At 41.3% G+C, this 288358-nt stretch overlaps 1 protein-coding gene, 1 non-coding gene and 1 pseudogene across 10 annotated transcripts; 2 read left to right on the top strand and 1 right to left on the bottom strand.

Annotated features, from left to right (window-relative positions):
• The first annotated feature begins 20452 nt into the window (after window positions 1-20452).
• LMO7 (LIM domain 7) lies at window positions 20453-235127 on the top strand. Of its 9 annotated transcripts, XM_028149034.2 has the most exons (31): window positions 20453-20775; window positions 98048-98118; window positions 112341-112410; window positions 134623-134729; window positions 170505-170535; window positions 171397-171510; window positions 177229-177427; window positions 181968-182220; window positions 183144-183422; window positions 184989-185708; window positions 186695-186724; window positions 194413-194530; window positions 196588-196730; window positions 197994-198426; window positions 200279-200587; window positions 210515-210629; window positions 211657-211818; window positions 212829-212935; window positions 213911-213971; window positions 215660-215716; window positions 217599-217624; window positions 217836-217940; window positions 219349-219441; window positions 219830-220275; window positions 221161-221226; window positions 223086-223138; window positions 225474-225687; window positions 229637-229912; window positions 231734-231842; window positions 232965-233067; window positions 234386-234472. In XM_028149034.2, exons 1-31 carry the CDS (start codon window positions 20716-20718, stop codon window positions 234406-234408), a joined length of 4953 nt encoding a protein of 1650 aa, XP_028004835.2. In that variant the 5' UTR covers window positions 20453-20715; the 3' UTR covers window positions 234409-234472. The 9 variants fall into 9 exon arrangements, with proteins under 9 accessions (XP_028004835.2, XP_054575830.1, XP_028004843.2 ...); XM_054719855.1 differs by lacking the exons at window positions 183144-183422; window positions 184989-185708 and having other exon boundaries at window positions 212748-212935; XM_028149042.2 differs by lacking the exons at window positions 183144-183422; window positions 184989-185708.
• LOC129150074 (elongation of very long chain fatty acids protein 6-like) lies at window positions 125093-131519 on the bottom strand (annotated as a pseudogene).
• MIR9256B-4 (microRNA mir-9256b-4) lies at window positions 226437-226535 on the top strand. The gene has a single exon (NR_130560.1). It is a non-coding gene; the product is annotated as a microRNA mir-9256b-4 (primary transcript).
• Window positions 235128-288358: the final 53231 nt, after the last annotated feature.

Raw genomic sequence — 288358 nt, forward strand, 5'->3', positions numbered from 1 at the left:
GCGGTGTGTATGGTAGGCAAACGATTGATGTTTCTACCTCACATCAATGTTTCCCTCTCTCTCTCAAATCAATAAAAAACATATTAAAACCCTAACCAGTTTGGCTCAGTAGATAGAGTGTCGGCCCGCAGACTGAATGAAGGGTCGATTCCAGTCAAGGGCATGTACTTTGCTTATAGGCTTGATCCCGGGCTTGATCCCCTACTAGGCTACAGGAGGCAGCTGATCAATGAGATGTTTTCTCATTGATATTTCTAACTCTCTATCCCTCTCCCTTCCTCTCAGTAAAATCAATAAAAATATATTTTAAAAAAACATTAAAAATTGCTTTACTAGAAAACATCTGGCCTTGGTAATTTAGAATTTCAGTGTTCTTACAATCTAGATTGATAGCATGTTACTGAGATTATAGTGGTTCTACAAAAACAAAAGACATTATTCGGATCTCCAAGAATTATCTAAATATCATTGCTTCATGAACAGAGCTCAGACTTTGGTTTTAGACAGGGCTTGATTTTGGCTCTGACTCTGAGTGATCTTGGGCAAACGATTAACACCTTAAGTAAAAGTACTCTCTTCCAGGTTTTTTTGGTGAGAATTATAAATGTTGTACAAAAAATCCAGCATGCAAAAATGCTAAATGCAATGATCACAATCACCCCAAGAGTGCAATAAGCTGTACTGAACATAATTTCAAAGTTTGTTTCATGAATCATCAGATTCACCTAATTTTCTAAGGAATTTAAATAACAAGATGGAATGAATAGATTCCATTTTATTTCCATGCACAAGGGAACTGTGCATATTTTTTCTGTAACTCAGAAATGGTTTAACTTTTAAAAAATCTCAGAATAGCTGAAGTTAGCAGACATGCAATTTAGCAAGGATGATTGGAATTTTCATTTTTCCTTTAATAATACCATACCAAAGCATACTACTTATTAGAAAAACATTTTTATCTGAATCATCTACTCTTGGGGGACAAGATTGCTGTTGTTTCTTTTATTGCTATGTTTATACAATCTAAATAACTGAGAGATTATTTCAGCATGTCAAGTTATTATTTCTATTCATGCTTCATTTACAACTACTTGAATTTTGATGAATTTCAATACGGTGCTAGAGTGGCAAAACAAGGTCAGGTAACTTCAATATATGGCTACGGTATAAACCTATTTAATTTTTATTACAACTTCTATGAAGAAAATTAGGACATACAATATTTCTACTTTAAAAAATATATATTTTTATTTATTTCAGAGAGGAAGGGAGAGGGAGAGAAAGAAACATCAATGATGAGAGAGAATCATTGACCCGCTGACTCCTGCACGCCCCACACTGAGGATTGAGCCTGCAACCTCGGCATGTGCCCTGACCAGGAATCGAAGCATGACCTCCAAGTTCATAGGTCGATGCTCAACCACTGAGCCATGCTGGCCAGGCAATGTTTCTACTTTTTTAAAAAATATGTTTTTATTGATTTTAGAGAGAGAGAAAGGGAGGGAGAGGGAGAGAGAGAAACATTGATTGGCGCCTGCTGCACACCCCCTACTGGGGATTGAGCCCACAACCTGGGCATGTACCCTGACTGGGAATCAAATCAGTGCCCTCTCCATTCATGGAATGACGCTCAACCAACTGAGAAACACCGGCCAGGGCACAATATACCTACTTTTTTCAGTTGGATTTCCTATGCTGAGAATAGACCGCTGAGCTCTGGAAAGTGGAGGCAACTGATCAGTGCTCATGTCTGGGCAGGTGTGGGCTGGAAGGGAGCCAGCGGCACAAAAGGTAATAGTTCTTTGACTACTATATTGTTGCTTTGAAAGTAATAATGCATAATCTCTCCATTTGGCTTTCTTCAAGAACATATGCATATAAAAAAAGAAGGTAGGTAGCAGGTTAAGAAGTAAATTAAGATATAATTGAAATCCACTTTGCAGAGTATCCCCAGGCATATTTAACTTGAACTTATATTGTCAGTAGCCACAACATGAAAAATATTTAGCCTTCTCTTAAGCATTTTGTAATCATTAGGATTAGTGATCTCTTGCACTGATAGAATATGGCTGGGTGATGGAAGATATTAAGAGAGCATAAGGTTACAAGTCAACATCAAGAAGACAAACATCCCAATTAAAAAAATGGGCAAAGGACATGAATAAACACTTCTTCAAAGAGGACATATTTCAAGCCAATAGACATGAAAACATGTTCAATGTCTCTAATAATCAAAGAGATGCTAATTAAAACCACAATGAGCCAGGCCGGAGTGGCTCAGTTGGTTGAGCATCATCCTGTACACCAAAAGGTTGTCGCTTTGATTCTGGGGGTTGTGGGTTCCATCCCTGGTTGGGGCATTTACAGAAGGCAACTGATCAATAATTCTCTCTAACATCAATGTTTCTCTCTTTCCCTCTCCTTTCCTCTATCTCTAAAATCAATAAAAATATATTAAAACAAACACACACAAAAACCAATGAGATATCACCTCACACCTGTCAGAATTTCCACTACTACCATAAGCCAATGCTTTGAGTATAACTATTTCTGGAATCTGAGCAAAAAAGTTAAACCCTTTGCAGGTATATACAGCTTGCTTGCCTTTCTACCCTCCATCTGCCCTCCTCTCATTTGTTGGAGAGAGCACCTTTTATACATTGTTCACAGGGCCAATCTGTACCCTACTTTAAGAACATTGCACTCACTGCCTACAGGAGTTGGTTTCACTTTAGGACTTACCAGACACCCTTAGGCACAGGAATGCACACAGTAGTACATTTTCCCAGTCTGAGTTATGGGAGAAGTGGTGGGGATGGGGTCACATATGTATGGCAGAACAATACAGGAAGTAATTATGACTTTTCTTATTTTTCTTGATGTCTGTTGATCTCCTCTGGGTGCCTTTAGATAAAACACACATTCACAGAGAGAAACCAAGATGGCGGCATAGGTAAACACCTAACCTGCAGCCTCACACAACAATTTCAAAAATACAACTAAAAGTCAAAACGGACATCATCCAGAACACAGGAAAGCTGGCTGACTGAAACGCCCACAACTAGAAGGAAAGAGAAAACCACAAGGAAAATCAGAGGAGCCGTAAAAGCCTGAGGTACGGAGACACGGATGCGCGCGCGTGCGGGGAGGACGGAGCTGGAGAGGACGGGTCGGCTGAGTGCCTGGCCGGCATTCTCTAGTGGGAAGGAAATAAAAGCTCCAGATTGCGCTGAACCCCAGCTCCAACTGCACTGAACCCCAGTTCCGGGTGAGACCCTGGGGACCCAGGCTCATACTGGGGGAATCTGGGCTGTAAGGCGGAAACTCAGGGGAGTGGCGAAAGGCAGAGCTCCGGAGGCGCGCACAGGAATGCGCGCAGAGGACGGACTGTTGACTGTGCCGCTGAATTGCCCTAGCGGGAAGGAGACAAAAGCTCCGGACTGCGCTGAACCCCAGCTCCAACTGCACTGAAATCCAGTTCCGGGCGAGAATCTGGGAATCCAGATTCATTGGGGGAGAGACTAGACAGTTTGGCAGCGGGCGAAACTCCAGGGCGCCTTTCTCTCAGAGGTGCTTGCAGGGAGTACAGAGGGGCACTGAGGGACACTGAGACCCAGGAACCTCATAGGGCAGGGCTGACGGGAAGCCAAGGCTGTAGGCTCCACCCTGAAACTCCGCCCCATCCAAGCTGAGCACAGAGGCTTTTACAATTTTGCAAGTCTAGTTGAATAAGGCTATCTCCTGGCGTAGACACAGCTGATCCTCACAGCCAATTGGACTGGAGGTCAAATCCTCCCAATGTACCAACAGCAATCAAGGCTTAACAACACCAAGACTTTGCACTCAGCCCACAAAGGGGGGTACCAAGAGCAACCACCTAGGGAGATTGGGGAAGCTGAGCTACCGGCCCCTATCGGTCACTGACCACACAAAGCCACTCCATCAATACAGGGAGGCAGCCAAAATGTGGAGACACCGAAGCAGGTCACGAATAGAAGAGATGAAGGAAAGTAAACTAATGGACGACACAGTGTTCAGAACCACATTTATAAGGTTACTCAAGAATCTTCTAAAAACTGCTGATAAACTTAAAGAAACCTTCAAGGACCTTAATGAGAATACCAAAAAAAATGGAAAAGGACCAGTCAGAAATTATGCATACACTGTCTGAAATAAAGAATATACAGAAACTCAACTGTAGATCACCATACCCCAAGAGTCAAACCAAAGATCTGGAACATGAGGAAGCAAAATACACCCAACCAGAGAGGTGGAAAGAAAGAAGAATCCAAAAGTGTGAGGATAGTGTAAGGAGCCTCTGGGACGGCTTTAAGCATACCAACATCTGAATTTTTGGGGTGCCAGAAGAAGAAAGAGAGCAAGATACTGAAAACCTATTTGAAGAAATAATGACAAAAAACTTCCCCCACCTGATGAAAGAAATAGACTTACAAGTCCAGGAAGCGCACAGAACCCCAAACAAGAGGAATCTAAAGAGGACCACACCAAGACACATCATAATTAAAATGCCAAGGGCAAAAGACAAAGAGAGAATCTTACAAGCAGCAAGAGAAAAACAGTTAGTTACCTACAAGGGAGTACCCATACGACTGTCAGCTGATTTCTCAACAGAAACTATGCAGGCCAGACAGGAGTGGCAAGAAATATTCAAAGTGATGAACAGCAAGAACCTACAACCAAGACTACTCTATCCAGCAAAGTTATCATTCAGAATTGAAGGTCAGACGAAGAGCTTCACAGATAAGAAAAAGCTAAAGGAGTTCATCACCACCAAACCAGGATTACATGAAATGCTGAAGGGTATTCTTTAAGAAGAGGAAGAAGAAAAAAAGGTAAAGGTAAAAATTATGAACAACAAAAAGACATCAAATACATACCTACCAACAAGTGAATCTAAAAATCAAGTGAATAAAAAAAATCTGAAGAACAGAATGGACTGGTGAATATAATAGAATCAGGGACATAGAAAGGGAGGCGACAGACAATTCTCAGGGGGAAGGGGGTCTGAGGGGTGCAGGAAGAGATTGGACAAAAATCTTACACCTATGGATGAAGACAGTGGCGGGGGGGTAAGGGTATGGGGTGGGGTGGGGAATCAGGTGGAGGGGAGCTATGGGGGGGGGGGGCGGGAGAGGAACACCTGTAATAATCATCTGAACAATAAAGATTTATAAAAATTTGAAAAAAAACACACACATTCACAGAAAATCTCTCAAGGTCAAACAATTATTCTCAGGGATTGGACAGACGTAAGTCCACATTAAGGGAAAGCAACAGATCTTTAAAGCCAGAATATCTTGCAAATAATGTTCCTGTTCACAATGAATGGCCTTTTATATTTTACACAGGAAAGTTTCAGGTCTTCCCCTTTCTCCCCGCAACATTCTTCTCATTATCTAAACTTGGCCCTGAGGCCTTTCCCTGCAAAAATAAAATGGAGCTGATTATAATACTTCTTCAAATAACATAGCCAGGTAGCCCTAATCACTACCTTTAACTATTCAAAGAGCCAACAAGAGATTTGTGTGCGTGTAATGTGTGTGTGTGTGTAGCCTTGGTCCTTGTTGAAGCAAAATGAAACAGTCGTAGATAGATGTCTTCTCTCTGTGTCCCGAGATTGTCCCAATGACATGGATTAAGAAAAGAAAATCAAGTTAAATAGGATTGAAATGGTTTGGCCGGACTGGTCTATTTCTGTCCACAAGGATTAAAGAAGTTTAGAGTAGAGTCATGGATGGGGCATTCTTAGTACAAGAACTCCTGGGAGACTTTGATGGTTTACCTCAAAGACCATCTGGTTTTGTTCATGATACTTGTGAGCATTCTAAACTGATGCCCGCGTTCAAGGAAATGCCATTCCCTTGTTTCATCCAGAACTTTTGACTGGACTGGGTCCAAGGCTGGCCTCTCTCGGGATTATTTCCAAGGCTGGGGGGAGTACCAGGCCCGTCTGTGACGATAGAGATGGTGTGGCCATGCTGGGCTCTGAAGAACAGCCCAGGCTTCATTTCATGGCTGCCGGTAAGGTTTCCTCGTTCTGCATGAAGGTGAAAGTGAGGCTTGTTAGAGGGAAACCCAGCAGTAAACCTAGGAGCACAGCTGGGGTCCTCTGTTTCCAGTCCACTTTATGGTTTTTGAATCCTTTTCTTTATTTTTTTTAAATATTTGTTTCTTGATTTCAGAGAGGAAGGGAGAAGGAGAGAGAGAGAGAAACATCAATGATGAGAGAGAATCATTGATCGGCTGCCTCCTGGATACCCCACACTGGGGCTCGAGCCCCCAACCTGGGCATGTGCCCCGACAGAGATCTAACTATGACTCCTCCTGGTTCATAGGTTGATGCTCAGCCACTGAGCCATGCCAACCGGGAGAATCCTTTCCTTGTTGAAGCTAATATACAGGGCTGGGCAAAAGTAGTCTAATAATGATAATAAATAATACAGTTAAGTAAATAATAATACAAGAATAAATGCTGTGTTTTGCATACTCAGAACTGTAAACCTACTTTTGCCTGTCCCTATATTATCAGTACCATCCAATATGCACAAAATAGGAATATTGAAGGGTTACTTAGGAAAACATGTACTTTTAACTTTTAGAAGTTTCCTATAATGGATGGGCTTTTTCTTCTCTGGGCCCAATTTCAAAATGTAAACAAAAATGGCTCTTCCAGTTGTTAAAGTATTAAGAAGACAGTAAACAACACTGTGTCTAATTTTTTTTCCTGCTATTTTTAGCAGAGCAATTTGAACAGATAGTAAGGTTGTTGCCTCTTTGAAGTAAACTTAATGAGAGGTCAGGTAGAACTTTTGTCCTAAAACAGAAAAGCCCAAAGAAAAGAATTAAAAGTTTTAAAGAAATCCAAACTTGACTATTATTATCTTTGATTATCATTACTAAAGATATCCTTTGAGGGAAAATACAGTTTATTTTACTCATTTCACTGGGCTTCAGGAAGAGAAGGTTAGTAAACACACATTCTCTCCTTCTTTCCCGGAAGCCCCAATAGTTTACTTGAAAGCTAATTCTAGGGTGAGTCCCTTTGATCTCATTGCTATCACTTAAAGAATTATAGTGTAGTTTTGCAATTCTGGCTAGAATGCAGGAGTTTACCAAAAAAAAAAAAAAAAAGTCTTAGGTTTTATGTTATATAATTTGAGTTCAATGATAGGAAACTCTTCTACATGTTAAAAAGACAAAACAACAACAACAAAACACACAACCAAAACCTTTAAGATTTTTGCAGTAGGAAGAAAATAACCAACTGCCGTTCAAATTATGGGGTTGGTTCCATGTTTTGAAAGTTACCATCTCAGATGATTCATAATGAGATGTCTGAGCACACAGGGGGACGGTCGATAAGAACCAAGGGCTTCTTGTCTGTCCCTTCTTGGTTAACCATCCAGCGGATTCATCCACTGAGCAATGCACTCATCATCCCGAGGCTGTACTGAAACCGTCCTCAACACTTGTCTGCCTCTTGGGGGAGTGGTAAAACATGGATTCACCTTGTTTTTGTTCCCCTTCTGCTTCCTGGAACATCTGCATTCCCCACTCCTAGCTTCATTTTTTAATTACCTGTAACATTTTTGGCTTCTTTTTTCTCTCTGGCTTCCACTTCCAAATATAGAATTGAATCTACCTGGTTGAATATCATTATGTAAGTACTGAGAATGGCATAATCCTCTAATTACTAACACTGAAGGATCTATCTTTGCAAATAGAAATGGGATAACTGGGACTTTATTATTATACTAGAGGCCTGGTGCACGAAATTCATGCACAGGTGGGGTCCCTCTGCCTGGCTGGTGATCAGGGCTGATCAGGGACATCTTGCCCAGTCTCGATTGGCCAGACCCCACCAGCAAGCTAACCTACCAGTCAGAGCATCTGCCCCCTGGTGGTTAGTGCACTTCATAGTGACTGGTCAGTCAACCTCTCAGTCGGACACTTAGCATATTAGGCTTTTATATATATATATAGATTGTAGCTTACAGCGCAGAATGCTTGGCACGTACTTTCCCTACTTTCCCTCCAGCCCATGGTCTTGGAGACCTCATGTCCTTCCAAGGCTCTGCTCACCCTCCTCAGCTGGCACACGAAGTAAATTGCATCATGTGTGTGGAAACCCTTTGCAGGCTCCATGGGTGTGTCTTTACTTCGCTGCAGTTCCAATTACCCCAACATGAGGAGAGACACCCTCATTGTCAGGTAACACCATCGTGGTAAGACCCCTGCTCAGCCTACTGCAGCGGTTTTAAATAGGCCATGGGTTTCCCTAGATGGTTTGGCTCAGTGGGTAGGCCTGAGGACTGAAGGGTCCTGGGTTTGATTCCGGTCAAGGGCACATTCCTGGGTTGCAGGTTCAATCCCCAGTAGGGGGTGTGCAGGAGGCAGCAGATCAATTCTCTCTCATCATTGATGTTTCTAGCTCTCTCCCTCTGCCTTCCTCTCTGAAGTCAATCAAAATATATTAACAAAAATAAAAATAAATAGGCCATGAAGCAAACGTCGCTGCTCTCCATCCATCTAGTCTCCTCACACCCTCTTTTGTCTCCCCTCTCCCTCTCCCCCCCCCACCCACACTCTGCTGGGGTCTGTAAAATGGGGTCAGGATTTCTACTTCAACCAAGGGCGACGCTTCCGCAGGGCCCTCCTCTCCCTCCCTCCCCTCCATCTAACTTGGTGGGCCCCACTGTGCCCCGTCCTCCTGCTGTACTGGGCAGGACTGCGTGGGGCGGGACTGTGTGGGGCAAAGTGGTGCCAGTGAGGCAGTGTGGGCGGGGCTATGCAGGCCGTGCAGTGGTGAGGAGCTGTGCCGGGTGAGTCCAGGCAGGGCCTCGGAGGAGAGCTGGGGTGCCGGGTCTTGGGGAGGAGGAAGGAGGGACATGGAGCCTGTCCCATGGGAGAGGCACCGGGCTCCTTGGCTGCCCCCACCCAGCAGCTTTTTTAGGTCCCTGTGCAGCTGTCAGCCTCCGCCCCTCGCTGCCTCCCACTTCCTTTCAAGCTTTGGACTCGGTTTCTCTGACTCAGCCCCACCCCCCTCTCTGCTGCATCCCCAGGAGCCCGAGGACGCCCCTTGGCCTCAGCAGGTGCACCTGGCCCATCCCCCTTCCTTCTCCAAGTAATGGTGCTACCCACTCTCCTGGAGTAGTTAGTGAGACTTAACAAATAAAAAGCAGCAGCTCTGAAGATTATAAATTGTGCACTGAGCGTGCCACATGGCTCTTGGATCATGCGTAGCAGCCTTCTGCACCAGCCGGTCCCTCCTTGCTCCCTCCCACCCCCTGCCTCTGCCCGGGGCTTGGGCCAAACCCTGGGAGCTTCCTGAGGGCTCTCACCTCATACCTCAGTTTCCAGTTCAGCTCACCAGCACCTGCAGCAAGCTAACCTATCGGTTGGAGTGTCTGCCCCCAGGTGGTCAGTGTGTGTCATAGCGACTGGTCGAGCGGTCGAACTCCCAGTGGAACTCTGGTTGAGGGGACAATTTGCATATTAGACTTTTTTATATAGGATATGTGTATTCTTTTTTGTTTATATGAACTTTTATTTATTTTTCTAGCGTTAGTGAGATATAATTGACATATAACATTGTGTAAGTTTAAGGTGTATACTGATCTATACTAATAATAGCCTAGCTGGTTGTCATGCCCTCATGCATTACGCCCTAATGTTGTTACAAGATGGTTGTCACAAGATGGCCGTCACAAGATGGCTATCACAAGATGGCCTTATGCACAGCGGAGGTGGGGTCTGGCGGAGGAGGCAGGTCGCGGTAGGGGAGGCCAGTTGTGGGCAACCAGGCCAGCAGGGAAGGGCAGTTGTGGGTGATCAGGCCAGCAGGGGAGGGAAGTTGTGGGTGATCAGGCCGGCAGGGGAGTGATTAGGCATGAACAGGCTGGCAGGCAGAAGCAGTTAGGGGTGATCAGCAAGCAGGCAGGCGAGCAGTTAGGAGCCAGTGGTGCTGGATTGGGAGAGGGATGTCTGACTGCCGGGATCAGGCCTAAACCGGCAGTTGGACATCCCCCAAGGGGTCCCGGATTGGAGAGGGTGCCGGCTGGGCTGAAGGACGCCCCCCCCCCCATGCACAAATTTCGTGCACTAGGCCTCTAGTTCTACAATAAGGTTAGTTAACACCTCACCTAATTACCAGTTTCCATCACCTCACCTAATTACCAGTGTTTCTTTTTTTGGGGTAGTGATAACACTGAACATCTACTGTTTTAGTAACTTTCAAGTATATCATACAGTACCATTAACTACATTCACCATTCTCTACATTAGATCTCCATAATTTATCTTATACCTGAAAGTTTGTACCCTTTGACCAATGTCTCTTCATTTCCTCCACCCCTAGACCCTGGCAACCACCATTCCATTTCTATTTCTACAAGTTTGGCTTTTTTATATTCCACATATAAATTGGAATATACACTATTTGCCTTTCTTTGCATGACTTATTTCACTTCATAATGCTCTCAAGATCCATCAATATTGTCCAAATTTCCTTTTTTTTTTTTTGTAATGGCTAAATAATACTCCAGTGTGTGTGTGTGTGTGTGTACTTTTTAAAAAAAATAATTCCTCTGTTGTTGTATGTTTAGATTGTTTCCATGTCTCAGCTACTGTAAACAATGCTACAATAAACATGAGATTGCAGATATCTTTTCAAGACTGTAACTTCATTTCCTTTGGGTACGTACCCAGAGGTGAAATTGCTGGATCATATGGTAGTTTCACTTTAAAAATTTTGAGGACCCTTCATACTGTTTTCAATAGTGGCTGTACCAACTTACATTCCCACCAACAATGCACAAAGATTCACTTTTCTCCACATCCTCACCAGCAGCTGTAATCTCCTGTCTTTTTTATAATAGCCATTCTGACAGGTGTAAGGTGATATCCCATTGTGGTTTTGATTTGCATTTCCTTGGTGATGGGTGATGTTAAACACTTTTTCATATGCTGTTGGCCATTCGAATGTCTTCTTTGGAAAAATGTCTATTCATGTCCTTGGCCCATTTTAAAATCAGGTAGTTGTTTTGCTACTGGTATATATCTATGTGTATATAATTTTGTATTTTAACCCCTTATCAGGTAGATGGTTTGCAAATATTTTCTCCCATCCTGTAGGTTTTCTTTTTATTTTGTGGATTTGTTGGCTGTGTAGAAGCTTTTTAGTTTGATGTAATCCTACTTGTTTATTTTTGCTTGTGTTGCCTGTGCTTCAGGAGTCATATCTAAAAAATTATTGCCAAGACTGATGTCAAGGAGGTTTTCCCTGTGTTATCTTTTAGGAGATTTTCTGTTTCCGGTATTACAATTAATCCATTTCAGGTTAAATTTTGTGAGTGGTGTAAAATAGGGGTTCAATGTCATTCTTTTGCATGTGAATATCCAGGTTCCCCGACACTATTTATTGAATAAGCTATCCTTTCCCAATGACTATTCTTGGCTCCCTTTTCAAATATTAGTTGACCATATATATTTGGGCTTTTTTCTGGCCTTTGGATTCTGTCCCATTGGCCTATGTATCTGTGTGTATTCCTGTACCCTTTTGATTACTATAGCTTTGTACTACAGTTTGTAATCAGGAAGTGTGTGCCTCCACCTTTGTTCTTTCTTAAGATTGTTTTTGCTTTTGTAGCTCCATGTGAACTCTAGGATTGTTTGCTTTGTTACTGTAAAAAAAATGCCATTTAGCAGGGATTGTGCTGAATCTGTAGATCTCTTTGGGTAGTATGGACATTTTAACAATATTAATTTTTCCAATCCAAGAACATGGAATATTTTTATTTATTTATTAGTGTCTTCTTCAATTTCTTTCATCCATGTGTTAGAGTTTTCATTGTACAGGTCTTTCACCTCCTTGGTTAAATTTATTCATACTTATTTTATTTTGTTAATGCTATTATAAAAGGGAATTTTAAAATATTTTGAGATAATTGTTAATGTATAGAAATGTAACTGATTTTTGTATGTTGACTTTGTATCCTGCAACTTTGCTAAATTCTTGTTTAGTTCTAAGTTTTTTTGTGAGGTCTTTAGAATTTCCTCTACATAAGATCATATCATCAGCAAACCAAGACAATTTTCATTATATTTATTATTTTTTCTCTCTACCTCTGGAGTTATTCTTCCTATTAATATATTTATTATATAAGCATGAGAAGTATACATGCAATCCAGATATTGGCTATCTTTGAACTCATAAAGGCTGACACTTTTATGAACCATTACCAACTGTAGTGAAAATTTCAGTTCTTTTATTAGAAGAACTAGAGGCCCCGTGCATGAGATTTGTGCACTGGAGCGGGAGAGGGGGTCCCTCAGCCCGGCCTGTGCCCTCTTGCTGTCTGGGAGCCCTCGGGGGAGGTTGGACTGAAGGCTTAGACAGTCCATCCTTAGCGCTGCCTTGGAGGGAGAGGATCCTGCCACCGCTACTGTGCTCACCAGCCGCGAGCCCTGCTTCTGGTTGAGCTGCGCTCTCCCTGTGGGAGCACACTGACCACCAGGGGACAGCTCCTGCATTGAGCGTCTGCCCCCTGGTGGTCAGTGCGCATCATAATGACGGGTCATTCTGCTGTTTGGTCGATTTGCATATTACCCATTTATTATATAGGATTCCCAGTATACCTGTGTCTTCTTCCAATTCTTTTCAGCTACCAGGTTCCTTCTTTCTTATAATCTGCTCCAGTCAACATCCAGCTCACTTCTCTTCTGCCCCTTCCTCCTTTATAATACAGAATAGCCCTCCCCACCCCTTAGTTCATGGTTACTCCTCTCTATTGTACTTTACACACTTGCTTCAAGAAACTCCAGCCTGAATTACACTTCTACTATACCAAAGCATGAACTAACAAAACCAGTCTCTCCCTGTAGAGCAGTGGTTCTTAAACTGGGAGTGATTTTTGCCCTCCACCCCCCACATGTCTGAGCACGTATTTGTCACATTTATAGAAGTGCTACCAGCATCTAGTGAGTGGAGGCCTGGGATTATGCTAAACATCCCTCAATGCACAAGACAATCTTCCATAACAAAGAATTATCTGGCCCAAATTGACAATAGTTTATCAACTTCTGTTAAGAAACCCTGCTAAAAAGAAATTCTTGTATTAGCTGCAGTATACAATGATATTTTTTACTTTGTTACTATCAATGTTTTCTTACTTCTCTGCATTGAATTATAAGTTTTGTATACACACACACTTCAGTCAATAAACAATTGTTGAACATCAGACATGTGTCAGGCACTGAACTCCTAAGTCGCTCATGGTTCAAGGAGGAAAACAGTCAGTCTCGTACCTTGTGAAAGGGGCTATAACTGTATAAAGAAGAGATACCTAATCTAGCCCACGATGGTCTGTGAGATGTTTTTGAAGCATTCTGAGAAGAGGCCTGAGTTGAGCGTGGAAGAATACATAGGAGAAAGCCAGATAAAGAAAGGAAGAGAAGCACATTTCCTACAAAGGGAAAAAGCTGTGTCAAGGTACATGGTTAGAGGAGTGGACTCCTGGCAACCATCAGCTAGTCCTTACAGGCACGGTGAGCCCGTGAATGAGGAGTAAATTTTGGGGGGATGTGTTGGTAGCATGATAAGATTTACATTTTAGAAAGGTCATTCTGAAATCAAGCTGAGCGCTAATGAGGGCCTTAACTAAGGCAGTGGAAATAGGGATGGGGAAGAAGGGCCAATTGGAGAGATATTTAGGAGATAAAAATGGACAGAACTAGAAATAGGGTGGATATGGGAATGAGAGATGAGGAAGTCTAGCATGACTCCCCAGTTTCAGGTGTGGTACCATTTACTAAATCAGAGAAGAGGCTGCAGTTGGTAGGACAAGATAGAAATCAAATTTGGACATATCTTTGTGTCATGCACAATGGTTTCATTTATAAAAGCAATATACTTGTCTTTTGCAAACAAAACAAAACAAAACAACCCCCCCCAAACAAAAAAACACACAACAAAACAAAAACAAAACACTTGTTAAAGAGAGAAGTACAAAATCTCCATTTGGAAAGAGCCAGTACCAAGTTTGGGTGAAGTTTTCCCCCCAATTTATTCTATGTAGAAAATGATGCATTTTAAAAATACAATCATAAATTAGGGTGCTTTATACACTTTTTTCCCCCCAATATATTTGAAACATCTCCCTGGTGTCATTGAATATTGTTTTATTATTTATTTATTAATTTTTTTTTTTAATCCTCACCAGAGGACACTTTTTCCGCACTGATTTTTAGAGAGAGTAGAAGGAAGGGAGGGGGGAGGGAGAGGGTGAAGGGGGGGAGGGAGAGAGAGAGAGAGAGAAATATCGATTGGTTGCCTCCCATACTTGCCCCAAACCAGCTGGGATTGAACCTGCAACCCAGGTACCTACCCTTGAATGGGAATGGAACCAGTGATCCTTCAGTGCTCTTACCACTGAGCAACTCTGGCCAGGGCTATTGTTTTATATTTATATATATATATATATTTAAATATATTTTATTGATGTCTTACAGAGAGGAAGGGAGAGGGATAGAGAGCCAGAAACATCGATGAGAGAGAAACATCGACCAGCTGCCTCCTGCACACCCCCCACGGGGGATGTGCCCGCAACCAATGTACATGCCCCTGACCGGAATCGAACCTGGGACCTTTCAGTCCGCAGACCGACGCTGTATCCACTAAGCCAAACCGGTTTCGGCTATTGTTTTATATTTCTAATGACTGCACAGTTTTTTTACTTTATGGAAAAGCCATAACTTACTCCACCATCCCTATTGTGGGAGGTTTAGATTGCTTTGGGATTCTTATTTGTAATAAATCCTGCTTGATGCCATCACTGACGAGTCCTCCAGAGGCAGACACATGGTGTGTTTGAAGTGTTAGGTATTTATTAAGGATCAACCCCAGTGGACCGGAGAGCGAGGAAGCAGGAATGGGCCAGGAAGAAGTTGAACTGTGACACAGGCCTATAGCCTTAACCGAAGCCATCTCTATGGACAGGGCCCATCACAGTTGTCCTGCTTTGGGTGGAAATGCCTTTTATGTCACTCATGTCACTCAATCACCAGACGAGGGATGCTCTGGGGCTGTGCGGCTGCGCTCTGCAGCTGAGGCAGACCTCAAAGGTGCTGACAGATGGAGGCTGTCTGCTGACCACACTCCTCCTGTAAAGGGAGGTTTAGTTATTGCATCTCAATGCCCAAACCACAGATGTTCATTTTGTACGCATATCTTTGCTCATAGCCTTAGGATAAATTCCCAGAGTGAAATTGCTGCAATAGAGCATGGGCTTTTAAAACCTTTTTTTTTCTTAAATATATTTTTGTTGATTTCAGAGAAGAAGGGAGAGGTAGAGAGAGATAGAAACATCAATGATGAGCAAGAATCATTGATTGGCTGCCTCCTGCATGACCCCCATGGGCGATTTAAAAACTTTTAATATGTGTTGCCAAATTACCTTAGAGAAAGATTGTAATGCCCAGCTGGCGTGGCTCAGTGGTTGAGTGTTGACCCATGAACCCAGGAGGTCACGATTCCATTCCCAGTCAGGGCACATGCCCGGGTTGCTGGCTCAACTCCTAGTAGGGGCTGTGCTGGAGGCAGCTGACCAATGATTCTGTCTCATCATTGATGTTTCTATCTCTCTCTCCCTCTCCTTTCCTCTCTCTGAAATATATATACACTGAGTGGCCAGATTATGATGATCTCTGAACGCATAATAATCTGGCCGCTAGCAGGCCCAGGTTGAGGACAAGTCTCTGTACCTATCAAAAATCTGAGACAATCCAGATTCTGGCCTGACCCCACCAACTGATGTAGGCCCTCTAAGGTGTGTTCTAGAAAGAGCATGGGGAGCTGGCATAGGCAGATGGCAAGAGGGGGCGTGACTGTGGACCCCCGGGAAGGCTGTCCTGATGACTGAGGATCCTGGAGCACGGCTGCCCTGAACATCCCTGATGGTGTCACCGACCTGGCATCACACATCAAGGGCATTCACCGAGTGGCTTTGGGGTGTGAAGCTCTCCGCCAGGTTCCTCCAGGACACAGAACATGCCTTTACCCAAGACATTACCCTGAAATATCAGCTCAGACTAATTTTCTCATTCAGCTGACCGGGATGTGCGGCACTCCCATAGCGGGCCGATCCCCGCAGGCCATGCCCCCCACCAGTGCACTGGGCCTCTAGTATATGTATATTTAAAGATTGTACCACTTTCTCCCATCAAAAGCTCATTTCATCACTGATGGATAAGAACATGACAACTGCATGCCGCGCCAGCACAGCCAAGGGTTCGGCAAGCCTGAGGGGGGCCGGTGAAGGATGAAGAAAAGACAGAAAAGAGAATAAGCTGGGTCTAGACTCGGTGGATCTTCTGTGTTTGGCTGAGACCACAGATAAGATCCAGACTGCAAGCTGAGCCTTTATTTTATAGTCAGAGCTAAACAAGGTAATTTACAATGTTCTTGTAAGCTTCACTTGTTTTGGCAGCACTTGCTGCACCTCCCACAGCCCATTAGCTACCCAGGAAAGATCTAGGGAGGTCACAAAATCAAGCTTAATTATGCTAAGAGGGCTGTGCCCTCCAAGCTGGGACTTGTTTTTGGCCAACAGGTCAGTCCGAGGCTTAACCCTATAACTGCTCCCTATACAACTGTACTGTTTTTAAATGTTGAAAAATACCTCAAATTTCTTCAGAAAATAAATGATATTCTTCATGTTTTATTATTGTGAATTTTATTTTAAACTTCCAAGGCAGGTTACCTTTCTCTATAGGTCTCTATATACATGTTTCCAGAAGAATAAAACACTCTAATGACTGATGTTAGGAGGCAAAGAATTGGATTTGGATCTTTGGAGTTGCAAGCTTTCAAACCAAAGAGAGAAATGGCTCGTGTCTGAGCTGACTTCAAACAGAATCTGCAGTACCTTGCAGCTCTTTCCATGTGAGTATCTGAGCAAACAAAGAAATTCCCATTTATTAGGAAAAATCCATATTTGACACATTACTATAAGAGAGAGAGAGAGAGACTAATGGGAAATAACCATCATTTCTTGAGTGCCTATTCCATGCCAGCAATTCCTGGAGTTTTTACAGATACTGTGATATTTAATTCTCATAAGAACCCTTTAAGTAGTTATTATTTCCCACATTTTTCAGATGAGGAAACTAAAGCTCAGAGAGTTTGGTAACCTTAGTCACTCAGACTCCCGGCAGCCGCAGGGGGGCGGACGGAAGCGGAGACAGGGACAGAATCCAGAACCAATCTGCCCTGCCCGCTGCTCAGCAGCTTTCAACAGTATAATATACCTGTATAGTTGCTGTCGTAACAACGCTCATGAAGATTGAGGAATGTCTGTCTTTCTACTAGACTGGAAGTACATGAGGTTCAGTGCCCAAATTTAAAAAGAAAATTTTTATATCACTTATGACATCTAGCCCTTTACATATATAAAGTGGTCACTAAATATTTAACAGAATAGATCTTGAATAGCCAGAAAGAGAAAAACATTTTCTTTTATCCGTTCATCCTCATTTTTTGTTTCGTCTGATCATAGTATAGCCAGGACGCAAAGAGATTGCCCAGTCGATGGCCTCCCACGTCAGCAGGAACAATTCTCAGCTCTTCTAAAAAATAATCCATTGATTACCGAGTGCCAAGGAAAAAAAATGCTTGAACAAAGATAAACCTACAAATAAAAATCATCCTCAGGAGGTCATCCCCCAAAATAAACCTACAAATAAAAATCATTCTCAAGAAGTCACCCCAAACAGGAACAATGTGGGTGAAGTCTTTATTCAGAAGAGTAAATGAGTTGTAACCCAGCCTTTAGAGCTAACTTCCAGGTAACAGGAAATAGAGGGGAAATAGAATTATGTTGAAGACACCACAAAGACACCATAAAATAAATCCAGAAGGCTGCCCCTGTTTCTTTTATAAGACAACGTCATTCTAAAAATAGACGGTAGGGAGAAGGGGGAGGCTAGTCTGGGTTAAAAACAGATGTAACCAAAAGCAATGTGTGGTCATTGTTTGGAGCCTGGTCTGATTTAGTCAGCTGTGAAAGACATATTGGGATCAGAGGGGGAATCTGAGTCTGGATTGGCTATAAATTGTAAAACTGAGGGTCCTTATGAGTTTGATTAACTTTAAGTCCTAACTCTAGAAATCATCTCTCTCTGTCTCCCTTTCTCTTTCCATTCCTTCCCCTTCCTCGGAGACCTAGCCATCCCCCAGATAATCAGCGACCCTCCAGGCAGCTGAAAACATCAGCTGGGACCCGACTACAGGTCCAAAGGTCTGGACCTCTGACAGGCTAAAGATGACGTCTTTAGGTTTCACTTCCTAAGCTGGAACGACCACCCTGGCTCCTCTCCCACGAGACCTGACAGGGGCACTGGAAACAGACCTCAGAGCTGTCCTCCATTCCTGAAGAAATAATTCATTACCCTTGCCTCACCGCACACCAGTCAGCTCCCAACTGGATGGAACGCCCCCTAACCCATGGTGTGTTGTGGTTTTGCCCTATATATATAATCTGTAACCTACATTCCATCGGGCTTTTGAGCATTAGCTTCCCTTTCTCTTGAAGGCGCCATTCATAATAAAATGGCCAACAGTGCCTGACCGATGTGGCTAAGTGGTTGAGCACAGACCCATGAACCAAGAGGTTGCCGGTTTGATTTCAGTCAGGGTACATGCCCAGGTTTTGGGCTCCATCCCCAGGAGGGGGCTGGCAGGAAGCAGCTGATCCATGTTTCTATCTCTCTCTTCCTCCCTCTCTCTCAAAAAATCAATAAAAACATGTTTTTTAAAAAGCCAACCTTGCCCTAGCCGGTTTGGCTCAGTGGATAGAGCGTCAGCCTGCGGACTGAAAGGTTCCAGGTTCGATTCCGGTCAAGGGCATGTACCTTGGTTGCGGGCACATCCCCAGTGGGAGGTGTGCAGGAGGCAGCTGATCGATGTTTCTCTCTCATCGATGTTTCTAACTCTCTATCCCTCTCTCTTCCTCTCTGTAGAAAGTCAATAAAATATATTTAAAAAATAAATAAATAAAATATAAAAAAAAATAAAAAGCCAACCTTTCTCCACTTCAATGCTTAGTGTCTAGTGTTTGGCTCAGCTAGTGCAGGTGGACCCTTTCTGTTCCATAACAACTGATACGAGGTAATTATTTTTAGCGTTAGTTAACTGTGAACATGGTAACATGGTTATGTAGAAAGTGTTCTTTTAAAATTGAGATGTATGTTGTAATATTGAGGGGTGAAATATCACATCTTCACTTTAAAACTTCAGCAGAAAAGGCGATGAATAAGGCAAAGTGTAAACAACCGTTAAATATTTGATGTCGTTTTTCATCACAAAGGGTAAACAAATCAACCAGGAGAAAGAAGAAGGATTTAAAGGAGGAAGAATCCTTTCGTACATTCCTCCAACGTTGCTGCCGTTCACCTGTGGCTGCTGCCATTCCTGGCTTTCAGTAGCATCTGAGTGCGGTCCCCCGGGAGTCAGGACAGGTGAGCAGGTTCCTTTAGGATCTGATCTGTGTGTGAAAAGATCCCAAGTGAGCCAACCCCCGGCACTGCGCACCTCCCCAGGGACGCTGGGGATGCGGCACCTCACGGCCCCTGAGGGTGCCCAAACCACAGCGGGTAGAGGGCCGGACGCTCAGGGTGAGGCGGCCCTAGGATCCGAGCTGGGCGGAGTGGGCCGGGGGCGGGAGAAAAGCCGGATCCCCTCCGCTCCCACCCGCTGCGCGCGGGCCGGTACCGCCCCCTCACCCACCTGGAAGCGGGGCGGAGCGGGCTTGGCGGGGGGAAATGCGCGGCGTGCGCCCAGGCCCCTGCCCTCACCTGCCGCCAGGGGGGCCCGGGAAGCGTGGGGCGGGGGCCACCGCGCACCTGGCCGCGGGGCCGCAGCCGTGACCGCGGGCTCGGCTGGAGCGGGAGCCGCGCGCCGCGGGCCGGGCCGGGCCGCAGGTGCGGGCGGCGGGCTGGGCGGGGTCGCGCTGCCCGCGGGGCAAGTTTCTTGGCCGGGAAAGGTGCAATTGTGTGCAGCTATTCCTGGTATTCAGGCGGCCGCGAGCCGCGGGGGCGCCGTTTCCAGCGGCCCCGGGAGAGGGAAGGCGGCCTGGCGGGCGGAGGCGGGAGGGATGCGGGCGCGGGGGCGCATCCCCTCGGGGCGGAGCTGCGGTGTAGGCGGGCGGCGCGAGCGGGAGCTGGGCCCGGGCCCCCTGGCAGCCCGTGGCATCCCCTGGCCCAGACAGGCTGACCACAAAGGCAGTGGCGGCCGGGGAGCCGGGGCGGCCGCAGGGGGGCGGACGGAAGCGGAGACGGGGCGGCCCGGGGTGGGCTGGGGCGGGGCCATCCGGGGAGGGCGGTGGCGCCCAGCGGCTTCCAGCGACTTTTGAAGTCCGAGCAGTTGCCGGAGCCGCGCGCCGCCACTGGTCGCCCTCCCCGCTGCTCGTGTCCCGGCGGAACTGGGCGAGTTTTCTAGAGTTTGGAGAAAGCCACGTCTCCAGGTTCTTGTAGGTTTGCGATCTGACCGATCTGCGGGGCGCCACAAAGGGAGGGAGAGCCCGAGCGCCTCGCCGACGGAGCCGAGGCTGGGGCGGCGGCCGAGACCGCGAGCGACCCCCCCACCCCGCCCCGCGCCCACGCGCCTCTCTCTCTCCCCCTCTCGCCCCGGTCCCGGCAGCGATGCAGGAGGTCGAGGCCGGCTGCGCCGTGGCGTTCGCCGAAGCCCAGAGATGGGTAGAGGTGAGTGCCTTCACCCCGGTCCCGTTTGCACGGGTTTGCGGGCGTCGCGAGGTGAGGGCACTGCGGCCCCTTCCCGGGACCTTCTCGGGGCGCTGGGCAGCCGGCTGGTGTGCGCGTGCCGTTGGGGGGCTTTGGAAGTTCTGCTTCCCCGATTTTTTTTTTTAACGTCCAGCTAAGCTTCACTCTGCCCTCCCCCGCGACGGTCTCGCCGAGGTGCCCAGAGCTGCTGTGCCAGGGCAGGTTCCAGCGCCGACCCGCCCGGGTTCCGGGACTGCGCATCCCTGTGGACCAGCCCACGAAGGCACCGGCCCCCCGGGGTGTCTCCCTGAGGGACAGAGCCCGCCCGGGGTCCCTCGGTGCTTCTCCTTGGAAGGTGTGGAGACGCCCGACACACGCCTGCACGGGCGCGCGTGTGGTGTGGGAGGGCTGGGGGGGAGTGGACACCTGTGGCACTTCTGGAGCGACGGGGTCCCCGAGGAATCCGGAGCCCCGGGGATGGGGGATGGGGATGGGGGGGAAGTCAGGGCTTGTATTTATTCAAAGTCTGCCTTGATGAGATGAGATGTCCTGGGGTCACTCACTGGAGGGTTGTTACTTCCCCAGCTGTGCCTCAGAGACAAGATCCTCCACCCCCTTCTTTCCCATTAAAAAAGGAAGACGGTCTTCTAGAGGCTTCTTCATCCACATCTTAGGGTTCACAGGTGTTGAAGGTTAACCCCAGGCTTCTAGCCATTATTCTACTGGATGAAAAGGATGACTTTTTAAACGATGCTAAAGAAGTCTTCCCAGCAGATGTGAATCACTTGCTTGTTAGAAAATCGTTGCCTGCACCTGCCTGGAAGTCATTGAGGAGTTATTGATGCCAGGTGTTAGCTTATTCTTATTTAGTTCAAATTTAATAATTCATATTCAGTTCATTTATATTTAAATATGCCTTAAAGTAGTTAAAAATGAAAATTAGGTTTAAAGATTGATTACCCTATGGGAAACACCATATTCAAGAATTCCAAAGCAAAGTGCTTAAAAATAATTCATTTGTCCTTAAAGAAATATATTTATGTTGAAAAAATAAAGAGAATAAACGTTCAACGTTAGATTTTTTTACTCTAAATAAAGGAATGTGAAATGTGAGTAGCATTATCCATTAGACAGTAGGGGAAGTCTAAGAAATTCACGTTTGATGTCTTTTTTGGACTGAAACTTTGAGCTAGTCTGAAGGTGACTTAGAAAGATGTGAAGGGGGGTTTGGGGAGGTTGGGAGAAGAATAAACACGGTATTTTGAATTGAAATGAGAGTGGAAAAATTCCAGCAATGTAGTTAAGAGAAGTAACTTCCCTCATTCATCAACTTGGAAAAGTCAGGGCTACCAAAGGTAATTTCCCATTAGTGGTGTTTGTTCTGTATAATTTTAGAAGAGAAATTAAATGCCCCTTTTTGTATTTGAGTGTTGGGGATGGAGGGAGGGAGAAGGGAAGACATATGGGGACATTTTTTGGTCACACATGGCTCCCGTGTGGAGTTTGTATCTGCATGTTGTGTATTTGCTTCAGGAAATCTGTGGCTATGCATGATTTCACACATATTCTTTTTAGTATGCATACTTTTAAAATCTGGAAATTCCTGGTTTATTGTAGCTTGCTCAGAATTGTGTAGGATTTCTGTGAGAAATTTATGTTTAAAAAAGTTGGGGAAGTGTTTTGTGATAAAAGATATAGTGCATGGTAAATGTGCTAATCTTCCCACTCCCATCCCACCCCATCTAAAAGTGTTTTTTAGCAATGATGTGGCAGCTCTAGAGTTTTGTTCATCATTAGCAGAGAGCCAAATCTTTTTAAAGGTTTCGATATATGATTTTAATATACTTAATCAAACTAAAATAAGTGATTTTTTTCTAGTGTCACAGGGAGCAAGGTAGTGTGTTTATTGCAGATATGTGAATAAATGGGTTTATATATTTACATACTCTTTGCTATACTGTGAGCACTTGAAGTGACAGCAGTGTGTTCACTTTTAGGTTTATTTATTTTCAGCGTCCCGATTTACTTGTCTCCTTAGCTTTGCTTTTACAACCAAAACACATAATTTAAAGTATTGTTTTTGCCAAAAGAAGCCGAATGAACTACTCTCTCATTGCCACAACCTCTTTAACTCTGAGAACCCCTAATTTGAAGATAAAATATTGGTTCCAAAGCCTATTTTATAAAGTATTTTGGAAAGTGAGGAAGATTATAGTGTAAATTTTTCTCTTGCTTGCTAATATTCTTGCTCTATTTTTCCTTTCTGCTATACTTTCCTTTACATATATTGACGCATAAGTGAGTCACTCGTGTGTGTGTGTGTGTGTGTGTGTGTGTGTGTAGACATGTATGCATTATAATAGTACATTATATAATACATACATTATCTGTAATATAATATTGTATCATTATTCTTAGCTGCAGCTTTGAATAACCCAAGGTCAGGAAACTCCAATAACCTTGTAAAACTTTGAATGGTGACCAGAGTCCATGTCAGTATGCCCTTGGCATTTCCACTCTCCATCTGTGATTTTACATAGCTAATGTATTATTGCCACATCAGAGTTAAAGTTTTATTTAATTTATCTTGGGAGGGAAGGAGAAGGAGTGAGGTGAGGGCTAGTGGTTGTTATTCTGCCAGTTACTATCCTTTTATGGCTCTTGTTTTTTATTTATTTCAAATTGTACATAGATTTATACTTAACCTCTGGTTAGTTTAGTTTTCAATTCTAAACAAATGTAGGAATGCTACTCTTTGAGGTAATTCAACATAATGCTGTTGGACATTATCTGGTTGGAAATGCTGTTTGGAATATTAATAATGTAGCAGAGCTGGTTTATGATTAAACACTAGTTTAAAACCAAATATGTAATGGTTTGAAGGCAAAGGCCGAGGGGAAGCTTGATTTCAGGAAGGGCATGGAGTGGGTGATGCAGTGGAAGAAAATGCAGCACGGACCCTCTAATTTTAGCCCTTCTCTGCAGCACCTTTTAATTTTCTGTACCTAATAGTTTCCTCTGTCTCTCTGTTTTGGGGCATTCAAATGCCTTGTAGTAATCAGTCAGAATACCAGTGAGATTGGACACTAGGTATATGGCTCATTGCACTGGTTGGTCGCCCGTTTCCAGTGTGTGAGTTAACGTACCTGTCTAGGTTGAGGTTTAAATACAGTAATCATATTTAGGGCTAGAGCAGAAGAGGCTAACTTCACCACCTCCCTGCTCACCTGCTCTTCCTGTTATCGCTGGGTTTGATTCTTTAGTATCAGTGTCACCCTGCAGAAGGACTGAAGGGATGCCAGCAGAGCTCATTGCCATGCCTGGCAACAGAATACGAATCCTTCCCTAGTTGCTTCCGACTGGTCTGTTTCTCCACCAGCCCCCATTTTTATCCTTCAGGGGTGTTCTAGTCACCACCTATGTTTATCTTTGGTGCTGCATTTTGAAAGAATTGCACTCTGCAGGTACCCCATTGACCTAGGCCAAATCCTTCTGAGGGATTTTCCTCTTTCTCTGTAAACTGCATCCCTTCTCCTAGTGTTCTGGTCTGAAAGGGTTTGCCTGGTGCACATGAATCCTTGTGCATGCCAGTGTTGTCTGGAGACGCAGCTCTCGGGGTTTTGTACTGTTGCTTTCCAGATGTATGTAGAGTGACATAAACATTCATTGGAAAATGTTACTGAATTCATAGAACTTTTTTTTGGTAATTACAATAGAATTTCAACTAACGGAAATTAAAATGGAAAATCCTATGATGGTAAATATTTGTTAAACATTTTAAATTTTAGAAAGCAATTCTTGCCCTAGCCAGTTTGGCTCAGTGGATAGAGCATCGGCCCATGGACTGAAGGGTCCTGGGTTTGATCATGGCCAAGGGCACGTACCTCAGTTGCAGGCTCAATCCCCATGCGGGAAGCAACCAATCCATGTGTCTTTCTCACATTGGTGTTTCTCTCTCTCTCTCTCTCTGTCTCTCCCCCTCCATTCTCTCAATAAAATCAATGGAAAAATATCCTTGGGAGAGGATGAACACCCCCCCCCCCCCCCCCAAAAAAAGCAATTCTTATACTAGCTGTTGCTGTCAAAATTATGTTTTCAGAATAAAAACCTGATTTTGTTATCCTTGTTTTCAGGGGAGTCATGAGAATATTTTAAAGACAGCAGTTTATATATATAAAAGCCTAAGTGACCAAGTGACCAGTTGATCGGTAGCTATGATGCACACTGACCACAAGGGGGCAGATGCTCAACGCAGGAGTTGCCCCCTGGTGGTCAGTGCCCTCCCACAGCCAACCTCCTGTGGTCCCTCCCCCGGGCCGGCTGGCACCCCCTCCCAGCCATCGGCCCCAATCGCTGGCCATGCAGAGGGACCCCACCCGAGCACGAATTCTTGCACCTCTAGTCCTTACATAATACCATAAAGTGTAGCATTCATAACCCTTTATAATCTGGTCTCTGTCCATATATCTAGCTTTATTTTGGAGCCAGTTTCTCCATAACTATTTGTGTAGTTGCAAGATAGCATAGAGATTAAGATAACAGTTTTGTATATTACATCCCAGTACTAATTTTTTTTTTTTACAGTTTTTATTTTATTTTTATTGTTTAAAGTATTACATATGTCTCCTTTTTCCCCCATCGACCCTTCCCCACTCCCACTCCCCAGGACAAGCCCCCACTGTCCCAGTGTTCGTGTCCATTGGTTATGCTAATATGCATGCATACAAGTCCTTTGGTTGATCTTTTACCCCTCACTTCCCACCCTCCACTGCCTCCCCTCTGAGGTTTGATGGTCTGTTCAATGCTTCTATGTCTCTGGATCTATTTTTGTTCATCAGTTTATGTTGTGCATTATATTCCACAAATGAGTGAGATCATGTGCTATTTATCTTTCTCTGACTGGCTTATTTCGCTTAGCATAATGCTCTCCAGGTCCATCCATGCTGTTGCAAATGGTAAAAGTTCCTTCTTTTTTATAGCAGTGTAGTATTCTATTGTATAGATGTACCACGGTTTTCTAATCCACTCATCTGCTGATAGGCACTTAGGCTGGTTCCAAATCTTAGCTATTGTACCAGTAAATTGTGCTGCTATGAACATAGGGATGAATATGTTCTTTCTGATTGGTGTTTCTGATTTCTTGGGATATATTCCTAAAAGTGGGATTACTGGGTCGAATGGGAGTTCCATTTTTAACTTTTTGAGGAAACTCCATACTGTTCTCCACAGTGGCTGCACTAGTCTGCATTCCTACCAGCTGTGCACGAGGGTTCCTTTTTTCTCAGAATCCTTGCCAGCACTTGTCGTTTGTTGACTTGTTGATGATAGCCATTCTGTCAGGTGTGAGATGGTACCGCATTGTTGTTTTGATTTGCATCTCTCAGATGATTAGTGACTTTGAGCATGTTTTCATGTGTCTCTCAGCCTTCTATATGTCCTCTTTCGAAAAGTGTCTATTTAGGTCCTTTGTCCATTTTTTGATTGGATTGTTTATCTTCCTTTTGTTAAGTTGTATGAGTTCTGTAAATTTTGGAGATTAAACCCTTATCTGAGATAACATTGGCAAATATGTTCTCCCATGCAGTGGGCTTTCTTGTTGTTTGTTGATGGTTTTCCTTTTCTTTCTTTTTTTTTAATAATCCAATAAGTCAATATGTTTTTATTGGCTTGAAGTGAGAGAGGATGAGAGAGAGAGAGAGAGAGAGAACATCGATCAGTTCCTTCCCATATGAGCCCCGATCAGAGACTGAACCCGCAACCCAGGTATGTGCCTTGACTGGGAATCAAACCCACAACCTTTTGGTGTACAGGACAATACTCCAATCAACTGAGCTACCCAGCCCAGGCCCCTGTACTAATTTAACTGTAAGTTTGTATCTTTTGACTACTTTCAGCCAATTTAGGGTGACCACAGTTAGCACTGCTGTTTATATTTGAAAGATGCTAAGAGAGTAGATCCTAAAAGTTTGCATCACAAGGAAAAAAAATGTTTTTGTGTGTAACTACATGAGGAGATGGGTGTTAACTGAACTTACTATGGTATTCAGTTCTCTATATACTGGTATGTAAGTCAAGACATTATGCTGAACACCTTAGACTTAGAGCTGTATGTCAATTATCTCAGTAACTGAAAAAAAAGAAAAAAAAAACCAGGGAGGAAGCACAGTTGTGGAATAAAATCAAAATTGTGCAAGTCCTGGCTCTGCGGTTTCTCCTGTGGGCCTCCCCCGTGGTCGTGCTGTGAAATGAGATGCTGAGTGTAAGGCAGTTCTTGCTCCCCAGTCCTTTGTGGGTTCCTCACACCCAGAATGCCCTTACCCCCCTCCAGCCTGCTGTGACCCCACTCCTCCGGATTCCTTCTTTACCTAATATCCATTACTCGCTCTCATTCCTCCAAACTTGGGTTGAAATCAACCTTTATGTGAGGCCTTTTCTGAACCACCAAACCTTCACCCCACCCATTGTTTCTCTTCTTCGTTGCTTGTGTAAATCTGCCTTTTTGCATACTGTGGTATAATTCTATCTATCTTTCCATTTTAGATTATAAACTAACTGAGGGCAGGAACAGTATCTTCTCTTTCTCTGGAGGCTTTGTCATGGTGTCTGATAAAAAGACTGCAGCTTTAACAAAATTTAAAAATGGGGCTTTAAGGACAATTGGTATAATGGAAGTTTGCACAGTGTGTAGTGATGGCATTTAGGAGTCAGCCTGAGTCAGCCTGGTGAGTCAGGCAGGCTCACAGAAGAGGCAGCATTTGAAATGAGGCTGCAGTGGGGCTAACACATTTGCCCACTGGGCTTAGGGCATCCTGGCTTTATAACTAGTTGCGAGATCTTGAAGTTGCATTCAGCACAACTTTTAGGAATTGCTCAGGGTACTTTATTTTTACTTAGATAATGTTTCCATGCAGTGCTTTCGCAGGAGTTTTGTCAAATATATATACTCATGTACCCAGCACCCCAATCAGAACATAAAACATTTTGGTCCTGGCCAGGTAGCTCAGTTGATTAGAGCATCGTCCTGATACACTAAGGTTGCAGGCTCCATCCTTGATCAGGGCACATAAGAGACCAATCAGTGAATGCATTAACAAGTGGAAAAATAGATCCATGTTTTTTTTCCTCTCTCCCTTTCTCTCTCTCAAATCTATAAAAAAATGTCTTATCCCTCAAGAAATTCCTTCCAGCTGGAGTCAGTCTTCACCTCTCATACAGACAACCACTCTCCTGATTTCTAGTGTCATAGCTTTCTTAGGGTAGTTTTTAAAAACATTATGTGTTTATTTTTTTGGTTAATCCTCCCCTGAGGATATTTTTCCTTTTAGAGAGAGTGAAAGGAAGAGGGCGAGACAGAGAGAAACATTGATATGACAGTGACACATCAATTGGTTGCCTCCTGCACACCCCCCGATCAGGGCCGGGGAACCTGCAACCCAGGTACCTGCCCTTGACCAGAATCGAACCCGGGACCCTTCAGTCCACAGGCTGACACTCTATCCACTGAGCCAAACTGGCTAGGGTATCTCAGGTTAGTTTTGAACAGCCATAAAATATCTTGATATCAATTTATTCCCTTTTTACTTTACCAGCATTTTACTATTACTTAAATACATCTTTGGCAAAGGAAGGATCCTAGGACAGGAGGGGTGGCCGGAGAGGGCGGTCACAAAATCGTCTTGAGAAGGAACTGATTCACACAAATAGGAACCAGGGTAGAGATGCCTTTAAAATAGTCTGACTCCAGGAAGTATAAACAGATAAGTCAAGGTATTTCCTGAGGAACTGGGAGGATTCCAGTACAGTGTCAGTCACTCTGGATCCTCCCAGTGTGCTGGTGCACTGAGAGCTGAAAGCGGACCTCTTACAAAGGAAAGGTGTCTTTAATGAAACAGTGTCCCTGAACCCATTAGAGAGGTGGGCTAACTGGGCCAAAGGGAATTAATGGTTTTCTGGTTCTTGATGCATATCACCAAGTTATCTCCTGAAAGCTCTGTGCTAATTTGCAATCATGAACAGGAATTGAGGGTCCCAACTTCTCCATATTCCGGGCAGAATTGAAAAACTGTCATTCGCATTTTCCCTTTAAATAAATAAATGAAAGATACATCATGTTCTGCTTTTTTTCAGATCACTAATGATGTTAAGCATTTATCTGACAGATGACTTGCTGGGTTTCTCCCAGTGAGGAGGGATGAAGCTGATGCAAGCTGTGTTCTGTCCCCTCTACAGGAGATCACACAAGGCTCAGAGAGGCTCTGTCCTGGTGTCCAAGTCTCCAAGGTCATGGATATGGTAGGGCCAGTAAGGAAGTGTCCCTGGGTTGTCTTGCTTTTCGTTTGGGTTGTTTAGAGATGGACCTTCGGAAAACGATGAGATGGAGAATGGAACAGTTGACTGTTTTGAGGAAGCAGAGTACCTCGATGTTTCTTCATCCGTTTGTAAGGCCTAGAAATTTGTAAAGCTTTTCCCAGGCTGAGAGGAATAATGCCCTGATGTGTGGCAGGGAGTGTGCTGACTTATTCAGCCCATTTGGTTCCTGTCCTTCCATGCAGTGCTTGAGCGCTGTCTCTCTCTGGCTGCCAGGGTGCTTTGGCTCAAAAGGAACTGCTTTGGGACTAACTGGTTCCTTTGACCTCCCCCTTCCTTTCTAAGCTCCTTCTCAGCATAACAGCATTTGAGTTCTAGAGAAGCACTTGTTTTGAGAATGTTAAGAAACGCACAACTTGAACACATTTGCCCGACTTCTAATTTGGAGAAACTAGACTTCGGAGGGTGAACTGCTTCATCTATTACCGTCTGCAGGTGGAGCTGTTTGTGTTGTTCCTCTGTCCTACAGAAAGTTCTCAGGTGCTTGTAGAAGGAATGAATGTTTTCTGTCCAGTCAAAAAGCTTGGCTTATTTAACTGATGTTTGCAGATCGCCTTAAGCCTGTTAAGTGTCTGTCACAAATGTATTTGAGTCCAAGGAACAATAAATTATGCGTACCTGTGCTTACTCTTTAGTTTCTGAAGGTAATTATTGGGTGTGTTTCTTCAAAAGCGCCTTTCATGTACCCAAAGCTCTTAATCAGGGTAAGAGCTGTCACATGTGCACAGTGTTGAGAACAGAGATTTAATGCTCTCAGTCTGCCCCTCTGCTCTAAGGAGATGGACATTAGCGAATTCTATAAATGAATCTGAACACAGCCCCATAAACAGCCTTTCCAGATTGTAACAGCTTCCCTGATGGAGTGCATGAAGACTGGTTCGAATTTCTGGGTCCAGTATGCTCAGTTTGGTGCTTGAGTGAATTTAGATGACGTTGCACAGCACCAGACATTATGCCTGTAAATACAGTGGGATTTTCTTAAGGAGAGAAGTTAGAAAAATTTTGTGTGGGTTCAGAGGGCAGAACTGGTCATAACTGATTGGTTACAGCGAGACTTTTTATTTGGCTCAAGTATTTTCAAGACCCTTCTGCTAATAAAGAGCTGCCCTACACCAGCATGGGCTGACTTGAAGAGTGAGATACCTACTAGTGAAGGTTTTACAAGAGAAGGTGAGTAACTGACAATTGGAGCAACTAGTGTTGCTTTTATTTCCCCTCATCATGTGCGGGATAGGTGGTGGCCAGTGCATTATACATGCATACCCTTATAACCAAGGGCCATTATTACCTCGGGGCATTTTTTTCAGATGAGGCTAAAGCAGGGTGAGAGGTAAAATAAGTTGTTCAAGGAAACACTAGAACTAGTAAGTGGTCGTTGGGGATTTGAACCCAGACAGTTTGACTCCATAGCCTCACTTCTTAATCCCTACACTCTTACTGCCTGGGCGAGTGACACTGATCAGTAAATCCTGGTAAAGGATTTCTAAGTCAGGAAGAGAAAGGGTTCCTGGTCTTCATTCCACCGAAAGTGGTAAGACCAGCTATTTTCCATTTTTGACTAGTCCTGCACACAACAGGTTCTGTCTTGTGATGTTAGTGCCTGGAGTGCGCATGATGCGCAATCACAGTATTATATAAGCTGCAGAACTGCTGATAGACACTCTGAGCAATTGCAGGCTTTAGATGTATGTGTTCTGTGTCTAAGTGAATGGATTAGTGCTCAATAAACCATTTAAAGTGTTATAAAAGTTTTTATATGGTGACACTGAGTTATATTTTGAGCTGGAGTAGGAGATAAATTTTATGTAACTAGTTTCTTCTCTATGTTATTACCCATTTATAAAAGTATATTTCTTCTTTTATATTATCTAGTAGTCCATGGCTTAGCAAAAGTTCTACAGACTTTTACTGCACAGTGTTTTCAAAATATATGTCATGTTTTGATGAGGATACTTTTACTTATGGCGTATAAGACGACTGGATGTATAAGATTTTCCTGGGTTAAAAAGTCGTTTTATTCGCCGGAAAATACAGTAGTCCAATATATCTAATCCATTATATCTAATCCCATCAATATAGTCCAATATACAGTGTTTTTCGGCATATAAAATGACTTTTTAACCCAGGAAAATCTTATACGCCCAGTCGTCTTATACGCCGGAAAGTACGGTAGTGTTTTAGTCATGTAAGTACAGAAGTAAAGACCATAACCAAAGATTTTGCCTTCTTGACTGGATTGATATTTGACCTAGATGTCTGAGCTGGGAAGAAAATAACTGAATTATTTTTTTACACCACCAATTTATAATATCCAAAGGAAGGGCAGTCATTGCCAATCTCATTATAAACTTTGATTCTGGAATTCTTTCTCATTAGACTTTAGAGCCTTTCATTCTATCAGAGGAAGGAAAAAAAAAAAAAAAAAAAGCAAACATTTAACCTTTACTTCTTGAGTGGTATGCAGTCAGTTTGGAACTTTTGTCCAAACGCAATATTGTCCATCTATCAACAGCATCAGACACAGTTGACACCTCCCTTCGGGAACCATGTCCTTCAGTTGTCCTCTGGATTTTTCTTCCTTTTTACCCCTGTGATATGACTGTCTTGCTGGCTGTGCTTCATTCAACAAGAGAAGTTGGTTTTGATTTATTAGGGTTTCTATTCAAGTTCAGTTCTAGATCATTAACCCTTTGCACTCGCTTGCTTTTTTTCTCGATTCCTTTATTCTAATGCTAACCATGTCGAGTGACACTTGACATCTGAGTGCAAAAGGTTAAAGCATGTTGCGTTAACAAAGGGAGTTTAAACCATGAGAAATGGGCTTTGTTCATTTAATTGTAAAGATTCCCAAGGTAAAATAGTATCATAAGACTAGAGGTCTGGTGCACGAAATTCATGAACTGGGGAGGTGGGGGGAGTCCCTCAGCCCGGCCTGTGCCCTCTCGCAGTCCGGGAGCCCTCAGGGGAGCGGGCCTAAGCTGTCAGTTGGACAACCTTAGCACTGCCACAGAGGTAGGAGAGGCTCCCGCCACCGCCACTGCACTCACTAGCCATGAGCCCGGCTTCTGGCTGAGCGGCGCTCCCCCTTGTGGGAGCGCACTGGCCACCAGAGGGCAGCTCCTGCATTGAGAGTCTGCCCCCTGCTGGTCAGTGCGCATCATAGAGACCAGTCATTCCGCTGTCAGGCCGAAACCAGCTCTGAAACCAGTTCTCCGACACCCCCTGAGGGGTCCAGATTGCGAGAGGGTGCAGGTCAGGCCGAGGGACCCCACGGGTGCATGATTGGGGCCAGGGAGGGACGTGGGAGGTTGGCCAGCCGGCGAGGGACCATGGGAGGGCTCCAGGGTGTGTCCGGCCCATCTCGCTCAGTACCGATTGGCCGGACCCCAGCAGCAAGCGTCTGTGCACAGTCAAACCTTGGTGGCCAGTGCACATCATAGCGACTGGTTGACCAGTTGACTGTCTGCCTCCTGGTGGTCAGTGCACGTCAGAGTGAGTGGTTGAGCGGCCTTAGCATATCATTAGCATATTATGCATTGATTGGTTGAACAGCCAACTGGCCGACCGGACACTTAGCATATTAGGCTTTTATTATATAGGATAATAAACATCTCAGAAAATTTAAAGACGAGTCTCCTTAGCTGAATATTCTGCACTAGGGACAGCATGAAACTTTGGGGATTAGTCATAAAAGTATCTTACAACTCACTGATTAATGAGCTCTAGCTTGAGCATGGATTATACCTAGGTGTTAATTGGAGATAGAGAAGCAAGAAATCGCTTCACTCTGTTTAGAAATAGAAGAAAATAAGTTAAAATTTGAGAACAGGAACATTTCTTCCATCTGCCCCAACTCGAACATCAGAGGCCTACCTCATGCTTCCAAAGTGCTGCTGTTCATTCCAGTTTGTCAGGAATCGCACTGAAATGGCACATGCAGCTGAGGGGTGGAGGCTGCCAAAGAACTTTGTTCAGAACTGAGGGAAAAGGGAAGATAAAACGCCTCATCTGTGTTGATTAAAACCAATTTTCACTTAACTTTTTTTAAAAAGTTACTCCTTCTAGCTGTCATATGAATTAAGTGATATTGTTCTTTTCATAAATAGGTGTATTTTATATAGATGAGAAAAGAGTGGCTTAGAGAAGTTTTCGTTCCCAACCCCACACAGCTGATACTGATAGACCAGTATTTGAAGTTGGATTTTTCTAACACAAAAACTCAAGCTCTCAGCCACTTGGTTTAGTTTCCTCTGTTTCCCTCCCTGTTTATGGTTGTACCTGCTGTTCTGGCACACACTCTCCGTTGTACCGTTAGCTATGCTGCATGTTGCCTCTGTCTCTCTTCACATCTCCCCGCTCCCCCCACTTTTCTTATTTCACAATTAGGGCTTAGGTAAGAAGCATAGGAAAGTGCTTAGACTTTATATAAGGCGCCGTATATATTCACACCAAGATGTGAATTCGGTGGAACCTGGGTTCTCAAACTTAATCGTTCCAGAAGGCTGTGCGAGAAGCGATTTGTTTGAAAACTGAGTGATTTTTTCCCCATTAGAAATAATGTAAATTGAATTAATCCATTCGAGACCCACAAATGATTTCCTGTTTTAATCTTTCTATATACCATACATGTCTAATGTACTGTTTAATCTATAAATAAACACTTATTTTCTTAAATTTATCAAACCACCTCCTACTAGCCTTAAACTAATCACTTTCACTCATTCCTGGGGTGTCTTTCAGGTCAGCATGTGGCAACTTTGCTTGTTCATATATCACTGCCTCCGAAATGCTGTCACTGGCTAACTGCTTTTCCTTTATACAAATCAACAGCAGTTTTCCTACCTCTTCAATTGCTTGTGATCCTTGTTTCTTTCATACCCTTAGCAACATTAGCACTCTTCTTTGAAAAATATGTTTTTATTGATTTCAGAGAGGAAGAGAGGGAGAGAGAGATAGAAACATCAGTGATGAGAGAATCATTGATTGGCTGCCTCCTGCATGCCCCCTACTGGGGATTGAACCTGCAACCCAGGCATGTACTCTGACAGGGAATCGAACTGTGACACTCAACCACTGAGTCACACTGGTAGGGCACATTAGCACTCTTGATGGCCTTGTTATGTTTTAAAATTGTGTTAATCTTCGATTTTGCCAGCCACAAAAGCATCCTCTCCTTTGTTGACTGAGAGAAGGTTTTTGTCATGCCGAGGTATCAGCATGAAATGGTTGTCAGGTCGAAAACCTAAGTTTGATTTGACACCCAAGACATTTTTTTCCATGAACAAATTGGTCAAGAACCAAATTGTTCTAGATGGGAGATGTTCGAGAACCGAGGTTTGACTGTAACTTCCTGTTGTTGGGAAGTGATGACTCATCAGCAGTGTGTGTGTGGCAAGGAAGTGGACCCTGAGGACACTTGCTACGGGGGTTCTTTCTGAGGCTTGTCGTGACAGGAGGGAGACTGTCACAGGGCTGCGTGGAATGAAAATGGGCATGTTGGACAGCGGATCTACAGGAATTCTGAGGATGGGAAAAGCATTTGGAAGCTACTAGAGAAGATCCTTTTTGAGCTGGACCAGAAAGAAATGGGTCGAAAGTAATGTGGAGGGCAATTCAGTTGGGTAGTGGTAGTACTAGCATGAGCAAGGGTCCAATACGCTTTCCTGATGCAGGACAATGAAGCTAGAAGTCTACTTAGTGTGGAAGGTGTTTATTTGAAGGTAATGAGAATTACAAGACCAAATTGTAGATAAAGACTTTTGATTTTTTTTTTCTGTAATTGCCATATCTGGTGATGTTGGAACCCATGGGACAGATTGGATTGGTGGAGGGAAAAGGGCATATCACATAGAGAGAGGAACAAGGACTTAGCCTTGGGCCATCTTCCATTAAGGGAGCAGGAAGAGGAAAGGGAGGTTGTGGTCTAAAAGCTAGGCAGATACCCAGGAATGTGTTAGGGATCCTAAAGGAACCCTTGGTTCATGAAAGATAGCGAGGAACAAAAAACTAAAAATGGAACTCCCATTTGACCCACTGGTCCCACTTCTAGGAATATATCCCAAGAAACTAGAAACACCAATCAGAAAGGATATATGCACCCCTATGTTCATAGCAGCACAATTCACCATAGCTAAGATTTGGAAACAGACTAAGTGCCCATCAGCAGATGAGTGGATTAAAAAACTGTGGTACATCTACACGATGGAATACTACGCTGTGGTAAAAAAAAAGGAATTCTTACCATTTGCAACAGCATGGATGGAACTGGAGACCATTATGTTAAGTGAAATAAGCCAGTCAGAGAAAGATAAATATCACATGATCTAACTCATTTGTAGAATATAATGAACAACATGAACTGATGAACAAAAATAGATCCAGAGACATAGAAGCATCTATCAGACTGTCAAACCTCAGAGGGAAGGTAGGGGAGGGTGGGGATAAGGGGGAGAGATCAACCAAAGGACTTGTATGCATACATATAAGCCTAACCAATGGACACAGACACCAGGGGTGTGAGGGCATGAGTGGGGGGGTTAGGGGGGCCATGGAGGGATAAGGACACATGTAATACCTTAATTAATAAAGAAAAAAATTAAAAAAAAAGAGAGGAAGAGGATTGTCAACAGTGTTCAGGACTAGAAGAAGTGATAAAGGAGGAAGAAACTAGGAACAAGGCCATTGAACTTGGAAAGATAGCAGTCTCTCACTTGTTCACAGTACAGTTTTGGAGTGTTAGTTTGAAAGCCAAACCAAGGTTCAGGAAATTCGTCTGGAAAGCCTTAGTAGAGGGGCAGGTGCCCCATGAGAGAACAGGTAAGAAGAGTTACCAAGAAATCAATAGTCTCTTCATTTGGGTTAACAAAACCATTCCCTATCCCCAGCCTACATGATTAGGTATATTAGAAGTACAAAGCCATCATATTCAAGGGAAGTATACTTTAGGACAAGAGGTCTGCAAGAATCATTGTGGTCTGCTATATAAAGCACTAAAGTTGAAGAACTCTACTATATTTTAGAAATCTGTGATCTTGTCATCTGGAAGTCACTTTAATCTTTTGGATTTATTTCCTCTTTTCTAAACAGGGAAAAGTTTCTTGTGTCCCCAGGGTTTTTACCTGATAATAATTTGGTGAAGAGATTGTTTATTTTAATGTTTAGAATATGTGTATCTTTTTTAAAAAAAAGATATATTTTATTGATTTTTTACAGAGAGGAAGAGAGAGGGATAGAGAGTTAGAAACATCGATGAGAGAAACATCCGTCAGCTGCCTCTTGCACACTCCCTACTGGGGATGTGCCCGCAACCAAGGTATATGCCCTTGACCGGAATCGACCCTGGGACCTTTCAGTCCGCAGGCCGACGCTCTATCCACTGAGCCAAACCGGTTTCAGCAGAATATGTGTATCTTAGCTTGATTTAATGACTTCATGAAGCTTACAGTCCGATTAATCTGGAAACAGATGCTAATAAGAAAGGAAATAAAACATTTCTAAATTTTAAATACTAGTGGCCCAGAGCATGAAATTAGTGCACATTAAAAGGGGGTTAGTTAGAGGAAATAATTTAATATTGCTATTTGCCCTTTCTCTATAATAGAAGTGTCAGAGATGAAAGAAAATTAGTAAAATGTATATGAAAACCTTCTTCCTGTCAGAGTCTGGGGTGCACCACGGGACCCAGAGTCAAGTTCCCGCCCACCCACATGTGCCTCAAAATTGCGTGAGACCCAGACCCGGCCAGTCCCACCCTTGTCAAGCCCTGCCGGGCAGGGGGCGTAGCCTCAGGTCCCCTGGCCCGGCGCCAGGATGGGGGGTGTGGCCTGAGGTCCCCCAGCCCAGACTGGGGCGGGGGGGGGGGGCATGCCTTGAGGTCCCCCGTCAAGCCCCGCCAGGTGGGGGACATGGCCTGAGATCCCCTGTCAAGCCCCGCGGGGTGGGGGGCATGGCCTTAGGTCCCCCGTCAAGCCCTGCCAGGTTGGTGTGGGGCACGCAGCCTCAGATCCCCTGTCAAGCCCCGCTGGGTGGGGGGCGTGGCCTGCGTTCCCCCAATCCAGCACTGGGGGTGCACCTGGAGGTCCCCTGTCAAGCCCCACTGGGTGGGGAGCATGGCATGAGGTCCCCTGTCAAGCCCGCCAGGCAGGGGGGCGCAGCCTCAGGTCCCCTGGCCCGATGCTGGGGTGGGTGGTGCAGCCTGAGGTTCCCCAGTCTTGTGCCGGGATGGGGGGGCACAGCCTGAAGTCCCCTGTCAAGCCCCACCTGGTGGGGGGTGCGGCCTGAGGTCCCCCGGCCTGGCGCTGGGGTCGGGGGAGCAGCCTGAGGTCCCCTAGCCCAGCACCAGGACGGGAAGCACACCTTGAGGTCCTCCATCAAGCCTCGTAGGGCGGGGGACACGGCCTGAGGTCCCCTGTCAAGCCCCATGGGGGTCGGGGAGGGCTTAGCCTCAGGTCCCTGCTGATTGCTCGTTAAGGCTCCTTATAGGAACTTGGCCTCAGCTGTGGATGCAGCCATCTTTGTGATAGAGTGATGGTCAATTTGCATATTCCCTCTTTATTATATAGGATAGGTACACATAGTTGCCATGAAAGTGTACATTTTTGGCATGTTGTGTCTTTGTTTCTCTTCTGTGTTCTAGCATGGTGTAGTGGCAAGAGTGGCAGGGTTGGGGTCATAGTACACAGCCACAGTTTGTACATGGCAGATCCCAGAGTAAAATGTGTGACCGTGGACAAGGCATGTAGCATCCCAGGCCTAAATTTTTACAACTATGCAGTGAGGATTGCAAAGTGGTGATAAGTTGTAGAAAAAATTCTGGAATGGATGTAGGTACTCAACAAATAGTAAGTGCCATCATTATTCAGATTCTTATTAGTCTACTCAAATCTGTATATAATAAAATAAATGCACTATTTAGTGGTGAGTTTTTTTGTCTTTCCTAGAATGGCTGATCTTTAAGGTCAGGTATATATGTGTGTGTGTAAATCCCTCAGTGCACTTAGATAACTTACCGTTTATCCTAACCTCTAATTTGTGATTGTGGGTTTTTGTTAAGTTCTTTCTATATTGTTCTTAAACTGTAATAAAAATCTTTTAATCTGTGAGAAATTGAGATTGGAATGAACAAATACTTTAAGAGTAATGGGTTCTATTTCTTTTTTAAAAAAATATATTTTATTGATTTTTCATAGAGAGGAAGGGAGAGGGATAGAGAGTCAGAAACATCGATCAGCTGCCTCCTGCACACCCCCCACCGGGAACGTGCCTGCAACCAGGGCACATGCCCTTGACCAGAATCGAACCTGGGACCTTTCAGTCCGCAGGCCGACGCTCTATCCACTGAGCCAAACCGGCCAGGGCGGGTTCTATTTCTTGATGGCACTTCTGTCTTCTTCTCTCTAGGGATCCTCATGGTGATTTTAGCACTTTTTTTTGTTAATCGATTATTTTCTATCAATGGACTTATAAATCTAAAGTTAGCTGACTTACCTGAGACCTTTTAAATTGAAGGAAAAGAATTCCATGTTTATCACACTGTTGAAAATGCTGTCATATGTTTCTGTACTCACACCTCTCTTCTGTTTAGCTAGTATCTGTTAGAAGTTTCACATTAGATAGTAGGGGATGTGTAGATCAATGTGTTATGTTTCTTCTTTTTATTACATAAATAAATAGATAAATTATTACAAATTTTTTTGTTCATTATGCATCTTTTCTATCCTTTAAGTTACTTTTCATGTTTTGTGTGTCTTTGAGTCATCCTTTTAATTTAGCTCTTCTGCTGTATTCATTTTGGAAGAGGCACTTGTAAGATCTTTCCAAGAACATTTTTATGATGTCATACTAAAAATTAGCCTAATGAGCTATTTTAGAAAAGAGAAGCTTTTATGGTTTCCATGAAAAAAGAAATGCATGTAAAAAAATATTTTGTTCAAAGGATAGTTTATACAACTGGCTGTTTTTAAGCCAATTTGCCAACATTTTTAGACTTGGAAAATGCGTGTAAGTCCTTAAAGGTGTAACTTGCCAAATTGCTGATATTTTTGAAATGTGGCTTTAGTTCTGGTAAAAGAATGTGGTTGACAGCTACACTGCAATTTACAGTAATCCCTTTTTGTGTAAGGAAATGAATCTACTTTGCTTAATAAATTCCAGATGAGTTTCCGGCTCCTTGATTATTACCAAGTCATTTAAAATTCAGGTTTCATCATTCATTTTAGTTACAGCAACCCGCTCTGTGCTTGTAATGACCAATGTGACGTTAAAATCCTTTGCAAAACCGAAACACTTTGAGGGAGAATTGCATTTTGGGTGGGTCATTTTGGGGTACAAACTTACGATGTGGCCACTGCTTCTCAGCATTTGGTGTAATGTGGGACTCAGAAGTATCAGTCATTTCTGGACTAGCTCTGGCTGGGCTGGAAGGAGATCATTTCGAATTCTGCTAGTGCTGTAAACAGGACCTTTCTTGTGAGCCCACCTATATATTTCTACTTACTTTTCATTGGTCACCCTTATCTGCAAGGGGATCTGGAAAATGTTTTTAGCTGGACACATCACTGCTTCCAACAATATTGGGGTTCTGTGACTAGGGAGGAAGATGTTGACAATGTTGACAATGAAGTTTCTGCAATTATTTTCCAATTATTCCTTTCTCATAGCATTTTGCATTGTTATGATTGCAATCTAGTGTCTTAGCTCTCTGATGGTAGTATATTATTAATTTTTTTATTCCCTGAATTGTCTCTGTTTTCTTCCAAGCTTCTTTTTTTGTTCTTTCTCTTTTGGCTTTGGTCTCTTTTAAGTTGAAGGTTTCCTTTGAGCGTCTGATGATCCTTGTCCTATTGGTCTCTAGATTTTCTACCAACCTCTGTATATCCAGCCATCTTCCTTATGACCCCTCTCCTGCCTGAAGGACCTAGTGGCTCTAGACTCTGAGTCTTTTCTACTGGAACATCTGCTTTGCCTCTAAAGTATCCCTTTGCATGTTCTGAGGTTGAAATTTCCTTTCTTTTTCCAAAAGTTTGGTTAAGTTTTCTTCTATTGTCTCTTTTTTGATTCCCTTGTTCTTGTGGGTAAAGGCCTTAAACTTTTATGCTGTCATTTTGGTGGAGTTTTGGGAGGCAATGAAGAGAGATGTATAGCCAGTTCATTGTGTTTAACCAGAAATCCTATATAATAAAACCCTAATATGCAAATCGACCGAAATGTGGAACAACCAGTCGCTATGATGCACACTGACCACCAGGGGGCAGACGCTCAATGCAGGAGCTGACCCCTGGTGGTCAGTGCGCTCCCACAGTGGGAGTGCCGCTCAGCCAGAAGCTGGGCTCACGGCTGGCAAGCACAGCGGCAGTGGCAGGCGGGCGATAAGGAGCGAAGGGGTCCTGCACTGTGAGAGCCCAGAATGTGAGAGGGATATCTGACTGCTGACTTAGGCCCGATCCCCTGGGGATGGGGCCTAAACCAACATGTGGATAATCCCCCAAGGGGTCCCAGTCTGCTAGTGGGCGCAGGCTGGACTGAGGGGACCCCCCCTCAGTGCACGAATCCGTGCACCGGGCCTCTAGTCTAGTATATTTGTGTATATTTTAGATGTGCATCATAAAATAGAAGAGTAGAAAAAATGTAGATTGAATGAGGGTTACAATTATTGTCCAGTGTAATTTCACAGCCCACCCCAATGTATTTCTTAGCTTTTCCTAGATCTGATCATATTCCCTTCCCATGCCACCTGTCACCGGAGGCACCCTTGAGGTCTACATCATCTTGGCTATTTAGCCAATTAGCCTGCCATTGGATTTGACCATTAGGAGGATGTCAGATGGAGATAAGAAAGAAAAACGGAAGGATCAGAGGTTTCTTCCCCATTCCCTCCCACTGCCTCTCAAGAACCTTCACAATTAAAACTCCCATCTGCCTGTCCTTAACGGCCAGATTTCTTTTCTGATTTTCAGCAATAGTATTTCTTTCTCTGACCTTCTCAGCCACTCAGGAAGATGCCTTCCCACTCTTGCTAACTTCTGTGTCTTGACATCCCTTGTTTGTTCCTTTCCTTCTTGCTATGCATTTGTAAGACCTTTCCTTCTTTAGTCTCTTCATTTAAATCTTGTGAAGTGTGATTGATTTCCTGCTAGAATCCTGATTTATAGTCCAAATTTCTTTTCTCGTGGAAGGGCAGAGGATAGGGTATTGATGAAAATGAGGAAGTTGCATTTTTTACATGAAAAAGAAACTAGATTCAGTGTTGTCTTATGAGTTCAGTATTTGCCATGGAGAGGTCCACTATGGCTACACAGAAAGAAAGGTACACAATGAATTTTAATAATTTGTGGTCACAATACATTAAGTGATTAGTGCAACCTGACCTAAGTTTATGTTTGAGTAGTATATAAATATGGCTAATATTCCTAATGCCAAGTTGTGAATTATCTATTGATTAACAGATTTTCAGGTCTAAATTCACTAGAATAACACAAAACTATTTATTGGGCTCCATCAGAGACCTGGAGAATACCCCCTTAACCACAAAATACCAGAGTCCATGGCAGACTGCTTCCAGTTGGGCTGATGACTTTTCTTCTCTTACTCAGCATTTCTTTCCTCCAGAAGCTACATGACTAAGCCACTTAGTCTCAGTTCTCTTTCCATAAGAATTAATAGTACCAGTATTACATGCAAAGCATGGAATTTGTTCAACTCCCCCCGCCCCCCAAGAAATTTCAACTGAGCCATCGTCAAAGCTGCTTATGCATGACAAAAACTTTAATAATAATTTTAAACTGGTAGAGGCACTATGGAAAACAGTATGGTGGTTTGTAAAAAAATTAAGAATAGAGTTACCATATGACCCAGCAATTCCTCTTCTGGGTATCTACCGGAAAAACTTGAAAACATTTATTTGCAAAGACATATGCACCCCTATGTTCATTGTAGCATTATTCCCAGTGACCAGGACATGGAGACAACCAAAGTGTCCTTCAGTAGAGGATTGGATAAAGAAGACGTGGTACATGTATATGATGGAATACTACTCAGCCATAAGAAAAGATGGAATACTGCCATTTGTGACAACATGGATAGACCTTGAGAATATAATGCTGAGCGAAGTTTGTCAGAAAAAGCTAAGAACCATATGATTTCACTCATCTGTGTGATATAAAATGGAAACTCATAGACACAAATAACAGTATGGGTACCGAGTAGTAAAGGGAAAAGGGGGCTAAATATATGGTGATGGAAGACGATTTAACTGTGGGTGGTGGGCACACAATGCAATATACCAATCATGTATCATAGGAATGTACACTTGAAACCTATATGACCTTATTAACCAATGTCACCCCAATAAATTTTTTTTTTTTTAATATATATTTTATTGATTTTTTACAGAGAGGAAAGAAGAGGGATAGAGAGTTAGAAACATCGATGAGAGAGAAACATCGATTCAGCTGCCTCTTGCACACTCCCTACTGGGGATGTGCCCGCAACCAAGGTACATGCCCTTGACCGGAATCGAACCTGGGACCCTTCAGTCCGCAGGCCGATGCTCTATCCACTGAGCCAAACCGGTTAGGGCAATAAATTTAAATTTAATAAAAATAGTATCATTTCCAAATTAAAATCTGATCATTTAGTAATCCTGCTTAATATTCTTTAATCACCTCTCATTGCTATTGAGATGAAAATCAAAATCTTTAACAAGGCTTAAAGAAAGGGCTATGGAGGACCCTTGTCTGCACACCTATTGGGCCTTATTTACACCACTTTCCTGTAGTGTGCTCACATGTGGCCACAACATTCTTTTTTCAATTCCTCAATTATACTAGGCTCCTTTCTGGCTCAAAGCTTTTGCCGAATTTTGTTTCTTTTCCCCTGAAAGTCCCCTTCTTCCAGCCCAACTTCAACTTCACCTTGTATTCATTTTTCAGAATTCAGTACAAATGCTGATCTTTCATGGAAACCTTCACTGACCACCCAAATTATAATCCTACTAGAGGCCCGGTGCACAAAATTCATGCATGAGGGGGTGGGTGTCCCTCAGCCTGGCCTGCACCCTCTCCAATTTGGGACATCCCTCTCACAATCCAGGAACGCTGGCTCCTAACCGCTCACCTGCCTGCCTGCCTGCCTGATTTATTCTAACTGCCAACCTGATTGCCCCCTAACTGCTCCCTTGCCGGCCCGATCGCCCCCAATTGCCCTCCCCTGCCGGCCCGATCGCCCACAACTACCCTCCCCTGCCGGCCTGATCGCCCACAACTACCTTCTCCGCCTTCTCCACTGGGACCCGCCTCCATGCCACGCAGAGCTGTGGGACCCCCAGGCCTCACTGCGCTGAGCGGCTGCCAGGCCCCGCCTCTGCTGTGCGCGTGGCCATCTTGTGGTGGCCATCTTGTGGCGGCGTCACGAGGGAGGGCCACCTAGGCTTTTATTAGTATAGATTAAGTCTTCTAATAATGGATCCTGTGATTTATTGTTATTATTTAGCAGGCAATTAGAAATATGAGTCTATAGTTCTGGGAAAAAATCCAGGTTTTGAATATAAATCTGAAGTTATTAGTATTTATTTAAAGCTAGAAGGCTAAATAAAATAATAATAACTTCAATCCCCAAACAACCATGAACTTCTGTGAGTTGGATATCATTTTTACATTTAAAAAATTATACCTGCCTTCCAATACTATTTGAAATCATTAGGGTACAAGTGGCAATAGGTTTGTTTTTCTCTAATGAAGGGGACAGAGGAGTTATTTGAAACATTACATCTCTCTCACCTATTTCTTTGGTGTATAGGTATATCATCAGCTCATGAGTTTCCCTTTCTTTATAGTCCACAGTAACTTGCTCAAGAGAGCCGCTGGGTGATCAATGGTGAGCTGGGTTTATACAGAGGATATTGCTAAGAAATGAAGCAGCATTCCAAATGTGGTCCAGTGTCACTCTTCACATTGACTCTTGGGGACTATTTCTACATAACGATACTACTTAAAACTATTTTATCATTCAGATTCACTGTATTGCATCATTTCATAAGTCAGTCTCTTGGAGGAGGCTATACCCTCCTCAGTATGTTCCCCCAACAGCACCCGGAACATCATGCTGCTCCCACTAAACAGTATGTGCTATTATATCTATATTTTCCAAACACACGGTTCTCTGCAGGAAAAGAAACAAGCAAAATAATAGCTAAATATAACTTTTCAAGTGCTAAGTGTAATTATATACTTTGAAATAACAAATAATGCCAAAAATATTTTGGGGAAAAGTCTAGACTCAAGAACAAGATTTCACAACTTCCACCCTCTTGGCATTGGGGGCCAGATAAACCTTTGGTATGAGATATTACCTGTGCATTTCAGGATGGTTCACGGTATTCCTGACCTTTACCCAGTAGAAGTCAATAGCACTCCCATCCCAGCTGTAACAATAAAAAATGTCTCCAGACATTCCCAAATATCACCTAGGGGGTAAAATTACATCTAGCAGAGAACCAATGCTCCAGATTCGAATAAGACTATCATTTTGGTCCACAATTCACACAGAGTAGTGTAATATTTAGGATATGTTGAAGTTTTAACACCACCAGTTTCCATAGATTTCAGGATGAGAGCAGGTAGGGATGTGTCTCCTTCACACAAGGGTAGAAGAGTATAAATATACCTAGGAGCAGAGAAGTTTCCTACTGGTGTCTCAAGATGGAACAAGGATGTGCCCGGCAGATTTCTTGCCCACCACCTGGACAGAAACCACTGAGCATCCACTACATAGGGCAGCCCAGAAGCTGGACCTGAGTTACAATGAGACAAGGAAAAAGAACCACATATCCATGAAGGTCCAGCAGCAAAAGAAAAAAATCCATAAAATCTTCCCCACTCCGGCCCTGGCCTGGAGGTTCAGTTGGTTGGAACATTGTCCCATGCACCAAAAAGGTTGCAGGTTCAATTCCAAGTTGTGGGTTCCATCCCCAGTTGGGGTGCGTACGGGAAGGCAATCAATCGATGTTTCTCACATCAATTTTTTTTCTCTTCCTCTTTCTCTCTCTCTAAAAAGCAATTTAAAATGTCTTCAATGAAATAGAGCTAATAGAGCACTCACGTGACAACTTGAGCAAAAACAAGCACTTCAGGAAATTCAAATCAATAAAAAATTTGTTTTTGTAACCAAAGAATATATAATTCATGTAGTAAAAATAATTAGCAGTTGAGTTGAAGCTACAGCACTACCAAAATCAGTGGCCTCAAATATCAACCACAGGGCAAAACTACAGAGAGAGAAATCATGAGGAGACTTTGGGGAAGAGCTATAGGAGACCTAAATACAAACAAAAAGTTACAAAAAGATGTGAGTGATAATTAAACAAAATAAAATTTCAATGAGTCAGATAAAATCTGATATATTCTGATGAAGAAATAGTTCCAGATAAGACTTCTCATCTACAAGATTGGAAGTGAGAAGACTGAGGAACAACTCCACAGACTTCAGAGGGACAAAGTCTGCAATCCAAAACTTCTATAGCCAAACAAGCAATCATTCACCAATCAGGTAATAGGAAGATATTTTCAGATTTCAAAGATTCCAATAGTATTTTATCCAAAGTGGGATCTAAGGAGAATATGAGAAATTCATATAATTAAGCATATAACAGAGGTTATGAGAAGATGAAGAAGAAACAATAATTCACCAAGAGTAATGAGATTGAGATATGTAATATTAAATAAGGACTCTTTCTTTTTTTTTAAAGTTTTTATTGATTTTAGACAGAGAGGAAAGGCTGGGAGGGGGAGAGAGAGAAACATCAAAGAGAGAGAGAAACATCCATCAGCTGCCTCCTGCACACGCCCCCCTATTGGGGAGCAAGCCAGCAATCCGCGCTTGTGCCCTGAATGTAACCGGCGACCTTTTGGTACATGGGATGACAATCAACTGAGCCACACCATTCGGGGCTAAATAAGGACTCTTAAGGTCAAAATCCTGCAAGGAAAATTCTCAATCTAGACCTAGAGTTGGGCTGCAGGAGAAGAGAGAGAAAGAGAGAGAGAGAGAGAGAGAGAGAGAGAGAGAGAGAGAGAGAGAGAGAGAGAGAGAGAGATTAAGTGTATTTTATGTTGGTTATTTCATTTGCTTTTACCGCAATGGTATATATTCAGGAATGGGATTGCTGGGTCATAGGCTATGCACACATTTATTTTAACCATTAAATACTTGCCAGATTGCCCTCCAGGAGGTACCCACAGCTACACACTATCTAGCACTGGGTAAGTTTCTCTCTTCTTACCTCTTGTCCTTATTGCTAAGGGTTGAATTGTGTCTCCTAGAAAAGATATGCTGAAGTTTATTTGTTTTTAAAAATATATATTTTTATTGATTTCTGAGAGGAAGGGGGAGGGAGAGAGAAACATCAGTGATGAGAGAGAATCATTGAATGGCTGCCTCTTGCAGGTCTCACACTGGGGTGTATTGCCTTCAGTAACTCTGCGGAGTGACTCACCGTGTCCTGCCCCTTCTCTCCTCTCAGGGTCTTTACTACTTTTGCTTTCTTCAGGTCCCTCTGCTCCCCAGGGGTCGAGGGGCACCTTGGTCTTAGGAGGCTGTAGAGTGGGCATATGCTGCGCCATGAGTAGAAGGCATTTTCGTTCTTAAATAATTCTTGGTCTCTACCCTTGGAAACCCATCCTCTGGAGTTTTTTGAGATTTTATTTCTGGGTAGTAGAGAAGATGCCTTATCCCTTGTCAGAAGTTTCAGGTGTGAGGAAGGGTTGGGTGAAAGGTACTTTGTTAATGGCATTTAAGAATGTTAGTAGGGAGTATGGAGTGCCCCGGAGTGATGTTAATGCAAGGCCACAGATATTTTTGCAAACTTACATTTTCACATTTAGTTTTCTCACTGTTCATGTAAAATCACTTATTCTAAGAAGTTTTGGTTATTCTCTCCAGCAATAATTTTTCCTTCTATATATTATTTTATATTTTAATTTTACCTGTAGTGTATATAATAACCATCTCCTTTAAAACAATGACTTTTGCTTAGCTTTGCTTCCATTTTCCCTATTTTTTTATCTTTGTGTTTCCAATAGTACTGTGTATATATAGTAGATGCCAAAATGGTTGAAGTGTATTGAACTATTGTTAAATACCTTACTTTCCGGCGTATAAGACGACTGGGCGTATAAGATTTTCCTGGGTTAAAAAGTCGTTTAATATGCCGGAAAATACGGTATATTGGACTATATTGATGGGATTAGATATAATGGATTAGATATATTGGACTACCGTATTTTCCAGCGTATAAGATGACTTTTTAAAAGTATAAGATGACTTTTTAAAAAGTATAAGATGACTTTTTAAAGTCATCCCTACCTGCTCCCAGGAAAATCTTATACGCCCAGTCGTCTTACACGCCAGAAAATACGGTACTAATGTTAGAAAGGAATGGTAGCTTCTTGACATTGGACAGCCAAGAATAAAATTCACATGTCTGAAAGTGCTTTGTAAATGTGACCACAAGCAAGTTACTGAACTTCTCTGTGCTTTAGTTTTCCTATTGCAAAACTAGAGGCCCAATGCATGAAAATTTGTGCAGGAATAGGCCTTCCTTCACTGGGCTGCTGGCACCGGCTTCCCTCCGGCACCCAGGACCCAGGCTTCCCTCCTACAGCCGCCCGCAGGCACTCGGGACCCGGACTGTTTCCCTCTGGCTGCCCGCAGGCACCCGGGACCCGGACTGGCTTCCCTCCAGCCCCGGCTTGGTCAGGAAGGACGTCCAGAATGACGTCCGGAAGATGTCCGGTCTAATTAGCATATTACCCTTTTATTATTATAGATGGGAGTAGAACCTGCTTCATGGGGCTTGGGGTATGAGACAAGGCAAGTAAAGAGTTGTGGCCACCAGAAGTGAGGAACAGCGCCAAGTTCCAGGAAGGTAACGAAGACCCTGGAGAGTGCACAAAGGAAGAACAGTGACTGGTAACCAGACACCCTTCCAACCGCTGCCACCTGTTTCTAGTTTCTCTTCCTCCTCTTGCTGGAGGAATACAGCTGGCATGAGAAATGGCCTCGTGCTGGTACTGTCACACCCAGAGTGCATCTCCACTGGAAGCAGGTGTGTCCTTTCTCCTTCTATACTTTATTTTTATTTTAATAACTTTATTGAAGTATCATTTACCTCCCATAAAAGTATTTAAAAATATTTTTATTGATTTCAGAGAGGAAAGGGAGAGGGAGAAAGAGAGATAAAAACATCAATGATGCGAGAGAATCATTGATTGGCTGCCTCCTGCACAGCCCCTAGTGAGGATCAAGCCCGAAACCTGGGCATGGGCCCCTACAGGGAATTGAACCATGACCTCCTGGTTTATAGGTCAACGCTCAGCCACTGAGCCACACTGGCTGTGCTCCCAAAGAAGTCTTGTGCTTCAATAAAGATTCTCAAGCATCCCACCTCCTCCTCCACCCTCCTTGTCATAATGATGTAGGGTTACTTTTATAGTTGAGTAATCTTTATTTAAATGTGTGTGCCTTCATATAACCAATGGACACAAGACACTGTGGGGGGTGATGTGAGGGCATGTGTCGGGGGGTAGGGGAGGCTGGGGGAGGTCAATGGGGTAAAAAAGGAGACATATGTACTACTATTTGTAATACTTTAAAAATATATATATAAAAAATGGGTGTGCCTTTCTGCTGCTAGAGATTGTAAATGTTTTTTTTCTTATTTACCTGCTATTTTTAATTTTCTTCTTTTGTATCAGAATTCTTTTTCACTTGCTATTTTAATAGTAAGTGAAAAGTGACACAGTTAAACTGAATGGATACTCATGCCTGACTGTGACTCACCCTTAATCATGTGTTAAACTAAATTTCTTAATGTTCCAAAGGTTCTTCTGTGTGGCACTCATGGAATTTTTAGAAACTGATCATTTAACAAGGGCTATAATTTTCAGCTGTCTTTTTGTTTTCTTATTTACCTTTACATTCTTGAAGTGTTAGGCCATTTTCATAATTACCCTGTGAGGACCAATAAAGAGATAATAATTAACCTCTTAAAGAGGACTGTGTGAGCAAAGATGGTGGTTTAAGTGTCCCAGGTTCACACCTCTCATATTGATGTTTGTGCTTTCGGGCTTTTAAGTACCTCCTTGTTCTCATCTAATCCTTCTGGAAGGTTCTCCTTTAGGAGTAGCAAATGAAGTTCCCATTTTACAGATGAGGAAAGTGAAGTCTACTTAAGGAATTTATATACACCTCCAAATGGTGGAGCTAAGGGCCTCTGATCTGAACCCTAATATCATTTATAGGTTGAGTGTATTTTCCTATGGGTTATTCTACTTGTTAATTAAAAGTAGATGTAAAGTTTCTTAATATTCAATTTTAACCCAGTGAGTATTTCTCTATTTTCTGGTATTTGCCTAGGAGAAAGAAGAACTTGTCCTTGTGAGGAAAGCATCCGGCCTTGTGGAATAAACCAAGCCCTGACCCTGTTCACAGAGGCGAACCTCTTACTAATTCTCTCTAATTACCTCACCACCCAGTTTTTCCCTTTTGGAAGTTTTCTGACTTTAATGCTGAGAGTTTAAAGGAGCACATGTAGCATCCGCTATCTAAATAATGTCTTTAAAAGGACCAGTGCATCTAATTTTTCATGTGCTTTTGATGCTGACAGTAACTGAGATGAATTGTTATATGGGGGACATTACTAATTGAAGATTACTAATGGGCTTTTGAAATGTCCTTCATGACTGTGTATATAGTGTATTTGATCATAGCAGATATAATACATTTGTTTTAATTGCTAAGTATAATACTTAGATATCAAAGAATTTTCTGAGATATCTATATTAAATTCAAGTTAAAAAATCTAATTGTACATTTTTTTCAAAGTTCAGGCATAAATTCCTGTTTATATTACATTCTTCTTTAATTTGACATAATTTGAGGTACAGTTCTGAATTAAAATTTCAGAGTTTTAATGTTTTAAAATATTAGCTTAAGAAATCTGAATGTAAAATAGTGTACATAATAATACTGAAGTTACTAAAATAAAGTGCTGTTTTTATTTACTTCCCTGTGGTAATGGTTTGGTGGAGCTAGTCCTACCAGTCTTAGCATGATTGGGGTAAATGTTAATTGTAAGATAAAATGGGTTTAGACTTACCTTTAATTGTCTTGAAGCTAATCATTTACCAACTGTTATGCTGAGGGACACAGGATAAGGACATTGCATACTGCTGAAAGGTAAAAACAACAACAAAACCAAGTGCAACAACAAAATTCTGAGATGTGATAAAAAATGTGACATAAAATTCACTGTACTGTAAATTTAATTATTTTGCTTGTTTTGTTTTTAAGAATCAAAATAGGACCTCCAAATGTTTAAATCAAAATCTTTACAATGTCAAAATCTTGTGCAGCATCAGCACTAATGGTGAATACTAGTATATTTTAGTTTTGGGGTTATTTCTGGTCTTTATGTCAAATGTTTAAGACAAAACACTTCGGTATCACTTCTGAGTGATACAGAAAAATTTGTAATATTTACATGAATATGATTTGTTTATATAATAGAAATCAAGTAACATAATGACTAGGGAACAATTAATATCTTTGTCCCCATGTGTTCGTGTCTGTAACATTTGTCAAATAAAACATTGATTTTCCTTTTACTAACTCTTCATGATACATTGGAATCCAATAACAAGGTTGATTTTAATTTAGATAACTTCTGGTCCTTGAAAGGATCTTTATAAATATCCCTGTAAGGCAACTATATATGTGTGTTCTTGCTCATAATTTCTTTGGAAAAATGTTTTTCATGGTTGAGGTCGATAGCTGAAAGGTATAGTTTTCAATTAGAAAAATGATTTATGTGTTGTAGAGAGTACTTGGGAAAGGCCCCTGAGCTGATTGTCATCTGAATCCAGTGGTGCCTGGCAGAGCCATGCCCTGGAAACATACCTTGCCAGAGGCAGGTGTGTTGTCAGCCTGACCTTCAGCTCAGGTGCCAGGGGGTGGGTTTCATTATCTAAATCCAGCCAAGCACCAGGAACAAACACGATTATCCAGGCCCACCCAAAAGTGACTATTACAAAGAAGCCACAAGAATGCGTATAATCTCCTTTGTCTTGGGCTTTAGTAAAACTTCCTGGTATTTTGCTGTATAAAATAAATGTGCTGTATAAAATAAACATGCTGTATCGGCTCTGGGTTACTGTCTCTCCATCAGAGGACAGCTGTCCCACCTGGCCCCAGCTTTTTCCTTCTATCTCTGTGTCTGTTTCCTTCTTGCATTTTCTCAATCCCCAGCTGCCCCTACTCAGGAACTGGACAGCTCTCTTAGCTGTGCTGGATGTGGAAAAGAGAGAAATATTTATAATGTGTCTCATTTTTGTTTGATTACTATTGTCAACCTAAAGAAGAGGTAAACTGAGGCAAACACAAACGACCAGAAATTGAGTTTATTTAGCAATAGCAGAGGCATTGTAATTTGGGAAATGCATGTGGTAGCAAGCTACAGGAGAGTCTGTTGAGGGTTTGGGATGGGCTGTATTTATGGTCAAGTGCAAAGGGGGAAGTCCAGCTGGAGTCCAAACAGTAAGTGCTTTGGCTTGAGGATGGGGTGGGATTGCTGGCCGATGTTCCTTAGCCAAGAGATAGATCAAGGTCTGTAAATCAGGCACTTCCGGGAAATCAGTCTGTGGGTTCTTAAGTTCTGTTCTGACAGTGCATGCGTGAGATTCTCCATTTCATATCCTCTGGTTCCATTTATTTATTTATTTATTTATTTATTTATTTATTTATTTATTTATTTATTTAAAATATATTTTATTGATTTTTCACAGAGAGGAAGGGAGAGGGATAGAGAGCTAGAAACATCGATGAGAGAGAAACATCAACCAGCTGCCTCCTGCACGCCCCCCACCGGGGATGTGCCCGCAACCAATGTACATGCCCTCGACCGGAATCGAACCCGGAATCTTCCAGTTCGCAGACTGAGGCTCTATCCACTGAGCCAAACCGGTTTCGGCTCTGGTTCCATTTTAGATAGAAATCCTTTCACACTATGAAAATGTAAAAGTAATTTCTGACCTTTAATTCTTGTTGAATTAAACACACTGATAAAGTAAGGTATGTTTATCCTGTCTAATAAAAGGGTAACGTGCCAATTAACCATCACTGTGCGACAAAGGTGGTGGCGCCCATAGCGCCCAGGCTGCGGAGGGAGGGCGGGCTGCGGACACATGCGGGGCTGCTGGGCTGGGGGTGTGCTCCGAGCCGCCGCTGCACGGCTCAGGGCATGCCCCAGCCCAGCAGACAGAAGCCCAGCGGACAGAACTCCCCCAGCCCAGTGGACACAACGCAGGGGGTCCTCTGCGCATGAGCTGCAGAGGAAACACCCTTTCTGACCGCTCATTGGCTAAGCTGCCGGTACACCACTCACAGCGTTCTTGGTTACTTGGGTAGTAAGAATCCAAGAAGGTGATCTAGGGTTTTTCCACCTCACTCCTGCAGGAAAAAACTAAGGTCCGCTGCTGGAGGGGCTAAGAAAGGTCATATCCTGCCCTAGCCAGTTTGGCTCAGTGGATAGAGCCTCGACCTGCCGACCGCAGGATCCGGGTTTGATTCTGATCAAGGGCATGTACCTAGGTTGCAGGCTCCTCCCTGGCCGGGGCCTAGGTCAGGGCTCATGTAGGAGGCAACCAATCAAAGTGTCCCTCTCACATTGATGTTTCTCTCTGTCTTTCCCTCTCTCTTCCAAGCTCTCTAAAAATCAATGGAAATAATGTCCTCAGGTGAGGATTAAAAAAAAAAAAAAAGAAAGAAATGTCATATCCTATGAAAGACACATCTTGAAAATGCCTAAAGAAAGTTGTCATTTTTTCGTGGTGAAGGGACTGGAGTTCGTGTTGATGAAAACACCTTGGTGGCAGCAGCAGCGGGGTGATGGGGCTGGTGCCTTCCCCTGATCAGCCCGGTCACCTCCCGCAGAGGGAGGCCAGACTTCGGCTTAGGCCGGCTCCCCATGGGGAGGGTCCTAAGCCGTTGGTAGGATATCCCCTGAAGGCTCCCAGTCTGTGAGGGGGCAGGCTGGGCTGAGGGACCCCTCCCCCCACCAGTGCACAAATTTCATGCACCGGGCCTCTAGTTTTGAAAATGTTTATCTATTGTTTAGGGTAGACTCCTTTCTGGACTTTTTTTTTTAGGTATTTTTTTTCTAGAAATTCCCTTAATGCTCTACCCTGTGCCAAAATTTTTTTCCAGTGGTATGTTCTGTGATATTTTCTCTTTGCTCTTCAATTTTTAAAAACATTTTAATATTCTTTAAATGGGGTTTTGGTATAAAGAAAGGTGAATATAAAGAAGTCTGTTGATGAATTCTTAAATATTGTTTTTTAATCTAAAACACTGCCTTGAGCCCTGGCTAGTGTGGCTCAGTTAGTTGGGTCTTGTCATGTACACCTAAAGGTTGCTGGTTCGATGCCCAGTCAAGGCACATGCCTGAGTTGTGGGCTTGATCTCCGGTGGGGAAGCATGCAGGAGGCAGCTGATCGATGTTTCCCTCTCTTTCTCCCTCTTCCTTACCCTCTCTCTAAAAATCAATAAAAAGTCTTTAAAAAAAATGAAAAGTTTCCTTGAGCCCTGGCTGATTCTGCTCAGTTGTTAGAGCATCGGCCCTCGGGGCATCAGAATCAGACTGTTGGGGAATGATAAGGAGTGCTTTTTGAAGAGGCAGTACTCAATCCAAGTCTTGGGAACGAGTAGGTGTGAGCTGGGAAATGTGGGACCAAAAGGCTTTTCATCTGAGAGGGAGCAGGTTGTGCAGAACGTGAGGAGGGAGTGTGTTGTTCTCAGGGAACTCCCTGAACTTTAGCTGGAGCTTTGAGGAGTGGCTGGGCACAGAGAATCATCTCAACCCTCTGGTGGTGGTGGTGGTGGGGGTGGTGGGGAGGGTGGGGGGGCGGTGGGGAGGGGGGAGAGAGTGTCTAGAAGTTCAAAACAATATTAAGAGTTTACTTGCCTTTTTCACCCTAATTTTCTCAAGAGCAAGCTGAGAATATTCCAGAGGCTATATGTGATGACATCATTGTTCTCATGGTTAATGGGATAAGGACTTGTGGATTCTTGTGTTTGAAAACATTCTCACTTTACATTTCTAAAACAGTAACTATCTATACAGCTAAGCCTCCATAAGCAAAAGCTCTTTGGGGCCGTCAATAATTTTTAAGAGCCTAAAGGGGTCCTGAAACCGAGAGACTGAGAATGCAGTTCTAAGCGTTTGGATTTTGAGTGAGTTTTGCAAGAGGATGAGGTGATCAGTGTTTATATGGAGCCTGCGTGGTGAAGGCAGACAGGCCGTGCTTGGGGGCCAGCCTGGGGCAGAGAGACTAGTTAAGCAGCTACTGCTGTCACTCTGGAGACACCTGAGGGCTCAAGCTGCTTTTGTTGGGTTAGATGTGGTGATACAAATAGGTCTTAAGTATCTAGAATCAGTAGTCCTGGAAGTTTTGTCTGAGGAAGAAGGCGGCTGGCTCCCAGGTTTTGACGTGGAATACTGGCAGCCAGTGCTATCGTACCTGAGTGAACAGCTTTCTTCACTGGCGCTTTGGAGGTGTGCTGCAGGTCCTGGCTTCCCCGTCCCCGATGAGAAGAGCTTGTCGTTCCAATCAGTGCGCTGCTGGGTGCAATGTGCCATTTTTCTCTGGTTGCTTTCAAGATTTTCTGGTTCGACGTAGTTCTCCGAAGTCTGATAGCATTTCTTTGCATTTATTTGTTTATCTTACTGATTTTTGTTTTGTATCTGTTTATCTTCTTGAATTGCTAAATGCGTTCCCTAGTTTTTGAGGATATTTTTGCCATTGGCCAGGGCAATGTTTTAATGTTGTTCCCCAGGTCCCTGAGATTCATTTTGTCAATCTCTCATCTTTCTGTTTTTTTTTCAGATTGAATAGTTTATATTGATCTGTCTTCTAAGAGTTCACTGACTCCCGTCAGCTTCCTGCTGTGGTTAATCCCACCCCGTGAAGGTTTTATTCCAGATCCTTTGTTTTTCAGTGCTCGAGTTTTCATCTGGTACGTTTGCTGTCGTTGTTATTCAGTGTTACAGTGTACACTTCTGTGTGAGGTTTCCTTTCATTATAATGATGAGCATTCTTCCTTTCTGTACCTGAGTGTTGGAGCACAGCCGCTTTGAAATCCTTGCCTGCTCATTAGAACACCTTGGTGTCTTGATTATCGTTTTCCTTAGGAATGAGCCTCAGTTTTCTGCTTTTATCTGAAGTAATTTGGATTGTATCCTGACATTATAAGGGACATGTTGTGGGAACTCTCAATTTTGTTACATTTTGCCAAAAAAATTGTATTTTTGCTTGTTTATTTGGTTAAAGCAGGCACTTAATTTGGGCTCAAACTGCAAATCCTGTGTTTCCTATAGTGGTGGCTGCCTAGGTCTCAGTGCAGCTCTTCTGCCTCAGCTGAATGCTTGGAGACTGGCTGTCCATCTGCGCCTCAGGGGTTATAGTCCCCTCTCCACCTCTCTCTTGCCTGGAATTTTCCTCTCATTTTCCAGTGACTGTAGTTGTCCTGGACTCTGTCCTCTAGTTCTGAGCCCGGTGAGACTGGTGTGTGCGTGTGTGTGTGTGTGTGTGTGTGTGTTTTTTAACCAAAGTTTGAGCCACTTGCATGGCACAGCTGGGGCTTGTCCTCAGGCTATAAACCTTAAAAAACTGGAAACTCCTCTAGTGCAGTTCCTTCTTCCGCATGTTAACTCAGTAATGGCCTGCTTTCATGTGCTCTCAGTGCTTTCCGAAATTAAAAAAAAAATTTATAGGGCCCTGGCCGGGTAGTTCAGTTGGTTGGAGCATTGTCCCAATATACCAAGGTTTTGGGTTCAATCACTGGTTAGGGCACAAACAAGAATGAACCAATGAATGCATAAATAAATGGAACAGCAAGTCAATGTTTCTCTCTCTCTCCCTTCCTCTGTCTCTAAAATCAATTAAAAATAAACAAACAAAAAAATATCTCCAAGTCCTGAGTTTATAGTTTTTATCTGTGGGAGAGTTGGTCTGTTAGGAAGTACCTGGTCATCTTAGAAATGGAATCATGATATTTTGTTGACATTAGTAACTGAGAAAAAAGATTATAAAGACAACTTAATTAAGTGGGAGTGGGGGGAAGTGAGGAGGAGGATGAATTTAATTTTGGTCATGTTATCCAACTGGTAGTAGTTATGGTGTGTGAACCTTAGAGGTGTGGTTTGGGCTGGAGATACAGATTTAGGAATTCTAAGCATGCTGCTAATGACTGAGATAGTGAGGAGGGATGGAGGGTGTTTTGAATGAAAGCATTGACCTGAATTCATAGCCCAGGCCGGTGGTCGGCAAACTTCGGCTAGCGAGCCTTATGGTGCTCTTTGGCCCCTTGAGTGTGGCTCTTCCACAAAATACCACGGCCTGGGCGAGTCTATTTTGAAGAAGTGGTGTTAGAAGAAGTTTAAGTTTAAAAAATTTGGCTCGCAAAAGCAATTTCAATCGTTGTACTGTTGATATTTGGCTCTGTTGACTGATGAGTTTGCCGACCACTGTCCCAGGGGAACAGCCATGTTTAAGAGGTAGGCCTAGGAAGCGGAAACCAATGAGGAAATTCAAAATCTAAGTGGAGTAATTTATAAGAGAAAGTTGTTATAGAAACCAAGCTAGTGGTCAGCAGCGGTTTGTTTTGTTTTGTTTTGTTCTTTTTTCAATTACAGTTGACATTCAATATTATTTATATTAGTTTCAGGTGTGCAGCATGGCGGTTAGACATTTATATAATAGTGGTCAGCAGTTCTTAACCTGGGATCTACTGATCTATTGGGGTAGGAGAACTTATATGTATATTTACATAGCCCATGGACACAGACGGTGGTGAGGTGAAGGCCTGAGGTGGGGCAGGAGCGGGTGGAGGGGGGGAAAGGGGAAGATGGGGGACATCTGTAACACCCTCAACAATAAAAATAAATTAGAAAAATTTCAGGGGGTTTCTGAACCCACTACCGTGTGTGTGTGTGTGTGTGTGTGTGTGTGTGTGTGTGTGTATGATTTTTCTGGGGTGAGGGTTCATACCATTCATTAAATTTCCAAAAAAGTTGTGTGACCTACAAATAGTTAAACCTTGAAATGAGCAGTATCAGATTGAAGTTCAAAAAAGTGACTGAAAAATCTCTAATCTGCAAATTTGGAGCTCCCTAGTGGCTTAGAGCATTTCAGAGTGAAGGTGGAAGACAAGCTGGAGTCACTGAGAAGTAAATTGGAGATGCAGAGGCGGATAGGGAGTATAGAATTCTCTTCAGGAAGTCTGGATGATAAGGGGGAGATTGCCTGATAGAGAGGAATAAGATTAAGGAAAGCATTGCACTGCCCCGCCTGGCCTCGTCTGTCCAGGCCACTTGCCATGCTATCTCCTTTGTGCTTCTACTCGGAGTTTTTCAGTTTGTGAAAGCTGCTCTGTGGTAAAACTCTAGGGTCTGCTGGTGTGGGCTGGCATGTATGTGTTCATAGCTTTTGATCCCAAAGTGGTTATGAGCTCCATGACAACAGGACTTATTTTTCTCTTTATTAGGGTGTTCTTTTCCTATAGCACCTTTTATTGTATCTGCATGAAGTGAGAACTTCATGGGGCTTCCTGGCAAAGGTTTCAGGATATGGGATAGGTCCACGATCTGGTGGAAACAGGGGTCCCAGTGCCAAGGGTGTAGGGAACATCTCTGGTGCAAGGTTTCCCTTACAGCTATGCCTGGATAGTCCCCGGTCCCTGGAGGGATTGCTGTGGCATACACCATAGGCTGGACTTCCTTTATAGGCCTGAACTTTGTCCAGGAGAAGTAGGAAAATATAGAATGTATAATCCCTGTTAGGCCCGCGCTAACAGGAGCCAGGCCAAGAGACATTGGGAGAGTTTAAGAAATGTTTATTACATTCTCTCACAGCGGGCTGAGACCAGTGTGTTGTGTCGCTCCTGAGGGAGTGTTTATGTTCTCTTATATAGGGACTGAGGTAGCTGCCTTATAGTGACTGGGGGAGCTGCCTGAACAGCAGGATGTCCTTGGAAGATAGGTTGTCTGGTGGGCGCACACCTCAGGCAGAGGGGAGTGAATGCCTGAGTCGGCAGGGGAGTGCCTGAGCTGGCTGGGAGTGTATCTTGTTTTCTGCATGTACAGGCCATTTGCTTCAAGGTATGGAAAAAACTTATAACAGTGTATTTCAGAAAACAGGTCCAAACAGGAGAGGCCAGGGGTACTATATCCTAACAATCCCCACCCCCTTTTTGTTTCTCCTTTCTTCATAGGAGAGAAGTGTGACTAGATGGGAAGATACTTGGCTGAAATAGTGTGGGAATTAGAAAGGTAACCTGAAGTAGGGGAGATTGAGATTCGGTATCTTCCTGCACTCAGCCTGATGTCCTTACGTTAAAGTTGCAAATTAGCTATTGTGGCTCATTCCTGCTTCTTTTATTTTCTACCACCAAGAAGTAGCCATTTCCCTGCTTCCCAGTAGGCCCTCCTCACCCAAGCCAGCTAGTTTAGCACAATTCTTCTTGTCCTCCTAGCCTAACGAAGCTGTCAAGTGTCACTGTGCTTCTAATCCTATATAATAATACCCTAATATGCAAATTGACCGAACGGCAGAATGACCAGTGGAATGACTGGTCGCTATGATGCACACTGACCACCAGGGGGCAGACACTCAACGCAGGAGCTGCCCCCTGGTGGTCAAGTGCGCTCAGCCAGAAGCTGGGCTCACAGCTGGCGAGCACAGCGGTGATGGTGGGAGCCTCTCCCGCCTCCGCTGCAGGTGGGCAAAGAGCTAGGGGTCCCAGACTGTGAGAGCCGCAGACTGTGAGAGGGATGTCTGTCTGCTGGCTTAGGCCCAAACCCTGGCCTAAGCTGGCAGGCGGACATCCCCCAAGGGTCCTGGACTGTGAGAGGGCGCAGGCCAGGCTAAGGGACACCCCCCCCCCCTCAGTGCATGAATTTCGTGCACCGGGCCTCTATACCAGATAATGGTGAAGATATTTCATTAAATATTAAATGGGAGCCAATTCTCCATCACCATCCAATTCTTATAATAGAAATTTGCTTAAAAAGGCATCTATGGTTGGTTAAATTTGTGGTAAAGGCATTTTATACCCTACTCTGCTCAGCCTCTTTTCAAGGAGTAAAATGTGTCAAATAGGCTGTGGACTTGCAGCTCCGTGGCCAGCCTGCTGCCTTGCTCTCCTCTGTGAGGGCTCTGCATCACTGCATTGGCCCTGCTCGGTGGGAAAGTGCAGGCTAACTGTGCCTCGTCAGTGACACAAATCTTCAAATGGCTTCTGAGAAATCTGAGTGCCTTGGGTAGTCTTCTTATTTCATTCATTGCTTAACTTTTAATAGTGAAAATGTAAACTTCGTATATATACTATTTTGTTCCTTGGTTTTGGTACTTAACAGTATAGCTGGACTGCCTGGATATGTTGGTACATAAAGGGCTTTAAAATTTTTCTTTTTACAGTTGCAAAATCTAATATTTGTAATTATTGTATTTCATTCAGTAGTTGAACTAGAATTTATCTAACCTGTACTCTTTTGATAGATATTTAAGTTTGTTCTGATCTTTGTAATTATAAACAACTAGAGGCCCGGTGCACAAAATTCATGCATGGGAGAGGGTGTCCCTCAGCCCGGCCTGCACCCTCTCCAATCTGGGACCCCCTCAGAGGATGTTTGACTGCTGGTTTAGGCCCGATCACACAGGGTTTGGGCCTAAACCGGCAGTCGGACATCCCTCTCGCAATCCGGGACCGCTGGCTCCTAACTGCCCTCCCCTGCTGGCCTGGTTGCCCCTAACTGCCCTCCCCTGCCAGCCTGATAACCCCTAACCACCTGTGCCTCGGCCCTTGCCACTATGGCTTTGTGTGGAAGGACATCTAGATGGATGTCCAGAAGACGTCCGGTCTAATTAGCATATTACCCTTTTATTAGTATAGATGTTTCAGCGAATAACATTGGGCATATGTTATTTTGCATGTGTGCAGTTATAATTGTGGGATGGTTTCCAGCTACCAACTTGTTGGTTTTCCTCTCTAGAGGGTTATGTTCCCACCAGCCAGTTAGGAGAGGGTCTGTTACCTCTGTTTTTATTCTTGGTCAATCAGAAAGATAACAATAGTATCTAGTAGTTTTGATTTTGTAACTGTCCAGTAAGTGAGATTGATAATCTCTTAATATTTTTAAGAACAATTTGTGTCCTTTCTGTTAATTCTTCATCCCCTCTCCTACCCCCAGCCCTGCTTTGTAGGAACTCTTTATTAATTAAGGAATTTGCCTCTTTGTCTAGCATATATGAGGTGCAAATTTTGTGTGTATGTTGGTTTGTGTTTTGTTTTTCTGGGAAGAAATTCTTTTTTTAAAAAAATATATTTTATTGATTTCTTACAGAGAGGAAGGGAGAGGGATAGAGAGCTAGAAACATCGATGAGAGAGAAACATCAACCAGCTGCCTCCTGCACACCCCCCATCGGGGATGTACCCGCAACCAAGGTACATGCCCCTGACCGGAATCAAACCTGGGGACCTTTCAGTCCGCAGGCCAACGCTCTATTCACTGAGCCAAACCGGTTTCGACAAGAAATTATTTTTATTGGTATGTAGTTGAGTTTATTATTCTTTTCTTTTATGGTGTCTGGGTTTTGTATATAGAGACCTTTCTCATTCCCAGAGAATAAATGTTCTCCCCATTTCTTTAGGTTATTCTGTAGAGTCACCTTGTGTGCTTTAAAGTCATTGATCAACCTGGAATTAATAATTTCATCTAAGGCATGAACATTGGATATAATTTTATTTTTCCTCAGATAGCTACCCAGGTGGTTCCCTTTTTGTAGTTGTTGTTTAACATGATCTACCTTTGGCAGACATTACAAGTTGCTCACTTGATATCCATTCTTCTCTCTTCACCACCCTGACATTTATGAGAATGTTCGTAAATCCAGATAAAAAGTTTTGTCTTCTCAGACACCTCTGAGGTAGCCATGAGTCACCTAGGACTAGGATATGGAGCTTCCAGGAGAGCTAGTGCCTTGCAGGCAAAAAGGGACTGACTGATGGCTAACCCTTTGGTCTTACCCTGACTCTCTTTTCCTGTTTGAATGGGGATATAAGGTGCAGATGTCCAGAATTTATGGGTCATCGTGGAAATGACTGTCGGTTGCACTTTAAGAAACATTTCTATGGATGCTGTGAAAATCACACAGGTAATTGTGAAAAATATAACAAAAGTACAGATACCTGTGGAAAAAGTTCCAGGGTCTGGCAGCAGAGGTCAGAGTGCTTCTGTGCATGTGTACGTTGGCCAACTCCAAGCAGAGGGAAATACAATGAAGGATGCAACTGAATGGAAGGACTCAGTTCTTAGTTTTTATTCTCCAAATTGGACTTGAGAGTTGGGATATACACAAAACTACACTGAGATATGATGGCATCTCAAACCAATATATGTTTTTTTCCCCCTCTCGCTGGGTTTTAGATGTGTTTTTGAAAGGCAGAGAAAACCTGACCAAAGGAAATGATCCATTTGGTTTCAGTGTATGGATAATATTCTGATTAGAGTAATGGAATAAGTAGTAGACAATCTTTTTTTTTTTATTTTTTAAATAGAGATTTAATTGTAAAGAAAATACAGCTAATAATTTACTGAAATTACTGAATTAAGTCTGCCAGGCACAGAAAATAGTTGTAGTGAGTATATGATTTCAGCATCAATTTCAACTCCCTATTCCTGTTACTTATAACTAGAGGCCCAGTGCATGAAAATTCATGCACTGAAAGGGGGGTCCCTCAGCCTGGCCTGCCCCCTCTCACAGACCAGGAGCCCTCAGGGGCGGGAGGTGACCTGGCGATCAGGGGAAGGTGACTCCCATTGCATCTCTGCTGCTGCCACTGCCGGCAGCGCAAGCCTCGGCCTGGCCCTGGTTACCTGAGCCTCGGGCGGCCCTGGGCGGCTGGGCAGCCACCATCCGAGGCTTGCCTGCGCTTTGGGCCCGCCCTGGATGGCTGGGGGGCTGAGGGGACTGGGGGACTCCGGAGGCAGGCATGTGGCAAAGAGGCAGGCAGGGCTGAGGGGACTGGGCGCCGCCATCTTGTGCCTGTGGGTGCTGCCATCTTTGAGGGCGTGGCAGTCAATTAGCATATTCCCTCTTTATTAGATAGGATTTTATCTTCAGGTTAAATTATAACAGAAGAAAGTTCAAATGTATTTGTACCCTGTATTTATTCCCCTGTTAGTTATAAAGTCTTGTAAACCAAATTTAAGTTAGGTTCCTTGATTATAAAACACATATTTTCATAAAACAATATTTAAATAAACTTGTTTAGGAAATTAGGCTTTATCTTTTTTCAGATAGATACACCTTTTTCTCCATCCTAATCTTAGTAGTTTTTAGCTCCATAAACAAACAAGCTCTTTTGGCAGATATTCTCTCCTCTATTGTGTTGGTAGAAGTCTGACCCAACAAGGCAAATCCCAAAACAACTTTGTTGCTAGAGGCAAACTGAGGTTGTGGGTGAGCTCTCTGAGAGCTAGCTCTGTGTCTAAATGTTACCCAGCCATTCATTGCTGGAATGCTATTGTCTAAACAGACAAAGAATGGGTTATTAACTTAGTTGAAGAAGGTGGTCATTGAGACATGATACTTGTAACATAAAATTGAAGAATATTTTATAAATTGGTCTCCCTGTTCATAAATTTCTCCTCTTGGTAAAAACACACACACACACACACACACACACACACACACACACACACAGGAAAATTTGTAAAGTTTTCCCTAAAATTGCACACATTTGTGAAAGACTGCAAATACAAAATCAAGTGACTAATAAATATATATGCACGGTTAGGTGCAGTCACGTTCCTGTTAAAGGTATTCTTAGCATTCTGCTGCCTGGAGCATAGTAGACAGTTAGTAAATATTGGCAGAATGGATCAATAAAATTATGCTGTCAAGTACAGCGTATTAATTTTTAAATATGTGAGCTTCTCCAGCCTGAATATTTGACTGACTTGTTGCTTCTCATTAATCTCTATGATTGTTAATGCAATTACAGCTAATAACAAAAAGAGATTTTTCAGAGCTTGCCTTGTGTCTCAATTATGTACAAAGAAATCAAGCATTACCAGCTGGCTTCTTTACATTACTGTGAATGCCTGCTTCCCCAGTGTCTCCGACTGCAGGGGCACATTTCATACCTGAAAGCAATGGAGCAGGTAAGGTAACACCAGGGCGGGGGAGCTCGAATTTGTTAGGTGTTGATTCTCTTGAATTCTGTGAATGTCCCTCTCTTTGTATCAATCCACACCTGAAGATTAGGTTTGCTCTGCTGTGGATAAAACATTCCTTATTTAATGCATTCCACAGCAGCTACCGATTGAATGTGAAACTCAAGCCTTGTTTCACCAGCTAACAAAGACGAGACGGCATTGCATTATTAAAGCTTTTGGCTGCTAAGAGGGGTGCTGGTAGGTAAATAAGTTGAGGACAACCCTCCCCATTGTTTCTAAAACAAAAACAACTCTTGGGGGTGCTCCTCGGTGACAAGGTGACAGTCCTTTGATGATGGCACATAAGGTTTTCTTAAAAGGCTTTTTACCTATTGACTGTTTGAAACTATGACTTGGACTTACAACGTAAAGTCGAAGTTTTTTGATATGAAAGCTGTGAGGTGTTTCTTTTGAATCAAATCCTTGGTAGTACAACTTTTATTTTTGTGCCTGAGATAAACACAGCTTACCTTTTAAAAGAAAATACCTTTAAAACCTTACCAAGGGTATAGAAGGAGTCCAAGAATACTTTTGTCCTGGATTTGTTTTTCTGACTTCAACTGAGAAGCGACATAGCCAATAATATAATTAAACACCAGTAAGGATTGGCGCATTGGAGTGATGGCGTGGCTGCTGGTGGATAGACCATGGAAAGTCCTCTACAGAAACCTACTCTAATACTTTTGACTAATTAGAGGGTTATGTAATTAAGGTTTTTTAAAATTGCCTTTTTCCTCTGGGAGAATTAACCATTGTCATTCAGTTCTTACCAGTATCTGTAATCATATTTTGAATACACTGGGGTATGTTTTGTATTGATGCTTATAAGCTACTTTATATGTATGTATGTATGTGTATTTATTTATTAACTATATATCTATTTAAATATATCTTTATTGATTTCAGAGAGGAAGAGAGAGAGAGAAACATCAACGATGAGAGGGAATCTCTGATTGGCTGCCTCCTGCACGCCTCCTACTGGGGATCAAGCCTGCAACCTGGACATGTGCCGTTGGCAATAATCAAACCCTGGGCCCTTCAGTCCACAGGCTGACGCTCTATTCACTGAACCAAACCAGCTAGGGGAAATATAATTTTATTGATTTCAGAGAGGGAGGGAGAGGGAGAGAGTGATAGGAACATCAGTGATGAGAGAGAATCATTGATTGGCTGCCTTCTGTAGCCCACTACTGGGGATTGAGCCTGCAACCCAGGCATGTATTCTTATCGGGAATTGAACTGTGACCTTCTAGTTCAAGCATGTAAAACTCAAAGGCTAACATGGGCCAAATAAACAAAGTTTAAGTTTATGTGGGCCGCAAAAAAACAGAAGTTTCAATTTTCATAGAAATGTAGCTTTATTTCAATAGAGACATGGGCGAATACAAAGGGCTGAAATAAATGAATAATCATTAACATAAAATAATAGAACATTTTAATAAAAATTAATATTTTCTGGAACATTAACTTATCAGACACTGAATAAGTGCACAAATTTATAAGCGCAATGCAAATAAACCTATTTTTCTTGTTCTCCTAAAGCGAAATATTTCCTGTTGTGCACACCAAACAAGTCAGTCCAAGACGAATGACCTGGCAATTGGCTGCTAAAATATTCGCTGCTAGTATTAGTGGAGAGAAATAGTGCGCCAGCACGTAAAAGAAATGAATGCAACACGATTATAGTAATCAGTCATTAAGCGAACATTATAGTTCGTTATTAATAATCTTATATAATAAAAGCGTAATATGCAAATCAACAGAATGGCGGAACAACCAGTTGGTGGGGGGGGGGGGGCGGGGCCACACTGGCTGGCCGGCACCATCCCCTGATCGGCCGCCTGGTCGCCTCCCACAGAGGGAGGCCAGCAGTGGCAGCAGCAGTGTGATGGGGGCGGCACTGTCCCCTGATTGGCCCACCTGGTTGCCTCCCCTGTGGGAAGTGGGCCTAAGCCGTCAGTAGGACATCCCCTGAGGACTCTCAGACTGTGAGAGGGCGCAGGCCGGGCTGAGGGCCTGCGCCTCCCCTCCCCCCCAAGTGCACGTATTTTCATGCACCGGGCCTCTAGTTATATATAACAGGATATTGTAAAAATTAAGTTACGAAATTTTTATTAAAACATTTCTTACATACCATTATATTGGCCGGGCCACAAAAATACTCATTGTGGTCTGCATGTGGCCTGTGGGCCACGAGTTTGACATGCTTATCATAGTTCATAGGTCGATGCTCCACTATTGAGCTAGGCTGGTCGGGCAGCTAGTTTATGTTTAGATATTCATTTGTTCAATATGTATTTGAGTACTGACTATGAGTCAGTGACTTTTTTTTAGGTGTTTGGGATACAGAATAGCTACTGTGTTCATGTTATTACATAATTCAGCCAAATGTACTGAATTTGCTGAAAATCATATAGTGGAAACGAGCTAGACTTCTTGTGAGTTCTAACAGAAGGCAATGCATTTATCCCTGCACCCTCATTTTAGTGTGTGTGTGGGATGTGGGGCCCCACAGGGCAGAGCTCTCCATGCTGACCTGCAGGAAGTGGGGTGGGGATGGCATTTACAGGCTATATGGCTTTTCAGTGATCTTCAGAAACTAATGCCACCCTTCTCCCCACCCAAACCCTTTTTATTAGACCAGCTCTGCTCCCTTCAGTTTACACATGGGAATTCATCATGGTATTTCTTTAAAAATAAATGTACTACTCTGGGTTATAAAGGAGTGGATGAATATTAGGAAATGGATAATTATTTTTCCCTTTGAAATTTGCCTTAACCATGGTGGCTTAGATGTTCTGTGATTAACCTCTGTGGTCATATTAATCTGTGCTCATCTATGAGTTTAATTTCTTTCTTGTCTTGCCAGCTTGATAAAAGGGTTCAGGACACTAAACAGATGATTATCAGAAATCCATAGCTCTCCTAGAATTGAAGGCTGGAAAAAGTCCTTATTCAGTAGCCGGTATTTGATCATGTTTATGATGCCCACTCCCTCATTAGGCTCTGCTCCCTCTGCTCACAGCTGTTTCTGTCTTTGTAACAGAGCAGCAAAAGGTCCTGAGCCTGGGGAAGGAGTAAGACTTACCCAGATGAGGGGCACTTGTGCCATGATAATGCTGCGAAACACCCTCAAGGTGTAGTTTTTGGATCACCTGCATTAAAATAATCTAGGATGGTTGTTACAGCTGGAGATTCCCAACTCCCATGGACTGCACCACGGACTCATGAATGGATGAGGAGGGGGAAATCTGAAGTATTAGCAATTGGTCCTTGTGATTCCTAGTTTAAGAATCATCCTCTGCTGGACACTCAGTCCAGTTTAAGAATCACTATTTTAGACACTTTTTGAAAGAGGACATACAGAAGTCAGAGAGACATATGAAAACATGCTCAAAGTCACTAATCATCCAAGAGTTGCAAATCAAAATGACAATGAGGTACCATCTCACACCTGTCAGAATGGCTATCATCAACAAATCAACAAATGACAAGTGCTGCAGAGGATGCGGAGAAAAAGGAACCCTCTTGCACTGCTGGTGGGAATGCAGACTGGTGGAAAACAGTGTGGAGTTTCCTCAAAATACTGAAAATGGAACTCCCATTTGACCCAGTAATCCCACTTCTAGGAATATATCCCAAGAAACCAGAAACACCAATCAGAAAGAACATATACATCCCTATGTTCATAGCAGCACAATTTACAATAGCTAAGATTTGGAAACAGCCTAAGTGCCCATCAGCAGATGAGTGGATTAAAAAACTGTGGTACATCTACACAATGGAATACTACGCTGCTATAAAAAAGAAGGAACTTTTACCATTTGCAACAGCATGGATGGACCTGGAGAGCATTTTGCTAAGCGAAATAAGCCAGTCGGAGAAAGATAAATAGCACATGATCTCACTCATCTGTGGGACTTAATGAATAACATAAACTGATGGAAATAGATCCAGAGACTAAGAAACATGGAACAGACCTCCCAACCTCAGAGGGAAGGTGGAGGTGGGGAGGTTTGTAAGAGGTCGACCAAAGGTCTTGTATGCATGCATATTAGCATAACCAGTGGACACGGACACTGGGGCAGTGGGCGCTTGTCCTGGGAGGAGGGAGTGGTGGGTGATGGGGGGGAGGGTCAATCGGGGAAAAAGGAGACATATGTAATACTTTAAACAATAAAAAAAAGAAAAAAAAATCACTATTTTAAACCTCCTTTAATATCTGTTCATATAATGGCGACCTGTATGTTCTGTTTCACGTTCTCTCTTATCTTTTTATTAGAATTGTACTATGTGTAGACTTTAGACCAGGCGTCCTCAAACTATGGCCCGCGGGCAACATGTGGCCCTCCGAGGACTTTTATCCGGCCCGCCGGGTGTTTTTGCCGTTTTGTTTTTTTACTTCAAAGTAAGATATGTGCAGTGTGCATAGGAATTTGTTCATAGCTTTTTTTAAACTATAGTCTGGCCCTCCAACGGTCTGAGGGACAGTGAACTGGCTCCCTGTTTAAAAAGTTTGAAGACCCCTGTTTTAGACTCGGTGGCTTCTTTTACTGAGCATAACGCATTTGAAACTCGTCAGCATTGTTAGTATCAGTACTTAGTTCCTTTTGACAGCTGGGTAGTATTCCTGGAATGGACACACCATGGTTTATTGATACTCATTTTAAGGGCATTTGTGTTGTTTCTAGTTTCTGGCAATTATGAAGTCCCTATGAACATTCATGATAGGTTTTTTATTTCACCCGAGTAAATGCTGAGGAGTGCGATGGATGGGTCTTAGGGTCAGTATATGTTTAAATTTATCAGAAATTGACAAACCGTATTCCACATTGGCCACACCATTATGCATTCCTATCAGCAATGCAGGAGCGTCCAGGCTCTTTGGCACACTTGGCAACACTTGTTATAGTGAGTTCTTAAAATTTCAGCCATTCTGAAATGTAGCTGTGGTATGTTTGTAGGTGCAGTAGTGTGATCAGTGGGGTGCCTGCCCTCTGTGTCCCCGCCTGTTACTGGTGGGCGTGGAGTTCTTGGGGTGGCACAGGGAAAAGAATTCCCTGAGGGGCGCCCACAGGAGGATGAGGTGTTGTGGAGAGCTTTACTGATGATGTAAAATTATGGGGGTTCCCTTCCAAGGTCCCATCTCCCTCCATCTCGCCATGGGAAAAGCCCAGTCTTGTCTTCAGCAGTGCAGGAATTCAGGCCACTGCCCAGAGTTTCTGCTCCATATTAAAGTTCGGTCCAGTCCAGCACCTGGCTAGCTTAGCTTGTGTTCCCAGGTGCATTCCATTGTGTGTGGGGTCCACATGGCCATGGGTCATGCGGCTGCTAAGGTCACATGGCAGGCGAGGGCATGGGTGAGTGTAGGTCGGGGGGCAAGAGAGTGCAAGGGAGCAGGAGCAAAGGAACAGGCAAGAGTGAGAGAACCCTTTGGTGTTACAACCAGGAGCTTAACCAATTAGCCCTTCAGGACTTCACACGCTTGTAGTGACTGCGTCTTCCTAGCTAATTATCTTTGTTCCCAAGTTACACTGACAGGCAAGGGCCTTCATGGCACAGGCACTAGTTCCCCCCTTTGTTTGATCCCTTTCCCCCATGATTTGCAGGGAATGGACCCGAGTGTAAAGTTGCAGCTTCCTGGTGAAGCTGCCCAGATGACCATGCTAATAATGTCTGGCCTCCCCTTTGCTCTCTTTCTATTATTAACTAGAGGCCCAATGCACGAAATTCGTGCATGGGGCTCGGCCCCCGCCGCGGGGGCGGCTGCCTCTGCCTCTGTCCCTGTCCGCCGCCACAGCTTAGTCCAGAAGGTTGTCCAGAGGTCTTCTGATCTAATTAGCATATTACGCTTTTATTATAGACTAGTAGCCCATTTGCAGGAAGAATCCTGCAAGCGGCCATTGGGGCCGCGTGTGCTGCCGCCGCCTTTGCGGCCGCCGCGCCTGCACCCACTCGCCACTGCCACCCGCCCCGCTCCACCCCACTCCACCCCGTTCTGCCCCACTCCACCCCGCCCAGGCTTTCCCTTTGGCAGCCACCTTGCTTTCCGCTTTTCCTCCCTCTTCCTTCTAAGTTGTCTTCAGTCTTCACTCCTCCCTCCCTCAGTGCATGCAAATTAGCCGCCATATTTGTTGGGTAATTTGCATACTCGCCCTGATTGGCTGGTGGGCGTTGCTTTGGCTGGTGGGCGTGGTTTTGGCGTAGCGAAGGTGCGGTCAATTTGCATATTACTATTTTATTAGGTAGGACTAGAGGCCTGTTGCACAAAGAGATTCGTGCAATAGGCCTTCCTTTTCTTGGCTTCCAGCACCAGTTTTCCTCTGGCACTTGGGACCCAGGCCTTCGCTCCAGCTGGAGTCTGCCATCTTCACTGCAGACTCATGCCGGAGTCTGCTGTCTTGGTCTTCGCTGCAGACTCAGGCCAGAGTCTGCCTTCTTCGTCTTCACTGCAGACTCCAGAGTCTACAGTCTTCGTCTTTGCTGTGGCTGGAGTGCCGCTCCTGTAGATCCCTTTGCCCCCCCGCCCCCCCGCTGCCCTCCCTCTCATAGCAGGCGTCCTGCCCTGCCTGGCCACTCCACACCTGGAGCAGCTGGGTGGCCGCCATCTTTGTCCTTCTTATTTGCATATTCCCTCCTGATTGGCTGGTGGGTGTAGCGGAGTGATGGTCAATTTGCATGTTTCTCTTTTATTAGTGTAGATATTAATAACGAGCTAATTATGACAACAGTAGTACCTCTTACTGATTTTAATTGGCATTCTCCTAATGACTGGTTTATTTGAGTACTTAGCATCCTCTGCTGGACACTAGGTGATAACCCTTCCCTCCCTAAGAAAAGTATGCAGGTCAGGAGAAATGACACACAGGAACTAATGGTTGTGAAATAAAGTTTATTACTCACATAGTAAGTAGCAAAAGGATTCATCAAGAAGCAGGGCTTAAGCCCTAACTGGTTTGACTCAGTGGATAGAGCGTCAGCTTGCAGACTGAAAGGTCCCAGGTTCAATTCTGGTCAAGGGCATGTACCTTGGTTGTGGGCACATCCCTCCAGTAGGAGGTGTGCAGGAGGCAGCTTATCAATGTTTCTCTCTCATCGATGTCTCTAACTCTCTATTCCTCTCCCTTCCTCTCTGTAAAAAAAAAAAAATCAATAAAATATATTAAAAAAAGAAAAAAAGAAGAAGAAGCAGGGCTTAAGTGTTGTCTGGAGTGAAGCATAGTAAGGAAGGGGTCAGTGATTTGGGATTTTTATTGTGGTTTATAGATGGAGCCTGGATGGGCCTTTTTGTCAGCCAGGCTTGTATGGTTTGAAATTTCCATTGGTGCCAAGGGACAGATGCTGCATATGGGCTTTCTTATCAGGTTGACCAGATGGGGGGCAAAGAGGAAAGGGGAGGGCTGGGAGCTTGAAAGCTGTCAGAGTGCTAACACCAACACTTGAGTCTTTCTCTTAATGCATTCATAAGGTTGAGCACCTTTTTGTACACTTGTTTGCCATCCATATATCTTCATCGATGAAGTGTTTGTTCAGATTATTTGCCCATCTTTTAATTTGGGTCGTTTGTTTTCTAGAGTTCTATATTCCAGATACAAGTCCTTTGCCAGTTATTTTTGCAAAAAACATAAAAGAATGTTTTGCAAAACTCTCTCTCAGTGGTTTGATTTTTTAAATTCACTTGACAGTGTTTTTCAAAGTGTATTGAAAAACCCAGCACCAATTATTGTCACAATCATAGTAAGTAGTATGAAAATACTTCTATTTTCTTAACAGAGTCCTGTCGAATTATGCCATTCTTCTCCAGTACTTCTAAACCCATGGGCAGTATGTTAAACATATCCATTAGAAGTATGGAGTAGTGGAAAATAATATTTCCCATGTATCCAAATATGACACTTTGAAATATCTTAGTGTTTTTTTTTTAATTTTTATAATGGAAGGCAGAAAGTCTAGTGGAACGGACATAGGAGTTGTCCAACCTTCTTATTAAAATTTGGTTCAATAACATTAAAAATAGAGACTTAGAAATCTGTAGCATAGCTAGAGGGTGGCAGAGCCGGAATGGACAGCAGGTGTGTCTGACCCAAAGCTTGTGCTTGTTATTTACTTGTATATCCTGTCCATTCTTCACGAACCATTTTACTTTTCTCTGTCTCTCTCAGAGAGCTCTAGTTTCCTCACCTTATATATAACTAGAGGCCTGGTGCACGAAATTCGTGCACTGGGGAGGGTGTCCCTCAGCCCAGCTTGCACCCTCTCTAATATGGGACCCCTCAGGGGATGTCCAACTGCAGGTTTAGGCCCAATTCCTGGAGAATCGGGCCTAATCCTGCAGTTGGACATCCCTCTCACAATCCGGGACCGCTGGCTTCTAACCGCTCACCTACCTGCCTGATTGCCCCCTAACTGCTCCCTTGCTGGCCTGATTGCCCCCTAACTGCTCCTCTGCGGGCCTGATTGCCCCCAAATACCCTCCCCTGCTGGCCTGATTACCCCCAAGGCTTTTATTAGTATAGATATGACCCTGCACAGAAAATTTTACTAACCCTGCTTTACAATAAGGGCTTGACGATTGAATCATTAGGACCAGACACCAAGATTTCCTTTCTTTGAATAGTGGAGGGAATAATCTTGTCTTTAAGTTGCCCGGAAATTAAAATGAGATAATGACTTAGAAAAGTATAAAAGCACCATATAAAGACAACTGTCTTTTTAATGAAGTGGCAAAATGAAAAACACTTTTTATTTTCCCCTTCCTTCCTTTACAGCTTTTATTTAAACTTTGAAATTTATAAAAATTTCACTCCAATTTTCATTTCTTTACATTCAACATTATTTTGTATTGGTTTCAGGTTTTATATTAGTTACAGAATAGTGGTTAGACAATCATATACTTTACAAAGTGTTCCCCGATATTTCTAGTACCCACCTGGCATCATACCATCATTACAACACTATTGACTATATTCCCTATTTAAGTGACAATGGGTTTACAGGTTCCTTTCAGTCTTTGTTTTGTGTTGCTCATCCTTCCTTTTCTTTCTCACTTCTTCCCTCATTTTCTTTATATAGTATCTCAATTGGCCATCAAAGCTCAGTGAAGGCACTGGGACACGCTTCATCCATTTTACAGACCAGGAAACTGAGGCCAATTCCAGTTGGCTGTGGAACTTGACTCAGCACACAGGAAACCCTCAGAGCCATGCTCTTTGCGCTTCCTAAGGGGCAGCGGCCCAGCAAACAGAACAAACCTTCAGTCAGGCTTCCGAGCCTCTTTCTCAAGCACCTCTTCATTGAGGATGCTCCACATTCTTTCCTCTCCCCCCATTCTTTACTGCCCCCCCTTCTCCAAAGCAGGTGGAAGGCTTCCCACTCACTGCCTAGGCATGCTCTGCTATGGGGCAGGGTGTAGCGAGCTTGCTTTTGGGTCAAGGCAGGAGCAGGAGTCACTGCCTCTGAAGTGTGAAGGCCTCCTGAGCGAGGCCCATTAGCACTGGGAGCTTCTCTGAATCACGTCAGTCAGTCCAGTACCCTGCAGTGCAGCACCCCTCCACTGAGGTGGCACCACCCCTCAACCCCCGCCTCAGGGGTGAGGGTCCTTGCCCCTCTGCCAGGAGTCCTTCCATGCCCCTTGATCCCTGGCTGGGCCCACCCACGTCTTGGGGGCACTGAAGAACCTCTGTCTCTCTGCAGATGAGGCAGATCCCTGCCCTAGGTCTCCGCAAAGCTATGAATCTGTGGCCAGAGGCCTGGTCTGGGTCTCAGCAACCACATTCCTTCAATGTTCCCAGGGACCCTGGGAGCGGCTGGGCGAGTCCCGCCTCACCTCCCCGGGGTGCCAATCTCCCCAGGGACCCCTGGGAGAGGCTGGATGGGCCGGCTACGCCACCCGGGTTGCCGATTTCCCCAGGGACCACCCTGAGAGGCTGGATGGGCCCGGCCATGCCCCCCCAGGGTGCCGATTGACCCGGGAGCGGCGGGATGGGCCTGACCACGCTCCTTCAGGTTGCCGATCGCCCTGGGACCCCCGAACTAAGAAGACTGGGTGCCGCCATCTTGATCTTCTCAACGGCCGGAAAGGCCACCCGGAGTCCCGCCCCCCAGCCTCCCGCCGCCCAATCATGGGCGTAGCAGCGGTGCGGTCAATTTGCATGTTTCTCTATTATAAGGTAGGATGATTTGCAGTTTACAGAGTGCTTCAGATATCAGCTGTTAGGTAACTTTCAAGGCTTGATTTTCTCTGATGTTGTGATTTATTGGCTGAACTCTGGTAAATCCCACTTATCTTCAGCTATTTGTAAATTATTACGTAAAAGCAGTGATAGGAGAAATGTTAAGCATGTGTACCATTCCTTAATCGTACAGGTAATTTCCTCAGAATTTGCTAGATGAGGAGAAAAGGTTTTGCCTCTGAGTGTCCTTTGGTTAAGATGCCATGGAATTTGCCGTTTCATTTTGCACAGACTTAGTAAACATCCTGGAAAAGGCAGTCATGACCTGGGAGGAACCTGGGTTCAGTCTCTCTGGACCCTGCTAGTCACTGGGAATGAAGCTGCATGTAGGAGTGTCTTCCCTTCCCCCCCACTCCTGTTTGTGTGAAGTGGAAGGAAATTAAAGCTTCATCCCACACTATTGTCTTCCAAAAGAATGCCAAGGAAAGAAACCAATTAACAGATGAAAGCGTGGCAGTGTTTTAATCTTCACATCTGCCCATGCTGCGTGGCCTCCAGGCCCTGTCAGAGAGGAAGCGAAGGAGCCTGTGAAATAGTATTTACTTGGGCTTGTCCTATGGAAACTGACTCAGTACTCAGCTGTTCATAGTTTGTACCAAATGGCTCGTGAAAGAACACGTTGAAATGAAACCTGGGCTTTCAGCCTCCCCTGTGAATGCATAGCCTCAGAGGCCTGTGATGGTGTTGACCGATCCAAACATTTGTGAATGAGAAAAGATGGAGAAAGCTTTTAGTAGCTTGAATATAGAGGAAGTATCTGTGGACTGGGTCCAATGGAAAAAACACACTCACACCCCAGAAACAACTTAGTAATGAGTTTGATATCCTTTATTCAAGGGAAAACGATCCATGGGTTGGGACAAACAGCACCTCACAAGCAGTGGTTCCTGAGGGACTTGGGGAGAGAGCGAGTGGAGCACTAGAGGAGGCATCGTGGGAATAGGGCATGATTGACAGGAGGCTGGGTAGTTCCTTGTGAGGCCAGCCAGTGAGCTAGCTAAAGTGGTCTTGGAGGATTGCGACAGGGAAGAGTTTCCTGTAAGTGCAGGCTGACTTATGTAGATTTGGGCTACTGGGGTGGATATAGTGGTTCCCAATATACAAATTAACTGTCCTCTATCATTATGTATATGAAATAAGGGGTGATGAATAGGGAGAAATGGTTACTCTGTTATATCAATTTACTGGAAAATGAGGCCCCATCAAGTCAGGATTTTCCCTCTTACCTTTTTGTAACCCCTATAATGGATAAAATATATTGCAGTTGGCTTTGTGGGTGGGGGTTTTAGGTGTGACAGGGGGTCTAGGCAGATTTGTGGGAGCAGTGTCTGAAAACAAATCCTTACAGTGAGAGATCTGGGGGAACCTGCAGGAGAAGGCAGGCGCATGTGCAGGTAGTCACTGTGGGGCGTGGGGACACATATAGGCTGAGCCTGCTGGAGGCGTTGTTCCCGTTCCGGATGTATTGGTAGTGTTTCCAGGCTGTTTCTACGAGGTGGCTACCAGTTACACAGGAGGGCGAAAACCTGACTGCATGAGGGGCTGTTTGGCCAGAAATATTTGGCTGTCATGCCAGATCAGAGCCTTTAAGTGACCAGAATAGAGGATGGGCCCGTGTTGAAGGATAAGGACTCGGGAAAGTTCTGGAACACAAATACAATTTGGGTACAGGTAATACCTTATTTTATTGCACTTCACATTTCACAGACATTGTGCTTTTCACAAACTGAAGGTAAGATCCTCCACCAGCAAAACGATTACAACTCACTGAAGGCTTATATGGTGCTTAGCATTTTTTAGCAAAAAAGTATTTTTCAATTAAGGTGTATACATAGTTTTTTTAGACATGATGTTTTTGAAAACTTAATAGGCTACCGCATAGTGTAAACATTACTTTTATATGTACCGGGAAACCAAAAAATTTGGGCGACTTTCTTTGTCACAATATTTGCTTTCTTGTAGTGGTGTGGAACTGCACCTACAATAACTGAGCTATCCCTGTACTATGGGAGACAGTGGGCAATGGCACTTCTGAGCCACCAGAGGGCAGTATTCAACAAATATTTATTGAACTCAGTATCACTGAGAACTGTGGGAAAGGAGAGCAGCCTGCAGAGTGAAGACAACTTTGTGTTGATTTTATGCTCTCCCACCCCCACTTTCCTGTACCTGTACCTGGCTACCTCCAATAAATATCATTTTTTCTCTCAAACTTTTTCTTTCTCCCCAGGCAGAGTTATTTCACAGCATTCGGTACATATTTCTATATAGCACTTATTACATTTTCTTTAGGTGTGCTTAGATGTCTTGTACAAGGAACATAAACCTTCATTTATATCACTAGGATAAACTCCTTAGAAAAAGATAGGGAAGATCTGATCAGTATCTCCCAAATATTATGCTTATTTCTTCTACTTCTGTCAATTTCCCGACACATTTAACACAAGCAGGAAAATCTTTTCTGTAAATCGAGCACGTGGAGCTCACAAATATATACCAGCCAAGTTACATACATCCCAAATTGTTTTGGTTTCCCACCTATTTTTTGGCTTCAACCCCACACATGTTTAGTCTTTTCTCAAACAACCTGTGGATTTTCAGTATCCTTTCTGGCTTTTACAGAGTTGCATCTGGCAAGAGCTTTGACACATCTTACACCAAGCTCCCCGGTAGGCAGCTGGTTGCCACTTTTCTCTGTGATCTCCATATTTCTGTAATCTTGGTCTGTGCTCTTGAACACCTGATTTATTAATTGTTTTCCTTTTTGTTTAAACCTATCACTGCTTCAAATATTGAATACATTCCTTCCACTGGGCTTTATTTAAAGATTATTTCCTATGAGATGCCCATTCATTCTTCAGTGTATCTTTACTGGAGAACTTTTTTTCTCTACCCCCCGCCCCCCATCCCATCTTGAGGTTAGGGTTTTATGTTTGGAACTAGAGGCCCAGTGCATGATTAAATCATGCACGTGTAGGGTCCCCTAGGCCTAACCTGCCATCCAGGCCATATCCACTGCCCCGCAAAGCCTAGCACGCTCCGCGGACACTGCTGGCAGCCTGCTCCCCGCTTTTGATGGCAGGGGGTCCGCTGGTGCCGGAGCGGACACACAGCTCCCCGCTTTCAATCGCGGGGGAACTGGGTGTCTGTCCGCTGGTGCACCAGGCCTTTCAAAAGCCTCTGGCGGAGGCTTTTGGCCTGGTGCCGGAGCGGACAGACACCGAGCTCCTCCCCTTTCGCTTTTGATCGCGGGGGAGCTGGGTGTCTGTCCGCTGGTGCCGGAGCGGACACCCAGCTCCCCGCTTTTGATGGTCGGCTGCGGGATGTGGGCTCGCTGCCCCAGAGGCCCCTTCTGTACCGCAGCACAGCCATGGCACAGACGCTGAGCTCGTGCAGCCGCTGGCGACGCGAGCTCAGCATCCAGCCGGCCCAATCGGCCACCCCGGCCACCCCGAGTCCCGCCCCCCCCGCGCCTCCTGGCCAATTGTGGGCATAGCGAAGGTACGGTCAATTTGCATATTACTCTATTATTAGGTAGGATGTTTTTCATGTAATTCTTGAGTTCAAAGCAACAGCACTTAGGCCAGGAGCAAGCTGTCCACTCCATATCTTTTCTTAAAGTTCAGGTCTTCAAAAGGGTAGCTCAGAAAGGCACCCCTTCTCCTGCCAGCCTGCACACCCAGAAGTCTGGGGCTTTGGGGCAGAGCTTCACCCCAGTCCCAGTGGCAAATGGACTGTGTGCTCAGGAACCAGGTAGGATTCTGGCCTGTTGATATTTCCATGAACTGTAGGTGTTTTCCAGGCTACAGCGATTGCAAACACAGTCCATTTTCCCAGGGAGAAGCGTCCTCGCCCCTCTCACTTTGGTGGGTGTGGGACAGAGAAACCTCTTTTCACCAAAACACTGTGAAGATGCTGAGCTGTCCCTCTTGAGAAAAGTAATGGGCCTGGCTGGGTCTTCTCTGACCCGATTCACCTTGCTGGGCCCCCTGACAGGCCCTCCAGACCAAGAGCCCAAGCCCATATCTATTTTGTGTTTTGTCCTGTATTTTTGAGATTCTCCAGGGCAAGGTGTTTTGTGTCTATTTGTATCTATCCCAGCACTTGGTACTAATGTATTTGAATGGATATATGAAAGCACTTGATAATTTTTCAGTGACAACCGTTGGCAAACTTTTTCTGTAAGGGGCCAGCTAGTAAATTCTTGAGGCTTTATGGACCATGGAGTCTCTGTTAGGACTACTCACCTCTCTCTGACCATTGTAATAAGAGCCTCATTGCAATCAATTAGAGTCTGTGTTCCAGGGAAACTTTATTTATAAAAACAGGCGCTAGGCCTGCGTTTGTTCCATAGGCCCTAGTTGGCCCATGCCCGGTATAGTTTTTAACATAAAATCAGGTTTATAAGTTATTTTGTCTACCATATTGCTTTAACATTGCACTAAGCAAATGCATAAAATACATGCATTTATGTAGAATGGATGGATGAATTGTTGTTTCCAAAGGCTGAATGATAATTACAACTACTTTTTCTGATAATACTTCAAGGAAGTTTTCAGAGGCCACGTAAGGGATCATGTAGGTTGTATGTGTAAATATTTACTTTATAGTTAAAACTGGAGGTTTGATTTTAGTAAATGAAAAGTTTTGATAAGTCCATTTGAAATGTTCTCTTCAGGCAAAACTGGCAGGTTTTTCTAAGCCAAATTGTGGCTAAGAAGAGTGTTTTAAAAAAAAAAACAACGCTTTAAAGAAATTGGTTTTGCTTCAGGTAATGTGAATATAGCCAAAATATCTCAATGTTTATAGACCAATGATCTAATATTTGAGGTATTATTCATCCCATCAATCTTCTGGGCGTGTGTAGAGTAGAAGATGTTTGTTTAGTTTCACAACGCAGAAAGGTATTTATAATAGGAAAAAAGCGCAGGATTTGTATGGTCATTGCTGACTTAGTGTCACGACTTACTGTTGAGTGGAATGAGGAAATGTTTACTATCATTTCTAAGTCATTCTTGGAGCCCTCTAACTTCATGTGTTCTTCCTGTCGGCCTACGTTACTGCCCACGATGGAGGAGTTTCGGTCATGGTGCTCACACTTGGCTTTCTGGCCAGTGCCCAGGCTTCTCCCAGCTGTCCACTCTGCCTTCTGGAGCACTTCTGTGGTGAACGCCCCAATGTTTACCCCTTTCCTAAACCTTCTCTTTGCCACTTTGCTGTTAGAAAAACCCAGTCCTCTTTTTTTCTCCTGAAGTCTTCCCCAGTGGCGTTTGCTGTCTTTCCCTTACCCTTATACCTCAGGGCTGGGAGAAGTGTCCACTTCCAGACAATTAACCTGAAATGTTCATATAGAAACATCTGTGCCTTATACCACTTGGTTAAACTATCCAAGATCTCTCCTCCCTATTATTATTTTAAATATTTTTATTGATTTTAAGGAGGAGGGGAGAGGGAAAAAGAGATAGAAACATCAGTGATGAGAGAAAAATCATTGATTTAGCTTCCTCCTGCATGCCCCCTCCTGGGGATCGAGCCCGCAACCCGGCTATGTGCCCTGACCGGGAATCTAACCGTGACCTTCTGTTTCATAGGTCGATGCTCAACCACTGAGCCACACCAGCTGGGCTCTCCTCATTATTATTCTGACCTCTCATTTCTCTGCTTTATTCAGTGCAGAGTTGAGCACCTGCCTCAGTGCTTCCTACCTCTCCCCTTCCCCTCCCCCCACACCCTGCCATCATGCTGGGAGAATACAGTGGAGACCAGGAGGGCCCATCAACTTCTCTTCCCTTCCAAATCCTTGACTTCCCTTTCTACTCTACCCACTTCCTTTAACATCCTAACCCAGGATATACTTATTTCCTCGGAGGGCTTCACTTTTGCATTGTGAAATCCCAACGCCTCACTCTGCAGCTTGCCCAACATCTTACTTTGCAGCTTCAACTAAACCTGCTTAGTCAAAATATCTTTACTTTCTTCCTTCTTACCAGCCTCCTGTCATTGCTTCCTTCCTTGTGCAGTGTCATGTGCACAGTCTAATGCTAAGCCACTTTCTTGACAATATCCTCAAACTTGCTCTATTGTTCTTACACATCTACCTGGGAGAACCTAGCTGTTGACAGTCTGCTCAGGTCTTCTTGATCTGCACTAGCTCCAGGTTGCCCAGACTCTAGTTCTGTGGAGTGGGTCACCCGTCACCAGACCAGCTAGTTTCAGGGTTGTGTCGTCCTCTCAGTGTCTGTTATTTAAGAGGTTCTCTCCCTAACACTGTAGGTGTGCTGCATTTCCATACATTCCCTTCCTGTAATCCTGCACAAATGATTACAGCTGCTCATGCTCCTTCCAGGTTACCTAGTCAAGTTGTAGCTCTTTCAACCAGTCATCACATGGTTGTGCTTCCTCAAACAATGTCTTCCTGCAGGATACCATCTCTCTAGGAGATTTAACTTATTTTGTCAAGGCTCTTATAGAAGGCACAGAACACCAATGGTTTTTAGTCTTATTTTGACTTTAGACTGTAATTGGGGAGCTAAAGATGAGCTTTGGGGCAAATGTGAAACAATTCAGAAGCATCTTGCCTAGCTTAGATAAGCTAGAGTTAATAAGGCACTGTGCATACTCTTGTATATATCAGTCTGCTCATTTTGAGAATTAAGAATTTGTTATAGAACAACTATATGCCAACAAATTGGACAATTTAGATGAAATGGATGAATTCCTAGAAACATACAATCTTCTGAAATCGAGTCAGGAAGAATCAGAAAATCTGAGTAGACAGATTACAATTAATGAAATTGAAGCAGTGATAAAAACAAAACAAAACAAAACAAATACTCCCAACAAACAAATGGCCTGGACCGGATGGCTTCACAGGTAAATTTTACTAAACATTCAGAGAAGAACGAATGCTTATAATTTTCAAACTATTCTAAACAATTCAAGAAGAGGGAAGACTCTCAAGTTGTTTTTACCAGGCCATCATTATCCTAACTTCAAAACCAGATAAAAACACTAAAAAGAGTGAAAATTGTAGGCAAATATCCCTGGTGAACATAGATGCTAAAATCCTCAACAAAATATTGGCAAACTGGATCCAGTAATACATTAAAAAGATCACTCAACATGATCAAGTGGGATTTACTCTGGAGATGCAAGGTTGGTACAATATTTGCAAATCAATAAATGCAATACACCACATAAACAAAATGAAGGATAAAAATCACATGATCATATCAATAGATGCAGAAAACACATTTGATAAAATTCATCTCCCATTTATGATAAAACCTCTCAGCAAAGGGGGATAGAGGAAACATGCCTCAATATAATAAAGGCCATATATGGCAAACCCACAGCCAACATCATACTCAATGGACAAAAGTGAAAAGTGTTTCTTTTAAGATCAGGAACAATACAGAGATGTCCACTTTCACTATTCTTATTCAATATAGTCCTGGAAAGTCCTAGCCACAACAATCAAAGCATGAAGAAGAAATAAAAGGCATCTAAATTGGAAAGGAGAAAGTAAAATTGTCATTATTTGCAGATGACATGATGCTGTAGATAGAGAACCCTAAAGATGCCACCAAAAAACTACTAGAACTGATAAATGAATTCAGTAAAGTTGCAGGGTGCAAAATAACCAGAAATCTGTAGCAATTTTGTACACCAATCATGAACTATCAGAAAGGGAAACTAAGAAACAATCCCATTTACAATTGCATAAAAAAATACGTTGGAGTAAATGTAATCATGGATGTTAAAGACCTGTACTCAGAAAATTATAAGATACTCAAGAAATAAATTGAAGAAGATACAAATAAGTGGAAGTGTATACCATGTTCATTGATAGGAAGAATTAACATAATTTCAATATCCATATTACTCAAAGTAATCTATAGATTCAATGCAGTTCCAATCAAGATACTAATGGCATATTTCACAGAACCACAAACAACCCTGAATAGCCATAGCAATTTTGGGAAAGAAGAACAAAGTTGGAAGAATCATGCTACCTGATATCAAACTATATTATAAGGCCATAGTAATCAACACAGCATGATATTGACATAAGAACAGGCATATAGATCAATGGAAAAGAATAGAGAGCACAGAAATGAATCCATGCCTTTGTGGTAAATTAATACTGACAGAGAATGCGAGAGCATACAATGGGGTAAAGATAGTCTGTTCAATAAGTGATGTTGGGAAAAATGGACAGACGTGCACAAAAGTGAAACTAGACCAACTTCTTTCACCATACACAAGAATGAATTAAAAATGGATTGAAGACTTAAATGTTAGACGTGAAATCATAAAAATCCTAGAAGAAAACATAGGCAGTAAAATCTCAGACATTTCTCATAGCAATATTTTTTTCTGATATATCTCCTTGGACAAGGGAAACAAAAGAAAACTAAACAAATGGGGCTACATCAAACTAAAAAGTTTTTGCATAGCAAAGGAAACCATCAACAAAATGTAAAGACAATCCACAGAAGGGGAAAACGTATTTGCCAATGATACATCTGATAAGGGGTTAATATCCAAAATTTGTAAAGAACTTATAAAACAACACCAAAAAACAAACAATCCAATTAAAAAATGTGCAAAGGATCTGAATAGATATTTCTTCAAAGAGAACATACAGCGAGACAATAGACATATGACTAGATGCTCAGCTAACATCAGAGAAATGCAAATTAAAACCACAATGAGCTATCACCTCACACCTGTCAGAATGGCTCTCATCAATAAATCAACAAGCAGCAAGTGCTGGTGAGGATGTGGAGAAAGGCAGCCCTCATGCACTGTTGGTGGGAATGCAGACTAGTGCAGCCACTGTGGAAAGCAGTATGGAGTTTCCTCAAAAAATTAAAAATGGAACTGCCTATGACCCAGCAATTCCACTTCTGGGAATATAGCCAAAAAAATATGAAACACTGATTCAAAAGAATATATGCACCCCTATATTCATTGTAGCGTTATTTACAATAGCCAAGATTTGGAAGCAGCCCAAGTGACCATTAGTAGATGAGTGGATTTAAAAGCAGTAGTATAGCTTAGCCAGTGTGGCTCAGTGGATGAGCATCAGCCTATGAACCAGGAGGTCATATTTTGATTCCTGGTCAGGGCACATGCCTGGGTTGTAGGCTCGATCCCCAGTAGCGGGGCGAGCAGAAGGCAGCAGATTGATAATTCTTTTTCATCATTCATATTTCTATCTATCTCTCTTCCTCTCCCTCTCTCTGAAATCAATAAAAACACATATATATATATTTAAAAAGCAATAGTACATTTACACAATGGAATACTACTCATCTGTAAAAAGTTCCCTGGAGAGTAACATGCTAAGTGAAATAAGTCAGTTAGAGAAAGACAGATACTATACAATTTCACTTATATGTGGTATCTAATGAACAAAATAAACTAACAAAGAAAATAGAAACAAACTCATAAAAACAGAGAACAGACTAACCGCTGTCAGAGAAGGGTGGGGTTGGAGAGCTGGGTGAAAAAGGTGAAGGGATAGAGCAAAAAACCCAAAAAACAAACTCATAGAGACAGCAGTATGTTAATTACTCCAGGGAAAGAGGTGTCAGGGGAGGTAAAAGAGGGAAACGCGGGGATAAAGGGTGATGGAAGGAGACTTGACTTGGGGTGGTGAACACATAATATAGACAATGGCTTATAGAACTGTACACCTGAAACCTATATAGTTTTATTAACAAATGTCATCCTAATAAATTTAATTAAAAGACTAACAAATGTGCTTTAATTAAAATAAAATAATTTGTTGTTATAGAAGCTGTTACTCTGCTTGATTTCTCAAGTTGAGGTGCTGGGAAGTGGCATGTACGATTCTCCCTAATCCATGACTGTAGCTGTCATTTTGGGTCAAGTGTGTGGGTGGTTGTATTACCAGGCCTTTTGTGGTAATTCAATTAGCACAGTGGCTAGAACATCAGCTTAGGGCTCAAAAAAATAACATTGGTATTCAGGACATGAACTACCATTGTTTTCATCAGTGAAAGCTCTTGTTAAATAAACACATTTGGAAAAATGTACAATGAGCAAATAAAAAAGGCAGTTTTAAGTATTTTTGTGTGACAGTGACCTTTGTTCTATTCTTAGCCCGTTTCTAGAATATGGGCTTTCATTGTGTGGCCATTAAAGGACTCATCAAAATTTCATATCTGTGTGGGGCCCATGGTCCGTGGCTGCCATCTGGCTCTGCCTCAGGCTGGGTGATAATTATTTCATGTGCTCTCCCAGGTCCTCCTCCCTACCTTTACTGACTCTGCTATTCCTTTCCTCCAGCTTTTCTGCCTTCTGACTATTGTTTTGCCAGGATGTGGAGTACCTGACCTTATTCTGTTAGGGGAGGAAAATATTCATTAACACTAGTTTTCGGGTTTTCCCTTCCTCTTGAAGACATTGGTTAGGTCTCTCAGAGTGTTTTCCATGGCGTAGGCGCCATCTGTCTAATCTGGGACTCCTATTTCTGACTCGGCTGGAGAGGCAGGAGGCCTCTTGTGGATGTCAGGCAGCTTCCTAATCTGGTTCCACCGCATCACACCTACGTGCTTTTGTGTGTGTGTGTGTGTGTGTGTGTGTGTGTGTGTGTGTGTGTGTTTTCCAGGTCAAAATCTTTTTTCTGAGCTGTGCGCTTTGAGTCTCTGAATCTGAATTAAAACCTCTCTGAATACCTCAAGCCACAGTTTCTCTCTTTTTTTTTTAACCACTTTGCCTTTCAGAGAAATGAAATAAGATTTTTTAAATTACTCACAAATACTTTTTATTGTATATGTTACACAGCAGGGAAAGGCAGAGGAAGATGTATAAACCCTTGATGGAGGTTCCTGACTTGATAAAGATTCAATCTAGGACAGAAAGAAGATGAACAAATAATGATGACCTTCAGCAGAGTGGTGTAACTACTGAATTAGTGGCTCAGAAAATTAGTGTCAGAGAAGATGTGGAGGGAGAAGGAAGCTCTTTGGGGCAGTGATGTTTTGGGGAACACAGTGGAGACACATAGTTTAAGTTGCTAAGATGGAGAGTGAGAGAGTTGGAGGATATTGAGTTCTTGTGTTTAGGAGAATCAAGGACTCCTGTGTGAGAATCAGGGCTGAAAGGCCTGATGGTATGGTGGAAGGCCTACTCTACAGCCCAAGTGGACCTTTGGAACCTCCACCAAGGGTTTACACATCTTCCCCTGCCCTCCCCTGCTGTGTAACAAAAAGTTGTGAGTAATTTGGAAGATTTTGAGCAGTGTGTGTGTGTGTGTGTGTGTGTGTGTCTGTGTGCGCACGCTAAGAAATGATGGGTAGGCATCGAAATGCAGAGTAGATCAGAAGGTTAAGGCGGAGCAATTAGGAGATTATTGAAGTGTTACATCTGCTAGAAGAGAATTCTAGTCCTGGGGTAGAGAGGATTCTATAGATTTGCAGGGACAAGGAAAGTTCACTCTGACGCTTTGAGTCTGGACAGCGGGGAGAATGTTAGTATCAGGATTTCAATAGAGGAGTGAGGTGTGGCAGTTCAGTGGTGGGTGAGAGGGTGAGGTCTGTTTTACATGCGGCTTTGTGGTGGTGTGAGGGTGCTCAAGAGGAAATGCTCAACTGCCAGCTGTAAATGTGAGGCTGGAGGGATGCCTGGGGGAAGGACCAGCAAGTTGTAAGTGTAGGGCTACCTGCTTGGAGTTTGTACTTAAATGGACAAAGTTTAGAAGGTGGAGGAAGAGCACCAGATAGGTGAGCTGAGGGAGAGTTTGACGAAGGGCGTGGTTGGTAGGTCGAGCTTCACAGTTTCGAGGAGGGTGAAGTCATCATCCTTGGGAAGCCTTCCAGATTAACCCATTTTCTCCTGCCTCCCACTCACTCTGTCACACCCAACTCTTCTTGGGTTTTGCCTAAACAAAGATTTTCAATGTGTTATGATTGGCTGCCTGCCCATGTTATTCTCCCTCTGAACTACAGTTCTAGGTCTGGAGAGCAGAATCCATGTATAACCCAAACTCATGAGCCTTATAGAACCCAGACTCATGAGTCCCTGGTGCTCGCTCTACTGGATGAGAGAGAAATGATCCAGAGCAGTGGTCGGCAAACTCATTAGTCAACAGAGCCAAATATCAACAGTACAACGATTGAAATTTCTTTTGAGAGCCAAATTTTTTAAACTTAAATTTCTTCTAACGCCAATTCTTCAAAATAGACTCGCCCAGGCCGTGGTATTTTGTGGAAGAGCCACACTCAAGGGGCCAAAGAACCGCATGTGGCTCGTGAGCCGCAGTTTGCCGACCACGGATCCAGAGTATTGAGAAGAATCGTAGAAATCTCACCCAATCAAGGCAGATTACGTATGTTTGGCCCCTGACCATGTTTTATACCAGAAGTTTTCTTTCTCCAAAAAATGCAGATTATTTCATTTTGGAACTCTTTATTTTGGTAGAAAGTTGTTTCATGTAGTGAGTTCCAAATCTACAATTAAACAAACTGTGTGTGTTTTAATGTGTAGGCTGTTCCATAGAGAGTGTCAAGATCTATTTGTGTGATGTATTTAGGAAAACCAGTTTTGTAGGAACATAGCAGAAGCTCTTTTGGCATTAATAAAGTGACAGTCTGGTGGAATTATATTATTTTTACTTAAAAAAAATTCAGCTTTGTTGAGGCAGAGTTGACAAGTAAAATGGTAAAAAAAATTTTTTCCTTCTTGCCAAATGTAGCTTGATGTGCTTTTAAGCTTTTTTGTTGTATTTTTGATGTATCTGGTTCTAAACCTTAAAAAATAGAGTGCAGTAGTTCCAGGGTTGCAGTTTATCCATCTGCAATATCAAGAACATGCCAGCAGGTCCATCTATTCCGTCTCAAAAGGAAATACTTTCTTCCTCTTTATGGCCGAATAGTATTCCATTGTGTAAATGTATCATAGCTGTTTCATCCACTCATCTACTGATGGACACTGAGCTGCTTCCAGATCTTGCCAAGTGAAATAAACCAGTCAGAGAAAGACAAGCACCACAGGATTTCACTCACATGTGGAATTTAATGAACAAACCGAATTAACAAGAAAAATCGAGACAGATTCATAGATAAGAGAGAGTAGGCAGATAGTTCTGGTGGTGGTAGGGGGTGTTGGGTGGGGTTGAGAGATTTAGCAAAAAGGGAAAAAGAAGAAAGAACTCATGGTGTTGGTGAACAGCGTGGTGATTTGGGGGAGGGGGCTGTGTGGAGGTGGAAGGGGGATAAATGGTGATGAAAAAAAATAAATAAAAAAAGAACACGTCAGCAGGCTGGGTGTAGGTGGGCAATGGGGAGATGGGGACATCTGTAACAGTGTCAACAACAACAATATAAAAAAAAAGAACCAAAGTATTTAGAACTGTGAGGAGATGAGTGATTGATTATTTAGTCTAAATTCTTTTTCTTGTAAGGAAATCATGACTCATAAGATTCCTAGGTTCTTAACACTAGAACAGTGTTTACCTGAGACCAGCCTTAGCAAGGCTCAGTAGGGGCGATTCTGGAAAATGTGGACTTCCAGGTGCCAATCTAGCATATGAATCAGGATCTCAGACTCAGGTCTGTGACCTTTATTGTTTATAAGCATTGCAGGTGATTCTTCTCCACTCGAAATTCTGAGTCAACAAGGGAGAGTCCTCCCTGAGGGCAGGAGTTGTGCTGGGCCTTGAGGACACAAGGAAAAGACGCCAGTAGTTTCAAACGGGCATGCCTCCTGGGTCAGTCAGGTGGGTGTAAGCCCATGGGTTTGTCACTCTATGGAGAGGGTGTTACTTCAGAGCGGCCAGTCGTCTACTCCAGGGCAGGCAGCTGTGCTGTGAGGTAACGCATACCTAGCATTGCCAGGGCATTTCTTTTTTAAAGAGAAGCTAGCAATCTAGATCTTTGTTTTCTATTTCCCAACTTCAGCATACTGTATGGACCAAACAAGACAGGCCTACAGGTTGGAATCAGCCTTTAAACTGTGATCCCTCCTTCAGGAACGTAGGCCAGTAGGGTAGCCAGGAATGAGAATACACGTTTGCCCTACAGTGATGGGAACGTCATGGGAAGACAAGAGTAGAAGGTGCAGGGGGCAGAGGGAGCCATCAACACTGCTTGAGCGAGGTCAGGTGGACTTTCCGAAGGTCACCAATATTTATTTGGGGAAAATAAACTCATTCATTCAATGGGCAGAGTCCTTCCCCTGTTATCCCGAGAACACGCATATCTGTGTTTTTATGTCTCAAAATGAGAAAGTTTGTTACTCTAAGTTGTTTTAGGAAAACTGATTTTTTAACCATTCGGCTGTAGGGACTGTAGGTAATTTACAGCAGGAGTTAATGTGGAGGTGTTGTAAGCCTGTCTCCCAGGACCTGCTTTGCTACACTTTGAAACCATTTAAGGAAAGTGATTTTGAATAAAGACCATAAGTACACTTGAGAAAACTTAGTGTTGTGGAATTATTTAGATATGATACAAAGATGACACATTTAAAACAAAAATAGATGCAAATATGTAAAAGGAAACACTATCCAAACAGTCCTCGGGTTACGTCGGACTCGATGTACGGACTCGATGTACGTCGTTTCGTGGTTATGTCGCCATCTCCCATTTATTTATAAAAAAAAAAAGTTCCATCATGTTGACGTATGTACATATGTGCTTTATGTTTTTTATTATTTATTTCCCACATGTAAAGGTCAGGAATTCTTATCTTTCTTATACATTTTTTTTGCTGTGTCACTTCATTACTGCTGTGCATGTGCTCCATGTGAGTGACGTAGGTGCTTATGGAGGTGGGTTCCGACTTACGGCGAAAATCGCGTTACATCGCACCTAGGAACAGATCTCCGATGTAACCCGAGGACTGCCTGTAATTTAATAGTAAGACATTCCTGTGTGTGAGGTAGAGGGGCTGGAAATTCCACTTGACAAATTTAGACCAGTCCCTATAAAATGATATAAAACTTTTTAGGGAGGTAGGCACATTGAGTATAGAAATTACTTTAATAGCTTACCTTGTATTGCACTTCTTTTCTGTATGGGGATATGAGATGCTATTGCGGGCCTTTTGTGGCCTTTAAAAGGCATTTGTATTGAATTTGAATAAAATGCACACAATTCTAAGTTTACAATTCATTGAGGTTTTTAGAACATGTTTATTGAGATATGATTCACATACCATTTAATTCACTCTTTTAAAGTGTACAATTCATTGGTTTTAGTGTATTCACAGAGTTGTGCAACCATCACCGCTGTCTAATTTCAAAACATTTTCATCGCCTCAAAAGAAACTCTAGAGCCATTAGCGGTTACTCCCCATTCTTGCCTTTCCCTAACCCCTGGAAAGCAGAAATCTGCTTCCTGTTTCTACGGATTTGCCTATTCTGGGCATTTCACATAAATGGAATTATATAATATGTGGTCTTCTGTCAGGCTTCTTTCACTTAGCCTCATGTTTTCAAGGTTCATCCATGTTGTAGCATGTATTATTACTTCATTCCATTTCATGTCTGAATGGTATTCCATTGTATAGTTATACCACATTTTGTTTATTTATCAGTGGATGAACTTTGGGTTGTTTTTATTTTTTGATTAATATGAGTAATGCTGTTATGAACATTCATGTATAAATTTTTGTGTGGGTGTATGTTTTTATTTCTCTTGGGTATGTACCTAAGATTAGAATTGTAACTCTTCTTTGCTACCTAGAAATTCATTGTTGAATGGAAGGAAGGCTGATGAGTGGTTACCAACAGGACTGCATTGTCAGCTTGCAGTAGAAATCCATCAAGAATCATTTAGGACACCACTGTGTTACAGGTTGCCTCAAGTTCATTCCTTAATACCAAAGTTACACTGGAGGGTTAAGCGTATCTGAGGTATCGGGGTTGCAACTATCAATTTGAAGTTCATATAAAATAAGTAGTGGCTCTCACTTGTAATATAGATATACTGTTTCCCAAAATGAATGTTTCCCATAGTGATGACTCTCACAGTAATTCCCAGAGAGATAAGCAGGTAATTGTTGAGACTTGCTAATCTGTGTGAGACATTTCTGCAAAAAACAATGACGCCTCTTGACTCTTGAGAACCCATGATTATGTTAAGCATTTGAACTATATTTAAAATATCCTGATAATGGATGTTCACATCTACGTGAGCCTTGTGTGCTAGTTATTTAAAAACTTCTTGATCTAGAAAAAAAATAATTTATGCCTAGATTAGGCCTTTGTTACACTGTTTTCCCTTGGAATATTTCCCCTGTTGTCTGCAACAGCATACACTGGAGTATGAACCCGTATTTATTGTCTATAAATGTGTGTTATATTTCACCCTGTATAAGTAGTTTTTGTGATTGTTAGCCGAACACAGTGTGGCTTAACACTTGAGCACATTTTTGAGTGTGATGTTTTCAGTGAACTTAACTAGCTTCCAGTAGGGCTCAGGTTGTCTTGGATTTCATGTCTCGATGAAACCTGGCACGTACATTATAACCCTGGAGCAAATCTTCCTTTCTTCCCTGGGTTTTATTTAGTTCTTTCCAGTTGTTTTTCATTCCTGGCTTATTAATAATTGTGGTTTAGCAAAAATAATTTGAGACTGGAAGCTAAAAGTTGGTAATGGTATAGAGAAGTGGTCCCTTCTGGACCAGAAGTTATGTTTAGACTCTGTGGTGTGTGTGTGTGTGTGTGTGTGTGTGTGTGTGTGTGTCCCCTCTCTCAAATCTGAGTGTGGTTGACATTTGAGCTAATGATGATTGAGTGAGAATTTTGAATGTTTATAAAGACAGTTGGCTTTTAATTATCCAGATATGCAACTGAGAGCTTTGCATTTTGCTTTAGTTTTTCCTTCCTGGCTGTGTAAGGACTTGCATGCCCTGCCCAAGAGAAGGTGAAGTGGGAGCTGTAATTTACACTAGACATTGAGATGAAGGGCTCAGTGGTGCTGGAAGGGGGTGGTGGTGCAGGAAGAACGTTTAGATTTTTGACCCCTGTGAGACTTTTGGGATTCCATTTAGAATTCAGCGATCTGTGCAATTCTGATTACCAATATCTTGGAATCTGTGCGTTGGCTTTGGTTTGGCTATCAAGTGATATTAGTATTGGCAGACACAGTCCTGGTGTACCCCGGGGATTATGTAGTACAATGCCAAATTTTAAGAGAGGCCAGTGACTTGAGAATTCTGCCACTTAAGGCAATATTATTTGCTGATTATACACTGATTTGCTGATTATAAGGTAACCAAGAACATGCTATAATTCAGAGGGTTAACCACATTTTTGAGAGATGCTTAGGCTTAAAATGCCATTTTGTCCACACATTTCAAAACAGGGTAAGACTTTTAAAGAGGAATTTTCAAGAATTGTTACATCTTTTTATATTTCTGTTGCCAGATACCATACCAGGTACATGCATAGCAGTTTTCATTACATTATTTTGGAATGAGTGAATAAATGAGTACTTCCTTAATATCTTCTATAAAAGTAGGACAGATTATTTAAAAGGAAAGTTGAATTTTAGCATATTCCTTAGCCTGGAAAGACTTGCATGTAGCAATCAATAGTAGTGACAAGCTCTTAACTTTAAAGATTTTGTCTAAGAATATTCCCTTTCAAAAAGGTGTATAACTAGAGTAACATGTTTCCACAGACTCTCGTCTGTTTTTGTTGTTGAGCTATGGACAAAGCTAGGATGAGTTGACTCCTTGCAGTAGAAGGCTACTTTAATAAAGTGATTTCAGGAACTGAGGTAGGTTCTTCTATCAGAACACAATCAATCCTCCCTCTCCTCTTCCCCCTGAAATTGAACCATCATTTTTGTCTTTATTTTTGTTTTGTGTTCCCTTGGTTAGATATTTGTAGTATAAATGTTCATAGGATTTAACGTAAGTGATTAGTATGTGTAAACCACATTTCAGCCCATGAGAAGTTGGGTAAACCATCCTGTCCCCCCCAGAGTAAGCAGTGTAGACTCAGATGCCCAGAGCAGAGGGAGGTAGGTTGCTAATCATTGTAGAGTTCACTCTCTGCTGTTCACAGACTTTCATTTGATGCTCAATACTTGTATATAGGGAACTAGTTACTGACATGGTCTCAGCTCAAGCAACTGTATTGCAATTCAGTTTCCTCCTGTATAAATGGGTAAGAGCTCCTACCACATGGGGTTGCTGTGAAGATTAAGATAGATTCTGTACAAGTAAAGACTAAGTGTTGGTTGTCTGGGTTCCTGTTATATAGTTGAGGATACTGAGGCCTGGAGAAGTTGGGAGACTTTGTGTCTATTACACAAGAAAAGAGTCCGATACTTTTGTTTTAGCTTCTCTGACTCCAAGATCCTTTTAAAAAAAAAAAATATTTTATTGATTTTTTTTTTTTTTTTTTTTTTTACAGAGAGGAAAGGAGAGAGAGAGAAACATCGATGAGAGAGAAACATCAGTCAGCTGCCTCCTGCACACCTCCTACCGAGGATGTGCCCGAAACCAAGGTACATGCCCTTGCCCGGAATTAAACCTGGGACCTTTCAGTCTGCAGGCCGATGCACTGAGCCAAACCAGTTAGGGCTCCAAGTTACTTTAAAAAAAAATAAATATGTTGTTATTGATTTCTGAGAAGAAGGAAGAGAGAGAGAGAGAGAGAGAGAGAGAGAGAGAGAAAGAAACATAAATGATGAGAGAGAATCATTGATTAGCTGTCTCCTGCACGCCCCACAGTGGGGGTGTAACCCGAAACCCAGGCATATGCCTTGACCTCATGAGCCATACTGGCTGGGCCAAGTTCCTTTTTTTAAATATTTTATTTTTAGCCCATTCCTGTGGGAGGAACTGGCTTCTCTACCATCATGAATGACTTTTTCAATAATTTCACTCTGGGAAAGGAAAGAGCTAGGAGGTAGACGTTTGTTCTGTTTAAATTATGTTTAGTTTTTACCTGGTGTTTTTGACTGTGTGCCATAATCCTTGCATTTGTAAGTTTTTGGCATGAGTGCCCAAGGAGATCTGTCAGAGATACTGCAGCATAAATAGTGATAGAGACGTTTCATGGAATTCACTGTAAAAATTGGTCCTGTTTTGTGGAGTCATAGTGATCATATAATGGTTGCTTCAAAAATGAGATTTAATGGAAGAAAGGAGAAAGGGGTGTTTTCAATTCATTGCCAGTTTTAGAGACTGCCTGAAAAGACCCGGCATCTTGAAGTGTGTGGCCCGGGGCTCCTCCCTACAGAAACAATGCCTCTTTCATTTCAATGCTGACACCTGGCATGGAAAATTAAGGCAGACCCAGTTTGGGTGAATTGTTTTCTGAAGGGGTACCTGTGTTCCATCGTGGCTTCTGGTGGTAAATGTTCTTTGTGTTTGTTTTGTGTTGCATTACTTACGTTGAAATAAATGATAGGCAAGATGTTGATGGTATGCATGTGTCTTAGATATCATGGTCCAGTAGCTGATCAATCAATAAGTAACTTAATTTGGAACCAACTTTGAGCCTCGTGGAAGCTCATAGCCTAGTTTTTGTCGGCAAACATCTCTTCTCTTGAAACAGTTCAAACAGGCACTGGTTTTGCACTGTGATTCGCACAAAATATGGTGGAGAGTGCTTTTGGGATTCTAGATGTCTTTAAAATGACTGCTTAGCAGGAATTGAAAAATCTAAACAAGATGAGTGCCTGCTGACTTGCATTAGTGGGTGTTTTGCTGATAACCCGTCTGGTATGAAGTGGTCTTCGAGATGTTCCCAGAATGTCTGGGATTTAAATCATGTTGGTTATGTGGTCAGAACTGGAACTGAGAGATGCAGCTTTAGAGAAACTTGCTGCTTATATTGGTGGGAATTCTCCTCCAGCGAGAGGATTAAAATGAAACCATAAACAAAAAAGGGTGTGATGATAATTCCCATTTGTTTACTAAATTGATACGCTCATAGGAGGAGAAATGGCTATTTTGAAATTTGTGGTCTTGGCACTTATTGCCTAGGTATTTAGCTGATAGATATTTTCTTTCACAAAATATGCCCTTTCAAAGCTTCGTATCCAGGGCTTCTCCAGAGGCTGCAGGTGGTAGGACAGGTTTGGCAGCCGTGTTTGTGTAAGGTGTGTTTTCCGCACGCTGCTCCGCCCTTAATATGCTTGGGAGAGTAATTACAGCTTCGCAGGAAGAGTCCTTGGCCCTGTCAGTTTCTTCGCTTTCTGTCCAACAGGCCCACTCGTCAGCACCCAGGGCCGCAGGGCTGGAAGAGGCAGTAGCCCTGACTGTAGTGTGCAGTCTTCTTCATCTTCTTCTTTTTTTGAAAGGGTCAAATACTTTCACGTATCGTTTGTGTACCGTGAAGTAGGTTGGGCAAATATTTCTCTTCCTTTAAAAATAGGGGATGGAGCAGTGACTTACCAGAAGTTCATAGCCCAACTGGCGTGGCTCAGTGGTTGAGCATTGACCTATGAACCACGGTTTGATTCCTTGTCACGGCATATGCTCGGGCTGCGGGCTCCATCCCCAATGTGGGGTGTGCAAGAGGCAGCCGATCAATGATTCTCTCTCATCATTGATGCTTCTATCTCTCTCCCTCTCCCTTCCTCTCTGGGGGAAAAAAAAAAGTCTGTAGAGTAAGATGGGTCCAGGATTGAATCGCAGGTCTCATCTGATGTACGTCTCAGGTGGTAGTGATTTTACTTAATTGTATTAAAAACTATGGAAAGGGACAAGGAAGAGGAAAAGAGCCAGGTTTTTATAGAAGGCAAGGTGTGGCTCTTGACTACATAGTGATTACTCCTGTTTGTGTTGACTTTTGATAACGCAAGTGGGAAACACGTGGTCTTGAGTTCCTGTGAGTCACCTCATTGCATAAAATGCGTCACACCTCAAATAACATTCTAATGAGTAAGGTTCAGAATTATTGAAAACAGCAGTGAGTAATTGTTAGGTTAGAACTCCCTACCAGTAGTCGGCAAACTCATTAGTCAACAGAGCCAAATATCAACAGTACAACGATTGAAATTTCTTTTGAGAGCCAAATTTTTTAAACTTAAACTTCTTCTAATGCCTCCTCTTCAAAATAGACTTGCCCAGGCCGTGGTATTTTGTGGAAGAGCCACACTCAAGGGGCCAAAGAGCCGCATGTGGCTCGCGAGCCTCAGTTTGCCAACCACAGCCCTAGACAAACACTTGTTCTTTGAAAATTCTTAAATTTCGTTCAGTACATTGAATTCTTCTTAAAATAAAGATGGGTTCATATTTTAAAACATGATTTAATTTTTTTGGAGCAAACTGTCTTTACTATATTTTGAGGTCCTTTATAGATCTCTATAATTTTTACAGTTTCCAGGATACAGAAGGTAGTCTAGTGGATTTTTATCCTTTAGGTATAAGAGACACATAAAATTGACCTAAATCTGATCGATTCTGACCTCTCTTGCATGGTGTTTTAAGAAAATGTTAACTTGTATATCTATGACACAGGAAACACCTGTGGTTGTTACAGAATATTAATAATAAAAATAAATATTGATATTAGCTATAATTCTACCACTTAGAAATAATTGTTTAATATTTATTTATATAATGCATACTTAGGGAGTTATAGTAATTGGGATCCTACTCATGTATTATTTAATGAATGGCTTTATAACTAATATATTAAGGATTCTTTACAAGTAAATCTACTTTCATGACATGAGCTTAAATTTCATGCAATTTTCTGTTTTACAGTTATATCATAAGATAATCAGCCTCTTTTTCTTGGGCATTCAGGCTGTGTGTAATTGTTACTCTTATACACAGTGCTGTGAAGCAGTGCTTCTTATGTCTTGTTCTCTTGCTGTCATAGTGTACATTCCTAGATCTGGACATAGTATGTCTGAAAGAAGCATATTCAATACTTCAAATACACATCACAAATTGCCTTCTAGAATTATGGTATCATTTTATATAACCTTAGGTATTGTACAGAACATGCCAGATTCCCATGACCTTACAATATAGGCTGTTATTTAAAAATTTTTGTTTACTTTTTATAGTCTTCTTTATAAATAGTATAAATTGGTCTGGTATTATATCACAATTATTTAGATTTTGGTAAATGAGTATAGGAGTACATTAATATTTTGATAACTGGAGGAGGGTGATCTAAATCTACTATGGCTTTGACTTTCTATAGTTTTTTTTGGGAAAATGAAACTTTCTGGATAATTGGGTTTTCTGAATAGCTCTGTAGATTCCATTATTTCTATTTTATTAATTAATATTCTGATTATATAGTACAGAGGTATTCCTTTGAGGGTTAATTATTGGAGTGTGTTGTCAGAGTGTTACCTTGAAGGTCAATACATGTAATGAGGTTAAACATATACTGCAGTTAACTACCCTCAGCTATTTGCATAGTATCTTGATCTTTACAAGCTAATAAGTAGGTAATATTTTCCTTGTTTCAGATCAGGAGACTGGAGTTCAGTGAGGTTATGTAACTTGCTTAAGATCACACAGCTATTAGGTAATGAAAATGGGATTTGAATATACTTTTGCCCAAGTTGAGCCCTTTCTCTTTCCATTTCATCACTTGCTACGCTCTGCCCTCTTGATTGGACCATCCAGTGTTGTTGACTGTTACTCTTTACTGCTCTCCATGTGTTTGTAGGGCATAGCTCTTTTTATCTTCTAAACCACTGCTTCTAATCTACATTGATTTGGAAAAATAATTGCTAGATCGTTTCACAGTAGGACAACTAAGTATTGGTGGCTCCGAGTGGCTTTCCTATGACTACAGAAAATGGACTTCGATATGTGCTTGGATGTTCCTGGGCCCTTTTATGCTTTTTGGCTTTGGGTAGGAGTTCCCAGAAAAATGAGATAGCACTATGTTTTCACTAGTTGGGATCAGTGCTCATCTTGAGTTTGTATTGGATCTATTTGGGGAAATAAGAGTTTGTGCTACACAGATTACCTGAGATCATCCATGGTCCACTCAAGGTTATCTCCCTGCAAATGTACCATTCTGTTTGTGTTTACTGTGCTTTTAAACTTTGTCTTCTACTTGTGCAGTTGTGAACTTCTTGAGGGACGAATCCTGCCCCCCCCCCCCCTCCGCTGCTTTTTTTTTAGATCTCCACCCAGTATCCAGGTTAAGTATCTGCACCAGAGATACTCAGCAGGTGTTTGATTCCCACAGCCGTGTAGCCCGCCTGTGGATGAATGCCGTGTACAGGATGCCCCTGCCTTTCTGTGTGTCGCCTCTAGCCTTGGCTCCTGTCCATATTTGTAGAACCATCTCGTGAGAAACTAACCCTAATTCCAAAATTACCCATTGTTTTGTCAGTAGTGTGTCTAGCTAGAGCTATGTCAGGCATTGTAGAAAAGATGCAGAAGACATAGAGGGATTCCAGGTGGACAGTAAAGCTAGCAGGGGTGAATAAGGATAGGGGGAGGGGCACTTTGGCTCACCTAGGAGTTAAGATGAATTACTTCCCAAATCAGGTTTCCAAGATTGTATTTCTTTCCGAAGTGGCAGGTGGGACAAGGACTCCTGCTAGCAGATGGTGGTTCTCTTGCCCACACCCTTAGCTGGGGATCCAGTCCCAAGAGTTGTTCTTGGAGCAGTTTCCCTCCCACTGTTTTCTCTGCTACTGTTTTCCCTATGGAACTCCCTTCCCTCCCATCTCCCCTGTCCTCAAGAGACAGAATCTGTAGAGATTTTCCCAGCAGTTTCACTAAGAACATTGATGGTGGTAACCTTAGGTGGCCTGCTCATATATGAGTCTTAAGTGGGGAATTATCTGCTTGAAATTCTTACTGTCTACCCTCTCTCTATCCTTTGTTTCTCTGTGTTAGGATTTAACAGTCTTCTCCCTCAGATGTTTCAGTAAATAGCTCTTTTCACAGACCATTTCATGAATACATTTAGGGAGAGTTAGGTCCTCTGCTATTTATCTTTGTAATGAAATGTGAGGAATTTAAAGATGGAATTGAAATGAATTATGTGCATATATAGTTGGTATTTCAAGTTTATTTACTGTTTTTATTTACTTTTAGTAAAATAGATCACCCATAGATTTTTAAATACAAAATATATTCAAAATTTAGCTTCCAACTTTTATTATCCATAAAACGGTTACATTACAGAAAATGCTCATTGTGTTTTTTCTGTTTATATTTTCATACTAAAATGGTTAACCTCTCTCTTTGTAACACAGAACCTCATATAATTTCTTTTGTGGAACAGCTTTTGATATATGCACATCCTTCGGTGATAATATCAGATGCATATCAATTAATCTGAATTTGACTTGTGTCTTATTCCTGGTTAAAAGAAAATTAATACCGAAATCTGTCTTTCAGGCAGTAACAGAGAAGAATTTTGAAACAAAGGATTTTCGAGCCTCTCTAGAGAATGGTGTTCTGTTGTGTGAGTAAGTATTTAAAGCATTTACAAACAATTTAAAAGCAAAGGTGTGTGTGTGTGTGTGTGTGTGTGCGCGCGCGTGCATGTTATGAAGTATGTCCACTTTCACTCCCTTCTCCATGGCTACAATAGTCACAGATATGTTTACCTGGTAACAAGTGAGATTTGATCCCTGCAAATGGACACCCCATAGTTCCAGACAGTAATAAGGGGTTATCAGCCTCTGTATCTAAAGATAGCATTGGTGAAATATATATTATTTTAAATTAGTAAACAAGAAAGGTTCTATTATTGCTTGATGGGCCAGTAGGGGTGGGTGGTTGAGGAGAAAGCCTTATTACCTTGTACCAGCTGTCACTTACTCAGATTATTTTAATGTATGGAATTGCCTGTATTAAAGTTTGTATAAAACTTTTTTCTTTTATCAATAAACAGTGATGATTGTAGAACAAATTTAAGCAGTAGCAAATGTTTCTTCTAAACTGTAAGTGGAGTCATTACATTACCACAATCAATTTGAGTCATGGAACATTCATTTAATTAACATATATTGAGAATCACATCCCAGGCTTTGGTTATCTTTAAGTAAAATAAAGATTGATGGTATGAGGCCTACATTGTATGTTTAGTGTAATGTTTTGTTCCTCAATGGATGCGTAGTATAGTTAGCTGGGTATGTGACCTTTGGGGGTAAGGGGCAGGCAGGCCCATGGGATGTAAGGATGAACGCGTGAGGGTACAGGTTGCAGAATTGAGCCAATAAATTATAAGAATGTACTTGAGTATGTACTCGCATTTTTGAAAGCACTTATGTATTTCAATCTAGACATTTACTGCATAGGTATTGATGGAATCTGTCCACAAATAAGCATTGGGAGTGTATGTGTTTTCACTTAGATGATTTTGATTCTTCTTTTAAAGGAAGGTTGTTTGCAGCAAGCAGAAGGAGTCAAAGGGTGTAGGTTTGATTCCTTGCTCCATTACTTTTGGACATTTGAGCAAGTAACTTAACATCCAAGCCTTATTTTCTCACCTGTAAAGTGGAGGTCAGGATATCTAATCTGCCTACTTTACAGGGTTGCAAAGTTCCATAACATATATGGAACTTAATAGGTTTTTGTAAACTATTAAACTGTGTAGAAATACATAGGTTGGTGGACATGTAGATAATAATCTCATTTTATCAGCTCTGTTGATGGGTGTTTAAACTTCTTTAGAGCGATATTATTAAGTTGAGCCATACCAAGTTTTTGCTATTCAACCATCTGTGACCTATAGGAATGTCAATTTCATGCGGTTCCAGCTAATATGTTGTAGGACAGGCATATGAAAGAAGGGCCACAGGAAAGTTTCAGGGATGCATCTGAACCTCTTCTGATGCCACATTCTGAATTATTGTTGCCAAATAGTGTTAAACTAATTTTAGTAGGTGATGTGGTCAGCCCAATTGGTCACAGATAGGAAATTACTTTATTTGGATTTGAAGACTATATGATTTAAATGTGTTCTATTGTGTTCAGAGCATGAAAGGACAAAAATCATTGTTAGAAAGACGCATGTGATCTGAAAACTACTTTGCTATGAGTATAGACTAGTGATTTTCAACCTTTTTCATTTCATGGTACACATAAACTAATTACTAAAATTCTGCAGCACAACACAAATTTTTTTTTTTTTGCCGACCTGACCAAAAAATAAGTATATGGCTATTGTTGTGTTGGCTTTTGTCATTTTTTTATTTGACAATCTAAGGGAAAAGAGGTCAGTGCCCCTGACTAAAAAGTCAGGTATTGTATGTTTTAAAAATTATTGTGGCACACCGAAGTTGAAAATCGCTGGTATAGACTATTTAGTGGTTCACAGCCAAATAGCTTTGATGTCAATTGTAAGCCCCACAAGACAGGATAGGAGTTAGGCAGGTTCATGTAGGAAGTGTGCCTATGAGTTATGGAATTGTTTTCAGACATATGACAGCATATAGTCCAAATAGGTGATGTTTTCAAAGAAGTCACTCTGTGGTTATATACTTCCAGGGATGAACTATTATTCAAAATATTTTTTTAGAGAATTCCCCCCATTTGGGGCATTGCTTCCATAACTAGGTCTTTAAACATACTTGATAGTGAAGCTTGTTTTTTTATTTAAAATGCAATTTATGCGCCAGCCTGGGGTCTGAGTGACTTGAGGTGATTTCTGAAAACTATATCCAAACTATTGCTAATGAGAATATGCAGAGTTGATGAAAAACTATTTTGACCACAAGCAGTACTTTTAGAATAAATATATAAGTTCTACCTTAATGATCACAGCAAACATTCTGTTGAATGTTTAGAGACATAATGGCTTTTGACCTGGAGAGCATTATGTTACCTGATAAGCCGGTCAGAGAAAGACAAGTATCATATTTCACTCATATGTGGAATCTTAGGAACAAAATGAACTAACAAGCAACACAGAGACAGACTCATAGATGTGAGCAGGCTGACAGCTGGGGGTGAGGGTGTTTGGAGGGCTGAGGTTTGTGGTGGAGGGAATGAGCAAAAAAGAAAAAAAAGAGCAAAAACTCATAGACACAGACATCAGTGTGGTGATTGCTGGGGAGGGTGAGTGGGGAAAGGTGGAGGAGGTTTTAGGGGCGATAAATGGTCATGGAAGGAGACTTGACTTGGGGTGGTGAGCACACAATACAGTGTACAGATGATGTGTTGTGGAATTATGCACCTGTAAACTGTACAATTTTGTTAACCAATACCACCCCAATAAATTAAATAAAAACGAAAAACAAGTCACTTTAATTTACAACTTCCAAAGGCTCATTCTTAGATTGTTTCCTAATGGAAATAACACCAATTTGAGGCATGTCGCATTACCGTATAAGTCTAATCAATCTGTTTAGTACCTATTCTTTAAACATTCAGCTGTGATAATCAATTGTAGTTTCTGTGGGACACTGCATGATATTTGTATTAAAATAATCTTTCTCTTAATTGTGAGTCACATGTATAGCCATTGGTTAATGGAGATATATTAAGGTGTAGTGTTGGAAAAAAGTCCAGGTAACTCTATTTTGTATAAATTTGAAACTGAAGAAAGCTTACCTAGTTGGCCTGGTAGCAGGCATTCCTCTGTTTGATCACAGCTACCTGAGTTATAATGCCTACAAGGAAAGCAAAATCAGTTGCTCAGAAGCCTGGTATTAAAAGCCCAGACTTTTAAATTAACCTTTTGCACTCGGATGTCGAGTGTGATTCGACAGTTAGCATCGGTAGCAGCTCTTTTTATACTCTTTGAATGTATTAATAATTTGAAATATAAAAAAATCCAAATAAATAAGTTTGTATGAAAAGAAACTCCAGTTTTTTATTCTACTGCCACGCTTTGTAAAATCTGGGGTATTTAAAAAATTAAAGCAAGCGAGTGCAAAGGGTTAATGGTAAATATTGTAAGCTGTATGTCTTTGAGATTATTTTACCCACAGGAGATCTCAAGTTTTAGCTGAAATATGATAAGGATATCTTAAAAATCTGAATTTATTTTTTTATAGGAAAAGGCTGACTTCAGTTTGGTTCACTGCCACAAAAAAGGGTGAAATATAGGGTTTGCTTGTTGCCTATTAAAAATCTCTAGGCATTCTAGTTCTTTATCACCATTAAATACTTTTATTATTGTTTTATTTAGTAATCTTAGCAGTCTTTTATCCTTTACTAATAGGTTATCCTTTTTGAACTGGCATTCTGAAATGTCAAAGTGAAGTGTTGGAAGAAGTGAGCTTATCATAGGTTTCAGCCAGCTAGAGTGTACTGCCCTTTCTTATAGCCCAAATTGGGTGTAAACTCTGCACTGAGGTTTCCGACAAGATACACATCTGAGTAATGAGGATATGCGCATTTATTACCTTTTAGTCTGTTTGACTACTGAAATTACTATTTTCTGTTGATCATTTCAATATAATTTTGTTTGATTGACTGTGGGATCTGATGAGTTGAGGGCTAAAGAATACCCTCCTGGCTCAAGTCTGTTGTAGCAATTCTTTTACTGTATACCTTAGACATGTAACCTCTTTTCTAAACAGTGAGATTGGAACAAGATCTAATTTGGGGGGTTTTCTAATTAGTAAAAGAATTGACAAGAGTCTTTAAGTTGATTTTAGCTCCTCCTTATAATTTTCTATGAATTTCATTGATAGCATTCATTAGTATGTCTCCTGTCTTCATTGTTTATCAGTGTTCATGAGGCCTACCTTAATAGATATTTAAAAGATATGCAATTTGCTATTCTATAAATATCCACAAGCCTCTTTTGTTCTGTGGTTTTAGCAGAATTCTATCTCTTTGCTAAATATATTTAGTGGCGTATCCAGTAGTGATATAAGTTATAATTTCACAGTTACTCATCTTATGATAGCAATCTTGAAAATATTGAAATGAAAACATTCTTTATTTTCCTTATGAAGCAAGAAGATGTATTTGAAAGCAATCTTATTGGATGTGTTGCTGGTTAGTCAGTCTACACTTCCCATCCTTGGGATAATGCTTTGTCTTTGCGCTTTCCCAAATCATCTGTGCATCAGAAGTTTATAGCTTTTGAATGGTTCACATGATTGAGAATACTCTTCTCACACTGTCCCCAGGCCTTCTTTTCCATGGTGGGCAGCTAGCTTGGAGAGAGGGAGCAAGATGTTCCCCTATTGGTTGGAGAAATCCTGCTTGTATTTATATCTGCCATGTTGTGACTTGGCAATCTGCCTAAAAGTCCATAATGTTTTGTTAGAGATACATTCAGTAGAAGAAGAAATGCTAAAAAATATTGCTATTAATTGACTATGGGGCCCTTAGGGGATGGTTTTAAGACATCAGACAAGATAGAGAACTTGGTCACTTCTTATTTATGCCAAGAGAACTCTGTCCTTTTTGGGGTGGAGTGGCAGTGACATTTGTGGCCCCTTTGGCTCCTGTGCAGTGCTCATGCGCAGCCCGGAGGCTCTTGGGTGATGGTGATGGCTTTTTATTAGAGCTCTTTCTGGATTTGAATTTCCTGAGCACAGTTGCTTCCATATGGCTCTCCAGCATAAATATTGACCGTGATCCATATGAAAGCCATTGAAATTTAAGTAATAAAAACTATTTTTCTTAAAGTAATAAAACTCTGACGTTTCTATATTATTTGATAACCTAGCAGCACATAAACAAAGATACAATTGTTCAAGTTCATATAGATAATTAAAGAATTTAAACTGTTTTTTTTATAGCAGTATTTTATGGTTATCATCTGTATGCTTTCTTTTTCAGCTTCATGGTCAATACCCCCCCTCATAATTTATATCTATATGTAGCAAGAACATCATTCAAAAAAGAGTAGTATAAAAGTTGAAGGTGAGCTGGGAAAACATTAATTTTAAAAATTACTTCTGCTAAGGTAGTTGCACTGTACAGGCTCATTGCCAATTTTGTAGAAATCTTTTATATTGTGGCCTCAAACTTGGAGGTAGAAAGCTTATGTATGTTTTATGAACCTGCATGTACCATCTACAGGGTTTTCTCACCTTAAATGTAAATTAACAAGAGGAGAACTTACAAGATTTTAGTGGGGCCTCTGAGAAATAGATGAGAATGATGGTGTACTAAAAAATGTAGAAGTGGATGTACTAAGTTTATGTGATATAAATAATTTATATTAAAGTTGATCGGCAGAAAGTTATTGAAGTAGGTTTTTGATGTAATGAAGGCTCTCATGTGAACATGTGGATAATAACATGGTTGGCCATGAAATGATGAAAGTATGGGGATTCTGTTCAGTGCAATGAGAAAGAAATTAAATAATGGGAATGAATACTGTAAAAAGAACAAACATAATGTATCACATAAATTAAAAGTAGAGAACTTGCCTTATATGAGACTTAGTCTCTAGAATTTTTATATAGTAACACTAATCAGAATATTAGCTGGATAAAAGTAATATGTAGCAGAACATCATCAAAGAAAGTAGTATATCAAGTTGATAAAGTTTATTAAGTGATAAAGTTTAGCACATTGTTTACTTTAGAGAAACATGTGGAACTTTTATTTTTATATGTAGAAAAAATGGTTATAAGATTTAAGAAATAGAATAATAAACTACATTTCTCTATAAGGTAATAGATATAAAAATTAATTTATAGTTTCAATCTACTCTATACTAATAAAAGGGTAATATGCTAATTAGACTGGATAGATCCAACGTCTTCTGGATGTCCTTCCGGACAAAGCCACAATGGCGGAGGCCGAGGCAGAGGTGGTTAGGGGCAATCAGGCAGGCAGGCAGGCAGTTAGGGGTGATCAGGCCGGCAGGGCACAGCAGTTAGGGGCGATCAGGCTGGCAGGGGAGCAGTTAGAGGCATCAGGCAGGCAGGCAGAGTGGTTAGGGGTGATCAGGCAGGCAGGCAGGCCAGCGGTTAGGACAGTGATGGCGAACCTATGACACGCGTGCCAGCACTGACACGCGTAGCCATTTCTGATGACACGCAGTTGCTGAGGCGGCTGCATGCCGAGGATGAAACATTTGCTGCTCCTGAGGATGAAACATTTGCGACATAATGTTTTTTCCTCAAAGTGACACACTATCTGAGTTATGCTCAGTTTTTTGGCGAAGTTTGACACACCAAGCTCAAAAGGTTGCCCATCACTGGGTTAGGAGCTAGCAGTCCCGGATTGCGAGAGGGATGTCCAGTTGGACATCCCCTGAGGGGTCCCAGATTGCGAGAAGGTGCAGGCTGAGCTGAGGGACCGCCACCCCCATGCACGAAATTCTTCCAGTCTAATTAGCATATTCGTCCAGTCTAATTAGCATATCACGCTTTTATTATTATATACTAGAGGCCCAGTGCACGAAATTTGTGCACTCGCGGGGGGAGGGGTGTCTCCCAGTCTGGCCTGTGCCATCTCACAGTGTGGGAGCCCTGCGATCGATCGCCCCAAAGAGGTAGACCCCGCCCACCCATCCAGGGCTCCTCAATGGATTGCCCCAAAGAGGTAGGCCGGAGCCAGGGGTCCGCCTTTGCACCGCGCAGAGCCACGGGACCCCTAGGCCTTGCCATGTGGAACCGCGGGACCCACCTCCGCACCGCACACGCAGCATCAAGCCCCCACCCACCTGTGTGCACACACAACCCCGCCCACCCATGCGTGCCCTCTGCCCACGCAGCCTCCTGGTGATCACTCGTTGTAGTGTGAGGGCATCACGGTGTGAGGGCGTCGTGACCACATAGGCTTTTACTAGTATAGATTAGAGGCCTGATACACGAAGCTCGTGCAAGAGTAGGCCTTCCTTCTCCCGGCTGCCAGCATCAGCTTCCCTCTGGCACCCAGGACCCAGGCTTCCCTCTGGCCACTGGCAGGCATCCGGGACCCGGGCTTCCCTTGCAGCCCCGGCTTGGTCTGGAAGGTCGGCCGGTCTAATTAGCATATTATGCTTTTATTTTATAGATTATGCTAGAACCAGATACTATTTATTTTTATTTATTTTATTTTTTAACCACAGTTTACATTCAATACCATTTGGCATCAGTTTCAGATGTGTAGCAAAGTGGCCAGAAAATCATGCATTCTAATCCCCCCACTGCCCCTGAGTACCACCTGTCCCCATACCCCATTAACTCAACATTATTGCCTATTTTCTCCATACTGCAATCTGTATCTCTGTGGCTATTCTGTATCTACCAATTCATATTGCTTAATCCCTTCCCCTTTTTCATACAGCTCCCTGACCCCTCTCCCCTCTGACAGCTGTCAGTCTGTTCTCTGCAGATACTATTTTTTAATTGAAACTAGTAAATAATTTAAAATCTGTTATAAAATATTGGTTATATCGAGGCAACATACTCTGTAATATTTTCAAAATGACCAATTGAATATAAGCTGGTACATTAATAAATAGCTAATTTATTTATTAATATAAACCTATATTTATTTATTATAAAAATGACAAGACTTCCCAATAATTGTTCTTTTGGCAATCTAAGAAAAGACTACAAAATGGGGAAAAGATATGTATAAAGCATTTTCATAAAGGAAAATATTAAAAACAACCTAAATATCTAAAATGTGATATGTAAAGTTGGTGAAAATTTTTACCTCCCTTAGGAGTGGTGGTTATAAAAGCTGCAGCACCATGGAAGGTCATGCAGTAAGTAGGTGGCTGAGAGGTGGAGGGAAACAGTGTTGCTGCTATTGAAAGTGTGAAGGGTCACTGCTATATCATGCCAGGAGGCAGATGGAGGAATGCTGCCCGGGGTGCAAAGCAAGTTGATTAATGTTGCCAAATCCCTTTCCTAAGAAGTATCAAGAACTTAACACTGATGATTTTATCTCTAGAAATAAAATATGAGAAATGGTAAATGTAGTCAGTAATACTCTGATAAGTCTGCACCATGACAGATCATTACTAGAATTACTGGGGTTATCACATTTAAGGTCTAAAAATGTCAAATCACTGAATTGTATACCCGAAACTAATATAATTAATATAATATTGTATGCCAACTATATTTAAATAAAAATAAAGAGAGAAATGGTAAGGAGCATGGATAAAGATATATGTACAATAAAGCATTTTTGCCTGACCGGCGTGGCTCAGTGGTTGAGTGTCAACTTATGAACCAGGAGGTCTCGGTTCAAGTCCTGGTCAGGGCACGTGCCCAGGTTGCGGGCTCGATCCCCAGTATGGGACGTGCAGGAGGCAGCCAATCAATGATTCATTCTTGTTATTGATGTTTCAACCTCTCTCTCTCTCTCCCCTCCCTTCCTCTCTAAAATAATAAAAAAAATATATATATATTAAAAGAAACACATTTTGACAGTGGCAAAAATTGGAGAGAACCTATATCTTAAATATAAGGGAATGACATGTAACTCTCGTTTCCATGAAGGGATGGAGAGGAATTTAGCGATGTGATGTTACTTAACAGTAAAAAGCATCTGATCCCCTCTGCTAGATGCCCTTTATTATTGTTATGGTAGTGGGAAATTTCTGGCTATTCAGCAAGATCCATTAGTGCTTTAACTACTGAGGTTGCTCGAAATAGGAAACCTGCTGTCAGACGCCAAAAGTTTTGCTGGATTCACTGCAGGATGGATGCTTCAGGCATAACAGTGAGGCAAGATAAGGAAGTCTAGTCATAATAAAGTGATGATTATAAATTTTATTGGTACTGATTTGTTGCTGTTCCGCCCGTTTTCCCATTTTAGCATGCATTAACTATGTATTTGTGTGGTAAGTAATCCAGCAGTATCCAGAATTACTACCACAGGAATTCTACAAATTGAATTTACATTAATTTTACTACTTGTCTTAAAAATTATCATAAATATGTATACTGAATACTTTTACACTTTGAAATTTAAAATTAATCTGCTTGTTACTTTATCCATGGATACGTGATCACTAACTACTGTTATTCTTTTATTATTTTTTCCCATCACCATTCATCTCCCATTCATCTTCCACCTCTACCCACAATGTTGTTATTATTATTTTTTTTATTGATTCCAGATAAAAGGATGGAGGAAGTGAGGGAGGAAAGAAGAGAGAGAGAGAGCGAGAGAGAGAGAGAAAGAAACATCGAGGGGGATCTGTGCCCTTGACTGGGAATCGAACCCGTGACCCTTTGGTCTGAGGACCAATGCTCTAACCAGGGCCTGCTACCTTTTGGTGCATGGGATGATGCTCCAACCAACTGAGTCACACCAGCCAGGGCCTCCCCCAACAATATTATTTTAAAAATATTACAGCTTAAGAATTTAGATGGAAGTAATTAATTTAAAATCTTAGTAAGGAATTTATTTAAGATAATCAGTCAAACAGTTATAGAACATTTTAATGTACATTCTGATTCATCCATAAAAAGGGACTATATGCAGTTGCGAAAATTTATGCTATAGATGTATATTATTTTTGTGGACAAATATAATAAAGTAAAAAGCAGCTTACATGATAAAAAAAGATAACCAGTCCAATTAACATATCTGATAAAGAGTTTACTCTCTTTATCAACATTTGACAATTAGGAGAGAACACTGAAGTTCCTCTGTCTGCCAACAGAAAAATAAGAGGTGTCCTTGTTGGGAGAAGCAAAAAACCATTTCTAGCATTTGAATGAAACCGACGGTAAAGTTTTTATTAAAATTATTTCTATAAAAAAGATAGAGGTTTTGAATTATTAACAGAAAAATTTATGCATTAGAAGTTAGTGGACTTTAGCCAGTATTTTTAAATCAGCTGCTAAATGGCAGGTACCTTGCTCAATGCCAGGAGATGCTGTTTGGATTGAGAGAATAGTCCTGTGTGTGCTTAGCACCATCACTGTCTGGCTGCTCTGTGGCTGATCACAGCACAGTGCTCTAGAATCTTCTGGAAGCATTCAAATGTTTGTTGAGCAAAGTTTGCATCTAGAAGAAAACTAGGCAAATGAGAAAATGTCAAATAACGGGTAAAACAAATATTGTAAGGAACTGTGTAATCTCTTAATTATATCTTTAAAAATTTTCGTTACCAGTAGGAAAAGTTTGACTACTGTGGGGATATATATTTAAAAAACATGGCTGACAGAAAGATATTAGAAATGTGTGTGTGAGTGACTAACCAAATAATTTATAGTTTAAAAGTTCACTCCCAGTGGATTGATGTGCTCTTTGATGTCAGTCTCTCTGGTGCATTTGGAAAATCTTTGGAAATAGGAAGTCAAAAGATGTCCCTACATTTTGCACCTCTGCTGAAGAGCTTTCTGATAAGGGGAGAAATGAGGTTTGGCATTTGAAACTAATTTCCGGAGACCAGCAGACCGAGCATCAAATTCTGATTAAAACCTATAACTGAGCTGGACATCACATTGAGCTTCATGGGCAGCTCTGAGTCTCACTTCTGAGGTTCATTACAGGTCATGTCACAGTCACTGGTGACAAGGGTTTGGAACAGAGCCCTTTCCTAGCATCTGTTGTCAACTGAACTCCCTTGGAGGAGTGTTTTGGGGAGGAGAGGAAAAGGAAGTAGACTACAACTGGAAAGATGAGCTGAAGGAGAGGTTTGCAGGCTGGATTGTGAGAGCCATCTAGTGTGGGGTACCAAATGACTCAGCGTTTTCCGTTCTGGTTTTAATCTCACCAAAGAGCAGACCTCTGAGGGCTATCAGAGCACATCACCAGGTTCCTGCCATGGCCTGAGAGAAGGCTTGCTGGGGTGGCTGTGTTACATGGGGTTAGAGGGATGGGATATGGGGATGCAAGAGGAGGAAATGGTCCCTTGTGCTCAGAGGAATCTGGGAGGTTATCATGTTAGCTCATTCTTGAATAGAGCCAGTCACCTGAAGTCAGTATTGCCTTTAGGAACATATATTATTGAAGAACACTTATTATACAAAGAAGTTTTATTTGCAAAAGAGAACAGTATTTCTCTTGCATGATACTTGTATTTTATTTGACATAAGTCTATGCCCCATTCCTTTAGATATACTTAATGTCACAGAAATTTAAATTTTCTGAAACATATTTTTATTCCTAGAAGGTCTTCCTCTAATTGTATATGAAAATAATTATTTATGGGTGGTCAGTATTTGCCCAAACTTCATTTTCTCCATATTCTAGTGCCTAGAACTGATATCGTTTTAACAGTTGACAGATAAAACAGCCTTTTTCTCTGATGATACACTTTTTAGAGGGTGGTCTGTGTATTATCCAGAGTGTAGGTTTGTCCCCATGATTATTTCTGAGTTTGTACCTGTGCTAGGAGGCTCAGGAGTGGAGAGGGGCTCCAGTCCACTGTGCATTTGTTGTTTCTAAGTAATAGCTCTGGAACCTTCTGGTGAGGGAGGAGTCAACTCATTACAGGGAGACAACATTTATCTGGCTGTTTTCTTTACCTCAATCCCTTACTTCCTCTGGCTGACTTAATTGAGAGTATTATCCATCCCAGAAACTGTCTTTTTAAAAAGTGCTCTTGATATTACTAACACTGTAATACAAAAATAATCAGGGAAGTAAACAGGTAAATGGAATGATCTGGACAAAGTCCCCAGTGACTCAAATGGGTGGAGGAGGGATGTATGACACTCTTCCTCTAACAAGGACAATGAATGTTAGACTTCCTTGACATTCCGTCTATATGTTGCCCTATCTCATATTGATCTTCAACATTTAATGTCAGTGAAAGGTTATATTTTAAGATCCAAGTTAACTGTTAGAAAGTCACTGCCAAGCTAGTGGTCAACTGCCACAGGTTTCTTGACTTATGTTGTGCCAGAATATGTTTCTATTAAGTAATGTTTCAGTTATTACTTCTTCTGTGCACTGTAAGAATGCCACCTTTAATAGAATTTAGAAATACCTGGTTAATAGGGAACAGCTAGAACAGTTAATTTGGAACTCATTTCTTATAAACCTGTTCAATTCTTGTCTAGCCTCTTAGCTAGTCATTAAAGAAAACTAAAGTGGCCATGAAAAGAAAAAGCCTTCCTTCCCACATTGCTTTTAGTGAATAAATAAGAAATTAGGGCCCTAACCGGTTTGGCTCAGTGGATAGAGCGTCGGCCTGTGGACTGAAAGATCCCAGGTTTGATTCCGGCCTAGGGCATGTACCTTGGTTGCAGGCACATCCCCAGTAGGAGGTGTGCAGGAGGCAGCTGATCGATGTTTCTCTCCCATCGATGTTTCTGACTCTATCTCTCGCCCTTCCTCTCTGTAAAAAATCAATAAAATATATTTAAAAAAAAGAAATTAGGAATGAAGGTGTTAACACTTCTAGAAAATGCTTCAAGTCTAGGAGATGGTTTTATTAAATCTTCTAAAGATCTTTGTGTCAAGAAACTATGAAAACAGAAAAACATCTTTTGTTCACCAGACTAAGTCTTCATAATCCACCCGTTTGAATCCAGTTGAACGACATTCTGAAGGTTATTAAATTGAGACTTTTGTCTTTTTTATTTTTAGCATACTCAAGTGTGTATATAAATCTCTGGAATGTTGAACAAGTGACATTCCACAAGTGTCAGATTTTTTTTTCTGTCGCTCATTGTGGAGAGGAGACCAGTGAATTAATAATGTTTGATTATTTCTCTTTTCTTTGCTTTCCTAGTGGAGTTCAGTTACAGAATAAATAATTTTTATTTATTTTTTGTGGGTAGAAAGTCAGTGTTTCAAATTACTGCTTTATGGCAGTAATTAATGATTAATTAACCATGCCAGAACTAATAGAACAGCATTATTTTAGTATTAAATTTCTCTGTGGCCTGGCACTGTACTAGTGAACCACAAAAAAATAGAATTCACAATAATCTAGATTTAGAACCAAAAAGTGTACTCCAAGTATCAAAGCTGTGTTCTATTTTGGTATTCTAGAGCGTGGTGACATATATCTTTGTAGATTGTCATAGCAACTTAAATTTGTTCAATGTTAGATTTTGAGGTAACTTTCAGGCTATTTTGGGGAGTTCTGGTACATTTAATTTAATTTTTCATTCAGTCATTTTGCTATGGTAACAAAGTAATCAATCATGGACTTGAATGAATTACTCATAAGAACTAGTTGGCTATGAGGATGAGTTCCCACTGCACCTTTAAATATGGCAAAATAGTATATAGCATTGAAACTAACTTTTAAAATAGGGATCTCTTTACATTTAGACATTCAAATGTCTACATAAATATATATATAGCTATATATGTATATTGTATATTGAACTCTAAGAAGAACCTATGAACATTATTAATTACTTATAGCTGCATTAATTCATTTTTTATTCTTCATATAAAAGGGTAAATAGGAATAAATAGTACTGTCAATCTTCACATAAAATAAAAAAAAGGATTGGTTTGAGAAAACAATCAATGAAAATTATTAATAGAAAAAGTATTCTAAGGACCAAGTGAATTAAATTATAATGAAGAGATTCTTAAACTGGCAGTTTGCAACAATCAGATATTACCTTTCTTTAATAGGTGGGGAGCTCACTATTTTAAGGACTTGGCTTTGGATAGAGAAGTATGTCTCTGGTCTAAGAGGCCCACTCACCATTGTTTGCAGCACTGTTCTGACTCTTTCTGGAATTGTTTTCTCAGTTGTTTGCTTTCTGTGGGGCTCTTAGCTCCGAATAACATATTGGGGATGGAATAGTGACATATACGATTTTCGAGAATGTTAAAAAGAACATTAAATTGATATTGGCACTCTTGTAATTGTATATCTTGTTTCTTTATTCACTTTCAGTTTGATTAATAAGCTTAAACCTGGTGTCATAAAGAAGATCAATAGACTGTCCACACCAATAGCAGGTTTGGTAAGTAATAAATTGTCTTCAAAACTAGATCTCTTTGTTTTTGAAATGTAAAAATATAGACATAGGTTCTCTTATCTGGAATTATTATAGAAATTAGGTTTGGGATTTTTTTTGCTCAAAAATTGAATTATTAACCAATTTCATCTCATGTTTTGTGATGTCCTCCTTACACCTTTAGTACCTCTCTCTGTTTCCCTTCAGCGGGAAGATTTTATTTTATTTATTTTTTGTTTGTTTTGATTTTTGTGCCCTCAAACCTCATATATCCCCTTTCTTGGTTTATTTCTTCTACAAATTGCATTTGTTTGTGATCACATTCCTTTGAAGCTCAGCCTGCAGACATTGTTTGCTAGTTGACCACAGTTTAGGGAAACTGCCCAGTGTTTACCCTTTGTTCCGTTTCTGGTACTTCCTGCTTATGCATTACCCTCACCCAGCACACCGGTCTGGGAGTGTATTTGTAAAATGCTCAAGACCTCCTGGCTCATTTACTTTATGTAATAGGTTTCCTACCAACATCCTGTGTGATGTTGGACATGTTTTTTGTGGTTTTCTTTTGCCTTAGTAATATTATCCATAAAATGACTATGGATGATTCTCTAGATTTTTAGCTTTAAATTTAGAATTTTGCGTACGAAAAATACTCCACACTGTCATTATATAAATATTTTGGTGGGTCAGACACTGAAGAGACCAATAATAAGGTGGGGCCATGCCTTTGGAAATAAGTAATTTGTAAAAAATGCAAATGATGGGTAATATTGAAAATGTTAGCAATACCTAAAAATCAACGTTGATGATAGAATTCTGTTAAAAAATTTAATTTCACAAAACACTAAGCTTAAGAGCTAACAATTAGAATGCAAAGGTAAAAATATTCTCTTTGGAATAGTTAAATTGTGCTTATAATATTCTCAGAAACCTTCTGTTTGGCTATGATGTGTATGCAAATGTTAAAGGCATGAAAAATTAAACTTACCAGTACCAAAATGTTTGGGTTTGCAGTTGTCATAAAAATCAAGTCAGGGGTGTGGGGAGGTGGTAAAGGGGAAAAGGGATCAAATATATGGTGATTGAAGAAGCTTTGACTTTGGGTGGTGGGCACACAATGCAATATACAGATCACGTATCAGACTTATACACTTGAAACCTGTATAATTTTATTAACCAATTTCATCTCAATAATTTTAATTTAAAAAATAGCTAAAAGAAAATCTCACCATAATTTTGACAGAAATGAATTATTTGCAGAGTGTTTTTATTAGAAAATATCTGTCTAGCAACATGTGAATGTATTGCAATATATGAATATATATTATATGAATTACTTCTAGTAATAGAGTGCATTTCAAGGTATTAAGGAATAAATTAAATAAGTTGGTTTTTTGAAGTCTTTCTAAGAAAGCTATTCAATTTAGCCCTAACTGGTTTGGCTCAGTGGATAGACGGTCGGCCTGCAGACTGAAGGGTCCCAGGTTTGATTCCAGTCAAGGGCATGTAACTTGGTTTCGGGCACATCCCCAGTAGGGGGTGTGCAGGAGGCAGCTGATTGATGTTTCTCTCTCATCAATGTTTCTAACTCTCTATCCCTTCCTCTTCCTCTCTGTAAAAAATAAAAAAATCTTTATATATTTTTTAAAAAAGAATATTCAGTTTAATAAACTAAATAGACTTTATATTAAAATAACTTCTGTGAAAATTAAAAGCTCGAATTGTATTGAAAGTATTCTCTGTCTTCTCCAGTGGCTTGAGCTATTCATAGTTTAACACTTAGACTTTAAATCGTCATTTCTTGGATTAATTGCATGCATTTTAAATGAAATTAGCTTTTGATATCAAACACCCTGCATATTTGGAATGCTTGAATGGTGGTGGTTAGTTTTTGGTCCCCGGAGGTTTTATTCAATCTCCTGATTCTGTGATGAGATGAAATCACAAATGTAATTTTAAATCCCAAGATCTCTCCAAATACTTCTATTTTAAGCATCAGAAATTCTATCTGGTTTGGATTTTATCTCTAGAAACTAAAATGAAATGCATTTCCAGCATATTAAATTGGATGATTTCCCAAATACAGGACAATGAGCATTTTCAATTGAATGTAGGAGTAGAAGTGTGACCATAGCCTCAGAAGTGGGCTAAGCTCAATTGATTTGAAGTTACTATCATGCTTCATTTGATTCCTTCCTCTGATGCTTGTGTGGAATAATGGTTGTGGCAAACCCCAAAGCCTTAATTTCAAGTGTGAATTAGAGCTCTAGTATCTATCTAGTAGGGTTGTTATGAGGATGGAAATGGATGATATATAGATGGTCTAACACACAGACATTCAATGAATGTTCTTTGGTAGCACGTTCATTCTTTTAATAAATAATGGAGTGCCTATTGGGGCAAGCATTTTTCTATTTATAGAGAAGTATTGGAGGAACAAAGACAGGTAAGGACATTGCAGGAATAAAGACAGGAAGTTGACATTGATACAAAGGCATTAATCAAAATTCACCAGTTTTACATGCAGTTAATGCTTTTTTAGTGATGCTTTCAAGCTAAGTGAGATGTAAAGTGTTTTATTGTAAGGATTTTGGGAGAATTCTCCTTTTACTCCAGTGCTCAGCATAAACATGGCAACTGCATTCCACATGATTACTTTTTTCCTGTTGGGAATGATGTCTTCTAGTTGAGATTCCCAAGAGAGAAATCTGAATAGATCAGGTTACTTTTTCCTTCCAGGCTACCAATATCATGGCCAGCCTGTGCATGACTAGTTCCTTGAGAAGAAAGTCGTCTTAGCCAAATGGGCTGTGATCAGGAGTGTGGGTTCCCTTTGGCCCACTTAATTCATGTGTGTGGATTGACATGGGTTCTGTGAATGAGGCTTGTGTGGGGTAGATACATCAAGTTACATCAAATACAGTAAGAATTATACAATTTTTGTGTAAGTTTGTCAACCTGAGTGATTGTAGTACTCCAATCCCCCTCTTCCATTTCTCCTTTCTTATTTTCTTTCCTGCAGCTATAATGTTTCCATTTTATGTCAGTTACCATGTATATTTGGCTTGGCAGCCATGGCAATGGATTTACCTGTGCACATGGGCCTGTGTGAAAAACATATGCAATGACAATACAGGAAGAGATGTTTAGGTAATTTAGAAATATATTCACTGCTTTGCTTGAAGCATTCATGATTATTATTTTTTATTTGGGAAGACAGTAACCATGTTACCAAAGAGAAGTGGTTCTTCTTACTTGACTGAGTTTTATATTATAAATATACTGGGTTCCCTCAGCCTGGCCTGCACCCTCTTGTAATCTGGGACCCCTCGGGGGATGTCAGACTGCCAGTTTCTGCCTGATCCCCCCAGCGAATACGTGCACCGGGCCTCTAGTATGCATATAAGATCTTTGGTTAATCTCTTCCCACCCTCTCCCCTTCCCCCTTCCCTCTGAGATTCATCAGTCTGTTCTATGTTTCCATGCCTGTGCATTGAGCGTCTGCCCCCTGGTGGTCAGTGCACGTCATAGTGAATGGTTGAATGGTTGAACGGTCACTTAGGCTTTTATATATATAGATTGATTTTCCCTTATCTTTTCTCTCCTTCCTATTTTTTACAAAGTCATACCAGAAAAAAAAAAATTCTAACTCAGGAGTTTGAGTCTTCCAAAAAAGTAGCTGGTGTTAATGGTGGGTATGTTTAAATAATTGAAACTCAAAATGATAATTTTATTTGGGAGTATAAAGATTCAAGCTCAATACAAAACCATGAGAAGCAGGCAAGATAATTCTTTTATTTTTAAATTTTTTTCAATTACACTTTACATTAGTATTATTTTGTGCAAGCAAGATATTCTGATGGTGAAAACTGTTGAACCAGAATAATGTTTGCCATCTGATGTGTTAGTGTGTATGAAATACAGTATGTGTAGAGAACATCACATATGTTATTAACTCTAAGACTTATAGTCATCTTGGACCTGCAATGACTTATTTGTATTTAGCTAAAGCAAGGTTTCTCAGCCGTGGTCCTAATGACTTCTGACATTTTGGGCCAGATAATTCTTTGTTGTGGATGTCTGCCTTGTGCGTTATAGAATGTTTAGCAGCATCCTGGGCCTCTATCACTAGATAACAGTAGTAGCATCATGCTCCCAACCCCCCATTTGTGACAGCTGAAAATATCTCCTGACATTGCCAATGACCCTAGAGGGTAAAATCATCCCTGGTTGAGAACCACTGAGCTAAAGAGTCAAGAAAGTAAACACTGCCCCTTTACATGGGCTAGTTTGCTGAATGACTATAGATTTCATTGATCTACTCATGCTTGTCATTCCCTTCGAAAGCAATGGTATTTCAGAAAACTTGGTTTGAGCCATTCATTTGTGTGAGTGTTTGTGTCTTATCAGTGGGCTCAATAGAAAAATCTTCAGTATACCCACACTTGCATCAAACATATGGGCTGAAATTTGAACATCTTTGCCCTAAAGGGTTCCCCTTTCAGATTACTGTGGAGAGTGGAATGTGTAAGGTGTGACTGTAGAGGCTGGGCAGGCTGTCTCCTCATTCAGGAATGCAGGAAATGCATTGTCAGTTTACCTCACCTTCCTAGTGACTACTTCAAGAAATAAGGCAAGCTTATGGGTCCATTCTGACTGCTCTTTCTCACAAAGTTATTAGTGGTTAACGTTCTTGTACCTGTGCTGGGTGTCAGCAGAGTAGTGCAAGCTAGTCTGTGTCAAGGTCACTCTTGAAACTTCTAGTGTTTCCCTTGCTGCAGTGATAGAAAATTCACCTGAGGAATCACCTGAGGAATCAGCTAAATATTCTTATCAAGATTTCATAATGCACTTTTTAAAAAACCATTTTCAGGCAGGGATTCTGTTTGTCCCATTCCTTTCCTTAGGGGTAGAGGAGGCGAGGGGGTGGGAAGAGGAGAGGTTTGTGTGTCACTGAGCTTGTGAGCTCTTTCTATAAATAAAATCAAATAAACACAAATAAGAAAATAAAATGTGAGACCTCAAGACAGAGAGTTTTTAGGGGGGAAAGAAAGCCCACTTATGTTTCCTCTTCTTTCTCTTCCAAGTTGAAATAATATAAGAAGTACAAATATAATTACTATTTTCACTCAAGGACAGCACTTTTCTGGGTAGGAGGCAGAAATAGATTCTGTATGGTTGAAGAGAAAATACTCAAGGAATAAGAATGGAATATAAAATTGGATGAGCAGCCAATATATGCCTTGCTTGCAACTGTGGTGATTGAGAGTTATTCTCTGCTGGGTCAAACCCAGTGTGTGTCTCAGAGGGAATATAGTTGATAATAAGCAAGATACTTTTGTGAATGTATTTGGATGTTGATGTATAGAAAATACTGATAACAAGTGACAGCATGGGAAGATAGTACTGTAGAGCTAGTTTAGAATAACCATGTAATGGTAAGATCAGTAGTTTTTTTTTCTGTTTTTGAATTTTATTGCTGATTTTATACATTTGCTTGAGGAGATCTTTCACATAGCAAATTTGGGAGAGGCTTTCCCCAAGCAAATTCATTTTGATCCATTCATTCTTGCCTGTTTGATTGCTTAGCCCGCAAGAGCAGCGTCCATACAGAGCTGATTCTGGCTGCCGTGATCCCCATCTCCAAACCTGGAGGTCCCCTCTCATCACACTACTCTGCCTCAGCTCTGACTTCGTTTTCATGTTCTTGATTTCCTCACAATTGATACATAATGAAAGCTAGTTGTTTCTATAAATTACCATGCTCTTTAACGTTTGTTCATTTCACACATATCACTGTAATGGGACAATTAATATGTGTTGGATCAGATCTTGGTATTTTATTGAATTAAAAGATGGTTTGGCCGAAACCGGTTTGGCTCAGTGGATAGAGCGTCGGCCTGCAGACTCAAGGGTCCCAGGTTCGATTCCGGTCAAGGGCATGTACCTTGGTTGCGTGCAAGAGGCAGCTGATCGATGTTTCTCTCTCATCGATGTTTCTAACTCTCTATCCCTCTCTCTTCCTCTCTGTAAAAAATCAATAAAATATAAAAAAATTAAAAAAAATAAACACTTGTCTCTTCCTTCCACCCTGTGGCCTGCTGTAATTTAAAAAAAAAAAAAAAGATGGTTTGTTTCCTTTTCTTCTGTTTCCTAATGGAGATAGTAAAGGTTAAACGATAACAATAAACTTGATTACAACTGCTCAATTGTGGTTTCATGATTTAAACTATGCTAAAGAAATGTTTTTATTTCAAAGGAAAGCTAAACCATTGTGACAACTTATATAATTATGCCTCGAACACTAAAATGTAAACGACTCTTATATTACTTGCTTGTCAGTTTCATTATTTTCTTTATAAAGAAAACACGAGTAACAAAAAACAGGGAGTACTTTTTCTTCTTAACTAAGATATAGGAGAGTCCTATAGTATTGCCATTATTAATGTATTGTTTACACTTGTGCAAGAAATTATAATATTTACAAATTAGGTATTTACTAAAAATAAGGCCACTCTACACATTGCAAATGACATTTTCCCATGGTTGTATTTTAATACTTTTTTTTTCTAATGTATATATTACTGGAATTTCTGTGGATTACCATCTGTATTTTGAAATAGTTTGGTGTTATCCAATCATTACTAGTAAGTCTGAGAAAATAGATGGAATGGGGAGTGTGCATTGGCTGTCTTCAAAGTAACCAATATTAGATGTTAAATATCCAAATGCCTAACACCTCCACATAAGTGGCATATAAATAAGTCAATAATGGTGAAGTTATTTATAAAGCATTTTTTAAGAGATTTCTTCCAGAGTCTCCTTGTCTCTCTACTTCTCTCCAACTCCCAATTACAGATAAGTATCACCAAGGGTGTAAACTTAAAAGCTTAATGCCAACTTTGAAGTTGTTTCCAATGCCCACATAATGATGCAGCACAGTAGATCAGGAAACTCCTGTTTTATTTCCAGCCACAACCTCTTAGTCATGGCATGGACACAAGTTTAGAGCTCTTCCCTAGAGTGCCAAAACTTACTTGTTTTTAAATCTAAGATGAACATTTATAAGCCAACTTTCAGCCTTGAGGGCAATCTTGTTTTTAAACACTAATGAATTAGAATTCTTCAAGCAGCACTATAATTAACTTGTGGAGTTTTTTTAAAAAATGATTCAGAATAGGATTATATCATACATGACAGTTTTATGCAGATACAGAAACATTTGGAACATCTCTCTTTAGGCACCTTTTGTTATGTAGAAATTGGAAAGGAAAAAGCAAATGAGGTAGTAAGAAACAGAACCCAGTGTAAGCCTGGTCTGAGGACCTTGGTTGCTTGATGGTTTTTAGGCTCATGACTCTCTCTCCCTTCCTAAAAGTGTATATTGAACACCGACTATGTGCCAGGTACTGTTCTAGGAATTTGGGACACACCCACAAATAAGGCAGAGAAAGTTCCTCTCTAATGGAGCACAGTCAATAAGTCAATAATAACCTGTCAGATGCCAATAACTACAATGAATAATACATAATGCCTGTCAGTTACCAATAATTACACTGAAAAAATAAGTCAATGGGTAGAGATTGCTTGAGTGCATGTATGATAAGTATTTGCTCAGGGACATCTTATTTCTGGAGTTGACATTTATCAGGGGTGTGAATGAAGTGAGGGAGTGGGAAGATATGGGAATGGGTGGGAGTTTTCCAGTCAGAAGGAAGAGAGGGGTATCAAGGTCGGATGAAGTTGGACCAGCGAGGAGAACTGTGGATCTGAAACAGAGTGAGGTGGAGAGGTAGTCCTCAAGGTTTTATAAGGCTTCATGGACTTTGGTGAGTAGATTGCATTTTAAAATGTAAAAAAAAAAAAAAAGAATGTAAATAAAAAATCACTGGTTGGTGTGTGAAGAATAGACTAAACCAAATCAAGAAGAGAAACAGGAGAGCCAGGTAAAGAACAGTTTCAGTAGTTGTGATGCTTAGTTTTGTGTGTCAACTGGACTGGGCCACTGGGTGTCCAGATATTTTGTCAAACAATACTCGGAGTGTGTCAGTGAGGGTTACTATTTGAACGGGTGGACTGAGTAAAGCAGATTTCCCTCCCTCATGTGGGTGGGCCGTAATTAATTAGTTGAAGGCCTGGCTAGAACAAAAATGCCGACCCTCCTTGAGTAAGAGGAAACTACTGTGCCTGAGGGGATGAGCTGGGATATTGGTCTTTTCTTGCCTCCAGATTTGAACTGAAGCACCCCTCTTCTTGAGCCTTGAGCCTGCTGGCTTTTGAACTGAAACTTACACCATGACATCGGCTCTCCTGTTCTCAGGCTCTGGATGAGGACAGGAACTAGACCATCAGCTCTCCTGGGTGTCTAGCTTGCAGATGGCAGACTGTGGGACTTCTCAGCCTCCATATCACCTCGACTTGGGGACAATGTCTTATAATTACAGTGAGGGAATTTCGGGACTTTCTTGACATAGAAAGGACTAAAAGTGAGTCAGCCTCATAAAGTAGGGAGTCCCTGAGGCTGAAAAAGCTTAATCTGATGATCCAGATACATCACTTGTAAAAGCGATTCTCTGAAGGGGGGTGGGAGCAGCTGCATGAAGGAACAAGAATTCTCAGTGAGCTAGTTTTACTATGTTGTTTTTCTTCATTAGACATGCTTTATTGCTTCATAAACTATGCCTGTTAGTGTCATTATGACATGTTTCTTTAAGCAATTATTTATTTGTTTTACTTTGGAACATAAAACATGAATAATTTGAGGTCAGAACTCTTTTCTCTTTTATTCCCATTCCTTTCTCCCCACCCCTACCCCTCCATCTCTGGCAGCCACCAATCTGTTCTCAGTCAGAATTTCTTAAGCATCGATTTCAGCATTTTTTAAAAGAGTGGCTATGTTTTTAGAATTCACGTTTGACATAAAGTTTAATTTGAATAATATGCAAGACTGTGCCATATTTCATGCTGCAATTTGACAAAGCCTGTTATTGCTTCTGTGTAGTTAATTGTCACCTGAGTTGATTAAGCATTTCAATAGCTAGCTTTTAACCAGAACCCTCAGCCCTCATTCCTTTGCTGCCCTATCTTGCCAATCTTAATTCTGTCTCTCTTGGTCTGGTTTTTGCTCCTCGTCTGCCAAGCAGTGCTGGAGAAAAATCAAATCACCGAGCTTCTGGCATAATTATCATGGGTAATCTCCTGGGTGTCACGTGGCAATTCCTTTTAAGCATTCCTGGCTGGTTCCTATTCCTGTTTTCACAGGTGACAAAAGCTTACTGCTCTCCTCAGGCTCACTGAGTCTTTGTAGAGAAATAGGGACCCAAGGAAAACTTTCAAAAGCAAACAAACAAGCCAACCCCAAAAACGTACTAGCTGCTTATTTTCCTCACAAATAACTATTGAAGTTAGATCTCTGAGTGTTGGCCTACATAACATAGTTATAAAATGTAGGTGTTACTTCACAGCTTACATTTATTAGCTAAGCCATAAAATAGAGGATGAATTCTCCAAAAGAGTAAAAAAGCTAGTGTCAGCTGATCAAAATTGTGACTACCATGCTTTCTTAATGGGAAACTGTATAATTAAAATGCAAATTTGGATGTATTGTTGTAGTTACTCTGCTGCATGGGAGTTATTAATTTTGAGTGATCACCTTCAGAGTGTCCTAAGAACCAAATTCAAGTACTTTTGATGGTGCCCTAATGTGAACTCTCTAACACCTAGGTGATTGATTTCACACTAAGGAGAAGCACTGCTTTAAGTTATATTTGGAAATATTTTTCTTATATTGTTCTTTACCAGAAGACTTATGTCTACAAAGACTCAAATCACATGGAGGATCTTCTTAGAATTATGGGCTCTAATTCAGCAGGTCTGGACTGGAGCTGGATAGTCTGCGTTGTTTTTTATGCGACCTTCCCTCCATTTTAATTATTCTGCTTATTTTCTGTTATAAGGAAAAGAAAACTTATTGCACGGTGTCATGTATTTTCAAAGCTGAAAATAACTTTAGTTGCATCCTAATGACCTATTAGTTGCAATAGCAGGACCTATCTTTTCAGCTCATGCCAGCTTTTGCAATAATTATGATGATGATGATGATGATGATGATAATAATAATAATAATAACACTCCCTCCATCAATTGTTTCTCATCTATGAACCAATGTCAAGCCATCATAGATGTTCTTAATAATTTAACACAGACATAACAGCTTCTGTGTGGATTCTTTGTTCATTGTTCAAACCATTCACACAGAATGGAATAAAATTTTATTCTTTTAAGTTCCACACGTAAACAAGATGCTGAGAAAGCCTTTGTCCTCTCTGACAGAGAAGCAGAGAGCTCTGGCTCATGAATGATAACAATGAAAGCTAAAATAAAAATTTGGGGAAAGTCCCTTTTTTGGTCCACTCTCAAATAAAGCAAGAAAGATAAACAGCCCTAGCCAATTTGGCTCAGTGGATAGAGCATCGGCCTGCGGACTGATGGGTCCTGGGTTCGATCCTGGTCAAAGGCACATGCCCGGGTTTCGGGCTTGATCCCCAGTGGGGGGCGTGCAGGAGGCAGCCGATCAGTGATTCTCTCTCATCATTGATGTTTCTATCTCTCTCTCCCTCTCTGAAATCAATAAAGATATATTTTAAAAAAGAAAGATAAACAATAGTTTCTTTTCCTGCTAGCCAGAAAAAGTGTTTCTATTTATTTGGGCTTTGAAGTTTAGTGTACCTCCACATCTGTGTGCATACATGTGTGGTTACATGTATATAATCTATGCAGTATAGTAGCCCCCAATCTTTTCAACTAGTTTGTCTAATCATTAAGCCACTTAACCAATTAGGGTACTAATATATCACATTGAACAAGTTACATAATTGCCTCTTTGAAATAGTAGGAATGTTTACACATTTATTTGGCTTGTAAAGGAGTGAAATATTCCAATAATATATTAACAAACTTTTAATTTTAAAGAATGTGGCTCTTAATAAATTGATTTTTCTGAGTCCAAGAGAAAAAGTCCCTTTAAAAACATTTCTGAAGCAACTTGAAACAGGAAGAATGTCTTCTGATTTGGCCAAAAGTATGATGTGTATTTTATATCATTTAAAATTTGAAGGCTAAGTCTATAGGGAACACTTCGTTAATTGTTCCAACCGAACTCCCATGAAGTGTTTGTTGAAGTATCTCCACTTAACCAGCAGAGGGCACTTTACACACCTTACATTCCTTAGGGAGCAAACACAGATGATGCTGAAACAGTTTTCACCCAATTATCAGGAAAGAGCCCTGAAGATTTCTTTTTGAAATTCACAAAAATATAGAAAATATGGGCTCTGGCCAGGTAGCTCAGGTGGTTAGAGTGTCTTCCTGATGTGCCAAGGTTGTGGTTTCGATCTCTGGTCAGGGCACATACAAGAAGCAACCAATGAATGCATAAATAAGTGCAACAATAAATTGGTCTCTCTCTCACTCTCTCTCACTCTCTCTCACTCTCTCTCTCGCTCTCGCTCTCGCTCTCTCTCTTTCTTCCTCTCTTCCCCCCTCTCCCCACACTCTCCCTCTATCCCTCTATCCCTCTCTTCCTCTCTGTCTCCCTTCCTTTCTCTCTCTCTCTCTCTCTCAGATCAATTATATAATTGGGCTGTATCTCAGGGGTTCTTGTAGAATTTATTAGTATGTGTGAAGTTAAATAGGGAGGGGTATACATTGTATTGATCTTTGACTTGCTTCTTTTCCCCTTTCCTAGCTCAAGAATGGGATTAGGCTGACCCTTTCTATAGGTAGTACAGAATCCATTTTCAAATCGTTTGGTTGAGTTTTATCTTTTCTGTTCTGTATTTACTCTTCTGTTCAAAAGCCTGGGGCACCTGACCCAAGGATATCTCATCTCAGTGAAGAGTAGAAATTACAGTTAAACTTTCAGAGATGCTCTGCGACGGAGCTGCCCCTGTCGGCACTGAGCTGCATTGTTTCCACCCTCCCAGCAAGAACCTTGGAAAAATATCGTGCCCCGTTTGGTTTTGGCACAGTCACTAGCCTGAGGCGTGCTGCGAAGGGAAAAACACCAGCCTTTCTTAGTTGAAATGTAGTTGTTTACATCTGTTTTCATAAGAGGTGATTAAGACATCTTTTTTGACGGGGGCTACAAGTACTAACATTTCTTTCAAAGGCTTTAATTTTTGCAAAAGCATTAATGCCCTAGATATACACCTTGTGTCTCTTCCATTTTTTTCTATTCTGTTGGCTCTAGTTTAGTGTCAGAAAGATTAGAAAGGATTGTGTATGCTTGTGCTCACAGTTTTTAAAGTAAACTTCTTTCATTCTTAGAGAAATATAACACTTAGTACATACTTTTCCTACAGTGTAAATAGCCTTTGTTTTCTGTCTCCCTCCCTCTCTGCCTCTGGCTCACTTTTGCTCTCATTTGCCCTAAAGTTGACAGGTAAAGAGGGAACAGGGTCTTCTAGCAGCAGTCCTTTGAGATAGAGGTGCACTCAGTGAGTCCTCACCCCAAAAAAGGTCATAGGCTTACTGGGTTACATCAGCCCAATTATCCCTAAGCTGCCTTGGGTTTTGTGTTGGCTCATACGTTTTGTTTTGTTTTGTTGCAGCTGCACCCTATGTGTGATTCCTTGGGCCATTTTCTTCTGTCTATTATTTTTCTTGCTGACCCTGAGCTATGGCTTCCTCCTCAGTTCCCACACGATTCATTCTCCGTGGTTTTCCCCAGCTTGCCCACATGGGCCTCAAAGAACTGGCCAAAGAGCACAAGGTAGCTGAGGCACATGAGTGAGGACCAAAGACGTTCTGAAAGTGAGAGAGACTCTAGTCGTGCTGCACCCAGTAGAAGACCAGTCAGCTAGTGACTCGGCCTGTTAGCATCTGGGTGATCTGGAACAAGGTGATGAACATGGCAAACTTCCGGGGGACTTGGAAACCCATCGCTCGCAAGGCCTCGTGAGAGACTATCACCGCGTCATGAAACAGCCACCCCGGCAACCGTGTCCTTGCAGGAGTCCAGGCAAACAGGGCACAGTGATGTGGTGGCACCAGGGCAGGAAGATCAGCTCCTGCTTCCTCAGAATGATGACTATTGTGTCTCCTAATTCGGGAGCTTTGCTTAGCACAAATGCACAAGCCCAGAATTAGCCGTCGGGTCCATTGTAAAAAGTCTGGTCACAAACTGACTGCTTCAGGCCTTTGGTCATCAAAATGTACACCGTGTAAACAGCAGTCAAGAGCACTAAGCGTGCCCAAGAGGGTCAGAGACCAGAGCACTAATGGCTTCCTCAGTTCAAACAAGGCTCCTTTATTCATTAGTTGCCAACTACCCATGATAAAGGCAGCATCCAGAGCAGAACACAGGAAAGATTTCTTCCAGTTTTCCTGCATCCGTTGGATGGCTTCGTTCTCATTGAACTGCTTTTCAGACTCAGATTCTTGTACAGTCAGCACTGATTCACCGGGGCTGATCGGGGCTGATCTTCAGTCATTTTGTGTTTTCTGTGCTCCACTCCCAGGGCTCTCCTCCTCCCAGCTTCCGCCTCCACCCAGGGAGGAAATGAATCTGGAGAGTCTGCATGTCTAACAGCTCTCTCCTGATGCCAGTGCTCATGGTGCGTGGACCACACGTTGTGTAGCAAGAGGCTAGGGCAGCTGTTCTCCACTTTTTGCACCAGCATCACCCGAGTGCTGACTCTGTACGCTCCCTCTGGTGATTCTGGTATGGCTGACCAGACCGTTATTCTAAAGCATGAACTTGGTTCAGTTTCTCTGCCTGGAACAATGGTGACAACCGCTTGATTGCTGGCACATACTTGCTAACTTTTTGTCACTTTCCATTCCAGGGGGAGATGAGGTAGGGGCTTTGGTGTCCTATCTACACTAATAAAAGAGAAAGATGCAAATTGACCGTACCTTTGTGACGCCCACCAGCCAATCAGGAGTGAGTATGCAGATTAACCCAAAAAAGATGGTGGGTTAGTTGCATACACAGGCGCCGAGAGGCCGAGGGTGGGATGCAGGCGTTCCACACTGCCCCAGCCGCTCCCAGCCTCTGGGCAGCGTGGGAAGGTGGAAAGGCGGCTCCGGGCAGAGCCAAAGCAGAAAGGCAGCTCTGAGCCAGAGCAAAGGCGGTGCCGGCAGCCAGGGGAAGGAAGGCCCATTCTTGCACAAATCTTCGTGCATCAGGCCTCTAGTCATAAATAGAAAAGGAATTGAGGCCTGCAAGTCTCTTGGCCTCAGGATAAATTGATCTGTGCTCAGATTCAGAGGAACTGGGCATAATGCACTCTCTTTTTTAATTGAAAAGATCTGACTTTAAGTAGGCATAGAACATAGAACCTCACTGGGAATAACAGGCAAAAGTGCATGCAGGAAGAACGTGGGATTCGTTGACAGGGAGCACTTCCTGGCGACGCTCTGGCAGCTTTGGTTTAAGGTGTTGCCTGCATGGACATTAGGTCACAGCCCTGAGCACAGCTTTGCTGTTTTTCAGAATTGGTTAGGATTTGATCATAATGAAGCTATTTTTTGTTTATGATAGCTCTTGACCTGTACATGCAGGAAACTTTTGCATAAGTGGGTCTAATTGGTTTGATCTCACAAGTAGAGAGTTCCTTGTTTGTTGGAAGTCATCACACTGGAAATTTTATCAGTAAAGACACTTTTTTTTAAGGTCCTTCTAGTAAAAATGAAAGTGACCTTGGGTTGGGTAAGAGCCTCAGGTGGTGTAGTATACACTTTAATGAGGATTTAGTCTTTTGTGTAACAAAATGATTTAATGTGGAAGAGAAAAATGTAGACTGTAATGCTACTTATGTAAATTAGATTACATACATAAATTGACACTTACATTTACATTTTAAGCACATTAGAGAAGGCACCTTTTAAAAAAATAATGTATGCAGGTGAAACTTATATAACATAAATTTAGCCATTTTAAGATGAATAATTCAGTGGCATTTAGAATATTCATAGTCCTCAACCACTAAACATTTCCAGCACTCCCAAGTAAAACTTCTTACCTATTAAGTGGTTTCTCCCCATTTTATCCTCCCCCGCCCCCACCAACCCTGGCAACCACCAACCTGAATCCCGTCTCTATGAATTTACATATTATGGATATCCCTCTGAGATTCGACATCAGCTTCATCTTTACATCCCATGTGACCTTTGTGTGTTTTGTTTATTTTGCTTAGTATAATGTTTTAAAGGGTCATCCATGATGTAGCATGTATCATTACTTCATTCTTTTCTATGGCCGAACAATATCCCATTATATAGATATATCACCCTTTACCCATTTATCTGTTAATGGACATCTTAGCTGTTACCACTACCTTTTGACTATTGTGGATAGTGCTGTCAATGTGCAAGTACAGGCATACCTCAGAGATATGGGTTCAGTTAGAGACCTCTGTAATAAGGAGAGAATCACAATAAAGTTGTGATCTTTTTGTTAGTGGAGGGTCTTGCCTTCAAATTGTAAAAAATGCAACCTCTGTGAAGTACAATAAAGCAAAGTGCAATGAAATAAGGTATGCCTGTGCATGTACTTGTTCGAACATCTTATTTTGATTCTTTAGGGCAGGCATCCTCAAACTACAGCCCGAGGGCCACATGCGGGTGTTTTTGCCGTTTTGTTTTTTTCACTTCAAAATAAGATATGTGCAGTGTGCATAGGAATTTGTTCATAGTTGTTTTTTTTAAACTATAGTCCGGCCCTCCAACGGTCTGAGGGACAGTGAACTGGCCCCCTGTTTAAAAAGTTTGAGGACCCCTGCTTTAGGGGATATACTTAGGGAGAAGGCATCTTTTCATGGAGAGGAGTGGGAGTGAATGAGGGTATGGGATGAGGAAGAAAATATTTAAAAAAGAGAGAGAACCTTTATATTGATCGATAAGAGCTTGTTAAAATATGATTAATTCAACTCTGGGCGCCTGACACGCTCAGCTACTTCCACTCCTGATAAAAGAGCAAGGAAACCTCCCTAGATGATGTGAGAATCCATTACTGCATAAGTGCTTTGGGAAGGAAAATGGGATGAAAGGCTCTGATAGGGGAAGTGTTACTGGACACCTATGTTACCTATGAATCTAGTGTTAGAATATTTGTGTTGGCCTCATGTTCTCCTTCTCACAACTCTCTTTTCAAGATTTATAATGGAGATAGGAGTTAAGACTCCATAGAAATGTATAATTTTGGTCATGTTTAAAACCAGAAAATGTTTTTTCTCCCCCGACCCCCCCACCCCCTCCCAGAAACGGAGCATTCTAGCCCTGGAGGGCTTGGAGATGGTAGCTTTGGGAGAAGTGATGGGAAACTTGAGTGGGAGGCAAGACTATTAGGATGGCATTAAGAAGGAGATCTGCATTTTGGGTGATTCTTGCTCTAATCTTCAATGTCACTTATTTGCTCCTTAACCTCTTGAAGTTCATGCTTCCTAAGGATTTGCCATTAGATTATCAAATTCTTTGGACAGTTTTTATTCTTTTTAAAAAAATATATTTTATTGATTTTAGAGAGGAAGGGAGAGGGAGAGAGAGGTAGAAACATCAATGATGAGAGAGAATATTGATCAGCTGCCTCCTGCATGCCCCCTACTGGGGATCGAGCCCACTACCCAGGCATATGCCCTTGGCCGGAATCGAACCTGGGACCTTTCAGTCCGCAGGCCAATGCTCTTATCCATTGAGCCAAACCAGCTAGGGCATGGACTATTTTTATCTTGCCTTGTTGGAACTCTTTGTAGCATCTGACTCTCTCATCTTGAAACTCTCTTTTCCCTTGTTTTCCATGACCCTATTCACTTCTGCTTTTCCTCTGACTCCTCTGGTTGCTGGGTGTGTTTTCTTTCTTTCTTTCTTGATTCTTTTTTTAACTGCCTCTTAAATATTGGTGTCTGTGCATCCTTCTCTAGCTTTGCTTTTCCTTCGAGGGCTCATTCACATCCTTAATTTCAACTGCTATCAATGAGTTTTTGATTCCCCAAACCATATTTTAAGATCAGATACTTTTCATGGGCTCTAAACCCAATGTACTGTTAGCTGGATATCTGAAACTCAACATCTCTAAAACAGTTTATTTTCTACAAATTATGACTGTTGTGTATTCTTTATTATATAAGTATTGTAGCCAGCTTCTAAAGTGGTCCCAATGATTCTCACCTGATATTTATTCCCTTTTACCTATAAATTGTGCCTAATAAACTAGGTGATCTGAAAAGATTTCCAGGTGGAATGTCTAAGTGCTGCCTGGCCTTGCTGATTACAGTAAAGTGTGGGAGAGTGAAGGTTAGGATTATAAACATGAGAGGCATAGGAATTGCTGGTTTTGAGAATTATCAGTCTCCTTGGTCAGGTGATGCTAGAATTGACACATGGCTTTCTGGCAAAGTTCAGATTCAGAGCTCTGTCAGGAAAACAAGGTCTAAAGCTGAAGCTGGTGTTGAATCTCAGAGGGAAGGCAGGGATGGGTGGGTGGGAGGAGATCAACCAAAGAACTAGTATGCATATATGCATAACGCATGGACACAGACAGTAGGGTGGTAGAGGCCTGGAGTAGGGTGTGGGGGAGGGCAATAAGGGGTCAATGGGAGAAAAAAAAGGGGACATAATGTAACACTTTCAACAATAAAGATTTAAATTTAAAAAAAAAGATGAAGCTGAGAGTATGGCTGTAAAATTCTTTTATGATCTTAGAAAGATTCAAAGTTGTGCCTTAGAAATTTATCTAGACCAGCAATGGGACTTCGAAGAAGCTTAAGGGTGGTGTCCCTCAGTCATCTCTGCAGACCAAGATAGAGAAGGTGTTCTCGTGAAGGGATTTGTGGGTGTGGCTTCTTGGTGTAATCCAATGAAGTCCAATACCACTCACAGAGGACCGGATATTTTCGAGAGAATTGTATTTTCAGAAACACCCAAACTTCAACTGAAAGGGAGAGAGGACTGCAAAACTAGGAGACTTGTAGTTCCCCAAATTCTAATGGGGAGGAAGCCGACTGAGAAAGCTAACACTGCTGCAGACAGAAGCTGCTTTTCAAAGACATGGAAAAATGATATTCAAGGTGAACCAAGCATTCAGAGGGTAAAGCAAAAAAGCAGGAAGAAGTATTTCCTGGCCTGGAATCCTAATGAATGGCTCACCCCACTAATCTATGCTTTGCAGGATTTCAGAATTTCAGGCATTCATTTCTCCACACTTGGAACTGGAGTGTCTCCAGGAGTTACCCTATACCTGTTGGGGGCGGGGGGTGGATAACTTGTTTTATTAGTTCACTGGCATTTAAGTTGAGAGGACCTGTGCTCAAGGGCTATACTTAGGGAACTATACCTGAGGCACCTCATGCGTACCTGGATCTGATTGAGATGATGCAATTCCAGGTTGTGAGCTCACCTTATAAAGGGATGAGAGTTTTCCGCACCTTGGGAAGGGTTAGTGAGGACATGAATCATTGGAGCCAGAAAGTGAACTGTGGTCTCCAGTCCCCAAGATGGTCCCCAATAATTCTCAGCCCCTGCTATTTATATTCTTAGTCCTCCCTACATTGAATAAGGCTGACCTGTGTAACCATCAGGACAGGAGGCAGTGCTGGAGTGTGACTTGGAAAGCGAGGTTATGAGACATTGCAACTTGCATCTTGTTTTCTCTGGGATGGTTCACTCTATCAAGCAGCCCTGTGGAGATGCCCGTTTCACAGAGCCCTGAGGCTTGCTGCCAACAGCCAGCCCTGATTTGCCAGCTGTCTGAGGAAGCCACCTTGGGAACAGCTTCTTCAAGCCTCCAGTAAGCGTTCAGATGACTGCAGCCTCACCTGACACCTGTCTACAACCCAAGAGACCCTCAAGCCACAACCATCAAGTTTAGGCCACTCCCAGATTCCTGACCTTCAGAAACTGTGTGTAATCATAATGTTTATTGTTTTAAGCTGCTGAGTTTTCTGACAATTTGCTATGCAGCAGTAGATAATCTGTAGAGATACTATAGCAGACTAATATAACTCTGGGAATCTTTGTAAATTTCCTCCTCTTGACTCAGTTGTTACAGCAAGTACTGTTCCTGACTCATTCATCTCTCTCTAATTTACCTTTCTCCCCTTTACCCCATACCTGTTCATGACTGCCCTCATAATTGATTCAAGGCCAAAGGGTGGAGAGGGGATTTGAGAGAATATGAAAATCTTCAGCCATCCTGCTATTTCTGTTTACATAGTATTTGTTTTTATGCATAGTCATAGAAGAACTTAAACCTAAAAAAAGCTATATCAGATCTTCAGGAGTCAGCTTTTTGGGGGGCTTATTTCTAAGAAGCCACCTTGGGTCCTCAAGGTGTAAGAATTATTGATGTTTAGAATACTTTTGACATGAAGTATTTTATGTAAGCTGGGCTCTGAAATATTTGTGTGGAGGGCTGGGCTAGGAGGGGCTGGGCTTCCCTGCCCTTGCAGACACAAGCGTGTGCCCTTGGTAACGGTTTACAGATTCACAAACTAATCACAGACTCGGAAAACGGGGCCAGAAAGGTTAATATTTCCGAAGCCACATAGTTGGTTGCTGACAGAGCTAACTTGGAGTCCTGGCTACCTGTCCAGTGAGATAAGATTTGTTTCAGGTTTGTCCTTTGTTTTTACTTTTGTCTTTGCGAGTTCCAAGTGAAAATGATTCCATTACATGAGGACTACATGCTTCCCTTTTAATATGTTGAGCTGGGTGTGGTTTCTTGATGTTTCATCATACATGAAAATGTTATAATTTTGTATCTCTGAAATCGCATAAAATAAATTACCAATGGGCTCAAGTCCAGTAAGCATGATTTAAGTTACAATTCTGATTCTGGTCCAACCTGTTCCTGCTGCCTAGGACATGGGTGACTTTTGTTTATGAAGTTTGTCTGTTTTAAACTTGAGCATCATCAAATTGTTTAAAAGATTCTGCTTTTTACTGTAAAGGCTTTATTTAAAATTAGAATTTATTCCTGTTAATTGTATTTTTTCTTTGTCTCCAATGAAGTGTAGTCATGTTATATTTTAAGTGGTTCCTTTCTAAATACTTTGGATGGGTTTTGAGGCATGTGTAGCTTTATCCTTATCAGCCTGTACATATTTGTCAACTGAATGAATGTGATTATGTTTCTATAAAATATGTGAAGAATAATTTTGGCTGTCAGTTAAATAGGTTTACTTTTTTAAAAAAATATTTTTTATTCATTTTTTACAGAGAGGAAGGGAGAGGGATAGAGAGTTAGAAACATCTATGAGAGAGAAACATCGATCAGCTGCCTCCTGCACACTCCCTACTGGGATGTGCCCGCAACCAAGGTACATGCCCTTGACCGGAATCGAACCTGGGACCCTTGACTCCGCAGGCCGACGCTCTATCCACTGAGCAAACCGGTTAGGGCGGTTTACTTTTAATTTAACTTTGTTTTAATGTTTTATAACATTTAAAATTTTCAGAACCAAATTGAATTTGTGGGAAGACTTTTTATGGATTAATTTTCCTTGTTGGGTATGAGATTTGCATCCTATAGGATTTGGAGTACTGGTATACCAAACCACTTACTCTTGTCTGCTTGTCTGAGGGTCAATCATAGAACCATGAATTTGAATCATTTGGTAATTACAAATAGTATAGTTTCTAGAAATTATGTGAGCTTACCAACAAAATGGCCACTTTTGCCCCCCCTGTAATTTTGCCAAAACGTTATTTCCCTTTTTTCCACATAGGGTCATATAAAACACCTTTCATTGAGCTGTTTAACTTTTGACATATACATTCCTTTAATCTTTGACCTCTTATTTAAAATGAATCATGGATTTGAGCTTTCACCTAGGTAGCTCACACTGCCTTTTACTGATAGTACACTAGAATAAAGACTTTACAAAGCCCTTTTTTAAAAAAAATGTGCCTGAGTTTCCTAGCAACCAGTATTGCTCTTCTCTTGCTATATATTTTCTTGCCCTTTCCCTAAATCCCCTCACTCTTGACGAATCCAAACTATTCAATTTAGTCCCTTCATCTTTCTCTCTTCATCATTCCCTCCCACTTTGCCATAACATCCTGCCTCTTTTCCCTCCGAGAATGAGCTTCTCAACACGGGAAAGGAGCAGTGGCCCTTGTTCAAGTGTAGCTTGTCTTCTGTCCCTACTTGTCTCGGCCGGCTGTTAGGGAAGGAGGTGAGGTTTCAGGGAGGCTCTGAGGCTCACACCATAGACATGGCGTTGCCAGCACGTGTAAGTGGACAGACGTGTGTCGGCAAGCGAGGAGGCTGTTCTCTTGCCTGAGAACCCTAACAAAGTGAAGGTCAAGAGTTCACGTGGGATCACCACAAGTTCAACCCTGTGAAGGGTTTCCTTAGGAAGAGTAAAGGTGGAAGAAAGTTCATGCTAATTCTGCTCACCAAATACGTGTCTCTGAAATGCAGCCGGCTGGAGCATAGAATATACTGTAGTCAGTGACTGTGTAGCAATTCATGTAAATGGAAAGCCTTCGCTTGTAAGTGGATGGTTTTGGCTTTGAAATTAGATATGAGGACAGCCTAGATTTTTATTTTTTTTGGAGGCAGTTCCTGAGGCAGGTTGCAGGGCGTTGAGTAATGTGCCACACCTAAGCTATGTGATTTAGCCAATGAAAGCTAGGCTTCTCCCGGGTCCTATAGTATGGTTTCCCTGTCCGTCAAGAGCCGGCTCAGCAACCAAACCCAGATTCCAGGTGTGGTATTCCACAGCCTTTCTGTAATTTGTAATCATAGAAACAGAACGTTCCTCCTCTTATTTCCTCCCTGCCAACAGTTTCTGGGTGGGTGAATGTCAGTAGCTGGAGTTATTTTTAAAGAGGAGAGGTGAGGCTTGTCGTGCAAAGCTGGGAAGAGGGCGTTTGTTTGCAGAGCAGAGCTGACATCAAAGTGTAGATTACTGCTCAGTGGCTAGGCACTTGTCCTGTAACAGGTAATGTTTAACGTGCCAGTCACAAAGATCACAGAAACGGCGTATGCCGGGGCATGAGATAGCACCACCGTTTATGCTCTGGAGGACTGAAAGGCTATACATGCCCGTGTATTTTTTTTTTTTAATACATGTATTCATCGGTCTTGCTGTCTCCTTTTTTTTGCTGGCTGTAATTGGACTTTGAAGCTTGGAAGTTTTTATCATAAAAATTTTGTAACCTTTGTCTGAGACAGAGCTCTCGGCTAAGCAATCACTTTCCACTTTTTTTTCACAGGATAATATAAACGTTTTTTTGAAAGCTTGTGAACAGATTGGATTGAAAGAAGCCCAGCTTTTCCATCCTGGGGATCTACAGGACTTATCAAATCGAGTCACTGTCAAGTAAGTTTCACTGGCTGCTTATATATTTTTTAAACTTAGGGCTTTGTGGCTTAAGTGAAAAGAATTCCCGAGAGTTCCTGGTTACTGAAAGATCGTTTCTCTCTCTGTCTTCCTCTGTTCTCTTTCCAAAATAGGCTACTTAAAAAAATAACGTAGGGACTGAGACTGGGAAGCTCTCTGTAATCGATAACAAATCATGGTCTTATTTTAAATCTCTCTGCTAACCGAAATGGCAGTTTATATTTGAATGCTTGTCCAACCTGGTGGTGTTCCGTTGCTAATGGTGACGATACTTGTTATACTTATAAAGCTAATTTAAAAGTTATGTAAGAACTTGCAGAGTAAAAATACTTATTTAAAGATAGTTTTTATATGTTTGGAATTGAGACCTAACTGCTGACATAAACATGAGAGAGGGACAGTGATAAAGCAGAGGCGCCTAGGACCAGCAAGCAAAGCTAATGACCTTGTTAATTGTGGCTGGTTTCTAAAAAATGAACTGTTTTAATAATATGGGTGAGAAAGTGAAAGTGAGGGGCCGTGAAAATGTGTGCAGGTGATGCTGTTGGGTTTTAGGTGTTCATGTGTTCATATGATTTGGGGAAATCTGATTTTGAGCTTCTGTGAGATTTCTTTCCCTATAAATCTAATTTGCTTTCAGTGAATCAGAATAAATTTCTGTTACCAGATAAATATGACAGGAAAATGGTTTAATTTTGTAATGATGACTACCTCTTTATATTATGGCTCTTAAACCTAATAAGCATTTTTCCCCCAAGGAAGAAAAGTAGAATAAAGTATTTATCTATAGAAATAATAGAAATGAAAAAAATTAGTTTCTATGATTTCAAACAAAGATTTAGTTTATTTGGTTAATATCCCTGTTGTAGTAGCTTCAATAATTATTAAAAAATTGACTGTAAAATCTTAAATGGGGACAACATTTTTTTCTAAAGAAAAATAACCCTATATATACATATCTTTTAGCAGTATAACCTAAAATCCGAGGTAGGATTAATCTCTTCAGAGCCTAACAATACATATTTTTAAATGAACAAGCCATTTGAACCTATATGCTTTGAGTTCTGTTGAATATGCATTTCTAAGCTACAGAGCAATGATATGTGCATGGCATCGATGCAATGGTCTGCATTTCTGATTAATTCTGACTCATTGAAATAGTTGATTGATCCTAAGTTTCAGTGTCAGAATGGTGTTTTTACTTCTGCAGTATGTGGGGTCATGTTTAATTTCCTTGAACAGTAACGTTGGAAAAACTTGTTTTATTTTTCCTAATCGTCATTCTCTCATAAGACCTATCTGATGGGCAAAGAAATTTTTGACTTGGAAATTCTTCTTAAGCTGTCGCTGTCAAATGTCTTTTCCCCTTAAAATCATACTGTTTTGAAACTGGATAGCCGCTGTTTGAGTAGGCTGGGGACTAGGCAAAACATGTTTGTTGGCTCCTAGTTCCAAGGGTGCTCTGAGCAAATCTTGCCCTGGAGCCTCGTGGAATGTTGGGTCTAAAGTGTTTGGGAAAAATCATATCTGGGCCCAGGTATCAGTGAAGTTACTGACAAACTGAAACCAGAGGTCACAGTTACAGCTGTAGTAGGAAGTATGCAGAACAACTTGTTTCAGTTGAAACCACAAGGCCATAAAACTGAGGTGTGCCGAGGAGAACTGGCGAGATCCCCTGAGGGAGAACAGTTCCTTTGACCACTCAGTCTTGTTGGGACTGGAGCGGCACAGGCGTCCACCCGGGTCTGCTGAGATGGAACCAGGGGGCTGGGAGACACTTGGCAGATGGCTTATTCAACAATGTTGGCCACAGATCTTACGCCCTGAGGTAGCATTCTGACAAAAAGGAAGCAGGTTTAAAGGAAAGCAAATGATTGCTTACTAAATAGTAATGCATTTCTTTTTAGTTTTTGTTTGAATGGAACGTGGAGTCTCCTGTTGGTCAAATCCTGCCCTGTCCTTGTTATAGACGAAAGGACTTGGAGTTGGTTAGACCGATGGCTCTCAGCTCGGGGCAGTTTTGTCCCCCATGGGATCCTTGGCAAGACCTGGAGATACTTATGGCTGATGTAGCTGGGGAGGGGGTGCTACTGGCATTCAGTGTGTCAGGAATGCTACCAAATGTTCTTTAATGAATAGAGCAGTCCCCATAACAAAATTTCTGGTCCCAAATATCAGTGGCGCTAAGGTTGAGAAACCCTGACTTAGACTTGGAGTTCCTTACTTATTTCTAGTCTGCCAGCAAGATAGCCATGTGGGCAGGAAGGATACTGATTGACAGTCTTCCTAAAATGTAACCTTTTACTTACTAACATATAATAATTTATATGTGTGTGTGCTGGTATGTTTGCCCATCTAAAAGGGGAGGATTACTATAATTTGTGTGCAGTTACGTGAGTACTTTGGCATCAGCTTGCTCATCAGTATACATTAAAATTAGCAAAGAGGTGGCAAAATATTTGATTATTTTAAATGCTCTATAAAAACTCAGTGTCTAAGACTGCATTAACAAGTTCATAGACCTGCCGTTGGTCTTGCTGCAAGTACAATCTAAGATACATATTTGTGTGACATACTGAGAGGAAAGAGCAGTTTATACTCTCCCCATTGGCACATGGGAGGGTTTCTTTGTTGTTGTTGTTAATGGACAGGAGTGTTAGAAACATAGTGGCACATGGAGCCTAGGAGCGTTGTGTGTGGTGAAAATGAGTAGCAGGAGCAATCAGTTTCAAGATCCTTTGCTAGTGAGTAATGTCGATAATCCAGACCCTGACCATAAACCCTAACTTTCCAGCAATTTGAGATTTACAATTTATTTTGCAATAACAACGTTGTGCCAGTCAAATCGAACTGGAGTATTCTTCATTTTTCTGTAATTATACATATTAATATGTGACATAATTTTCTTTAAATATGCATAGTAATATGGGATCTAACTTTCTAAATGGATTATTTTACTTCTTGCAAGTTGTAGTTTGAATTTTTTCCAAGTATGTTTGAATTATTGCATTTACTTTGGGATTTATGTATTCCAAAAGTCAGTTGGTACTTTTACTTTTGACATCTCTGACTTTAATGGGTAGAATCCATCTTTACTACTTTTCTTCCCAAAAGGCTAATACATAAATTTGTGACTTCATCTCCGTGAATGGTACATTGAAGTTAAACTGTTCCTAGTGGTTTATTGAGATGTTTACATCCAGATGTTTACTGAGGCCAGTGACATTTACCTTCTGTACTAGTGAATAGCTGCATCATTATTATACTCCATGTTGTGTGTTCACACTGAACTCAGAAGCAAACACAACCCCCAGAGAAGAGGTGGTGTGACTCCCACTTGGCTGTGCCTGCACAGTCTCTACAGAAGGCCTCCTGAGAGCAAACATGGTGACCAGTGTGCCAGGCACAGGCACCGGAGAGCTCCTGTAGCCATGCCATGGTCTCTGTGGTGCTGCTTGCCATGAAGAGGCACACAGCAATTGCACGTTGTAAGAAGCACCCCAACAGAGTAGTCCAGAGGTCCTGTGTTGGAGGGAGGAAGTTGGCAGGAAGGTAGCGTTGAACATCAATTTTTTAAAAAATTATTTATTGTTGAAAGTATTACATATGTCTGAACATTAAAGGTCTTGATTTTATGTACAGCAACTTGACTCATAAACTTAGTCCTGTACTTAAACCATTGCTCTAAACAATTATATTGAACATTTTAAGCTGAGAATTTGACATATTTTCAACATGTTTTTTTCTGCCTACTTATCATTCCAATCCAGTTTTTAGCACTCCTTAGATACATTCTGTTCATTATGCAGTTACAGGATGGCAGTGTTTTTGAACACAATATTTCAGTCATGCAAAGAAAAATTCTTTTCTAGTACACTCTTTCATTATTTAGGGTATTAATATTAGGTTTAAAGTGTAACTTTAAATGTTGATATTGACTGAGTTTTTAAAAAAGATCTATTTATCAAATGGAGGGTACAGAAATGAAAAATCTTTTTTTTATTTTTACACATGCTGGTTGCCAAAGGAATAGTAATTGGAAACAAAACTAGTGTTAACATATTGCCTTCGTGAAAATGAAGGAGGCTCAAAATTGTATTTTAAGGATTGTTAACTGTTCTCTAAAGCCTCAAAAAGGTGCTTGATTTTATGGCAGTACTGTAAGGTTATTTCTTAGGAATTGGGCTCCCAGATGGCACACGGTTAGCAGTCTGCCGAATCGGGCTTGAGATATGAATGTGTTTATGTGTATTGATTAAGATTTTTATTTGTGTAGGTAAAAATGTAGCTACTTTGACTGATGTAATTTCTACCTTTTTCTGACTTAAACCTAGTTTTACATTTTTTTTCTTTCATGTCTTTCAAAGGAGCTTCTCGACATCTTTATCTGTTTGTTTGTTTTTAAAAAGCAAACTTCATAGTATCCAAACTTGGATCTGTAACTTGAGCATGGGAACTTCCACCTGTCGATTCATGTTGCTATTTTAGAATGTGCCCTTCCTACCAAGCAATTGGGAGAGAGTAAAACAGAAAGGAAGTTTGCTGCACCACACACATCTCTATCCCACCCAGTCCTCCTCTGGTGTTAGGTAGGTGCTGAAAGGGGAATGTTAACTCTTTTGGGTTGCCAAAGGCTGTTTAACTCCAGCAGTGCAGATGTAAAGCCATGTTTTTAAATGTTCTTTAATTGCAAAGTTGGAATATCTAAGAGTCAGCTTAGCTTCAGAGAAAGGTTGTGGGAGTGAGGCAGGTCTGTTGGTGGGACAAACTATAGAATAAGTAAAGTTTTATCTGGTATTTGTTTCTCTCCATTTCTAGTTCTTAATTTATTTCTTGGGCAGATAAACAAGTTTCTGGATACCAGCTCTCCTTCAGCTCTACTTTCTCCACGTTATGGACTTTTCTGGCCGGGGTCTTGACCTTCACAAGAAACCCGATTTGTATTTATTGCTCCAAAGGGTCTCACCTGGTGGCTCATCTGATTTAGAGTTGTTATGAGTCAGTTCATGGGAGAATTTAGAGTTTGTTTCTCCTGACCAGAGAGCATTTGTTTTATAGCAACGTCCTTCAAAAAGGGTTAAACCGAAGAGAGAGGTATTTTTGTTGTGAAGAGATTCTTCTGTCTTTCAGATTTCCTGTAGGGATTCTTGACTTTCTAGTTATCACCTATAGGGCTGCCTATGTTGAATTACTCAAAGTTTTAATAATACGTGCACTATAATATCTGTAGTCCAGTCAGTCATTTTCGAAAATGACAGCTTCACCAGTGATTAGAGGTGTTAAGCATTGTTTTTCCGAGTGTCATGCTGTATTCTGGTCTGATGTAGTTGACTGTGTGAGGGTATACGTGTGAGGTATGTGTCCTCACATCTATTTCCAGAGATACAGAGTAGTAAATGGCACTTAATGCCGAAGGGGGGGATTTGGGTTTCAGAGAAATTGTTCACTTATTTGTCATATGAGCATTGATTCAGCGTCTTCTCTGTGGCATATACTTACACAGACATACATAAGATGGGGTCCTGCCTTTGGTGAGCTTTCCATTATAACTGAGGAAATGTCCCCATAAATTCACAGTTAGAATACATTGTGTTAAGATAAATGCACAGGTTCTCTGGGAACATGGAGTTGAACAAGCATTTCAACTTTCTAATCAGGGAACACTTTCCATTGAAAGTGACATTGGTTTCTCCTCTGGACTTCAGAGCACTCACTGTTTCATCTACACCTAATTCTTCCCTAGGCTCGAAACTAGCCGAGAACAAGGACAGTACATCATTCCCTTGATCTCCTTAGTCCCTGACACTTTAAGTGTTAAATGTGTATTTGAAAATTATATTTTCTTTACAAAGATTTCCTGGAGGTTTTAAAATAGGCTTTGAACATGAGCACTGATTTTCCTTTGCCAAGCCTTCCTTTCTATTCTCATCTTTCACAATTGGAAAGCAGATCTGGCAAACCAGTCATTGAACTTTTGGTTTTGGTTGCCTTTCCCTTATCATTTCGGAATAATGATAGGGCGGGCAGACTGCAACATAATCTAAAATTTACACAATCTGAAAGAATGTGTGTCTGCTCTCAGTGTGTGAGTAATAAATAAAATTGGAACTTTGGACCATGCGCTTCTCAAATGGTGCACATTTTAATCTTTGTGTTGATATGCAAATGGTAAATACTAATAGTGTTTGACATTTGAGGGATATTTCATGCATATATGAAGTTTTAGAAACATTTGATTCTTTTTTAAATTGATTTTTAGAGAGAGAGCACATGTGTCACGAGAGAGAGAGAGAGAGAGAGAGAGAGAGAGAGAGAGAGAGAGAGATCCATTGCCTCCCACACACACCCTGACCGGAATCGAACCTGCCACTTTTTGCTGTATGGGAGGATGCTCCAACCAGCTGAGCCACACCGGCCAGGGCTAGAAACATTTTAATGTTTTCATATCATCACCAATCACTTTTCATTTTGTGAAATTAATTTACACGCATGTTTAAGACTTTTGGGTGGAAAAATATGGTGGTTATATAGGTAGTTGAAGTATCATGTAGAAACTCAAGGACAAGGAATAGAAAATTTTAACAGCAGGAACTTATAAAAGAGGTGACTTCTTAATGAGGAAACATTAGAATTTAACCCTTTGCACTCGCTTGCTTTTTTCTCGATTCCTTTATTCTAATGCTAACCGTGTCGAGTCACACTCGACATCCGAGTGCAAAAGGTTAATGAAATTTACCAACAAGTTTACAGTAAGCCTCGTTCCTTCCAAAGTCAAGATACCTGCCTTGGTACCTCTTACTTTAGCCTAGCATTAAACATCAAAGCCCCTCTGCACATCCCCCCCCCCTCCCTCCGCAAAAAAAAAAAAAAAAAGCCACAAATTACCTTTGACTTTGTCATGATAAAAGCCATTTTAAGTGCCCTAGTCATTGTGGCTCAGTTGGTTGGAGCATCATCCTCCACACCAAAAGGTTGCAACTTTGATTCCAGGTCAGGCACATACCTAGGTTGCAGGTTCCCTCCCTGGCTGGGGCGCATGTGGGAGGCAACTGATGGATATTTTTCTCTCATATTGATGCTCTTTCTCCCCCTCCCCCTTCTCTAAAATCAATAAGCATGTCCTCAGGTGAGGATTTTTTAAAAAGAGTAGGACTGAGCAGATTTCTCAAGCATTCATTTGAACTGTTTGTGTACTCCCCAAGATGGAACAAGGAGTTTGGTTGGAGTTTAGTTGATATGCATCAGTCGTCATAAGCAGATAAGCATCTTGGATGAGAGCAGGGGTTTTAGGTGTCCGTGAACATGGGTTTACATCTCCCATCCCATTCAGTCCTGTGGTGGCTGAGAGACTAAGAAAGGATGTTCTCCTCCCTGTGATCACTTTGCTTCTCAGTGAACAAAGCTGTAGTTGCTGCTCTCTCGGAGCTTCGCAAATAATACCTTCTGGGGTATATCCCTGCCTCACACGGATGTTGTAGTGACCACACAAAGAGAGGTATGTGAAGTGTTTACTACTAGGCATATAGTAGTGCTCAATAAATGATTTGAATTGTCATTCTGATCATTTTCATAATTTGGCTTTCTCTTTTTTAATATATCCTTATTGATTTCAGAGAGGAAGGAGAGGGAAAGAGAGATAGAAACAGCAATGATGAGTGAGAATCATTGATTGGCTGCCTCCTGCACGTCCCCCAGTGGGGATCAAGCCCGCAACCCAGGCATGTGCCCTTGACCGGAATCGAACCTGGGACCCTTTAGTCTGCAGGCCTGATACTCTATCCACTGAGCCAAACCAGCTAGGACTGGCTTTCTCTTCTTGGCCTTATAAAGATGTATCCCCCATAGAAGAACATGTAAGAAAAGAATCTGGCCTCTGGATACTTAAATTATGATGATTAACTATAGGCTCTTTATTTTTAGGGGAATTTAGGCCATTTAAACTTCTCTCCATTTAATTGGGAGCAGATATTAAAACAGATACATTTTTCTGACATTTTTATGTTTACTCAGCCTTTTGCAATTTACCTCTTTTGTTAGCCTAGCAAAGCAGGAAAACAGAGAATAGACATTTAGGTTCTTTGCTCTTGCCCATGTATATGTAGAACCAATACAGGTTTTTTTTGAGACCTCAATATGTTGTGTATTTTCTGAATTATAAATATTTTAATTTGATTTGGATCCGTTTCTTTCCAAACTTAAAAAAGAGAACACAACAAACAAACAAAACCCCAAAACACTTTTATGAAACCACAACCAATCAGTCTACAACAAACCCAAATCTTTAAGACTTCACTCGGTTTTTTGGTGTGTATTTTATTATCCCATTTTCCTCCTGTCACTTCAGTCATGAGGAGGCTATATATATCCTTCAGGTAGGCAAGAGCACACGCTCTTCTCTAAAAGGCTTTTGCAGGGCTTATGAATTATTCTTTTTGGAATAAGTGTTCATAATCTTCCCTGACTGACCTCCAGTGTGCATTGCCGCCATGATTTCTGGGCAGAAGACTTAGCTGCTCCTTCTGGGTGTCCCCATCTATTTTGTCCATCAAAAGACTACTACACGAATGACATAAAAATGTCTTTTAGATAATACTATCAACATCCGTGGTTTTTACCCAGGGCACTAAAAAGTCATAAATAGCAATAGGCACTGTTTGTGAGGTCCAAGGCTTGCTTGTTCTTTGATTTCAGTAGTACTTGTCTATAATGAAAAAAAATGTCAAACTAGGTAGTATACTTAGGTTAATGTGATTTGATATAGCATTATAATTTGATTTTTTTCCCTTGAAAAAGTAGAGCCTATCAGATGTTTAAATAGACTATGTAAAAGTTTTTTATCCACTATTTATTGCTTATTTTTAAAACGTTGGGTTAATGAAGTAGCTCTGTTTTGGGGGTAATTGCCTTGGTATAATCCCTGTCTTGGTGAGCAGCATCCAAGGTGCAACTGGCTGCTGATGGACTTAGTCTCCCTCCTCAGAGAGACGTACCTTTCTGAGTATCCCTCCTGAACCGGGTGGGTGGGGTGCTGTGTCATCACTTTTTCTTCTGAAACGCTTAGTACCATTGCTTTAGGCACAAAATATGCACAGTAAGCCCAGGAAAACATGTTCCAATAGTGTTAGTGAAAGACCATTAATTTTAGGGACACATAAAAAGTAAATTTGCCATATAAATAACCCGCTGTAATGTTATTCTTAAATGTAAGTGATAGTGTTATAAAATTCCATTAAAAGGGAGTAGATTAAAAACATGCTTTGAACGAACTTCAGGTTAGCCGGTTTTTCATAAGTTAAAAAAGGAAAAAGTGGGGGATCTAGTCAGCTGGGCGAAGCAGCTGCTTTGAATTAAGCTCTGTTTACAGTAACCGCTATCAACTTAACAAGGGTTTGCTCTGGGCTTTGAGCAATTTGGGGGAGAAATCCCTAAATAAATATTAAGTTAACGCATTTCACTATTCCATTACATTATCATAATAATGATGGCTGCTAGATTTTTTTGGAAAAGCTTTTGTTCTGCATTTTTTCTTTTCAATTTACTGAGATGGAATAATCTCCCACTTTCGGAGGCAGGAAAGGAGTAAAACAGTTAGTGTATCTAGGTAAACATTTTGGCTGACGTTACTAGAACTTCTTTTGGCTTAACATTGAGAAGGGAAAAATCTCTGCCAGGTAGTTATTATCTCGTGCTTTATTTTGTGTGTAGTAGTGTATATTCACCTTCAAAATATTGTCCAATAGAGAGCACACACATTAAAGAAGAACATATGTGAAAATTTGTGTAAGGCCTCAAAGAATTTTGTTATTAGGCACCAATCTGAAGAGACCTTGGATCCTTGGTTATTTTGGTGAAGAATTCATTGCACCAAAGGGGTTTGGTCTGTGACTTGGAGGGTAAATAGGAATAATATGATAATTAAGTGTGGGTGTCCAGAGCATGCCTTTCCCAGATTATTAAGAAATAGAGCTCTGTGTGCTTTCTCACAATTTCCATTCTCCTTTCATTCTACTTACAAGAAAGAGGCAGGATAAAAATCTTTTTAATTAAAGACTGACATCTATTGATGTAAACCTTGGGCTGCTGGGACCAGAAATGACTGCTCCTAGGGCAGACAGAAGCAGCACAGTCCTGACGGCGGGGGTGGGGTGGGCATGTGAAGCTAACTTAGGGGTATTGAGTCATCTCACCTGAAGACCTTTTAAAAAAATTTTTTTTTTTTTTAAAAAAAAATTTGATTTCAGAGAGATGAAGGGAGAGGGAGGGAGATAGAAACATCAATGATGAGAGGGAATCATTGATCGGCTGCTTCCTGCATGCCCCCCACTGGGGATTGAGCCTGGAGTCTGGGCATGTGCCCTGTCTGGGAATGGAACCTTGACCTCCTGGTACATGGATCGACGCTCAACCACTGACTACGCTGGCCAGGCACCTGTAGACCTTTTACCTTGTGGCTTATCAATGGAATCATTGGGTATTTAATATTTACCAGGTATAGATCCTGAATCCTGGGTGGGTAGAAGGGAAACAAGACCTCCTTCTTTCCTGTCACCAAAAGTGAGACGATGAAAAGCTTTCTGGAGTTGTAATGTTTTCTGTTTCAAGGAGCATCGTGATGATTTCTAGTTCACAGCTCTAAGGAAGTGCTGGAGCGATGAATAGCAGCGAGGTGGGAAAATCACTGGACTGGGTGCCCGAGTGTGTCAGAGGGATTCCTGTCACTGCTGTCCCATCAGGTTTGGACAACCTGGATGTGAGAGCTGGCAGGCACTGCCAGGTGTTTTACAGGAGTTATTTCTAACTTAGTCACAGCCCAGCCATGTTAGTTCCATTTTGCTGCAGATACTTGAAATGAAAAGAGTCAGAAGAGTAACTTACCTTATATAATCTTGGGTGAGTAATGGAGCTAGGATTTTAATTTGGGTGGGTGGGGCTTAGCCTACAAAGCTGGGACTCCTTCCACTGTATTGTCAAAGAGACTTAAGCAAACTTTAAAAAAAAATTGGCTGAAATTCTTTCTAGTGCTATGCAAATGAAATTGTCATGAGTTGCTTTTAAATCAGGCCAGCTATACCCAAATAGATGTGATTATATTAATATTACCTCATTTGATACATGGCAAATATCTTTGCATTATGATTTTAAAATGTGTTTCCTACTCTGTGAACTAAGTAACTATAAATGAACATACAATATTCCTCCAAATCTAAGATCAGTGATTCCAAGACCTCCTAATTTTAGGAATGTTAAATGAACACATGTGTGCCTCAGAATAGAAATAGGCTACATGTGTGGTCTTTTAACACTGGCTAGTTGAGAAATAACAGAGTGCAGTATTTGAACTTTATTGCAGTGTGTACATATGCCTTGATAGGTCTTATGACTGTCGTGCAGATATTTATAACTGTTCAATTATATTTGCCATGCTAATGGAGCATTCCTGTTAGAGGACAACTATTGCAAACCGTCCTAATCTAAATTGCCCAGAATCATACCACCACACTTTGCACTATATAGCATTGGCGTGGAACCTATCTTTAAAAATAGAACTGGTGCCCTAGCCAGTTTGGCTCAGGGGTTAGAGTGTTGGCCTGCAGACCCTGTTGGGTTCAATTCTGGTCAAAGGGCACATACCTCGATTGCAGGCTCAGTCCCTGGGTGTGTGTGGAAGGCAACCAATCGATGTGTCTCTGTCACATTGATGTTTCTCTTTCTCTGTCTCTCCCTCTCCTTTTTATTCTTTCTAAAAAAAACAAAATCAGTGGAAAAAATATTATCGGGTGAGGATTAACAATAAAAATTATAACTGGTAAATATATTTTATATAGAATAATTTCTTATTTCCCAGCTTTTGATTCTCTGTTTTACTTAATATTGTTAAAACCAAACTAAACCATGATTCTCTCAAAACGTCATTGGCTGGGAATAAGTACTTATTCAAAAAATATAAAATGGGTTATTATTTTTGTTACAATTGAGGTCATTGTATATTAAATTCCATACAATGACTTAATGCTACGTTGAAATCTTGTTTGAAGCCCAAACTATAAGCAAAAAGGTAAGTTGTAGCCATGTTACATAGTGTATTAAACAATAAAAATTAATTCAGTACATGGTGCAAAGTTCTGCAATCAGTGTAGCCATTGGAGGGTTTGAAACAGGTGGTAAGCACAGAGCATCAAGTGTAACAATAAATAGCACCGTCTAATTCCAGTAAGATGAAACTCCTCTTTCACTGCACATCTGATAGTGACTCAGAAAAGCAAAGTCCAAGAAATGACTCAAGCACAGAAACACTTTAAGAATTTCTTTACCAAGACTTACAATGAATGGAGTGATCATGTCTTCTCTTACCAAGTCATTAGAAATTATTTCCTGGTAGTGGTTAAATGTAGACCATCAGAAATGGTTGCCTTTCATTACCAGGAAGAGAAATGTATTAAAATTATGGATGTGTTGTTTAGAGAACCAAAGACACATGAAACTAATAGTAGCCCAAGATAGGAACATAGTGGAAGAACACAAACAAGGACAATTCTTTTAGATGCAATAACAGAACACACTTGTTTTAGGGCTGTTAAATATGTAAAGGGAGGGGAAAAGTATTGCTTTTGAGAGTAGCAGTGGACAAGAGTGGAAAGCAAATGACACTTGAATGCTTTGCTTACTGCCTTGTGTAATATTATAACCATTTTAGAAGATAGGGTGGTTGCCTGAATTTACAGAGATGGAAGCTGAAAGGCTCAGTGGTTTGCTCAAGGTCACATGCTTAGTGCAAGTGGGAACCCTTATGACCCCAAGCCCAGTGTTCTTTTCGTTATAAAACTCAGCTTCTAAGTATATCCTAATGAAAGATAACAAGATTGGATGAAGGAATTCTTTAACACGGTAATGTGTATCTGTCAGACATGAGTTCCATGAAGCTGGTTGTGTAGAATGTTAAGTTCTGGAGATACAGAGGATTTTGTCATTTTTAGAAACTATGGGCGAGAGATTACCCAAACTTTGAGAGTTACAATACTTTAAACAAGTGTTTCTCAAACATCAATGTACACGTAAAGCTCCTTGGGATCTGGTTCAAATGGAGATGCACATTCATCAGGTCTGGGCAGGGCTGGGATTGTGTATTTCCAGCAAGCCTCCAGGTCATGCCAGGGAGGACCACACTATGAGCTACAAGGATTTAAGCAATAAACAATAGTGATCATAAACTAAAGTAAAAACATGTATTTCCAGTATTTTGTAAATAAAGTTACTTGATCTATAGAAAACACACAATAGCGATCACACACAGGAGTGAGGGTTTAACAAACAAAGGGATTGGGGAAGATGTAAGGCTTGAGTGTGGATCTAAAAGCTGAGCAGCATTTGAGTGAGAAGCAGAAGACCTGTGCAAGAAGATTGGCACAGCCAAAGGCACAGAGGTGAGGAGTTCTGGTCCCATATTTTAGAGCCTTCTAGATGTAAAGCAGTGAGTCAAGTCAATAAGGTAGCCACTCTTGAGGACTACACTTTTTGTGTGTGTGTGTGGAGGGGAAACGTAAGGCAGGAGTCTGTTGTCTAGTTTGACAGCAGGATGGACAGGTAAGATGGGACCAGCTTGAGTGGTACCTTGAGTATCCTGGCTGGGAGTTTAAACACTATCTCACAGGTAGTGGGATTATCACCAAAAGCTTTTGAGCAGGAAGTAATAATGTTAAAAGTAGAGATTTAGAAAGATGGGGGTAATGGATAGTACATAAAGTGGACTGAATGAGAATTAGCTTGGGGGCTCGAGAGACGTTAGGAAATTGTAGCAGTTCCTGGGTGTTTGGATAAGGAAGCCAACTGCTGAAAACAGGGAAACTGTAAATGAGGAGAAATGCCAAAGATGCTTGAAGTACGACAGGATGACAGGATGGGGGTTGATTAGAGTGAAGGAGCAAGAAGAGTCAGCTTCTGAGCTTGTGCCACTAGCAGAAGCAGGAAAGACCACTGACGGGGGTCAAGATGGGGATGAGGCTTTAATACAGTGGGTTGGACATGGCAGTGGGCATTCAAATGAAAATGTAGGAGTGGTCAATGTATTTACTCAGAAATTGTGTCTGGGTACTACATGGGCGAGTCATCTGTGAAGCGGTAATAGACTTGTGTAGGAAAATGAAGCCCAGCTCAGAGAAAGTGAGGGTGGAGAGAGAATTAGGTGGCTAAGGACTGCCTCCCCTCCCCCTCCCCTTTCTCTCCCCAGCCCCTCCTCTTTCCCCCTCCTTCCCCCCCCCCCCCCCCCCCCTGTTGTCCATGTAAGCATTCATCTATTTCTGACTGCTCTGTTCCATTCAGCCAGTACTGCTTACTGTCTTGATGAGCATAGCTTGGAACATTATCTTTTTTTCCTTCTTTTAAAGTGAGATGAAAATTCTCTCTTTTTGTTGAAGTTCAAATTCTGTTTCCTCTAGTGCCCTCTGGAAATGTTAGGACTGATTCCCTCCCTTAGAAGCTGCTATGAAGCTTTGGAATAACTAGTAGCGGGAATGTCGCCCCTTCAAGGGAAACACCATGGGCTTGTCCTCTGGACCCAGCTGAGTGTTCAGATCAGTTTAGAGAATCCGACATCATTGCATGTCCTCGCTTTGGGGTCCTTAAATCGTAAATGCCACTGTGTGGTATCTACAGCTCTAGCCACTGTTGGCCATGACCAACCCCACTGTTTTGCTTTGTACATTTTCCTACAGCACAAGTAGGAGTTGTTGCTTGCTTTTCTCCCTTGTTGTCATCTTTAAGTCTAAATTCTGCATCTTTTGTAAACAAGTATTCAGACAAGAACACATACAGCTCCCCACAGAACAGACTATTTTAGGCACATTGCTTCCAACAAAATGTATTTATCTCTCTGTTTTTCCACCAGCCCTGCAAACCCTACTCCCAAATAACACTAAAAACAAAGCTATGGACTGCAAAACAACACCTGATTCAGCTTGACACAATTTTATAACCAAAAATTGCTTCTACTTCTATCCATCAAGGTTGGCAAACGACAGTATTTTAGGGCATGTGTGTCAGTAGGGACTTGATTCAATAAGTGAATAAATAAGTGGATGGACAAATGAATGAGTTTAACAAACATTTCTTGAGCTCCTGTGTGCCTAGCACTGTTCTAGGCATTGGGGATTCAGTTTTGTGGTGGAAAGGACATTCTTACCATTCTTATGTATATATTCTGGTGTTTGATCTCTTTCTTGTATTCCAAGAAGAAATTTGGGGTTACATCATTTGAAAATTTATTTTTTGTTTGAGAATTGTTTTAGGGAATGACTTTAATAACTTACTAATTTCTGATACCTTATATGAGGAGGTAAATACTATATTCAAAAAGTTGTCAGCCTTCAACTCTGGAGCATATCACCCCACAATGATAATCAAGTAATACATGGGAACATTATTTATATGAGTTCGGAATGCCTAGTCATGTGTTAAGTTGATGTGACTGCTGACTGTTTTATTGGTACTTAACCAGAGAGGCTTTCTAGGGAGACTCATAAAACTGTTGCCTTTTATATCAATCTTAAAATTGTAGTGGGAATATTTAATTTGAGAAACATACTTTTAGGGAATACTCCTTTATAAGTTGTAAAGATCAGAACATTAGAGCTGAAAGGTACTAAAAAGACTCTCATCCCATGTAGTCCTTTAACAAAAGCAGATAAATGGTCCAGCGGAGGTCAGGTGGCTATTGCGAGGCCACCCACTGAGCTGGGTGTAGTTTTTTCCACCGTATCTCACTGCCGGCTCAACCAGAACAACAAAAGACTGAAATGAGGTTAATATTTCATTTTACCAGATTTAACCTCATTTCTTTTTTAAAAAATATTTTCTTACTGATTTGAGAGAGGGAGAGAGAGATGGAAACAGCAATGATGAGAGGGAATCATTGATTGGCTGCCACCTGCTCCTTCTCCTCCTGCACATTCCACACTGGGGATCGAGCCCGAAAACTTGGGAATATGCCCTGACTGGGAATTGAACTGTGACCTCCTGGTTCATAGTTTGACGCTCAACCACTGAGCCACTCTGGCTTGGCTTAACCTCATTTCTTATTTCAATAAGTGACATCTACAATATGGCTACTCTACATGTAATTTATCACTCTATTTCAGATTTAGTAGCTTGAATAAAATAAGGGCAAGATTTAAATTCAAAGGCAACTACCTGTGTTACTCAGACCAGAATATCTTCACATTATTTCACATTCCAGTATATAAAGAAGTTTACCAATGGTAATTTGTGCAGCCGGTGCACTTTTTCCTTTATCCATGACTTGTACTTGTTTTCAACAAGGTGGTCTGTGCTAATGTTTGCTAGGGGTGCCTTATAATTCTATTTATACACAACTATTTTTATGGAAGCAATTTTGGATTTTAATTTTGTGTTTAGAATTTTCTAATAAGGTGGCCTTATATTCACGGTCATTTAATCTCTCACCACATTCAGACAAATTAGTCCAATGTTACTTAATTCAGGTTTTCTTTTTAACTGGGCCAAACAAATTAGAGATTAGGTAATTCCAAAATATGTCCAGGCTTGGTTTCTCATGAATTATCCTTCTTCAAAGACCTAAAACAGGGTTTCATGATATGAGGAAATTGTAAGATGACTGCCACAAAATTAACTTAACATTTTGAAGAGCATTCCTTTAAAGCTGGCAGTGGTTGACTTTTCAGAAAACTTATAGAAGAAGTCACTTTTGTGCTCTTGAAACATTTTGTTCTGTGGACTTCATGCATGTTTGTTTTTGTTAGGTGTTCTCTACGGGATCCCGTGGAGAGCTGGTGCTGGTGTAGTGTTAAGTAATGAACTCAGTGACCTTTCCCGTCCTTTAGATCTCTGGACCAAGACATCCTAAGGGTGCAGGGACAGCAAGTGGAGTGCATTTGTGTGTGGTGCTCTCTTAATTATGCCCAAGTACAATGAAGCACATTGAGGTTTTTTTAGTCAACACTTGAAAATCATTGGCATTAGTTTCAGGCTTTTGCTTAACTTTGAGTTTCTTTGTGCTTTTTATTATTTGTTTTAGATTCTAATTGGGCAAGGCTAGAGGAATTATGTTTCAGTTTAACTTCCTTTGTCAAAGAAGCAGTTCCACTAGTTGAAGCTGTAGTTTCCCTTAAGACGCCATTTTAACTTTGGTATATTTCAGTGACTCTCAATCATTAGCATGCATCAGAATCACCTGGAAGGTGCACTGAGATGATATTACTGGACCACAAACTCTGGAGTTGCTGATTCAGTAGGTATGGAGTAGAGCCTGAGAATTTTCATTCCTAACAAGTTCTAAGGTACTGTGGATGCTGCTGATCTGGGAACCATGGTTTGAGAACCTATATTCTAGTAGGAGATAAATCAGTGGGACCAACTCAAAAAGAAATTTATTATCCTAAGAATATTTTTACTTCCGCTTACATAGATTTTCAACAAAATCTCCAGTTTATGAATAGTGTTTGAGAAAAGAAAATGAGATTAGTCTCCAAGTTCCTTTGGAGGTGGTGAGACATCAGTAATGGACACATGTGGATGAGTAATGGTGCGGCTCCATATTTTGTTGAGTTATTGGGTCTCTAAAAGGGTGGTGTTTCAGCTACATGCTGTTGTCATGTGGGAATTTCCTGGAAATTGACATTTGAGAGTTAAATGTGTGATAGATTCTGGGCATTTTAGGTTCAAGGACTGGCACATTTGGCCCTGAAGTGAGAGTAAACAGGTCCTGTTGTGCTTGACTGAAGTCAGAATAGGATGGGATGTAGTGGGAAATCCTGAAAGATGGAAATGGGTGATATAACTACAGTTAAATTAAAGGTTAAAACCTGGGGAGCCCTGTAATGTAATGGCAACAAAAGGGAGTAAAAGACATGGTCAAAATGGCTCCTTAAAATGATTCTGGACACTTGCTGGGTTAGATATTTAAAGAGAAGGGGCTGAAGATTAATCTGTACATTCTTTCCAGTAGTATTTTAGTGCCTATACTTTAAGTACTGAGCCAGAGATAAACGCATTCTATCTCTGAATTTGTATAGTTCTCAGTCTAGGGGGAGCGGCTGGGAAGATAATCATGATGCACTATAATATAGTGGGATGCTTTAAAGCAGTCTGAGTTACCCAGGGGCTCATATGGGAGAGGCCTCGAGGACAGGAAGGCTTCAGAGACTGGTTAGCTTAATATGAAAGGATGAAACAGTACAAAAGAGGGAGAGAACAGTTAAGAGCCTTCTGGGAAGAGAAAACCTCCTATGTCCCTTATGTGGACATGGGAGAGAACAGGGCTGTTGACAGAGTTTTAGGGAAAGAGTTTTGGGTTTATGCTGGGGCAGGTCAAGAAATGAGGTACCTAAGAGTGGTCAGATGATGAATGTGAATGCCACATTGTGGACTTTCCTCAAAGGAAATAAGTGCCATAGAAGTCAGGATTTTAAGGGAGGAGATAAGGAGAGGATTCCATTTTAGAAAGGTTCTTGAGGCATCTCTGTGGAGGGAATTAGGAGGCCGAGGTGTGGGGAAAGACTGAAGAAAGGAAATGAATTACCTCTGAGAAAGAAGAGGTGAATTTAAGAGATACTTAAGAGCTAAAATTGATAGGATTTGGTTGGTGGGCAAGTGAGAGTTTGAGGGAGCGGAAGTAGCTTTCTGGCCTTGAGACTTGAGGCCCTGCACCAGGGCAGAGCATACGGAAGGGTGAACAGGCTTGGAGATTAGATGATGCCTGCACTTAAGGACTTACCAAATTTTAAATTTTCAACTGGGATATTCATAGTTGGAATGTAAAGGGCCTACCTGAGAAAAGTTGTCTGGGAAGTATTAGTTGAGTTTGGTTTGGACTAAATATGATGAAGTGGGGAGAGAGGAAAAAAACTCATTAGATTCATTAATCTCAGAAGTTTCAAAAAGCTATTCATAAATGAAATTGGAAAATTGAAATTGATGGCAATAAATGTAAGGGAGTCTGAAGAATGTCCAGATTGAATGTGTATTGAATGTATATTAATTGAAAGGTGGGAATATCCTATATAATAAAAGGGTAATAAGCAAATTGAGCCTAATGGCTGAATGACCTGGAATGATCGGTCACTATGATGTGCACTGACCACCAGGGGGCAGATGCTCAATGCAGGAGCTGCCTCCTGGTGATCAGTGCGCTCCCACAGGGGGAGCTCTGCTCAGCCATAAGCTGGGCTGACAGCTGCGGCAGTGGCGGGAGCCTCTCCCACCTCCTCAGCAGCGCTAAGGATGTCTGAATGCAGCTTAGGCCTGCTCCCTGCGGGCTCCCAGGCTGCCAGAGGAATGTCTAACTGCCAGTGTAGGCCTGATCCCCAGGGGAGCGGGCCTAATCCAGCAGGTGGATATCCCCTGAGGGGTCCTGGACTGCAAAAGGGCACAGGCCGGGTTGAGCTGCCCCCCCCCCCCAAGTGCATGAATTTTCTTGCACCGGGCCTCTAGTGTGTGTGTGTGTGTGTGTGTGTGTGTGTGTGTGTGTGTATTTGAATTTGGAAGCCAATTATATTATTCCTTTGAAGCATGTGCATTTTTTCTCAAAGGTTTATACAAGGTGATTGGTGATATTTTTGATAACATTCGAAATTTCCAGTGTTATATGGAAGGCCAAGTAGGAAATGGTAAATCTATCAAAGGTAGTATATATGTAAATGGAAAATTGTATATAATGCATGGTGTTGACTTTCTAATGAAAGATAGGTAGCTTTATGCAAATTATAAGATTAGCATTATTTCTTTGTAATTTAATATTTTATCTTTCTTAAGTAATTAGCCAATTCTGCAGACTTCATTTATTTCTACTCATGAGATAGATTGGTTTTGGTTTTATTAATCTTGGGAGGTTTGAGAAATTATTCACATATTCATAAAGAAAGAAAAAGTTTTCATTATCTCATTCCTTTTTTAATGTCACCTGTACTGCTTACATATTTGTAATTCTGCTATGGGAAAGTTGCTATCTTTGTGGATTTTTAAAAACTTATTGGATTTATAAAAACTTGGATTTAAATAATTTCACATGAGAATTTAGTGACAAATTTCAGCTTTGCATTGAGTTAGCACAAATTATATGCAGGTTGCTGGCTCTGGATGAAGGTTAAAATGGAGAATAAGCAGTGGGTGTGCTCTTTTAGCCAAACATTCATCTTGCTATGAATAAGCTTTTAAGTGACATAGATTTGGGTTTAAATTATAACTATAAGAAAGGTAGCTTCTAGAAGATTGCTTCTTCTCGTTCAGTTCTGGTGTCTCATTTGTAAAATGGGGACACCACTAAATATAGAGCTGTGTTGGAGGTGAAGTTAAGCTTCATGTGAGATGTGTCATGCAATGCTGATATAGTGCTTCTATTAGTTTCCGGTTGCCACTGTAACAAATTACCGTAAGTTGTTGGTAGTGACTTAAAACAACATGGATTTGTTGTCTTACAGTCCTGGAGGTCACATGTCTAAAATGAGTCTTAAGGGGCTAAATTCAAGGTGTCAGCAGGGCTGTTTCCTTCTTGAGGCCCCAGAGGGAGAAGGAACCTTCTAGAGGCAACCTTTGTTGCCTTTTCCCTTCTAGAGGCAGCTGGCATCCCTGGGCCCCTGGTGGCATCACTGGAATCTCTGCCTCTGTGGTCACATCACTTTGTGTAGAGTAGTTAAGTCTCCCTCTTCCTCTTCCTAATAAGGACGCTTGTAATTACATATAGAGCCCACCTTGCTAATCTAGGTCGTATCCTCATCACAAGATCCTTAACTTAATCACATCGGCAAAGTTTCTTTTGCCACATAAGGTAACATTAGAAAATTCCAGGGATTAGGACATATGAACATTTTGGGGGTGGGGGATGCTCATTATTCAGCCTAGCAGAACATTCAATAAATTATCAATATTGTGAGCAGGTATAAAAAAATAGAAATGGCATTGTTCTAAACTAAAAATCTATGGTAGTACAACATGAATTATCCATATACCATATATTTTATATACAGATGTATTTTAAAGAATGTTCTTTTTTAAAAAATATATTTTATTGATTTTTTACAGAGAGGAAGGGAGAGGGATAGAGAGCTAGAAATATCGACCAGATGCCTCCTGCACACCCCCTACCGGGGATGTGCCCGCAACCAATGTACATGCCCTTGACCGGAATCGAACCTGGGACCTTTCAGTCCACAGACCGACGCTCTATCCACTGAGCCAAACCGGTTTCGGCTAAAGAATGTTCTTAACCATTCTGGAGTACATGAACATGGAACCTAAAATTATAAATTTTAGATAATGGCTTGATAAGGTCTAATTGGAGGGGCATCGGAATTGGTCAGATTCTATAAGGGATATATTGCAGTATAGCTGTAATGGAAAAAATGAAGTTCCGTGCACCATTTCTTAGCTTCTGAAGTGTGAGAGACATGCGGGCTTGCATGCACCAAGGTAATGAGAATACTGAGCTCCTAGCTATACCAAGTTATAATTCGTTCAGCATTTAGTATATATTTACTGAATGTCAATTTCACTTCAGGTACTGGGCGAGGTCTTGCCGTTGGATCTGATAATATGTTTTTCATTAACTTCTCAGGTGTGTAGTAATTGCTTGGCTGTTTGCTTTGCTCTCATGTATTTGATATCTTTTTCTAGATTATAGTCATTAAATGACCTTTTTAGCTATTGTTGGGTACATGGGAACCTTGAATATGCTTTATTTGATTAAGGGGAGTTAAATTCTTATATCTCTAATACATGAGTCTCAACTATGGGCATCCCTTCCCCTAACCCCAACCCGGGGGAAATTTGCAATGTCTGGATATTCTGTGTATCATGACTTGCTCAGGTGGGGAGAGTGCTGCTGGTATCTAGTGGGTCAGGGCAGGAATGCTGCTTTCCATCCTGCAATGCACAGGATAATCCCCACAACAAAAAATTATAAGGTTCAAAATGACAGTATTGCCAAGATCAAGAAACCGTACTCTAAATTCATATTGCCCATGAACCTTCAGATTACATAATGTGAAAACCTTAGTTTGGTGTGCAATACTTTGACAATATGTACTATACACACACAGAGCACATTTTATATAAACTACACCTGAGGAATTGGTGTAATGATAACTGACAATAATTTATATTATCTTATGCTTTACAGAGAACTTTCATGTGCAAGGAAATAAGTATTCATATGCTAGGCACTTCAAATCTATTTTAATATTCACAAGCATAGATAATAGTTTTTTTTAAGGTAAGAAAATATGCCTTCAGGAAACTAACCCAAAGCTCTTCATATTTAATCTTGTTTGTGCTTAATTTATTATCTATTTGTTTATAGTTGAAGGGTACTATACAGAAACTGTACTCATAAAAGCTTAGCAGTGGTTACGTACAGGAATTCTATACTTTGTGGTTCTCTCAGTATGGAAATTATTGTGATTGATTTCATTTACTTAGATGTCTTTTTAAAAGAGCTTTGGCAATTTTCCATCTGGGGAATCCCATAATGGGTTATATGTGCAAGATAGTGGAACGCATATCTAAAATTTGCCAGAAAGGGTGGTAATGGGGAGCTTGTGTGCCATTGTCTTTTGGAGACAAATTTAAACAAATTATTGTTGCCATAGACAGGTTTTGAGCCAACACTTTGAAAGAATATTCAGGGCTTATTTCAGGATATTACAGAGACAACTATTTTTCAGGATTAAGTAAATTATTTAAAAAATACATTAATGCTGAAAGCGTGACTGCACTAATACTAAATCCAGGTCTTAGTCTATAGAGCTTAGTCTATGGAAAGTCTGAATCACATCAAGTCTTAATAGTTTCGTGACCTTGGGGAAGTTTCTTAAGCTTTAGAGTTCCAGTTTCCTAATCTGTAAATCATTAGATCATTGTGTGGATTGAAGGAGCTAATGTTGAATAGTCAATATAATTACTATAAAGTGCTTAATAAAGGCAATTATTCTTTCTTTTTTTTTTTTAACCCTCATCTGAGGATATGTCTCCATTGATTTTAGAGAGAGAGAGGGAGGGAGAGGGAGAGGGAAGGAGGAAAAGAGAGAGAGAGAGAGAGAGAGAGAGAGAGAGAGAGAGAGAGAGAGAGAGAGAGAGAACGAACATCTGCGAACATCGGCGTGAGAGTTAAAAGTGGAATGTAAGGGGGATGGGTAGAGATGACCTGGGGGTTCACTTGTTCTTGGAGTTGATTGACTTTCTACTGAAGAAACCTTTCAGTAGTTCAACATTTCTCCATCCCACTTCAGAAAGATGAAGCCTGGCCCTAGCCGGTTTGGCTCAGTGGATAGAGCAATGGCTCGTGGACTGAAGGGTCCCGGGTTAGATTCTGGTCAAGGGCACGTACCTTGGTTGCAGGATCCCCAGCTCTGGTCTTGGGGTGTGCAAGAGACAACCAATCGATGTGTCTCTTACATCAATGTTTCTCTGTCTCCCTCTCCTTTCTACTCTCTCTGGAAATCAATGGGAAAATATCCTCAGGTGAGGAATAACAAAAAACAAAAACAAAACAAAACAAAAGCCTGTATTTTACATTATTTTTTCCAAAGCTCTTTTGAGGTATGTTTGTCCACAATTTTAAAAATGTGTATTTGTTAACCGTGACTGATAGATTTTTTTTGCCCCAAGACGGGAAATATTTCTACTTAAATAAACAGAAAATTTATATTGGTAAAAAAAAGAAAGAAAAAAAGTACCTCATCTGGCATGTTATTGTTCCAAAATCATGATGTTAAGGACTAAAGATTTATTACTTAGAGTGAAATTTCATCCTGCCTTTGCTGAGCATGGGCTCAGAAGTTCAGGAGGAGACATGAGATTTCTAGTGCAGTGCTCTCCTAAATTGTATCTTTAGGAACATCAGGGGTTCGACAAGATTTTTGTTGATGTTAATATATTATTTTTCCTCCTTCAAGGATATGTAAGTAGTAATTGTGTATATGTGTAAGATATTATAAGGGCTAAGAAAATAATCCAGTGGTCATTCCTCAGCCCTTGCAACCTTTTTATTTTTTTTATTGATTTCAGAGAGAGGAAGGGATAGGAAGAGATTGAAACATCAGTGATGAGAGAGAATCATTGATTGGCTGCCTCCTGCACGCCCCCTACTGGGGATCGAGTCTGCAACTCAGGCATGTGCCCTTGACCAGAATTGAACACGGGACCCTTCAGTCCGCAGGCCGAAGCTCTATCCATTGAGCCAAACCGGCTAGGCCCCTTGCAGCCTTTTTGACCCTTGCTTCCTCCATCTTGCTTTACTTCCCTACAGCACCACTCTTATCACACTGGAGGTTCCTCTCTGCTTTGCCAGCTTTTCTACTTCTTAACCCCTTTGTGTTGGGCTCAATCCTTAGACCTCTTCTCTATCTACACTTCTTTGTTGAGTGATCTCATTTTAGCTTTAGGACTTACCTTTCATCTGCATACTGACAAGTCCCTAGTCAGCAATTTTCAACTGGTGTGCTGTAAACATTTTTAAAACATGCAATGAGGACCTGACTATTTAGTCACAGGCTCTGACCTCTCTCCCCTTAGATTTTCAAATAAGAACATGACAGCAGCCAACACAACAATAGCCTTCTGGTGTGAGTGAACCAAAATTATACCTACTTTTTTTTGGTCAGATTGTCAAAAAATATATTTTTGGTGCGCTACAGAATTTTAGTAATTAGTTTCTGTGTGCCATGAGATGGAAAAGGTTGAAAATCACTGCCGTAGCTTATATCTCCACCTAGATCTCTAGCTTGAACATCTTACTTTGTATGTCTAATTATCAATTACTTCACCTTCCCACTTTGTCTGTTAAGTGTCTCAAACTTAAAATGTCTGAAACCCAAACCCACTATTTCCAGTGCTGCTGCTCCCTAGCATTGTTACCTAGAGAAGGAAAATTATGGGTAAGTCTATAATTGACATCCCCTGTAGCCTCTCCCCAACACATCTGATCGAAGTGAATGTTATAACTCCATTTAGTACACAGAGCATATAACGGATGCTAAATTCCGTATTCAGTGACTGTTTCTGGGTTGCAGTCTCACAGGGGACGTACAGGTGTGAGTCTCAATTGTGAAATCAGCTTTATGTAATAGCAAACATTTTGCACAAAGTAGAAAAGAGCCTGGTTGAGAGTTAGAAATAAAACCCACCCTTCAGCTCCCACAACAGCACTCTTCTTCATTATTTAAGTGGGACTGTGTGCCACCGCCATCGAATGCCTGCGCTTATTTCCTTTCTCTTTAAGCGAAACAGCTATTTTTAGTCATGTGTGGGAGGGGTGTGAAATTTAATGACAGATTATTTTTAACATGAGGGTACTTACTCATTTGTCATGTTTGGAATAAGCATTGTGTGCGTTGTGAGGCAAAAGCTGTTGAATTTCCAATAGTTTTTTTCTCACATAATTAAGCACAGGAATCATCATGTTTATCTACTTGTGGTCACTGATTACCTCCAGATGTGGTGTTATTTTCTCAAGTGTCACTTTTTTTTTTTTTTTAACAGTTTCCACAATCAGGTAACAAAAGGAGATCAAAATCCATGAGTCACATATGTCTAACATGACTGGAAGATTGTCAACTAGAATAGAGTTTCATTTTTAGGGTTGGAGGTGGGAGGAAAGGAAGAATTTCCTTTTTATTTAAATGTATTTTGCTTTTTGAGAGAAGGAAGGAATAACTTCAGTTTTCTAATAATTCCTCTTTAGCTTTTTATTCACAGATCTTTCTTTTATTTGATAGTCATTAGAAAAAAGGGTAGTATTTGCTCTATTTTAAATAATGCAATAGATGAGCTTCATTATTAGAAAAATAGAACTTATGTTAATAGAAAAAGGAGGCATTCCCTAATATATTCCTAATATCCTTCTTTGATTTCTGCATTTGGAATAAAAACAGGCCTTTTTCTCAGAGACAGTAAGTAGTGTTAGAAATTTTCACACAGTCTTTTTTAAAAATTAACTTAGTATCTTCCAGTTGCTTAGAATTCCTCCTTCCTGCCCCTTTGGAGGCAGCCTGTCTTGTTTCATCTGTACAAATGATGCCACTGCCGTCATGAGGAGGACATATACACCTCCACCCTTACCACATACACATCTGACAGATTATGAAATCATGATTCAGGACACCATTTCTTCAAAAAAAAAATTTTTAAAGCTGTGAACAGGTGGCCAGACTTCATAAGCAACAACTGGAGGGTAGAAGTTACTTAGTGGCTTGGAGAAGGACCAAGTAACTTGTGAACCCAACTTCTCTAACATCAACCTCATTTCCCAAGAGACAACATTCAGTTCAGCTAGTTGCTACCCAGGGCAGGGCAGGGCAGGGCAGGGCAGGGCTAGAACTAACTATAGAAGGGGTGGGTCCTTAGGAAGAATCCACCCTTTGCTCTGGGAAGTAGTCTCAGGAAGTGGATGCCTGGGGACATAATCACCCAGTGAATTGCATGTATTTTTTTCTGAGGAATAAAGATAGAGGCTTATTCTGGGTCAAGAAAGAGGGACTGTAGGGACTGTAGGAGTAGGGGTAGAAAGAAGAATGACTGTGTGTGGCAGGGAGGAGACTGGGTGGAGTAGGAAGCTATACTGGGATCCCTTATAGCATTCCAGATTCCTTGTTAGCCAGAGAGGCTTGGGGTGGGGGCAGGTGGAGCCAACTTCTCATGGTACCTGGAGCAAAAATACTTCTCCTCTATCAGAAATTGCAGCCTGCCTAGGCCCGGGTGGGGCCGCGTGCCCCTGGGTCTGGGGGAGGCCAGGCGTCCCTGGGTCCGGGTGAGACCGTGTGTCCCTGGATCCGGGTGAGGCCTCGTGCGCCTAGGCCCGGGTGAGGCCACGTGCCCCTGGGTCTGGGAGAGGCCAGGCGTCCCTGGGTCCAGGTGAGACCATGTGTCCCTGGATCTGGGTGAGGCCTCGTGCACCTAGGCCCGGGTGAGGCCACGTGCCCCTGGGTCTGGGGGAGGCCAAGCGTCCCTGGGTCCGGGTGAGACCATGTGTCCCTGGATCCGGGTGAGGCCTCGTACACCCAGCCCGGGTGAGGCCACGTGCCCCTGGGTCTGGGAGAGGCCAAGCGTCCCTGGGTCCGGGTGAGACCATGTGTCCCTGGATCGGGGTGAGGCCTCGTGTACCTAGGCCCGGGTGAGGCCACGTGCCCCTGGGTCTGGGAGAGGCCACGTGCCCCTGGGTCCGGGCGAGACCATGTGTCCCTGGATCCGGGTGAGGCCTCGTGCACCTAGGCCCGGGTGAGGCCACGTGCCCCTGGGGCTGGGAGAGGACAAGCGTCCCTGGGTCCGGGTGAGACCATGTGTCCCTGGATCCGGGTGAGGCCTCGTGCACCTAGACCCGGGTGAGGCCATGTGCCCCTGGGTCTGGGAGAGGCCAAGCGTCCCTGGGTCCGGGTGAGACCATGTGTCCCTGGATCTGGGTGAGGCCTCATGCACCTAGGCCCGGGTGAGGTCACGTGCCCCTGGGTCTGGAGGAGGCCAAGCGTGCCTGGGTCCGGGTGAGACCATGTGTCCCTGGATCCGGGTGAGGCCTCGTGCACCTAGGTCCGGGTGAGGCCATGTGCCCCTGGGTCTGGGAGAGGACAAGCGTCCCTGGGTCCGGGTGAGACCATGTGTCCCTGGATCCGGGGGAGGCCTCGTGCACCTAGGCCCGGGTGAGGCCACGTGCCCCTGGGTCTGGGGGAGGCCAAGCGCGCCTGGGTCCGGGTGAGACCATGTGTCCCTGGATCCGGGTGAGGCCTCGTGCACCTAGGTCCAGGTGAGGCCACGTGCCCCTGGCTCTGAGAGAGGCCACGCACCCCTGGGTCCGGGCGAGACCATGTGTCCCTGGATCCGGGTGAGGCCTCGTGCACCTAGGCCCGGGTGAGGCCACGTGCCCCTGGGTCTGGGGGAGGCCAAGCGCGCCTGGGTCCGGGTGAGACCATGTGTCCCTGGATCCGGGTGAGGCCTCGTGCACCTAGGTCCAGGTGAGGCCACGTGCCCCTGGGTCTGAGAGAGGCCATGCACCCCTGGGTCCGGGCGAGACCATGTGTCCCTGGATCCGGGTGAGGACTCGGGCACCTAGGCCCGGGTGAGGCCACGTGTCCCTGGGTCTGGGAGAGGCCAAGTGTCCCTTGTTCCGGGTGAGACCATGTGTCCCTGGATCCGGGTGAGGCCTCGTGCACCTAGGCCCGGGTGAGGCCACGTGCCCCTGGGTCTGGGAGAGGCCAAGCGTCCCTAGGTCCGGGGGAGACCATGTGTCCCTGGATCCGGGTGAGGCCTCGTGCACCGAGGCCCGGGTGAGGCCACGTGCCCCTGGGTCTGGGAGAGGCCAAGCGTCCCTGGGTCCGGGTGAGACCATGTGTCCCTAGATCCGGGTGAGGCCACGTGCCCCTTAGTCTGGGTGAAGCCGTGCCCCTGGGTCCGGCCGAGACCAAACCAGAGGGAGTCGGACCTCCGTTACCACCATTTGTCCACCATCCAGAGCTGAGGGGTCAGTGCTGACATGTACACATAAGGAACTGGTGGACATTGAAATTGGGTCTCAAAAGAACTGTTGGTCCAGAAAGAAACTCACTACAGACTGATTCATTTGCCTGTCAGCATAACTATTATTGCTTGTCTCACATTCAGTTCTCATAAGTATATATCTAGTGACATATGATCTCGCTCATCTAGGGGAAATGATGAACAACATAGACTGAGGAACAAGAACAGAACCAGAAGCAAGGAGGCATCGATCGGACTATCGGGCCTCAGAGGGAGGATAGGGGAGGGTGGGGGGGAGGGGGAGAGTTCAACCAAAGGACTTGTATGCATGCATATGATCCTATCCAATGGTTAAGTTCAACAGGGAGTTGGGGCATGCGTGGGGAGGGGGGGGATGGGAATGGGGGGATGAGGACAAATATGTGACACCTTAATCAATAAAGAAATTTAAAAAGAAAAAAAAAAAAAAGAAATTCCAGCCTGAGTTTTGAATCATATGTTTCCTCAGATGGTGGTTTGATAAGATAATTGTGTTTGACCTCTACAGAAGTTGGATTGGACAAGTTGGGAGTTGGGATTTGAGAAGGAAAGAGGCTTTTTTAATTATGATATTGGGGCAAAACATGAGGAGACTGGACCCTGCAGGGTTGCAAATGAGGAGGTTGGTACTTTGAGGGAAAAAAGGTATGTCAAGTATGGGAGAGGAACATAAAAAGAGAAATAGGATTGTGTTTCAAACTCCATGAAGCTTTATCTTATTTTGGGGGAAATAAATACCCTCCATCTTCCACTGCCCTTGCTATGCTGGACTAGCTCCATGAGTGGATGTAGGCAACTTGTACATGAACATCTGAATGCTTTGCTGCCTTAGCCAGACCTGTGGTTGAATTCTGGGATGTAACCATGAGTCAGGTATGGTTCCAGCTCTTTGCAGTCCACTGGAGGAGACTTTAGGAATGTCTGTTGTGGGTGCATGCATGTGGGCCCTGGGTTAGCTCTTCGGTAAACAGAAGGTAGGGGGAAATATTTTGATGAGGCCCTAGAACACACTGGCTGTCCCAAACTATAATGAAACTATAATCCCTTCCTTTAATACTTTGTTCTCAAACTATGCTCTTAGATATGGGGGAGATAGATTTTGGCAATGTACTAGCATGCATATTATTCTCCCTCAGACTTTGAGCTTTTGGAAAATGTAGGGTGTTGGCCAAGGAGCAGTCCCTGATAGACAAAGGGTTGGTGAGGAGGGCTGGGTTGGTATTAACATGGATGTTTGGTCAGTGACAGAAATATCACCCCAGTTTGCCTTGCCTTTTGTTTGCCCTTATTCTAGAAATAATATCTTGTTCATAGTCTTGCATAGCAAGAGGGCAAGGAAAGCATAATATGAATTATGAATTGCGCTTCACAGAAATGTCTTTCCTGGGGGGGAATTCTTTGTGCTGGGAAACTTGGCTGTCTTCTGGCTACTTCCCTTCCTCCATACTGTTGGCTGAGACGGGGAATTGGAGGATAGTCTTGAAACATCTCCTTTACGTGATCTGCCTGGGTTAAGCACGTTTTAAACTTCTCATGTAAGCCCAGTGAGATCGGTATGCTGTTTCCAGGTGATACTATGGAGACACAGAGTTAAAAAAACATGAGCAAGTTCTCACAGCTAATCAGAGTGGATCCAGAATTCACACCCAGGAAGACTGACCCCAGAGCCTGCCCTCTTAGCCAAGCTATCATCTCAGGGAAGGGCCTGGCATGGGATCTCCTGCAGGGAGCCAGAGCACCTACATGGATTCTGTTTCCCTGGCCTTTTGGTTGGCCGTGGTACTTCTTCATTAATATTTTGTACTAGTATTCTAAAATAGCTTTGAATACAGAAGGGATCAGACCCAGAGCTTTGTGGCTGTAAGTATACCTGACAGCTGTTAGGATAAGATGGTGACAGATGGATGTGCTTACTGATGGGCCCACTTGAGAGTTAGTGGCTATTCCTGACCTCTGACAGAGATCTGAGGTCTATAATGGGCATATATATCTTTTGGGCTTTGTCAGGTAGTGAAGAAATTACCAGAGCTATTCCATTAACAGAGTGGGAGATTATATTTATGTTATACTTGCTATTTCTTGAATATCAAATATAATATTTAAAAATTAGTGTATGTAAAGTACAGCATAAGGAATATAGTCAGTAATATTGTAATAATTATGTATGGTGCTAGGTCGGTACTTGAAATATTGGGAGATTGCTTTGTAAATTATATGGTTGTCTAACCATTTTTCTGTATACCTAAAACTAATATAAAATAATATTGAATGTCAACTGTAATTGAAAAAAAATTAGTGTGTGATATGCAGGGAATACTAGCAACATACTCAACATAGTCATTTTTTCAAACTATTAATGTTTTATCTCTGCATCTTTTTATGTTAGATTCGGGTTTCAAGGTAGGCTTGGATTCTTTGGCCTCTGTTTTTCAGAACTCTGCTGGGAAGTGTTTCTTTCTTTCTTTTTTTTTTTTAATTGATTTCTGAGAGGAAGGAAGAGGGAGAGGGATAGGAACATCAATGATGACAGAGAATAATTGATTGGCTGCCTCCTGCATGCCCTCTACTAGGGATCGAGCCCACCAACCTGGCACGTACCCTGATTGGGAATTGAACCGTGACCTCCTGGTTCCTGGGTACATGCTCAACCACTGAGCCACACCTGCCAGAATGCTGGGAAGTGTTTTTATTGTAGAGACTAGCAGTTAATCTTTGTACTCAGTGTTTTGAAGTTGGTCTTTGTTTTTGAATCTGTGCCCTTTTCTGGGTTACTGATGTATGATTATAAAGAATTCATTTTATTGTGATTTTCAAGATAGTAGCTTAAAAGGAAACCCAATTGTGAATCTCAATATAATTTGAATCTAAATTGGATGTATTTTATTTTTATTTTTTGGGTATATTTTAATAATCTAATCCAATTTAACTGTTCTTTGACATCATATGAATATTTATTAGGAATCTCCCGGCTTTTATCTGGTTTTTATTATTTCAGGCTATCTTTTGCTAAATTTCATTTCTGTAAGCTAAATAAATGTTTTCAGTCAGTGTTTGAGAGCCTCTGTGTGCCATGCACTGTGCTTGACATTATTTATTTATTTATTTTTTAAAATATAAGTTTATTGATTTCAGAGAGGAAGAGGGGGGGAGAGAGAAAGAGAGAGTGAGATCAAAGATGAGAGAGAATCGTTGATTGGCTGCCTCCTGCACATCCCACACTGGGGACCTAGCCTGCAACCTGGGCATGTACCCTGATTGGGAATTGAACTGTCACCTCCTGGTCACACTCATCCACTGAGCCACACTGACTGGGCTGTACTAGATATTTTTAATAAAATATTTTTATGTGCTTGCCAGGTGGTAGACTCTGTCTTAAAGACACTTGGGATATGCTAGTAAACAAAACCACAAAAATTCTTTTGGATTTTGGTGGAGGAAAGAGAGATAATAAATGAATGCCTGCAGGAGATGGTTATAAATACAAAAATAAAGCAGCGATGAGAGATGGGTGTGTCAGGCAGACTGGCTGCAGTTTTAAATACTGGGGTCCCACATGGCTTTGCTGGGAAGCCTTTGTGGGTAGCTTGGTGAATAAGATGGACTCTGTCCTCACATAGCTTAGTGATAATAACTGCTTCCTGATGAGCACCTGCCATGAGGGTAGGGGCTCTGCTAAGTACCTGTGTGCCTTTCCTGCTAATCTGTTGAACTAGAGGATCTTATCGCCAGTTTCTCTAGAACGGAACTGAAGGTTTGAGAATCAAGTAAATTGCCAAGACAAACATGGCTAGTGGGAGTCAGATCAGACCCAAGGCCTGCTCTTAAACATAGTGTTTTTGCTAAGTCAACTCTCGAAATATTTGTTATGGGGGAGTTAGCCAACTTTGGAGATAAGGCTACCTTAATTTTGGTTCTGACTGGTTGGGCAGTGATTTGGCTGGCTCAAGGAGAGTATTGTGTTATGAGCCTCCTCCCTTGTGCTTTTTCTATTTAAAAGGCCTTGAGCTCCTGCCTTGGCCCCAGCAGGCAGAGCAGCTGCCTGGTTACTGACTTCCATGCAGCGGGATGAGTTTGTCGTGTGTCAGAAAGTGGCGTCTCATGACTCCAGCAAATCATTGACTACTTGAATTCCTGGCGCTGCAGTTCAGTGATAGGACACTAAGTTGGCTGGCCTATGTATCATTATGTTCAAGAGTGCGTTATAAATGCCCATATTTAGAAGGGAACATAGAGTGAAAGGTTGTAGTGCCAAGTTCACTGATTATTGTGCCTGTTTATGACAGAAGAGGCCATACCTTGTATTTATAGCGATTGCTTTATAGTAATAAAAAGTGAATAGTAAATGAGTGTTTTGAATTAGAACCTTTATAGAGGGCTGTGGAAAGTATGGGGTTCAAGAGAGCTCTGTTGTTCTTCTGCCCTCAGTGTGTTTATGATAACGTTCAACACAAAGCATCCCACTTTTAATAAGGTAGTTATTTTTCAGCCTACTATATCCTTTGCATTGAGTATTGCTTATTCGTTTGTGCTTTGGCTAATTCAATATCTGAGGTGTGAATGTTGGTCATTAATCTAAAAAAGAAGCTATATATTTTACAACTCTATGTACTACCTTTTATTATTAGTTTCTAGTGATTTTTGCCTCTATTACTTCCAAAATTAAGTGTTGTTAATTTTTACAAGGTGATTTTCTTTTTTTATTCAAGAAGTGAACTATGATTTGAGCACTTGGGCTGTGAAATTCTATTTATTGACTTTATTGACTTACTAGAGGCCCAATGCACAAAATTCGTGCAAGGGGATCGGCCCTCATAGCCCTGGCTTCATCTGGAAAGTCATCCGGAAGGATGCCTGGAAGGTTGTTTTGCTGTCTGGCCTAGTTAGCATATTATGCTTTTATTATCCTAATATATAAAAAGCCAGGGGCCGTCACGACAGAAACAGCTGGATAGACGACCAAACAGCAGGCTGCATGGGGCAACCAGGCAGGCAGGGGGGTTAGTGAGAGACGACCAAATGACTGAACAGCAGGCTGCATGGGGCGACCAGGCCGACAGGGGGGTTAGTGAGGGATGACCAAATGACTGAATAGCAGGCTGCATGAGGCGACCAGGCTGGCAGGGGGGGGGGGGGGACAGTAAGGGGTGACCAGGCCAGCAGAGGGGGGCAGTTGGGGGCAACTAGGCTGGCAGGGAGGCAGTTAGGGGTGATTAGGCAGGCAGGCAGATGAACAGTTAGGAGCCAGCAGTCTCAGATTGTGAGAGGGATGTCTGACTGCCGGTTTAGGCCCGATCCTGAGATTGGGCCTAAACCGGCAGTCGGACATCCCCTGAGGGGTCCCGGATTGGAGAGGGTGCAGGCTGGGCTGAGGGGACACTCCCCCACATGCATGAATTTCGTGCTCCGGGCCTCTAGTTATAGATAATATACCTACAGAAAGGATGTGTAAGTGTACAATTCAAAGACTGTAGAGATGGAACACACTTAGGTAGTCAGCTTCAAGATCAAAGTACAAGAAATTATCAGTGTCCTAGAAACCCCCACATTTTCAATCACTTGCACCATCTTCTCCCACCAGGGTAACCACTGTCCTGACTTCTAACATCATGTCTTTGTTTTGTCTATTCTTGTACTTGGCATGAATGATTGGTAACAATCTATATACTCTCTGGATTCTTTTGTTTCCCATTTGTGAAGTTGAACCATATGGTTGAATGCAATTGTGGGTTATTTGTTCTAATTGCTATATAATATTTCATTGTGTGAATATTCCACAATTTATTCATTGTGCTGTTAAAGAATTATGTGTAGATTCCAGCTTATTATAAGTGATGCTTCTACAAACATTGTCATATATGACTTAAGGTGAATATATGTAAGCATTTCTGTTGGGTATATGCCTAGGAGTGGAATTATTAGGTCATAGAATATGAATATATTCAGCTTGAAGAGATACTTCTGAGTGGGCCAAAAGTTAAAGTAGTTGTACCAATTTCTATTTTCGCAGTAGTGAAAGCTTGTAAATGTTATTTTTGATATGATGTTTTAGGGGTAGATGGGAGGTGTAATGTTTTCCTTAGGTTCATTCATTTCAAGTTTGTTTTATGGAAAGGAATGGTCTTAGCTGTCTCATTGAATCTTTGAAAGCTAAATTAAATATGTGTGTGCTCATTTTTCCCCTCTTTTCTTTCTGTCTTCCTATGTCTTACCAGGTATATGTGTTTTATGTATGTCTTAAACATAGCATGTGTGTGTATATATTTTATCTTACAAATGTATTCCTTATAGACTCTTAGACTGAAAAGCCACCTTAGAAGTCATCCAGCTCAGGCTTCTAAAGCCTCTCTGAATTCACATTGATCCTGCTGAAGTGTCTCTAACAACTGAAAGCACATTATTTTAGGACAGCCCAAGTTCCTTTTATTAATTAACTCATATTGTTGCTTCTTCAACATTGTGGTGACATCAGCCTATTTTTAACTTCACCCATAAATGTCATGTCCTGTTATAGGTAAAGGAAAAAAAAACAACCCATGATTTTTGTAATAGAGCAAAATCTCTGCAGGGGGAGATTCATGGCTATTTTTAAAATATATATATTTTTATTGATGTCAGAGAGGAAGGGAGAGGGAGAGAGAGATAGAAACATCAGTGATTAGAGAGAATCATCGACTGGCTGCCTCCTGAATGATCCCCACTGGGGACTGAGCCTGAAACCTGGGCATGTGCCCTGACCAGGAACCTAACCATGACCCTCTTGGCATATAGGTCGATGCTCAACCACTGAGCTAGGCTGGCTAGGCTCACAGTTATTTTTTAAATGTTACTTCCAACGTCTGCAGGGTTTTGGTCTGAGCAGTTTGCTCTGGGGAACTTGGGTGAGAAAACTCATGTGGACGATGGAGATGAGAACTCAGTGCAAAATAGCTTTTCTTTCTACTGTTTCCTGATCCCCCTGCCATGAGCACATTTCCCCCTTTGGATAGGGTTTAAGCATTGTTTAAAATAAATACAAAAAATGCAAATACTGCATTTTAGAAACCAGATTGTAATGAATAAAATGAGAAAAATACCACCTTTTTAATAGAAATTGATGCTTGTTTCATGAAATCCATGAATGCAGGAAATTTTTTCTGAAGTTTTTGAGCTTCCAGGTGGAATTAATATTCATAGAAATGAGCTTCAGTTAATAATTAATAATTTAAAGTTCTTAGATATTAATAGATATTTTCTTTTTTTTCTTTACAGGCAAGAAGAGACCGATAGGAGAGTGAAAAATGTAAGATATGTTTAATGAATATTATAGATGGTTTTTTACTTGTTCTGTAATAAGGCAGTGGGATCTAAAAATATCTGATATTCTCTGTTATCTTTTTTTCAATGAAATTTTTGCTAGAAACCAACCAGTCACAAACTCTAAATATGTTAAAATATGGTTAAAACATATTGTCTGTCTTTATGGTAATAAGAGGACAGTTTAAACTTAGAAAGTGGTTTCTCATATGTTAGTAATGTGGTAAAGGCCAATGAACACACATTAGGATTTTTAGGGGAGTAAGTCAGAAACCATCAAATCAGACTTTAAGGAATACCTCTGAATGTTTAGGAACCCTAGATGATTATTCAATGTGGACTTATCTAATATCGATAATATTCTACATGTATTAGAAGAATTTCTGATGTGACAGCTTATTAAAAACGTAAGAGCTCAGTACCTTTAGGAAAGCTGAGAATTATTGGTTTTAAGTGTCCATTTCCTAAGTTTGTTGTTAGAAAAATATTTATTGCTTTAAAAGTTTAATTTCCCCCCCTGTTCATATGTACTAGTAAAATTCATGAATGAATGCCTTTGGGATCTGGGCTTTTGGTCTGAGAATGTGCTCAGAGAATGCCTGAATGCCCCCAAATGGCGACTGAGCCTGCAACTTGGGCATGTGCCCTGACCAGGAATCTAACTGTGAAATCTAGGAAGAGTGAATAACATTCTTAATGACTCTTTTCCTTAAACTTTAAAAGAAAAATCTACTTTCAGCCATAGATAGATATGCTCTTTTATCTGGAGTGCTCACCTGCATTTGAAATTGCAGTTAGTTGCTATAAGTAGACTGATCTTTTTGTTTTATGGAATTTTTTTTGAAAGGTTTTGATAACATTGTACTGGCTGGGAAGAAAAGCACAAAGTAACCCCTACTATAATGGTCCATATCTTAATTTGAAAGCATTTGAGAATCTTTTGGGACAAGCTCTGACCAAGGTAAGGAAACTATATCTGTATGAGAGGATCACTATAACTAATACTATTTTTCTCCTCTTCCCTCCCTCCCCCTTTATGTTTTCCTTCCATTTCATTCTTCTCCTTCTCTATAGCAAATGTGGAAGGTCTGACCATCTTTGCTCTGGTCTAGATTGGGATGGGTAGAGAGGATTGTTACTCATTGGCTGCCTTTGTATGCCACCACCAGGGAGTGAGTGAGTCTATTTCAGAAGTGTCCAGGGTATAGGCATTTATTTATCTCTTAATTCTAGCTAACTCGACAATAGGCATTTGTTTCCTTTCTTAGATACTTTGTATATGTAAATCTTCCTATGTTCATTATGAATTCAACCTGTAGTAGAAAGGTTCTTCAGGATTATTAAAATGTATGGAAGCTACTCACTTTTTTAAAAATCGTAGTATCTTTTAGTCATGGAGGATTACCTCTAATGCCTATACTTCTATATCTCCACAATTCTACATACTGCTTCTGTTTCCTAAGGAGTAGTGAATGCTGTTACATGAAACATGATATGGCTTTTTTAAATTGGAATGCTTTGTTTTAATGCTTTTGATAGTTTAAGGACAGTTTGAGGAGAATCGGGTGCCGGGTCCGACTGTAGTTCTGCCAAATCTTCATTTACAAGATCCAAATGGGAAAATTAATTTCTCTTAGGGGATATATGTCTAGGGGAATTTGCAATGCTCAGAAGAAAATAAATAGTCAAAATAATATATCACTATCTAATTAATTGTAGTTGCTCCATAGGTTTTATGATGATGAAGTGATACTCTACCAAGAAGGCATTTAGTATTAGTCTCTAGCACATTGCAAGGATGTAATAAATGTTAGTTGCCATGGATGGAAGATAGAAATTGTAGACCAGGATGAAAATGATTACCAGGCCTTATATCTACCCTAATCGCTAGTTTTGCCTGAGTTCAGCCATCTACATTATAGAAAGACAAGAGGCCTGTTGCATGAATTCGGGTGGAGTCCCTCAGCCTGGCCAGTGATCTGGACCAATCGGGGCTGTCTCCCGCCCCGATTGAGGCCCGGGGCTGATGGGGGCAGGCCGGCCAGGGGTAGGGACCATGGAAGGTTGGCTGGCTGGCCTGCCCTGATTGGCCTCGATTGGGCTGGCCAGCCAAGGCGGAGAGGCTGCCCCAACAGGGCCAATTGGGGCAGGAAGGCCTGGGGAAGGGGCCGCGGGAGGTTGGCCAGCCAGCCCACCCCAGTCGGGGCCAATGGGGGCAAGTCTGGGAGGGGAGGGGCTGCGGGAGGTTGTCTGTGGGAGCGCACTGACCACCAGGGGGTAGCTCCTGCATTGAGCGTCTGCCCCCTGGTGGTCAGTGCATGTCATAGCTACTGGCCAGTTGTCCAGTCATAACGGTCACTTAGGCTTTTATATATATACTAGAGGCCCGGTGCACGAAATTCGTGCACGGAGGGGGATTGTCCTTCAGCCCAGCCTGTACCCTCTCCAATCTGGAACCCCTCGAGGGATGTCCGACTGCCCGTTTAGGCCTGATCCCAGGGCCTAAACGGGCAGTCGGACATCGCTTTCACAATCCAGGACTGCTGGCTCCCAACTGCTTGCCTGCCTGCCTTCCTGATTGCCCCTAACCGCTTCTGTCTGCCTCTCACAATCCAGGACTGCTGGCTCCAAACTGCTTGCCTGCCTGCCTTCCTGATTGCCCCTAACCGCTTCTGCCTGCCAACCTGATCACCCCCTAACCACTCTGCTGCCAGCCTGTTTGCCCCCAACTTCCCTCCTCTGCCGGCCTGGTCACCCCTAACTGCCCTCTCCTGCAGGGTTGATCACCTCCAACTGCCCTCCCTTGCAGGCTTGGTCCCTCTCAACTGCCCTCCCTTGCAGGCCAGGTGCCTCCCAACTGCCCTCTCCTGCTGCTGTGCTGTCGATCCTGTGTCCACATGGGGGCAGGATCTTTGACCACATGGGGGCAGCTATATTGTGTGTTGCAGTGATGATCAATCTGCATAGTACTCTTTTATTAGATAGGATAGAGGCCTGGTACAGGGGTGGGGGCCAGCTGGTTTGCCCTGAAGGGCGTCCCTGATCAGGGTGGGGTACCCTTGGGGCATGGGGCGGCCTGAGTGAGGGGCCTGTGGTGGTTTGCAGGCCGGCCACGCCCCCTGGCAACCCAAGCCGAGGCCCTGGTATCTGGAATTTATTTTCCTTCTACAATTGAAACTTTGTAGCCTGGAGCAGAGCTAAGCCTGGGGCTCCCTCCGAGGCCCGAAGCCATTTCTGTTGGGGTTATAATTGAAACTTTGTTGCCTTAAGCGGGTGGGCCCAGCCAGGGTGTGTGGAAAGCTTTGCTTCCCCTGTTGCCGGCGGCAACCCTGGCCTGCTCTCTCAAGCTCCATTCTACCGCCATTTGTTTGAATTTGTTTACCTTCTATAATTGAAACTTTGTAGCTTGAGTGGAGGCTTAGGCCTGCAACGGCTGGCAGAAAGCTTGGCTTCCTCTGTTACCTAGGAAACCTTGCTCTCTGTGGCTGTAGCCATCTTGGTTTGGGTTAATTTGCATGCTCGCTCTGATTGGATGGTGGGCGTGGCTTGTGGGCGTGGCTTGTGGGTGTGTCGGAGGTATGGTCAATTTGCATATTTGTCTATTATTATATAGGATAGATGGGATTATATAGCTTAGAAGGTTTCGGTCTTCCTTTTTGATGATGATAATGATGATGATTTTTATCCTCATCCAAGGATATATATGTTTTTCATTGATTTTTAGAGAGAGTGGAAGGAAGCAGAGCGGAGAGAGGGCGGGGGGGAGAGAGAGAGAGAGAGAGAGAGAGAGAGAGAGAGAGAGAGATTGAGAGAGAGAAGCATCAATGTGAGAGTGGTACATTGTTGCCTCCTGCATGAGCTGACCAGGGCTGGGTATTGAACCTGCAACCCAGGTACATCTCCTTGACCGGGAATTGAATCCAAGACCCTTTGGTGCATGGGCCAATGCTCTAACCATTGAGCACCCCTACCAGGGCTTATTTTTATTATTTTTGAATTGTAAAGAGTTTATAGCACTCTACTCAAATTCCTTGAAACAGTTAATTCAAGTAATATTTGAGATATTATCATGCGCAAGCCTTGTAGCAGGTGTTGGGAAAACATACAAGACAAAGAATCCATCCTCATGCAGCACAATTGCCTGCTGGAGACAGATGAGCAGATAAGTCACTGCAGTGGAGGAGGGTAAGACTGATGGAGGAACGTGCAGGGGGCTTTGGGCACGATCATAGCTTTGCCTCAGTTATTTCAGCTAAGAAAACATCCAGTTAAAAACAATATCGGACTTTGGCCCCTGTATTAGTGTTCTCTTAACAGCCCTTGGTCCTTTTTATGGCAGTCTGACTCAGGCTGAATAAGGCTGGTGCAGTGTATGTGCTGGGAATGCTCTATTAAAGGCTGTTTCCTGTCACCCTTGGGAAATCGGAGTAGGTAAACATTTTTTATTAGTTAAAAAAATTTTTTTTCAATACTTAAAAACTATAGTTGTGGTTTTATTCCATGATTATAGAGTGGGAATAGCCATAAGAGGTGTGTGGATCTGTAATCTGTTTGGCATCTGTTTTGTTAAAAATCAAAACCATTGTGTTCATCAAACTTTCCAACTTAAGTAGATAATGCTTAATGGCCAACCCAAGATATCAGTTAAAAAAACACTTGGGATAAGCTGTTGCATCTGAGTTACCCTATAAGTTGGAGGTGACTCCGGTGACTTGTCAGAGTGAAGTCCTACATAACCAGGCACCAGGATCAGACTCGGGTTCTTTTATAACTGTGATGGCCTATTATAAATACCTTTAACATTTATGAGGTCAAAAGTCATCTCGCTGTGTAGTGAGGACCCTCTGGCTACACCAGTGTGTCTAAGAAGCCTGATGGATCAAAAGATTTACTTAAGCCCTTACCTGGTTTGGCTCAGCGGATAGAGCGTTGGCCTGCGGACAGAAGGGTCCCGGGTTTGATTCCGGTTGGGCACATGCCTGGGTTGCAGGCTCAATCCCCAGTGTGGGGTGTGCAGGAGGAAGCTGATCAACGATTCTCTTTCATCATTGATTGTTCTATCTCTCTCTCCCTCTCCCTTCCTCTCTGAAATCCATTAAAAAAAAGAATTACTTAAAATTTTTAATCTTTTTATATTATGAGACGTATCTAGGTGATACCAGCATTAGGCCCAGCTTCCCCATCTGCTTGGAAATAGGGTACAAGGTAGGTGCTTACATTTTCATGACAGGATGTTAATTCTAACATGTTTATCTGGCATCCAAAGCATGTAAAAATCTCACATAGTTCTACTAGACTTTATTGGTTTTTCAAACACTTGCCCAAAAACTCAACTACAGATTGACAAATCCAGCCTTAGCCAAAAGTATGCCTGAGGGAGCTGCTGATTATTCATTGTAAACGTTCTTTTATAGACTTTTTCATATGTTGAGAATGTTTATAATATGTTCATAATTAGAGTACAAAAAATATATATCATCTGATTCAATTATTAAAAATTTCCCGTATTGACTTGATCTATTTATGTATCTGTTCATCCACCTATGTTTTATTTACTTAATCATTTTAAAATAAATTGCAGAGATCTCATCCCTAAATACTTAGAATGTGTGTCTTAAGAATAAGAGTTTTTATTTTTGGTATATGGAAATTCTTCCATATAGCCACAATATCTATTATACTTAAGAAAATTCATAAATAGGCCCCATTATCTAAAACCATCTCTGTTTTAGTGAAGTTACTTGAAGCTAACATTCCCGACTTTTACTATAATGACAGAGTTACATTCACCATATTAAAACATTAAGAGTTTATTACTCTGTATTAATTCATTAATTAATTATTACTCTGTATCATGACTATGCTAAGGGCTTTATACATTTACTTAAATCCTAATTTTAAAAAGTCCAGTTGTTTTTTGCTATTTACTTTCATAGAGAAATGCTAATTAGAAACATTGATTTTGTGTATATGCTATGTGATTTATGAACCTATAGTTATTGATATTTGCCATGTTTTTGTGCATCTCTTACATGAGCCAAACAAATATTTAATTTAGATTCAGGGCAAGTATTTTGTATGTCGGCCAACAAGTCTGCTTTTCTTGGTTCAGATCTAGGTTTCATAATCAATGAAAATAGGTAAATTCTGTGATGTGTATACCTGCTGTACTTGCTCCTCTCTGTTCTAAACTTTTTGTTAAAAAATTTAACTACTTTTTTTGTTTAATATATATCTCCTCAACTATTTGCTGAATGTAGGATGGTTATAATTAATTAGTTTATCTTATTTTGGATATCAAAGTCCAGGTTGATTTTTCTCTTTAACTCCATTCATATTTATTGCCAGATAACTCTAGATAACAATTGATTGTAGCATATTAATTTAGTTAGTAGCTTTTCGTATTAAAATGTCTCCCCTTCCTTACTTTTATATAGATTGTACTACTTTATTAAATAATAATGAATATCTTTTTGTTGTTACATGAGGACCAACTATTAGTTGTGGGAAAGCAGATTTATTTTCTGATTTTTTAAAATGAGATTTTTATGATTAGCAGGAGATCTTGTTGCCGCACCTATCAAATGAAGCACAACTTGAGCTATGCAAACAAACAAGTAATGACTGACTACAGTTTGGGATTTTATGCTAATTTATTCTCTAAAAAATTCTTTTTTAGGCACTTGAAGACTCCAGCTGCCTGAAACGAAGTGGCAGGGACAGTGGGTACGGAGATATCTGGTGTGCTGAGCGGGGAGAGTTCCCTGTGCCCCCAGGCAGCCACAGGAGAGAAGATTCGTTTGACAGCTTGGACTCTCTGGGCTCTAGGTCCTTCACAAGCTGCTCCTCTGATATCACGCTGAGGGGTGGGCGTGAAGGTGAGTTGCATTTTTTTTTTTTTTTTGGTTAATCCTCACTCGAGGATATTTTTCCATTGATTTTTAGGGAGAGTGAAAGAGAGAGGGAAAGACAAGAGAGAAAGATCCATGTGAGAGAAACACATAGATTAGTTTCCTCCTGCATGAGCTACGACCAGGGCCCAGTCTGGGGAGGAGCCTGCAACCAAGGTACATACCCTGACCAGTATCAAATCCAGGGACCCTTTGGTCCACAGGCCAGTAATGCTCTATCCACTGAGCCAAACCTGCTAGGTAAGGTGAGTTGCATTTTTGACTGGCAGCTTATTTTTATTTGTTTGCATGTTAAGAAAAAATTGGGAATGGGAGAGAGTAGAAAAATGAGGTGAAAACTATTGAGGCAAAAATTTCACCAAGAAAATAGAGACAAAATTGTAATTTTTTATTTTTTTAATATGTTTTTATTGATTTTTTAGAGAGGAAGGGAGAGGGAGAGAGAGACAGAGAGAAACATCAATGATGAGAATCATTGATCAGCTGCCTCTTGCACGCCCCACATTGGGGATCAAGCCTGCAACCCGGGCATGTGCCCTGACTGGGAATTGAACCACGACCTCCTGGTTAATGGACTGACGTTCAACCACGGAGCCACACCGGCCGGGCTGAAGTGTAATTGAAAAAAAAGTTTTTTTTCCTCCCTCTCTGTATCACCACTAGAGGGGTATTGGTTTCACTTTTTCCTTCTTCCCATTTTCAGAGAAAACAAGAGGAGACAGTTAACTGTGATCTGTTTTATCAGTGATAATGTATTTTGATTATTTTCTCTCCAGATTCAGGGTTAATAATCTGTGCCTATGAGGCCTATTGACTGGTATACCTAAACATAAAAAAGGTTCTAAAAAGTTTGTTCTAATTCCTGAGTTAATTTCTTTCTTCCCTTTTCTTACTTCCCCCCCCCAAAATATTTTTTAAAAATTCTCAAAAAGAACAAGAAAGACATCTTTTTAATGATCTCTAAGAGAAGAAATGATTGATACCTATCATGATATAACATTTTGCTAAACTTTGATTAAGTAACAATATAAGCATGGTGTTAGAAAACATCTTTTGATTCTGTAAGGGTCAGTGCTAATCCAGGACAGTGTAAGTGTGAAAGGAACATGTTAATGAAAGTCATCTGTTTTGGAGAGGAAACTCTTCAAAATGTCAGTGTCCTGGTCAGATCAGTTAATTAAATGCAACTCTTACTCCTATGGATGTTGGTGGTCTGAGAAACTTCTAAATGTATACCTCTAACAATTCAAATTGGACTAGATTGAAACCATGAGTAAAGTTGCTTCAAATATTTCTGTGCTTCTACCATTAATGTGAAAAAAAAATGAGAGTTCGGGTTGTGAGTTTGTACTAGATTGTTAGGAATTTTACTTGTTCATTTTGATTATTATTTTAATATTAAGTGAATTTTCTAACATTTTTATTATAAAAAATTTCAAACATCATCAAAGTTTGAAAGAATTTTCCAGTGAACACCCATGTACCCACCACCTAATTCTACCAAAACATTTTATTATATCTGCTTCATCACATACCTATCCCGCCTCTCCCTGCATTAATTTATCCTTCTTATTTTTTGGAGGCATTTCAGAGCATATTACACTTGTTCTAAATACTTTAGCATGCAGGTCATTAACTAGAGTTCAATCTTTATTTGTTGTTCTTAGATAAATTTACATAAATGCAAAGTACAATGAATTTGTCTTTCAAAAATAAAAATCAGCAAAGTGTTAAGCATGGTCACAAAAAATGGCATTTAAAAACTAACAGTAAAAAATGTGAATGGCTAGGGAAGAGTTAACCTTTATAATTACTGCTGCAGTTGTTGGCTGTTTGCTATTTAGGTGTGACACTTTTATAGTCTAGATGAGTATTATAATAGTTTTAAAGAAATGAATCTGATTTATAATTTATCTAAGTAATTAAAGCTGTAAAAACAGGCTGAAATTCTGAACTCATTATATTACTCTGTCCTGACCAAAGAAGCGAAAACATTTAAAGTTTAAATTTATATCTGGCCAGCAAACAATGAAAGAGAGGAAGATTGAGGCACTGTGGGAATATGCAGACTTGAGACAGTTCAGATACAGTGGTCCTGTGGTGTGGAATCCAAGTCTCCTCCGATTCTCATTGGACTGGTGCCTGTCACACAGCTTCCTGATCTCAGAAAAGGAGTTACCTTGTTAAAGAGTGTGGAAATGAAGACTTGGTAATTATAATTAGGGGGTAATAAAAAAGCCTGAGGGCCACCAGGATGATAAATGGTTTTTTATGATTACTATATTAAAATTCTGCTACCCACCAGGTTGTAGTCCAAAATTGATGATCACCACAACTTAGGATAATGTTTTTAGGTTAACAGAATTGCAAGGTCAAATTCTTTAGGTTTATATGAAACTCCCTATATCAAGAATACTTGCCTACTCTATAGAGCATTGTACTAGACTAAAAAAAAAAAAAAACTTAAAAATTCATAAAATGAACAACATGATGACTATAGTTAATTAACACTGTTGTATTATATACACGGAAGTTGTTAAGAAAGTAGATCCTGCCCTAGCCAGTTAGGCTCAATGGATAGAGCGCCAGCCTGTGGACTGAAGGGTTCCAGATTTCAATTCTGGTCAAGGGCACATGCCTGGGTTGTAGGCTCAATCCCCAGTAGGGCGTGTGCAGGAGGCAGCCAATCAATGATTTTCTCTCATCATTGATGTTTCTCTCTCTCCCTCTCCCTTTCTCTCTGAAATCAATAAAAATATATTAAAAATAAAAAGAAAGTAGATCCTAAGAGTTCTCATCACAAGAATTCTTTTTGGTCTTTTTTTGGTATCTATATAAGAATGATGGATAACTAAACTTATCCATCATTAACTAAACTTATTGTAGTAATCGTTTTATAATATATTTAAATCAAATCATACTATATACCTTAAACACATACACTATTGACCGGCCAGCATGGTTCAGTGGTTGAGCATTGACTTATGAACCAGGAGGTCACGGTTCATTCCCCAGTCAGGGCACATGCCCAGATTGTGGGCTCGATCCCCAGTGGGGAGCATGAAGGAGGCAGCCAAACGATGATTCTCTCTCATCAGTATGTCTCTCTCTCTCTCTCTCTCTCTCTCTCTCTCTCTCCCCCCTTCTCTGAAATAAATAAAAATACATTAAAACAAAAACATATACACTATTGTATGTCAATTATATCTCAATAAAGGTGGGGAAAATACTCCCGAGTAGAACAATCTTTTTGTGTATTTAAGATTTTACATGTACAAATTTTGGCAAGAATTAAGACATTTCTCTCATTTCCAAAAAATGTACTGTTTATGTAGGAGGTGGTAAAAACAAGCAAAGCACCAGATGATTGACCATAAGTCCTCCTGGTGAGAGCTGGTTAAATGTCTCCCATTTTGCTGTGCCTCTCCTTCGCCCTGTTCAGGTCTCCTGCTTACATAGCTGTGTGCTAAACCACTTCCTGTAGGCCAGCCTCCCTGTTATTTACTGTAGACTCCTGCCAGCCGGAGGGAGGAGAGAAGACGGCCTTTAGCTCAGGTTAACCCTGCAGGCGCTCTGCTCTGTGTGCTGCAAGATTGCAGTGCTCAGGTAGTTGGCCTCAGAGAGGCCAGGTGGGAAGCAAGCCACATTAGCAAACTTTCTTTAGGAATATGCAGAGGCAGGAAGGAAAAAAGGGCAGGAGAGGGCGACAGCTTGGCCCGGATCTGTAGCAGTGTTCTGTACCTCTTCTCCTCCCATCTTTAAAAGGGCACATCTATTTCGTTTTAAGAGAGCGGATTGTATTTGTATGGATCTGACTTTGAGGTGTAGTCTTTTGAATTTGTGTTTCAATGACTTTGTACCAAAAATGTAATTCCCACGGCCACCCTTACAAAAGCCTGACTTCTGTGTTCTCATTAAGGTATGAGACTTGACATTCCTATGGGACGTTAGAAGACATCTGGTCCTGTCTCATACCTAACGTGTGATTCTTGCGTATAGGGGGTCTCAGAATGGTCTGCCGACCCCCTTTGAGATCTTTTGTGCTTTCTGCTTCTTTCTCTGTGCCCTCCCTTATCTCTTACTTCACCGAAATTTTAGATGGTTGCATGTTTATTTTAAATTACTGTTTCTCAAGAATTACTTTTATATATCATCTTAAGTGTGTTTTATGGACATGTATTATTAGGTTTTATTGACATGTATTCCATCAACAAATTTGATGAAAAAATTATATGGGCAAGGAAAGTCAAGAAGAAAAGGGTTTCAGCTGTAATTTGGGACTTTTTCTGCGTAGACTGTACAACAGTGAAAGAATGTACCGCAGGCGCCTCCAGTATGCAAAGCCAGTTCCTCTTAATGGATCTTATCGCAACTTCATGACAAATTTCTAAAAATATTTCCCGCAGTTAGCAGTAGGGAAAGACGAAGCAGGCATGCTGTGTGGGTTTCAGCAGAGACGAGTAATCTGGAGAATAAAGCCAGTTCTGGTGCCTTTTTATTTTTACAGGTTGCGAAAGCGACACAGATTCTGAATTTACATTCAAAATGCAGGATTATAATAAAGATGATATGTCCTATCGAAGGATTTCGGCCATTGAACCAAAATCTGCTTTGCCATTCAATCGTTTCTTACCCAACAAAAGTAGACAGCCGTCCTACGTGCCGGCGCCCTTGAGGAAGAAGAAGCCGGACAGAAATGAGGATAACAGAAGAAGCTGGGCAAGCCCGGTCGGCACAGAAGCCGATGGGACATTTCCAAGGTACTGGGATGCGATCTGATGATTGAGCTTTAAAATGTCCTGTGTTTGCAAATGTGCTGGGATATTGAAATGTGGTAAAAGGAATGGTCCTTAACCTGTATTTCATAGATAATACTTTACACTTCATTAATGAAAATGTTCCCCGCCCCCTGCATTTTTAGTCATTCATATCTTGAAGATACTTCTTCCATTTAAAAATGTCAGCATATGATTTGCTTGTTCTTGTTTTAGATGCCTGCCTTTAGCATTATTGGTATCTTGCAGCTTACTGGGTGACTTACATTATTCCTTGGGAGCTCAGCTGTGCAGCTCCCCCCCCCCCCCCACTGCCCCCATGTTGATTTCTCATCAAGTTAGCAGAGCAGAGTGTGACTTTTCAAATCCAGCTTCCTATCAGAAGGAGGCATTTGGTCCTGAAAGTGGATCGGATGCCAAGGATGAGCAAAGGTTGCCTTCCTGTAGTTTTGGATGACTTTAGCCAACCTTAGATTCCAAGTGAAAAAGAGGCCAGAGAGTTTCATCTCAAAAACTCTCTCTCCTAACTCTTGTTCACCATTATTTTCTCCTGCTGACCCGGTAGCCACCGGGCTATGGGAACTGTCGAGGTCAGAAAAATTTCTCCTGGGGCCAAATGTCTATCCTGTTGATTGCGTTACAGAAAGTAACCCCCCAACCTGTTGGCCAATTGTCTCTTTTTAGCACCGATTATTATCTTTGGCCCTCGTGTATCAAGCTGTTCTCTGATTAAAGTGAGGTGCTGTGATGCTGCCGTGACTTTGTTCTAGGAGCGTTAATGACGAGAAGGGACACTAACTTGCTTCATTCCCAGTGGGACAGACTTTGGGAGCCAGGTGGCATGCCTTTTGTGTTCTCTGTCACACGTTGATCATGCAGTATCTTAACTGGTTGGATGTTTTGAACAGTAACGAGAGGAGAACTTGGGGCACAAATGTGGAGACCTGGACGGCAGTACAAGAAACTTCAAACTCCTTTTGTTACTTGGAGGAGGAGGAAGAAAGGACAAGCATCCCCGACACTGTAAAGGATGACCTTTATGTGCGAAAGCTAAGCCCCATCATGCCAAACCCAGGGAACACTTTTGATCAGTTTCTTCCCAAATGTTGGATCCCAGAAGATGTGAACTGGAAAAGAATAAAAAGGGAAACTTATAAACCATGGTATAAAGAATTTCAGGGATTCAGGTTTGTCTTTCTGCCTGTTTCTGTCATGCAGTGCCCTGGCTGGGTGCGTTCTGTGTGTGCTTTTAATGAAAGAGACAGATTGATTTCCTTCCAACATCTATAGAACCTCTGTAACTGGAAAAAAAAAAGTCATTTAAATTTAAACTTTGGGATCTGGATCCTAACACGTCCTCCTCTATACATAGTCATAGCTTGACATTATTTAGTTGTATTTTTCTCCAATTCTTTGTCTTCTTCCCTCTCTCCTTCCTGTCTCTGCCTCATTCCACAGTAGGAGGAGCCCAGACTTTGAGGATGAGGATTCAGGCTCTGCCAGAAGCTCTGCCGTTTTTAGTTGGATGCAGAAAGCAGAGCGTAGGCTAGACGGCACCTGCCAAAGACGTTCACTCCTGATGGAAGTAGCCAGGAGCACATGGGACACCCATGCATCCAGGGGAACCAGTGGTGCTTCGGAGGAGCCCAGGTGTACCTGCCTGCATGAGCCTTCCTGCGTGGAGTCTGGCATGCAACACCTGGCCAGCTTCTGCTGCACCACTAACCTCTGACCATGACATGTTGAATCATGAAACTGTACTCACTTAATATTTAGTATAAAAGTATTATGTATAGCATTTTGCTTTCTGTGCAGGCATGTAAGCTTGGAAGTCTATAGGATTAAATATTCTTTAGCAGAGTCATGTATAAAATAGTATAGAGTTACATGTGGCATAGTCAGTTCTTTTGGAAAACCATTTCTAAAAGGCCTTTGGAAAAGTGGACCACCCTAGTTGGTTTGGCTCAGTGGATAGAGCATCTGCCTGCAGACTGAAGGGTCCCATGTTCGATTCTGGCCAAGGGCACATGCCCGGATTGCAGGCCAGATCCCCAGTAGGGAGCGTGCAGAAGGCAGCCAATCAATCATTCTCTCTCATCATTGATGTTTCTCTCTCTCTCTCCCTCTCCCTTCCTCTCTGAAATCAATAAAAATATGTTAAAAAAAAGAAAAAAGAAAAGTGGACGTAGTTTTACAGCTGTGCTATGTGTGGAGATATAAAGGAAATAACTTTCAGATGGACAGGTGGACAGGCAAGTCTGGTGGGAAAATGCGAAGAGAAGAGTCGTCAGGGCCTTTTGTACAGCTTCAGAGCATTGTAGTTTTTAAATGTCTGCTTCCTACCGGTGCCTATTGCATACAGTGCCTCATGACCAACTCTAAAACTTTTTCAAGATCATTCCTGCGTCTCTGGGATGAGAATGAGGTCATTGTGGCTCATGGGGTGAGGAAGAGGTGACAGCAAGAGTTGCATTGTATCTCAGGGAGGTGGACTCTACCCAGTTCGAGCCCTGTCACTTGGCCTGCTTGGTGCCCACCTTTCCTGAGCTGTATCCTCTGCTCTTGTTTCTTTAAGTGGTACCCAGGAAAGTCACAGGTGGTGGCATTCAGTGCTAGTCTTTCTTCCACACAAGAGTCCTTCCCATGCCCCCTATAATTAAACAATAATGGCTAGTTGGTCTGCTACCTAATTACCTGTTCTCCTTAATACACTTAATAAGATTCTCCCTTCCTTTTTCTTTTCTGTGCTTCAGTCCGTTTTTATTACTTCAGGCCCTCCAAACATATTCTGATGACATCTTATCTTCTGAAACAAATATCAAACTTGATCCCACTGCTGGCCCAAGGCTCATAACTCGCAGGAAGCATCCCTCTTACGCACCAGGGTATAGAAGAGGTGACCTTGAGATGTCAGCCCTAGACCCTGACTTAGAGAATGACGATTTCTTTGTCAGAAAGACTGGGGCTTTCCACGCCAATCCATGTGTTCTCCGAGCTTTCGAAGACTTCAGAAGGTTTTCTGAGCGAGATGATCCTGTAGAGCGAGATATAATTCTGCAGTGCAGAGAAGGTGAACTCATACTTCCAGATCTAGAAAAAGATGATATGATTGTCCGCCGAATTCCAGCACAGAAGAAAGAGGTGCCTCTCTCGGGGGCCCCAGATAGATACCAACCAATCCCTTTCCCCGAGCCCTGGACTCTTCCTCCAGAAATTCAAGCAAAGTTCCTCTGTGTACTTGAAAGGACGTGCCCAGCCAAAGAAAAAAGTAATAGCTGTAGAGTACTAGTTCCTTCGTATCGGCAGAAGACAGATGACATGTTGACCCGTAAGATCCAGTACTGGAAGATGGGAACTTCTGTGCCTCCCATCAGTTTCATCCCTGGTCCCTGCAGTGAGGCGGACTTACGGAAGTGGGAGGCCATCCGGGAGGCCAGCAGGCTTAGGCACAGGAAACGGCTGATGGTTGAGAGGTCAGAGTGTGTTTCTGCAAGGACTTTGCTTGTACTGAATGGATGGTCTTGTGTTACTTTTCTTGTGTGAGAAAGTGGCATCATATTGCCCGACTGCATGTCACGAGCCATTGTGAAGCATCCTCTAAACATTTATTTTGCTTTGAGAAACCTCTGCACATTTCATGGAAAAAGTGCAATTCCATATTTGCACATCACTGAATTGCCTGTTTGAGGCCCGTTTAAGAACGTGTGCACACAGTCATTGCCTTTGGCCGTAAGGAGAGACTGTGGTGCTATTCTGCACATGGTGTTTCATGAAAATGTTTTCTGATTACATTTACAGACTTTTATTCTCGTGTCCAGGCGTTTCTGAAACAGTCCGGTTGTAGTTTGGTTTTATGTGTTTCTCTTTCTGGAGTGTGTGATTTTTGTGTAAAAATTTCCCTTAAAATATGGCATTGCAAATTTCATTTAACTTGATTTTGATTTTTGTTTTTGACCTAGGTTTCTTGGACTATAAGTGTGTGAATTTCTAAATTTATAGTCTCAAAGTTTAGTGCAAACTTGATTAAAATGCATGAATGTTATTTGCTGTCTGCTAAATTTTACATGTATGTAATTATGGCCATTTTTAGAATAATGAACACTTGATGTTTAATGAATGTTCAGTTTGTTGAACTTTGGGATGGGCAAATGTGATTAGGTTGAGTAAACTTAGTAGATGCAAATCTAACATTTTTATTAGTTCCCGGCAACTAATAAAGCTTTTTGTTTTGGATTTGTCAGTTCAAGCTAAATCCGGAAACTCTTGATCTTGCTTAATGTGAATTCCTTGAGATATGAGATCAATGAGAATTTGAGACATGATCAAGAACGTGACTGGAAAAGCAACCTTTTGAGATTTGTCCATCTCTTGTTAGTCACTTAAGTTAAAAACGTCGAACATTTAAAAAATAACATACTGGAAGAAATGACTTTTAATTTTTGGTTTTCTGATTTCTTAGACTCTTTCAAAAGATTTATGGTGAGAATGGGTAAGTGTCGTGGTTTGCAGCAAAAAAGAAATCTCTGCACATTGTTTGTCCTTTGTGTAATGTGTCATTGCACTGCTATCCTGGCATGTTACTAAACGTGGATGCTCTGTGCTATGCATGAGATTTTAAAATGGGATATTTTTCTTAAGTTAGCAACCTAATGGTAGTGTGTCTGAGTGCTCAGTGCATGAACTGCTATATCACAACAATAGAATTGTTTTATTAGTTCAAACTTCAGGTATTTTTTTTTTAAAGGAGTTGATTAAAAGTAACAAAAGCACTTACCTGAGATTTGGTATATTTATTTTGGTATTTGATTATTATATAGACCTAAATTCTCCTTTCTGCATGTGGAAAACTGCATAACTGCATTTTAGAAAATCTGTGATGGAAAGAGGATATTAGCATTTACTTTGAGGTTGGAATACATGCGGTTGGCATTGCCTGTATACTCCTACCTATTTGGGCTTTTTTAGTTTGGATGGTGAATGCCATTAATGTTCCCTTAGTAGGATTTGGAAACATTCTGTGTTAGAGAGTCAATTAGCCTTCCAAAACTTGCAAAAATTAAAATCTTGGTAGTTTCCTGTATTATTTATAACTAATTCTTAATTTTTGTCTGTTTTTTTTTTTTAAATTTTAGTCTCCTGATAGACATAAATATTATAAAAATAACTTTCTGGAAATATTTTCCATTTCCAGAATAGTAGAGTTAAAAGTAAATACTACTTTTACTTTTTACTACATACTAACTGTATAGAATCATTTATTCTTAGTGAAAAATAACCAGGCGGCTACATATAAATAAATATTTTCCATCAAACTTTCTTTGATGTTGTGAGTCTAACTGCTAACATTTTTGAGCAAGAAGAAAACTTAAATATTTTAATTGATCTCTAATCAAGTATCTTAAATTTAAGGCCTAAGACTGAGTAGCTAAGTATTTTTCCCTACTTACTTCATCTCTAAGATTTAATTTATCTAGAAGATTCTCTAGTTTTGATAGTTTGATAGTGTAGAGGTCTTGAAAGTTGCTAAAATTGCTATTTAAAGCAATAGAACCATTCTGGATGTCAAAGGTGTCACTGAAGCACAGGCGCATCATTGCAAGTACTTCTCAGTTGATGATTTTAAAAATCAGGCTCCCAGCCTGCTTTGCATATGCCATGCAGGGACACGTTGTTCCCTCTCCAGCTCCTCCGGTGTTAAAGCCTTCTCATCAGTGAGGATGAACACGGCCACTTCAACATGATGCTTAAGCATCTGCTCATCTTGATTCATCAAGGCAAAGCTGTTTTAACTTGATGAAAAACCTCTTTGCAGCTTCAAGCATTTTGAATGATAATTTTCAGAAGCATTTTCATTGGTAAATAAGACTTTATAATGTAAATAGGTTGTTTTTCTTAAAGTGGTTACAAGTACCCTGAGTACAAGTCATGTGAGGGATGGAAACAGGTACAGCTATTTCAAAGGCTGTGCATGCCCCTCTTTAGGGATACGTTATACCGGTATAACTGGGTTAAGAAAAGAGAGAAACCCAAATGCCAAGACTCAGAAAGCAAAGGATTTTTCTGGGGTGTCACTAGCAGGAGCAAATGCCTCCTGTAGATTATTTCAAGACTGTTGTTTGCCTAGTATAGTGTTTGTTATAAAGGCAATTTAGTGGCAAGGTAACAACACAAATAAAGAAAGATTGTAAATTGAGACTGATGAATAACGCTTGCCTTGTCAAATAATGGAAAGTAACACAAATACAAATACGTTCTCACAAAACTCAAGTGCATTTTAGGCCACTTGCAATAAAAAATCTATTATATGGTATTTTCCCCCCCTATATTCTATCAGTTACTGATATTTTTCTTAAATTGATCTGTAATGAAAACAAAAAATTGGATTGAATATAGGCTTTTAATCTGGAACTCATTTCATGTTTATAAAGATATTCATAAGTGTTTATAAGCATAAGACAACTGATTTCTGGGTGATACTTCTCTGGACATAATGTAGGTTATCTGGAAAATCATTATTGTTCAACATCCTATGGTTGAAAAATAATGAATGCTTTTTTTTTTTTTTGGTAAGAACCAGGTTAAAGAGAAATGTGTATTAAATTTTGAAATCTTAGATTATTAATTTTTGGCTTGCTTTTTATTTGGCGTTTAACACTTGTCACTTGTGTATTTTTAGTAAGACGCTTTGTATGTGCCAGTCATTTCTCACATGTGTGCTTTTGTGTTGCATGGACTTATGCCTTTATGGTCTTGGTGGATGCTCTAAGAACAAATATGTAAGGGTATACAGTTATAATTTTGCAATGTGATTAAGCCATTGAATCTTCTGCCAATTATCTTTTTATTGCCAAGACAACAAAAAGAAAGGGAAAATAATGTTGATGTGAGTTACTTTCTGAGGATTATGCTGCCAGGAAATATTTGACAATATCTGCAGACTTTTTGATTGTCATACTGGGTGAGCTTTTGTGGGGGCAGGCATTGCTACTGGCATCTAGTTCCTTTACAGCAGGGATGCCGCTAAATGTCCTTCGGTAGGCAGGATAGCCCCCAACCACAAATAATTTTCTGGCCACAAAATGTTAATAGTACTGCTGTGGAGAAACCCTGACTATAAAACTATAAATGAAAAGTTTCCTTTATATTATGTATCAATCTAGTTTATGGCAGCTCTAAAGCCTCTTACCCCGGTTTTAGTATTGATTATCCTTTAGTTTAGTGAATTCCTGCAACACCTAATGGAGGTATACTAGTACAGGGTAGGGCAAAAGTAGGCTTACAGTTGTTCATATGGAAAATAATACAATAATTAATCAATAATAGTACAAGAATAAGCTCTGCGCTTCACATACTCACAACTGCAGACCTACTTTCGCCCACCGTGTATTTGGAGGTGCATTAATAAGTATATTTATATCTTCCTCTGAAGGTTGGGGCCTCCTAACTTAATATCATAGAATTTCTATTTGCCCCATGAGGCTATCAGTGATTTTTTTTTTTTTTTCTAGTGATTTTTATAGTAAGGAAATTTTGCTACACATTGGTCCTTTTTGATCCTTTACTCCTTAGATATTCATCAATAAGTTTTCTGAAATTGAGTTCTAAAATAATATGCATCATAAAACTAGTCAAAAAGTGCCAGGAGAGTAGCAGTTGATCAGCATCGTGGGAGAAGAGAGTAAGATTTTAGTAATACTGTTTTATAATCTATACCTTTTTTCTTTACCTTTCCCCTTCTTTCTCTCTCTACCCCAACTGCTGTTAAAAAGAGTCGATTCAGCTAAAAATGCAACATATTAGACCTATATTTTTATTTTTGTAAAAAATCCAAAGCAGTTCTAAATCGAAGCCTCTCCAAATTTAAGGGTGGCAGATAAATGAATTGTAAGAATTGTGATTGGCTAGTGAATATTAGAGCATGCAGTCTTTTATAGTTTTCCTGAACAATTTTCCTGAGACTATCTCTGGTGGTCATCTCATTTCTATAAGGTAGACAGGTGGGTATCATATGCATTTTAGAAACATGGAGAAAGGGAAGCAGATATTGCAGCTTTCCCAAGGTCGTCCAGCTAGTGAGTGGTAGAACCGGACTGAGGTTTTGTCTAATGAGATAATCCCGGTAGCTGCTTGGCTCACAGTAAGCCCTCAGAAGTTTATTATGCTGTCAACTCTGATAAGGAAAGAAAGAATTCTTCATGATCTGGCTAGAACACCAAAAGTTCTAGATTTTATCAGTGTGGCCTGGGATGACCTCTCTTATTTGAAACTGCTTTGGGAGTTAGTTTTCAGAAGATCCCACACAGTTACATTTGCCTTAATAAGAAGAGTTGGTGTACAGCACGAGATGGTTGACATGCAGTCCACATAACCTACCCAAGTCTCATAACGATCCCTTTCTTGAATGGGGAACTGAGGCTCAGAGAAGTGAAACGATGTTAGGTTGGGGTGAAAATTGGTGCCATGGTCAGGCCCGGAGCCCCCACCTCCTGTCTCATTCCAGTGCCTGGCTCAGCCTGTATGGAAAGTGCTCAAGCTTATGTAGGAAACTTTATGCACCCGAGGGAACAGAAGGAGCTCACATTCCTGCCCTGTGCAGGGACTTGTCAGCTCCTGACTGTGTTTGGCTCACTTTGTTCATGTTGGGCACTGCCTGTGTGCCAAAGCTCTGTGCGTGGGCTCTCAGGAGGCTGCTCTGCCCATGATGAGTATGTTTTTTGAAAAGACAGAAATTCAGGTTCTTCAGTGCAGAAAGTGAGGTCTCAAAGAGCACCAGTGTAGAAGTCTGGGCCAGTTGAGACCAGCCAGCCTTCCCCCCACCATAATATTGCTATCATATTTGCATTTCCATTTTTGTTCTGAAATTTTCATAACCTCATGTTTTAAGTATCCAGATTCCCTTCATGTCTTGATCTTGAACATTTTCCTTGCCTCTTTTTGGTGAGTCTGTTATAGTATTAGCTGAAATAGCCTAATTATTTTCAGTTTATGAGTTAAGTAAATTTATATCCTTAAATTTATACAAATCAGTTTTATATAGTCATACCTAGTTAAGTAATATTACATTCATAGAGCAATATATAATTTCATATATAAATTCATATATTTCCTTTATATAATTCTTCAGTATTCCTTAATAAATCCTATAAAGCTTTCTTTATAAAACTTTGGGGAGGAGTTATATATTCTTACAGAATATTTGAAACATTTCAAGTTTATTTTGCTTGATTAAATGTGATAAAACATTCCTCATTCTTACCACAGATGTTAAATGCATGTATCCTGCATGCCTTCTGCTATGTTTTCCTCCCAGGCAACATGTGAACCTGTGAGGGAGCTAAGCCAAACATGCACGCTTGTGCACACACTATGTACACAATATGCTGATTGTAAAATACCATGAGAAAGGTAGAACTAAAGCACTAGAGAAGTTGGGAGAAGGGACGGACAGACCATTTTTGGCATGGAGGAGCTAGGAAGACTTTATCAAAGTGGCAGAATATCACCTAGATCCGTGGTCGGCAAACTGCGGCTCGCGAGCCACATGCGGCTCTTTGGCCCCTTGAGTGTGGCTCTTCCACAAAATACCATGGCCTGGGCGAGTCTATTTTGAAGAAGTGGCGTTAGAAGAAGTTTAAGTTTAAAAAATTTGGCTCTCAAAAGAAATTTCAATCGTTGTACTGTTGATATTTGGCTCTGTTGACTAATGAGTTTGCCGACCACTGACCTAGATCATTAATACATTTATGATTACATGCATGGGCTGGGCTCTCTTTGAGGCACTTGTAATATAGCCATAAACAAACCGGACAAAACTCCTGCTTTGTAATCTTATAGTACAAGGCAGGTGGTGTCGTCATAAGCGTACATTTCAGATGGCAATATATACTATGGAGAAAGGTGGGCCAGGGGAGAGGGACATTTGCTATTTTCGCAAGGTGGTCAGGGAAGGAAACACTGAGGTAACATTTAAGCAGGTGACTGGGAGCCATGAAGAGCTTATATGTGAGCATGAACAAGGAAGCCAGTTGGCAGTAGCCGAGTGAGTGGAGGAGAACATTTCAGGAGATGAGTGCAGAGATGTAGGTGGGGACCAGGTCATGGTTGGACCTTGTAATTCTGGGTAGGATCTGTTTTTAACTCGAGTGAGATGGGAAGGAACTGGGGTGTTGAGTAGACACATGATCTGAGTGCAGTTTTGAAGACTCCTCTGTCTGCTATGTTGAGAATACACTGTTGGGCAGGAGGAGGTGGAAGTAGGGAGACAGATTGTTGTGATAATACAGCAGGAGATGGGATAGCCTGGAGCAAGGAGGTAAAGGTGGAGGTGATGAGCAGTGGTTGTATGTTAGATACAGTTAGAAGGTAGAGTGACAGGTTTTACTAAGGAGATCAGTTACCATGTATGAGAGAAAGAGAGAAGTGAATGTTGTGTTGACTTTTATTGGGATGAGAAAGATGGGTTTTGAGCAGGTAGTAGAATGAGCAATCATGGGTTTGGTCTGTGACAAGTTTGAGTGACCTGTTAGACTTCCAAGTGGACATTGCTTACACCCATCCGGAGTTTAGCAGAGTTCCCAAGGACAGAGGGGCATTTGAAAAGGCATATATACTGGGAAGGGCTTTTGAGTGGAGGAAACAGTTCAGGAAAGACCATCACTGGATCTGGAGACTGGGTGATAATTTAAGAAGCGTTAAAAAAAGTCTAGTTAAGAGTTGACTGTGCTCTGATCTAGGGTGTTGGCAATAGAAATGGAAAGAAAAAGACACTGAGTAAGAGGACTTGATAACTAATTGAAAGTAGGGAGAAGGGAGAGGCAAAGGTGAAAAATGGTTCTTTGGTTTCAGATGTGGACGATTGGAGGGCAGGTAACACTACTAACAGCTATAGGAGGAAAAACAGAGTTGGGGACAGAATTGAGTTTGGCTACATTAACAATAACCATGTATTTAGTGAGTTACTGTTTACAGAATCCTTTTTGATATTATTTCATTTGGTCCTTTTACAATTGAGATGGTTAGGGGATATCCATGCAGAGATGTTTATCTAATGAGCAATTAGAATTGAGTCTAAGGAGGGGACTGGTCCTTGTCTGTGGATTTGGGAGTCATTTGCATAGATTATAATTGAATTCCTGAGCTAAGTAATGTGGTGATGGCAAGATCTAGGGGAAGGCAAAGTTTAGGGGCCCAAGAAGGAGGTGTTGTGTTACTTAAGCGAATAAAGGTGGAGTCACTTACAATGAAATAAAATCAGAAGTGCCTTATGAAAGATTTGTAGGAGAGAGCATTTTGGGCACCCCACCTTCAAAAGCTCTGTCTATCTCTCTCTTTCTTCACTCATTCCTACCTGCTCTTCAATATTAGACTTGATTCCACTCTTCCTCCCCCCCCCCATAGTTTCACCTTCTCTGGGGCAGTTTACCCCAACTTTTTATGGGTGCATGTATGTAGCACACATGTGCCTTATGTCTGACACACAACTTTGTTCATTGGTTTCTACTCTAGATTGAGCTCTGTGAGAGCTAACTCTCAGTACATCCTCATGGCAGGGGGCACCCATGGAAGACACTGAGAGCTGCCTTAATAAAAAGAAAGCTAAGGAGGCTATAGTATAACTGGGTATTAGAAGCTACCTGTGGTGCTTTGAGAACAAGTCTAATGCAGTGGTGGGCAGGTGGTATAGAATCTTTGCGAAAAAGCTGCACATTTATTCATGCTATTGAACTTGAGGAGAAAATATCAGGTAATCATTAAATTATTTAATAAGTGTCCAGAAAAGGCAGCCAAACCTGAAAAGATTATCTTGGGGAGAGATAGAAAAATAAAGACGAATGATTCTAGTGAGTAATAATAATTATTTTTTTCTGAAACAATTCTTTTATGCAGAGACCACTCTAAATATGAGCATTGGATTATTTTTTTTTTTCAGACTTAGGAGGTTTCATTTAGCCATCTTGTGAAAGAATTCACACTTGAGTTGCATGCAAGGCTCTTGTTTCTGCGTTTTGGAAAAACACCATTTATCTCTGTAGTGCTATTTCTGTGATATTATCTCTAAAGCATCTAGGTAGTACGGCAGAAATTTAGATGGAATTTCCAAGTATAAGCCCAACCTCCCAGTTTTAACTCTAAATCCAGTCATGTGAACCTTGGTTACCCTGGGTATTTTTGTTATAGGAGTAAGTCCATGAGCGATGTCAGCGCTGAGGATGTTCAGAACTTGCGTCAGCTGCGTTACGAGGAGATGCAGAAGATGAAATCCCAACTAAAAGAGCAAGATCAGAAATGGCAGGATGTGAGTATGCTTTGTATTGGGAGATGGGAAGACAGGGCAAGTGTGTGTGTTTGGCTTTTCTTGGCTTCCCTGCAAAGAAAGTCAGTATACTCAAGAGGTGATTTTCCTTGCTATTAGAGAACTCAGGTTTGTAGAAAATGTGACCAACTTCCTTTAGGAAGATTTTTAAACCTTCTTGGTCCATTACTGTTGTATATTTTAAAGGCCATTGTGCAAAACACAGTAGGCTGTTGATCTTCTAATATTCTCTGGATTCTCCTATATGAGAAGCTCCTTCCTGGCAGTGTTGCTAACTTGTTGATGTGCGTTGGTAGTTGAATTAGGGTGGGACCGTTACTGATGCTGGTGAAAGGAAGAAGCTTTGCTCGATGTCTGGGAAGCAGAGGGGCAGGGGCTCGGCAGAATCTGGGCATCAGCGTGGAGAGATGAACTGGTTCTTAGAGTTAGTAGAGGAGATTTAAGAAGAAATAGTTTGGTTGAAAATGTAATCATCATATAATATGAACCAAAGTTAGGTGTTTTCACAGAACTGCCATAGTTTTGTTCCTACAGAAAGGAGCTTGGACTATTTTGAAAGGAGTAATTGTTATAAACCAAAGCAGTATATAAAAGTATGATAAGCTATACAAAGCAAACCCAAAGATGTTTGAGGACATCTTTATGGTAATAGAGTTGAGTGGTAGCATGAACAAAAGGCCCAGAGAGAGTAAATCTTAATTTTTCAAAGGAATTAAGGTCTAATTCATGAAGGAGAACCCCTGCTGTGGCCACATTTCAAAATTCCAGTGCCTCTTTGAGTGGGGGACTCAGTTTAATTGTCAGGAAACAGGAATTCAGTGTCATTTTGCCAACATACATGGTAACTGTCTGGGTGTGAAAATAGTATTGAGGAGTTATCAGGTAGGTTAGGTCAGATAAAAATGCATGCTTGTGATCCTATAGGACGAAATGCACACTGCTTTTGTTCTTTCTGCAAGTAGTTCATATAGGGTTCAGGCTGATTTTAAAGCAGGAGTGGCTTGATCTGCTCTCAGAGGGTTTAAAACCAAATTTAACATTGCACGTCCTAGGAGTGAGATTCCATTTAGTCTGAGAACTCCAAGAGGCTTCTACTTGGGCCGGAATGACTAGCAGTTCTTAGTATGGGACTTCTCTATTTGGGAGACAGAAAAGGTTGTACCATTGAAAATGCCTTAAACCCCTGGATGTCAGAACCAGCTTAGACTGCTAGGGCTAATGTCAAGCTGAATTAGGTTGATCGTCCTGGGTTCACCTGGCTAGGAGAGACTTCCCTTCCTAGGAATATGGGAAACAGGTGTCCCCTTGTTCTGTGTGATCTTCCTTATTGCCCTGTCCTTATGTAAAGCTTATCCACTTTGAAGAAGTCAGTACTCGAGGCTGGCCTCCCCAGTAAAGCCTTTTGCAACCCCTGCCTGAGGTAGGCCATGCTTTCCTTTGGACCCCTACTCTCTCTGCAATCCTATCGCACTCATTGCTGAATTTTTATTTACATGCCTGTCTTTCCCTTCTAGACTGAGCTTTCCTGGGAGGGGGGAGCACATCTGATTTACCTGTGTTTATACACCCTTTGCCTCCAAGCAGGGACTGAGCTCAGGGCTCATTCATGGGAAGACCCAGTGTGCATCCACACTTAGCCATTTTATAATCACTTTCTTTGCCAGTTTCACTGGTGAAGAAATGTCATTTCATATAGCAGCCAGATTATTGGAGTGAGATGAAAATGAACTTGAAACAGTTCCTGCTCTTTCTGACCTGGCACCTAATTACAAGCATTTAGCATTCTTTGTGAAATGGGCAACGAGGCAGGAAAACAAAAATGGGGTCTATCTTATTAGGTCAGGTTTTTTAGGCAGACACATGAGATAAAGGCTTGGTACAGAAACGCTGGCTATAAAAAGCAAAATTAGGGCACCTTGGCATCAAGTGGGAGTGAATAGTTTCAGCAATGTAATGGGATACGCTGGCACGCTCTCACTGCTGGAAAGGGTGTGTAGCCATTCAGGTATGCCTGTGCTGATGTGATTTTCTTCTGTTAGGACCTTGCAAAATGGAAAGATCGTCGAAAAAGCTACACTTCAGACTTGCAGAAGAAAAAAGAAGAGAGGGAAGAAATTGAAAAGCAGGCGCTGGAGAAATCTGAGAAAAGCTCTAAGACATTTAAGGAAATGCTGCAGGACAGGTAATAGGCTGGATAGATCTGGTCGGAGAGACCAGTGTTAGAAATGGACATTTTGTGCATGTGTAGGGTGATTAGACTGTAACCAAATATGCAATGAAACTTTCAGCATTTTGCTTAGCAGTGAAAAAGCAAAGTATTGCTATGCTAAATAGTGGCTTGGATTGACAAAAGAAATGAGTACTAAATATATATACATTATTTCTTCATTTTACATTGACTATTCATATGCAGAATTGGGTGGTGTTGGCTATATTTGGTGCAGAAAAGGGACTATTTTTTCCTCCTTTTAAAATGAATTTAGGAATAGAATGGTCAAGTAAAACCAGCTCCCATACTCAACTAAATTGTGTAAAATATAACAGAGTTATTTTTCATGTTTCAGTGGTACAATTAAAATTATATTTTAAAGGAAGACTATATAAAAATAAATTGTGAGGGTTTATTTTTTGCATTGCAACATAACTGAATAAAGGTCAAATTAAAATTTCCTGTTAGAGCAGTTACTCTGTGAAACCTTGGGATAGGTACAGCTCAGGGAAATGGCAAATATGCTTTAAGGATAATGTCGAAAAGGAAATGTGCTGTCAGGTGAAATTACACAAAGCTCCTTTATGCCCCAGAAGCCAAATGCAAACACAGTTTCATTCACTTAAATGCAACTGTCAGCTTAAGAGGCACTCCTTACTAAATGCTAGAGATGAGACTGTTTCATCATTTTCTCCATACGTATGAATGGTGGCTTTTAATCTGTAATAACTGTCCTTGCAAATTCTATGAAGCTGTATGAAACTAGGTAATAACTTGATCTTAATGGAAGTCTGTGTCTTTTGCAGTCTTTTATTTTTACTAAATTATTATGAATCATGTACAGGAAATACAGGGCTGACAAGGAGTCTACATCTTTGAAAGGTTCAAATTGGTTGTCAGGCAGTTATTTGTATAGTGTGTCAAATTTGGAAGAGTTATAAACTTGTGGATAAATTTGGCGAATGATTCCTTATTAAAATTTTATTTCCTTATTTATCTTTACAACTTAAAAAAAATCCCTGTGAAGTATTTGAGAGCCTCTCTGAAAGGCAAGCTCTTATAATATTTCTTAGTGTGGCATAAAACAGTTGCATGTATTTATCTTCATATTCTGTTAGTATTATATTGCACATTATTCCCAGCTCATTTTGTATGTTAATTACCAAAGTAAGATCTGTCTCTCCAACTTTGAATGCCAAATGCCTAACTTTGCGGCTATGGTGTGTTTCTGCTAAGGGAATCCCGAAATCAGACATCTACAATTACATCGAGGAGTAGAATATATTCTTCTGATGATGTATTGAATGAAGACAAGCTTCCCCTGACACTAACTATGTCAGAAGCAAGTCATCAGGGGGAGAGAGTAGAAGAGAAAGGAACAACTTACCCTGCAGAAATTCCTAAACAAGATTCTACAACTGTTGTGAAAAGAGAGGACACTCTACCAGCTGAAATTCAGCTTCCTTCTAAAAGCCCCACGGAAGAACAACGCCCAGCCTCTTTGTCTTCCCAGCGTTCACTAACTACACAAATGGAGTCGACTCGAGTTTCAGCTTCTCTCCCCAGAAGTTACCAGAAAACTGATACAGCTAGGTTGACATCTGTGGTCACACCGAGACCTTTTGGCTCTCACTCAAGGGGAATCTCATCGCTCCCGAGATCCTACACGGTAAAAAAGTGTTCTCAGTTCATATACTCTATTCTCATGAGCAAACTGTTGGTGTACTTGTGCAGAAGATTGAGTTATGTATATTTAATATGTAAAATGTACATAACATATATAACGCAATTTTTATTTTAGCCAATATAGATTCCGTAGATATTTAATGCTACTTAATGCTTAAGATATAGCAATGATGCAGAATTGATTAAGCTTTAAATTCAATGAAAATAGAACTGATACATTTTGAAGAATGAATAAGCTACATTCTAAGGCGGAGAATTTATTTTTTAGCATCAGATTTTCTCAGATATAGCTTTTGTAAAGTATTAGGTTGAACTATATGAAGTTGCCAGTTATCAGTTCTTTTAGACTTACAAAACAGCAGTTTCATATGGTTTAACTTAAATATTTTCAGTTCTTATATACAAATGTTTATTTTCCATCATTTTCTACTTCATTAGAACTTGATATGTTTGAGTGTAGTTATTAAAATGTATCTTATGTTCAAAAATTACATAGTTATTTCTATTTCTATTAGTATTTTTTAAAATATGGAATCATTTGCCCTGAGAATAAAGCATTATCACAAACTTGAAAGTGGGTTTACTAATATTCATTATGTAAAAGGAAGCAATACTTCTTACTATCAGTGTTCAAGTTCCTTTTTTCCCTTCCAATGTGGAATCTTAAAATCTAAAAGAGAAAAAATATGATTAAAAATAAATTAAAGTGAGGGAAACTTGTCTAAATAGCCAGGAAGAACTCCTGATCATTATCTTAAGTAAAATACAGTCATATTTGACAATATAAAAATTAAATTTATATGACAGACACTTTTAACATAGTCAAAAGATAATTTATAGACTTGGAAAAATATTAGTAGGATATATTATAAACATAGGGTCAATATCCCTAAGGTTTAAAATGGCCCTACAGGTTGGTAGGGAAAAGATAAACCAGTAGGAAAATGGGTATAGAAATGAATAGCCAGTTCTAGAGAGAGAGGGGATTTAAATGGTTGATAACAAAGAGGACCCAGGTGCATGTTCAACCTCATTAGAACAAGCATGAGGTGTACAACTTCTCACCCATCAGATTCAAAATGTCTAGTATTGTCAAGGATACAGAGAAACAGACATTCTTTTTTTAAAATAATCAATTCTTTTAGAGGGAGAGGGAGAGAGAGGGAGAAGGAAGAGAGAGTTAGAAACATCAATGAGAGAGAAACATCAATATCAATCTGCTACTTCCTGCATACCACCCCCTGGGGATCAAGTCCGAACCCCAGGCTTGTGTCCTGACTGGGATTCGAACCAGCGAACTCCTGGTGCATGGGTTGATGCTAAACCACTGGGCCATACTGGCCAGGCAAAACAGACATTTTTATACATTGCTTTGGGTGTGCTTTGCTATAATTTTTAAAAGATATTATATATAATTTATATTTATATGTAAATATCATTTGGTCTAGCAAGTCCACTTTTGGAAATCTGTGCTATAAAAATATTCTGATTATAAAGATATATGGGTATTTGTTGCAATGTTTTTGGAAGTTACAGAAAACTTTGAACAGCATTGAATGCATATCACATAAATAAATTATAGATATCCATACTATAGAGTATTCAACAATTAAAAAGAGTAGAGTTCTATCTACTGACCTGGACTAATGTAAATGAGCAAAGCAAGTTTCAGAGGTCTGTTTATAATATAAACCCTTGTGAAAACAACTCCTCCTCCTACGTGGGTATGAAAGAATGTGCTTTAAGCTTTTAGTAATCTTTACTAAAATATGACTGTACACATTTTAAAACAGAAATCCAACAATACCAAGTTTAAAATGATGTTTCCTATTTAGATGGATGACGTTTGGAAGTATAATGGAGACGTAGAAGGCGTTAAGAGAACTCAGTACAGTTCGGTCAGCACCTCTGTGCAGAAGTCTGACCCAAGCCAGCTGGCTTCCAGCTCCTTCAGTGAAAGAGAGGCAGTGACATCGGGAGAGGGTGTGATGAGGTTGCCCTCTCCTACACCCTTCTTCTCATCTCTCTCCCAGGACTGGGCTGCCACTTCTAATGCCACCTGGTCTTCAGTATCTGGCCCCACTTCAATGTCTGAACTTGGAGAAGGGAGAAGCTCACCACAGACAGAGGTGTCACCATCAAAGGTGAGTTTGGGATGGTGTTTAATCACCCAGGCTCAGAAACACAAGTATTTAAACTGGAACCCATACCCCTAACCCATGTTTCTAGGCGTTGTGATCGGTTACATGGGCTGATAATGTGGAATGTGAGATTGCATTTATTTTGAGCAGATCTTGGAGGATGTAGGTCTCTTTCAACTCTGAGTTTATGGATTCAGATGACCCTGTGACATGGGTGTATTGAGACCATTGGCCAATCTCCTTGGGGTTTATCTGGGTGTTCTTTCTACTGCCCATTTCAGCAGCTGCTGCCTTTACACTGCACAGCAGTCCTGGATGCAGGTGTAGAACTCACTCAGGAAGCTTTAGATGCAGGTCTAATAGATAAATGGGTAATAAAGGCCCCTTTTTAGGGACATTAACTGACCGCAAGGAGAAATTGGTACATACGAGAGGTACAGGCCTCTAGGGACATGGCATTTCTTTCTCTATCATATTAACCTTCTAGTGACTTTCAATGCTCATTTATACTTTAGAAAGTCTAGAATTTTGAACCACTTACTGTCTCCTAATGGTAATATTGAGGGTTAGTTACAGTATGACAATTGTGTTCCTTAACATTTGGAATCCAAACAAATATACCATCAGATGAAGAATGGAGGTATTTGTAGTTTTTCCTTCTTCAAATTCCCAAAGATGACAACAGAATTACTAAGTAATGACTGTTTTTTTAGTATGTTTTACATGCAAGCTATAAAGCTGTTGATTGTCTAGATCAGTGATGGGCAACCTTTTGAGCTTGGTGTGTCAAACTTCGCCAAAAAACTGAGCATAACTCGGGTAGTGTATTATTTCGCAAATGTTTCATCCTCAGGAGCAGCAAATGTTTCATCCTTGTCATGCGGCCGCCGCATGTCATCAGAAATGGCTACGCGTGTCAGTGCTGACACGCGTGTCATAGGTTCGCCATCACTGGTCTAGATCAAGCTTTTCTCTTTTAGAAAAAACCCTTCTTAAGCACTTTAATATATTAATCCCTTTGCATGGAGGAGCTTTTGTGGTTCTTTAGCTTAGTGTAGATTTCTCTGGTTCCTTCCTATTTGTTTTCCAAGGTACAACATGAAGTATAGAACTTGGCCCATGTTATATTCATGAAGTGACTTTATGTGAAACTAGAGGCCCGGTTCACGAAATTTGTGCACGGGGGTGTGTGTGTTTGGGGGGGGAGGCCCCTCAACCCAGCCTGGACCCTCTCCAATCCGGGAACCCTCGGGGATGTCCAACTGCCGGCAGTCGGACATCTCTTTCACAATCCGGGACTGCTGGCTCCTAACTGCTCACCTGCCTGCCTGCCTGATCGCCCCTAACTGCCCCCCCTGCCAGCCTGATCACCCCTTACTGCCTCTGCCTGCCAGCCTTATCGCCTTTAACTGCCCCCCCCCCCCAGCTGGCCTGGTCACCACCAACTGACCCCCTCCGCCGGCTTGGTTGCCCCAACTGCCCCCCACCTGGCCTGGTTGCCCCCAACTGCTTCCCCCTCTGCTGGCCTGGTAGCCCCATGCAGCCTGCTGGTCAGTCGTTTGGTTGTCCCTTGCAACCCCCCTGCCGGGCATCGTGACCAATTTGCATATTACCTTTTTATTAGTATAGATAATATGAAATAGCATATTTTTTTGGTATATTGGATTTTTATTAATTCTGTAAAGTTGTACAACTTTAAGCTTTTCCTTCTGATTATAAAGTACTATGTAGTTGCAAAAATTAGGAAATGCAGGAAAGTAATTTGATCATTGATGGGTAATCTTTGTTAGCATTTAGGTATATTTCTTTCAGTTTTTCCCATGCATATTTACAAACCTATAGCTAAAAGAAATTTTTGCAGCTTGCTAAAATCGTTAGTTGTAAGTTACTTTTATAACTTTTTATTTTTATTTTATTTTATTACTTTTTAAATTTTTATTTTTCAATTACAGTTTACATTTAATGAAATTTTGTGTCAGTTTCAGGTGTTTAACTTCATTTTTAAAGAATTGGAAATATTAATTAGCATTATAAGTTTCAGATGAGAACAATAGCCTGCGTTGTACTTGGGGAACATAAGGTACTAGTGGATGAATAATAGAAACAGCAGCCAGGTGTCTTTTGTTTTATGGAGTTGCATGCAAGCCTTCCCCTTTCAAACAGCAAATCCAAACAAGCAGCCTGATTAGGGTGTGGGATTGAGGTGCACCCAACTCCCTCAGGGCGACAGTTGACTAGCTGCATCCACGGATTAAGAAAAAGAGGCTAAGTGTGGTGTGTGGGTGGGTCCCCGGTTAGTGCAGGTCAGAGGAACCTGAATTAACATGGCGTGGTGTCAGGTTTCATCCTTAATGGGTTTAGGCTTCTTTGTCACCAAACTTGAAATGATCTTCTACCAAGCTAATTAGGCTTCATTTAACAAGTGGGACCATTAGAATTCTTGAACATAGGTGTGTGTCATATGGCCACTTGCCCATCACCGAGATGCCGGGTGTGTCACTTCTGCGATCTGGGGGAAGTAGCTTATGTAGCATCCCCCCGCCCTTGTCACTGAAAAGGGGCTCCCTGTTTTGGGAAAAACACTGTGAAGGCATAAAACAGTTGGTCATTAATATGTCAAGGCATATGGAACACTCCTCCAAACTCTTGGCCTAACTATAATTCCAGGAGTTCAGAGAATGGAAAAATAAAAGCATAGTGCGTGGCTGAACTAGATGTCTTGGTAGTTTTATGATTGTTCTTCAGGTCTTCATTCTCGTTCTTGACTTGCACTTTTGCTAGTAATGTCCTTTTCTTTCTTCCTCCAGAATCTTCCCTGATGTTATATTTTTCTCTCCCTGCTTCAGTGGAAGTTCAGGCCCTGCCCCCATCAATGCAGTTGCTTTGTAAATAGTCACATGTGTTTGTGCATTCCACAGAGGCTGGCATTGGAGGCACCTGTGTGGTGCCAGGTTGGACTAATCTCTCAGCTGCAAAGCCTCAGTGATCTGCGCAGTGAAGTTCAGGGCATTCAGGGGAGTATTGAGGTCCCTCATCACTGGTCTCAAACTCCTTTAGTAGTGCAGTTAGCAGCTGTTTATTGAGGGATTACCAACCCCAGGTGTCTCAGGGTATTAGCTTAGTTAGTCCTCAGTGACCTTTGGATCACTGCTTTATAGTTGCAGAAATTGAGGCACGGAGTGAGCATAGTACTTGTCCAAGGCCGTGCAAGGTACTGAGTGGTGGAGTCTGCATTTGAACCCAGGCAGTCTGACTCAAGCTACCTACCTACACCACACTATGTTGTGGGAGAGAGAGAGGAAGTAGGTGATCTAGCCAAATGAGACTGCTTGAACACATCAAATATTTGTTTTTATTGTCAGCCCATTTGAAATTGTTTATTTCACCCATTTCCGTCTTTTGAAGAAGTCCTCCTATTCTTTTATAGCCCAGGAGGGTCATTTCCTTTGTGAATACAAATATCTCCCTCCCCAAGTCGGAATTGAATTTTTCACCCTTGAAAGCTTCATCTGCTGAATTCTTCCTTATTCCATGTGTTCACTGTGTCTTGTCACTAGTATTCTTTATACCCTCCACAGCCTTTGCACAGAGTTGGAAGTGTTTACTGACTTGATTTGCATTTAAGGCCCTGATTACTAGACTGAAGTATAAACTTGATCCAGCAGGTTACTTAGGTCCTTATAGGATCTTTAATGTGGGAGTTTTAAGATTAATGGTTGTTTTAGGAACGTAAGCACTGTTGCATAGAACTATTTTAAGAAAATGAAGTCTGGGGGCAGAGACTGGTTAGGAGCCTATCACAGAATTGTGGGTTTATGCCACAAAAAAGGAAGGGCATAATGAAAAGAAGAAATGAATATGACCTCATTTCCTGCCTACAGGGGTTTCTTTCCCATCTCATCTGCTGAGTTCTGGGGTTTTAGTCCTCTCTGTTCCCTTTCTCCCTACTTCTCTTTTTGTGTTGCTCCGTTGCCTGCTTCCCTTGCCAGTCCAGGCTGCTGGGACAATTCTGGGGGTAACCCTGAGCAAGGGGAGAGAGAGTCCTTCATCCTCTTCTAACCTCCCACAGATGTGGCTTTCATGTTTTCCCCCCAAATTGGTGTTACCTACAGGTTTTCATTTTACTTTGTCCAGTCAGAGCCCTGAATTCTCAAATCCCATCCAAGCCCACATTTTGGAATCTGTTCCCCCGATTTTTTTTTAAAGCAGTATCCAGATGTAGGATGATAGGTATGGAAGGAAGGAAGCTTTTTACATGTCCATTTCCTGACCCCTGAGCCTGTTAAATGCCCCTTTTAATAACACCCAGGGCTTCCCTTATCACAGCTTCATACATGCATTTCATTTGCTTGTCACCTTCACTAGAGCTGACTTTGGGTGAAGGCAGGAAACAAGCCGGACTTGCTCACTGGTAGCACAGTGCCTGGATCTGTATCTGCTGAATGCTCATTGAGTACTGTTAGCTTCATAGCTATGTTTGTGAGTGTTAAATAGGATTTTCTTTAATTGCTTAACCAGCATATATATAATGGATAACATTGTTTCCATGGGAAAAAGAAGGTAATTACTAGGCATCAACCACCTGCCTTGGCACCTTTTAAATGTTTCATTTATTCCTCTCAATAACCTTGCAAAGTAGGTGGTATCATCCACCTTATTACCAATGACATTCTTGAGATTTGAAAGTTATATACACGCTCCAGGCCAGTTAAATGATCAGGCCACAATTAAGATTTCTCTGATCTTAATGTTTATGAAATATGACATGCTCAAATTTGAGAACTGCCTTAAGGAAAAACACCACATGTTGACTTATTTTAACTTTGCCCTGTCTTTATAATTTTGGAGCCCACAGGGACTGAAATAGCTTCTGGTTTATAAAGAGAAAATAATCCTTAAGATTGTTTTGAGGAAGGTACATATGTATCAGAATTATTTCTGAATTGTAGAGTTTAAAATCTACCCAGTAGACAGTAAGGAGCTACGCGCATTTAAATAAGGTGTAACGTAATAATTGCCATGTTCTGTTCCTCAAGTTCTGGCAGCTGTGTGGAAGATGGGGAACAGTAAACGGGAGGCCTATTGGGAGGTGACCACAGGAGTTTAGAGGGGACACCAAACTAAGACGATAACTAGAAGGAAGATGGAAGGATGGGATGGTTCCAGGTGGAATTATGGATTGTGGACTTGACAACACTATTAAATGCATGTGTGTGGTGGATAGTGGGGGTGAGGATCATTGTGTGGAGTTGGGGTGGGGAGCAGTTAGGAGAAGAAAAGAGGAAGAGCCCCAGAAAGAACCTGGTGTTTCTAACGTAGGCATCTGGTTGGATAGTGATGTAATTAACCGATATATAAAAAACAAGAGGCGGAAGAGCAGGTTAGGGGAGGAAGCTAATGAATGTAGTTTTGGATATGTTGGGCTTCGTTAGTAGTTGAAGATATAGCAGTGAAGGAGGTAACTCAGGAAAGCCTGTAGTCACAAAGATGGGAGACTATGGAGGGAACAACAAAATGAAAATGGAAAGAGGAAGAACATACTAATGAAACTGATGTGTCCAGAGAGATGGAGGAGAAAGGCAAGAGAAAGTGAAATAATGGATGACTTGGAAGACTATTTCCTAGAAGCAAGAATTGATGGTGGTGTCCAGCCAGTGTGGCTCAGAGGTTGAGCATTGACCCATGAACCAGGAGTCAGGGTTTGATTCCCAGTCAGGGCACATGCCCAGGTTGTGGGCTCGATCCCCAGTGTGGGGCATGTAGGAGGCAGCTGATCAATGATTCTGATAATTGATGTCTCTATCTCCCTCTCCCTCTCCCTTCCTTTCTGAAATCAATAAAAAATGTATTAAAAAAAAGGAATAGTTGGTGATGTCTGATGGGATGAGGACTGTAAATGGATTTGGTAGGTAAGAGATAAGTTTGGAAAGGGTTGATTGAGTAAGTGTTAGAACTGGAAATGCCCTCAGTCTTTGGAATGAGGAAGTGGAGGAAGGAGGTATGCAGTCTCTTTGGTGAAGGAGGTTAGTCCAGTGCCAGATCAGAGCCATGATTTGAAGGCTCACCTTAGACCAGTGATGGGCAACCTTTTGAGCTTGGTGTGTCAAACTTTGCCAAAAAACTGAGCATAACTCGGGTAGTGTGTCACTTTGAGGAAAAAACATTATTTCGCAAATGTTTCATCCTCAGGAGCAGCAAATGTTTCATTCTTGGCATGCGGCCGCTGAGGCCGCGTGTCATCAGAAATGGCTACGCGTGTCAGTGCTGACACGCGTGTCATAGGTTCGCCATCACTGCCTTAGACCCTGGAAAAAAAGACACTCAAATGCCATGCGTACAGAAATCCAAGATTATTTATTTCCTCTGGTATTTCTGACTTTATAGCCTGAATCTACTTTTAGTGTTTAATTTTATCACCTTAAATAGGCTTCCCTTAAGTAAACATTTATCTAATTGGAAAAGTTGAGGAGACTAACTGTCTTGTTATTTTCTAAGATTAACCCTGTTTTTCATTAATTCCCATCTGTTGTGATATATGAGAATCTTAATTCACTAGATCTCATAAAAATAAATCTTATTATTACTACTCCAGATCATCATGTTTTTGTTTAAAAACCACAGTTTTCAGTATATATTTCTGTTTAAATTATACCTGATTTGAAAGAAATTATTTTCATTTTTAAGTGCTGATATGTTAATAACTAACTATATTTTACTGTTCTTGGCATAGAGTACTTAAACTACTTGGGATAGTAGTTTGTCAGCCATCAAGAATCTAGATTTCCCCCAATAATTTATATTCATGGTTCCCTCCAGTTCAAAAGGTAATTCTCCATTATCTTCTGAAGCATGGATCCTTTGTAGAATACTCATGTGACATGCATCATGCAGAGAAAAACATGGAAGTAGAAATCCTAAGTGAAATCATTGCTGAATAGTTTATGCTTGGCTATAATTATAGCTATATTCCCCTGTAAGAAGTCTCAGGGATAACCTAATTTAATAACCTTGAACTCCACAGAGCTGCTTGAAGGATTGCCATGAGGAGGCCATGCAGGTGGGGCTCTGGGGCCCCTAACCTGAAACTATAACCACCCTTTAGTTTTAACCCTTGCTATATATTGCTTTTGGAGGGACATGGTATGCATCAGGATTTCACTTGAAAATAGGGTTTTAAAAAACAAAAACTTGAAAATCAATGTATTTGTGAGAGAGAAGGCTCTGTCAGGCTCAGTGACATGCCTGAGGTCACCTGGTTATGGACAGAATGGACTGTAATTGTCCAGGTGGTTCATTCTTCTTCTTTGCCTGTGTACAGTGCCAAGGATCCACACACAACAGTCTGCCAGGCTGTAGCCACAGTGAGGCTGTCCTCTGTTAACTTCCAGGGAGGTGGTTATCTGCCCTTTTGTTTAATATGTTCAAGTAGAGATTTATTTCCAAGATAAGAGCAGCCCTTTGTGAGATAATTCTTCTGGTCTAATATAATTGGGAGATTCTTCCGTCTACGGCTTAAACTTGTTCGCTTTTATCCTATATTTGCCAGAAAATATTCACTTGCTGTCTCCCACAAAGTGTTCTTCATGTAGTTTGAGACTATTTATTAAATCTCCATCCTGTCTTTTATTCTTCATGATAAAAACCTCGGTTAGTTTCTTGAATATCTAACCTATCATTTGCCTCTCTGCCCTTATATAGCAGTAGATTCTGCATTTTAATTGGGTCTAAGTTGGAATTTGGGAGGGTAAGAGTAGTGAAGATGACCAATTATTTTTGTTGAGTCATTTCTAAGTGTATGGTGGTTTTAGTTAAGGAGTAGAACTAACCAGTAATTTTGTCTATTCATAGCAGAGTATTATTCTGGGGATTGGTGTTTAGGCTGATTATTAATGAGCGTTCTCACTAGCTGCATCTGAGTTCCCATATTTAAACTGCTTTACAAGCTTTCAGATGAAATCTTTTTATGTTATTAGTTACAAACTTTTTCTTAAAAAATTCCACACCCACGGTTCAAGAATCAGTAATTATTTCTCAAGAGCAAGAGCCATGCCTAATCCATCTTTATTTCCCAGCGTATTAAGCACTGTGTCATATGCAGAATAAGATGTACAATTAATGAATGTTGAGCAAATGAATAAGTGAATATTGTTATAGCACCTAACTTTTGTGGCCATATTACATCATATGCTCTCAAACCTTTATTGACTATCTTCCTTCTAATTCTTAGATAATGAGAAATTTTTCTCAGAATATTGTCACTTGGATTTTAAACCTGTTTTCAAGGTTAAAAAAATTAAACATAAGGCTTTAGGAATTGCTCAGTAGGGCCCAAGTTTCAGTTTAACTGCCAAATTATAATGGAGAAGTTGTAGGTATTTTTCTGAAAATAAAGTGGCTTTAAGAATATATATATATATATATATATATCGTAAACTCTTAAGTCTAAATTCTTTATGATTATGAATCAAAGAACTAACACACTAGTCTGAAAAACTCATTATGCTAAACTTCATATCTGCTGTGTACCCAAAACAAAGCATGCAAATGATGAAACATAGTTAAATTTCCACAGGCATAGTACACTGTAAAACTTAAAATGTTTGTTTTAGAAGATGGCTTTAGGAAAGTCTGTGCAACTTAGAATTTGCTGCTGTGTAGTATAATGATGGACACAGAAATAAAGTTCTACCTATTGTCCCAGTGGCTGTTGAGCTAATGTCACTTCAGGGAAGTTGTGGCCTGCAGCTCAGGGTGTCTCAGTAGGGGGTGTCTTGGCTGGTTCCTCAGAGATCACATAGTTCAGCACCTTGCAGCCGTCTAGCAGCCCTGCCTTCAGGTGGCAGTGGGGCAAGCAAAAATGCCTTGCCAAATTTCAAATGCTGTTTAGGGGTGGTACCTGTCCTAGATGAGCGTGCTGCTGGTCACTGAGCTATGTGTCTGTGAACCCCTTGAAATGATTCAGCTAAGTTCAATGTTGGAAGTTTTTTATAAGCATAGTGACATTTTCAAAGTAAATGATTTAAATATTTTTTTTTGCATTTTCAAAACTGACATTTCATTGAATTTGACATATAACACTGTAAATTTAATGTGTACAGCATGTTAATTTGATACATTTATATCTGTATAAATGTAGTGCTAATTAGCACCTCTATCACGTTACATAATTACTCTTTCTCTTTAGAGGTTAGAATCATTAAGTTCTATTCTCTAACGAGTGTGATGATTTTAATACAATATGTTGTCTATGTTCACTTTACTGTGCATTATATCTCTAGGGCTTATTAACTACTCTGTGCAAGTGCGTACGCTTAACAACATCTGTCCTATCTCCCCAACTCCATCCCCTGGTAAACACCGTTTTCTATTTTTACAAGTTGGGCTTTTTTACATTTCACATATACATGGTATCATACAGTACTTGTCTTTCTCTGCATGACTTATCTCACTTAGCACCATATATCCAGGTACATCCATGTTGTTGCAAATGGCAGAATGTTCCTTTTCTCAGGACTTAAGAATGTTCCACACACACACACACACACACACACACACACACACACACCACACCACACCACACACATTTTCTTACTCAGCTGCATTCCTGGGTATAAACAAATAGTCTTTACATTAGACCCAATTATATGGTGAGCAAAAGCATAAACTTTACCAGTGGCCAACTGATATATCAATGCGAAGAAAAATGTCTGTTGATATAAATTTCCCCTAATTTAGAAGAAAAATAATAAACTTGGTAATATTTATATAAATGAAGGTTTTATCAAACCCAGGACAAAAGAATGAAGCTCCCATTTGATCATGAAATAGTTGAAGTGTACCTTGCCTGCAGCCTCCCTTCTTTCATGGATAGACTTTCCTCTACGTGGGTGCCAGGGACACCCGATCCCACCGTTTCATGTTTGTTTTCAGGATCAGTTCAGTGATATGAGAATCAGCATAAACCAGACGCCTGGGAACGGCCTTGACTTTGGGTTTACAGTAAAATGGGACATTTCCGGGATCTTCATAGCATCAGTGGAAGCAGGTAATTCGTAGATTTTGCTCTACTGAAATTCCTTCTCCTTCGCTATCCTATGCTGTTCCCCCCACCCCCAGACATCGGTTTATTTGATACAGGAGAACACACATGTGGAAAATGCAGCAGTAAAGCGAGAAGATACATCCTCTTCCCTGAGACTGATAGTTGAGTTACAAACCACATGTTGTTTGTTCTCCTTGCCTAACTAATTTTAGTTTTAAAGAGTCTTATTTTTGTGACTTTTACAGAATTCATTTGTCAAAATGTTAGGCTTAATATTTGAAAAGGCTAACAGAACCCGATCATCTATGTATGTGGTAGATCTATCTGTGCTGTATAATTAAACGGTGTTTTCTGAGTGTCCTAATACAACTATGGCCTATGGAGACCTCAGGATGCTCTGGGACTTTTACAAAAGGATTGCCCCACCCCCACTCAGGACTATGCCAAGTCAAGCCCCGATCTCTTACCACAGGGCCTAAAATTAAAAAGAAAACTATGGTATTTAAGAGGAGTTCCTCACTTGCATATTTTAACTACATAAAATTGCATGCTAAATTGCTTTTTCTTTGAAATTTCAAGACTTCTCCAATAAGATAATGGTAAGTAGTCATTTTAATCAGTTTTAAGTGGCCCTGTTTTCTTCTGTTCCAAAATGCATTTGGATTTGGAAGCTCAATTAAAGTGTAGTTTATTTCACATTTAAAATTTTAAAATAATTAAACATTTTCTCTGTTCTTAGGAGGTTAATAAAAAAACTTTTTTGAACAGATGAACTTATCATTTGTCCTTTAAATGTTAATGAAGATGACTTATATTATACAATATAATATGCCTCTGGTGCTTTGTGTATTGTTGATACTCAAATGTTTGATAACTAAGAAATTTAAGAAATTTTGTGACTCTTTTTCACCTAAAAAATTATGAGAAATGGTTAGTTGACGTTAAAAAGTCATTTATTCTTTAATTTAAATAATCAATGCCTGTAGGACCTGTTTATTTTTAAATTGGTTGTTTATTTTGCTCTATTTAGGTAGCCCAGCAGAATTTAGTCAGCTACAGGTAGATGATGAAATTATTGCCATCAACAATACCAAGTTTTCATATAAAGACACAAAAGAGTGGGAAGAAGCCATGGCTAATGCTCAAGAAACTGGAAACCTAGTAATGGATATCAGGCGGTATGGAAAGTCTGGTGAGTTGGTTTATCATTGTGTCTGGCTTTTTAAATTGGGAGCTGGTCTTTGGCAAGTGGTTATAACAGCTTGCTTCAATAACAATTTTTTCTTTTCATTTTTAAAATTTTTTGCTTAAAGATATTTTTTGGCTATGTCAAGACAATCATGAGTAATACTTCTTTGAATAGTCTGTCTGAAAACTTTTCACTAGCAAATTTACTGAATTCTACATTATTTAGTGACTGACTTATATTCTTGGCTGACTTGCATATATCAACTGAAGATTATTGATTTTTTTAAAAAATTCGTTCAAATATCTCACTTTTTTTGAAGGCTATTGTAATTGTATCTGCATTAGAGAGTCATGTAATAATGTTGAGTATTAAGAATTAGACTACGATTGGACTTTCTCTACAGCACCAAAACTGTTACCGGTGTAAGAGAGAACATGGTAGGCCATATTTCTGTTGTTCATTCTCAGGAAACCTTCAAAATACATTCCACTATTACATTTCTTAGTTATAGAAGTGAAATGGGGATGGCCTTTCATTTTCAAGAAAATTTCACAATACATTCTGTTATTCTCAAGAAACTTTCAAAATACACTTCATTATTGTGTTTCTTAGTTACAGAACTTAGATGGGAATGGACATTAAGCCACCCCAGACCTACCAACTTTTGATATAAAAAAATTAATATCCAGTCCTGGTTTACAGAAAGATTCAGCAAATTTGCTAGTCTTTTCATTATTAACATGATCTAACCCTTGTGTTTTCGGAAGGTGGTCTCTTGGTAAAGTCCTTAAACTTTTCATTTCTTTCACACACTGCCCGATTTGTTTGTCTGTCTTGTGTATGTGCATTTTGTATGTGTGCATTCAGTAACTTTGTTCTTTCCACTTCAACATTTATGTGTACTCATTTCTTGATTTTCACGTGCCAATCAGATTGGGGCAAAGACCAGCCTTCCCTGCCATTTATACGGCATAAAACCCTCAATCTCACCAGTATGGCTACCAAAATTATAGGTTCACCTGAAACAAAGTGGATTGATGCAACTTCTGGAATTTACAACTCAGACAGATCTTCAAATCTATCAATAATGACTGATTTCTCAGAAAGCCTTCAGAATTCTGTAAGTATTTTGAGAAGGAAGAATATTTGTTTAGAGCAAAACAACTGTAGGAAATGTATGTTGGGGGAGAAGAACTTATTTTGTCTGGACAATTTTGATGCTACTTTAAAAAACAAATAATTAAATAAGATCATTTATAGTAAAGAGAGTAAAATGTATTTTTAAACATCATGAGCATTACTCATTAATAATTAGAGTAATAGTGAGTTATATAATGGTAAAATCAAAAGATCCCATACTGGTGTTTTGCAGGTGTTTCTTACCAATCTTTCATCATTATACCCATTTCTCAGATCTTTGTGAATGTGAAGTATTAATTATGTAAAATTATACACTATGGCTTTTCTATGCTTTCTTTGGTCTTTACTGGTAAAGTAAGCATAGTAATTGTGTGCAATTTAAAACCCCATGACACATTTTTAATCTTGAGTAGGTGAATTTGGTGGGTAGACTTATATATGTGGTTAAAAGATACTCAGTTACATTAATTGATTAAAATAATTATAATGTAGAAATTTTTGTAAGTATCAGAGGAATACTTAGATTTAAATTTTCAAATAAATGTTTATGTTGACTCCCTATATATATATTGTTGTTATCCTACGAAACCCTCTTTTATCTAATAAGGAGGTCCTGCTACATCGTGTAAGACAAGTATAAATGTTAGAGAATCCTATATAACTATGTTGCGTACTCATAAATATAAGCCAAATGGACTAATCATTATTTGTTTCTTAAAAATTAATGACTGATTGAATTTAAAGCCATCCATGCTTGCAGCTGGTCACTAATCCTTCCACAAATTTTAAAGAATCTTAAAAAAGTATCTACTATATGTAAAAGGCTGTAAAGAATACGTTAATATCCTCGACAATTCATTTAACTAAAGATATTTGCATTAAGGGGAAATGCATTATTTAAGCCCAAAGACCAATTGGAGAGAATGTTGTTAGCTGGCATTTTTATTCTTTCCAGAATACCGAGTCCAAGGAAATCAATGGGATTCGTGATGAAAGCAGTACTTTTGAATTAAAAGGTAAACATCACCATTATAACTTACATTTATAGTGTAAGGAAAGTCATAGCACTGCAGTTCTGTCACTATAAACATTAATACCTGTGAGTGAAAGAAAAACTGATCCACTGCAAGTTGAAACTAAAAGGTTAGCACCCAGATCGGATTGCAGCCATGTGGAAGGGCGCGGGGCTGCCGTGGAGAACGGCGCAGGCACCGCAAACAAAGCTTTGGCAGCGTGTCCAGGAGCTTTGAGAGCCTGTGTGCCTGAGCCAATGAAGAAAGACTGGTTTTGCCCAGGCCATCAGCCTTCTTGCTGTGGGATGCTGCCAAAGGGAATCTTGGTTAAATACAAAACGATGAATGAGGTTTCCTTTCTCCCTTTAGTGTTGTGAAAGGGACAAGCTTGGAGGCGGCTAGTATTAATAGGGAAATGCCAAGGGCAATAACAGTTGTTAGCAAAAGTACCCATTTGTAATAAAAAAGCAGGCATAGTATCGAGGATAATTTTGCTTTATGGAGTTATCATTCTCTTCCTCCTTCTGTTGGCCTATAAATAATTTAGCTACCACATGTTTCCATAGGCATACAAAAGAAATAGGCCGGGAAAGCGACCCACAGAAGATGAAATTTCTTTTAACATGAAACTAGACTGCCAGGAATCGGGCTGGGTTTTCACAGCAGGCTGGTGGCTTTGAATCTGCATTTGCCAGTTCATAGTCCAATGTCAAAGCCAAACTAAGTTTATAAATTTCCCTCTCTTTATTGATTATTTATCTTAGTATTTAGTTTCTGACCATCAGAAGTGACTATGTTTTGTTTGATATTGCATTCTTTATCAAAGGAGTTTTTAAAGCATGGCTTATTTTTCTTCATGATCTTAAATATAAGACATCCGGGTCCTGTTCTGCCAGTGACTCAGGCAAAGCAAACTGATAAGACACTTAACTCCTTAGTGACTATGGCACTACACAGGTCTGTCATTTCAGCTTTTTCTTTAGATAAGTAAACAACAATGAATATCAAGTAATAATTGCATTTATATTTTATGAATAAATTGAAGTATAATAATCATTTGCCATAATATCGCGACAGACCCATAGGAGAAGTCAGAATTTTTTCTTTTTCTTTTTTATTTGACAGGACTCCATTTGTTTTACTTAAAGTTGGTGGCTGAAAGATCTTGTAAATGAGGACAAAGTATTCTAGTTAGAAGAATGTTTTAGGTTTAGCATTTGCTTTTATTTTCTCTTTCTCTGGTTATTATTTATTTTCTTGTTCTCTTCCTCATTGTTCTTTAGTTTCTGTTTTACTCACCTGTATTGTGAAAATTCTTCATTACAAACAATTTTCCTTGTACTAGAAGAGATTTTTTTATTGACCTTAGCAAAAATATTTAATTTCCATTTTCCTAAAGCTGTTTTGACTTTTGTGAAACTAGACTGCTTATCGGCTAAAATTTATTAATCAAAATATTAGTTCCTTTTACTAATTTGAATATAGCATAGACTACTAAAAATATGTGTGTCTCTGTGCATTGAAATAATACATATCTTCTATGGCTATCAGTTTTGTCATTTTTATTATTAAAAAAATAATATTGCTATAGATGAGAAAGATATATAGCAAGTATCATTTAGTTTTCCAGTGGTGAGAAATTAAAATGAATGACATCTTATTGATTTTTTTTTTTTGTATTTTTCAACTAGCATCTGAACCTATTTCTTTGAAAAACTTAAAAAGGCGATCACAATTTTTTGAACAAGGTAAACCACCAAGCTAACAATTCATGCATTTTCATGGAATTGTTCCCACCCTCCACCTTTCCTGATGGTCTGTGGTGCTGGGCACTGAGCCTCTTCGGTTTGGCTGTCATCATGACCAACGACATAACCCATTTCCATTCTTTCCCTAGGGTCATCAGGCTTTTCTTACAGCTCATGGGTCTACCTCTGTGGTAATGGGTCTTTGCGTGGCCTTTGTACCTCTGAAGTTTCTTTTTTCTTCTTTAATTAAAAAATTGAGATGCTATTAAACACATACTCCCCCCCCCCCCCCCCCCCCCACTGGGTGACAGTAAGAAATGAAGCATTTCATTTAAGCCTTACTACTTCCTACAAATTGCATTATCTTAGATTACACCAACATATCATTGGCTAACTTTCTAAAGACCTCTGCTTTTTGATTCTGGAAAATGTTCCCCATAAAAAAGCAGAGTTGTTTATTATTATTGGGATGGCGGCTTTGGAATATTAATATAGCACTGCTCTGTTGACTTGGAAGTAAATTGAAAGTAAATAAATTTTGGTGACATTTGTGAACAAGTGAATTTTGAGGTTCTCTGTGTTGGTGTAGTTGGGCAGTGCTCCCTTACGATGTGCTATGCATGTGGCATTTTCTTCCCTCTCACGTTTGCCTGATGCTCTGTCTCATGAATGCAGTTCGAGCTCTGTGTTTCACTGTCAAGAACTTAAAAGTAAAATCCAAACATTGGAGATGCAATGGCACGGTCAGTGGGGAGTGTGTGCTGTTGGTGTCTAAAATGTTATGGTTTCTTACTTTTAAGATTATCAAACATTTACAAACTTACCTTGTAACACGATGTTTACTGGACTTTTATATTTTGTCAATCTCCTAGTAGCCTTCCTTTGTTGAATTACGGTCTTTTGACCACACATAGAAATAATTCACCAGCTATGCATGTGTAAGGTTTATTTGTGTCAGTATCCTTAGTGGTTTCGATACATTTTTGTTAAACTTCTGTTTTTCCCTGGTAATTTAATTGATGCAGTATGATACTTCTAGCTCAGCTTGACTAAAATAAAGCAATTCCTTTTCTTCTTTATTCTAATTTTTACTTACTTTTCTTCAGCAGGCTATTTAAGGGAAGAATATTTTCCTAAGTCTCAAAACAGTTTTCTTAAAAATATAATTGTGTAAGTGAATAATTTATTTGACAGCTGAGGTTTCAGGAAAATTTAAAAATACTATATGATTTTATGAAATTTGCTTATTTGTTTGTATTCATTGTACTACAGACACACACTTATGTAGACCCCCCTAAGACTAAATAGAATAACACTGAGAAAAAGTAAAAGAATAACACTATGCCATACATATGACGTTTGAATATTTATGTTTCAAATAATAGTAGAATTAAAGGAAAGGTTCCTTGAACATGTTTGATGTGATGGCTTATTTAAGAAAAGTAGCTTAGAGTTCTCACATTGTAATTGAATAGTGGCAAGTAAAAATTAGATTTGGTAGATGTTGTAATATTTGAAATTCTTTTTTCTTAAGTAGGCCAAACTATGAGATAGTATCCCAGTCTATTAATAAACAAACCCTCTAACTTATTCAGAAATACACCATTGATCCAGCGCTAGTACCTAGAACTTGGATGTACTCTTAGCACCCATAGTTGATCCTTTCTTTTAAACTGACTTTAAATTTGGAAGATGGATAACAAACAGATGGAATTTAAGAGGAAAAAAAGGATTTACTCCTGTTGTTTAAAAAAAATGATGTCACTTAGTATACTGGCATAGAAACAGCTAGCGACATAACTCTCTGAATGGAATTATTTCATAGAAATGAAATGTCTTATACTGTTTTTTTTTTCTTCCTTACCCGCATGCTGCCATACAGGAAGCTCAGATTCTGTGGTTCCTGATGTAAGTAGCATTCACTTGTTTTTGGAATAAATAAGGTGACCCAGCCTCTTCAAGTTGAAAAGACCTATTTTGAAATATAAAGCCAACTGTCCTTTGGTACAGCTTAGACTCAGGGTGATATGAATAATTTATGTATGCAAATACGCTTCCATAGGTGACTTAATGATGTAACATATTCTTTGTTTGCACCTCTTCTCTCATCACTGGTTAGCTTCCAGTTCCAACTATCAGTGCCCCAAGTCGCTGGGCGTGGGATCAAGAGGAGGAGCGAAAGCGGCAGGAGAGGTGGCAGAAGGAGCAGGACCGCCTGCTGCAGGTAGAGCAGAATAACATGGAGCAACAGGAAGTAGGCCTGTTGTTACTGTAAATGACACTAGTATTGAGAAGCAAGTGAAAACAGAAATTTGCCCAGCCCATGTGGCTCAGTGAGTGAGTGTCGACCTGTGAATCAGGAGGTCATGGTTTGGTTCCTGGTCAGGGCATATGCCAGGGTTGTGGGCTAGATCCCCAGCGGGTGTGGGGGGGGGTGTGGAGGGGGGAGGGGTGTGTGTGCAGGAGGCAACCAATCAATGATTCTCTCTCATCATTGATGTTTCTTTCTCTCCCCCTCTCCCTTGCTCTCTGAAATCAATAATAATATATTTTAAAAAAAGAAATTTAAAAAGCCAGTAACCTGATAATTAACAAATACTTTGATAGGTAGTACATTTTGTATTAACATACAATGATTATTTTTTTGTATTAAAATAATTTTCTATTAAAATGCAAAGACAGTTATCTTTCCAGAATCCTCCTTTTAAAATCATTTATTAACCCTTGTGTTTATTTTTAGAAAATACGAGGCACTCTAGTTTGGATTTATTTTTTTTTTTTCTACGTACTATTTTTTAAATTAAATTTATTTGGGTGACACTGGTCAATAACATTTTATAATTTTTGTGTGTACAGTTCTGTAATACATCATCTGTATATTCCATTGTGTACTCACCACCCAAAGTCTGGTCTCCCTCCATCACCATATACTTGGCTCCTTTATTCTCTTCCTCCTCCCCTCATCCCTTTCCTCTCTGTTAACCACCATTCTGTTGTCTGTGTCTATGAGTTTATTTGTATCTTTTGTTTGTTTGTTGTTTTCTGTTTTATATCCCACATATAGGTGAAACCATATGGTTCTTGTCCTTTTCTTTCTGACTGATTTCATTTAGTACAATACTCTTAAGATCCAGCCATACTGTTGCAAATGATAATATTCTATCCTTTCTGATAGCTGAGTAGTATTCAAGTAAATATATGTTCACATCTTCTTTATCAAGTCATCCATCGAAGGACACTTAGGTTGTTTCCATGTTTTGGCCATAGTGTATAATGCTGCAATGAACATAAGATTTTTGTATGAGTAGGAGGCTTTGTGAGGACTTACTGCCAGTTTATTCAGAGAAATTCGGTCCCCCTTACAGTTAGCTTTAGGGGCTTTAATGAATTGCAACCATGTTAAAGGGTGCATTTGGGTACAATTCTGAATGTCTACCCTTTCCCGGCACCTGCATTTTACTTCAATATAAGGTATTTTCTATTTTGAGGACTAAAATTTGATTGGTTAAAATAAATATCTCTGTCTTTGAAGATTGAGGTGAAAGGTGGGGCTAGCAAAGCTGCTAATGAAAAAGGTTAACATCAGCCTATTAATTAGCTAATTAATCGATATGCTATAATTTTTTTTGTAGGAAAAATACCAACGTGAGCAGGAGAAACTAAGGGAAGAGTGGCACAGAGCTCAGCAGGAGGCTGAGAGAGAGAATTACAAGTTCTTGAATGAGGTAGTATTGGAACATGTTCTTCCTTCTCTGTCTTGATGAAATCTGCTGAAAAATGGAAGACTGTACATTTCACTTGGCTTGTGTCACATACTTGCCAACGTAGCTCTTTGAAAAATATAATGAGCTCTGATTTATCAGAACTTTGCTTTGATATTTCAACATTTCTCCTAGTTTCTCTACTGAATAATTAAATTATTTTATCTACAGACTCTTAAATGTATCTTCCTCTTCTAAGTTACATCTCCGTCACCCATGTGTGGCTTTGTTAGTGATAAAATTTAACATCATTTCAATAGAATTCTGTGCCAACTACAATAAATATCATTAAAAACTGAATATAGACCTATCTTAATCAAATTCTCTCCCCCCCCATCCCCTGGTTGTGCAGGAGCTGATGGTCCTGAACTCAAACACCATAGCTCTGACCACACGGGAGCCCACTGTTGCCACCTTGGAAGCCACCTGGGATGAAGGGTCCAAGTCTTCTGACAGGGAAGGAACCCGAGCAGGAGAAGAGGAGAGGAGACAGTGGCATGAGGATGGTATGATTGAGGACCAAAGAAAGAAGCTGCAGGAACAACTCACTATTGAGAAAGAGAGGGAACTGAAGGAGCAACAATATCAGGAAGAGCAGGAGGAGATGCGGCGTCAGGCTGAGGCTGAGGAGCAGAAGCGCTACGCAGAAGAACAGATGCGCCGCCAGGCAGAGGAGCAGAAGCGCCAGGCAGAGGAGCAGAAGCGCCAGGCCGAGGAGCAGAAGCGTCACACAGAAGAACAGAAGCACCAGGCAGAGAGAGAGAGGGAAACGTCCGTCAGAATATACCAGTATAGAAGGTCTGTTCCCTTGCCAATGGGTACATGTGATTTTCAGTTGGCTTGGCTTAGCTGTATCCATTCCTCACTTTGAAGGCACCTAATTGGTTTTCCTGCTCCCTACCATCCGTTCTCTACACAAATGAACACAAGCAGCCAGAGTGACCCCACCCCATTGTAACTATGAGCCTGTCACCTTACTTTCCTGCTCAGAGTCTCCAAGTGGCTTCCCTCCCATTAGAGACCACCTGACCTCCTCCCCAGGGCCTTAGAAGGCTTGTGTGAAGTGGCTTGGCCCTTTGGTCTACCCACCTTCCTCTGACTTCCCCTCACTTGGTGGGTTATAGCTGCACTGTCACCCCTTTCCTATCTTGAAAATGCACAACATGTTCTGCCCTTGGATTTTTGCATTTTCTAGTTCCTGTGCCTGGAGAAGTGTTCCCTCACATGTTTGTTGTCTTACTCATCTTGTTTAAGTCACTGATCCAATGTCACCTTCTCAAACTTTCCAAAATGCCTCATCTGAAAAAACATGGCTCACCCTATTCCTTTTCTCCATGTGCCCTTCTCTGCTTTATAGTATGCATTTATTGGCTTATAATTGGCCTGCATGCCCCTCTAAAATGTAAGCATTAGGAGGCCAATAAGTTTGTTTTGTTTCCCTAGAACCCTACTGGGTCGTACCAGGCACACAGCATGTATTTGTGGAATGAATTGCAAATGTCTGTTGGTAGCTGTAGGTCTGTTTTCTTCAATGATTGATTGAAATACTTCTGTGTGTTTAGTTTTCAACCAAGAGACTATTCTCAGACAGGTGCTAGAATAACATAATTTTGTTATCTATTTCTTAAACCCATGGGAGGCATCAAAGTTTTATTTTTATCATAAACCTTTTCCATCTTTCAGGCCTGTTGATTCCTATGATACACTGAAGGGAGAGGAAGAATCTTCAGGTTTGCTTCCTAGTGACAGGTGTGTAGAACATTTCATTGTAATTTGGTAGGAGTAATTGACTTCATATGAATTTCTGAGGGCTTGCCTAGGTGTTTTTGTAGAACTACTGTAGCTCTTGATCTTTTGTGGGATGCAAAGAGAACTTGCTGGTTGATATGTAAAACTACCCCTCAACTTAGTAACTTCATTTATGATTTTGTGGGTCAGATTGTTGGGCTGAACTCAGTTGACAGTTCTTTTAGTTGCTTGCGCTCATCATGCATCTACTACCAGTTTACTAGGTAAACTTTTGGGGAGTTGGCTGGTAGTCAGCTGGAGCAATGAGACCAACTGGATTGTATGCTTTTCAACATGCAGCAAAGCAGTGCAGCCTTGCATACATGGTGGCCAAGAGAGAGAATTAAAGAGAGGAAGCATGCCGGGCACCTCGCAGGCTCAGTTCTGACCTGGCACACCATTGCTTCTGCCACATTCTACTATTTCAAGTAAAGTCACAGGGCCAGCCCAAGTTCACAGAGAGGAGAAGAATTCTACCTCTTTACGGGAGGGGCCATAATGCATGGGGAATGGGCACAGGGGGAGAATTGTGTTCATTTTTTGCAATCTACCTTAACATCTTTTTAAAAAGCAATTATAAGCCATGGCATAGGCTTGCCCAGAATGAAGTTACATGTGGACATCTGAAATGAGAAATGTGGCCCCTCTCTTAATTTGATTATAACTACTGGTCAGTTTTGAGGGAATACAGATATGATTTCAGGTATCTGAAAAGTTATATGTACTTCTTCAAAATTTCCTAAAACATTAAGTTTCATGTTTTTAAATAATTTTAAAAATGACTTGCACTTTTGAAATCGTTACACAGAATAAAAATATCCAGTGTATGACATTAATTTGTGTTTTCAGAGCTGAAATTTCTTTAGGAAGTTTGCCTTCTAGATAAGGAAAGACTCATCTGTATAGGCAGTCAGGAGACTGACTAGGGCTCAGGGTAGATAGGAAAAGAAAAGGACTATACAGGTAATGACGGGCTGATATTCAGCTAGGAAAAAGTTCTAGTGGTGAATGACCTGACTTATAATACGTGGTTCTGGGTACCTGTAGATGATTAAAATATGTATATCTCTTTTTTAAAGCTATGGGTTTCTTTGTATATTTAAGTAAGCTTTAATTATATAGCTCATTACCTGGAGAAAATCATTAGACTGTAGAGAAAGGAAACTTAAGGAATCCTCAAAAATATGAAATACTTAGGCATTTGTGATGTAGCATGCCCTCAAGGAATTAAGGAGTGTGTCATAAAAGTATTTTCTTCTATGTTAATACAAATGAAACCATTCATGAACGTTCTAACAGTCACATTACATTATTATATACTAGTGGCCTGGTGCACGAAATTCGTGTGTGTGTGGGGTGTCCCTCAGCCCAGCCTGCACCCTCTCCACTCTGGGACCCCTCAGGGGATGTCCCACTGCCGGTTTAGGCCCAATCCCTGTGGACAGTATGAAGCAAGTAGGACCGTCTGATGTTAGGTACCCTGATGACAAAAGCTTTGTACATCCCAGTAAGACTGGGATTTGGAAGAGAGTCCAAGTACATAATTGGGTCAAATCATAAGCTTAGTCATTGTACAAGATGGAGGAGATTTTCACATGATTATATATTTCTAGCATCAAGCTCTTCTCTCCTCTAGAGATGTCACTGCTTCCTGCTAGCTTGTGCAACATGAAAAATTCTTTGATATAAAAATAAATGTAGTTCTCAAGAGACATAGGAAATAAATTGCTTCTTTAAAAAGTTATATTTTTGGTTCTTCATAGATATGAAAAGGATGTTCTTAATGAGACATGTGTAATATACTGTGTTCTGTGTTCTAGGAATAAATCCAGATCCACTACCGAGCTGGATGATTTCTCCACAAATAAAAATGGTAAATGTGAAGTTTTTTCAAAATTGTTTATTTATACTATCACATGCTACGATCACTATTTTTAAGGTCAAGATATTTCCGGTTCATTAAGATTACATAGTTAAAATACCGAATATTTTTAGCATTTGTGTTTAAAAACAAAACTATCTTTTGCTTATTTTGGCCTTACTTTATAATGGGGGGAGTACTGGGACCTTAAAATGGTTTTAAATAGCTAATGAAATATGTGGGAATTTTGTCAAGTGCTGCTGATAGAATTTTGTATAGTAGATTTCATCTTGTAGCTAAAGGAATGGGGACAGAAAAGTTTTCTGCAGAATACTAGGGGACCTAAAAATTGTATATAAAGTAGAAATTGTACACTTAGATGTCAGAAAATCCAAAATGTTAATGATTTCACTAACTTGGCAAAAACAATTTGGAACCCGATATTGTTAGTATAAAGTGCCTTTCTAGGTACACATGTAGCTGATGTTATACAGCTAAGAAAAAAAACTAAGAAAAAGGCATCATTTTATGCAAGGTTTGCATACCAGGCTTTGTGGAGGCAGGGTTTTGGTCATCTATGTAAACGAATGGAGGTCCAGGTGAGGGTTGAGGTGAACTTGGTGAACATGAACACACCCATCTAAGGGGACAGCCACTCCTTCCCAGCTCCAGCCTGTTACTGCCAAGTGGGAGAATGCAAGCCTGTGATTACTGACCATTTCTATTGCAAGAGAAGTAAAACAAACAAACTCTGGATTTTCGTATTATATTTTAAGCACTGACAAGGAATTTAAAAATTTAAAACCCTCTGTGAGCCATACCACATGTACAGGTCTGAATGGTCTGGTGGAAGCCAGTTTGTCACTTCTTGTTGAGACTTGCAGAATTTACAGTTTTTATTAGGTTCTATGATCCCTTTCCTTTTCATCATCTGGTCCTAGTTTATCTTTCCAGCCTCTTTTGCTGTTTTTCCCACTAGGAACACTCAACTATAACCAAAGTGTTCTCTCTCTCAGTTTCCAACTTACCAGATGCTTTCTGAAACCTGGTTCTTCTGGTCTCACCTATTTGGATTTCTGGTTTCTTCTCCCCAGAATTTGCCACTAACCACCCTGAAAATGAAGGTTTAAGTACTTCTGTCTGCCATGAAACATTTTTAACCTGCATTGATAATATTTTCTCCTGAACTTAAAGACATGACCTGTTAGTAATGGCAAGTGTGATTCTCTGAAATTGTTTCATTAATATCTGTGGCTGGTGTTATTAACCTGACTATTCTGGCAAGTATGTCTTCTCCCCTTAACTAAATAAATTGCGGGCAGTAGAAGTTATCAAATATTTTACTAAAAAACTTGGTTATGCCAATAAGGTACTTTTAAAATAGAAAACGTTGCATTTCAAATCTGACGAAATTGGTGAGTTGTGTGATACACACATATAAACATAGATGCACATAAGGAACCTTTGGCGGCCTTATTCATGGCTTACTTGAAGATGAACTAAGGCAGAGACACATCATGAATTTTGAAAGAATGACAATAGCAGTGAATCTGGAAAGGAAAAGAAAATACATCACTAGGTGAAATTTCCTAATCCAAATCAAGGTGGGGAGGATTTCAAAGTTATGGGTGTTCTAACCAAACCAGAAATTAACCAGCAAATCCAATGAGACAAAGCCTTCAGGATGAAACTTGACTTAATTTTCATTCACAAATTTGACTTGTAGCTTTGTCAGTTTCATAGAAGAGAAACCAGTCTCATGACATCCGTGGGTTATCCTTTGGCAACTTGGCTATTTTTCAGTTTCACAAAACCCAGTGTAGTGATTGAATGTGCTCTTATTTCTTCAATTTGGTCATGACTTAAAGTCATAGACTTATACCGTGGAGACTCTAGCCATGGCATCTACAGATGTATGCATGTATGTCTTCACTCTCTCCCCAGGGGGAGTGCAAGTTTTTTAAGAGAACTCCCAGCTCCCTGTGGAGTTGTCACAGCAAGCATTCAGTGAGCATGAGCTCGATTGACTTAATTTAGTAAGGAAGGGAAAAGTGGACGAGAAACTGCTTCTGGATGACCATGGAGAAACTTCCTATTGCTGAAATCAATGTGCTTGTCTCCTTTTCAGGCAGCCTCCTTAGTTTTCCTGAGTGCGCTCTCTGATGTGCCTCTGGGTGTGGAATTGGAATTTCCAGGAGTAGGTTCCCAGGCAGCAGCCTCATTGAGAATTGATAATGTTAGCATATGTGCACAATGGCACATTTTTGCTACACTCGTATTTGGAGATGCATCCGCTATCTTTTTTTAATGTGCTAACCCTGCAGCTCTGGATGTGTTTTTAATTTAGGAAGCCATAAATATTTAGACCGAGTTGGGAACGGTAGCTCATCACAGAGGAGCGCCAAGAAGGAACAAGGTCCATCAGAAGCAGAGTTGGAGAGGCAACAGATCCTTCAAGAAATGAGGAAGAGGACATCCCTTCACACTGACAGCAGCTGGATCCGTCAGCGCAGTTCCAGCGTCAATAAAGAGCCCATTTGTCTGCCTGGGATTATGAGAAGGTGCGAGACATTTTAGGAATTACTTCCTCTTCTGTGCTGTGAGGCAAATATTTAATTTCTAGACATGCTGGCTGCTTTGAGTGAAGAGATATCATAATTTCTTCTCTTAATCCAAGATTTAGTGGGAGAGAGGGAAGTAAAGCAAATGTCAATGGGCACTCATTAGGTGCCAGACCCATACCAGTTGCTTTGTCTGGGGAAAATGTTTTGAGGCAGGGATAAGCTTTCTGTTTTCCACATGGGGAGACTGTGGCTCAAGCAGGGAATACATGTGGACTAAACCAAATGACTAATAGGTTTTAAAGCTGGATGTAAAAGTCTACAGTGTGATTTGGGCACTTAAATAATTCATGCAGTTCTTGGTGCTTCCTTGGATGCTGGACTTAAAATAAAATTAAGCTTCTGTTTATTTGTTTATAATGAGAAAATGGTTAGATTGGAATTATAATTGTGTTCACAGAGTGTGAAAACTCAATTTTTTTAACTTTCTGAAAAAGTACATAGATATAAATTAATTGGAGATGAGAGGATGAACATTTTAAAAGATGTATTTTGTGTAAATGAATACTAAGGCTACTTTCATTCAGTATTTCCAAGAAACTAAGGAAGATTATTTGCAACACATTACAGGCAAAGGGCTAATTATCTCAATGTACAACTAACTTTTGTAAATCAGTAGATAAACCCTGACTGCTTTATAGAAACAGATAATTGATAAGAATAGATAGTTCATAGAAATAAAGTCTTTATACATAGAAAAGATCAATATACACTGAGTGGCCAGATTATTATGATCTCTGAACGCATAATAATCAGGCCACTCAGTGTATATCCTATATAATCCTATATAATAAAAAGCTAATATGCAAATTGTCCCCTCGACCAGGAGTTCGACCAGCAGGCAGGCTGGCCAACCGCCCATGACCCCTCCACTTGGCCATGCTGGCTGGACCCCACCCATGCACAAATTCATGCACTGGGCCTCTAATACACACACACACACACACACACACACACACACACACACACACACCGAATTCATGCATTGGGCCTCTAACACACACACACGCACACACATACCGAGTGGTCAGATTATTATGTGTTAAGCGATCATAATAATCTGTCCACTCAGTGTATATAGGATTTGTAGAGAGTTAAAATGAGTGTGTAAGTCTAGTATTGACGAATATATAAGGAAACAAAAGTTCTTCCTGATTGGTTGGATGGTTTTTCAGTGATTATTGAGCAGAAGTGTTTGCTTGTGCCCTGTGAGCACTTTAGTTTCTGGCACTTTATCTTCTGGATATGTTTGGTTAAGTATGAAAAGATACATCAAAGAATATATACTTTATTATTATTATTATTTTATTGATTGGGGGGAAGAGAGAGAGAGAGGGAAAGAGGAAGGGAGGGAGGGAAGAAGGGAAGGAGGGAGGGAGAGAGAGGGAGAGAGGGAGAGAGAGAGAGAGAGAGAGAGAGAGAGAGAGAGAGATTGATTTGTTGTTCCACCCATTTATGCATTCACTGGTTGGTTCTTGTGTGTACCCTGACTGGGGATTGAACCTGCAATCTTGGCTCATTGGGGCGACACTCTAACCAACTGAGCTACCTATCCAGGGCCTATACTTAAATATTATTAAATATACAATTAAAAGAAAAGTGTCCCTAGTACTTGTTAAATAAAGGGTGGCTCACAGATTAGGTAGAATATGATACAACTATTAAAGAATTGAAAGCGGCATATTGCTGCTCAAAACTTTGTGGGTTAAAATAATGATTCACATCTCACAGTTCTGAGGGTCGACTGGGCAGTTTTTTACATGGTGTTGGTAGGGCACCTGGACAGCTGTAGTCATTCAGAGCCGGGCTGGCAAATTTTTTTGTATGAAGACAGATAGTAAATAATTTACTTTGTAGGTCACATAAGTCTCTGTCAGATTTTCTTTGTTCTGGTTGTTTTATGACTGAAAATATGAAATACCCTTCACTCACGAGTTTTCCATAGGCTCGCTGTGGGCTGCGCTTTGCTGACCCCTGAGGGAGAGGCTCCACTGAGAACTCGGCTGGGAGCCTCTCTTCTCCATGTGGGCTCTCCACAAAGCTGCTTGGGCATCATCATGACACAGCACCTGGATTCTAAGAGGAAACCTTGCAAGAGGATAAGCCTAATGCTTATTAGAAAACCTCCATTTGTATCATTCTTGCTATGTCCCATAGGTCTACATGTCACATGGCCAAACCCAGAATCAGTGAGAGGGGACTACACAAGGGCATGGATGCTGGGAGGGATGGTCCATTGGGGGGCCACGAAAGTGTCATATCACATCAACTGACATGAAGATAGTTCTAAGACAATGTATATTACATGGAATAAAGCAAGTTATAAAGAATATGCATTATAGAATAATCCTATTTGTTTAAGAATGGTAAACACATCACATATATTGCATATGACTATAGACATTGCTATACTTACATATGTCAATTTGTAGAAGGAAACACAGTTAATAATGGCAACTTTTGGGATTAGCACAGGTAAATTGTGGTGAGAGAGGGGAAAACCTTTTTCCTCCTTCAGATACCCTTCTCTGCTGCCTGGGTCTTTCTCATCATGATGATGTAGTACTTCTATAACTTCAAAAGAAAAAAAATATATTTTTAAAATTTGGGATAAGAGATAAAATTTTAAAAATAATAACAAAATTTGACTAGGTAGAAACATACCCTCATAATTTAGAGTCATTCTTTATAGAACAGAATTAATGTAAGTATATTACTTCATTTAAGAGAGTTTTCCCAAACTTTGTATTTGTATGAGGTTTTGGTGGTGAGTGAATGAGGGCTACACAGTAGCAACGGCCTGGATTACTTTGGAATCAGGGAGGCTTTGGTTTAAAAGCCAGTCCACCACTGGCTAGCTCTTTTTCTTATGGACAAGTTAACTTCTATGAGAATATCCTATGTAATAAAGAGCTAATATGCTAATAGTTGTGATGCCCTCACCCTGTAACAACCGTTCAGCAGGAGGCTGGGTGCATGGCGGGGCGGAGCCGCTGTGTTGCTCTGGAGATGGGGTGGAAGTGGGGACATGCCTGGAAGAGGTGGGACCAGCCTGAGGCAACTCCTGGGACTGAGGGCGGGGCTTGAATGGGCCAGAGAAGGCCGGAGGGGTCAGGGGTGGGGCCATGTGTGCTCAAGCTCTGGGTTGAGAGGTTAGGGCTGGCTCTTTGGCCCCTTGAGTGTGGCTCTTCCACAAAATACCACGGGCTGGGCGAGTCTATTTTGAAGAAGTGGCGTTGGAAGAAGTTTAAATTTAAAAAATTTGGCTCTCAAAAGAAATTTCAATTGTTGTACTGTTGATATTTGGCTCTGTTGACTAATGAGTTTGCTGACCACTGGGTTAGGGTGTTAGGGCGAGGCAGTGGGTGGGAGGGCGGGGTGGGCAGGGTCTCACGATTTTACGCACTGAGTCACTAGTATTGTGAAGATTAAATAATTCAGTATGTTTTGTGACAATGTTTACTCTAATACCTGACATATGTAAGTGTTTAAAAAGGTGTGTGTGGTTTCATTTGTTTGGGGTCTAAAAAATGAAGATTGGTATGTCTAAACAGTTAAAGATTTAAAGGGCAAATATATGTGGTCTCTGAGTATTTTATTTAAAAAATATTTTTCTTTGTATTTTCCTTTCTACTTTGGCATTTATTCTTTAACCTGAGCACCAAGTAAATAAAAGTAGAAATCAGTGAAGGTTAACTGAATATGAAATACCGGGATGCCTCTGATGAAAAGAAACTTCAGTTTTAAAAGTAAATTTATATGTAATTGGACTTGTTAGGTTAATACCTGCTTATAAAATATATAAAATTGATGTTTTAGTGGCTGTGATGTTAAAGAGTTCCTAGTTGACTGTGTTATGTAATTGTGACTAATCCTTTGTCTGTTTCAGAGGCGAATCTCTAGATAACCTGGAGTCCCCCAGGTCCAGTTCTTGGAGACAGTCCCCGTGGCTCAGTCAGTCCACGGGGGTCTATGCTTCTTCCTCTGTCCAAGACTTCAGCCGCCCACCCCCTCAGCTGGTGTCCACGTCCAACCGTGCCTACATGCGAAACCCGTCCTCCAGCGTACCCCCTCCTGCCGCGGGGCCCGTGAAGACCAGCCCCGCGCCGTCCCCCACTCCCCGCAGCCATTTCCCTTCAACTTCACCATCCCAGCCACGCAACAGGTGAGGCCCTCTGGGTTTCTCCTTTTCTCAGTTTCAGGGGTATTTTTTCATTAAAATTCACTCCAAATCTTGTCCCAGCGTCCCAAGGAAAGCCATGCCTTTTTGAATGTATCAAGTTCAGTGTTCTTTTGTCAGATCAGTTAAAAGGGCTTTCTTCATGCCTTTCTAAGAGCATTTATGGATGTCTCCTGAAGCCATTGGTGACCTTTCAGATGCCAGCGTCATTGCCGCTGTCTCATTGGCTGGTGCTGTGGTCAGTGTCTTGGATACAGATGTACCTGAATAGTTCTCAATATGCAATCATACAGATATACAGTAGCCTATGAATGCATTTGAAATTTATGAACAAACGCAGTCTTGTAAAAGGGTTGGCTGTTTTAATGAGACAATACAAACTCATTTTATAGAAACTGAGCATAAGAGGAAAGCATTGTAACCAAGCTCCATTGTCTATGGATCTTCTAAGTAGTTAGATACTGGGAGTTTTTTTGGTTCTTGATTTCCAAAACGATTGCCTGCCTCTTACTGGTTTGCCGACATTTTGTTCAGACTACATCAGCTGATTCTGTGGATCATATGCCATGAGAACTGTGGAAGAGTTATAACCATAGGTCTTGAATAAAAACATGCCTTTTGCTATGGAGGGAAGCTCAGATAGCGGCAGGTGTTGGGTGTTTAGATCTGCGTAGCTTCTCCACTGATCACCGAGGCTTCATGAAGCCACACACAGCAGTGTTTCTGCTGTTACCCAAAAGTAGTGCTACTAGCATATACTGCTTCTCATGCAAATGAAATACTGCAAAGGAGAAACACAATGATTGGTACTGGGATTTTTAAAATTTTTTTTTTAGCCATTAAATAAAGGGCTTTTTTTCTTAAGAGAATATATTTTAGATCCATCTAAAAATGTTGCTTGTTCCAGGATCTATAAAATGCATCAGGGAGTTTGAATTGAGAAAGGATGGGGTGAGAATTTATGGTCCGTTATGGAGGAAGATGAAGGCCATGTGTGGGGGAGACAGTACCCATTTCCTGAGAAGCCCCCCCTCCCCCCCGCCCCTGGGAGAACACACAGGAGACAGGCCAGGGCTTTTCTGCCTGAAGAGGCCTGTGTCTGGGAGGTGGTGCTCTGACATGAGGCACTCCACAGCTGTGCCCTTTCAGTGCCACTCAAGTGCGAGGCTAGTACCGTGGCAGCCAGAGGAAAGCAGTGGCCTAACCCTTCCCACCTTGGAGAGAAGGTGAGACTCGTATCCAAAGGGAGGTAGACACTCTCCTTACTTATCTACATGGTAGCTGACAGGCTTTTTCCATTTCGTTCTCCGCAGAGGCAGTCAGGCCAGCGGCACAGCAAGGAAAGCAGCTACTTCTGTTTAAATGAAATACTGGGCGAATGAGGAAGAGGATGGGAAACTGAGATTGGGAGGGTAGCTCACAATGCCTTTCGGAAGAAGTTGTGAGGCTGCTGTTTTGGTGTTCTCATGGGAGAGATGATGTACTTAGAGTTGTGCTTTGGAAGAGGGGAGACTACTGCTGAGTAGAAATTGATCTAAGGAGGATAGCGTCTCGAAATGCAGAGTGGACTAATTACACCAAAAATGGTTCATTTATTGAATAGGTATCAAGGATTTCTCAACCATCACAGAGATCCTTCAAGGCATAATGTAATCAGGGCACATGTTGATTGGCTGGTGAAACGTTTCCTCCCACAGATGAGAGACTTTCCTAAATTGTTAATGTTAACACCCGAGCGTGATTGTAAAATGATAACCTTGAGCTGCACGGATGAAAGCCTCCATTCCACTCTCGTTCTGCATCTAGGTCAGTCAGTGGGAAGCGCGTGTGCTCCTACTGTAATAACATTCTGGGCAAAGGAGCAGCCATGATCATCGAGTCCCTGGGTCTTTGTTATCATTTATATTGTTTTAAGGTGAGATTAAGATAAACAGCCGCTGCTGCCCCGCAAAGCTTTGCTTGGAGAGCGCATGGCTGCTTTGCGCGCTGGGTGTGGACATGCCATTAGCGAGCGAGGTGCTGCTGTATTTGTCGGTCTGTGCTGCATTTTGAATCTCAGATTGCTTGCTACTACTTAGTTCTCAAATCCTGCACCTGGCTTCAAAAGTTGTAGAAATGCTCTGCACTTCCCATCTCCAATCTGTTAAGATTCCATTAGTAAAATTTACAGTGCATAAATGCTTTCTCTGTGATGTGGTCCTAGGCATATTTGAAATGTAATTTAATAATGTCAGTAACAGCATGGGGATGGGAAGGGGATTATAGAAGTATCTAAAAGCCTAGCTTTGACTAGGGAGAGTCTGTAAGGAAAAGCATGGGAAATATTTTTACAATTGCACAGCTGCTTGCACTTGATGGTTGCTTGCACATAAGAAAGAACTAAGGCTGTAGCAACTTTATTTTGCGGTAACTGTCTTTAGAGACACATCTATTTGAACTTGTGTTGGGCCAAAGAGTGATTCCGGTTGTTGATCCCAGAGTCCCACAGACCACAGCTTGTATATTGCTGGCGTGGGCTGTTTCAAGGGAAAGCAGAAATGAGTCAAAATTATTAGTGTTGGAGCCCTTGGAACCAAAATGCCCAGCCTTGAGGTGAAAGCACCCTGTGAGGACACTTGCCAGGCTGGTGCAGTGGGGGCCCTGGGCGAGTCCTACCCCAGAGGGCAGTGCCAGTCTCCCAGGGTTCATTCACTCCCTCGGTTTTGTCATGTGGTGCTTCATCCTCTCTCATTCCCCGGAGAGAAGAGAAGACTCGCTTTCTTAAAGCCAGTCAGTGAATCATTTTTGCTCTTTTGGTATATTTAGAATGATCATCTTGGCTCTTAAAATTGGCTTTATGAAATCTTTAATGTCTCATCTAGCAGGCTTGATTTTAATCTACTAGTTATCTTTTGGCTTTTTTTTTTTTTTTTCCTGAAACAAATTTAAGAGCTTAGAAGCTGCATTTTGCTCAGTTGTTTTTTCCAGGAGTGCCCCAACCTTTCTTGAGCTCACCGCGCGTGCCTTTTGTTTTTGTGTTGTTTTGTTTGTTCTCCAGTGTGTTGCCTGTGAGTGTGACCTCGGAGGCTCTTCCTCAGGAGCCGAAGTCAGAATCCGAAACAACCAACTGTACTGCAACAACTGCTATCTCCGACTCAAATGTAAGAGAGCAAATCAGGGAGAAAATTTCTAGTCTTTTAAGGAAACCGCGCGTTCCCATGCATTTCCCTGAACCTGCGCCCATCTCCCCCTCGAACCCCAGGTCTCAGGAATCTTAGTGTGGCCCACCCATTCCAAGAGGGTACGGTGGGTGGGTCAGAGCTCAGGAGTGCAGCCACACAGGGCGGGTGGTGGGGCTGAGGAACTGGAGAGGGGCGTGTGCCCGAGTCAGGACGATGTCCTGTGTGGTCTGCTCCGTCTGGAGAAACTGCTAATGACCGGAGGATCCGAACAAATCGAAACACAGTTAAAATGAATTTTTGGTGTAGACTGTCATCAATTGTTCTCTCATCATTAGCTGATTTCTATTATTTAACAATGGGCTCTGATGATGTGATTTAGAATATGATCAGTTTTAAAAACTGTGGTTTAAAAGGTCATCAAGAATAGTCAGTTTATGCTTCGTTATTATGTAATCAGATGTCAACATACACATTTTTAAAAGGAGAGCATTAAGTCTGATTATATGGCATTTCACTGTTATTTTCGGAAAAGTTGAGTTTTTCAACAACTTCACATGCTATTTTGCGTCTAATCATGTTTTTGTTTCTAAGTGTGCTGGGAAACCTAGGGTAGCACGATTAGATTGCGTTTTGCCTATAGCTCCACGAAGACAACCATTACTGCCGTGTATATTTTGAACCTTGATGCTGGTAACATGTGTTTCTTCCCATTGTGAAAGGGTGTTAGAAGTGGTTTCAGCAAATCCCTTTGCTTTTGAACTCGGAGGTATTTATATGGCCCTTTATGTGAAGAGTGGTTTGGCAATGGTTTCAGCCCAGTCAACTCTCTTTTATCTGTCAGCGGGGTCTGAGTCTTCGTACCCCAGCAGCCCAGTCCTTCTCTGGATGCTGCCACTGAGCTTGGAGAATGTCAAGGCTGGGTGTGCAGTGGTGGTGGCGGGGGGGGGGGGGGGGGGAGTGTGTATATGTGTGTGTGCTTTTCTCTCTCTAATCAAATTTCAAAGCCAAATAGAATTTATTTTGGGGGGACTCACCACGGAAAAAGTACCCATGCCTTTTCTCTTCTCCAACACAAATAAAAGAGAGTTGAGTGTAACTTGCTTCTGTACCAGCAGTTCAAAGACTTCTAGTGCCCAGAGGCTGTGATTTGCCTCGCTTTATCCTCAGTGAGTGGACAAGGTGACTTTCTACCTCGTGAGGCCATTCTCTGAGTGATTACTGCTATGCATCCCCAACGGCAATATTCCAGAGTTTCTGAATCTAAGTGCTGTTCTTTCTTCTCTCCCTGCCTGATCAGCTGGACGGCCAACCGCCATGTGATGTAAGCCTCCATACGAAAGCACTGTTGCAGATAGAAGAAGAGTTGGTTGCTGCTGATGTAGATCTATAAATATATGTTGTATGTCTTTCTCTCTCTCTTTTTTTTAAAGAATAACACTTTTTTTTTGGCCTCTGTAGATTACATCAGAGCAGTATAGACTTGGTAGAACCTGTATTTTTGTTGTTGTTTATTTATAAGGAGGTAATTATGTGTGGGGAGAAGTGCAGTATTTACTTTCTGAGTTCAGCATCCTAACAGCCCAAGGGTAAAAAGAACTTCAAAATATTTTTGAGGCTGATAATGATCAGTGGTGTTTTGAAGAGGGTTATTTTTTGTTTTTTTTTAAAGGTTCTAAAACATTATTTGAAATAGTTAATATAAATATATAATTGCATTTGCTGTTTATTGTAATGTATGCTAAATTAATACAGAACCATATGGAAAATGTCACTAAAATGCACCCCCCAAATTTGCTTTCTGTATCCTGCTTTTCAGCTATATATTATGATTTGAAAACAATTAGCTTATATGAAATGTTATTTGCTTGATGAGGGGAGCTCTGTTTTCTTTAGAATTGTCACTAGCCAGTTTTCAATAGAAAACTGCTGCTTTTCATTAATGAAAAATCATTATAGTTTGTATACCAAAAATTTTCTCGAGGAAATAGTGAGCCTTTCTGTCTAACTGTATTTGTAAATAAAATTGCTGATGCATTTAAGGAGTGGTTCCTTTTTATTTATTTTTCTTGTGTGGTTTTTTGTGTGTGTACATTCCAAGCACTTTAGTCATATTTCAGTATGTGACTTTTTGTGACATTATGTTTTATTTACCATCTTCACTGAGGTATAAATTGACATCATAAATTGCACATATAAACTGTACAATATGACAAGTTTGGGCATAAATGTATACCTCTGAAACTATCACCACACTCTTGATATTGTTTTTATAGAAAAATTTTAACAAAGAATTTTATTTTTGATGGGAAGCTGTTTTTGAATGCAGTACGCTTTTATGGTAAGAGGTGAAGTGAATGGTGAATTGTTGGATCATTTGCATAAAATCTTTATTCTTTTGCTTCCTCAGTGATAAAAAGAATAAAACAATGAGCCCAGCTGGCATGGCTCAGTGGTTGAGCATTGACCTATGAACTAGGAGGTCAGGGTTCAATTGCTGGTCAGGGCACATGCCCAGGTTGCAGGCTTGATCCCCTGTAGAGGGCGTGCAGGAGATGGCCAATCATTCTCTCTTCTTATTTATGTTCTCTCTCTCTCTCTCTCTCTTAGTGTCTCTCTCTCTCCCTTCCTCTCTGAAATAAATAAAAATATATCTTAAAAATATATATAACAATGAGTTTAGAAAATGTGTACAGTAAAAATACTGATATCTCTAATGTTTTGCAATCTGGAGTGGGAATTAAAGAATAAAACACTGAAGCATGCTTTGAGAAAAAAATAAACTTGCTTGATTCTATTATAATAATGAGAGTGGAGTGGATAATTTCAGGATATGAGAACTGTATTGGAATAGGTTAGAACTATACATATGAGCTCTAATGTGGGAGAAAACGAAAAATGTAGTTCATTTTCATTTATTATTATTTTTGATTATTCAAGTAATATATGTGTTTATTGATGAAAATTATCAAATGCCCTAAAACATAAAGAATATAATTCTCAATTCCAAACTCCAAAGATGAGAGCTCTATCTTTGAACTTATTCTGTGTAATTTATCCTGCATTCTTAGTTAAATTCTGTGAATTTTTTAAGTTCTTAAAATCACTTCTCTTTATCTTTATTAATGGTTTCATAGTGCTTCATTGTTTGGTGCTATTAATATTTAGTTGATAATTCCTCTACTGTGCACCTCTCACTTGTTTCTAATATTTTAATATAATATATAACATAGTCATATATTATGTATATAGGTAAATATTTATAATATAAATTCTATAATAGACTTTCTATGATCCCATCTATTTCTTTGTATTCTTTGAATAGATATGAGAGTTTTGGTTCAGAGATTATGCATTTTAAGGCTGTAATGGTACATGTTACCAAAGTGGTTTCCCAAAAGCTGCTACCAGCTTAGACTCTTACAAATAGCACATGAGCTTGTCCATCTCACCTCATGTTCACCAGAATGAACTTCCATTGCCTTGTCTCTGCCTGGCATATAGTAGCCCTCAATATGCTGTAGCTGAATTAAGAAGCCACTGCTTCAATATTTGTCTCCTTTTTTTTTATTGTTAAAGTAATACAAATAGTAGTATATATGTCTCCTTTTTCCTCCATTGACCTCCCCCTGGCTTCCCCTCCTCCCTCCCCCCCGCACTTGCCCTCCCCCTCTCCCCCCAGTGTCTGTGTCCATTGATTATCCTTATATGCATGCATACAAGTCCTTCAGTTGATGCCTTACCCCACCCCCCAACCCTCCCCTGCCTTCCCACTGTAGTTCAATGCTTCTTTGTCTCTGTATCTATTTTTGTTCATTATATTCCACAAATGAGTTAGACCTGTAGTGCAAGCTTTAACTCTTACCTGATTTTTGTTTGTTTGTTTTTTTAATCCAGTATCTTTTCTAATCGTTACTCCTTTTCATCTACTTTTTTGTCTTTAAATCTTTTCCTGTTGATTTTTCTTCTGTGTGTGTTGACTTTTTCTTCTTGTGGCTCACATTATCTTACTTGTGGGTAATAATTTTGTTAGTACAAATTGTTAGAACAACTTTCAGAGATTCTCTTCTAAGACACTGGTTCTGTAGTACCTCTGAATAAGCCCATGGGTAGTTGTTACTTTATGTAGGAACAAGGGAAGATAAAGTCACTGGACATTTTTTATTCAAACTTTACATGCCAGGCACAGTTTTAAGCACTATAGATAGAACAATGAACACATACAAGGTCTGGGCTCTGATTTGGCTTAGATTTCTGGTTGGGGGAGACACCAATAAAGAAAAACAGGAAAATGTAACATGCATATTGTGATAAGGGCATTGAAGAACAAATGATCAGGATAAAGAGGACCCATGAGTGTGGGAAATGGAAGATTGGCAGCGGCCTCTCTCCTATGTGAGTGAAAGCCTGAAGGAATGAGGGAGCAAACCCCCCAGATATTTGAGGGGGAAATATTTGAGACTTAGGGAACAGCAAGTACAAAAGTCTTGAGGGAGGAGAATAGGAGAATATTTGGTGTGTTCAAGAAGCAATCATGGGTTTGAAATGGAAAGAGAGAGACAGGGTGGCTGGAGATATGGGAAGGGGAGGGCACAGAGCAGCCCGCCATTAGAGGACTTGGCTATTCCTCTGAATGGGATAGGGAGACATTGGAAGGTTGAGCAGAGGAGTGAAATGAACTGACTTAACATTATAAAAGAGCTACATGGTTAGTGCATAGAAATGCAATTGATTTGTATGTATTGATTTTATATCCTGCAACTTTGGCCCTAAAATTATATATATATTGATTTCAGAGAGGAAGGGATAGGGAGAGAGAGAGATAGAAACATCAGTGATGAGAGAGAATCACCAATCGGCTGTTTCCTTGGGCCCTTAAATTGAGTCACAGTTGAGCTTTATTGTAATTGATGGAAACCCCCCCTCCCATTCCTCACGTTGGATTGTCAGTGTTAAGAATTTTCATCATTTCCATGTCTTAATTTATACTTTATGGAAAGCAGGGAGAGGCTGAGTCAGAAATTGTCATCTAGGTGCCATTTTAACTATTTAAGAATGTTCTATGTTTTACATTTTCATAAATATTCTTGAAAATTGCCTCTTTATATTCTTAAAGAGGTGATAGGTACAAATATACTTATATATTCCCTAGCTATTCATTTCTCCAATGTTCACACTTGAGAATTACCTGTGTGCTTGTAGGATGAATCGTACCCCCTTTTCCTCCGAGTGCTGGGTTAATTGGGAATTGTTCTAAGAGGCAGGTATCAAAACTATCAGCTTCGTTTTTGCTGGGAAACTTCCTACTTCCTCCTACTTGAATTGAGTTTAACACGTGAGTAGCAAAGAGAAGAGCTCTTTGTCCTCCATGTTTGTGGGCTAACCGTGTAGAGGAGAGAAGACAGCATGGGGCTGTACACAAGCAGCTTTAAAGGACAAGATCAAAAAAGAATTGAGGAGCCAGGACATAACGTGAGTGGCAAATTCTAATATTCACAATCTCTCCCAAGGAGGGGAGTATTTATCACTCTTCTGCCAGTGGGGAGGGACAATGAACAGAGAAGGGAGAAAGGATGATTTCTCCAATATTTTTTGAGAAAGCTAATGTTTTTATTTTATGGGTAGGCATGACCATAGAGAAGGGGAGAGGATGATTTTATCCCCTACATACATTAAAACCTGGAACTGCTGCCATGCTAAATTCAGGAAGGAAGGTAATATGAAAACTAAATTTGTTCTGTTCAAGGATTTAATCTTGGTATTTTACTTGAAATTTTCATTTATATATCATGGGGTAAGAACTAGCAAAAAAGTAGAGAGAGAAAGAAAGAAAAAAGAGAGGGAGGGAGTGAGGAGAGGGAGAGAGGGAGGGAAGGAAGGAAGGAAGGAAAGGAAGGAAGGAAGATCCAGATTCCAATGAATAAGCATAATGATTACTGCCTGGTAGAGTTGAGAGACATGTCTGGTAGTGGGATTTTACTTGTTTTATTTAGTACTTTAACATCCATCCTTGCAATCTGGAAGAGGGATTAAAAGGCATGCTAATACAAGTTTCAGTTCATGCCCATAAAAATGGCATTAAAAAAACTTAATTTATGTTTCAAATCCATGTGTATGGGACAGGACAAAACCAACTTCCAGATCCTTGTCATAAAACATGTAGGTGCTGGGAATATATTTGATGAATACAAAGCAATCCTTATTCTCATATGGAGGAGAGGGGCACATATGTAAAGGGTTCTAGTATGAGGTAGAAGAGACCACAGGGTGTGAGAATCTATCAGTTATTTACACTAAGGGAGTAAAAGCAATTTTATAGTAGAGTTGATTTTGACCTGCATATTTAAGAGCAAATACAATCTTAGCAGAAGGAACAAAATAACATTTCTGTGTTGGGGTCAACCCCCCAGAGATCCTTCCCTTTCTATGTATTCCCATCAAAACCCAAACATAGTTAGGCCTGTTTGCAGAGGAATGGGGAGATATGTAAATGCACTATACATGACAATGTACCCATGAGATGGGCAATATCTGACCTCGGGTGGTGAGGCTGCAAAAATTGAGTAAGTAGATGATAGGAGAACATAACTCGAAACCATGACGGGACCTGAACAGACGTGAAAGAGTAACTCTGGAACTTCAAGCTTGGGTAGTTTAGAGACTGATATTGTTGAGGAAGGAGATAAGCTCTGTTCTGGATATATTGCAGGGTTGACATATGAGAAGTGTCTAACAGTAGCTGGAGATAAGGGTTTGAGTGTGCACAGGAGAAAAAAGTGGCATCTATTAATGTTCGTTTGCATGCTTGAATTGACTTCAATGGGAAGTTTGTTTCCTCACCTGAGAGGAAGTGAAGAAGGTTGGTTCATCTAGCAGTTCAATAATGTGATTGAAGACCTGTGCCATTTATCTCAGGCAGTTTGGCCGCCCACACCGTGGCCTGATTCAAAGGCTAGTCACTACCATGGTTGCAAGACTGATTTCTCATGGCCCATACACGTGTAAGGGAACTTTCCCAGAAGCCATTAGCAAAACGCTTCTTTTCACATTGGCCAAACTTGGGTGATTTTCCCATTTTTGAACCAAGGGTAATCTCATTTCTTGGTAATCAAAACATCCTTAATGGAAATAAACGTCCAAATCGTGCTATTGATAATTAATGGGAGTCTGATGGAGTCAGGGTTGGGGAGTCAACCACAATGCTTATCATCGTTAGTCTTAATGAATTCTCAAACGTTATTTGAGCATTTGCACTCTTCTAGACCCAGTGCTTTCATAATTAAAATCTTGTAAGTCAGTGGGCTTCTTAAGGAACAATATAGAAAGAATAGGAGATTGGACAAGAATATTTCCTTCAATTGTACCCAACAGGGATCACCTGAGGGAAAATAGTTGGTAGAATAGTTGATCTGTTCAAGCAAATGTAAAAGCTCAGCTCATGGTGGTGCTGAGGTAAAAAACCAGGAACCTGAATAATTCGAGAATACCTGTGAACACTTAGTGAATGTAAAGTATGAAAAATAGTCTCATGCTTTTTCAAGTTTCTTACATAAAAATTCATGAAAGGAAATCATGTGTTAAATACTCACCTTTTTATAATTAAATTTTAAACTTCTTAAGATGATACAGTTTACACACTGTAATCCCAAGACACCTTTAACACAGTTAAGGGGATTCGGTAACTCTCTTGATGATTCTGCTTGACAACTGTTAATGCTTACACTATAAATATCCTCAGAGCGCTTCATGGATAGTATTTTTCAATTTTATAACACAATCCTGTGGGAGATTATCAAAACTTCTTGCTCTTAAAATTTGACTGGAGGAAAAACAGCATTTCCATAGGAGAGGCCTATTAGAATCTAAAAAATGGTGCAGCAGTATTTTCTAGGTTACATTCAGGCTTTTAACTTATATATTTTCGCATGCTACTTGATGTTACCTTTTTTTTTTTTTTGTAGGTAAATGCTTTATAAGATCTATAATGAATTCAGAGTCACAGACCTGCATGTGAGGCATTGATCTGTCTGTTGCCATTTCAGGCTAAATAGAGAGTTCCTCTTACATTTGTCAGAAGCTCACTCTCCCTTTCAACCTGTTCTCTGGCAGCAGGAAAACATCCATCAAAGATGCCAGAACGCCCGGGTCAAGTTTGCAAGTTGTGTGCTCTTAAATTTATTTCTACCTCCAAATCAGACTAGCTTCCCAGAATCCCTTAGTCATACATTCAAGTTCAGAAGTATAATGAGGTCTGGGATGGCCATGATGCCTCCATTCTAGTTAAAGTTCTAGTCTCAGGAATATAGCTCATAGGTGAAGAGGAGGCCAGATGAAAGTGGATGGGAGAGAGAAGGCAGGGAAGAGGCTCTCCCATACTTGTTCATCTTAACAAGTGTTTATTGGGTACTGGCTGTGTGCCAGGTTTATTAGGGACACAGTAACAAGTGTGGTATTTTCATACTATAAAGTTCAACTATGAAAATTAATATTTTTATAGTTGAAATAAAACACAAACAGTCAAATCAGGATTTTTCCTACCCCCTCTTCTTCCCTGAAGTTGGCATCTGACCTTGGCTTTGTGTACACAGTGACAGAGTCATGGCCCTGTGGGGGGTCTGGGGAGCACGTTGTTCTCCCTCGTTTCTATGCCAGTGTTCACTGGAGCATCTATTGTCTGGTCTTCCTACTCGTTAGCCCTTTGGGATGGCACCCACTGGGGTGTCCACCCTCCAGCTGGTCTGTGCCTGGAAGATCTATGCAGCACAGCCTGTCCAGTGTTCAGCTTCGGCATCAGCCCTACATCTCACACCTGGGACTCCTTTGGGTCATTGGGCCTGCTCTGTCAGCCAAAGGTCATCTCTACCCCTGAGTCCTTTATCACATCTGCAAAGTCCCTTTTTCATATAAGGTAATATATTTATAGGTTCCAGGGATTAGGATGGAGACATTATTCAGCACAAGACAGTTACTTTGATATTTACCAACTAAAAATGGAAATTAATAGCCTGCCCTTGTGCCTCTGTTTACTTAGGACAGTGGTCGGCAAACTCACTAGTCAACAGAGCCAAATATCAACAGTACAACGATTGAAATTTCTTTTGAAGAGCCAAATTTTTTAAACTTAAACTTCTTCTAAAGCCACTTCTTCAAAATAGACTCGCCCAGGCCATGGTATTTTGTGGGAGAGCCACACTCAAGGGGCCAAAGAGCCGCATGTGGCTCGCGAGCCGCAGTTTGCCGACCACGGACTTAGAGGACGTACACTAGGCCCTAGCCAGTTTGGCTTACTGGTTAGAGCATAGGCCTGTGGACTAAAGGGTCCCCGATTTGATTCTGGACAAGGGCATGTACCTCAGTTGCAGGCTCAGTTCCTAGCCCCAGTCGAGGAGTGTGGGAAAGGCAACCAATCCATGTGTTTCTCTCAGATCGATGTTTCTGTCTCTCTCCCTCCCTTCCAATCTCTCTTAAAAAAAAAAATCAATGGAAAAAGTATCATCCAGAGAGAAATAAATAAATAAATAAAGGAAGTACACAAGGATATTTCTGATGAAAAATATTAAAGTACTTAAATTGTATTTATAAATGTGTGCTCATCACTCAAAGAAGGGCATTTATAGTATCAAGCCTACTTGATTATCAACGAGATAGTGGTTGCTCCAATGACCTCTACATTGCCTGTTTTGCCAGTGTGTAACTCATTTCTTATGCGTGGTCTCCAAAATGAGGCGCATGTAGGAAGAATATTTATGTTTTTATGTTTGAAAAATAAATTAAACTATTCTCATATATCATGGAAGGGTTGACACAAACATGCCTGTCTTTATGGCTAAGTTAGTCACATGTAGCACAGAGACCGCGAGACCTCCTGAGGGCTGAAGAGTTTCACACTATGGAGGGTGACAGTGGTGCCCCGTTTTGCATGTTGTGATGTACTACAGTTTACTTGTGGCATCACCTTGCAAATCAGATTTTAAAAAACTAAGTGTGAAGAGCATGAAGACCTCTACAATTTTTTTCAGTGATGTTTAAAGTCAAGTAAGGATTAACCCATCCTTTACATACTACATACAATGGTATACACACTGAGTGGCCAGATTATTATGATCTCTGAATGCATAATAATCTGGCCACTCAGTGTGTGTGTGTGTGTGTGTGTGTGTGTGTATAAGAGGCCCGGTGCATGAATTCGTGCATGGGTGGGGTCCGGCCAGCCTGGCCAGGGGGAGGGGACATGGGCAGTTGGCCGGCCTGCCTGCTGGTCGAACTCCTGGTCAAGGGGATAATTTGCATATTAGCCTTTTATTATATAGAATATACACTGAGTGGCCAGATTATTATGTATTCAGAGATCATAATAATCTGGCCACTCAGTGTATTTATAAGCATCTTTTGTAGATGGTAGAAAGGCAAATACCCTTGTTCTTCCTATTGAGGTTGAAAATGGTTGAAATAATGTACTGAAAATAACATGGAAACTGACACAAGTGTATTGCTTTATCAGCAAATATTCCTGGAAGCAGCATAAGAAACATCACTGAAGTTAAGAAGAAACAAGTATGAAAACAAGAAATACAGTGTGGGAGGTTGGCTACTTAGTCTAGGTGTCTCCATCACATCTCAGCTTATAGTATTTGCTAAGTGGTTTTAGTGATGAAATACAAGAACTATTTCTTTGTGAACTATCAAATAGAACAGAAAATTACTTTTACTAAAAACAGTAACTTATGGTTAAACTATGTATGTTTACCCACTGATGGAACAGCTATTCTATATAATAAAAGCCTAATATGGTAAGTGTCCGGTCGTCCGTTCAACCAATCATAGTGTAATATGCTAATGATATGCTAAGGACACTCAATTGCTCGCTATGACATACACTGACCACTAGGGGGCAGATGCTCCAATTGGTAGGTTAGCTTGCTGCTGGGGTCCGGCTAATTGGGCCTGAGCAAAATGGCCGGACATGCCCTGGAGCCCTCCTGCAGTCTCTCCCTGGCTGGCCAATTTCCCGTGTCCCTCACTGGCCCCAATCATGCATCAGTGGGGTTCCTCAGCTTGGCCTGCACCCTCTCGCAATCCGCGACCCCTCAGGGACTGTCGGAGAGCCAGTTTCAGCCTGATCCTGCAGGTCAGGCCAAGGGACCCCCTGGTGCACTAATTTGTGCACAGGGCCTCTAGTTTTGGAATAAAAAACATTTTAGAATATGGTTACAGAGTCTTACATTATCATTATCATTAAACTATTTTTACTGTATCATTTATTACAAGTTTAGCCTCAAAGAAATTATAGCCAGATATTTACTAGTACAAATGTGGTTACTTTTATAAAAAGAAGATCATTTTTTTCATCTTAAAAATTAGAAAATGTTTAGTCCTGGCCAGTTTGGCTCAGTAGATAGAGCATCAGCCTGTGGATTGAAGGGTCCAGGGTTCGATTCTGGTCAAGGGCATATGCCCTGGTTGTGGGCTCAATCCCCAGTGGGGGGCATGCAGGAGGCAGCCGATCAATGATTCTCTCTCATCAGTGATGTTTCTATCTCTCCCTCTCCCTTCCTTTCTGAAATCAATAAAAATATATTTTAAAAAATTAGAAAATGTTTAAAGCATACAATGTGATGATTTGATTCATGTATATATTGTGAAAGGATATCCTAACTGGGTAAATTAATACATTCATCACCCCACATATTTATCCCCCCCCCCTTTTTTTTTTTAGTGAGAACATCTAAGTTCTATTCTGTTAGCAAATTTCAGTTGTACAATACAGTATTATTAACTATAATCACCATGTGATACATTAGGTCCTCAGGTGTTATTCATCTTACAACTGAATATGTATAATCTTTATCAACCTCTCCCTGTTTCCCCCACTCCCCAGCCCCTAGCAAACACTTTTTACTCTATAAAAACAAGACCTTTACTAGAGTAGAATAACTTTGTAATGAGATAGGGGATTGCCATGAAAGTCTTTTTGTGCTACACTTGATGGCAGCAAGGTTTGATGGTTTTGCTTTCATTATTTTGTTTGCCAGTAGTTGAACTTGAAGATTTTATACATTATTTTCCTTGCAAAAAAAGAGGTTCTAAATTTGTTGACCTTTTCCCTGATAAGTGGCTATCTATAGTTTTCCTAGTAGATATTTAAAGTACAAAAACATAAACTTAACAATATTGTACAATAAAGGTGATAATTTAAAAATGAATAATTACTCCTTCCAAGAGAAACATGCTGTAGAGAGAGTATTTTGAAAATTTATGATTAAAAAGTTTCCATGGTTATATGGTTTTGTTACAAAACAACAATATTTCACACATAATTCTCATTGGAAACAAATATGTTTAAAAATATTTTCAAATGATGTATTTTAGCAGAGTTTGAACTGATTTGTTTAAATATGTACAAAAGGAAGAGTCCGTGAGTGACGGTAGTGGGATGGAAACTTGCTGGCTTACTGTGAACACAAGGTCTGTCTGCATGGGAGATGGCATTGAGCGATGAGTGCCCTGACCTCCTAAAGCAGCCAGGACAAACTCGTCCCACCTGTCCCGTAGAGAGCCATGCAATCCAAAGATGCCCATACCTGAGTTTCAATCAAATCTTCCAATCATTGTGTCACCAAGATTTTTTTTTTTTAAATATATTTTATTGATTTTTACAGAGAGGAAGAGAGAGGGATAGAGAGTTAGAAACATCGATGAGAGAGAATCATCGATCAGCTGCCTCCTGCACACCCCCTACTGGGGATGTGCCCGCAACCAAGGTACATGCCCTTGACCGGAATCGAACCTGGGACCTTTCAGTCTGCAGGCCGACGCTCTATCCACTGAGCCAAACCGGTTTTGGCAAGATTTTTTGAAAATTAGAGGATATTCAATTATCTTGTGTTCACAAAAAAATAACTAGAAAAACATTTTGAGGACAGTTTTTTATACCAATCATTTAAAATGCTGCTTTTTATATTTTTTTACCTTCTATTTTTAGCATATTTTAGTAAGTACACACATTATTATAGTGGTTTATATGATTTATACCTAAATATTAATATTGGGGGCTATGTGCTTCTCTTTTATTTATTTATTTTTTCTAAACTGAGGTCATAGATTATTTTAAAAGGTGGAATTAAAAATGTTTACAGCCCTGGCAACTGAAACCCAAAGAAGTGAAGTGAATTGATAAAAGCGTCTCAGACCAGAACTGGAACTTAGGTTTTTCCTTGTTTGGGCTTTCCCTATCTTACATCCTTTTAACGTATTTTTATTACTCTAGGTCAGTGGTCGGCAAACCGCGGCTCGCGAGCCAATTGCGGCTCTTTGGCCCCTTGAGTGTGGCTCTTCCACAAACTACCACGTGTGGGCGCGCACGTACCGTGCGATTGAAACTTCATGGCCCATGCGCAGAAGTTGGTTTTCGGCCTGGGCGAGTCTATTTTGAAGAAGTGGTTCTAACGCTGAGCCACACTCAAGGGGCCAAAGAGCCACATGTGGCTCGCGAGCCGCTGTTTGCCGACCACTGCTCTAGGTGAAGGGTATTGCGCTAAAACACCTTTACATGGAGAATTGGACCATTAGCTGTAGGTCTCATTCTATTGTTTGTTTGGTTATAATACACCTGGGCAGAAACTTGAACTTCCAGAGATGCAAATCTCCATGTGAAAAGCTGTGGTTAATCAGATAAAAACACTTGGTCTCACCCTGAATTTTGCATTTTCCATGAAGAGCTGTATTTGTTCCCCAATTCCTTGATGGTTGACTTCAAGTTTTGTAATTATTTTGTTAATGGAAAAGTTTGTTAATTCTGTTTTCTAATTATCTTGTTAATGGCAATTAGCGCTTAGAATGAGGTGCAGTTTGGTTTAATGAGTAAGTGTTGAGAGTCACATGGTCTGTGGCTCGCTGCTTACTCTATGTGTAACCTTGACCGACTTACTTTTCCTCTCCGTGCCTCACTTATGTGTAAGACAAAGTTAATACAGGGATTATATGTCTCATAAGCTTCTTGTGACCAGCAACGGAGTCAATTCATGTAAAAAGCTCTTGGAAAATGTCTGGCAAATGGAACAGAACCATGCATGTTAACTCTGTGCTGAATGGTGAATGCGGAGTTTTAGAAAAATAAAGAAGCTATCATCTAAAAAACGTCATTTCAGCTTTTGAGATGATATACGATTGACACAATTTTAGAAAATGGACAGTAAACGCATGGAGTGCAATTGTGTTCCTAACTGCCGTTCTTTGCAAGGATTTACTCGCGGAGTTCCTTTTCTGTATGTCTAACACTAGGTGGCACTGTTGGCACAAGATTAAAAAAACACCACCACCCCACCAGGGTGTTTCCCTTTCCCCTTCCTGTTTTATAACTTCCTAGATAAGTTTTGAATCACGGACCTGTTCAGTATTAGTAGTCTGGGCACAGCCAGCGCTGAGTCCTGCAGGAAGGAGGCTGAAGGATTAGCAGGAACGTTAAATGATCATTGCCTGGCACGGAGTAAATCCGGGCTGAAGCGGGGCCTGATTTCTCTCTCAGGTGGTTACAGGGGCTTAGGGCTTCCGCACTGCAGTAGATGCAAGGAAGCGCGCTGCAGCTTTGGGGAGCTGTCCTGTTTCAGTCCCCCCCCCCCGCCCCCCACCCCCGTTTCCTCAGCTAATGAGCCAACTGCACTTCGTGGCGGGGATTTTGCTGCAGTCATTTCTAACTGACTGTAGGAGAGGCAAGTGTTTGCCACGACATGGATGTCCTGACTTTAGAAACTGGCAGTTTAAAAACAATTTTTTTTTTGTTTTGTTTTCAGATTTTTACTGGGGCTTTTCTGAGAAAGATGAGAGTAGATTGCTGGAGTCATCACTGTTAAAATGAAAAAAAAAAAAAAGAAAGGCAACTGACACGCAGGGACAAGGCCTAGGGCCTACAGGAAGGTGACTGACTGCTCCAGCTTCTCCTCTGAACTGGGTTTTCTTAGTGTTAATTGAGACGAAAGAGTTCCCATTATGCAGATCAGCTCTTCTCTAAATTGGAGCATATTTCTCTCTAGCTCCCCCCCCCCCACATTCTTCTTCATTCAACCCACAAATATTGTTTTTGTTAATCCTTACTGAGGATATTTTTTCCCCATATATTTTGAGAAAGAGAGAGAGAGAGAGAGAGAGAGAGAGAGAGAGAGAGAGAGAGATGTGAGAGAGACACATTAGTTGGCTGCCTCTCCCACGCTGGGGTTGGGCATACAAGGGATCAAACCTGCAACCCAGGCACCTGCCCTTGACCAGGAATTGAACTCACGACCCTTTGGTCCATGGGCCAACACTCTAACCACTGAGCAAAACTGGCTAGAGCTTGGCTGCTTACTCTTGATTGCTTCTTCATGTGACTGATGGTATAATACATTTTTACAGAGAAAATAGAAAGATACTTTAGTCTTTTCTTTACTATGCTTAAGCAAAATATTGACAGTTTATAAATTTTTAGCTTCACACTTCTTTTTGGTTATATCATGTAAATTTCTAAGAATCTCAAAATTGGAAAAATAACAAAAATTTCTTTCAAATATGAGCTGTAAGATTTGAAAGAATTTCCCACAGAGAACATTGTTTTGGTTCATTGGCAACCCTGTTTTTTTTCCTACTACCAAACACTTCCAAAGCTGGGTGCCAGGGGGCCACATTCTTCTCTCATTTGACTTTTGCCCTCCTAGCTTCATATCATGACATTAGGGTGGGTCAGGCCGGAGGAGGAGAGGCATTTCCTGGAAGGCCTTCCTGTGCCAAGATAGCGAACAACACACAGAAGTGACTGCATGCCACATGGGTAGATCGAACACAAAGAACACTTCCTTGAGTCAACTTCCCCTTAGCCAACTTCCTCTCAAAAACGCTCAGGGCCCCTCCATTGCCTTCTGACAAGAGGAAAAAAGCAGAATGGAAAGAGATAAGCGGTCTTAACTAATTCTGATTAAAGTATTTTTTTCAAACTACAAAAATCGTATGACTATGTCGATGCATTACTGTATAAGTAAGGTGCCCGAACCTCAAGCTTCACAAAGTCCATGGTAAGTCCGTCTCTTCCCAACTTGGAAGATACACCTGTCCTACTGTTAGGTAATTGAAGGAAAAGGAGGTCCAGGGGTGTGGCATTTGTTTGGGAGAATAATCCTATATAATAAAGATGTAATATGCAAATGGTCGTTATGCCGTAAAGCGTAACGACCGACTGCGTAACGACCAGATCACGGATCAGCAGGAGGGTGGGGCAGCGAGCTACAAGTGGGCGGCAGAGAGCTACAGGAAGGGTCAGGGCAGCAAGCTATTAGGGGAGGGCGGGAGGGCGGAGGAAGCCACAGGAGGGTGGGGCAGTGGGCAGAGAGCTACTAGAGGGCAGCAGCGAGCTACTGGCACACAGATTTGTGCATAGGACTAGTAGTTTAATATAATCAAATTTCAAAACATACTCAACAGGCTATGTCAGACAGTGTTCTCATGTATTCTGTGCTTCAACAACAGGGTCACATGCAACCCTGGGATAAACTTGGCAGCTTTGGGGCTGGTGATTTTACTGGATGTGTGGTGGTGGTCGTAAAGGGGAAGTGGGGAATAGGTAATTTTACTAAGTTACTAGTCATTTCAATTTTGAAATATTTAAAAATTATGTAAACCCCATTTATAAAGTACTAGAGGCCTGATGCACGAAATTCATGCAAGAACCTTGGCCCCCGCCGCCACGGCGGCTGCTTCTGCCTCAGCCCCTGCCTGCCACAGCTTTGTCCTGAAGGGAGGATGTCCTGAAGGATGTCCGGTCTAATTAGCGTATTACGCTTTTATTATTATAGATGCTGATTGCATGTGAAATTTTAGGCTAAACTAGCTTCCAGAAGAATTTCTCCCTTGACTGCTAAATGTAGGGACATTGCCAGAGCCTTGTTGCTGTTAGAGCTTCCCCAGTAGGACACTTAGAGAAGTGTATTTAGACTAAAAGTTTCATCCCATAATATCCTGTGCTCCCTTGTGGGACACTTCTGACAACACTGGAGTTGTTTTTCTTGGCAGTTACGGTTAGTCACCTGATCTGTGTGTGTGGATAAGCATTACAGCACTGAGGGTAAGAGTGCAGGTTTTGGTGCCAAACTGTGCCTTTTATCTGGGCGCACCACTCACTTTCTGGTCGGTTAATGGTTCTGTTTCTTCCTGCTGTGGGTGGCAGGAACTGGCACCGGATGTTAGACTGGTGGGGTCAGACCAGACTTGGCTTCAGCAAACTCGGTACTTGAGCTCTGGCTAGGGAAGAATTCAGAGTCAAGACTCAAACTATAAGAGAACATTTATTTGAAAAATTACAGAGGTCAAAGAAGTAATTTGTAGAAGAAACGGGCTTAGGAAACAAGAGCTAGAGGAAGGGCCCTTGGAGCTGGGGAGTGAGGAAGCTGATTGTAATGCCCCTGGGGGAGGGAAAGGCTCAGGTGTGCATTCACAGCGCCCCTTCTGGAAGGGAGACCATACTGGGTCCTCCCTCCTAAGGGATTTAAGGGTGGAGATCTTAGGGGACGTCCCAGGGGAAGATCTCAATAGAATATTCAGCAGGAAATTTCCTATCAGGGTCTAGGTCTCCCTGATGGATTGGTCAGCCCCAGGGCAGGGGGTCATTTATTCAATGCAGCTGGTCCTGATGTCAGCCATGACTGGTTCTGTTGCTTTTCTGAGCCTAGAGCTGAAATACAACTGAGAACTAGACATTATCTCTAGGGAGAAAGGTCAGGGGTCCTAACTGCTTGACCAGCAATTTGCTAGGGGAGGAAAGGTCACCTTGGGGGCGAAGTCTCACCTTACAATTGTCCTTTGCTAGGCACCTGGGGCATTTCACCCTGGTGACCTTCTGTGTCTGGCCCACCGTCCTTGCTCTGCTCATGTCTGTTTAACTGCCCACCACACTCCTGTATGAAATGGGGATCATGAAAGCATATAAATCATGCAGTTGTAATGAGCATTAACTGAATTAATTTTTGGTGTAAGTCAGTGCTTGGCACAGAGTAAGTGAGCAGTACATGTCAGCTACCTGAATGATCTCTCCATTTGCCTCCTATTCAGCCTCTTTCCTCTGCCATCATCCATCCCCTCTGGTAAGACAAGTCATTGGCATTCACAGCGCCCCTTCTGGAACCTGTCTGATGGCCAATGAATCAGGATGGGATTGCCACCGGACCTCTGGAGAGCTATGGTCTAATCCTGTCAGACCTTTAAAGTGTCTGAGGGCAGAAACTTTTCCCTCCAAATAGAATCATATAAAATATGACTGCTCGTGTTGAACCAGAGTGGGGACCCAGAAGCCCCAATACCAGTATATGTCCCCCTTATATATTATTATTCCTCTATTCCAGGGACCTGGGAACCCTTCCAAATCTTATACTTTCATAGAACACAGTTTGGAAATTCATCAAATTCTCCTTCCTAAATTTCAAAAGGAAAGGCAGTTTTTTTTCTAAATAGAGCCATGCCACCTTGTCATGTTACTGGGGCCAGGTTTACAGAGGGTGATTTATTTATCTATAAACCCACAGAATCATAATCTTTGTGTCAGCTAAACTTCTGACCAAATTGTCAAATGGACTGATCAGAGTTTCTTCTCTGGTTCTGTTATAGAATAGTAAGAAGCTAGGAAAATTCCAGGACAGGTAGAATAGGGAAGCTGAGACAGACAGTTAAACAGCAGTTTGTGTCCACCTATTAAATCCTATCTTCTCTAAACCAAGGACACTTCAGAGTAAATGATTTGCACTTCTCCCCAACCAGAGGGTAAATAGCTTAAATCACCCTGCTCAGGGAGACAGATAACAGAAATCCAATTAAATGCCATTTGCCAACCACAGCCAAGGAGAAGACAAATTAAGAAAATAAATCTCCTTTTGGCCCATCAGCATAAAGCTGATGAATATTCTATGGCTCTGCCCCTAAGACCTCCCCTAAACACCCAGCCTTTAAAACCCCTGAGAATGAAGGTCCCAGTGTGTGCTCTCCCTCCAAGGAGCATGCCTATGCCATTCCCTTCCTCCTGGTCTCCATCCTCCCCTGCAAGTCTCTAACCTCTAAGGGATCCCATGAGATGTGCAAGTAGGGGAGCAACGGGCAGTGGCAACTCAGTGAGCTAAGGCAGCCCAGTCTAGGCTCTCCTGTTGCTTCTTCTACGCCCTTCCTTGTTTCACTCTCCTAAGTATATTTTTGCTGTGGTCAATAAATTCTTGTTTGCTTTTCTATACGTTGTCTCTTGATTGAAATATTTCCTTCAAGAAGACAAGAATCGAGATCACGTCATCTCCCAGCTGGTAACCCCACTCGGCAGCATCTCTTTGGTGAACCCCAGGTCTCCTTCTCTCCCGGGCAACAGCTCTGTTGCCCGTGGTAATAGCACCAGGTGTTAGAATCATGGCGTCAGACCAGACGTGGGTTCAGCAACCTCGGTACTTGAGTTCTGGCTAGGAGAGAATTCAGCATCAAGACTCAAACTATAAGAGAACACTTATTTATAAGATCACAGAGGTCGAAGAAGTAATTCAAGTGAAACAAAGAAACAAGTGATAGAGACAAAGGCAGGAGTAAGGAAGCTGATGGCAACTTCCTGGGGGAAAGGGAAGGTGTGGACGTGCTCTCGAAGGGAGAAGCACACTGTGTCCTCTGCCCCAAGGGTTTTAAGGGTGGAGATCTTAGGGGAATTCCCAGGGAAGATCACAAGAGCATAGTTTGCAGTTTTCTAGATGTGACCTTTCAGGGCTATGGTCTCCACGGATTGTTGGGCCGGCTCCAGTGCAAAGGGTCATTATCCAATGCAGCTGGCTTTCTCTGGGCCTGGAGCTGAAATACAGCTAAGACCTACATGTTATCTCTAGGAGGAAAGGTCAGGGGGTCCAAACTGAGTGACCAGCGATAGGCTAGGGGAGGAAAGGCCACCCTGGGGGCGAGGTCTCACCCTACAGTTGTCCTTTGCTAGGCACCTGGGGCTTTCCACCCTGGTGACCTTCTGTGCCTGGTCCATCGTCCTTGCTCTGCTCGTGTCTAACTGCCTACCACAGTTCCTGCCTGGTGTATTTTATGGTTTTAGGGTGAGTGATGACAGGGAAAAAAAATTGAGAGTTGACTCTTTTCATTTTAGCTTCAACTAATATGTATTGAACATCTAGACATTATGCTACTGTTAAAAAAACAAAAATGCAACCAATAAATTTCAAGATTGAACTGACTTTATTAAGGGCTCATGAATCAGACAGCATCCCATCTAGAAACTAGAAAAGTACTCTGAGGGGTTGAAGGCTTTTACAGGAAGAAGGTGGGGCAGGGGAGCTATTGACAGAAGAAAAGAGATAATTTGATTTAGTCCAAGAGATCTTTTTCGGGGAAGGGAACAGCAAGGGTTTTGTCATGCGGATTGCCTCTTCTTTCCCCGAAGGATGGACAGGGTCCAAGTGACACATCACCTCACTGGTGTTGACCAGAAAATTCCAGGCTGGTTGATTAAGATTACATTTCTGGAGAAGGTCAAAACTGCAGTTAGGTCAGGTGTGAAGTCAAGATTTGGTATCATGGTATCAAGAGATGCCATTTTGGGCTAATGATTAGATCAACATGAGACAGAATAACAAGAGAAAATGAATAGCTGAAACTAATTACATGCGTATGTCTGGGGACCCCACGTACAGGAGAGGTTCAGAGACAGAAAGTTAAGATGAGGTAGATGCAGTGTTCTGAGCTAAGGATGAGGTAAGGCGCTTTGGGGCTTTGGAGGGCAGGAAGGTCACTGCATGATGATGAGAATAGCAGATATTCAGTAATTAGATGCTTGGCCTGCCCTTGAGATAGGTCATAGAATATTATCTCTGGTAATAACTCTAATTATGGACAAGGTCCCCAATTTAAATTCTTTGAGAGATACAAGTTTCTCAAGAGCCTGGGGGTCTCAACTGCCTTCAATTCAAAATAATCCACATGCCCAAGTGGCACCGCTAGGGGAGGCCTGTTCTGAACCCCTACAGTAATCGAATATAGTTCTTTTTTAACTTTCCCAACGATTGGTTCTCTGACCAGGCTTTTACAGATGACAAACTCTAGTCTCTGAAGATTAGTTTAAGGCCAAAGAGCAAATAAGAGACATGAGCAGGATTTCAACCAGTTCATCTGGCTGCATGCCCATCACGCCATCCTCAGCTCCCCAGCCCCCCCAGGTGAGGGGGCCTTTAACCCCCGGTCCCACCCCACAGTTTCCTGGTAGAAAATATTCTTGGTGGCTCCTAAATCAGAATTTTCTTCATATGCTTTTGATACCAAAAAATGTGGGTGTTTGTTTGTCTGAGTTCTTGTCTGTGAAATTGAAGAATGGCGTCTCAGACAAAAATGATTAATGGAACCAAAGTTTATTGGGAGAAGTCAGTCCTGGAAAAGGTATAGCTGGGGTTCTAGGAGCAGGCCAGTGTCCGGAGCTTCCTTTCCAAGTGACAGTCGGGAGTAGTTTACTATCCAAGCTAATTAAAGTCGGATGGTCCATGTGTGGAGGCCACATGGCCATAAGCCACGTGGGAGCGGGGATGCGCTCCCCACCACAGGAATGAACATAGGAAAACCATGCCTGCAGGGGAGAAGAGCGACAGTGACAGGAAGCACACCCTTTTAATTTAGGGAGAGGGTACAGTCTTGCTAGCTCCTGATTGGTCCTCTCAAAGAATTCTGCCTTAATAACATCCTTGGGATTGGTTATATGCCTCACTGTCTTGTGATTGGTTTTCTGCAAGCTGCCTGTCTTAGCAACAGCTATACATTTTCAAGTTTGTTTCCTGCATGCACCCTTCCTTCCCCACCCAGCTGGGTTGTCCTAATAACTCTGTCCGAATGGGTTTTCGGGTTCTATTTCCTCCCCAACCCACCCCCATGGTCCCAATTCCTGACCACCTCGCTTCCCTCTGTCTCCTCACTTTGACTTGGCTCCTTCTGCCCGTGGGAGCCCAGCCCCGTCTGATCACTAGCACGGCAGGCCTCCTGTTGGTTTTCAACAATCACGGCCACCTGGCTTCACAGGCGGTTAGCCAGGTGGTGGAGGGTCAAGCAACATAAACCCCTTTGTTATCAAAGGAAAAGAGCCTTATTGCTTATGAGCGGTGCAGTAAGGGAGACCAGTACATTGTATCAGCTCTCTCCAGTCCTGCGGAGGTTAGAAAAAACATGAAGAGGAGTGGGGAGACCTGGATTTGAATTCTGCCTTTTAAAACCTTGTGACCTTGGGAACCTTAACCTCTCCAGGTTCTGGTTTCTTAACAATAAAATGAAATATTTTGCCTCCTGCCTGAAGTGGGTTTGTGTTACCACTAGGGGGCAGGCAAATACAACCCCAGAGGTGGTTACATATTTGTCCCTCAGGAATCAACAATAAAAAGTTTTAATGCAAATAAATTTTAAAAATAAAATAAAATGAAGGGTTTCTGTCAGGGTCGTTGAGGACTCTCAACTCTGGGTTACACACTTCATGTTATTTGGGTTCAGTTGCCTGTACTGTGTATCACAGTAAGTTCTAGCGTTTACTGAGTGCTTAATATGTGCAAGGCACTGTGATGAACATGTTACCTTTAAGTTGCACAACAAACTTTTTAAAGTGGGCATTATACACGCCTTCTCCAAAGGACCCTGAAACTCAGCAAGGTTAGGTAACTTGCCCAAGATCACTCAGCTGGCAGCTGGCAAAGCTAGGATTCAATATAGGTCTGAAAACCCCTAAGCCAGACCCTGCTTTTATTTCATGCTGTTCCCATAGCTCCCTCCTCTCTCAGCCTCATGGGTGTGTGCACAGGGCCCACTCCTCCACTGAGGTCGCCCACTCCTCCAGAGGCAGAGTCACGGAGACACGTTTCTCTCTGTATGAGTGATTCTGATCTCATGGAATCATAGAAATCCCTAATATACAAGAGATTAAGTCATGGCAATATTTCTGGAACATTACTCTATTCCCCTGCTCTGTCTCCATGCATCCCAGGTAGCTCTGAGGCCCACACCACATTCCCACACAGGCTGCGGCTTCTCCAGCTCTTGTCCTGTTCTCTCTCCACATGGTGCCCACGGGAGAGCTGAGCCTCGCTGCAAATGCCCAGAGGAGGATTCATCACAAATTCTCCCATCTAACCTTCACTGTTCTACACCCGCCCCGCTCCCAAATCACCATAGCTAGGGTTTTGCATGGACTTGCTATTTCCAACCATGAAAATCAATATATGTTTCCTAATGCTATCCAGCATTTGAAATACCCTTCTCTCTTACTCACCACGTATAGGTTACTTCTCATTTTTAATGTCAAGTTCAAAATATCTCCTCCAAAATGTTTTCCTTAAATATCACTACTCAACTCTGAACATGCCTTTGCTTAGCTCTTATGTTCTAGTTTATTAACAAGCTTGGTACTCCAAATGGCCCCAAGCCCCTTCCTTGGTTGGCACTGGTGTTGACATTGACAATACTGAACAACTGGACGGGCACACGCAGTGACCATCAGAACAGTTGATCTTTACACACGACTCGTGTAGAGGGCAAGTGTCAAATGTTGGATATGGCTAGTCTCAGCGTGTACTTTACTGTGTCTCTGCCAGCAGCCGAGGAAGAGGTGGTGATGTCACTTGGGGAAGGGCTTTAGGTGCAGGGGAGATGGGGATTGATGGCCACATGGGCCATGGGTGGGTGTTCAGGAAGAACTAGGGGCGATGAAATTATATAAGACATCCCAAGACCAGAAGGTCAGGTGATGGGTATCCAGACCTGGATGATTATTGGCTTTACCTCGTGGGTTAAAGAAATACAGGTGCTAGGCTCTGCCTCAGGCCCATTGAACTTTTAGCCAGAGGGGGTTAGAGGCTGCATTTACAAAGTAAAAATTCCCCAGGTGATTTTAATAACGTTTGAGAAATTACTTATTCGAGGGAATGTTCTATTATTGTTCTTGACTCTTTCTTGAGACTTCTCCCTCATTTCCTGGTTGAGATCCAGGGCTGTTCCTCTGTTTACAAATATCAATGATCTGAGCAGAAGGACAAGTGAATAGGGAGTTCAGTAGGATTTACAGCATGTGTTTACAGTGTGCGTGTATGTGTGAGTGTGTGTGTAATGCATTTGAAATATGTCTTTAAGTTTATAATGAAGCCCAATGAACATGTGATATTTTAAGCCTTGGTTTCATTATTTGTACAATTGTAATGATTATAATGATGATGATACATGTCAACCACCCCAACACTGTCAATTGCCCATCACTGCCAAGTCTATGGCTGCTGTAGGAAGGCATTTACCTAATCCCACAGTCAGCCTCAGGTATTTTTTATTCTTCTAGGTGAAGAGAGTTATGATTTTTTTCTTTTCTAAACTTTTAGTCTCTCATAGATTTCCCAACAATAGAGAAAAACACACATACAATTCCTTTCATGACAATTGCCCCCTTTCCAGGTTCTCCATTGGAAGGCAGCCGTGTTTTAGTCAACAGGTGGGCCAGTGGGAAGTCTATACTGAATCAGCACTGCCTGTAAGGTTGCTGGGGCATTACCTCAGTAATCCTGGGAAATAAACTCTTTCTGCAGAGGAATAAATCATTTACCTGGCTTGGGGCCAGTTCCAAAACAAAGGCCATGTCACTGGTTATAGTACTATTACTAAACTAAGTGATGCAGAATGTCAGAAAGTGCTAAAAATAGATATGGTGACTAGATGCCCATGTGTTTATCAGAGACTCCAAAGCAGAGAAAACACTGCTGGACATTCTGTGATCACTATAAAAATAGTATCACAATAAAACAAAATTTCAAAGCTGCAATTTCTCATGAGGAGTCTCTAAACTGAAAAATGAATAGAGAAAAGAGACTGAACTTAAAAAGAAATCCTAATATAAAAAGCATATGTCTGCTATGAAAATACCAAATAAGCAATTATTTAATGGATGTTTCTTGGGAAGCAACACTTTTTAAGAATGGGCACATGAAGGTAGGAATAGAAATAATAAAATGTAGAAAGAACAAAAGGGTGAAAATTTTGCTTCAAGTCACTCATTACTCCAAAAGAAATGAAGTTTCTTGTATCCAATGATTTAGTAACATAGGCTGGAGCATATCCTTCAGGGAGTGGACCCCAACGTTTTAAATGCCCCCAAACTTCCTTTTCCCCCCCTAACAGTATTTGTATTTTTATAATTGTGGCAATGCATAACTACAAGACCACAATGAATTTAATAGCACTTCAAGTCATTGGCATGTCATAAATCAGAGCAGCACATATAAATGAAACAGATTAAAAATAACAGAAGCCATATGTACAAAAACCTTATGCCATCTACAGACAATGTTTGAGGATATATGCTTTGAAACTATAGATTCTTCCACCCCTCTTTTTATTAGCTCTTTAAATCTCCGAGTGATCCAGGGCCCACCTATTTGGGATTACTACTTTATAGAGGAAAAGCAAAAATAATATAAGATTTATTAACCTCTCCCTGAGATGCACTGTCCGGAGTCTCCTGGCTGAAATGTATTCTCTCCTACTTATGTTGATGTTGACCGCTATTTACCTCTGGTGGAGCTGAACTTGCCGCCTGTGGTCCTTGGCGATCCTAGTGTGTATCTCAACAATACAATGTGAGGCTAGAGAAAGAGAACCAGGGGAGAGCGACCAGTGTTTAGGGCTGGATTGGGACTTGGGGTTAATCATTTTGTCTCCCTTTTTATGTGCAACATAAAGGCTTCAGTGCTCCTGTAATTAACCCAGCTCAAAGGGGGACCGAGAGGGATCAAGTTAATAAGAAGCAACAATCTGAAAGCTCTGGCTGAGAGGTACTAGTTAAGCCATTAGAGAAAACTGTCCAATTATGGATAAAGAAGTAGAACTGATGTAAACTTGTGGGTTTTTTCCCCATTTACGTAATTTAATCATAAGAGGGCCAGTACATAAAATTTTCTTACATATACTTTATTTTTTTGTTAGTAGGCAGAAATAAAGACACGCAGCCCGCAAGAGAAATTTGGGACTGAATGAGCGATTCCATTTGTTTTTCTTCCCAGTAGCTAGCCTGACCTGTAATTCAGCTTCAGGCTTTGGCTGAGCCCCTCCTTCCCTGTCCTCCCCCATTCTCTCCCCCCCCCCCCCCCCCCGCCTCAGTGCCATGCAATACCCAAGACTCAGTGGAGTGTAAAGATTCTTTGGAAGTTGTTTAGATGAATGCATAATAACTTTTCATACATTCAAAATACTGCTTATTCCTTGAACTCACAAGGGAGAAACTCTAATCATGGCAACATTAAGTACTGTAATGAACCACAGGGTAGCAGATGGGCCCTGGGGTAAACAGTTGCTGTACTATTGATTTACTTATTTGATTTCCTTGTAAAGTGTCCATGACCTGAACCATTGCAGCAGAATACAAATACAAGTTTCCATCCAAACCAAACATTCTTTCTTTAAAAGAATCTGAGTGTTGTCCGAAAAGCAAAAAAGAAGGCTGGTTAGTGTCTTGGGCCTTTGAAATCGGTGTTTGCAGTTTGATCATGTTTGTGAGGATGAATTCTCTGTAGAGAGTGCCACAACTTCTACCAAGACACCGCCAATACGATTCTGTTTCCAGAAACTTCTGTTTAGAGTTCAGTATCTGCCTGGCATTCTGTTGTATGTTATCATGACATGAAGATATTGAGATATGATTGTTGTCCTCAGAGAAATACATAATGTTTACGTTATTCATATAATTCCTTATAGTTCACAGAGAACTATCAGATACAAACTTAAATATCTCAGGGGTCAGGCAGATAGTGTCAATGGGTGGTGCTGCCTGGTGTAAGACAGTAGGGTATGGTGGGGACTGTGGTCAACTGGGACATGCATTACCCTTTTAATTCCAAATTCATATATATTTTTTAAAAAACTGTTCTTCTATTCAAATGAAATATACACTGAGTGGCCAGATTATTATGATCTCTGAACGCATAGCAATCTGGCCACTCAGTATATTTATTAGAGGCCTGGTGCATGAATTCGTGCATAGGTGGGGTCCGGCCAGCCTGGCCAGAGGGAGGGGACATGGGCGATTGGCCGGCCTGCCTGCTGGTCGAACTCCTGGTCGAGGGGACAATTTGCATATTAGCCTTTTATTATATAGGATATACACTGAGTGGCCAGATTATTATGTGTTCAGAGATCATAATAATCTGGCCATTCAGTGTATATGTGGGCTACATTTACCCTATTGACTCTTTTTCAGATACACACAGACTCATTTAAGCTTCTAGCAACTATTTGAAGTTGACTTTATTGACACCACTTTGAAAATGAGAAGACAGAGGCTCTGTGAGGCAAAAGTTTTGAGCAAGGTAACTTAGCTTGCTAGTAATTGGGAGGGCAAGGATGAGAAATTAAAGTTCTATGGACCCCAACCCAGTTATTTTGATAGAAAACTAGTGGGGTAGGAAGACACAGGAAATTGTTCATTTTGGGGGCGTTTATTCACTCTTCTCATATCTCACTCATGATCCAAGGGCTCCTCCACTGATTCTGATTGATGCTTTCCCCATATTTTCATGCAACAGTAAAGAACATAATACATGCATGTAATATCCAACAGTCAAAATGTTTCTAACATGCCAGAGGTCTCTGTTTTGCTATCAAATGCATTAATTTGCTTTCCAAAGAAAAGAAGTTGCCAAGGAGAATAGCTTGATGCAAACGGGAGCTGCTGCCTTCTGAGCTGGCTGGTGTATCCAGGTGACATCAACACAGAGCTGCAGGCCGCACTAGGACTGTCTGCGTAGGATGCTTCAGAGCGTGGGTACAAATTAGAGACTTGAAGTGCTATCTTTAGGCCACGTTCAAGTGGCAAAATATGGGCTTCAGTGTCAGGAGTTGAGTACAAAACATCTTGTCCTGGGTGATCTTGAGCAATCTAATTAAATGTTCCAGTATCAATTTTGTTTTTTGAAAATAGAGAAAAAATTAGCATGGGGCTAAATAAATAAGGGTATTTGAACCAGGTAGTAAGGGCAGCTGTTACTGAACAGTAGGTGCTCAATAAATGCTGGTCCTCCTCTCTCCCTCTTTCTATTCCCTGGCTTCATGCCCAGCAGAGGATGTCCTTTGAGAACTGGAAGACCCCAGTCCTCATTGTTAGAACCTACACAGTGTTGACAGGGACAATATCTGCCTCGGGATGCTCCAAACACTTAGTCACTCTTAAGTGACAGTGAACAAATAAGTTGTGAAAAACAAAGAGAAACTTCTGGAAACTCCTAGCATAAAAGCTCTGGAGGGGTCATTATAGATTAACATAATTTTTATTACATGTTCTAATTTTGTCCTGTGAGATACTTATTTAGATTTCATTGTGCCCATTGTGTGGCTTTGTTCAGAGGCTGTGAGTTTAATTATTTAGTTGTTTATGAGTGCATCTGGGGATAAGTGCCACAGTTTTATTTTGGTGAGAAATTTATGGTCAGTGAATTTTAGTAACTAATGATTAAATTATTTTTCCTCCATAAATGCCTCTGCAATTTGTGATTTTCATAATAATTTATAATACTTAAGAAAGGTTCTTTATTTGAAAAATCCACTGCTAATGGAATCAGAAAAGGGAGATTTTAAATTGCTTTAATTAACTTTGTTAATTAATACTCAGCATGTTTAAGATATTGAGTTGGCTTTGGTTGGCTCGATGAGAATTTAGTTGCCTAAAATCTGTCTAATAAGTGAATGTACTTTGTAAAGGAAATTCTAATTCTTTTGTCAAGTAAATGGCAGGAATAAAAGGATTTCCTCTTTTGTAACCTTTGATTCCTGGCATATACTTGAAATATCCCTGAAATTTGCAAAAAAAAAAAAATTAATACATGCAAATAAATGCAGATGTTGGTTTTTCAAAAAAGAAAGCCTTAAAGCCACTTTGTGATATGATTTCAAGGAATTAGGGCAGCTTATGACAGTTTATGTGTTTTAGATATTTTTCAAACAAAATTAACATAAGCAAAAAACTTTAAATAAACTCTATTCTCCACAAATCACTGCACTGGGGCAAAGAAAGTTGAATAAGAATAATCTAATAATATAATCCGTGCTCCTGTGGAGCTCACGGTTGAGTGAAGATGGAAGACACACAATTATTCAAATGAGGAGTCGGGAAGAGTTTGGAGAGGAAGGAAATGCTGAATGTGGGCTGTGTGCAGACTGTTTCCTTGAGGATAGAGAATGCCTTATTTTTGGATCCTCCTAGGCTTAGCATATGGTTTCTCACTGGAAAACACAAAGAATCACTATTAATTTCTCTTTTTTCCTCACACCCACACCCATTTCATCTAGTTTCCATCAGTGCTTCATGCAAAATATGTATTAAATCAGGACTCATCTTACCACTTTTACCAATACCACATAGTTCAAGCCCCTGCCCAGATTTCCTATTTCTAACTCATTCTTTCCAGTCAGTTTACACCTAGTAGTGGAGTGTTTCTGTTAGCAGCAGTGTTAGGCCTCACTTCTTGAGTTCGGCTAAGAAAGAATTCAGAGCCAAGAAGTCTAATGAAAGAAGTTTAATTAGAACAGGGGTGGGGAACCTTGTTTCTTTCAAGGGCTATTTGGATATTTATAACATCATTCACAGGCCATACAAGATTACCAACTTAAAAATTAGCCTGCTATATTTGGTCAAACATTTTATTAACTCACCTCTAATGCCTTGGCAGGGCCAGACCAAATGATTTTTCGGCTTCATATGGCCTGTGGACTGGATGTTCCCTACCCCTGATTTAGAAAATCACAGGTAGAAGTGAGCCAGCTGGGCTGCAGGGACTCAGCAAACAAGTTACAGAGGCAGAAGAAGGGCTCTTGACATTTAAAAGAAGTAAAGCAAAGGCAGACACCAGAGGGAAAAAGAGGGAGGGCGGAAGGCATGGGGGTGCTCCAGAGAGAGAGGAGCATGCACAGGGTCCCTTGCCTTAAGGGTTTTTATCTGTTTTCTAAAGGCAGGAAAATTAGGGGAGGTCTAATGATAGAACCTCAGTCAAAGAGTCATCAGCTTTTCAGGTGTGTCTTTTCAGGCTTGTGTTCTCTACTAATTGGTTGGTGCTAGGACAGGGGGTCATTATTTATTGAATCTGCTCTTGAGGTCAGCCATGGCATTGTTTCATCTGGTTTTGCTGCTTTTCTGGGCCTGGAGCTGAAACAGAACTTGAGGCATAGATGTTACCTCTAGTTTGACCAAAACTCTGTCCCTAAGATTATTTGATGCAGGTCAGAACTTCATTTTCCTGAGGGCTTAATGCTGAAGAAAGTGCTGTGCAAGGGCTTGTATGGGAATCATATGAGGCTGTTCTCCAGCCCTCTTGCTTCTCCTCTGAGGGGTTCTGTATCACATGACTAACAACATGCTAAGAGAGGAAAGGTCGCCAAAACTGGTTTGGCTCAGTGGATAGAGCGTCGGCCTGAGGACTGAAAGGTCCCAGGTTCGATTCCAGTCAAGGGCATGTACCTTGGTTGCGGGCACATCCCCAGTAGGAGGTGTGCAGGAGGCAGCTGATTGATGTTTCTCTCTCATCGACGTTTCTAACTCTCTATCCCTCTCCCTTCCTCTCTGTAAAAATCAATAAAATATATTTAAAAAAAAAAAAAGAGACGAAAGGTCACCCTGGGGGCCAGGTCCTAGCCCATAATAGTTGTTTTCTGTAGCTTTGCCCCTTGCTGGGACTCCGCCTCCCCCCACCCCGTCTTCGTCCCTTGGTGACAGTCCATACATACCTGGCCTATCATTCATGCTCTGCTTATGCCTGTCTAACTGCCTAGCCTGTCATTTCCTCCTCTGCTCCAGTGACATGGGCCTTCCTGTTTCTCCAACATGCTGGCTTTTATTCCTGATGCAGGGCCTTTGCACTTGCTGTTCCCTCTGCTGAAATAATTCCCCTCCAGATATCCTCAGGCCTCATTAACGACCTCATCCAGATCTCTGCTCAAATGTTACCTCCTTGGAGAGACTTGACAATCCTATTAAAAACAACCTGCTCCTATGCCCTACCAACCTGATGTTCTTTAAAATCATAATACTTGTATCAGTCAGGGTTCAAACAGAGAAGTTATAATTTAGAAAGTAGACATTAATATCTCCATTCTAGATATAAGGAAACTGGAGCTTGGGAAGGTCAATGCCCCTGTGAGGTCACCTTGTAGCAGAGCCCTATGGGATTTGAACCCAGTTCTCTCTGAGGGCAAAGCCTGTTCTATGAGACTTTATATGTAGGCAATTATGATATAAATGTTGTACTAATTGAAATCTTTGTTATCCTTTTGCTAAGCAGGAGTCAGCCACCAGCTTCTGGGTCTGCTCTTCTACTGTGTGAGGCAGGGTGAGCATGGAGTAGAACCTGATGTCACAGTATTTAGCTGAAGCTAATGTAATTAAAGCCAAGCAGGGGTGGCAAAATCCAGAAGATGAAATAATGTAACACATGTGATCAAATGTAATGAATAAAAATGGTTCAATAAAAAGGGATCGGTCCCTTTGCAGGAATTAGTAATTTCAGCTGGGAGAAAGAAAATATGGGTTTTAGGGCAAATCAAAGAAAAGGTTCCAGGCAGCCAGAAAAGAGTAGAGACTTGGAAAAGGGTAGAAAGTTCTCATCTTCAATCATATTTATGCTTTTCTTCTTCTTCTTCTCGGGTATACACCTGAACTACATTTCCCAGATCCTTTGCAGTTAATTTGGGGCCATTTGAGCAAGGTCTAATAGCGTATGGGTGGAAGGGACTTTTGCCACTTCCCGGCCTGCCCCATAAAAAGCTCTTCTTTCTGACCCCTTTTCTGTTTGGGCACTTTGGCAGTCTGTGGCACTTCAAAACTAATGGAGTCTGGGTGCCTGGGTCCCTCTATTATCCACTGCTCCTTGCTCCCCACTCCTCACCCTGCCTTGTGACTCATGTTGAACTGTGAGAGAGAAATAAACCCCTGTGTTGTCACTGAGAATTCGAGCTCTTGGTTACATAAGACAAGGTTACTTATCCTCTAAGAAAAGCACGCACCATGGCTCAAGTTAAATTCTGCTCCAAGTGTCAGGCTGCTGCTGGTGTTTCCTCTGCTTCTCCCCTTTGTTTTCCATACCAGAACCCAAGGGTGTTTACATTGTTAATGATAATCAAAACCCGGACACCAGAGCAAGAGCTGAAGCACAAGCTCCCTGAGTACAGGTCAAAGCAGAGCTCATATTCAGTGTTTGTGTCTGTTTGGATCCTTGAAGTAATGGTACACCCTGGATGGGGAGAGAGGATTGAAATTCTGAGAGGGCTGGTGTTGACTAGAGAAGAGATAAGAGAACTGAGGTGGCAAATCACATGACATAAGATTTCACATCTTGCGTAAACTATTCCGGTGGGTCAAGTGTTGGTGAGACAGAGAACATGGAACTTCGTGGTTTGGAAAAGAACTGCCACGATAAATGTGGTGCATCATATGAGTGGATCCTGAGAGGCGAGCACAGATGATGTAAGAGTTAAATTGTGAGATGGAAATCAAAAGGAAGCAGTGGGTGAGGAGAAAGGAATAGACAAAAGATACTTCGAGGGAAAAAGAACAACTGAAGTTGGTGACAATAAACATTAAGGCTGGGATGGAGAGGAGTCAAAGATAACTCAGAAGTTTCAAGGCTTGAAGACCTGTGAAGAGGAATGTAGCACCATGGGCAGGGACAGCAAGCATTTTGGGAGAGGGAAGCTCTTTGATGGGAAAGTGATGAATTTCTTTTGGCTGGGTTGTGTGGCAGTGACTTGAAACATTCAGGAAGGTGCAGTGAGCAGTTGATAAAACACTTTCTAATCAGGCCGACTTTCCTTTTTCTTTCAAGTACTGTAAAAATTAGGATTCTGATTATTGGAGGTTTTTTTTTACTTCAAAACTGAAATCTAACGAATACTTTCCAAACACTTGATAGACATCATATGACTGTGGAGATGCTTAATACCATTTTGTTGTTATCTCTTGTTCTATTTCCCTTCCCACCACAATAATTAAGGAGCCTACCCTTTGTGTACAGGGCTAATGTATTTAGAAAGCCCGGCCCTGCTGCTCTTTCATGCCCTTGCTAGTCGCAATTTATTTTCTGACTCGGCCTTTCTGACTCGGCCTCTGCATGTGTCAGATTGTCTTATACACGTCCTTGATCTTTTGCCCTGCTAACATTTTGCATATGATTACATTTCAGAGTTTGGAATTTTCAATCATGCAGTCAACAGTGATGCTGCATTCATTTGAAATTCAAGCGATTGAAAACGATGTCAACTTGGAGCCGGAGACTGAATTTCTGTAGGAGGCAGAGCACCTTAAAAGCCTGCATTTCAGCCAGATGATTTGTAAGTGACCCTTGTAACTGGTATTTAGGAAGAGAAATTACTAATCTGGAAGTGACGTCTTAGTTAGTGCACCACTACCGGTCAGTTTCTCATCCCCTTTTGAGAACTAAAGCTAAAGAACGTCAAGAACTGTTTGGACCAGGAAAACCTGGGGGTTTACGTCTCCATTGGGTCCATGGGCAGTGCCAGGAGAAATCTGCCCTGAGGATCCAGGCAGTAATTTTTTATTTCTCTACGCAGAGCATAAATATTTGGAAGCAGCTTCCTCTTCTTTCTGATCCCATCATACAACCAACCTCACTGGCCTCAGCGCTCAGTGTTTACTTCAGTGCATTTCACATACACAATGCAAATCCAGCCGTGCCATCTGTCAGTGTGGTGATGGCCAGGGAGGTGAGGAAATGCCCCTTTGATGTGTCTATTTGATGTGCTTATTCAAATGCGCCCTCAGTCCACAGATGCTGGTGGAATGACCTCGCTGTCACCAGGCCTGGGCTCCCTGCTTCTGCATGGGGGTCAGAAGTATGTTCTTCCTCCCACATGTTCCCTTTTCAAATCTTATAAAAGAAAACATAGAGATAAAGCTTTTTCCTCCCTCTTTTCTCACTTCTTAGGCCAACTCTGCCAAGTGGTAATCTTAGTGCCCTGGATTGTATGCATTAAAAACAGAGATAAAATGATGATTAGTATTAAAGAGCATAGGGTGAAATAATATATGTCTGCAATGTGAGCTGAGCTGTGCACAAACAAGATGCACAACAAGGGTTTCAGGTTATCTCAGTGGACAGAGGGCATATCAGAATAAGTAGAAAACTCTTCTTCTTCAAATATACCAACCTAGGGTGCATTTCTTCCACCTCCATGACAAGCAGTGGCAGTGGACACAGCTAGAAATGCAGTGTGTAAGGCCAGCATAGCGGGGAGAAAAGTTGACAACCACATCTTGTGTGATTGATTAGAATACGACAAGAGAATCATTGTTCAGTTTGAAGTTTTCATATTCAGATCAGAAGCTGAATATGAAAACCAGACCAAACATACTCCTCAAATTCAACATTTCCAAGTTACGTGGACTTGGAATTACATTAGGCTTCTTTATGTTGGAGGTTAAATAAGATTAGAAAATCATGTTTCAATTGTGCATGTTTAGATGAGAAGAGATTGTAATACTCATCAATTGGCTCAAAGTCCTCATTTCGTGGAGGAAAGGTCAAGGCCTAGAGAAATGGCAATTGTCCATGGTCAGGGTGGTGCAGTAGCAAAAATGTAGATTTTATACACACAAGAGTTTAAGGTGTTTTTTTTTTATTTTTTTATTTTTTATTTCAGAGAGGAAGGGAGAGGGAGAAAGAGATAAAAACATTAACGATGAGGGAGAATCATTGATTGGCTGCCTCCTGCATGTCCCACACTGGGATGGAGCCCATGACCCGGGCATGTGCCCTGATTGGGAATCGAACCATGACCTTCTGGTTCATAGGTTGATGCTCAACCACTTAGCCACACCAGCTGGGCTAAGTTTGAGTTCTTGATTTGCCATTTGACCTTCAGCAAGTTTCTTAACTTTGCTTTGCCTTGGTTTTTTGATTTGCAAAATTACAATGTTAATGCCTGTTATTGAAGTTTATTGTAGACAGTAAATAAGCTAAAATCTCCAAAACAGTGTCAAGCATGTAGTAGGTACTGAACAAATAAGGGCTTCTCATCCTTTATAATAAAAGGCTAATATACAAATGGTCGTCATGCCCTCATGCCATAATGACTGATCAGCAGGAGGCTGCGTGTGCGGCAGGCGCATGCGGGTAGGCAGGGACTTGATGCTGCGTCCCCGCGGGCGCCGGTGGGGACTTGACCAGGAGGTGCATTGGGGAAGTCCTGTGGCACCGGCCGCAGGGCAGGACTCTGGGACTCGGGGGCATCCTGTGGCATGCTGGCTCCGTGGGGCGGAACTTGGGGCAGTCATGCAGTGCGGGTGGGGTCTCAGGTCTTATGCAATTTTGCATGCTGGGTCACTAGTATTATTATATATGCTTAGAGAAGACAGAGTTAAAAACAGAATCTATATCTACATTCTAAGATACAGGTTTTGTTGTTCTAACTCTTATAGCTCCTAAATCAAGTTGATATTAATTAAAGTGAGCATTTACAGAGAGTTTGCAAACACTTTCACATCTACTACTCATGACAAGAAGGAGGGGCCCATATTATAATCCAGCTGTAATAGTAGGGGACATTGATTTGAGAGGTGAAATGACTTGAGAGGTGAAATGACTTGAGAGGTGAAATGACTTGCTCAATAATGTTAATAAGGAACAGAGCTGGGACTAAATCTGAACTCAAGGCTCCTCCTGTTCCAAAGTACTCCAGCTTTATTTATTTACCAGAGGCCCAGTGCATAAATTCGTGCATGGGTGGGGTCCCTTGGTCTGGCCAGTGATCTGGGCCGGCCAGGGGGAGAGACTGCTGGAGGTTGGCTGGCCGTGGGAGGTTGGCTGTGGGAGCACACTGACCACCAGTAGGCAGCTCCTGCATTGAGTGTCTGCTCCCTGGTGGTCAGTGCACGTCATAGTGACTGGTCGACTGGTTGTTTGGTCGTTTGGTCATAATGGTTGCTTAGGCTTTTTTATATATACTAGAGGCCCAGTGCATGAAATTCATGCATGGGGTGTGTGTGTCCCTCAGCCCAACCTGCACCGTCTCCAATCTGGGACCCCTCGAGGGATGTTTGACTGCCTGTTTACGCCCGATCTTTGTAGGATTGGGCCTAAACAACCAGTCAGACATCCCTCTCACAATCCAGGACTGCTGGCTCCTAACTGCTCGCCTGCCTGCTTTCCTGATTGTCCCTAACCACTTCTGCCTGCCAACCCCTAACCACTCCCCTGTCAGCCTGATTGATGCCTAACTGCCCTTCCCTGCAGGCTTGATTGTCCCCAACTGCCCTCCCTTGCAGGCCTGGTCCCTCCCCACTGCCCTCCCCTGCTGGCCATCTTGTGGCAGCCATCTTGTGTCCACATGGGGGCAGCCATCTTTGACCACATGGGGGCAGCAATCTTGTGTGTTTCAGTGATGGTCAATTTGCATATTACTCTTTTATTAGATAGGATAGACTAGAGGCCCGCTGCATGAAATTTGTGCATGGGGGGGGGGTTCCTCAGCCCGGCTTGCACCCTCTCTAATTTGGGACCCCTCAGGGGCCATCCCTCTTACAATCCGGGACTGCTGGCTCCTGACTGCTAACCTGCCTGCCTGCCTGATCACCCCTAACCACTCTGCCTGCCTGCCTGATGCCCCTAACTGCTCCCCTGCCTGCCTGATCGCCCCTAACTGTCTCTGCCTGCCTGCCTGATCACCCTAACCGCCCTCCCCTGCTGGCCTGGTCACCCTTAACTGCCCTCCCCTGCTGGTCTGGTTGCCCCTAACTGCCTCTGCCTCAGCCCCCACCACCGTGGTTTTGTCTAGAGGGACATCCAGTCTAATTAGCATATTACCCTTTCATTAGTATAAATGGTTACTGAGCAGTGCATTCTGGGGATCATGGGAAAGTGGCCCTAAGACTCAGAGACCAGGGACTTGGCAGAAAGCTGGGAGGTCCAGTCTCACTCAGCAGAGGATGGGCCTTAGATCATGGGCGAGGCCTGGACTGTGTTTAGGTCTGAAGAACCTCCCTCCTCCAGGGACCACTTGCTCAGTGGCCTCCCACACACACCTCGACCCAGGTTCAAACCCGCAACCTTTCAATGTACAGGACGAAGCTCCAACCAATGGAGCCACCTGGCCAGGGCAGTTATTCTTGGCTTTTATTTTCTGTTCTTTTACTTTTTTATTTTTTTTTTATTTTTTACTCTTTTTATTAAATCTTTATTGTTGAATGGTTTACATAGGTCCCCTTCCTCCCCATTAACTTTTTCCAGCCTACTAACTCCCCCAGATCCTCACCACCCCATTGCCTTGCCTGTGTCCAGGAGTGATGCATATACGCACATAAGGCCATTGGTTGATCTCTTCCCACCCACCCACCATCCCCCGCCTTCCCTCTGAGGTTCCACAGTCTGTTCATGTGTCTGTGTCTCTGGGTCTATTTTTGTTCATCAGTGTGTTTGGCTCATTAGGTGTTAAAAGTGCTCTGCTTGTGATCACTTGGGTTTTCTAAAGATGTAATCATATCATGTACAAATCTTTTTTCTTTTTCCAAATGTACTTGTGGACACATTGGGAATATAGATACCAGAAACAGAAGTCTGTGAATAAGTTGGGAATAGGATGCTTTTCCTTTCATGACGTTGTGTACATGATCCTATGCTCCCGCCATGTTGAGAACACCGAGTACTGTGGCTGCAGGGAGGCTCTCATTGGCAACTCATCCACATAGAGCCATAGCCTCCCTCTCCATCAGCTCAGCTCCCAGGACAGATGCATGCACCCTTCAGCAGAGGTGGGGGCACTTGGCCACCTCCCGCAGGTTTGTCCTCTGTCATTGCCTGGTGGGGCCCACCTTCCACAAATCACCCTCTTGTTCCTACTCCCAGGCCTTTCCATGCACTTCCTCTCACCCAGCCCCCTCCCTCCTCTGTCATGTCCGGAGCCCTGGGTGCTGTCCCTGCAAGGTCTGTGACACTCCCTACCGGACCATTTCATCTTATTCTTCCATGGCGTCCAGTGTTTCTTCTGCCTCATTAACTTGGTTTGAATCTGAATGGAAATGGCTCCATCTTCTATTCCTTTTGTGTCCTTTCCACCCCTAAGTTAATGCCGTGTCCTTAGTATGTGGCTATGAGATGTCTCTGTGACTGAGCTGGGAAACCTTTCACGTTTCTCTTTCCTTTTCTTTTATCTCAGGATAACTGAGCTCTGCAGTTTGTGTGGAACCAAAGGCTCTGGGAATACAATGCTGAGACTCTGAATTCACTTTATTCTTTATTGTATTATTTGATTCCTGGGGTTGAATTAAACACGAAAACAGAAGAAAATATACCCTTAGATATACAATCTGAGTTATTACCCAGAGATTTCCGCAGGAGTTGACACTGAGGCATGAGACACATGTGTTTATTGGTCAGTTTCCTCAACTATGGAATGAAGGTTGGACCTGCCCCTCGGATCCTTTGGAGGTTGGATATGATGCGTCCAGAGGGATTAACTGGCGGCTCGGAGAGTAAGATCGGAAGTCAACGGACACTTGTTTCCTTTACCTGGACAGAGTTAGAAAAACACAACTCTTGCTATCATAATACCAGGAAGGGCTATGCCTGTGGGAGGAGGTGCAGGTTACCAGGGCTGCCCGCTTGCTCCTGTCCCTCCTTCCCTCCCTCCCTCCCTCCCTCCCTCCCTCCCTCCATCCCTCCATGCCTGCACTGGCCCAGCTACCTGGCTCAACCCCTCCCCCATCACGGAACCACTCAACTCAGGCTCTGGTCCCACCCATCCCGTAGGGAGGAGCATGCACAGATTTTTGCAGACACTGAAGCAGCTGTGGAGTAGGGAGGTGGCGGTTTTTCCCGAGGAGGGTGTTTGTGCTTTAAAGCTGATGCTCTCCATCCACCTCCCAGCAGCAAAGGCTGAGGGTCGCTGCAGGTGCTGAAGTCCTTGTTGAAGTCTCCGCTCTGGAGCCTCTCACAGTGGTGAGTCTGCATCCCAGGAGGCTGTGCAGTGGAGGTGCCACGTTCCTTTCAGAAGAAACTGAGGATCAGTTGGAGCCTGCTGGCTGGGTGGAGGGACCAGGAGGTCTGCCTTGTGCCTACTCCCCAGTCCCCAGTCTCGCTCCACTGCCACCCAGTGCAGTTCCCCATTGGCCATCCTGCGATGGGAGCCTGGGGGCGAGGGAGGAGGGACCTAGAGGTGCTCCATGCACTTCCTGGTGTTCGGTCATTCGTTCGGTCATTTTGGATGTTACAGACCCTGGCCTTTTATAATGCAGATAATCAATGTTTCACACATCACCATTTCCTCCATTACCTAATTAAAGGGCCATGTTTATGTACTCTAAACCTATTCTCTTTCTTATTCCATGTATATGTATATATACACATACATATATATGTATATATGTCTATACACACACACACATATATAATGTATACATTTCTGGAATGGTAATGTAACAGGTATGTTGAATTCTATAGGTGCAAGTAGAAAACCAATTTATTATTATCCTTTCAAACAGTGTGTATATTTTATTTCTGTAACTGGGATGAAATCTTAGTCAGCTTCTGATGTCTCCAGGAAATCTTAGAGAATAAAATATTAACATGACCTTTTTGCCATGATGGTAACTGGCACTTGACTAGCTCTTCCAATATAAATAACTATACAGCTATAGACAAATGTATATGGAGCAATTGTTTTCAGATGATGGACAGCAGGCAGCAATGGACTATGTAATTCCTGAGAGCAGGAAAACACATGAGCCCCATGATTACCCCAGATTTCTCACTGGAGGCACTTCCAGGTCATAGCCCAGGAATTCAAAACCCAGACAAAGCACAGCAGTTTCACTGTTGAGGAAGCAGAGATTGTGGCTGCTGAGGCTGGAACTTTCCAGGATGGATACCTGAAAGGAGACAGCTGGACAGAAGAGGAGTTTCAGAAATCTACATAGAGGTCCCCTTTAATCTTTGGCCAAATACTAAGCTACATGCCTATGGAGAGACTCTGTAAGGTTGGACAGCAAAAAGGTACTTAGGGAAGTAGGAGCTGCCTGAGATTTTGGAGATCACATAGCTCAGGGTGGCAGTAGAATTCTAACTGGCCAAGGTAGAGAGACCTTTCTGAAACTTAAGGCATTCAATTGAAATCTCTGAGAGGCCACAACTCAGATGTTGGGCTGTTCTGTCCTTAGAGAAAGAAGTAGGAAATTGTGCCCTATAATCAATAGAAAAAATAATCAATGGAAACAGACCCAGAGATGATAGAGATTTTGGAATTAGCAGGAAAGAACTTAAACAGCTATTATAAGTATATTAATGATTTAAAGGAGAAGATTGTCATCCTATATAATAAAAGGCTAATATGCAAATAGACCAGACAGTGGAACAACTGAACAACAGTCACTATGACATGTGCTGACCACCAGGGGGTGTGCGTGGAACATGGCGGGCGTCGGCAGCAGGCAGTAGAGTGCAGAACATGGCAGGCGTCGACCATGGCGGGATGGTGGAGCAGGTGACTGGGGGGCGCCAGACCAAGGTGGGGTGCTGGTTGCTCTCATGGGGGTGATAACTGAAAATTCTTTGCTCCCATGCACTGCGGGCCCGCCCGGTGCTCATACCTGTTGCCAGTGTCAGAGCCGCCGCTTGCACCCGCTGCCGGTGCCCAGTGCTGGCCCTGATTGCTCGGCGTCATCAGCGGGTGTGAGCGGTAGCTGTTGGCCCCAATCGCCCCTCAGGGCTTCTCCACCTCCCCCTGCTCCTGAGGGGCGATCAGGGCAGCAGCCACCACTAGCACCTGCTGCTGGCGCCAGCCCCAATCACTTTGTGCCTTCAGCAGGTGGGAGCAGGCCTGGCACCATCAAGGCATGGGAGCGGTGGCAGTGGGAGTGGGGCTGCCAGCAGACAGGGGACTGGGGTCACAGCGTGAGGGGCTGGGAGGGTGCACGGAGGATGGGCCGAGACCTGCCCTTGTGCCCACTGCAGCCTCATGGCCCACAGTTCCTTTCAAGGTGCACAAATTCATGCACTGGGCCCCTAGTGCAGTGGTCAGCAAACTCATTAGTCAACAGAGCCAAATATCAACAGTACAACGATTGAAATTTCTTTTGAGAGCCGAAAACCGACTTCTGCACATGGGCCATGAAGTTTTAATCGCACTGTACGTGTGCACCTGCACATGGTATTTTGTGGAAGAGCCACACTCAAGGGGCCAAAGAGCCGCATGTGGCTTGCGAGCCGCAGTTTGCCGATCACTGCCCTAGTGCTTAATAAACAGATAAGTAATCTCAGTAGAGAAACTGAAATTATAAAAAAAGAATTAAATAAAAAACTAGAACATATCTATATAGAAAATTGCCTGGATGAGTTTAACAGAAGAGTGAACACTATAGAAGCAAAGAAAAGATCAGTGAACTGTCCAAATTGAATCAGAGGAAGAGAGCCTGAAAAAAGGAATAGCCTCAGAGATCTGTGGGGCTACAACACTCAATCTAACTTGTGTGTAATTGGAGAGCCTGCAAGAAGGAAGAGTGAGATTGAAGCAGAAAAGAAAAAAAGAAATACTTACCAAATATTCAAATTTGATCCCTAAAATTTGGAACAAGATAAGGATGTTTACTCTTAAAACTTCTTTTCAACATTGTACTAGAGGTAATCAGGTATGATACGTGAATTTAGTGAGGTTTCAGGATTCAAGCTCAGTATTTAAAAACAATTGCATTTCTATATACATGGAAGAAACAATCGGTAAATGAAATTAAAAGTCAGTTTCATTGCTAATAGCATAAAAATACAATATACATAGAAATATGTTTTAAGTTTAATGAAAGATGTGCAAGATCTCTACACGAAACACCACAAAACATTGCTGAAAAGAATGAAAGAAGACCTAAGAACATGGAAAAATAAACCATTTATTGATTTCAAAATTTAATATTATTAAGAAATAACTTCTCCCAAATTTTTCTCTAGATTCAATACAATGGCAACTGAAATCTAAGCAGAGTTGTGGTTTTTACTTTCTTTCTTTTTTTTAGTAACAACTGATAAGATGATATATATAGAAATATGAAGGACTTAGAGTAGTCAAATCAATTTTAAAAATAAAGAACTTATACTACTTGATTTCAAGACTACTTTAAATTATTCTAATCAAGATATTTTTTAAAAAAATTTAATTAATTAAAAATTTTCTTCTTTTTTTAAATTTAAATTCTTTAATGTTTAAAGTATTACATAAGTCTCCTTTTTCCCCCATTGTCCTCTCCCCAGCTGCTCCCAGCCCCCAGCACATGCCCTCACCCCCCTACTGTCTGCGTCCATTGGTTATACTCATATGCATGCATACAAGTTCTTTGATTGATCTCTTACCAACCCCTGTCCCCTGCCTTCCCTCTTAGGTTGGATGCTCTGTTCAATGCTTCTATGACTCTGGCTCTATTTTTGTTCATCAGTTTATGTTGATCATTGTATTCCACCAATGAGTGAGATCATGTGATATTTATTTTTCTCCATCTGGTTTATTTCACTTAGCATTATGCTCTCCAGGTCCATCCATGCTGTTGCAAATGTAAGAGCTCCTTCCTTTTTTTTTTTTTACAGCAGTGTAGTATTCTATTATGTAGATGTACCACCATTTTTTAATCCACTCATCTGCTGATGGGCACTTAGGCTGTTTCCAAATCTTAGCTATTGTAAATTGTACTGCTATGAACATAGGGATGCATATGTTCTTTCTGATTGGCATTTCTGATTTCTTGGGATATATTCCTAGAAGTGGCATCACTGGGTCAAATGGGAGTTCCATTTTTAATGTTTTGAGGAAACTCCATACCATTCTCCACAGTGGCTGCACCAGTCTGCATTCCCACCAGCAGTTCATGAGGGTTCCTTTTTCTCCCCTTGTCATTGCCAATGTTATATCCGATAAGGGTTTAATCTCCAAAATTTATAGGGAACTCATACAACTTAACAAAAGGAAGATAAACAATCCACTCAAAACATTGGCAAAGGAACTAAATAGACACTTTTCCGAAGAGGACATACAGAAGGCCAAGAGACATATGAAAACATGCTCAAAGTCACTAATCATTGAGAGATGCAGATCAAAACTACAATGAGGTACCATCTCACACCTGTCAGAATGGCTATCATCAACAAATCAAGATATTTTTAGATGTGAGGTTGCACATGTTCAATAACACAGAAAAAAAAAAGGGTCCATAAATAGCCCCATACCTATATGGTGTTTTGGTTTAAAGATGACTACAAATTCTTAGATGCATCTCCCACCAGGGTGTGGCGCTCTCTTGAATCTGGATGGGCCTGTGACAAAAAGAACATGATGTACACTATAATTCCTGAAAGTAAGTCATAAAAGGCTATGCACCTTCTGCCATGTTCTCCAGGGACATTCCTTTTGGGAGAAGCCAGTCACTATGTAAGACTGCCCTGTGATTGCCATACTGGAAAGGTCATGTGAAGGTATTCTGGTTGATAATCTCTGCTGGGCTAACAGCCAGCCAGCATGCCAGTCATGTGGATAAGTCACAATTGACATCCAGCCTAGTTGAGCTTTCAGATTATGGCAGTCCTATGCAACATCTGAATGTATTCACATGAGAAATTCCAAGTTCAGAACTGCCCAGCAGACTTTCCCAAATTCCTGACCCACAAAATAAAAGACTTGTTCTAAGCCACTAAATTCTGTGGTAGTTTGCTATACAGCAAAAGTAACTATAATTTAATGGAAAAAACGAGTCTTAAAAAATGGCGCAGGAACAACTGGATATCTGTATTGAAAAATAAAAAATAAAACAAAACTTCAATTCCTATTTTGTGTCATTATAAAACATTAGTTCAGGTTGGAGGATAGACTTAAATGTAAAAACAAAATATATAGAGTTTCCAGATAAACACCTGGAAATTTCATATTTACACAATGGAATATGCTGTGAAATAAGCCAGCCAGTGAAAGATAAATACCACATGATCTCACTCACTTGTGGAATATAAAGAACATTATAAACTGATGAACAAAAATAGATACAGAGGCAAAAAAGCATCGAACAGACTGTCAAACTACAGCGGGAAGGCAGAGGAGGGTTGTTGGGGGCGGGGGGGGTAAGAGATCAACCGAAGGACTTGTTTGCATGCATATAAGAAGCATAACCAATGGACGCAAGACACTGGGGGTGGGGGGTGAAGGCATTTGCCAGGGGGGTAGGGGAGGCCAGGAGGAGGTCAATGGGGAAAAAGGAGACATATGTACTACTATTTGCAATACTTTAAACAATAAAATTAAAACAAACAAGCAAACAAACAAAAAATAAATTTAAAAAAGAATAAAAAAAATAACGTCCTGATACATGCAACATCATGTATCTCAGAAACATTATTCAGAGTGAAATAAGCCAGAAACAAAAGAGTACATATTGTATGAATTATTTTATATAAAGGTCTAGAACAGGTACAAGTAATCCATGGTGATATTCATGTGCACAGAGATGAAATTCTGGCACTGATGCCCTCTATCCATGGCAGGTTCCCAATGCTGACTATTTTTCTTTCCAGTGCTATTATGGCAATACTTTTGCTGGAGCTCTCTCATTGTCATTCTCATGACTTGAGCCTCAGTCCGTATATCCTGCGGTCCACTCTATCACACAGTCAGGAGGATCACCTAAGCAACATCCACTTTAAGGCAGCAACAGGCCAGCTTTCTTCCCCATATGGCACACATGTCATCACAGAAAGACACAAATTATTGTCCCACAAAGATTTGCAAATGGTTCCCAGTGAAGTGTTACTGTGTAGCTGTGAGCTGTAGCATCTTGCCTCAGAATTGTTTCAGGCATGGTCTAACATCAGTCTTGGACTCCACATATGCCAGGCAATCAAGGTCAAATTCTCTTAGCCATTCACTAGAAACTTCTTTCACTTGCCCTCTTCTCTTCCTCTATGATGGGACGAGAAAATGGAAGCCCCCCCACCCTGAACTTGCTGCAGTGATTTTGTTCTTGAACCCCTTTATCTTTAATCCTTTTTTGGTGGATAAGTGAATTGTGGCAAAATGGATTTCTTATCATTTCCTTTGCAACTTCTGTAGAGGTGGTATTGCCCTGTACTTTGAATGTAAGGGTATTTTAGTACCTTTTGTTTGCTTTCTCCAGGACTCAACTGAAGCAGGAATAGTCCAATTTTAACATCTTGTTACAGAAAGGGGGCATTTCAATGCCCTGGGAGACGACCTTTAGCTGACATTCTTGACTTTCCAAAGCAGAGCACTTTTACTAAAATATTGGCTGCAGAAAATCTGTCAGAAAATTCAGTTTGTCCACAATTATCATGTCAAGTGTGACAGCTAATTTTGTAATGCTTTCAGCAGTGAAAATTCTCATCTCACCAGTTTTTCTGCCACCAACAAATAAAAACACACATCTGTAAATGGGTATAAGCTAGTTCCCCCTGCCCTCTTAAATAATTCTGTTCTCACTTTATAATTTTATTTAAAAAATCAATATATTCAATACTATACAAGCTATTTTAAAAAGCTTTTTAAAAAGCCTCACTGAGTTATAATTGATAAAACAAAAAATCTATACATCTTGATGAATTTGGACATATGCATGTACCTGTGATACCATAACCACAACCAAGGCACTAAATATATCCTTCAAAAATGTCCTCATGTGAGTGTGTTTTGTACTAAGAACATGTAACATGAAATCTATCCTCATATTTTATAGTACACAATACTGTATTAACTATAGGCAGTCTACTGTACAGCAAATATCTAGAAATTATTTATTTTGCATAACTGAAACTTTGTACCCATCAATCAATAATTCCTCATTTCTCCCTACCAACAGCCCCTGGCCACCACCATTCTGTTCTCTGCTTCTGTGAGTTAAAATCTATGGCAATGCTATCGGATCTCTAGCATCTGTTGCAATGACAGGTGTCTGGGACTGGAGATAACTTCTTTGTTATCAAGTTATGTCCAAAAGATGATTTAGTCATGAATTTCTGATAGAAATAACAACCAATGTGAAAAGCAAAACAGAACCAGACAATGTATAGTGACTACTATGGTTTTCTTTACCAAGAACAGGTTTTTACTGGAAGTTGAATATTCTTCTCTCTTTCTTTTTATTGTTATCTAAAAGCCATTTTAGGCGCAAAATTGGTGTTCGCATGAGGAGAACTCGTGATTTCCATTTTTCAGATAATGATATGAAGTTGGCATTTCCTTCTTCTCCTTTTGGCTTATTCAAAAGCAACAACAACAAAAAGAATGAGAAATGGAAACATAAAAATCTGTCTTCAATAAAAGTTGGAGATAGTATACATTGTAAACAACAAAGTAGGTGAAGTAGTATTAATAATGGTGGTGATCAAACAGAGGGATGGGGGTAATTAGAGAGAAGATGTCCAGGCAGGTAGATCCCAGAAGTCTGTGTGCTTTTCTAAGGCAGAGCCTCACCTTGAGGTGTAAGACTTCGTTAGAAAACCAGGAATAAGGTTCCCTGGCTGGCATGGAAGTTTCCCCTGAGCTTGGCTTTGTTCTGAGAACAAAACAAATAGTTGATGAACTGATGAACTCCATAATTGGGGAAAAGTAAATACCTCTGTGGCTTTAAAAGGATCCCACAGCACAAATCATAAAGGAATTATTTATAACCTGTGATAATTCTGTAAACCTTTTATTCCTTAAAAGAAACAGAGATAAAATACACTATGTTAAAGTCATAGATATGTATATAACTAGGGAAAATTCTTCCAAATTTTCAGAAAAAATTTAGGGACAAAACTAAAAGAAAAAGACCACATAGGAAAAAATATTTTTTTAAAGTATAAGACATTTTTCTATTAAGAAAATGAGAAGTTTTCTTCTCTACAAGCTGTCTTTTACTGGCTAACTCACTTTTGTTATTTTGTTCTTTTTCCCCCCTTCATGCCGAAGTCATGAAAAATGGGATCTTTCTCTTTGGAAAGGCTTGTGATGGAGAGGCATGCAGGGGTGCTGTCATTAGAGCAGAGAAACAGGCTTTGTAACCATAATTATTACCATCCACTGTTGCTGTTGCTTTGCCTATCTTTAATTATGCCCAAGAGGACCAAGGCTTGGAACAAATGCCTTAGAACAAGTGCTCAGAACAAGTGTCCCTGAACTGGGAGGGTGTGGCAAGAGCATCAGCTCTGGAGAATGACATTTCTGAATTTAAAATACAGCTTTCGTGTTTACTCTGTGTGGCCTCACACTTCTCCAGGCTCAGCTTTCTCACTTAGAATATTGGAATAACACCCACCTTGCAAAGTTGTCATGTGGGTAATAAGTGGTAACATTTATTGAATACTTACTGTGTGCCTAGCCTTTTCTAAGCATTTTACATTGTGTTAACGCATTGAATTTCCACAAAAATTTGATGACACAGGTACTGCTATTATTCCCATTTGATAGACAAAGAAACTGAGACACAGACACATGAAGTTACTAATTCAAATCCACACGACTAATGGAGAATTTGGGATTATGAAACCTGGGGAATTGATGTGTTCTTAACCTCTTTGCTCTATTGTCTGTTTAATTCAGAGGATTAGAGATAAACACTTCATGTGTCTCACAGCAACTAGTACGTGTCAAAGAATAAGGCTATTCTGGAGAAATGGTCTCATTGGTATAGGAAGTCAAGGCAAGGAGAGGTCAGGTAAACTGTTGATTTTCAAATCACCATGACCGGGAGGTGAAATTTCAGGAAAAATGAAGAGACAAGAGGTTAATGGACATTCCAGGTAATTAGTAGCTCACTTTTGCAAACTGGAATAATGAACAGAAGGTTTGGAGCAGATGTCCTGGCAACAGCAGGATCATTTCCGAGGAGACAAGTGGTCAGTCTTGAAAAAGAGACTTCCAGGCAGGGAACTGGAGTAGCCTGGGGGGTGTCTTTCAAGCCATTTTGTGGGGCACTGAACAGACTGATGGGCTTCTGTCAGAACTTTCCATTCTGAAACTCAAAACATGCGCAGTTAGTTTCATCTATAATAAATGGAGTCAACAGTCACTGCTCTCAGCAAGACAGCTCTAGTACTTTGTCAGAGATCTGAATAGGTAAGTGTCTCTTTTGTTTCAATAAGAAGAGAGGGGGTATACATACACACTCACACATAAACACATTCACATACCTAGACACATGCTCACATACCTATACACACACACACACACACACACACACACACACACACACACACACACATCCCTCATGATCTTTTCAGTTTGTGGGTCCCAAATTCCACCAATATATTTAGTTGGCTTCAGTCTGAGGAGAAAACTCCCTTGGTCTGCCCAGGTTGGAGACTTCTCAATATGTGTGAATTCTGCTCTTCAAAGAGAGATTGTGAAATTCTGCAGAGGTCACGGGAGCTGACTTGAAATGAAAAGCGAATGTTCAGAAGAAATGAAGTTCCTTCCTTCCTTCCTTCCTTCCTTCCTTCCTTCCTTCCTTCCTTCCTTCCTTCCTCCCTTTCTTCCCTCCCTTCCCTCCCTCCCTTCCTTCCTTCCTTCCTTCCTTCCTTCCTTTCTCCCTTTCTTTTTAAAAATATGTTTTTATTGATTTTAGAGATAGAGGAAGGGAGAGGGAGAGAGAAACGTTGACTGGCTGCCTCCTGTATGCCCCCTACTGGGGATCGAGCCTGAAACCTGTGCATGTGCCCTGACTGGGAATAGAACAGGCGACCTCTGCGAATCTGAGACAATGCTCAACCAACTGAGCCACACCAGTCAGGGCGCTGTGGCTCCACTTCTTCAAAGCTTCCCAGGAGGAAAGGAACCTCGTCCTGCACTGCAAACTATAAGCCATCAGCTCAGCTCATTCACCGCCGCCACCCATCGTCACAGGACCAGCCTCTTTGCAGTTAAGAATCTTCTTTTTCAAAGTCCAAGTAATGTATTCGTGTTGCTCAAACACTACAGTAAGTTCCCCTTACCCTTGGTTTCACTCTCTGAGACTTCAATTACCTGTGGGCAACTGCAGTCAAAAATATTAAATGGAGCATTCAAGAAATGAACAATTCGTAAGTTTCAAATTGCAGTTTTGAGTAGCACGATGAAATCTTGAGACATCCGCTCCAGCAGCAGGAGACCTAACTCATCCCTTTGTCAGATGTCTCCATGCTCCTCACCCCACCCATTAGTTACTTAGTAGCCAAAGGTGTTATCAGATTGTTGAGGTATCAGCGCTTGTGTTCAAGGCACCCTTATTTTACTTAATAATGGCCTCACAGTGCAAGAGTAGTGATACTGACAAACTGGATATGCCACAGAGAAGCCAGAAAGTGCTTTCTTTAGGTGAAAAGGTGAAAGTTCTCGACTTAATTGGGAAAGAAAAAAATCGTATGCTGAGGTTGCTAAGATCTATGGTAAGAACATCTTTTATCTGTGAAATTGTGAAGCAGGAAAAAAAATTGTTTTAGTTTTGCTATCGCACCTCAACCTACAAAATGATGGCTACAGTGCGTGGTAAGTGTGTAGTTAAGATGGAAAAGGTATTAAACGGTATCATAGGTATGTGTAGGAACCCCCCCCCCCCCATATATTGGGTTTTGTACTATCGGTGGTTTCTGACATCCACTGGGGATCTTGGAACGGATGCCCCTGGATAAGGGGGTACTACTGTACTCTGCCCATATGTGGCAGCAGCAGTTGTTACACTGTTCGCCACATATATTTATCTCCAGCCATGCTGCCTTGCTGAGCTGGTGAAACAGATGCGCGCATAATGCCTGCTTTGTGCCCGGGAGGCTCTCTGCACTCTGGCTCCCACAGAGACCAACCTGGCAGGGCTGCAAGGCCAGAGCAGCTAAAGGCAAGTCTCAGAGTCCTTTCCCCAGCTGGCCTCCCACCTGGTGCCGGCAGCAGCTGTGCAGAGGGAAGTGCAGACTCAGGACCATCCCTACTCGCTCCCGCTCCTCTGTTCTTCCCAGGACAAATGGGTGTGAGATGAGTTGTTCCAAACCGCCCTGGCTTCCAGGGCCCAAGGAGAGCTGCCGCCTTTCACTATAATTACCCTTCACACCACTGCCCATTTAGCAGGGCTGATTTACTCTTTGGATAAGATTGGATTCTGACTTTAAACCCTCCTGGGCATGAGATTGCAGATATCCCTGGCACCTTTGTACCTAAGGGCCCCCCAGGGAGATGCTGTCCATTTCCCAATGTTCCTCCTGGAGCCTGAGTTAGAAGGGGCTCCGGGGCACAATGCCATGGGAGTGAGATGGGAAGCCTTGCTAGGCTGGGGCCTGTGGCTACCTGCAGGGCTTGGATGCTTCCAAATGTTTCTCTGCAGTTGGCAATATTTCTCTTTCAAATGACACTTGGTGAGGCAGATGTGCCCTGTGCCCTGTGTTTTAATAGTCGGGTTTTAGGAATAAAACCAGACATGAATTAAATTAAGAAAATAAAAGAAAAACAATCAGATGAGATCGGGCATGTGCAGGGTGGTATAGACTGCATGATTCTGATACTGTTGAAATAATCGGGTTATCATTTAACAGAAAAGGAGCAAAGGGGAGACTAGATAATACAGGCATGCCGTTTATACAGCTTTGCCAGGAAGCTGCAGTTAACACTCTCTAGGACTGCTCCCTGCAAATTGCTGGGGGAAGGGACTGGACAAGAGACGCATGCCCAGTAAGCTGGGTGACACGGGAGGTGCCTATGTGTCAGTCACACCTGGGAACAAGTCAGTGGCCAGAATAGGCATGGCCACTGCAAGCATGTGAAATCTAAATATTTAAACTCCTAGACAAAGGAAGTTTCTCTCTCTTGGCTCTTGGCCCTCTAATTCTCCTGGGACTTCTGTTGCAGAGGGCGCATTCCCTTGTATTTGCCCATGTGGCCCACAGCCAGGTGGACACGACACAGTGGATTAATAGACTGAATCTGCCTGATGCTGAACTGGACCTGGCTGCAACATGGAACAGAAACTCTGGACACCATGGAATGAAAACTCTGGACACCATGGAATGAAAACTCTGGACACCATGGAACGGAAACTCTGGACAACATGGAATGAAAACTCTGGACAACATGGAATGAAAACTCTGGACAACATGGAACGGAAACTCTGGACAACATGGAATGAAAACTCTGGACAACATGGAATGAAAACTCTGGACACCATGGAATGAAAACTCTGGACACCATGGAATGAAAACTCTGGACACCATGGAATGAAAACTCTGGACACCATGGAATGAAAACTCTGGACAACATGGAATGAAAACTCTGGACACCATGGAACGGAAACTCTGGACACCATGGAGTGGAAACTCTGGACACGGTTGGCTCTGCTGGACCTCCAGCTGCACCTTTGTCAGGACTGGGTTAAGGAGCATGGCATTCTGCAACCTGAGAAATAGAATTCCACGCCAATAAAAACCATTCATTCCCCGTGGGGGTCTCCAGAAGTGCTCATCCCAGCAGTGCCCCAAGGACCTCACTCCCACTAATGTCTGAGAAATTGGACCCACTATTTTCTCCGGCAACAATTCCACTTATGTGAGGTACCTACAATAGGCAAATTCATGGAAGAAAAGTATGGACTGGTGTTTGCCAGAGCCTGAGGGGAAGGAGAAGTGGGGAGTTACCAATCAAAGGGCATAAAGTTTCAAGTCAGGACGCATATGCTCTAGAGATCTGTATAACCTTGTGCTGATAGTCAGCAAAACTGTGTTGTACACTTAATGCATTAAGAGGGCACATCAAACATGTTCTTACAACAATAACATAAATAAAATCAAATAATAAAATAGAATCTAGGAAAAGTGCCAGAGGACCATCAGGAGAGAGGACATGAGATCAAAGACTTTTCCCAGAAGTGTTGGCCCTACTGCCTTTCGGTGACTGAGACTGAGTCAGTGCTGCCGGAACATACTCCCTTTGCCATCCGTGTTGGCGCCAGGAAGGTGGGGATGATGCTGTCCTTTTCACTGTTGTATCTCCCTTACTTAGAGGAGCTCAATGAATATTTGTTGGAAGAACATGTCAGTGTGATTGTCCTCTGCTGAAGATATATAGCAATGGATTACCTTCCCCCAAAGGTGCACATTGGCTCTCATGGCTATCTGAGTCAGCAGGGCACCAGAACTCCCTCTGTGCCAGGGAGAAATCATGGCAGCAGCCCATTGCCTTTCTTGCTCTCTACATAGGAATACAGAAGTTGGACTGACCTCTTACCTAAGGTGACCAGACGTCCCGCTTTTGGCGGGACAGTCCCGATTTTTAACAATTTGTCCCGCGTCCCGCAGCGTTTTAAAAAAGTCCCTATTTTTGGAAAGAATGCACGACAAGCTAGGGAACGGCGGGAGAACGGGAAGGGAATATACGGTTTTCGGAGGCCATGTGGCTATTTAGCCAGGATATGAGTTTTATATTATTTTTGTTAATTTTATAATGTTAAACTTTAATAATAACAAATAATTGTTGAGAACTGATTATCGAGAACTGCTTATCAAAGTTCGCATTGTTGATCAGTTGTTAGAATTTGACCACCATTGTTTGGACTTAATGAACAATGGCATTTTTTGGGATTGGCAACGACGAAAACATTTTGTAACGGTCTCTCAGACGATACACATCGTACTGCATGCTAGTAAGCTAGTTAAACGAGTGATGTCATTACAGATCAGCTATTCAGATAATTTAGGTAAGTAATTTATTGATTTATTTCATAAATACATAAATTTTCTTGAATTTAGCAGTCAGTACTCGTATTATTTATATTTTATAGTGGCGGCAAAAAGTCTAGCACCGGCCTTGAAAGTGACACAACTTACATTACGGCAAATTCAGAGGAAAAATAATACAAGTTAGTATTGTTATTATTTAGAAAGAAATATAGGATTAAAATAATTTTTAAAATATAGTTACTTTATAACAATCAAATTAATTTAATTTATAAACTAACAGTAAAATATGTTCATGTAATTATGTACCCACTTACTGTGTTTTTAAGCAATATGTATATAATAATTTATAATATAATTTTAAATTATTATTTTTTTTAGATTTTTAACATAATGAGTAAGAAAAGAGGATGCAAATTCAACGATGATCTAAGAAGTGAATTTTCTTTTATTAAAAAAACCAAAGCGATTACAATATAGACCAAATTTTTAATCAAGAACCCCCCCACCCCCCGGGCCGAAACCGGTTTGGCTCAGTGGATAGAGCGTTGGCCTGTGGACTCAAGGATCCCAGGTTCGATTCCAGTCAGGGGCATGTACCTTGGTTGCGGGCACATCCCCAGTAGGGGTTGTGCAGGAGGCAGCTGATTGATGTCTCTCTATCATCGATGTTTCTGACTCTCTATTTCTCTCCCTTCCTCTCTGTAAAAAAATCAATAAAATATATTAAAAAAAAAAGAAAAAGAACCCTAACCCTAACTCCCCCCCCCTCCCCCGGTCAATGGTGTCCCACTTTACCAATGTTAAAATCTGGTCACCTTACTCTTACCTCTAGACTGCCCTGAGTTCTTAGTCTACTCAAGAGGAGGGGAAAACCCCAGGAAAATACCAGCTTCTCTGATAAGAAGAGGCTTGAGCCAGCTTTCCTATGAGCTAGTAAGTAGCAGAGATGTGCTCACATTCCTAAGTCTCTGCAGCAGTTCCCTATATTCACCTGTAGAAATGGATTCATCAGCTCAGTACTTTGAGTCAAGACTTTTCCAAAGATGCTGACTTGTAATAAGGGCGTGGGATTAAGAAACAGAGTCTTCCCCATGGGTAGCATGGGGCAAGAACCATATGAGACATAGATGAGAATTTAGCTTAAGGCAGATTAAAAGTTTGTGTTTGTTTTTTTTTTTTGGAAAATTATCCTTAATTTCATAGTAAAGAGAAATTTTTTACTCCAGGCCTTGTGAAATTTATGTTATGTATGTAGCAAAGATGTGGACTCAGTTATTCTCAAGCCAACTTTTAAAACATCTGAGTTAAAGAAACTCCTCTAGGTTTTGTTATAAATACGGACACCTGGGTCTCATGGGCGCCTACAAGACAGCATGGGCTATACAAGACAGCATGGGCTAAACTAGGTAAGCCGGTTTCCTCACAGAATTCTCTCTTTAGACAGTTTCTTTTTGGATTGGTGTGGTACTCACTAGTTTAAAACTGGGTGGGGAGGAAGAGTAACAATGTTCACATGTTATTTACCTGCAATTCCTAAAGACTGATAGCAAGGGTAGCAGTTCTTCAGAGAGTTTGCCTAAGATCTTAATCATCATTTCTGGGAGGAGGTGGAGGGAGTTTTGTTGAGGCAGTTGAACAACTGCTGCCTCTCAGGGGGGTATGGTTTTCCAGAAGAGCTGGTGAAATCGTTCTCCCAGGGCCTCTTTTATTCTGTAATGTTGTCTGCGAGGAGTCAATTGATGTCAGCAACAACAACATCATAGTGTTTACTGATAATCCCCTATGTTTTTAAGGGTCTGTGTTAAATACTTTCCATATATCCTCACATTTTAAATCTTTAGTAAATCAATAGTAGTATGTCTATTAGATGGATGGAAAAGTTGAGGGCTAGAGAGATTAAGAGACTTGCCCATAGTAAGTCGGAGAGAGGCTCTGCTGTGGAATTATGGCTGGGAGGCTGCCGGGGCCGCAGCTGAAGAGGTGAAGAACCAGAGACAGACTCTGTAGGGCTCATTGGCCTGCGCCTGCAGTGACTCCACATCATAGGCTGTTTTCCCAGGTACTGTGTGTGTGTGTGTGTGTGTGTGTGTGTAAGTAATACCTGGTTGTAGTTTTAAGCACATTTGAGTGAGCTGAGGATTCATTGTGAAGGCTAAGTGGAGTGATGCAAAAGTGGAAATAAAGGACTTGTGAGTAATTTCCCATCTAGTTTGACAGCCATCAAATAAAAGTGATTTGGGCTGCACACTGGAATGCTAGAATAACAATTTGATAATATCCAGCACTTGCTTCACTGAGTAGCACTCTTCCAAAATGATTCCCTGAAACCAACATTATAGCAAGCTCCCTTCACGCCCACACGGGGAGAGCATGTCCTTAAAATAAGACTCTTTTGAAATCAAGGACTAGGGGTTGAAGTGGCTGCCAGCTTCATGTGCTCTTTAAGCCAAGCTGCCTGGGTTTTATTCCATAGTGGTTCTGTTTACACGTCCTCTGACATTTCACTGACTGAGAAGTGGAAGAATAGTAAGGGATATGCAAAGCAGAAATAAACCCTATTTCAGAAATAATATTACAGTGGTTCAATTTCT

The sequence above is a fragment of the Eptesicus fuscus genome, chromosome 8, assembly GCF_027574615.1.
Source record: "Eptesicus fuscus isolate TK198812 chromosome 8, DD_ASM_mEF_20220401, whole genome shotgun sequence".
Lineage (NCBI taxonomy): Eukaryota > Metazoa > Chordata > Mammalia > Chiroptera > Vespertilionidae > Eptesicus > Eptesicus fuscus.

Bases quoted from the DNA above. Each gene is read 5' to 3' on its own strand.
- LMO7 (XM_028149034.2), top strand. From the start codon at position 20,716: ATGCAGGAGGTCGAGGCCGGCTGCGCCGTGGCGTTCGCCGAAGCCCAG. The intron at 134,730-170,504 runs GTAAGTTTCACT...TTTTCTTTACAG, and splicing joins TCAAATCGAGTCACTGTCAA to GCAAGAAGAGACCGATAGGA. The intron at 217,941-219,348 runs GTAGAGCAGAAT...TTTTTTTTGTAG, and splicing joins AGCAGGACCGCCTGCTGCAG to GAAAAATACCAACGTGAGCA.